At 49.7% G+C, this 261,770-nt stretch overlaps 6 protein-coding genes across 10 annotated transcripts; 4 read left to right on the top strand and 2 right to left on the bottom strand.

Annotated features, from left to right (window-relative positions):
* The first annotated feature begins 9,474 nt into the window (after positions 1-9,474).
* On the top strand, positions 9,475-15,985 carry LOC123780046 (C-C chemokine receptor type 1-like). Of its 2 annotated transcripts, XM_045778818.2 has the most exons (3): positions 9,475-9,811; positions 10,291-10,382; positions 13,436-15,985. In XM_045778818.2, exon 3 carries the CDS (start codon positions 13,501-13,503, stop codon positions 14,566-14,568), a length of 1,068 nt encoding a protein of 355 aa, XP_045634774.1. In that variant the 5' UTR covers positions 9,475-9,811; positions 10,291-10,382; positions 13,436-13,500; the 3' UTR covers positions 14,569-15,985. The 2 variants fall into 2 exon arrangements, with proteins under 2 accessions (XP_045634774.1, XP_045634773.1); XM_045778817.2 differs by lacking the exon at positions 10,291-10,382 and having other exon boundaries at positions 9,476-9,811.
* Positions 15,986-90,554: 74,569 nt separating this feature from the next.
* Positions 90,555-101,543, top strand: XCR1 (X-C motif chemokine receptor 1). Its single transcript, XM_087867108.1, has 2 exons — positions 90,555-90,699; positions 96,500-101,543. Exon 2 carries the CDS (start codon positions 96,517-96,519, stop codon positions 97,510-97,512), a length of 996 nt encoding a protein of 331 aa, XP_087723234.1. The 5' UTR covers positions 90,555-90,699; positions 96,500-96,516; the 3' UTR covers positions 97,513-101,543.
* A 3,145-nt stretch (positions 101,544-104,688) lies between these two features.
* Positions 104,689-179,603, top strand: FYCO1 (FYVE and coiled-coil domain autophagy adaptor 1). 4 transcript variants are annotated; one of them, XM_045778879.2, is made up of 18 exons: positions 104,689-104,817; positions 116,675-116,812; positions 120,168-120,274; positions 121,818-121,943; positions 125,839-125,945; positions 127,370-127,513; positions 130,684-130,774; positions 131,948-134,341; positions 135,447-135,539; positions 136,214-136,332; positions 138,569-138,736; positions 141,403-141,552; positions 142,277-142,488; positions 145,155-145,293; positions 163,081-163,176; positions 166,869-167,079; positions 173,708-173,817; positions 175,732-179,603. In XM_045778879.2, the coding sequence occupies exons 2-18, from the start codon at positions 116,758-116,760 to the stop codon at positions 175,805-175,807; spliced, it is 4,398 nt and encodes a 1,465-aa protein (XP_045634835.2). In that variant the 5' UTR covers positions 104,689-104,817; positions 116,675-116,757; the 3' UTR covers positions 175,808-179,603. The 4 variants fall into 4 exon arrangements, with proteins under 4 accessions (XP_045634835.2, XP_045634838.2, XP_045634839.2 ...); XM_045778882.2 differs by having other exon boundaries at positions 130,684-130,756; XM_045778880.2 differs by lacking the exon at positions 104,689-104,817 and adding an exon at positions 115,972-116,124.
* CXCR6 (C-X-C motif chemokine receptor 6) lies at positions 150,353-155,522 on the bottom strand. Its single transcript, XM_045778884.2, has 2 exons — positions 155,418-155,522; positions 150,353-152,245 (listed from the first exon to the last, which is right to left on the bottom strand). Exon 2 carries the CDS (start codon positions 152,243-152,245, stop codon positions 151,199-151,201), a length of 1,047 nt encoding a protein of 348 aa, XP_045634840.2. The 5' UTR covers positions 155,418-155,522; the 3' UTR covers positions 150,353-151,198.
* An 11,426-nt stretch (positions 179,604-191,029) lies between the features above and the next one.
* On the bottom strand, positions 191,030-201,055 carry CCR9 (C-C motif chemokine receptor 9). The gene is made up of 3 exons (XM_045778756.2): positions 200,985-201,055; positions 194,158-194,204; positions 191,030-193,001 (listed from the first exon to the last, which is right to left on the bottom strand). Exons 2-3 carry the CDS (start codon positions 194,176-194,178, stop codon positions 191,916-191,918), a joined length of 1,107 nt encoding a protein of 368 aa, XP_045634712.2. The 5' UTR covers positions 194,179-194,204; positions 200,985-201,055; the 3' UTR covers positions 191,030-191,915.
* A 32,803-nt stretch (positions 201,056-233,858) lies between these two features.
* Positions 233,859-246,902, top strand: LZTFL1 (leucine zipper transcription factor like 1). Its single transcript, XM_045778698.2, has 10 exons — positions 233,859-234,009; positions 236,105-236,229; positions 238,620-238,814; positions 239,191-239,251; positions 240,356-240,427; positions 241,631-241,696; positions 241,783-241,860; positions 244,345-244,521; positions 245,311-245,414; positions 246,433-246,902. The coding sequence occupies exons 1-10, from the start codon at positions 234,007-234,009 to the stop codon at positions 246,449-246,451; spliced, it is 900 nt and encodes a 299-aa protein (XP_045634654.1). The 5' UTR covers positions 233,859-234,006; the 3' UTR covers positions 246,452-246,902.
* Positions 246,903-261,770: the final 14,868 nt, after the last annotated feature.

The raw sequence follows: 261,770 nt of genomic DNA on the forward strand, positions 1-261,770 counted from the left end.
CGGATCTAAAACTGTGGTTTTAATTTGCATTTCTCAAATGATTAGTGATATCGAGTACCTTTTTATGTATGTGTTGGTTAATTGGGTATCCTCTTCTGTGAAGTCTTTTGCCTATCTAAAAGAAAATTAGGTTATGATTTCCATACTGACTCCTAGGAGTTTTTAATCTATTCTGTTTATGAGTTCCTCATCCAAGAGAGGTATCTCGGGCTGTTTCTGGCCATGGGCACCCCTGGCCTTTTCTACCCAGCTCCTGGCATCCCCGGTCACACTGGATGCTGATTCTAGCTGCAGCAATGCCCAGGCTGAAGCTTCTGGACCCTGCTAGAGACACCAGTCATTCTCCAATACCTCTGCCAGGGTCTCAGCCTCATGCCAGCCCCTGCCCAGCCAGATTCTGGGCCAGCCACGGGACACAATTCTCTCCCATTTGTCCCTTCTCCCCTCACTTCTTTCTCAGGAGTAGGAAGATTTCTCGCTCCCGACACTGAGGCAGGATGAAAAGGGACAATGAATTTATTCAAGCAGATGCCTGACAATGTCACTCTGAACAAAAGACGTCAAACCCCACCCTCACCTGGGGTCTCGCACACACATAAAAGCCTCAATCTTAATCTGAAGGTGGGTCTGGATCTCCAGCACCTCCCGTGCATGCAGCTGGGTGTCAGGCACCGTGGAAAACCCACGCGGAGGGACAGGTCCAGCTGCTGAGCTTACAACCTAGTTGGAAAGAAAAGATGTAACACAGCCTCGTGATATCATAAAATCGTGTGTCTTAGTCCATACATAAATAAGTTCAGAACCTGAGTTTTGAAACAAGCCATGTGCCACCGTAACTGCTAATTTGGGCTGGTGCAGGAGGGAGGTTTTTAGGGCACTTCCTTGAGATACTCTCTCCTTCCCCTTTTCGGCATGGAGGTGGGGGGAAGGGGGTCCTCGGATAGCTTTTGTTGCGCACAGGAGGCATTCCACCCACGATGGCTGTTTTGATTGAGGCTGGGGTTGAAGACAGAGAGAGCTGCGTAGCTCCCGTCGGCTGAACACCCACCAAATGCCAGGCACGTAGTAAATCACATTTAATTCTTGCAACAATCCAGAGAAGGAAATACTATCATTATCCCTGTTTTACAGGTGGGGAAACTGAGGCTCAGACAAGTGGTAAAGAAAATTGCCTACGATCACACAGTTGGCATCTGATAGAGCCATCATTCGAACCCAAGTCTGGCATGCCGAGGTGCTTACTGCTCGCGAGGAGGTGCTCGGACAATGAGGGGAGGCGGGGACAGTGTGCAGAGGGTAGAAGCCAGACCCCGGGGAACCGGTTCTCTGAGGCAGGGGCCCAGCAGAAGGGCACCCTGGAAGCTCTTCTCCTGAGCTCTCCACCAGCCTGGTGGCACCGTTCGAGGGGCAGCCTAAGGCTGCCTGACCCGGGCTCTGGATGGCAAGGCAGCAGCAAGAGAGAGACCGGTGAGATAAGAGAGAGTAACACAGCCAGGCTGTCAGTCCCTCTCCCTGCCACATCCCAGACTGGAAAAACTGGATCCCTCACATGCCCGACTGGGCTGGAAGTCCATCTGTCCCCATAATGCCCCCATCAACTCCCCTCTACCTTGCCCACCCAGGAATGGCTGGGGCCAAGATTTGGGGCTACGGGGTGGGGGCGGGGCTGCTGCACTGATGGGGATCCCTGGTGATGGCATGGCACACGGTCCTGCTTCCTCCAGCCTCACCGATCTGAAACAGGAACTCTACTGCCCAGACCTCAGGAAGATCTTCAGTGTCAGAGCCCTGGACGAAGCCTTTGCCAGGGTCCAAGACTGCCGTCGAAAAGACTGGGTCATGGTGGGCCCAAGAGGTCATGGCCCTTCGAGCCAGAGCTATTATCTCTACTCTTGTACAGCTCTGGGAAGGGCAGGCCTTGACTCTCTCTCTGTCTCCCAGGGGTAATTCGTGTAGACCCCCAGTGGGCCATATGGACAGACTTTCCCCCCATGAGCTCCAGGAAGAAAAATTGGAAGTCTTTGCCCCTTTTCCCGGGGAGAGTCCCTCCCCACTGCTCTGTGTCACTAAGACCACTAAAAACGAAAGCCCAGGGTAGAGAGGCCCAACTGGCCTCCAGTTCACCCAACCTGGGGAGGCCCCCAAACAGCTATCTTTGTAAAGGCCTTTGAAGGGATTCTGGGTCCTCCTTACAGAGCCATCATGAAAAAGACATGACTGGAAGCATCAGAAAGGGGACAGGACACTCCAAGTGGGAATTAAAGATGAGAAAGTAGCGCTCTCTGGACAGCAGTGAAGTGGGGAGGGGGAGGCCCTGGAGCAAGAGGTTGGGGACATGCTGGGGGGAGGGGGGGAGGCCCTGGAGCTGGGGCTGGGGGGGGCACGTTGCAGGCACTCTGGGGGAGGAAATGCTGGTGCAGGGCAAAGGAGGCCGGAAGATGCTTCCCTTCCTGGATCTTCCCCTTGGCCGTCCTCAGGGACTTTGGGGAGTCCCTGTATGCAAGGAGTAAAAGAACACAAGATTCTCAGATGAAAAATTTAAACATGGTCTTCAATGACAGGGAAGCTGCCAGCTGGTGCTGGTGGGGGTAAACAGCAAAAACGAAGGCCAGAAAACAGAACAAACTAGCACCATCCCTTCCTCACTCCCCTGCAAAAACCCACAGAAGGGAAAGGAAGACAGGAGGGGGACTAGAAAGTCCAGAAAAGAGAAGTACAAAGTAATTACAAGATGCCTTGCCCAGAGGCACAAACCTGGGGCTAGAACTTCAGGTCACACACAGTGACCTGAACCAGAGCCCCTCCCCCAGCCCCCCTCCCCCCTGCCCCCACATAAGGCAGTGGGCAAGGCCCTGGCCTCGCTCCCCTCCCCGCAGGGCACTCTGCTGATGAGTGGTGGTCTTGTGATGTGGGCGAGTGCACCTCAAACAGGAGGGAATCCCCCTGTGATGAAGGAACTGGGCCCCAGCTAGTTGTGCAAGGGGCAGACATTCAAATAAAAGCTAGTTTCTGCCCAGACCAAAGGTCTGTATGCACTCAGATGCAGAATTTCTTATTATGTCCCTCTGCCGTCACAGATGTACGATTAAAGTCGTGCAAACCCCCCCTACACCCCCACCCCCCCACCCCCGCCAACCCTACGTGCATGGCCTGTCCTTGCCCTGCGGTGGTGAGCTGGTTCCCTATCAGCTCGGGGGCAGGGAAGTATGAAAAAGGCATTGACGTGTAGTGTTGGCCAATCCCGGGGGCCAAGTTCAAGCTGCCAACTTAATGTCGCTGAGGGTTCATTTGGGTAGCCCGAGTCGCCTGTAGGGTTTAGGGACCACCATAACCCTTACTGAGTGTATACCACGTGCTAAGTACTTTACGTGCATCATCTTCTTCGCGCACACAGAGCAAGGCTCAGAGAAATAGTTAACTTGCCCTGGGTCCCTCACTACTCATGGGTGGAACCGGGAGTTGAGAAGAACGTAAGGGCACGATGGCCCCGCACCCGTGGTTTTGGTCTCAGGACCCGTATGCTCTACGGTGACTGCAGATGCCAAAGAGCTTTTGTTTCCACGGATTATTAATATTTACTGTCCCAGACATCAAAACTGAGATCTTAAAAAAATGTCAGTAATTCCCTTAAAATAACAGTAAGGAAACTGTTACGTAGTAACATAAATAATACTTTCGTGAAAATAATTATATTCTCCCAGACGAAAAAGATGCCAGTGGGAAGATGGGCGGGATCCCCGAAGCTGCTCCCGCCCCCGTCTGTTGGGATTGCTTTGGCCGAAGCCTGTGAAGGAAAACCTTCCACACACAGCTGCATAGTTGGAAGAGGAAAAGGTGTTAGAGGCACCTTGGATGGGTTTGGGAGACGCCTAGGGGTCTTTGGAGCACCTTTGGAGAACTGCCAGACAGATGCAAGCCAAGAGGTAGAAAATAACACACAGTGGGGACACCTGGGTGGCTCAGTCGTTAAGCGGCTGCCTTCGGCTCAGGGCGTGATCCCGGCGTTATGGGATCGAGCCCCACATCAGGCTCCTCCGCTAGGAGCCTGCTTCTTCCTCTCCCACTCCCCCTGCTTGTGTTCCCTCTCTCGCTGGCTGTCTCTATCTCTCTGTCAAATAAATAAAATCTTAAAAAGAAAAGAAAAGAAAAGAAAAGAACACACAGTGAAAACTAAGCTGCTTTTCTCCCCCGTCCCGTTTCCCTCGCCAGAGACCAGGAATACGAACCAGGCGTCCGTTGTGCTTCCTTCCAGACACGGGGAGCCTGCACCAGCAGCGTCTCCCCTGCAGGCAGAGTCCTGCACACGGCCTTCGCTCGGTGCCTCCAGCCTGGGGGCATTTTGTACCAACACAGAAGTCTGCACAATATTTCTTCACCAACCCCACAACCCAGGGAACATCCTTGTCACCTGTGTCTTCTGCCATCGGTGTAAATATTTGTAAGATAAATTCCTACAAGTGGAATTAGATGGAAAGATGCACACATTTGATTTCTGATAGACATGGCCCAACAGCCCTCCCTGGAGGGGGACCCGATTTCTACTCCTGCCAGCAATGGGTAGGCATGACATCCTTCCTCAAGCTCACCAACACGGCATAGGGACCAGATGTGAGGTCAGGACCCAGGGCGTCCCCATGAAGCCTCAGGGTGGGGCTCGTAAGTCTTGTCTATCTGGGCAGCCCAGCTAGTGGGCTCCTTCTGTGCGACGAGCAGTCACCCAATGTTTACCGAGCGTCTACACCTTGAGGGCCATCCTTCACCCATCTCCTGTCCCTGGTTCTCCGACAGACTCATCTCTCTAGCCTGGACTAGGGGGAAACGTCTCTGCGGGATGCTTTTGACGCCACCCACCTTCCTCTGGGCATCTCTTCAACCTGACACACATATCCCACTGGACGGTGACGTTCTAGAACCAGGGTGTCTCACACCGTAAGGTGCAAATGAATCCCCGGGGGGATCTGGTGAAAACACAGTTTCTCCTTCAGTGGGCCTGTGGTCTGCATTTTCACATGCGCGTTCAGGTCCTGCCATCACACATTAATCAGCAAGTGTCTAGCAACGAGTCTCGAACTGCAGCATACATAAGACGCCCTGGAGGGCTTCCAGCTTCCTGGGTCCAAACCCTGCTCTTGGGGATTCTGATTTGGCAGCTTCCGGGGTGGGGTCTGAGAATCCTTGTTCTCAACCAGCTGTCACGTGATGCTGATGCTGCCAGGCCCATGGACCTCCCCTGGAGTGAACACGAGTTCCAGGCCCTGCCTCACTCACCTGGGGCCTGTGACTGCCCCGGGCAAGACAGAGACAGAGGGCATGTCATGGGTGTGGGATGGATGAAGTGGGAGGGGATCGGTGCCCGCAGGAGCCCACCATGGGGTCAGCTTTCAGACGAGATGGAAGAGGCAACAGGTACACACACCTCGATCGGAGGTACGGAGGGTTATGACCGCCTTCTTCACACCCCCTGCATTCCGACAGTGAGTTACTACTCAGTTCTCGGGGGCGGCCTGCCGTGGTCTGGTCAGCAGCTTCTGCAGGCCCAGTGGCCAGGCTCCGGGGGCTCTCGACCACCCCCCGAGACCTGGCTGTCCGGTGAGCGGGAGGGGGAGAGGAAGGAGGCTGGGTGGGGATCTCCGGCTCTTCCTTCCCTGTTGTTGGTTGGCTCTAAGCTTGCAAACCCTGCCCTCCACTGTCTGCTTCCTGCTAAGCATCGCCCTGTGGCAGAACAGCGAGGAGCTGCTCTCCCTCCTGTGGCCTTCACCCAGGCCCTGCCCGGGACAGGCCGAGGGGCGCGTGGTGGGGGGCTGCCCCTGGTGGCGCTGGAGAGACTCAACCTCTCCAGTGGCTGTTTTCTCACAGAGCTCTTCAGAGCTTCCTTTTTCTTACAAATCGACAAAAGGAAGAGGCAGCCCTGTTTTCTGGTAGAGGTCACGATGCGTGGAGGTGACGCCAGCAGCCCTGTCCTGGTCTGAGCACCTCGGAAAGACGCGTGGAGCGGCACTCTAGCGCCCCCACGCTGCCCACGGGTTACCGTGGACCTCTTGTGGGGCCCTCATTCCTTTAATGGTTCTGGGCAAGATGCCTGCCGGGTTCCCTCCAGCCACGATCAACTTTGTGGGTGTGGGTGCGGAGCTGGCTCTGCCCTGGGGGCTAGATTTTGCTGGGCGGACAGCACAAGGTCAGAAAGGAGCCCAGGAAGGGAGGGAGGGCGTAGGTTAGGGGGGGACTATAATGAGGGACAGCAAGGGCAGGAGCAGGAGGACGGTCTGTGGAAAGCTGACAACCCACGGGTCCAGGAACCACCGGTGCCGAGTGGCAGGAGGGAGGAAAGATGGGAGCGGGGTCAGAGGCTGGCGTGCGGGGAACTGAGGTATGAAGGGCCGTGGATGGGGTGATGGTGAGACCCAGGAGTTAGGATCTCGGGGCTGAGCGGCTGGGGAACGTGGAACACGGTGGCCTTGGGGGGAGGAGCTCAAGGGAAACCTGCCTTTCAGTGGAGGGTAAAATAGGGCTTCCAGACCCTTCTGCCCTGGGGCACAGGGCCTTCTATAGCGTGACTCGACGGCGCCAGCTAAAACAGTCCTTGGTTGCAGCAGGGCTCTGTGACTGGCTGTGACTGACGGGCTGCAGCTGAGGGGACGTCAGGTGACTTCTGACGCTATTCCCGAAGACCGTCCTCAGTCTCTGCTTATGCCTGAGACCCCCTCCCCCGCCCCCGCAAGGAAGCGATGTGGCCAGGGGAGGACGGGAGGCCGCATGGAAAACTGGGGCACCCCCATTGAGCACCAGCTCCCACTGCCACACAGGGACACCCGTGCGACCCACAGATTCACACCACAATATCATTGTAATGTTTAGCCCCTGAGTGTGAGGGTGTCGGGCTGCAGATGGAGACCCGTGTGGATTGTGAAATCATCGACAATTATTACGAGACTATTAGAGACTAATAACAAATCAGAGTGAAGATCTAGGTTTGTTAGAAGAGAACAGTTTCTATTCTTTTTTAAAAATTTTTGAGCTGTTTTGAGTGGACTGCCTTGCTTCTTATTGTCAGAAGTATCCAACATATTGGGGCGCCCGGGTGGCACAGCAGTTAAGCGTCTGCCTTTGGCTCAGGGCGTGATCCCGACGTTATGGGATAGAGCCCCACATCAGGCTCCTCTGCTATGAGCTTGCTTCTTCCTCTCCCACTCCCCCTGCATGTGTTCCCTCTCTCGCTGGCTGTCTCTATCTCTGTCAAATAAATAAAATCTTAAAAAAAAAAAGAAGAAGTATCCAACATACACCATTAGGTGTAAATAAAGGGACCTCCACCACCCCCCCAAAATACTTAAAACTCTCAGAGCTCCAGCATCTGCCCCTCCTGGATGACTTTTTGCTGCAGTGTGGGAAGGCTTCAGGGAGGAGGTGGCGTCTTAGATGACCCAAGCAGGACGAGAAGGGTCATGGGTGTGCCCAACACCCTCACTGACGTTGGGACATGACCCAGCACAACAGGGCAGCCAAGCAGAACAGAGGGGAGAGAAGATGACACATTGGGCAGCAGAGAGAGCTCCGTGGTCCTGGCGCTGCCATTCCATCTTGGAAATTCACCTATGGGCATAGCATTTGAACCTGAAAGGTGAGCCTCCATGAGAACCAGTCTCCACGCAGTCCAGGAGCCTGGCCTTGCCCTGTCTTGGCTAAACAGAACATGAGACTTCTGGGATGTTGAGGTTGAGACGGGAAAAGAGCGGCCAGCATCAGATGTCAAAATTCCACACAATGGAAGTGTGCGAGAGGAAGGAAGAAGATCAGCATGCTAGGTCAGGGGTTGACACAAATTAAGGGGGTGCCCAATGAAGGCATCAGAGACCTAGACGAGGTCAAGGTTAGAATCTTGGGGCGTGCACCTTACTGATACTTCCACCTGTCCCCCCTACGTCTAGGGCTACGGCCACTGCCTGAATGGCCAGCCCTGTGTGCTGGAGGAGAGGGAGCTCCTGGGGATGATATTCAGTAACACAAGCCAGAGAGAAGCAACCGCCCGCCAGTGGTGCAGGTAGAGATTTGATAGATATGTGCCCAGTCTCCTCACCTCTGGCCCCACAGTGGGGGTGAGTCTGGGGGGCTCTCTGAGCTCCCCAGTAGCCCCGGGTGTCACTTGGCTTCTACAATGGTCCCCTCATGGTCACATTCCCTTCCCTGGCCCACTTCCCCCTCCCCCACAGTCCTTCCTGGCATCCCCTGCATCTGCATTCTGCCCAGGGTTTGCACCTAACGGGGAACCCAAATTAAGACAGGCATCGATAAGGTCTCAAGCCCTCCACCAATCATTCATTCATAGGCATGTCTGTATCTTCATTTAACCCTCTATAACGTTAGTCGTATTAGCCTGGTTTTACTGAAGAGGAAAGAGACCATCAAAAGCATAAATAATCCACCCAAAGTTACCGAGAGGTGGACCCAGGTTGTGACGCAGGACTGTCGGATCTGCCAGGCTCATCACAGCGCTCCCCTCGTGCCCTGCTCTCCGCGCAAAGGCAGCACGTTCTTAGGCCTGTATCACTCTTTGTCAGTCTGGTGGCCTTTGGCCTCCCTCTTCCCCCATCTCTCTGTGGACAGGCAGCCAAAGAGGGGAGACCCGACCCCAGAAGACTCATGGAATGTGCCTTTGAAGACCTTGTCTAAAGGCTTCATTTTATGGATGAGGAAACAGCCTTGAAGGGACAAGTGACATTTTCAAAGCACATGGACATTCCTTTCTGAAACAGAGCTTTGCACTATCTGTGAAGAGGGCTACAGGGTCCCATGTTAGGGAAAGGAGTGGAACACGAGGGGGACGCAAGCACAGCCGTAGAGCAGGTGCTGGCCGCCGTGGGGAGAATCCAGGAAGCATCCTTCATCAGACACCTTCCCTGGGGCCAGGCGCTCTGTGACACTCTTCACCTACAAGCTGACCTTGGGCGTCCTGCTATGATCCTGCATTCTCATTTGATGCAGGGGGAGCCAAGATTTATCGAGGCGTAGTTCCCTGCCCTTGTCTCCAGGACAGAGCTGGGATTTGGCCATGGCCCCTGGTTGGACCATCTCATGAAACAGGAAGCTGGGATCAGAAAGGAATGGCCGAAACCCAACCTAGACACCTGGGCTCCCTCCGGGCTGGAGGGTCCTTGAGGTGAAACTGGTTAGTGGGGTTTGGTGCAGCAGAGAATGGGGTGCAGAGAGGGACAGCAAACAGTCAGAGGTGAAGGACCTAGGGGGCGCCAAAGAGAAACGGCCACCTCTCTTGGGCTATCGGCCAGCTCATTTTGAGGAACAGGATCCTGGGTTCTGGTTTAAACCCTTCCATTTGCAAGCTTTAAGAAAAAAAGGCTACTCACTGACCACGAGCCCTCCATGCCCCGCCCTCCCTCAACCCTCAACACACACGCATAATCTCAGCCTTCGATTGCTTCACAAATTCTGGAAACGCCTCATACCACCTCTCCCCCGCTCAACTCCACCCAACCCCACCCAACCCAGTCCCCTTAAGGCAGAGCTCCCCAGGGAGAAGCACAGCTGAGTGAGCGGAGAAAATCCTTCGAGCAAACCCAGCCTCGAGGAACAGCCACTGGCGGGTGTCCGTGGCCACTCGCGGACACCCAACCAGATACAAAAAGAAGAACTTTGTCCCTTTCTTGTCATTCTGAAAGACTGTGAACCCTGGAGTCCTCAATCATCACACAGGAAGCTGAGGACTTCCTGCTCGATCAGGACGTTGAACCTTGACTTCATAAAGATTCTAAAAGCTCCAGAAACAAAGACTTCGTGGACCAAATCCCTAGGGACCAGTGTAAGTGGCACTTGTCTTTTCTGTCTTGTCAGTTACAGTGAGGGCAATGTGGCTCGCAGACATGCATGCAACCAGGTGGGACTGTGGTCCTCGTGTTGCGGGACATTCTTTACCTGTCCTGTCTCCTCAAAGGTGAGGAGTTCTTCGAGTGCCAAGCAAATGCTTAAGTAGCCCATTGATACATCTATAAGACAATTAATTATATAGCAATACTGACAAGGGGTGAATTTCTAAGACTGGGTGCTCAGATGTAAAATGGGGTTTTTTGCTAAAAAAGGAAAGCTTTCCTGAATGATTGGTTGTTGGTGACTGATGGAGAAAATCAGCCTTTCTAAAGTCAGTGAGGAAACAAGAGGATCTCTGTGAAAAACCATTCGAGAGGAAATCACTTGCCAAACTGCCCTGTGTAAACAAAAACCAAACACGGTGAATGAAGAAATTGTAGCAAAAGGGAAATATTAATTAGAAACACATTGCAGATGCCAGGATGATTTGATACTGGACCAGGTCTTTGAGAAGACTAGAACCAAGGAGCCTCACAATCAGGACTGCTGATTTGTCTTTGGAGGAGGTAGGATTTTACCCTCCCAGAGGCAGGGACATGTCCTCTTGAGATTCATCCATTCTATTCTACTAACGAAGAGGCAGGTCAGAATTTGTTCTGAAGAGAGAGGGGCCTGGCGGCTACTTGGAGGTAACTATTTCAACTATTCCTCCATAAACTCCGGAGTTGCCCAGAGTTTCAGAGTTAGAAACTCTCCGAAGTTTGCACAGGTTTTCACCAGGCTGTGTACCACTCCCTGACCCTTGAGTCCCCACTCCGACTAGAAGGACAGCTCTAGGCTATGCAGACTGTGGGGAGTGCAGGGCCCCTAAATGTTTAACAATTGGCTCTCCCGGGGGGGGGGGAGCCCTGATTTCTAGTGTTTGTGGATTTCTGTGGTGTGTATATCCTCACCCTGGTTGATTTCAAGCTACCAAGCCCCCGATGCAGAATTGGGGAGAGATGCACATGATTGGTTTTTATGAACCAGGATAAGCCAGCCCCTGCACACCACCAGGCTCGGGTGTGTTACCACTGCAGACTGCCCTTTCTCTGCTCAAAAACTTCACCAACTCCCAGGCTAGAGGATCCAGCTGACTGCTGCGCAATGGCCTTGGGGCAGACTTTGCCGCAGACCCCAGAGGGGCTAGGTGGACACAGGGTCCTTCTGTCTCCCTCCACGGCCCCACGCCAGGCCATCTCTCTCCCAGCGTTGTTGCGCGGTGCCTGGCAGGTTGGGAAAACAGCAAATGCAGTTGGAGGTGGATGGGGGGAGGGGGCTGCTGAAGGTGATTCTCTGTTCAAATGGCATGAGCAACACTGACTCATTTTGCCTTCACCTTTGCCAAAATTCCCCAGAAACTGGACTCCTGGGCGCAGTCTTGCATCAGGTGCTCTTTGTGTTTCCAAGCTGCTCGGAGCTTCTTCCATAAACCTGCCAGCCCGCCCAAAAGTGCTGTCTGCCCAGCCGACCTGTCCGTATCCGGCAACAACAGTAGAAATCAGAAATTGTCCACACAGCTTGGTTAAGTGACTGCCAGCCTGGGTTTCTCCAGAAGGAGGGCTGGTCGGGTAGAGGCAAGTCCAGAGCTGGAGGAGTCAGCCATAGGGATGGATTTGACTGGAAATGACAGTCCCCCAGCCAGAGTGTACGACACTGTCCCCCCCACCCCATGTGCCTTATTTTCCAATGGCCACCGCGGAAATGTGAATTTTGTAGGAAGGAAACATTCATTAAGAAATTTAGAAGGAAGAGGGGCACCTGGGTGGCTCAGTCGTTAAGCGTCTGCCTTCGGCTCAGGGCATGATCCCGGCATTCTGGGATCGAGCCCCACATCAGGCTCCTCCACTGGAAGCCTGCTTCTTCCTCTCCCACTCCCCCTGCCTGTGTTCCCTCTCTCGCTGGCTGTCTCCCTCTGTCAAATAAATAAATAAAATCTTAAAAAAAAAAAAAGAAATTTAGAAGGAAGAGTGCTAGAGACTTGAGATTCAGGGTGGGAATTATGATGTAGGTACCGGCTACTTTTCAGGCTGGTGGCAACCTACTAAAAATTTCAAAGTGCAGTTCTCATGGATGGGACTGTCCCGGTCCACCACTGTCAAGCAGAATTCATTTTCCAGATTAACCACAGAGAGGACCCACTTGTGCCGCATCAGGGCTGTACGGCGTGGGGGGACTTGAGGGAGCAGGGTACATCAGCCAGAATAGGATAGGAGCCGGGGACGGGCCTCAGAGAAGGGTCAGTGTAGGGAAGGAGGAGCCCCAATATTTACTGAGGGCCCAGTGGGTACTAGGGGGTGGCTTTTCTCATACATTACAGTAGCCCTGCAAGGTGTTACTTTCTCACATTACAGATGAGGAACTGAGGCTCAGAGAGGTAGATTAACTCATCCAAAGTCACACCGCTGGTAGGTTACCCGAAAGCCCATGCTCCCTTTGGGGAGGTGTCTGTAGTAAGTGGAAAGGATTGAAAAGGAGTGCTGAAAATTGGGGGCTGGGGAAGTCCTGCGAAGGCAAGCTATCTAGTGGTTGTTTTTTGTTTTTCTTTGTTTCAAGGCAACCCTGGGTAAAAATATCTCAGAGCATATCTCAGCAGAACTCCAGCTACCTCCCGGTTGCTGCATGACACCTCATGGTTCGAGGCTGTTCTGAGCTCTTCCCCAGCCCTCTGATCCCCTCATCTTCCCATCAGGTCACCCCACTCCTCCCAGACTGTACTGGCCTCTGAATCCTCCGCACGGCCCTCACGGGGGGCCTACTGAGTGAGCTGTGGACCCACTTGTGCTGCATCAGGGCTGTACGGCGTGAGCCAAGCTGACCCACGCCGGTGCCGTCAGGGTCCTCATCTACGAAGGGGTGGGGCTGGCCTTCTAGAATTTCCCTGTGACAGCACTATGTGCCTTTGGGGTAGGACAATTTTTGCATTACAGGACATCCTTGGTCCTGCCTACTGAATGACCAGACAGTAGCATCCCCTAAAAAAAAAAAAAAAAAATCACACATTTTCATGTGCCCCCACCATACTACGTCATCCCTGGCCAAGAATCCTTTTGGCTCCTATGGCCACGAAGATCTATGTGTAAGTTTTAGACTCTCAGCTTCCTTCTGGGGACCCCACAATGCATACTCATTGCTCCGTGATTGGAGGCGGGGACGTACGTGAAAAGCAAGTCCAGCTCTCATTCACATAGATTTGTGTCCTTCCCACTTCGAACTCCCGCATCATCACCTCTAAACTGGGGAACAATAGTGGCACCCCCTTTGGGGGCGGGGGGAGTTGTCTAGCACCAAGTCCAATGCCAAGACCGTGGGCAGCACTGGTTCGGAGCACTGTGCTGTGCAACCCGTGGAATTCTCCTTCACGACGCTTCGTGCCAACGTAATTGACTTAACAATGGGCGGGCTCATTTGTTTACTGCCTACGCCCTCTGTTAGAATCCGGGCTCCACGAGGGCACAGAGGACCTGGATCCCCCTTGCTCAAGGTTGCATCCCAGGGCCTGGTACACAGTCAGTACTCGGTAAACAGTTGTCAGGTGGTTGAAGACCTATAATCACTGGTCCTTTTTTGTCGCCCACAGCCCACTGCCTCCCCCGGCAAAGTAAACACAGAACCCATTTTCCTCAACTCGTGCAAGAAGCCAGGATGCAAACCTCAGCCCCTACAAATGACTATGATGTGACGACAGAATATGACTATGAGGGCATAACCCCGTGCCAGAAGGGAGAGGTGAGGGCCTTTGGAGCCCAGCTGCTGCCCCCCTTGTACTCCCTGGTGTTCATCATTGGCGTGGTCGGCAACATCCTGGTCCTCCTGGTCCTCATGCAATACAAGAGGCTCAAGAGCATGACCAGCATTTACCTCCTGAACCTGGCCATCTCGGACCTGCTCTTCCTCTTCACGCTGCCCTTCTGGATCGACTACAAGCTCAAGGATGACTGGGTTTTCAGTGACGGCACCTGTAAGTTGCTCTCGGGGCTTTATTACACGGGCTTGTACAGTGAGATCTTTTTTATCATCCTGCTGACCATCGACAGGTACCTGGCCATCGTCCATGCCGTGTTTGCCCTGCAGGTCCGGACTGTCTTCTTCGGTATCATCTCCAGCGCTGGCGCCTGGGGCCTGGCCATCTTGGCCTCCATCCCAGGCTTCTACTTTTCCAAGATCCAATGGGAGTTCTCCCATACCACCTGCAGCCTCCACTTCCCTCACGGGAACCTCAAAGGCTGGAAACAGTTCCAGGCTCTGAAACTGAACATATTGGGGCTGGTTTTGCCTCTGTTGGTCATGATCATCTCCTACACAGAGATTATACGGATCCTGCTCAAACGACCCAACGAGAAGAAGGCCAAAGCCGTCCGGCTGATCTTCGTCATCATGATCGTCTTCTTTCTCTTCTGGACCCCCTACAACCTGGCCATGTTGGTCTCTGCTTTCCAAGACAGACTTTTCACCGATGAGTGCAGGCAGAGCAAGCAGCTGGACCTGGCCATGCAGGTGACGGAGGTGATCGCCTACACACACTGCTGCGTCAACCCCGTCATCTACGCCTTCGTCGGGGAGCGGTTCCGCAGGTACCTACGCCAGCTGTTCCGCCGGCTGCTGTCTGTGCGCCTGGTGAAAGGGCTCCCCTTCCTCTCCACCGACAGGCTCGAGAGGACCAGCTCCATGTCCCCCTCCACGGCGGAGCACGAACTCTCCGCTGGGTTCTGACTCGGGCCGCTGGAGGCCGATCTGGGACCCAGCAAGGGTGACCCACCGGGCACGCTGACCCAAGCCGAGGCAGGTTGGGTCTCCCCACCAGGTTCGGACACCTGGCACAGTACGGAATTGCAGCTGTGTGGGGGTCAGTAAGTTTAAAGGTGATCTAGACTAAATCAACTCCGGGGCCACTGGGTCCTCTCCAAGAGGGCTTTCTGCCTCCCTGGTAGAAAGGAGGTGAATGAGCGGAATAGGACATTCCAGAAGACTAGGACGGAGGGTGCCAGGGAAGAGCTTGGGCCCAAACAGGATTTCAGATTCGTGAGCATTAACATTTGTAAACAGAGCCACAGAGCCCCCCCACCTCCCGTCCCTGCCCCTGCCCCTCACCCCCCCTGCCCCCACCACCAGTGAACTTGGTAGTGGTTTCCTGCTGACTCCACTATGAGTGGGGAGCCGATCCGGAGCCCACAGCCTCCTCCCACCCCCACCTCCCCCACCCCACCCCCCACTGCAGGGTTTAGGCTCTTGGAAACCCTGAGGAATGGAAAACTCTGTGATGGAACAACTGGAGCCTTAGTGGGAAATAGGATTGGGGAACTGCCTTTGGCAGTGGAAGGGAGAAAGCCCTTGGCGAGAATTTCTATATTTGCAAAAATCAAACAATTCAGGCGGTAGACTAGACACGGATCGCAGGCATAACACGTTTGATTCTTGAAATAGCCGCGGAGGGGAGGGAGTCATTATTCCCATTTATCAGTTTCTTCTTTCTGAATGAATATTTTCCAGAATCTCCCTTCCTTGTAAGTTGGATGAGGTGGGAGTACATTCTGATGGCTTTATTGCAGAAATTAATATCAGGCAAAAGGAGACAGTGTCGATTTTCCTGCTCTGCTTCCCCACCCAAGCCTTCTGGTTTTACCGATCAGAGTTCTGACTGTTGCCTTGGACCCATCTGCAGAAAAAATGACCGTGTGTGTCTGAGGCCGAGAGGGCGGGGGGTAAGGTGGAGACTCACCTACCTTCATGTAGGAGGTTGAGAGGACCCTTAACTCAAAGAAACATATTTCCCCTAAATGTCCTTAACACTTGATCTCTCACCAGGGACTTCCCGGTCATCACGTCTTTCTTCCCTTTTCCCTAGGATATGTATTTCTTTAAAAATAATTTTCCCAATAACAAACAAAAAAAAAAACCAGCTTAAAAACTCAAAGGGAAAAAGAAAACACCCAATGCACCCAATTCTCACTACCCAAAGACAATGACTGAGCACTCTTCTATGTATTCTCTTGTAGTTTGGGGTTTGTTTTCTCCTGTATTTACAATGATGACAAAGACAGACTTCAACTGTACTCTTGTTGCTTTTATTTTTAAGTAGCGATATGTTGGGGTCACTTTCCCAGGTGAATAAACATATTAAAGCACTGTTTCCGAAGGCTGCGCTGAATTCCACAACAGGGCTACACCTTAATTTATTCCACCCATTTCCCCATTATTGCTTGCACAAAGCAATTCAATCCAGCGGTGACCAGTGTCAACTTCTCTGAGTTCTCTGAGCCGTGTGAGGCACACAGACATAGGGACGCCGGGAGACCCCAGGTGGAATGGATGGGGCTGTGCGGGAGCCCATGGCGCTGGGCAGCAAAGGGGAGGAAGGAATCCATCAGCCAGAAGTACCCTTAGAGAGTGGGTGTCCCATCTTACAGCATAGCCACAACATTGGGCTGGCTCCTCTCTTTTTGGACCCTAGAATTGTGCTTTTATCCAGCCACCCTCCCCTTCAGTCAGGGACCTACTATGTGTGCGTGCTTTCTTTGTGTAAAGACGCTGGTACCATGAAGGTTTGGACTGTTTTTCCTGGGAAGGAGGCAGTCACACTGCCCTGGCCTTGTTTCCACACAGAAAATGGAGACAAATCCAGGCTTTGGGTTGTCAAGGGGAGTCAGCTTTCCATTTGTAAACCTCCCATTTCATCTCTACAGTGTGGCAAGAAGAAGGCATAACGGAATTAAGAAACATTTGCCTAGGGGCACCTGGGTGGCTCAGTTGTTAAGCATCTGCCTTCAGCTCAGGGAGTGATCTCAGAGTCCTGGGACTGAGCCCCACATCAGGCTCCCTGCTCCTCTGGGAGCCTGCTTCTTCCTCTCCCACTCCCCCTGCTTGTGTTCCCTCTCTCGCTGGTTGTCTCTCTCTGTCAAATAAAGAAATAAAATCTTAAAAAAAAAAAAAGAAAGAAACATTTGTCTATCACTTTGGTCAAGTAAGACTGCATCAAGAAACAATGTTTGATCCACAAAAATATCCTAATGAGAAAGGTGGTCGTTATAACGTCCTCTGGGTCCATTTTTGAAATAATGCTTATGTTTTAACTTGTCACAAAGGCAATAATGTTCATGGTAAAAAAATGGAAACAGATAAAAAAGCCAAAAAAGAAACCGGAAGCGTTTGTAGTCACTAGCCACTACCCACATGCAGCCTCTCTTAGCACACCAGTGTCGCAGCGCACGTCCTTCCTGTGTTGCTTTACACACACATCTGCAATCACACTTAACAAGTTAAGTCTGTTTTTTGGGAGCTCTTTCTCCAAGTCTATCAGATAAGAGATCTGACGCCCCCTGCCAGTACTTCTCCTCAGTTACTCCAGCCCTTCCTCAGTTACACCTCCAGCCCTTCCGGAGCTGGCTTCCTGCCTCCAGCTCCACTCCTGGCTCCTGTGTGTGGGTCATGCCCCGCTTCCTTGTTATTGCTGTTGCTAGCATTTCATCCTTCAGAAAGGTTGCCAGGAGAGCCCAAAGAACTTCCATACCTCTCATCCAGATTCCCCAGCTGTCAGCATTTTCCACATTTGCTCTAATTCATCATTCTTTCTCTCCCTCCCTCTCTGTCTCCAAAGATAGACAGGCAGATAGATAGATAGAGATGTACTATTTTTCTCCAGGACCATTTGAGAGCAGGGTGCAAATATGATGTCTCATCAGCCTTTGGTACTTCAGAATGATTTTACTAACAACGAGGACACTCTCCCACACAATCAAAGCAGAAATTAACTGACACAATATCACCGGGTAATCTGTAACCTTCTTTCCAATTTTGCCCACTTTGCAAATAATGTCCTTCATAGTCCCGAGACCTAGAATCCTTTACTTAGTTGGGATGCCTTCCTTGTTTCCTTCTATCAGGAACACTTCTTCAGACTTTTCTTGTCCTTCCTGACCTCAGCATCTTGAATGCCACATTTACCTAGCAGATGGTTCGTTGTTGTGAGTTTCCTGATGTTTCCTGATGATGAGGGTTGGGCTATGCAGCTAGAGCAGGAATCTTACAGAAGTGATGCTGTGTTGTGCTCAGTGCCTCATATTGGGAGGCATTTGGTGCCAACCTGTCCCATCACAAAGGATGTTAAACTTTATCACTTGCTTTAGAAAATCTCCACCAGGTTTCTCCACTGTAAAGTACATTGTACTTATTAGTTAATAAGTGCCCATTATTAGTGGGCATTTCACTGTATAGTAAAAGCATCTTTTCTCTTCCACTTATGTATTTATTCATCTATTTGTATCATCACGACCTCATAGATTCCCTTTCTATTTAATGGGATAGAATCTGATATTATCTTTATTGTTTTGATACACAAGTTGTCCCAGATTATTTAAGTGGGAGCCCTTTAAGCTGGATCCTACATCCTTTTGCTATTCTTTCTACCAGCTTTTGAGCCCTTTCTTACTTTTTGGCACATAGGGTACTAGGTTCTGCATAGCACAAGGAAACATCAACAAAATGAAAAGGCCACCTATGGAGTGGGAGAAAATATTTGTAAACCACATATCCGTAAGGGGTTAATATCCAACATATAGAAGGAACTCATACAACTCAAAAGTAAAAAACCAAATTACCCAATTTAAAAATAAGCAAAGAGGGGCGCCTGGGTGGCACAGCGGTTAAGCGTATGCCTTCGGCTCAGGGTGTGATCCCGGCGTTACAGGATCGAGCCCCACATCAGGCTCCTCTGCTGGAAGCCTGCTTCTTCCTCTCCCACTCCCCCTGCTTGTGTTCCCTCTTTCGCTGGCTGTCTCTCTCTCTGTCAAATAAATAAATAAAATCTTTAAAAAAAATAAGCAAAGAATCTGAATAGACATTTTTCCAAAGAAGACATAAAAGTAGCCAACAGATACATGAAAAGGTGCTCAACATCACTCAGGGAACGTCATCATAGGGAAATGCAAGTCAAAACCATAGTTAAATATCACCTCACACCCATTAGAATGTCTATTATCAAAAAGACAAGAGATAGCAAGTGTCGGTGAGTTTGTGGGAAAAAGGGAACCCTATATACTTTTGGTGGGAATGTCAGTTGGTACAGCCCCTCTAAAAAACAGAATGAAGGTTCCTCAAGAAATTAAAAATAGAACTACCATATATGATTGAGGAATTCCACTTCTGCATATATATTCAAAGGAAACAAAATCTTTATCTCAAAGAGATGTCTGTACTCCTCTGTTCCCTGTAGCATTATTATTCACAATAGCCAAGGTATGGAAACAACGGAAGTCTCCATCAACAGATGAGTGAAGAAAATGGAATGACCCAAAGCAGAAGTCCCATTCTAAGGGTTTTCCCCCCCAGTTTTATTGAGCAATAATTGATATATAATCACTGTATATGTTTAAGGCGCACAGCACGATGGTTTGATTTACATATATTGTGAGATGATGACCACGATAGGTTCGGCCAACATCTAGTTTCTCATACAGATACAATTTGAAAAAAGAAGAAGAAAAGAGGAAAAAATTTTCTCCTTGTGATGAGAACTCTTAGGACCTACTCTCTTAACACCTTTCCTATATATCCTACAGTAGTGTTATCTGTGGTCATTATGTCATACATCACATCCCTAGGACTCATTAGTCCTTTAACTGCAAGTTTGGACCTTTTGACCCCCTTCCTCCAATTCCCTCTCCTCCACCCTCTGCCTCTGGTGAACACAGAGGTCATCTCTTTTTCCATGAATTTGTTGTTGCTGTTGTTTTTTGATTCCACATATAGGTGAGATCATACAGTATTTGTCTTTCTCTGCCTGACTTATTTCACTTAGTGTAATGCCTTCAAGGTCTATCCATGTTGTCACACATGGTAGGATTTCCTTGTTTTTAATGGCTGAAATATATATATCACAATTCCTGATCCATTCATCCACCTATGGACACTTAGGTTGCTTCCATGCTTGGCCATTATAAACAATGCTGCTATGAACATGGGGGTGCAGATATCTTTTTGAGCTAGTGTTTTCATTTACTTTGGATATATTCCGAGAAGTGGAATTGGTGGATCATATGATAGTGCTATTTTAATTTTTTGAGGAAACTCCATACTGTTTTCCATAGTGGCTGTTCCATTTACAATCCCAACACTGCACAAGTGTTCTCTTTTCTCCACATCCACACCAGCATTTGTTATCTCTTGTCTTTTTGATGATGGTCTTTAAAACAGGTGTGAGGGATATCTCATTGTTATTTTAATTTGTGTCTCCCTGATGACTAGTGATGTTGATGTTTTCATACACCTGTCGGCCTTGCATACATACGTCTTTTTTGGAGAAATATCTATTCAAGTACTTTGCCCATTTTTTAATTGGGTTATTTGTTTTTGTTTTTGTTTTGTTTTGTTTGTGATTGAGTTCCACGAGTTCTTTATAGATTTTAGATATTAACCCCTTATCAGACATATGGTTAACAAATATTTTTTTTCCATTCTGTAACTTGTCTTTTCACTTTGTTGAGGGTTTCTTTTGCTGGGCAGAATCTTTTTAGTTTGATGCGGACATACTTGTTTGTTTGTTTTTTTATTTTGTTGCTTATGCTTAGGTATCATATTCAAAAAAAATCATCACCAAGACCCATGTCAAGAATCTTTATTCCAGTGTTTTTTTGTAGAAGTTCCATGGTTCAGGTCTTATATTTAAGTCTTTAACCTATTTTGAGTTAATTTTTTAAGTGGTGTAAGATAGAGATTGAGTTTCATCCTTTTATGTGTAAGATCCAGTAAGTTCTGGTATGTTGTTTTCATTTTTGTCTCAGGGAATTTTGAATCTCCCTCTTTAATTTTTTCCTTGATCCATTGGATGTTCAGGACAGTGCTGGTTAATTTCCATATGTTTGTGAATTTTGCAGTTTTCTTCTCGTTGCTGATTTCTAGTTTCATGCCATTGTGGTCAGAGAAAATACTTGGTACAATTTCAATCTTCTCTCATTTGCTGAGACTTGTTTGTGTCCTAACATATGGTCTGTCCTGGAAAATGTTTCATGTACATTTGTACTCTGTTGTTGCTGGATGGAATGTTCTGTATATGTCTCTTAGGTCCATTTGGTCTACAGTGTTGTTCAAGTCCGCTGTTTCTTTATTGATTCTCTGTCTGCCTGATCTACCCATTGTTCAGAGTAGGGCAACAAAATCCCCGACTATTATTGTATTCCTGTTTATTTCTCCTTTTAGCTCTGTTAATGTTTGCTTTACATAATTAGGTGCTCTGATGTTGGGCTTATAAATATGTACAATTGTTTTATCTTATTGATGTATTGACCGCTTTGTCATTTTATAATGACCTTCTTGTCTCTTTTTGCCATTTTTAGTTTAAGGTTTATTTTGTGTAATAAAAGGATAGCTACTCCTGCATTTTGTTTTGATTACCATTTGTTTGAAATGTCTTTTTCTTTCCCTTTACTCTCAGTCTGTGAATGTCTTTAAGGCTAAGATATCTAGCTAATAGGGTAGTAATGAGGATTAAATGAGTCAATGCATTTGAAGTGTTTAGAAGAGTATCTGGCACATAGTACCATATAAAGGATTGCTATTATAGTGAAAATACATTTCTTTATTTAAGTGCCACATTTAGCAAGTTATTAAAAAGGGGATTCTAATAACTAAAGCTTGAGAAACACCAACAAGATGGAATAGATTTAGATTTTTTTTCCATATGTAGAAGACTCAGTATTGGAGGGGGAGCAAATAGAAACTCTGATGTTAGCTGATTTTACATTCTCCTCCCTGTCACACTCACTCTTCCTCTTAATGGGGCACCCCAAACTCAGTGCAAAAACTAACACCTTCTACCATGAAGTTTTCTGGATAAAATTTTGAAAAAGGAAAACTGATTTTTAAGTCCTTAGCTGTCACTCTATTCAGACATAGTTCAGTGCAATCAGATCTCTGTCATTGAAGAATCTGGACGGAGCAGGGTTTTCCTGCTCTGAGGTTGTCCCATCTTTATTCCAGTCCTTCATTTCCCATTCCCACTTTCTGTGGTAGGAGCTGAGAAATGGTGTAAGGACTAATACCTGGATGGTAGTAAAGGAACAAGGGTCATGACTGTCTAAGGAAAGCCAGTAGGGCTTCCATTCTGTCCCCACTCCTGAGCACTGTGCCTCTTGGAAGAAGGAAGGGGTTATTTAGGTTTCCCCCATTCCCTTGCCATGCCCCATGGGAGAGAGTGCCTGCCCATGTGCACTTCCTCAACTAGAGTTTCCCTCCAACTTTAGCTTTGTGCAGCTGCTACCCTGCCCCCTCCCTCTGGAGCATCTCCATCCTCCAGCCGCCATGGGTGGGTGGGCTTGCTTGCCTTGTGCCAAGGCTTTGGGATCATTTAAAGCACAGGGACCCTGGAAGCCTGGAGCTGTGAGATGTTCTAAAGCCATCAGCAGAAGTTTTGGACACAGTTAAAATTACAGAAACCCTGTACGTCTCTTTTGCTACCTGTCTTTGTAGGAAAGCAAGAAGAAACAGTCCCTGGAACAGGGCACTGAAGGGGGAAAAGAAGGGCTACCAGGAAATTTCATTTATCTGTTTATGTGTTTATTCATTCACCCAAATGCCACGACTCATGCATGCATTCATTCATTCCTTCATTCAGTACAAGTTCCTTGAGCCAGACACCTGGGGTACATAGACCACTGGGAGAAGCACCTGCCACCCCCACAGACACTGGAGCCTTCCGTGTGCCGGGATGGGGCAGGAGCTGCATGAGACGGTCAGTTCAACAGGGTGGCAACAGGCCCAATGAATTGATTTTGGCCAGAGACTTAGAAAGCCAGCACCAAATGACTTTGAGGCTTTTGTTCAACCTCCAGAGCATTTTGTCTTGGTTCTTAATATAACAAGTCTAAAATTCACTTGGAGGTACAAAGTATGAGACATTCTAAGCAAATTTCAGAAAAGAGAAGTATTTTACTGAGGGAGAAATGTGCCTGCTTGTAGAATGACACACAATACAAAGCATGCGATACAAAGATGTTTCACAAAAAACAAAACAAACCCACCAAAACTCAATAAGGCAATCTTACAAAATCGATAGGAAGACCATTGGGATTTTCCTATCACACAATTATTCTGTATACCAACTGTTTTCTGAAACAAACAGAGATATAAATACATAGGTCATAGAAGAAATGCTATAGCCATTAATATAAAAATACTAATCACAGCAGAGAAATGTTGATGAAAATGAGATACTTCTTTTGCCTGATAAGTTGGTGGAGAGAGTTTATTTCATTCCGTTAATGAAAATACCCAATGCAGGTAAGGATGTGGCAAATGACGTTTAACAATCATCTACGAAAGGCATCTGCCCCAGAATGTCCCCTCCTTTTCTTTGCACTTCTTACAAGTTCTCCTCAGAAGGAAGGTTTGGGGCATTTTCTTTGAAACGATGTCACACTGCAGTGATTTCCTCCGGTTACTTTGATGCCTGAGACACCTTCAGGAAGCTGCTAACGCACTGTGGCGTTTCACACTTGACCTCACCCTGGTGCCTTGTCAAGACAGCTCTTTCACCCTGCAGCTTTTGCTTTACTTGGTTCCCAAAAGGGAGAAGAAAAAGGAGAAGTCACTCCCATAGTTTAAATTTTGAACATGTGTCTTTATAAAATTGCAGAAGTTCAAGCAGCTTCGTACTTATCCTGTTTTGTCAAAACTCAATTTTCTTTATCTTCACCAGGAAGCAAGGCTCAGAGTTGTCCTGAATGGGCATCACTACATGTGACCACAGAAAAGCTGTAAGGATGTTGTCCACAGCTGCACTCATCACGAGGGAGAACTAGAAACTCCCTGGAGGGCCAGTATTCATTTATAGCAGTGAATAAAATAGACTGCTTCTTCCTGCTTTGGGGGGGGGCACCTTTTGTATACTGACGGTAAACAAGGGGACAAACAAGAAGCAGACAAAAACCAAAAAAAACCAAAAAAACCAAAAAAACAACCCACCCCATAATGTGCTACAGTCAGCTTATAACAGTTCACAAGAACCAATCGCGACCTCTTCCCAATTCCGTGATGACTTATATAACATTGGTACCTTGAAATCAGACGTGGTTGGAGTACTTACACCAGGGAAATTGGCAAATGCTACAGATCAGGGCTTATTCTGAAAGCCAGTTGTTAAACATTTCCCAGGCCCCCAATGTGGGTAACATGTTTGTGAAATGGAAAATTAAGCTGATACCGATATTCACATTATGGGGAAAAAAAAGTCTCATCATAAAATGGTATGTGCATGCAGAAAAAATGAGCTTAGACCCTCACCTCACACCATACACAAAGATTAATTCAAAATGAATCATCGACTTAGATGTAAGAGCTAAAACAATCAACTTGCAGAAGAAAACACAGAAGAAATCTTCAGACTTTGGGCTAGGCCAAGGACATAATCCCATTTACAATTGCATCAAAAGAGAATGAAATACTTAGGAATAAATTTAACCAAGAAGGTGAAAGATCTGTACATTGAAAATTACAAGAGATTGAAGACACAAATAAATGGAAAGACGCCTTGTGCTCATGGATCAGAAGAATTGATATTATTGAAATATTCATTCTGCCCAAAGTCATCAACAGATTGATCAAATCAATCTCTATCAAAATCCCAATGGCATTATTTACAGAAAGAGAAAAAAAGTGGTTTTTTTTTTTAATTTGTATGGAACCATAAAAAACCCTAAATAGTCAAAGCTATCCTGAGAAAGCAGAAGAAAGCTGGGGGCACACAATTATTGATTTCAAACTTTATTACAGAGCTATAGTAATCAAAACAGTATGGTATTGGCACTAAAACAGACAGACCAACAGAACAGAATCGAGAGCTCAGAAATAAACCCACATATACATGATCAACTACTGTCTGACAAGGGAGTTAAGAATAGTCAATACTTTCAATAAGTAGTGCTGGGAAACCTGGATATTCACGTGCAAAAGAATGAAACTGGACCCCTACCTTATACCACTCACAAAAATCAACTTGAAATGGATTAAAAACTTAAACATCAGACCTGACACTGTAAAACCACTAAAAGAAAACATCGGGAAAACGTTCCTTGACCTTGACCTTGGAAAAATGTATTGGATGACATGAAAAGCACAAGCAACCAAGCAAATATTAACAAGGGGAACTACGTCAAACTAAGCAGCTTCTACACAGCAAAAGAAGGAGTCTGCGAATGAAAAGGCAACGTACTGAATGGGAGAAAATATTTGCAAATCATCTAACTGATAAGAGGTTAATATCCAAAATATACAAGGAGCCCATACAACTCAATAGCAACATGAATATTCATATGTTGGAGGGATGTGCTCAGGTTATTGACAGGAGCTTTTAGTTAAAAGTGTGGAGTCCTTTGCTTCTTATTCTATCCTGCTGCCTCCCTTTCTGAGAAGAATACACCTCACCTGTGTGGTATAGGGACAGCTCTGCCAAAGGTTCTGAGCTGGGGATCCAAGTGTCTCCTTCCTCCCTTCACTGGTTTGGATTTACCCACGTCAACTTTCATGCCTCTGCCTCCCCTCCTCCCTGAGTTGATCTCTCTGCAAAGGGTCTCAGAGCTACAGAGGCTCCTCCTCTCCTTCAGTCTACAGGACCTGAAAAGAAACCAGACTCCTTTCCAAAGACTATTACGTATCAGAACACAAGGAAACAGCAGATAACATTAACATTGTGGGTGATGAGCTGGTAAATAAAACGTGGTGTATCTACACAAAGCTATATCATTCAGCAACCAAAAATGACGTTCTGATACGGGAAACCTTGAAATGAGCTAGGTGAAAGAAGCCAGCCACAAAAGACCACTTATCATATGACTCCATTTATGCTAAATGTCTGGAATAGGCCAGTCTATAGGGACAGAAGGTAGATGAGTGGTTGCCCAAGGCTAGGGCAGGGGTGGAGGGTTGTTGGTGAGAACGGAGGAGTGACAGCTAACAGGTACAGGGCTTCTCTTGGGGATGATGAGCATGTTCTAAAATTGTGGAAATGGCGGCACAAGTCAGAATATACTAAAAACCCCTGAGCTTTGTAATTTATATGGGTGAATTATATGGCATGTGATTCATATACCAATAAAGCTGTTATACTGAAGGAAAGAAGGAAGGAAGAAAGGGAGGGAGTGGGGGAGAGGAAGGAAGAAGGAAGGAAGGAATAGGACACCAGCTGGCAGGAGTGAGATATGAGAAGAACATGGCAGGAAGTGGGGTGGAGTGAAGGATGTGTTACATCAGCAGATGAGGAGACCTGGAAGTGAGAGGAAACTTGGCTCGTTTCAGGAACTACAAGTAGCCCACAAAAACAGCAGCACACTATGGAATGGGATGAGCCAGAAGAGAGAGAGGAGACCAGGGTCCCGCAGGGGCCTGACCTCCAGAAGCCTTGTAGACCCACTGAAGGTTAGGACCTTACCCAATCAGCAAATGATGAGTCTTAAGCTTGGGAATGCCATGACCAGATTTGCATTTTAGAAAGATCATTTTGGCCATAGAAAGGATTAAAAGAGGGTAAGACAGGACATGGGGACTCTTTATCAAGAGGAGGTTGTGGTTCCCAAGGGATGAAATGATGGTCTGACATAGGGAAGTGGCACTGAGGACAGAGCAGGTAGATAGGAATTTAGGAGGAAGGATTGGCAACACTGTGCTGATGAGGTGGGCGTGAAGGGCAGGGACCCCCAGGTGTCTGTTTCTAGTGGAGGGTGTTGCCATTTGCTGGTTCGCAGCTGGGTGGGAAGGGGGGGGCGTGTACTAATGAATTGGGTTCTGGGTGGATATGTTTCTAGTGGCTGCAAGATGCTCAGGGGGTACCTGGAGACAAGCACTTCCAGAAGATCTAAATGTCAGCGTTTGGTAACCAAAAGATTTCAAACGAAATCTAGATTGCTGGCTTCTCTGGAAAACCAGAAGTTCTAGCCACCGCAGGCTTGCATTCACTCTTTACCAGGGCTCAACAAACTACAGTTTGCACACCAGATCTGACCCTGGGCTTGTGCTTCTATGACTCGTAGAGCTAAGATAGATAGATAGATAGATAGATAGATAGATAGATAGATAGATAGTTGTTAAAACAAAGAAGAATAGTGACAGAGATGACATGTGGCCCATACAGCCTACAGTACTTGCTTTCTGGCCCTTTAGAAAAACGTGTGCCCATGCTGCTCTTGGCAGTCATCTGCTCATGCTGCGTTGCTGCCATCACCTTTCTGAGGCTCTCATGCTCCCCGATTGCCCCAGTCCCCACTGCTCCCTATCACTTCCACCCAGCCTGACTCACTCACATGCGGTTTCTCCCTGGCCCCCGGCTGGACCCTGACTAAGGTACTGTGACGAGTGAGAAATGGGCCAGAAGCCAAGGCAAACAACCTTCCAGAAATAGGCAGGGAGAAGCCCGAAAGAACAGTCAGGGCGGTAGGAGGAACGCTAGGAGGGTTTCCTAGGTAAGAAGGTTCACTAGGTAAGGAGTTAGAACATTTCAGGAAACGAGTGGTGGACAGGGTGTTGGGTCAGCCGAGCAGCTGGGCTGGGTGGGGGAGGCTTGCTGAGGGAATGTGGGGCCCTGAGCTTCTATGGGATGGGGAACAACTGGGAGCACAGATATCAGATTGGAGTGGATTGGGGAATAGGTGGCTTGAAGTGTAGCTGTGAAGAGGGGAAGAGGTGGGGCAGCAGCTGGAGGGATCAAGGGAAAGACTTCATCAACCGGAAGAGGCTGGAGCTCAGAGACGGAGAGGCAGAAGGTGGGGGCAAAGCTGCTGGAGCAGAGTCTGCTAAGGGGACAGGGACAGGCAGGACTCGCCCTCACCATGTGCCCTGTGAGAACAAGGCTGGGAGGAGTGAAGGTGCAGGTGAAGTGGGAGGATTTGTAGCAAGTTAAGAGTGTTTTATCCTGATGGCTTCCTTTCTTGTTGAAATAAATGATGGGGCCACCTGCTGATGAGGGCAGGGGGAAAGCTGGAGAATTGTAGACGAAAAAGGTTTGAGACACATGTGACCCAGAATGGGGAAACTCAGAAGAGTTGCTGGGTGCCTCTGAGAAGTCCACCAAGCCTGGAGGCTGTGGCTCGTGGGCACTCCGACTCTTCTAGGCTTCACTGTGTTCCCCTGTGCCCAGGGAGCAGCCTGGGCCTGGTGGACAGGAGCCCGAGAGTCACCGAGGCATGACCGTCTTCCCCTCCCTCCTTCCAGGTACACTGTACGTGTGAACTGGCAGGAAGTCAGAGTTCTTGGCAAACACAAACATTCGAATCCGCATACTCCAACCAGAACTTTCGGTGAAAGGAGATACAAGTTCTTTCTTTGAAATGTGCAATGTGTACAATTTAAAAAGCAGAAAAAAAGAAAAGCAGAAGGAGTCCTTTCTTAAAATCTTGCCTTAAAACCAATGCAATTAAACAGGAGTTCCAATTTATCATTTGCCAAGTAGCTCATCATTTTTCTTCAGTTTGCTCTATATCTTCTTAATTGGTCTTCCTAGGTACAAGTGGCTGTTTGCATTTATTTATTTGTAATTCAAGTATAATTGACATACAGAAGTATATTAGTTCCCAATGTACAAACAGTGATTCAACATTACATACATTATGAAATGCTCACCATGGTAAGTATACCTACCATTTGTCACCATGCAAATTATTACAGTAGTGTTTGCTATAATCCCTACTCGGTGCTTTACATCCCCTGGGACTTAATTTATTTTAAAACTGGAAGATTACAGTTCTTCATTCCCTTCCCCTATTTTGCCCATTGCCCCAAAACCCTCCCCTCTGGCAACCACGAGATTGTTCTCTGTATCTGTCAGTCTGTTTCTGTTTTGTTTTGCTTATTCATTTATTTTTAGATTCCATGCATAAGTGAAATCATACAGTATTTGTTTTTGTCTGACTTGTTTCCCTGAGCATAACGCCCTCTAGGCCCGCCCAGATTGACCCAAAGGGCAAGATTTCATTCTTGTATATAGCTGAGTCATAGTCCATGGTGTCTACACCACATCTCCCTTACCCACTCATCCCCGAGTGGGCTGCTTCCATAATTTGGCTACTGCAGATAATGCTGCATGAACGTGGGGGTGCAGATAGCTCTTCGGATTGGTGCTTTCGTTTTCTTGGCATAGACGCCCAGAAGCGGAACTGATGGTATTTCTCTCTGTCTTTTTCGAGGAGCCGCCATTATGTCTTTGCTTTAACAAGAGTGGCCACACTTAGTGACAATCCCACAGATCTCGTAGCACCTGCTTTCCCATTTCACCTCACAATGGCAGAGAAGGTGGGGGTGGGGCAGAGGCATAGGTGAAAGGAGTGTGTAAATGCCCTAAGGGATATGCCACAGCCAGCTATGTCAGGCTTCGGGGAAACACGAGTTATCCCAAGCTACCCTGTGAAGGGAAAGCTAAAATCAGAATTCTGAACCCCACCCCACCCCCGCCTCCTGTGACATAGGAAAAGACGGTAGGGTGCCCTTGGCACTGGGAACCTGAGGTCAAATTCCTGCTCCACTTTCTTAGCTGTGGGACCTTGGTCTGAGCCTCAGTTACCTCATCTGGAAGATGGGTCCTGACTGCGGTACTGACTACAGAGGGTGCAGGAAGCTTCCAAGGCCCTGGAGTGCACGGTGTGTGGCCAACCGTCAGTAGGGCCCATGTTTCGAATTATGATATGGAGACAGGAAAAGGGGACTTCAGGAGCTCTGGCCCTCTGTCCAGCTTTAACACCAGCTTCGTGTCCTGAGGGGGTCATTTTCCCACCCTGGGCCCCCATGTCTTCATTTACAAGAGGAAGCCACTGGACCCAGCACTGGCATCTCTGGGTCTCTGAGCCCCAGGGTTGGGAAGCTGCAGACGAGGGAACAGAGATCCGGGGTGTCCTGAGCCCTCGCAGGTAAGTCAGCTGGTGCAGTCTGTCACCGAGCCTTAAGCGGCTCTTACTGACCTCAGCATTCAGGCTGCGTTATGTTCTCTCACTCATCTGACCCACTCACAGTATGTGTTGTCAGTCACAGCACTAAAACAACAACAACAAAAGTGCCCTAAAACTTCGTGGTTTAAAATAAACCCAACTATGATCTGTCAGGATCCTGCAGGTGGCCGAGGGCTTCTTCTGCTTCCCGAGGTGCTGGTCAGGGTGCGGGCATGGCTGGAAGGTCCAAACTGGCCTCCCTCACATGGCCGCCAAGTTGATGCTGGCTGTCCCCCAGGATGTCAGCCCTCCGCGTGGCCTCTCCGTGCGGCCAGCCTGACCTCCTCACGGCAGGGCACTGGCTTCCCGAGGCGACAACTAAGAGCGAATGTTCTGGGAAGATGAAAGCAGAAGTTGCCAGGCTTGCAACCCGGGGACCAGAAGTCCCACCACATTTGGCCAAAGCAGTCACAGGGCCAGCGGACGTGTGAGGCCGGGGAAATACGCCCCATGCCCTTGATGCGTGCGGGGAAGGACAGAACTGATACTGACCTCCTTTGAGAATTAGCTACCACCTGGGACAAATGCATATATATATATATTTTTTTTTAATTTCCCCAATTAATAGTCAAGAAGACTCAGACACAGTATCTCCTGTCTGAGGCTCCCCCTCGAGTCGTGCAAGAACCCTGAGGATCTGCAAAGCTTTAGTCCTTCTTCCGAATGCAGGCTGGGTGAGAGCCGAAAGGGACACACTGGCCACACTGCATCTCTGTTCTAGAAATACCCCATAGGTCACTGTGGATGCCCAACGGGCTTAGCCGCAGGGACACCTGCCTGCTCATGAAGGAACAGCCCAGCTGCTCCGGCTCCGTCTAGACCGCTGTACAGGTGGCCTCCAAGATTGTGGCTCCTTCAACTCACCCATGCTCAGCCCTCGTTCCCAACGCATGACACTGTCACCATGCCACAGTCACTTGTCCTCAGGGCTGCTAGTCTCAGAGGCACGCTATTCCAGAATCATACACACCCCCCCCACACACACACACACCAGAGCCTTAGACTCTTGCATTAACCTCTGATCTCCTTCCCCGTGGTGAATTTGCCTTTGACCTTGAAGCCCTTGTCCTTTCCTGGCAGGACCTTTCCAGGACCGCTTCTCCTTGTAAGTACTCCCTACAGCTCCAGGCAGCAAGGAGTCCCAGAAGGGGCTGCTTTCATCAAAGCCCCACAAGGCACGTGTATGTTGTACCCTCTTCAAAAGCAATGCTCCTTGCTGCCATGAGTCTGCGTGACTGAACAGGGACCCTCCGAAGAAACGGCTCCCAGGTCATCATTCTGGAAGCCTCTGGTCAAAACCTAATGTACAATGTAACCTCCGTGAAGACGCCCGGTAGTCAGCAGTATCACGATCTGCAGAATACATTTACGTTGATCTTCCGCGGAGGAGGATTTTTAAGAAAACGCAGCAAAAAAACCCAGTATTGGTTCCGTTGTCCCCTCCTAAATTTAGCTTAGTCTCAGCCCTGAGTTGAAGTTCTAGCCATCAACAACCCAACTCCGAGCCCTGCCTCTGTTTCCTCGTAACTTTTCACAGTCAACGCCCAAATTTCAAGAATCGTTCAAAGCACTCATGTTCAAAGAACATGCCGTCCAGATCCACCCGTGGTTCGTGTTTTGCCTGCTTTTGTGTGTTCGTTCTTCTCCTCTTCCGTCTTGAATGGGTCTATGATTTTCCTGAACCGTCAGAGAGGAAGTTGCACACGTCGTGTCCCCAAAGACTGTCTACACACTCCAGGGTGTCGTATCGAAGAACAAGGATGTTGTCTAATGTAGGCACAGACTGACGATTGAAATCAGGAGATGGAACGTTCATCCAATGTGGTTTTCCAACCCACGGTCCGTATTTGCATTTTGCCAGTTGCCCTAAAACACTCTTTGTGACAGGTGTCTCCCCACTACCCAGCTCCGATCTGGGGCCGTGTTTCGCAGCAAGCCATCACGTCTCTGCAGCTAATGTCTGTCCGGAAGAGCCCTGAGCCTCTCTTGGCTCACACCTTATCTTCAGGCAGGTGGGTTTCAGGGCTCAGAGCCCCTCACCTTTCTGCCACACCTGCGGCTGGCCCCAATTAGAGCCTCTGTGCCTTCTTAGGCCCCTAATCTTTGGTGGGGCATGGCAGGAAGTCCCACCCAGCAGCCTCCCCTTGGGGTAAGAGAAGAGCCACAGACCCAAGTGTTCTGCATTTTGCTGTGACTTCTTTCCAGCCAGGAACATGTGATTGGGGTAACCCCATGCTTGTTCCCTTTTTTACCTTAACCGCATTTTGTTGTAAAAACAATGAGCTGGCCATGATGAAGGAAACTTCCTGAAAAGGAAAGAGAACACAATCCTTCTCTATGGACTGGTCTTGCATTTTCTATAGTTGGTCACTGTACTTTTTTTGTTGTTGGTGGTTGCTTTTTCACATTTTCTGTAATGCAGATTGCCCCCTGTTCCTCCTCTCCACCCCCAACACTCAGACTCAGGGGCAGTCATGACCCAGGTGGCTTGTGACGGCCCCGCCTGCCCTCCACCCCTAGCCCGTGGCTCCTGTTCTCCCCACGCTGGGCCACTTGGGAGCCTCCGAACACACCAGGTCTTTCTGGGCTGTGTCCTTCCACTCCCACTGTGGCTGCTGAGCCAGGTAACGTCCCTCGGGGTGGCCTGAGCTTCGCGTCCTCGCTGCAGCGGCTGTGGCTCCCGGCTGCGGTTATTCTGTGTGGTTATTGGGCCATACACCTGCCTCGCACCCCAGGCTGTGAGCTCCATGTCTCGCTCAGGGCACAGCCCACATAGGCGCTGGGAGTGACTGGTACAGAGGTGACGTCTGGTCCCGGTACCACCCTGATTCCACTTCCCAGCTCTGCTTACAAACACGCCTCTCTTTTGAGAATCTCCTTCTGCCTGTGCCTCCCTCCTCTGCTCTCCATCATTCCCACCCGCTCTTCACCCTTTACCAGCTTTTTCTGCATTCCCAGTGGGGTTTAAATCTGACAAAGTCTCTCCCTCTGCTTGAGCAGATATTGTCGGGCTCCTGGACCTTCTCCTAGGCCCACCTGTGCCCTTCCTTGTAAGATCCAGTTTGAGCAAGGACTGCGAAGTCATTTGAGTAAAGACCTCCACCCTCCACACGTGGTTGAGCCCCTCTGCTCATCATTCCCCAAGGGGCATCTGGTCACCTTGACCTGCCTTAGCAAGAGCCGCCTCCCCCCCCCCCCGCCCCCACCGATGTTTCCTCTGTGCAACTTTCCACCCACCCGCCCCTGCCTGGCTCCCCTGCTCTACACTCCCACGTGCCCATGCTGTACTTGGACTTGAGCCTTATCTTTCTCCTTCACTGCAAAATTCCATCACATCTGTCTGGATAGCCTCCCCTGGAGTAAAGTCTGCCTCACTGTGCTTGAACAAGTCATCGAATGTTCTTTATCCTCTCCAACAAATCCCACCTCTCCCGGTGAACAACTGTGTCATCTTGGGCAAGGGACTTTACCTTTCACGTTGAGCTTCTTGACCTCAAATCCTTTGCCTCCCCCCACCCTCAGCCACCCACACTCTTAGACCTTGTCACCTCCAGAATCTGCCTTACCAAGAAATCTTTAACTTAACCTCTTCTTCTCTAACCACAATTTCCTATGGTTCCTGTTCTCTCATACCCGTACCCTTATCCTCCCACCTATTTTCCACCCCCTCTGGACTTCTGGCCACTGAGACCCGCCATTTTCCCTATTATCATCACCTGGCTGTCTCGACTTGATTCTTGATCCAACCGGGACACATGGTCACTACCTCAGTCCATCTCTTGCCAATGTCCTTCTGACACCGTCCTTCTGACACATCTCCCTGGAAGAATCCCAAACTGGACTCTACTTAGCAATTTCACTTCTGTTTGTACCCCCAGCGTCCTAGAGAAATTCACCCAGGTGTGATGATATCACGGATCCACGGTATCTAATTTCAGGGGGGCCCTCAGCACCCAGGAGATGCTGGATCTATAATTAGAAACCGTGTGGTCAAGTCCCAGCTCTGCCATTTCAGGCCATGCAATGCTTGTTACCTCGTCTCCGTAAAGCTTGGTTTCCTCACCACCAAGTGGGAATCCCCCAGACGTGCTCCTCCCTGGAGCCTCCGTGAGAATCAGGGCCTGGCACACAGCCCACCTTCGGTGATGTCCGCACCCGTGACTGTGATCACCGTTGCTGGCCAGCCTGCCGTGCGTGAGCAAGCAGAGGTCTCCCTGAATCTCCTCACAGCTGTTCCAAAGCTTCGTCATTGTTCCTCAGCCCCTCACCCTGCCTCTTCCTTCATCCTCTACCTTCATGGAGAAGACAGAAGCCATTAAAGCACGGTCTGGCAATCTGTCTCGTTCCCATTTCTCTGCACCCTCTGCCCATTCTTATCTCCACTTTCAGGGTTTATGCTTCCCCTGCCCAAGGTTAATCCCTTCCCGTGGTCTGCAGCTCCGACCTGCCCATTTCCCCTGGCATCGGCTCCAGCAGCAGATTCCCAGGGTCTTGTGCTTTCGACCTCTCCCTCTAGCACGTGGAGCGGGCTCACGTCTCTCCTAACAAAAAGCAAACACCCAAAGAGACTTCCACATCTATGAAGATGGAGTCAATATACTGTTTCCTATTCTCTCTTCTAAGTACAATGGAAAGCCCAGGGCGTTGTATAAAAGACAGACATAAGACTTTGGAAGGTGGAAAGAGGGCAGACTGACTAGGGAGGCCAGGACGCCAGGAACGATGTGCTGGTGAGTTCTTGGGTTTCCTCTTTGACTTTGATTTTGATCCCCAGGTTAAAGCTGAAGAAGCTGGCAACCAGGAAACACCAACAGGCAACAGGCAAGGAGGAAGGAAAAAAAAAAAAAAACCTTGGCCAAAGTCTGCTCTCCTTAACTTCCCTACTGGAGTGGGGTCGGAGGAGGCCAAGTAGGGAGCAGGGACTCTCATCCCCACTGGGCTGTCATGAGACCCCGCCACCCTCCCTTAGGTGTCAGTGGAGACCGTGTGGGGATCCTGGACTTCCACCCCAACTGACAGGAACCGGGTGGCCCTTCCACTCCCCACCACCCTGACAAAGGGAGCCTTCTGGAGAGTCAGGACTTTCACCATTGACCAAGAGTAAGGAGGCTACCACCCCATTCTCCTTGTTGTCACTGGAGGCCACATGAAGGAGGCACTTCTATTCCTTTGGGCCACAGCTATCAGTGGAGGCCTCTCAGGGGGCTGGAACTCCCCTCTCTGCCCAGTAATGGGGAGCCTCACCCCCTCTGGTATCCACAGAGGCCTAATGGGGAATCTGGGCTTCCACACCACTTGGTAGAAACCAGGCAGTGCCCTCCGTCCCCCTGCCAAAACCAGCTCACAGAGAAGGTTCAAATAAGTTCCAAAGTCTCCTAACATAACGCCCTAAGTTTTCAGGTTTTAGAAATTGTGATAAAACATATATAAGACTTAGCACTTGACCATTTTTATGTGTACAGCTCAGTGGCATTAAGCACCTTCACATGATTCTACAACCGGCACCACCATCCGTCCCCAGAACATGTTCATCTTCCCAGTGAATTGTATACCCATTAGATACTAATGAGTGAAACATTCAAAGTCCCCATGACCAGCCCGTGGCACCCACCATTCTACTTTCTGTCTCTATGAAAATGACAATTCTGGGGACCTCACGTAAGTGGAATCAATGATATTTGTTTTTTGTGTGTCAGACTTAGTTTCATTCAGCATAATATTCTCAGGGTTCAACTAGGTTGTAGCCTGGGTCAGAATTTCCTTCCTTTTTAAGGTTGAATGATAGCCCATCATATGTATAGACCACATTTTATTTGTCCATTCACCCATCTGCGGACATTTGGCTTTTTTCTACTTTGGCAATTATGAACAACGTTGTTACGAAGATGGCTGTACAAATCTCTGAGCCCCTGCTTTCAATTCTTTTGGACAGAAGTAGAATTGCTGGGTCATAGGGTGTTGCACACCCTTCCCCCTCAACCTTCCCATGAATCTTCCTCTTCTTATAAAGGACACCAGTCATGTCGGATTAAAGGCCCACTCTAAAGGCCTCATGTTAACTTAATCACCTCTTTAAAGACTGTCTCTCCAAATATAAAGTTACCTTCTGAGGTACCAAGTGGCGGGGGGTGGTTAGGACTTCCACATATGAATTTGGAGGGGACAGAACTCAGCACCGTTGTTGAAAAGCCTTTGTGAGAGCTTAATCTTAGGTTCTCTACTCTATTCAACTGATCTCTATGGCTGTTTTTATGCCATTACGGTCCTGTTTTAGACTTATAGTGAGCTTTGAAATCAGGAAGTGTGGGACTTCCAACTTTGTTTTCCTTTTTCTTCACAATTGTTTGGCTATTCAAGGTCCCTTGAGATTCCATAGGAATGTTAGAGTAAAATTTTCTGCTTACACAAAAAAAAGTCTTTGGAACTTTTATAGGGCTTATACTGAATCTGTAGATCATCTTGGATTGTACTGACATGTTAACAATATTAACTATTCCAATCCGTGACCATGGGATGTCTTTCCATTTTTTTGTATCTTCTTTAATTTCTTTCAGGGATGTTTATAGTTTTTAGTGTGTAAGTCTTTCACCTCCTTAGTTAATTCCTAGGTGTTTTATTCTTCTTGATGCTACTGTTAATGCCATTGTGTTCTTAATTTCATTTTCAGGTTGTTCATTATTACTGTATAGAAGTGCAACTAATTTAGAGGCATTGATTTTATAACCTGCAATTTTGCAAATTCATTTATTAGTTCTTACAGTTTTTTTGTGTGTGTGGGATCTTTAGAGTTTTCTACATATAAGATTACATCATCTGTGAACAGAGATCATTTCAATTCTTGTCCAGTTTGGATGGCTTTTATTTCTTTCTTTGTCTTGCTTATTTGCTCTGGTGAGGACTTCCAGGACTATGTTAAAATGAAGTGGCAAAAGCAAGCATCCTTGTCTTGTTCCTGATCTTTGAGAAAAAACTTTCTTTTTTCTCCATTGGGTCTGATGTTAGCTGTGATTTTTTCGTACATGGTCTCTGTTATGTCGAGGTACTTCCTTTTCTAGTTTCTTGGGTATTTTTGTAACGAAAGGGTGTTGGATTTTGTCAAATGCTTGTTCTGCACCAATTGAGATGATCGCATGAGTTGTTTCCCTCATTCTACTAATGTGATGTATTATTATTGTTTGAGTTTTGTATCTTGAGCCATCCTTGCATTCCAGGAATAAATCCCACTTGGCCAGTGGTATATAATCTTTTTAATATCCTGCTGAATTCAGTTTGCTAGAATTTTGTTGAGGATTTTCACAGCATAGATACACAGGGATATTGGTTTGTAGTTTTCTTGTCTCTTTTTCTGAATTTGGTATTGGGATAACGCTGGCCCCATAGATATGAATTAGGAACTATTCCTTCCTCTTTAATTTTTTTTTGAAAAGTTCAAGAAGGATTGGTGTTACTTCTTCTTTAAATGTTTGGTAGAATTAACCAGTTAAGCTATCTAGTCCAGGGCTTTTCTTTGTTGAGAGGCTTTTGATGATTGATTCAATCTCCGAACTACTTGTAGTCTGTTCACATTTCCTATTTCTTCATGATTCATTTTGGTAGTTTGTGTGTCTTTAGGAACTTATCCATTTCATCTAGGTTATCCAATTTGCTGGCATGCAGTTGTTTATATTACTTTCTTATAATCCTTGTATTTCTATAAAATTGGTAATAATGTCCCCACTTTCATTTCTGATTTTAGTTATTTGAGCTTGTTCTCTTTTTTTCTTGTCAATGTAGCTAAAGATTTGTCAATTTTTATTTTTTTAAAAGAACTAAATCTTGGTTTTGTTGATATTCTCTATTGTTTTTCTCTTTTAAAAACATTTATCTCTACCCTAATCTTTATTATTTCCTTCCTTCTACTAGCTTTGGGTTTAGTTTGCTCTTTTTTTCCCCTAGTTCCTTAAGGTGTAAAGTTAGGTTGTTGATGTGAGATCTTTCATCTATTTTAATGTAAGCATTTATAGCTATCAAAACTTCTAGGTTTTAATTAAAAAGCCACTGATCCTACCAAGGACCAGGAAGATCTGAAACTGAATTTTTAAAGAGATTTACAATTATTTGACAACAATTTCAAGCAGCTATCATAAAAATGCTTCAACAAGCAATTATGAGCACCCTGGAAAAAAAGAAAAATAGAGTCTCAGCAAAGAAATAGAAAACATAAGAACCGCATGGAAATTTTAGAACTGAAAAATACAATAACCAAACTTAAAAAAACAAAAACAAAATCTTCAGAGGGTGAGTTCAACAGTAGACTGGAGGATATCAAAGAAAAATTGCCAGATAGAGATAAAGAGGCAAAAAAGATTTTATTCAAGACGATTCTATTAGATCTCTATTAGAGATCAAAACTTTTGCATTAGGGAAGATTGATTGAACTCAACTCTATTGAAATAAAAAGCAAGAGAGTTCTTAAGTGCTGGAGTGAGACAGTGAAAAAGTACTGGAGGATCTAAGTTGGGTGGTCAATGGGATTAAGACCATCTATGTTTGCAATTGGTGCTTATCAAGGTTAGGCTCCTGCCCTCCCAAGGAGACTGGGAGATGGGTGCCTTGTCTTTCTTGATGATGACATTTCAAAAGGATGGCTCCCAAGTCCTCAAGATAAACATTCCTGGTTTATAAAACACATGAGGCTGGGAGAAGATTTACATACGAAAGTTTGCCTATGTAGTTTGTTTCAGCATATTTCTGTTGTTGTGTACTAACTGAATCATGTGTTCAGACATAACAATGCCAGAAAGCAGGCATCAATGAGGGGGGTGGTTTCTATGGAAAGAAAAAGAAGACTAATGATAGGAGCATTATAAACCCAGCTTCTGGGTTCAGAGGACAGCCAGTTGAGGAGATTTGTGGACACTGGACTCGAACAATCTTTGGACAGTTGAATGAGGATGGCAATGTGACAGATTTCCCTATTTGCAGCTTGAACACTTTTGGTGGTGGCATCAACATTAAAGAAGTTTTGATAAGATTGTCCACAGTCATGAATATTTCCTGGAACAGAGCATGGATGAAGTAGGAGGTGACCCTGAGTGGCCCACAGAGCAGTAGCTCTAGGCACAAAGACTGTCCACGGGATCTGCTGTGGTGATGAGTCCTATATTAAGCCATCCGGCTTCAGCTCATGAGGCTTCTTTAGACCCGGAGGGGAAAGCCTAACTACAAGGCAATCGGGACTCCCAATAAAGATCTGGACAGTCAGGTTTTAGCTCTCATCAACACCAATTCAGGAGGATGGGAGAAAAATTGGAAACATTAGTTTGGACAGTTGATCTAGACACTGAAGCATAGTAGAAGAATTGAGACTTTGGTAATGACTGACAAAATGTGTAAGATAATAGGTTCCAGTCCAATTTACAGGTAGGTAACAAAACCACCTAGTTTTTAAAGAGTTAAAAAATAGCTCAAAAACAATGAACACCAGGATCTGATAACGCATAGGATGTGTTATCGTTTTCTATTAAAACATAACATTTTTATGGTCACTTCCCCTTTGGCTCAGATAATCAAAATAAGATTATTCTTTTTTTACAAAATATGTACAATCTCATTAGATAGCCTGATTATTTACACAAATGCAGAAAGAAAGGTTATTGACCACATAGGCTTTTTTTTAGTTTGTTTTGCTAAGAGAAATCTCAGATTGAACTTTTAAAAGCCTCTGAAGGCTAAGACATTAATCCAAGAACTTGCCACTAGACTTCACCTGCAATACTTACAGATTAAGGTGAATTCCTCACTTCTTGGGGCCCCCAAAATATCCTGGGCCTGCCAGAAAGTGACATTTTTGCTCACTCATAAGGCTTGAGAACACTGTAAGCCAAGTTTTCCCAAGAGAGTTTTGTAAACCAGGACTGTTTTCTCAAGAGGGCTTTGTAAACATTGATTCCATAAAGTCATCATTCATTCCTTAAAACTGTCAGGTCATATCTGATTCTATCCATCTTTCTTAAATATGACATTCCAGTCCAAGTCTTGGTTGTGTAATCTTTTTTTTCCTAGTAATTACAAGGAAGACAGATTCTTACTGAACCTACACAAATAATTGTATTGCTATGAAAATAAGCATACTCAATAAGAGTTTCTGAATTCTGGCAAGGAGAAAAATATAAATGCTTCATTTCTGCTTACAAAAGTATAATCTACTAAATTGTCATGAGTTATAGGTAGTTTAAGAAAAAAGAGAAACGAATTCTTTATATCCAGAAAATAGAACACTAAAGCATCACTGATAGTCCAAACAAAAGTGAGAAATCATCCTTTATCAGATAATTTAGTCTTATGTTATTAGTTCTTGTTATGCTTGATTTTCAGTTAGCAGATTCATGAAACGATCAGTTTCTGTTTGAGAGTTCTGGAAATCCTGATTCAGTCCAATGGTACGGGTCAAAGTTATTTAAGTAACCATCAGAAGCCTGTGCCCCAGAGTACCTGACATAGTTCTTTCCATCGGTTTCTGAGATGAAACAGTCCCTTTTGGCTGATGACAAGCATTTTGGCCTACAGTCGATTGTAAATGTTCTTAGGGAAGCATCAGAGTAAATTAAAAACTGTCTGTAGATAACAGAAGACTTAAAATGATGTGGTTAAAGATCTGATTAGTGTTCCTTTGGCAAAGAAATATGGTTGTTTCTGTGGCATTCAACTTTTAAAAATAATAGCTGTAATTATGACTGGTAACTATTGCCTAATATCAGAAAAGGTAGCCCCTGGACGTATCATGGACTGAGAGGGCACTAAAAATTTCTAGGAAAGTCAGATCATCAATACAATATTTATATGTATTTTTAAGATTTAATTTATTCATTTTATTTATTTATTTATTCATTCATTCATGAGAGAGAGAGCACAAATGGAGGGGAGAAGCAGGGGGAGAGGGAGAAGCAGATTCCCCACTAAGCAGGGAGCCTGACCCGGGGCCCAATCCCAGGACCTAGACACCATGACCTGAGCTGAAGGTGAACACCCAACCACCTGAGCCACCCAGGTGCCCCCAATATTTATATTAATAATATTTTACCCATACAAATATAACCTAGTGAAGTTTAGACATTTCTTGTTATTTGACAATGCTTCCCATGCAACTCAACATATCAAATAAATCTAATTATTTTTAACATCTCTCTCTTTTTACAAGGTGAAAGAACAAATTCTTTTTGATTTTTCAAGGACCCTCTAGGAAATCTCAAGGTCAGCCTGAACCAAGATTTCATTTAGGATTTGATTTGGGAAGGCAAAATATCAAAAGTTGTCAGAAATATTAAAAAAAGTTTGAATACTTAGAAACTAGGATCATGGGTCACTAAGAAACTACCTGGCTATCTATTTAGCCAATGTGATGATAAAAAATTTCAACATTTGATAAAATTCAACACCCGTTCATGGTAAAAACTCTCAGGAAAATAGTAATAGAAGGAAATTTCAACTTCATAAAGAACATCCACAAAATACCTACACCTAACATTACACTTAATGGTGAGAGACTGACTGCTTTCCCTGTAAGTTTGAGAAAAAGGCAAAAATATCTGCTCTTACCACTTTAGCTAACATAGTACAGGAAATGCTACCTGTGGACTAAGCCAAGCAAAGGAAATAAAATGCACATATATTGGACTGAAAGAAATAAAATGGTCTCTACTCGCAGATGACATGATTGTCTATGGAGAATATACCCAAGGAATCTACCAAAAAACAGACACCTCTAAAACTAGTAAGTGACTTCAACAGTGTCACAGGAATCAAGACAAATATACATAAATAAGTTCTATTTGTGCATATTATCAATGAGGAATGGACCCCAAAATTAAAAATATAATACCATTTATAATCACTCAAAAAAAAAAAAAACAAACAAACCCAGCAAATACTTAGATGTAAACCTAACACAGCCTGTATAAAATGAGTATACTGAGCACTGCAAAATATTGAGGAAAGAAATCTAAGATCTAAATAAACGGAGAGACTTACCATGTTCGTGGATTGGAAGACTCAACATAATAAAGGTGTCTCTTCTCCCCAAATTGATATATAAGTCTAACATAATTCCTTCCAAAATCCCAGAAAGATTTTTACAGATACAGACAAGATTGTTCTACAATTTATATGGAAAGCAAAGGAAGTAGAATATTTACGACGTTTAAAAAAAAATAACAAAATGAGAGAAATCACTCCACCCTATTTATTATGTAAATACAGTAATCAAGATTGTGTGGGATTGGACTTATTATGTTAAGTACAGTAATCAAGATTGTGTGGGATTGGCAGGAGAGACACATACGATGATGTAAGAGAATAAAGAACCCACCCAAGAAGAGCCAATTGACTTTGACAAAGGTGTCAAGGCAATCATTAGAAGAAGCACTGTCTTTTCAACAGACTGAGGTTGAGTAATGGTATATCTATAGGCAAAACACTAACCTCAACCTAACCTCACATTTTTTAAAAAAGTAACTCGAAAGGGATTCCCGATTTAATGTAAAACATAAAACTATAGAACTTTCAGGAAATAACATAAAAGAAAATCTTTGAAACCTATGCCTTGTGAAGAGTTCTCAGGCATGACGCCAAAGCATAATCCATCAACTGAAAAATTGAAAGGCTGGGTTTCATCCAAATGAAAAAACTCTAACTCTTCAAAAGACCCTGTTATGAGGATGAAAAGTCAAGCTACAAACGGGGAGAAAATTGGTAAACCACGTATCTGATAAAATTCCTATCTCTGATATATAAAGCTCTCTCACAACTCGACATGTTTGAAAAATCCAATTCGAAAATGGGCAGAGACATGAAGACACAGTTCACTGAAGAGGACACGGAGATAGCAAATAAGCACATGAGATGATATTCAACATCACTAGCCGTTAGGGGAATACAAATTCAGACCACGAGGAAATAATCCCATACCTCCTGTTGGCCAGGATGCAGAGAAACCGGGTTACGTGTATAATGCTCTTGAGAATGTAAATGTTGCAACCACCTGGACAAGAGTTTGTTAGTTTCTTTAAAAAGAAAATCAGCAACCACCATATGACATAGCGATGGAAAATACTTGGCATTTATCCCAGAGATATAAAAACTTAGGTGCACACAAAAACGTGTACAGGATTGTTAACAGCAGATTCATTTGCCATAGCCCCGAACTGAAAAACAACTAAAATGTCATTTAATGAGTGACTGGTTAAACTGTGGTCCGTCCACACTATGGGGTGCTACTTAGCAAGTTGTAGGGATGGACTACTGATACACATAACTTCGATATGGATCTCAAGGGCAGTATGCTGAGGGGGCAAAAAAACCTCAAAGCATTCTGCGCTCTATGATTGCATTTGTAAAACATTCTTGAAATGAGAAAATTACGGAGATGGAAAACAAATTGGTGGTTGCCAGGGGTTTGGGGTAGAGGGGGGGGGAGGCTCAGTGTGATTATCAAGGAGTAGCCTTTTTGTGCTTTGTGGTGTTGGAGCAGTTCTGTATCTTGATTGTGATGGTGATTTCAGGAATCCACACATGCGATGAAAGTGACATAGAAATGGTACATAATTTTTTTAAAAATGAAGGTAGGGTTGGACCAGAATAAGATTCCCGTTACTATTATACTACAATTACCTACTATGTAACCATTGGAGAAACTGAGTGAAGGGTCCTTGGACTTCCCAGTACTTACTATTCACTACCTGGGAATCTATCATTATTTTGCAACAAAAAGGTTTAAAAAAACCTTTGAAAAAGAATAATAATTCTGGGATCAGGTAGACCTAATTTTTCTTAAATCATCTTCGTTTTCCCCCTAAGTTGCAGCCCAAACTTTGCCCTTCTTCTTTACATTCAGGGTTCCTAAAAGACTTGCCCCCATTCTGTCTCCACTTCACGACCCACCCACTTTTCCACCCTCATACTCAACACTTCACTGGCAACTTCCTTGTTGCAAAATGGGACTGAAACTGCTTGGTACTTGTTGCACGCAACTGGTGCAGTAAGAGAAAAGAAGCAGCAAGCCCGAGAGAGCTGTCTAAAGTGCAAATCCGACTGTTCCTCTCCAAACTAGAATCTCCTTCAATGGATCCTCACCGTCTTTATGACAAAATCCACCCTTTTGTTCCGCAAATTTTTATCAAGCACCTGCTATGCCTCAGACAGTGTTGTAGGCACAGGGAAGAGACTATTTGGTAGATTTTATTTGGTTGAACAATGAAAAAGCAATGTCCCTATCTTCGTGGAGCTCCCGTTCTAGTAGATAGTAGGCATGGGAGACAGCAAAGAGAAGAAAATTAAAGCAGGGTTAGAGGACAGGGAACAGTAGGGCAGGGGACCAGAGTGGCAAGCTATCTGATATGCTTGTCAGAGGAAGTGTCTCTGCTTAGACGATGACATTTGGGGCAGAGACCTGAGGGAGGTGAGGAACAAAGCCTTACACCTACCTGGGAGAAGAGCGTGCTGGGCAGAGAGAAGAGCAAGTGCAGAGGTCGGGATGGAAGTGTGCCCGCAGAATAGCAGAGACACCAATGTGGCTAGAGCAGGGTTTAGGGGGAGAGGGCGGTGGCTGAGGAGGGATGGGCTCAAAAAGGTGGTGGGACCAGATCAGGGAGGGCCTGGAAAGGATACAGGGCAAGCCGTAGGAAGCTTCTCATGACCCAGCCCCTTCCACCGAGTTCTCCACCTTTCACCCTGGACTCTCATTGTCCTGTAGCTACCTCAAACACCTGTTCCACTCTCTGCCTGGCCGAGCCGTATGTACTCAAAGACCCACCTGGACATGCACTCTTCCAGGAAGCTATCCCTGACACCCAGGCTATGTGGGGCACTCTTCCCTGTGCTTTCATAGTTTCCTATTGTTGGATCCTCTAAGAGCTCTCATCTCTGTGACTGCGAAGTTTCTCTCTAGGCTGGTCACTTTTGTGTTCCCAGCCTCTGGTGCGGTGACGGCTAATAACAGACACTGGTATGTTTGAATGAGTGACCATCTGGCCCCTCTGACCTCTTCTGAGCAGACAGGCAGATGCCCCAGTGTGTTCCTCTTTTGCTCTGAGCAATAGCTCAGTCGGAATCCTTCCTATGTCCCAAACATCCGTGCCCAACTCTTGGTTCAGACTGCATGTAGCAGGGTGCTGCCCCGGGCAGGAATGGCCTCTATGTACTGGTGCAATTTCCTTTCTTTCTTTCTTTCTTTCTTTCTTTCTTTCTTTCTTTCTTTCTTTCTTCCTTTCTTCCTTCCTTCCTTTCTTTCTTTCTTTCTTTCTTTCTTTCTTTCTTTCTTTCTCTCTATCCTTTTTTTTTTTTTGTCAAAAAAATTTAAGAGGAGGAACTGAAGCTACTATGTTAATAAATCACTACAGGCTTTTCCTCTTGCTATGTGCTTCTTCCTGTGTTCTCTGTGTTTTCATTAGCGTGTGATCCTGTTCTGACTCGATGAATCATCTGATATTGGATTATTCCTTTATTTCAGCAAAAGTATGAGGACGAAGTGGGGCTGAACGGATCTGTTCACACACAGCTGGTGAAGGCAGGTGGGAACTGGCATGCTCTCCAGAGAGCGATTTTCTCGAACTGCATTTTAGATCTTAAAATCTTCCTACTTTTTGACCCCAAAACTTCATTTCTAGATATGATCCTAAAGGACTAATCAGAAACATTTGTACAAGAATATTCAGTGGTGTGGGGTGTCTGGGTGGCTCAGTGGGTTAAGCTCCCAACTCTTGATTTTGGCTCAGGTCATGATCTCGGGTCGTGAGATCGAGCCCCATAGTGGGCTCTGTGCTCAGTGAGGAGTCTGCTTGAGATTCTCTCTCCCTCTCCTTCTCCCTCTGCCCCTCACCCCACTCGCATGTGTACTCTCTCTCAAATAAATAAATAAAATATTAAAAAAAAAAAAGGACAGTCAGTGCCATACCAGCATACATACTCCAGTAAGTGCTGGTTAAGTAAATATGGTATACCCATAGGACAAGCTATACATAATCCTTAAAAATTAGCTTGGATAATGTGGCTCTAGGGAAACACAGTGCGGCATTAAGTGAGAAAAATGGAAAACAGTTTGATCTCAATTTTACCCCACCCCCTTCACAACGTTATAAGCGGTTATTGCTAAGTGGTGTTATTAGTGGCGAAATTATGTTTTTATTTTTTTTATTTTATTTTTTATTTTTTTAAAGATTTTATTTTTATTTATTTGACACAGAGAGACAGCCAGCCAGAGAGGGAACACAAGCAGGGGGAGTGGGAGAGGAAGAAGCAGGCCCATAGCGGAGGAGCCCGATGTGGGGCTCGATCCCAGAACGCCAGGATCACTCCCTGAGCCGAAGGCAGACACTTAACGACTGCGCTACCCAGGCGCCCCTTGTTTTTATTTTTGCTGTAAATCTATAGCAGTTACATCTTCTTAAAAAATGACTCATATTTATGATGAAATATTTCAAATATTTAAAAATACAGAAAAAAATCAAATAGCAGAAATGCATTCGGTCTCTACCTCACACAATAAAAAATTAATTCCAGATGGATTATAGTACGTAAATATGACAAGCAAAATGGCGAAACCTTGAGAATATAGAAGACGCTTTAGGATTTCGAGATAAGGAGGACTCTTTTTAACAAACCATGTCTTGTTTAAATATTGCTGCCTCACGAACCAGCCTCAAACTTCAGGACATAATAATCATTTTTAATTGTTGGTGATTCCGCTGGTCAGCAATTTTGGCTGGGCTTAGCTGGGCAGTTCTTACGGTCTTTGCTGGGCTCACGCAGGCAACCTTGGCCAGCGGCCAGGTTGGCTGGGAACCGGGTGATGGCTGGGGCCACTGGGATGACAGGGCCATAGATCTCATATATCTCATCAAGCTAGTAGGCTAGCTTGGTTCATTTACATGGCAGCGGGCAGAGCTCCAAGACAGCTCAGCACCAAAGTCCTCCGTGCTCAGAACAGCCACAGCATCACTTCTCTTTTTTTTTTTAAAGATTATTTATTTATTTATTCGACAGCGATAGAGACAGCCAGTGAGAGAGGGAACACAAGCAGGGGGAGTGGGAGAGAAAGGAGCAGGCTCATAGCGGAGGAGCCTGATGTGGGGCTCGATCCCATAACGCCGGGATCACGCCCTGAGCCGAAGGCAGACGCTTAACCGCTGTGCCACCCAGGCGCCCCCACAGCATCACTTCTGCTTCCTTCCTTGGGCTGAAGGAAGTATGGAGACTCGAGGATAGAGAAAGATGGTACCTCCCAACAGGAGGAGCCGCAAAGACACATTGCAGCGACATGAATACCTAACAGTGAAAATATTACAGCCATTTACACAATCTCCCAGGAGAAGGAAAAATACAGACCATAAAGGGAAAGGTGGATACAGATCCATTAAAATTTAAAACTTCTGTATGAAAAATGATACTATGAATATACATTACTTTATAACCTTAAAAAAAGTTAAAGATTTCAGGACGCTGTACCAGACCACATTATTAATTAAAAAAAAAAAAGCACTGAAGAAAACATCTATGTAAAGATCTGAACTTCAAATTGGGGAAATTATTGAATTAATGACTTCATTATACCTGGATGCTTTCTCTGCAAACAGGTTTATCACAAGACTAAACGAAATAGTAAAGCCCACTTCCTGCATTTGAAAAAGAATTCCTTCCACGGAAATTGTTACTCCGGGGCATATCTATTGTACATTAGAAGGTGTGCCTATTTGAAACTGTGTTTATCTTAATTCTTCTCCTTTCAGGATTCTCGAACCAATCCCCAGAACCTCTGGAGGAAGTTCTCTTTTTGGAGAAGCAGAAAAATTGAGGGAACGGATCTTTTCTGTCTCCAGGAGAGAGGGAAGAGCAAGGAGCTGACGGAGGGAGCCACGATATTTTTTCCTGAACTAGTACTCAAGACTCCAACCTCACCCGTTTGTGTGACTCTGGATGTGCCCCAACACCAGACTCCACCCCCCACCCCCAGCCGTGGCCACTCTGAGGCCAGGTATGAACAATTTGGGATCAGACTGTCTAATGAGTCATCCTAGTGGCTTATGCCCCTTAACAGTGTGAGGAGAGGGGGAGGAGGTTTCTCAAGGACACAAAGGCACCTCTGCGGGTAGCAAAAAGCCGCTGGGTGTGTCCGAATGACTAGAAGGGAAACTTCTGGCAGAGAAAAGCAGCCTTGGTTCCCATCTGGCTTATCACCACAGCAGAGAAAAGAAAAAGGAAAAAAACAGAGAGAGAATGAGAGGCGGCGGGGGGGCGGGGGGGGGGGGCACCGAATCTTCCAGATGCCTCTGTCTAATCTGCCTCCCTTCGTACTGACCCACCGCAGCAGCCAGCATCCTGGAAAGAACCCGCTTTAGGGTCAGAGACCTCGACGTGAAGAACACACTGGGTAGAGAGTCACCTCTGACTCTGAAGGGCCAACAAAGGTGACAGCTGAGAGCCGATGTGGTCTCTTTACCCAGCTGTGCACAGCCCCTTCCCGCCCAAGTGGGATGTGACACCCATCACACCCCCTTGCTACCTGCAGGCCCAGCTTGCCTGGAGGGGGAGAGGAGGGATGGGCAGGTGCTGTCTTATTTGTATACATCAGGGCCGGGTTTACAGGCATCCTTGGCAGCATCGTGGCTCTAAGACAGCTGGCCCAGGCCAGAGAGGCCTTGAAGCACAGTGAGGGAGGCCTGGGAAACAAAGGAGAGCCCGGTCACTGACCCAGACACAGAGAGCTGCTCCCAGACGCAGTCCTGTCCACGCAGGGCCAGGAAGTAGGAGCCCAGGGCTGGCCCGGGGAGCAGGCAGAGAAAGTCGGTGGGGAGAGGGATTCACGGTCTCAGAAGCACCGCATGCTGGAGAACTGGCTCCAAATTGTCACTGTTCGTCCCAGGTCATGGACAGCCTTTGTACCCAGCTAAAAAGCTGGTGCTCATGGGTGTCGGGGCAGTGAAAAACCTGCCCATCCAGAAAGCCTTCTCCACAAGAGTAAGAAGAAAAAGAACACTGTTTTATTATTGAGTAAGCATTGAAGCAGATTGCACATTATGTATGCGTGTACATATAATGCTCTGACAAAGTTACAAAGCCAGAAAGAGAGCTGGCCATTTTTATGCCGCCAAGCAGCCACAATCCATTAGGAACATGTGTCCAAGACTAAGGGTAACTTGTCTTCTCCCAGGAGGGCCTGACATCGCCATGTGAATTCTCCCATGGCTCGCCCGGGTTCACCTGCCAACAGGGGGTGGGGGGGGGGTGGGGGCCGGCTGTGCTAGACTATCACCTTTGCCTCTATGACAAGCAGGTGGTTACAGCTTTCATCATGGTGACAGGCAAAGTCTGACCACAGACATTGAGGTTTGCATTTCAAAGAGAGAAAAGAAACATTAAGCCCTTAAAGAATATGCCGGGGTTTTAAAGCTGGCAAGAAGTTTACCAATATTTACCTACATGTCAAATGGACTGAGGAAGAATTCACAAATACTAGGTCCACCCCCCCCCCCGCCCCCACCACCAGGAACACTCTGTGAAAGGGAAGGGAAGGCTCTCTTTCCCTTTTAGCCACTAGGAAAAGTCAGTTTTAAATTTACCTTTACGTGGCTGATGGCAAGGTACTGAGACATGGGTGAGGCATGGGCCTCCCTCCCCAAGTTCTGGGAGATTCCACAGCCAGCTACCTTACACATTTCCAGAAGCAAATGACTGGGAAGCATATGATGACCAACAGCTGACACAAGGGGAATTTCTTCAAGACCTGGGAGGTGGGAACTGCTTTCCTGCTGGAGAGACGGATGTCTCTGGTTTAGTTGGCAGTGATGTTTTTTCCAAGGAACTTGCCAGATACAGTTCAGTGTCATCTCTGTGAACAATGTCTATAGTCCTCTATGGGGTCCAGAGTTGCTGAGACGCTCTTGCGGGAACCCTGTGCACCAGAAGCGCTTGGCCAGGTGTGAAATCCACTGTCATCACAGAGCCAGCCTCAGAAGGACCACTCCATGGGCCCCTAGAGGGTCTCTTTCTGTGGGCTCAGAGTTCCAGTGGTGGGGTGTGCTTTTTTGACATTTAAGCCATCCCACCTCTGCGTGGAGTGCAGTCATTTCTAGCAATAGGAAATTGCAGACATTTCTAAAGTGGCTTCTGCAAACCACAGACATTGTCCACTGTGCCCCAACCATGGTGTCATGGAGACCACCATGACCTGAGCAGGGGGACACATTCTCAAGGACCAGGAGAGTCCATACCCCTCACCCCAGGTAACTATGGAAATCACTCTCTTGCACCCTGGGAGCCCTTTCCCCAAGAGAAACTATGCGGACTTGGCAGCATAGACACTCAAAGACTCCAGGGGGACAATATGGCCCTAGGACTCCAGAAACAAGAGGATGTGTTTGGAAGCAGCAGAAAACCATCATTCTGTCCTTGGTTTTCTTCTGTGTTAATTTCACAGCACTTCAAGGCCCAATTCAAACACCCCCTCTTCCCTGAAGTCCTCCTGCTTCCCCCCATGTCCCCTCCCCCCGCAGCCCAGAGCCGGCATTTGCCCTCTTCTCTGGCACCCTCATATCAGCTGAATAACTAAAGGACAGTGATACTTCCTAATTTTTCTGACTTCAAGAGCAAGAAATGGTCATTATAGGAGCATCTGAAAAATCACAAAGAAGAAAATTAAAATCGCAAATAATCCCCTCATCTTGACAGACGTTTGATTTGTCCTGTGAATTTTATATATACTTTAAAGAAAAAAAAAGAACCAAAGTGAATGCATTGCTATATAAGCTGCTTTTGTCCTCTTAATCTTACTAGGCACGCTTTCCTGTGTTGTTCTGTAACACGGTTTTGTTGATGATGAACCACAGGTTATTAGGGCAGCAGAGCAAAGCGACTAGAAGTGTGGGCTCTGGGGGCGCCTGGGTGGCACAGCGGTTGAGCGTCTGCCTTCAGCTCAGGGCGTGATCCCGGCGTTATGGGATCGAGCCCCACATCAGGCTCCTCCGCTATGAGCCTGCTTCTTCCTCTCCCACTCCCCCTGCTTGTGTTCCCTCTCTCGCTGGCTGTCTCTATCTCTGTCGAATAAATAAATAAAATCTTTAAAAAAAAAAAAAGAAGAAGAAGTGTGGGCTCTGGAGTTGGCTCACCAGAGTTAAAATCCTGGCTCAGTGACCTCGAGCAAATCACTTAATGTCTTCGAGCCTCGGGTTCCTTATCTGTCAAATAGAGATACTCCTCACAGCAAGTGACAAGAAGAAAATGAGCATTGCTTACAACCTTTTGTACAATAGGCATTATAATATAATATATGCATCTTATCGGCTTATTTACCTCTACTTTCATAGCAGATGAAGTGTCCTCTCTCTTTATCAAAATCTATATGGAAAGACTAAGAGAGAAGTGTATTTCTGGAAAACCACGGGTAGGACCCAAAGTGGTTTAATGATGAGTTATTCATAATATTGAAAAATCAGGGAAAATATCCAGCAATAAGGAAATAAGTATGGTATAGTCAGCAAACAGTACATGGTTCTTAAAATGATGTTTGTGGATAATTTCTCATGATGTGGGATAATTTTTACGATAGAACACTCGGCGAAGAAAAGGCGGCAAAATTGTATGTAACACATGATTTTGGTGATACGAAAGAACACGTGATAACCTACTAGTGTTATCAGTGAGGGAGAGACTATAGGCAATGCTTGTTTCTTCTTCGTACTTGCTGTGAATTGTTTTTATCCTCAGTGTGCTGGTAGGAAGGGTTTCTACCTAGAACCCGCCCTTCCCCATCTGCCGCCTTACAAATGGCGATTTCAGTAATCCTTTTTTCAGAATCTGTGCACTCAGCTTCCTGTCCACAGCCTCGTGCTCCCCCCGCCCAACTCCCATTCATACCATTTCTGGGGGGAAGCCACTTGATGATGTCAAGAATTTTCCAGCTCTGCTTTTGACAGCACTTTGCAGAGTAGCATATACTGTGGCATTTGGTCCTTCGCTAGTTTGAGTACGTCGCTGCAAGAGTACTTCTGCCTGTTTAAAAAAATAAAATAAAAACCTTTGGCGTTTATTAGATTTGTAGGCAAGGGAGAATTTCAGATCCGTTTCAATTCCCACACCTCCCCTGCCACATCATATAATTAATATTGAAAAGCACAGGCAACTCTCACTTCCCTCTTTCAATGAAAAGAAGCCCTTTTTATGTTGGCTTTATTTTATGCGGTTCTCTTTGTGCGTAATAGCTGTTTACACAAGTGGACTAGCAATGGGGTCTTGATTTGACCCATTAATAAACAGGTGCATGGGCAGGACACTAAGCATCTTTCTCTTGATTACAATAGGACCTCGTGGGTAGGTCAGCCTAGAGAGTCAGGCCCTTGCTCTGGGTCTGAAAGATGACCCCGTCCAGGGCAGGAAGTGATGAAATGGAGTGGCATTGATCTGGTTGCCTGGAGACCTGGGTTCTAGTTCCGTATCACCAATTTATCAAGTGTGCAACAGCAGTTTCCTCATCTCTAAAGTAAGTAGGTTGGTTCTGATGTTCCCTTAGATTCCTTTCAGGTTCTAAAACTTCATGAGTCCTTCTCAAGCAGGAGAGTAAGGGAGAAGGTATGGGGTGGGCGAGGGTGTGAAGCAGAAGAATTTGAAGGTCTTCATTTGTTTAGTAGCATTCCACTAATAATGGAAATAGCAATTACCATTGATGAGAACCATTTATGTTTCTGGGCCAGAAACAATTCCTATTCATGGAGTTATTGCTACCAAAGGAGGAATTTTGCCTGGAGTATGGACAGGGAGCTCAAACTAGAAGCATAGAGAAGGGAGTTCCAGGTTATAGGACACTATTGTCATTTTCTTCCATAAATATAAACTATTTTATTAAATGTACTAATAAGGTGTGTTCTGATTAGCTATTGCTAACATGTGCTAATGTGTAACAAACCACCCCAAATGGTGGCTTAAAGCAAAAGTGATCTGGAGTGTACTGGGCTAAGCAAGGTGGTTCTTGCCTTGTCTGTCATGCAGTTGCAGAAAGACAGAGGCTGGGCCAGGGTCATCCTCAAGGGTTCTTCACTCACATGTCTTAGAGCCTAGGAAGACTGAAATAACTAGGGGTTCAATCTATTCATCCAGCCACCTATGGATATATTCAGCTACCTACGGATCTATCCTTCCATTTCTGGATCGATTGATCTATCTACCTACCTGTCTTTCTATGTGGTCTCTCCCCAAAGAGACTTTAGCATGGACAGATCTCTTCTGTGGCATGTGGAGCCTTGGACTCAGTGTCCTAAAGAGAGACTGGCAGAAACTGCATGACCTTTTCTGATCTGACTTCGGAAGTCACACAGCACCACTCCTGTCACATTCTGCTCATTGAAACAGTCATGAGAGCTTGCCCAGTTTCAGGAGGCAAGGACACAGACTCTACATCCTCCTGTGAGGAGTGTCAAAGAATTACAAACATGTTTCAAAACCACCACAAGGTACAAGGATGAATTCATCAGTATCAATAATATAATATCGATATTATAGATTTACAAAATGAAACCTACAAATTCTGACAGTCATGTAGTGATTACACCAAAGATGAGGCTGGAAAAATAATTTTTAAAAAATAAACAAAAGCTGGTCTGAAGGGCTAGGGTTTACAGCACGGGTTGGGGGGTTGCAGTTGAGTAGTGGGGGTGGATTGGGAGTAGGGTGAGGGTGAGACTACGTGCTTCTGCCCACTTTCCAGCTTACACTGAAGTCTGTTGGTCAATGCCTCCTCCACGGCTGGAGAGCTTGCAATCAACTCTTACTCACAGAAGGGGAAACACTCCCCAGTTACTCCGATTACAATATCCAGCCTGGCATACGTAAATAGGTAAGGACTGCCCCGAATCACCATTCACACAGGAAAATAAAAGACAAGGACCAGATAAGCAAACAGAATAAATGAACCTCAAGGAGTTAGGGCTAAGTAATGGAAGAAGAATTAAGTAAAAACCCCAAACTCTAATTATCCTCATGGAGAGTGAAGATGATACTATCCACAACACAAAAACAGTCTATTTAAAAGAAATCCCTCCCTTGGAAACTAAGAGCCTGTTTTAAATCCCTTTTGAAATGTATTTTTAATTATTATAATAAATTCTATATTTTGTTAAATAATTTATTATAAAATAATGTGTTTTAATTATTTCAAATAAATTTAATTCTAATTATATAAATAATGTATTAGCTTCATTATTATAATATACTTCATGCAATTTCAAAAAACCTCAAACAATAGAAAGATGACATCAAAACATCAAGAATATCTTGCAGAATAGATAGTAAAATGACAAAAGGTGGCTAATTGGAGAAAAAGAGACAGAAAGGGTCAGTGGAGGTGGGCCAACATTTATGGGACAGGGGCTTCAGAGAAGGAGAAAAATGAAAATGGAGAGCAGGAAATTATCGAAGAAGTAATTGAAGAAAATCTCCCAGTGTGGAAGAAAGGCAAACGTTTTAGATGGACAGACCCCAAGGACCCAGCACAGGGAACAGAGAACAATTCACAGAAACCACTTCATGGAATTTCAGAGCACAGATAATAAAGATGATCCTAATTACATTGCGAGAGAGACAAGAAACAGATAACCAATGAAAGAATAAGAACAAGACTGGCATTATTCTCAGCAGCAGCACCCAATGCTGGAAGCCAATGGAGCCATTACCTTCAAAGTCCAAAGAAATCATTTTCTACCTAGAATTTGACGTGTTGCCAAACTATTCATCCAGTGTAGAGGAGAAATAAAGGCTTAGAGAGAATTGACTTCTAGTCAATAGAGAATTGACTTCTATGTATTCTTTGTGGAAATAAACAAAATTATTTGATGATGTGCTACCTAAGAAAGAGGAAGACAAGAGGAAACAAAAAATTAAACCAGCCTAGAAATACAATTAAAAGAAACTCAAACTTCAGTACAGATGTGAAGTTGGCTTAGCCAAGAGTCCATATATTTTGGAGCACTCAATATATGATATAATTAACAAGGTGGAAGGTATTTGTGATATTATGAAGAAGGCATATGCTTCTATTGTCAACCAACTAAAAATTTCAGAAAATGGTAAGCTGTGGAAATATATATATGTTTTATTTACAATATAATATATACTTACATATGTTTATATATCAGATTATAAAGTATATACCTATATCATGGCCCAAATATAAAACTAACCCCCCAAAAAATCATGATTTTGTATAGTTGATGGAGTCTAAGAAGACCCACTTGACCCTGACATTGGAACAATCCCCTCTACAGATCTCAACGTAACACCTGCTTCTTAGGGAATAATATTTACACTATCTTTGTATTTTAAATACTGTTTGTTCACTGGCTTCCCATGATCAGAATTAACTTACTGACAAAGCGTGGAGGACAAATTTACTAAAGAGAATGTGCTATAAACTTGACAAGGTAAAAGAAGTGGTATAAGTGAGAAAGGGTGGGCAGCAGAAGAGAGAGAAGTAGTCGAAGGAGGTAAAGAGTATTCATTACCCGTCTTACATGGTGAGGAACCAAGAATTACTACCTGCAATTAATGAGTCAGGAAACAGAGACTGAATGACATGTAAAATCATAAGGTTAACTGTCAGAAGAAATAAAAATAAAAAAACACACCTATCAATGATTTGGAGGTGGGAGAAGGGGGTTGATAAGTGAATAAGTTATTCACCTGTCGCAGCTAAAAATCTGTAGATAATGCTTAAAACTGCCATATGAAGCCGTGGATGGAGTGTGTGATTTAGCATTATCAGTCGAGGTAAATACCCAAAGAAATAGAAACAGAAACAGTCAAAAGAAGGTGCCAATCAGAAGGAAAACTAGCAAAGGATTGGGGAAGACTTACTTTCTATGGCACTCTATTCTTTTGGAATTTTTATTTCCAAGCACCTATATTTTAATAATTAAAAAGCAAAATAAGAAAAACAGCAAAGGATTTCAAAGTAATAGATAGGCATCTCATCAAAAAGAGATTGTGTGGGTGATTTATTTCCCTCTGTTTTCCAACAGACTGTAATACGGTTTGTGTTATTTCCATAATGGAAAAACTCATAAAGAAAAGAGAGAAATGCTTAATACACTCCTCTTATCACATGGTGGTGAGAAGTTGTAGGAAATGGGGGTGACCAAGGTGAAAGAAATTCCCCTGAAGTATGTGTGGGGTGATTCTAAATGACCATGAGAGCTGGGCTAGCTATGTGACCTTGGGCAAGTCACTTGACCTCTCTGGACTTCAGTTTCCACCTCTGAAACATAGAGGAGTTGGCTTTAGAAGTTCTCAGGTTCTGTTCAGCTCCAGTAGCTTATGAATCTCTGAATTTCTAGCAACTGTGAGTACTGCCACTGACATCATGTGACCCAGGCAATCTCCACTACGAAAATGGCTGGCTTCTACTTTCTGTCACCATTGAGGGGCTGAGCAAGATTTCCACTTGAAATCTGAAGCTGTGAGGAGCTGCTAACCTCATGTTCCTCTGACAGAATTGCAATCATTTGCTCCAGTAGAAATTAAAGCCCATGCTAATCCTAACCCCGCTGTTCAAAGAGAAAGAGGCCAAAGGCTTCACACACTGAGGACCGAGGATGTGCCGCCAGGCCCCGCTCAAGCCCCTGAGGAAACCTGTAATTATTTGGGCTTTGGCCACCAACAGAGGACTAAGCAGTCTTTGTTTTGCAAGAAAAGCAGGAAGTGTGTTGAAAGACAAAACCACAGCAAAACTGCCACATCAAACTGAGAGGTAGCCTCTACACATGAGGAAATTGTGCACCACAAGAAACCCAGAGGGAGCCTAATCCCGCTGTCGTCACTCCCTGTCTTGGCCAGGATATAGGCATTTTATCCAAAATGAAGTTCTACCTTTAGTAGGTTATTAACAACAAAGCAGAAACAGAAATCTTATGGCCAGCCCAGGCAACAAGGGGCAGTTCTCTGCTTTCTGTAACTACAGCGTCTGAAATTGCAGAGCCAACGTTTGAACAGCTGAGGAGCCAGGACTAAAGAATACCCACAAGTCGCTAGTAGACAGTCTTGCTGTTTGTGGTGGGGTCGCCAGCAGCACGGGGAAGCTTTCAGATGTCCAAGCCGAATCGGAAACTGCCTTTTACCAAAACCTCCCGGTGATGAATTTGGGCATTACTGTTTGAGAGCTGCGGGTGTACCAGACCCGGGAAGCTAGCATACCTGCCCCTAAGCAGGATTTAACGATGCACAAGATCAAGTACCTGAGCCCACAGCAATCCCCCAAAGAAGATGTTGTTGTTATTTTATTATTATTATTACTCTGTATACAGATGAGGAAACCCAGGCCAACTTCAGCAGGACTGGGATTTATTGAAAGGCCACCCGGCGCTCGGAGACAAGGCTCAGAGAAATTAGAGACTTGTCCAAGTTCAGAAGGGAGTAAAGGCCAGGACCAGGGCTTGAAACCAGATCTCCTTGAATCCTAGACTCGTGTTCTTAACCATTACGTTCAGCTGCCTGACTAGAGTTGGACGCCCTTGAGTGATCCATTTGAAGAGCTGCATCTAGTTGGTAGCATGTCAAGAACCATTTTCCAGAATGTCATCCTCAGGTGCTTCCTTTCCAACACTCCCCCACTCCATCTGGGCAGATATGGAAGAGCTGGGAGTTCTGTACCAGAGAGTCTGACCCTCCCAGGCAATCAAGTCTGAGTCACAGAGGGGCTGAGTGTGACGGCAGCCCCAGAAACAAAGCCTAGAAACGCCTGTGTTTAAAAACAGAAGGCCAAGGCTTCTGGGAAGGATGATCTATTTTGTGATGCCTTAAGGTTTCAGAATGACTGTGGGCCTCCTCACCCACCTTCTCTGAGCTAACACCATCATCTGTCCTCCGACACCTTTTGGTCTGGAGACAGGAGGTTGAGGTGGAGGTAATAGCAGCTGACAGCACCCTTGCTTTTCAAGAACTTGGGCCCCAGGAAAACCCTGGTTAGGGCTCCTCGAGCCCCTCATAGTAAGACTTGGAGAAATGAGGGTTTTCTGGAAAGTCATGCATGCTTTTCCTGGAAGCAGGGAAGGGACAGGTGGGAGAGTCCAGTGGTGAGCTTCCCAGCAGATTCATTCTTTGGCCCCGTTTTCTTGGTGACCCTGCATGGGAATCATCCTTTCTGTCCACAACAGTGAGATTCAGCTACAAACAAGATAAACACTATAATGGTGGCTGAAACCATCATGGTTTAAGTGCTTCTCAAACCATCATGTGTACATACATGAATCACCTGTGGACCTTGTTAAAATGCAGATTCTGATTCACAAGGTCTGGGGCAGGCCCTGAGCTTCAGCATTTTTAACAAGCTCCTGAGGGATGCCCATGCTGCTGGTCCAGAAAGCACACTGCGTATAGCAAGAGCTTCCACAAGATAGAAGTTTGTTCCTTATTTAGGTATGGAAAACCTGGAGGCTGACCCCCAGGCTATGTGGGACTCTGACTCTGACCTCTCTGTTCCTCCCTCTCAGGGTGGGGCTTCCATCTGTCAGATCACCTTGTGATCCCAGACGGCTCCTCCCAGACGGAGATGCAGCCTGCCCATCCGCGCTCCAAGCCAGCAGCAGCAGGAAATGGGAGAGGGAAAAACAGTGGTTCTACCAGCCAACCCAGCTTCTCTAAAAGATTTTTCTAACAGGCCATTCCTTCTACTTTATCGCTTGGCCACCCTGAGCTGCAGAGAGGCTAATTTGGCTTTCTCTTCTTAAGAAAGAAGAAGAGAATGGGTAGGGCTGTTGGGCAATTAGAATGTCTGTTCCATCTCTCCACCCTACTCGTCATCATTTTGAAACCTTAAGGTACAGAAGCAAGTGACCTTAGTAGCCTCTCTGTTCCAGCAGTTACTCTGAGGAGGAGGAAGCTGGACCACTGTGCCTTGTCTGGGTGGCCGGTGAGCCATGGTTAGGTGCCACAGTGAGAATAAATGAAAAAATACTGGCAGCAGGGCAAGAGGGAGGATGAATCCAGCAGAGTGGACTGGACTCTTCAATAGTCTTGCTTCTGAGACTTAGACTTATCTTGTACCCCGGGGTGGGCCTTTTCCCCTGGGCCTGACAGCCTCTTTAGGTCCCCCTAGAATAGGATTCCTCTCTGCCATGTTCTAGCTAGAATCTTCCATCCTCTCTCCCCGCTCAGAGACAGGGCATTACTGTGCAGGCTCCAGCTGAAGCCAGGGGCCTCGCTCGACTCATGCCACAGACTCCTGGTCTCATCCACTCCCAGTTCCCCTCTCTTGCTTTGAATAGAACCCGCTCGGTGCTAAAACCTGCCCAAATGACTGAATGAGGCTGCTGCCAATTCCTCGATGCGTTAGGTATTTTTCTTCATGCCCAATGTCCCCTTTAACTGAAACTCCCTGGCCTAAAACCCCACCCACCCACCTGGAGAAAATAGTTCTGGGGTGACGTTTGGACAGGGGTGCCCACTGAGGGGACCAGGAGTGGACACCCCACCATAAACTGCTAGTGGCTCATGACACGACCCGATATAAAGGGAACAGACCAAACCAAGGTGACAGCATTAGCTAAGCCAATCCAGTCCCTCACCAGGAGGGAGGCCACTGAGTCAGATTAATGATGCCACCAATTCCTGCTGCTGATGTCCCCAGCCCCTGGCGCCATTTGGCCTGCCTTTCTGGATGTCCAACCTGTTGCTGTTTCATCCTGCTTGCCATCTGGGAACTCCAAATATTTGCAAACAAGCCCAGTTGACATCCTTTTCTATTAGCCTAGTGAGAATGACCCATGGCATCTTGCAATGTGTGACTAATGCCATGCAAGGTTTGTTCTTTTGATCCCTGCCCTGCCGTGCTATATATCCCTTCCTGACTCAAACGGCTCTTCCCATCGCCCTGACCCCGGGAGGAATTGCTAAACTATTCTCTGTGCAAAGGTGGCCACTGATGGGGCCAAGAGTGGGTAACAACACAAGAGAGTCCAACCATAGGTTTTCTAGTTGAGGCAGTAATTTTCTAAATGTAACAGGGGCTCGGCTGCCCAAACCAAACCCCAATGACATGGCTGATACAAATGTACATTTCCTTTTTTCTCATGTGAAGTCTAAGCTGATACAGCAGCTCTATTGTGCAAAGGTGTCAATGGCCCAGGCTCTTTCTATGTTGTTGCTCTGCCAACCGTGGTGTTGTCCTCACTGTTTCCACACTGTTTCTACTTTCTGCCAGGTGGGAAAGGAAAAATGACCCAGAGGATATGCCTCTTCCCTTTAACAGCACAGCCTGGAAGTCACACAGATAACTTTCACTTGTATGAATCACTGGCCAAAATGTGGTCACTTGGCCACACATAGGTACAGGGAGGGCTGGGAAGTGTTAGTCCTAGGCTATGAAGCAATGTGTCTGCCTAAAAGCCCAGGACTAGATCATATGAGAGAGAATGAACAGTAGGGGACATCTCCAGTGTCTGCTGGTCAGACCACTTTCCTCTGGAATGCAGGGCTGGAGAAACCAGAGATGATTGTCTTCCTGGGAGTAAGAGGAGAGGGAGGGTGACATGAAGCCGTGAGGCCGCGAGAGAAGTCAAGAGCATGGATGTGCCCCAAACCACCTGTGACACTACACACCGCTGTCCTCTCAGGAAACTCCCTTCTCTCAAGGGCCCTGAGGCACTCTGGAGTTTCTGCTGCATGTCCAAGATATCCAGTACTGTTGGAGGTGAGGTCCGAGCCACGTTTTCATAGTGGTTCCATTCTACAGACGGGAAAACTAAACCTGAGGTTCTTCATCAGCTGTCCTGGGGCCCTTGGCCGTAATCAATCAAAGGAGAAAAGATGCAGTAGACTTTGTTCTTTCAACTTCTTGATCAGCGAGATAGAAACAAACCATTGACACATGATGCTATCTGGCTTCCTCTATGTGGAAAGTACAGATACAGATCGAGAGGGTCCTGCTTGCTGAGCCCACAGCTCAGGGCGAGTCAGCCGTGTACTGCATCAGTAGCAGAAACATGAGGCTGGGGTGTTCACATGGGTACAGAGCACCAGACACACGGGTCTCACTGAGCTTCCACAGTATGAGGTCTCTCTTGGAGGTCGCAGGCAAGTTAGCCACAGTGCACACACTGGGGACTGGGGATGCATAGGAAAGGAGAGTAGGCTAGCACTGAGGGAATAGAATTAGCCTCAGGTCCTGGGGGGGAGGACATCCCTCCCAGGAGGCAGAAATGGTTTCTGAAGAGGATGACAGGGTGATACCTTGTCTGGCAGTACTTTTGAAAATAAGAAACCAACATCACTACTCAGGACTTCATGGATCTACGATGTGCATGAATTAGTTGTGGGCGACCCCAGAGGTGGAACACCCTGCTAACCCCAAGAGTGGGCATCTATCAGACACGCTGGCCACAAGCCAACTGCACTGCAATACTGGGGTCTCTGTTTTGACCTAGATGGTCCTCAGGTTAGGATGTGGACATTTTGGGCAGCATCAGGAGGACAGGGTTGGAGGACTGGTCCGTAGCGTCAAGCACCAGAGGCCCGGCAGCATGGGGCTCCCAAAAGGAGTGAAAGTTTTGTGCCATAAAGCAACTGCTAACTGGTGATGGTGGACAAATTAATCAGAAACTTAGCTCAAACTAGCATGAGCAAAAAGGGAATCTGTGGGCTGCATAACCAAACCACACAGAGGGCAGAGCTGCAGCTGGGCCCAAGGAGGACAGGATTTAGAGATTCAACTGTTGGGAGGACTTCCTGTCTCCATGTACATCTTTGTACATGGGTGCTATAACAGAGTGCCACAGGCTGGGTGGTCTGAACGGCGGGCATCTATCTCTCACAGCTCTGGAGGCCAAGAAGTCCAAGATCAAAGCACTGGCACACTCATTCTGGGGGAGGGCCTGCCTCGGGGCTTGTAGACAGCCACCTCCTGACCTGCCCTCGAAGGAGCTCTGCTTTGCATGAGTGCACACGGGTGCAGAGACAGTGAGCGCTGGCCTCTCTTCCTCTTCCTGTAGGGGCACTAATTCCTTCTTGGGGGCCCCACCCTCTTGACCGCATCCAAACCTACTTACCTCCCAAAGGTCCCACCTCCTAATACTGTCAGTCACCTTGGGGATCAGGACTTCAACATAAGAATTCAGTGGGGAGGGCACAAACAAACAATGCTTCTGATTCTCTTTCTGCTTACTGGATTCATTCTCACAATGTAGCTGACCCCACAAGGTCAATGTCCCCCAGGCAGGTGGCACTGGACCTGAACCCCAGCCAGGTGGCCATCTTTTCCAATACTAGGCTGGGAAAACCAGGAGCTCTCCTGATTGGCTTTGCAGACCATGTGCCCTCCTGGCCAATCACATTGGCCAAAAAGACAAGGCCCCTGTGATTGGCCGAGACAGGTCCCTTGTTCATGTGGTCACTGGCCACAGGAAGGGTTGGAGTGGGGAAGAAGCCGCTGGCCTCTGAAATGGTGCTTGTGGTTGTAGGCGCTTAAAGCAATGCGTGCAGGTTGCAAAGGGGGCTGGAAGTGGAAGGGGACATGGAAGTGGGGCATGCGGAGCCCTAGCTAGTGGCACTGTTGGTGAGTCCATGTGAAACTTCTGGTGGGGGCCGGGAGGTTAGAAATAATTCAGGCAACTTACTTTGCAAGGGGCGGAAGGCCATGGCATGGCATCTCATAAAGCCAAAAATGCTGTTTATTATTATTAATATAGAGGCCGAGTGCCCTGGTACTGTGGTATCTGCAATTTACTTTAAATGCTTCGGCAAAAAAAGCGTGATCTAAATGTGAGTCTGTCCCGTTTAATCTATACCCTAGAGGAGGCCAGTTACCCCCAACCAGGGCAACTCCGGGGGTGGTAATTTGAGTTTAATCAGAAGGCCAGAGGATTCCCACAGTGCTTCAGCTGTCTTTCTGATCAATGCCAGAGGTGGTGTTAGTTTGCATCATGTATGGAGGGATGGGTTCTCATGGGTGAAGCATGAAGAAACTCCACGAACATGTGGACAGGGTACTAGAATCTAGTGAGACTTTCCTGCTTCCCACTTAGGAATGTTGCCCAGGGCCTACGTGTCTAGCTGCTGATTCCAGAGGATGTAGGCCAACCTGAGTCTCACCAGGTGGCTCGCCAATCCCACTAGTAGAGAATTATCACATTTGCCTCAGGTGAGACTTCCTTTCATGCATGATCTTGTTGGAGCACCCTAAAGAACAGGGAGTTTGGATTTCATCAAGCCCACAGGAGGTGGTGTGACTGATTTGTGCCTACTTGCTAATCAATGTCTGTTTGGACAGAAGAGTTCAGTCTGAGAGATGCATTTATGGTAACCTGGACTGTGAGAAGGAGCTGGCCCTTGACTCCTGTAACTAATGGGAGCTGCTAATATTAACCAGAGGAACCTCACGGTTGTACGTGACCAAACTGGGAAGTGAGAGGTGCCCTTGTGAGCCCAGGTGCCCATCAGTTTTCATCAGAAAGATCTAGCATCCATCAAGTCTCAGCATCCCAGCTGGGCTGGAGTCTGGGGCAGGAATCCAACTCCCAAAGACATGGAGAAGGGTGTTGGGGACAAGGCAGAGCCCATTCATGGTAAGACTGAGGGATGAGCAAACTTCTATAGGGAAGAGAGAAGATCTAAGAAATGAGGCCAAGACCCACCAGCTAGAACTGGAGCATGGTTAGAATCAGAGCACACAAAGGACCCCATGGATGTGAGCCTCATGGTCTGGGCTGCAGCCTCCTTAGAAATCTGGCAGAAAGGGACTTGGGGGTGATGTCAGCTGCAGAAAGGAGGAGGCTGCAGAGACGGGGAACCAGGCCAAGCCTGCCATCCTTCTCTCCAACGCTGACACCCCGGAACCACTACAAGGAAGTGCAGAGAGATTAGAACTCATGATGCTTCAGTCTTTATCAAGAACTTTGAATCATCACCCTTAGTTTTCACTGATCAGCATTTTCAAGGTCATTGCAAAGACTATGAAGATGATATGAAAGTTACTTTGAGAAGTTCACTATTCAAAGGGAAGAAAGGGAGCTTCTAGCCTGGACTTGGAGCTGCAAGTTTTCTGCAGAAGGAAGGAGTTTTTCCAGAATCTGAAAGAGGAAGAAGGAGGGTAGGGCTGGGTGCTCTGGGCCTTTGGCCCAAAGCAGACATGCCACCATAGCCCAGAGGAAGATTTCAAGGGACTTGCTGGACGCGTACATGTGAGGTTAAGTTTCCCGGGTCCCCTCCCTCACCTCACTGAAATCTTGAGCAAATTCCCCACTGCCCATTAATGCATGTGTATCTCCTACTTCCCAGTGTTATAACGAACCTAAACCAGTGTAGTCATGTACAAACATGCAGTTCCTTTGGTCAATACCAACAGTTGTCATTATTTAAAGGAATTGAAAGTCACTACCAACCTGTAACCTCATTCTAACTCCAAGATTACCATAAAAGCAAGTCTCAGAATGAATTCTGCCCTAAATACAGTCTTCTTTTTGGCAAGCAGGCCATACTTCCGAGTGCAGGGGGATCATTTGGGGCCACAAAGAGGTGGTAAGGATGCAAGCAGAGACCTCGAGCAAAACATATCCCAGTGAGAACTGATATAAATGGATTTTCTCGTTTTGCTTTCAAAATCCCCACGTGACCTGACTTCCCAACCAGCAGGGATGAAATATGTTAAAACATGTGCCTCGTGCACTGTGAAATATTTGCAAGTATAATTATGGGATGTTACACCTCCCAAACCAAGCATTTTCCCTCAAAGTGTCTACCAGGAAGATGTACAAGGAGACCCCCCTCCCATGAAGATATAAAGGGAATTGTGGGAGGGACAGGCCTCATCTGCCTAGCTGCAGGTGCAGGGAGGAAATCCAGTCCAACAGGCAGGACTGGCGGTCTGCAGGGTACAACAACAGACCTAAACCAGGCGAGCGTCTGGCACTGGGGTCCAGCCAGCCATGTACCAAGAGGGGCAGAACTCAGAACTCAATGCAGACAACCCAAGAGTGGTGATCCTTGCAAATCCAGAAAGATGGGCAACAGGTTGGAGGGCACCTGGGACAACAGTGGGTTATAGGGCCATAGCCACCACTGGTGTGAAATTTTGGAAGAGGAGAGGACTCCAGCCCTGAGCAGAAACTGAATATAACAGAGTAATAAGAATGGGTTCTGGAGGGACTGAGCTACTGTAGGTAGAGACTGGGCACAGGGAGTGAGAGGAAATTCCAGTTACCAGAAACCAAGTTCAGGTCAGGACACGCTGGCCATAAAAAGGCTGGACTGTTGAGCTAAATCTCCTTAAATGCCCTTTCTAAGGTCAGGACTAATCCCAGAAATAGAAGTATTTTAATTAGGATGCATTCGACTGCAGGTAACCAGAACCTGAACAGAGTGGCTTTAACGATAAGGAGACTGTTGACTCACCAGATGGGAAGTTCAGCAGAGCAGGCCTGCGACTGACCTCATCCAACAGCAGCAGGAGCTCCGTTTTCTGGTGACTTTCTAACTCTGCCTCCCTCGGGATGGCGGCTTCATTTGCAGCCTGGTGGCAAAATGGCTCCTGCCATATTGACCTTGGGTATGGACAGAGAAACCCCACAGGGTAAGCTCCATTTGGGCCCATAAGCCTTGTGGGCAGGGTAGATACTTGAGCAAAATCATTCTCCTGTTGGGAAGAAGGAAGAGAAATGATGCCAGCAACACCAGAGTTTGCCAAGGGCAAGATGAAGCACAGGTGGATAAGAGACTGGGATTCCCAGTGCTGCTGTCCCTCTGACCGGGTGCGGGGTCTGGGGCAAGCAACTTCAGCTCTTGAATCCTCAATTCTCCTCATCTTAAAATAAAGTGATTTGGGGCACCTGGGTGGCTCAGTCGTTAAGCGTCTGCCTTTGGCTCAGGTCATGATCCTGGAGTCCTGGGATCAAGCCCCACATCAGGCTCCCTGCTCAGTGGGGAGTCTGCTTCTCTCTCTCCCTCTGCTGCTCTCCCTGCTCATTCTTTTACTCTCTCTCTCTCAAATAAATAAGTAAAATCTTAAAAATAAATTAATTAATTAATTGAATTAAATAAAAAAATAAAATAAAGTGATTAAACCAGAGAATCTTTAAGACTCTCCAGCTCTAAATAGTCTTTGACTCTATGAAACAAGTTGTTCGTGCAGTACTCAGTACAGGCCTTGGAGTATGGGAAACGACTGTCGTCCTTTGTGGAAGATTGTATCTTCTAAAGATGGCCATAGTGACTTGTCCCATCCCACATGCCCATCTGCAATGGGACCTTGCCACTCTGCCATCAGGAAGTGGAGTCTAGTTCGCATCCCCTTAAATCTGTGCTAGCCTGATAGTTCGCTGGTACCCAGGGGGCCATGGTAGTATATCACTAATAAACTGTGGGAGAAGTTACCCTGCTGGCCTTCCCAAAAGGCTTATGTAGATGCCACTTCTTTCAGAACACTAGCTGCAGAAGAATCCAGTATCATATAAGAAATCCAACTCTGAGATGGCCATGCTGGAGAGGGCTATGTGTAGGCACTCATGGGGACAACCCGGCTGAACTTCTGGCCCGCAGCCAGCCTCAGCCGCCAGCCATGTGTGTGCACCATCTTGGACATCCAGCCCAACCTGACCTTCAGATGATCGAAGCCTCAGTTGACGTCATACTGCAACCACATGAGAAATCTCACAGGTGAAGGGTCTAGCTGAGCCTTTTCACAAGTCCTAACCCCAAAAAATCATGAGCAAAGTCAAATGGCTGCTGTTCTACACCCCTATGTTTTGGAGCAATTTATTATTCAGCAGTAGTAACCAGAATATACATATGGAGAAGTGGGCATCAATGAGCCAGGAAAGATACAGGGTCAACTTCGAGAAGTTGTTTCCGATCATTGCAAAACATTGAAGACATCTAATTTCTTTTAGTGGCTGTTTAAGAAATTGGGTGGAGAGATTCTTTGAGGAATGATCTGGCGGAGTCTTGCCAGGAGGTAACGACAATGGACCTTCCCATTTATGCAGCCCACCGTAGTTCATGAAGAACATACCAACCCATCTGAACGTCAGAACTAAGGGCTAAGGCACAATTCAACCTCCGTCTTTGCCTAGCCTCCCTCCTGGAATTCCTGAGACTATGACCCACATGTTTTCCTTAGAACTCTAATGGATGAACAAAACCTCCCTTTGCTGAGCAGCCATATACAATGAGTCCATTGCCAGACACTCTCCCAAGTGTCTCCACATTGTACCCTCGTATGGGACAACAAAAAGTGCTGGAGGCCTCTGAGCTATCGAGTTTCCCACTTGGCCCCCCCTTGTGCTCCTCATTGAGCTTTGACTGATGGTCTCAGGGTCTAGCCCCAATAGCCCCCTTTTACAGCTGTTTTCGCAGCTGCTGCCTTGACTCTTGGCAGGTGCATCCTCTGATGAATGGCTTTCTTTGCAGTGGGTATGCAAACAAAACCTCACGATGACTCTGTGAGATGGGCACGGAAGATAGTATTAATGCCGCTGTAGCATTCGAGATGACCCCCGATGGGTCGTTGTGATATTCACATCCTTGAATAAGGCTGACTTGTGTAACAAGTAAGATCATACAGAAATGATAGGGCTTGGCTTGCCAGGCCAGGTCTTACAAGATAATGTGGCTTCCGGCTTGCTCTCCTAGATTGCTCACTTTGGGAGAAGCCAGCCATCGTGTCAGGAGGACACTCAAGCAGCCCCATGGAGAAATCGTGTGGCCAGGAACTAAGGGCCTCCTGCCGGCGTCGTGTCAATGAGCTGTCTTGAAAACAGATCCTCCAGCCGCAGTCAAGCCTTCAGGTGACCACAGCCCCAGTGACCATCCAGGCCTCATGCCATGAAAGCTCACGAGCCCAAACTTCCCAGCTGAGTGGCTCGCAAATTCCAGAGCCACAGCAACCATGTAAAATAATCAATGTTCATGGCTTAAGGCACTAAGTTTTGAAGGAGTTTTGTTTTTTAAGGGATAAATAATTAATATAAACATCATCTGAGAAACTGAGCCTCAGAGACGTACAGTGACTAGCCCAAGGTTGCACAGCTAGAGTCGCGGCCGAACTCATGAGAACATCGTCTTGTGACTGCTGACCCACGGGCACAAGTCCTCTTAACGGCTTCATGATTCAGCTATTCTCTCTGTGACCCCAGAGCTGGGAGAGAGGAGGTGGCAGGCACGGCACAGTGACCCCGGCCAAGCAACCCTGGCCGTGCCCAGGGACTGGACCCCCACGGCAACTCGACCCAGAATCTAGGGCCTGGGGGGCTGGCTGAGACCCTTTGTTCCCCCTTGCATAGGGCCTCCATGATGAGGAGGAAACAAGCCAGTGACAGGGACGTCTTCTCACCTGGGCAGACACACATATACAAACACACAATTCACACTTGTGTTCTGAAGTTCAGCCCATACCATGAATACCACCACCCCGAGCCACGATGCTGAAGCTCTGCCGGACTATGGCGGAGGTGGCCTGTGCTCCAATTCCCCGACTGCGGCTCGGGGCCGGCCTCGCCTCCCCGTTTCCCTGCTGCTGATTCATGTGTCCGTTTTCGAGAAGTCGCCATGGCAAGGGGTGCTTTCAGTTCCTATGTGAATCACTGGCCATGTGATCACCGGTCACCCCTCTGCAGGCAGGAGGGTGGGCTACGTGAGCTCTCGGCGGTGGCACGGCGTGGTCAGCCCGTGGCCCTCTGGCTGGCCGTTCCCATCCTTCCTGCTGGATTGGACTGGTCCCGGCCGGAGCTACCATGGCCCCTGGGTAGGACTGGGACGGCAAGTCAAGAGGGGAGTTAAGACAAAAGGATGAGGAGGGCTCAGCTGTCACGGCTTGTCTTCGGGGTCTCCAGTCGGGCCATCAGCAGTGTGGAGGGGGCCACCAGATAGTTCCCAGCGTGGACTGGGGTTCCCAGCAGGAAGCAGGGAAATGCTCACACAGCAGAGAGCAGCCCGTTGGCATGCAGGAGACCTGCAGGAGGGAGCCAGGGAGAGAACCTAAGGTGGTGACATTTCACGATAAAGGACCTTCAAGGCCCATTGTGCCTGTGTCCCCAGATGGCATTCAAGGACCTCCAAGATAGAGAGGGAAAACTAACAGAGTGTAGGACACCCTGCTTCTAATCTAGACCCAAGATTCCAGCACTTGGATGAAATTGGAAAAGTTGTGGGTCAGTCTGGGCCTCGGTTTCTTCATGAGTCAAGTCAAGCAAATGGTTTTCAAACTGGGTTCCTTAGAACCCCAAGGTTTTGCAGGCCTCCCTAGAATTTGCCATTGGAGGGAGCCTCTAAGCCAGGACTGTCCAATAAAAATATTAAGTGAGTCACATGTGCAGTTTTAAACTTTTCAGTAGCCACATTTTTGAAAATCTAAAATAGGCAAAATTAATTTTAATCTAATATATCTAAGATATCATTTCAACTTGTAGTCAGTTTATTACATTTATTCGTAGGATATTTTACATTCTCTTTTTTGTACTAAAGCTTCAACATCTGGTGTATAATTTGCACTTAAGCGCGTCTCTGCTCACACGTATCCACATACCCACAGCTCAATAGCTGGGGTTGTGCCCTGGGCCTGTGAAGAGGGAGGAATGGAAGCTATAAGAAGCGAAGACTGCCTCCTAGTGGACACAAGGGGGAAGTGCATGGGAAGGCCCGGAGAAGCCATGTGTGTTTGGGGGTGCAGGTGCCCTGGGCCAGCCAGGGGGTGAAGGCAGGGGAATTCAGCAGAGGTCGTGAATTCATCTGGCCCTTCCTGCACCATGAGATTTTCGTGACATCTAGGCAGGGTCTCGATTTCTGTGAAAATGCCTTTGGATTAGGAAGTACCCCCCACACTACCTTGGTTTAATGCCGGTATTATATGTGATTATGAACCCTGGACTGAGTGAGGACGTTTGGGGAGAGCACATAGAAATCAGAGAAGTGGGGCAAAGCCAGACGCCTGAGGAATTCGGAAGTGAGAACTAATGGCAGACCAGCTGCTGGGGAGCATGGAGGAGGACTATTCTTCCAAAGAATTTTGCTGTGAAGGGAAGGAGCTACCAGGGATGGGGCACAGACTTGAGGGTGTTTTAAGTGGGGAAAAAAATATTTGGACAACCACAGAGACTACAGAACAATTGTCCTGATCAGATCAAAGGAATCAGAGGCATTCGAGAGGCAGAAGAGCAGAGCCGGTTAGGACTAGATTCTGGACCCAGCTTTGCTGCTTCCCAGCTGTGGGACTTTCAGCAAGTTAGCTGCCTCTCTGTGTCTCAGGTCCCTCGTCTGTATAACATCGATAATAATAACACCTGCCTCTTATGTTTGCAGTGAGATGAGTTGTGTTTGAGGTGAGGATCGACATACGTCAAATGCCTAGAACACACGTAAGAAAGGGTCACATATTAGCTACTGTGATTATAGGAATTCCTTTAAGGGGCAATATTCTCTGTGAGTGCTCACGAAGGGGTCAGCCTTTCCCCCCCCCCCCCCATGAGCTGAAGTTCAAGTGGAATTATATGGCAAAGTCTGAGTATTCTCCAATCAGAAGTGACAGCATTATTTCAATAGAGGGCAGTAGCCAACAGTAAATTCTCTAGCATCTTCAGACTGTAACTGCCAAGAAGGCCAGCTTCCCGACCTGGTGGGGACACTGAGAACCGGAGAGGTCCAGCCCCTCGTTTTACCCAGATAGAAGCTTTCCTCCTTCCCAGGGAAATATGTGAGCTTACCAGGATTCACAGTTCTATCTTTGAACTTTGATGCTGATGATTTCAATAATCTCCCTTTTCTTTTTCTTTTCTTTTCTTTTTTTTTTTTTTGCAAAATAGTGCTTACCATTTGTTGAGCCACTAAGTGGCAACCGATGACCCACATCACATCTAACCCGTGGGCTCTGCAAGATGAGTGTCTTCTCTCCATTTTACAGCTGCGGGAGCTGTAGGCTCAAGGGTCTTCCAAACTTGCCTAAATTACAGGATTATCTGGAGTCATTGTTTTACTTACAAAAGCTGAGCCCCGGGCAGTGGCTCTCAATTGTGGCTGCTGTTGGGGAGGCAGAGGGAAGGGGGAAGCGACTTTTTAAAAACCCTGGGGCTCCAGTCCGGAATTCCAGGCCAATTAACCTGCAGTCTCTGGCTGTGAGGCTCAGACGTCAGCATTTGCAAACTCCCCCAGTGATTCCGTGTAGCCCACATCGAATACCACGGACTCTGAAGATGTGTTCCCAGTTCTGGATCTGACCGGTCCTCAAAATCATCTTTGCAAGCTGCTCACGGGCACAGGATTTCACTGGATGTTTTCCTCCCCATGGCAGGCTGCAGCCATTGACCCATGCTGGGTCCTTCTATCTCTTTCTTTTATTTTGTTAGGCTTTCTGCACCACCCATTCCCAGCCCAGTCCCTCCTCACCCTTAGGTGCTTCCCCTTCCATATGGAATATATATTTATATTCCTAAAACCCCGGTCTGCATGCGTTTAGTTTACCTGAACGACACTGTGCCATAAATACAATCTAGAATACTTTTCTCTCCTCAGTATTTTCGAGCTACAGCCATGTAGCTGTCGTGAATCTATTTCCGGTTGCTGCTTTGCCTTACGGCATTACCGGTCCAACATTTTATATATCCATTCCCTAATGACAGACACCTAGGTTGTCTCCACTCTTTGTCATCAAACACAACACTGCAGTAGGTGTCTCTCTCCCCAACTGTCTCCTTATGGCCGGTGCAGATTTTCTCTAAATGAGGACCCCCAGAGTGACGCTGGGGGATCAGAGGGTTTTTGCAGCCCTAACTCCTCCCAGGCTGTCCTCCAAGGGCTACTCGGTTCACACTCTCACCAGCCTTGCCCTGAGGGTCCTCACATTCTCCCTTCTTGTCAGCCTTTGATATTATGAATTTCTAATATTTGCCAAATACATGGGTAAAAAATGATGTCTGTAGCTTACATCTGCATATACCCAATTCCTCTCGAAATCTAGTATTCCTAGAGCCATTCCGGACGTGAAATCAAAGGGCTGCGCAAAGGGAAGCTTCCGTCTGAGAGCTGGTAAGACTTCCTGAAAGATGGCCAGCTCTTTACCAGGGGACGGGATGTACTTTGGGTATTTGTGGTTTCCACCAGTCCTGGGAAGGACTCACAGAAGAGGAGGGAACTGGGACTCAGAGAGTCCAATGTGTCGTCCACAGTTATCACTAGAACCAACACGAAGATCCGGGTGTCCTGACCCCTCACCAAGGCTCTTCCTAGTCGATTGGGTGGGACCTGCAGCCCATCAAGAAGAGAAGGCCTTCCCCGCAAAGCCCAGGGTTCGGATGTGTCTGAGGCAACTGGGGGTTCTGTTTGTTTTTCTGTTTTGTTTCTTAACCAGCTTCGTGGAGATCTGTAATTCACATGTGATAAAATGCACCCGCGTTAAATGGACATTTCCACACGTGTATGCCAGTGGAAGATATGAAACATTCCCGATGCCCCAAAAAGTGCCCTTGTAATCACCCACCTGCCCAGACAAATCACCCATCCCGGGGAACCCACTGATTTGCTCTGGGTGAGTTGTAAATGAGGTTAGTCTTTCCTAGAATTTCTATCACTATAGATTCATTTTGTCTTTCCCAGAGTTCCCCAAGTTTTGTTCAGGATATGTACTCTCTTGCGTTACGCGGCATACTGTTTGTGAGAGTCCCGTGTATCCTCGCATGTATTAGTAGCTTGTGCCTTTCGTTGCTGGCCACTATTCTGTCGTATGACTCGGCCACAATCTGTTGGTCCATGGACATTTGGCTGTTTCCAGTTTGGGGGTGTAATGAAGAAAGCTGCTTCAAACTTTTTTGTCTAAGTCCATGGGTGGGGAGCAGGGCCAGGACCAGGCGGAGGCAGCTGGGTGCTGCATTTCAGCAGACGCTCACTCTCAGAATCAGGAAGCTGCCAGCTCTGCACTTGCAGGGACCTGGGAGTAAGCGCCTCCTTAAATATCACAGCCTCAGCTCCTTACCCTGGTCAGCCTTACCCTGGTCCTGGAACTGGGGAGCAGAGGTTTTTGTTACACGGCAGGGTTTGTACTGTCCACTAAGTGCTCAAGAGCCAAGCCAGAGTCTTGAGTTTCTCAGCGTGTGAGCTGAAGACCCCCCCCCCCGCCCCCTCTCCTGTGCATCCCGATCACCTGCTGAGCTCATCGGACTTGCGGATCCCCACCCCTCCCAGCTACCTACTGCCTTGGGACTTCTGGGCCACGGGCCTGGAGACGGGCATGTTTAGTACAGCAGAAGTGATACACAAACACTCTGAAGTTGTAAAACCACAGCTGTGAGCTATAAATAATTGTTGAAGCTCTTAAAGCTGGACAGTGGCAGGACCATCGCTTGTGTGTTGAACTTCGAAGTAGCTGAAGATTCACAGGAAGTTGTAAAAATAGCGAGAGAGAAATCCTGCCTAACCCTCATTTTCCACCAATGGCCACATCTTCCATCACCATAGTGTGATGTCAAAACCGGGGATTTGACATTGATACGATGTGCGTGTAGTTCTGTTCCATTGTATTACGTGCTCAGATCCCTGTAACCACCCCCCTCCCCCGCATCAAATTGCACAACTGTTCTCTCGCCACGCCATCCCGATATCCCCTGGCAACCACCGATCTGCTTTCTGTCTCTACCATTTTGTCATTTCAAGAATGGTATGCAAATGGAATTGCACAGCATGTGACCTTTGGCGATTGCAGGGTTTTTTTACTCACCATAAAACCCCTGCGATCTGTCCAAGGAATTGCATACAGCAAAAGCCTGTTCCTTTCTATTACCAAGCAGTAGCCCACTGTGTGCCATTAAGTCATTTACCCATTAGGAGACATTCTGATTGTTTCCAATTCAGGGCTCTTCAGAGTTCGTCTTCTGTAAATATTTACCTATACATTTTTGTGAGAGGAAGTTTTCATTTCTCTGGGATACACGCCCAAGAGTGTGCATTCAGTTTGGTGAGACACTGCCATCCTCTTTTCCAGAGTGGCTGTGTCCTTTCACATTTCCAGCAGCAATATGCAGAAGACCTAGTGTCTCCACATCCTTGCCAGAATTTGCTGTTGCCTCTATGTCTGATTTTATCTACTCTTATAGGTACGTGGTGGTATCTCATTATCGTTTCAATGTGCACTGCCCTCAGGGCTGGCGATGTCAGGTGTTTTTCTGTGCACTTGTTCGCTGTCTGTACACCCTCTTCGGTGAGATGTCTCTTCAAGTCCTTTGCCAATTTTAACCGAATTGTTTGGGTTTGGTTTTTTTCTTTTTTTTTTTTTTTTAACTACTGACTGTCAAGGATCCTATATATTCTAAATGTATATATTCAGAATCCTTTGTCTCATATGTGGTTTGCAAATATTTTCTCCCAGTCTAGGGCTTGTCTTAACCGGGTTCTTTGCAGGACAAACATTTTTCATTTTGATGTAGTCTCATTTATCTGTCTTATGCTTATTACACTTTGGTGTTATGTCTGAGAGCTCTTCACCAAGCTGTAGGTCCCCAAAATCATCTCTTGTGTTTTTATAATTTTACATATACATGTATATCCATGATGCATTTTAAGTTAATTTTTTTTAAAGATTTTATTTATTTATTCGACAGAGATAGAGACAGCCAGCGAGAGAGGGAACACAAGCAGGGGGAGTGGGAGAGGAAGAAGCAGGCTCATAGTGGAAGAGCCTGATGTGGGGCTCGATCCCATAACACCGGGATCACGCCCTGAGCCGAAGGCAGATGCTTAACCGCTGTGCCACCCAGGCGCCCCTGTTGTAGATAATTCTTATCAACTCGAAAAAGTCGCCCCATCCCTAGTTTTTCTGAGAGTTTTATCATGAATGGGTGTTGTATTTTCTCAAATGCTTTCACTGTATCAGTCGTTATAATCACATGGTTTTTCTTCTTCAGCTTTTTCATATAGTGAATTACATTGATTGACTTTGAGTATCCATCCAGCCTTGCATCTCTAGAACAAATTCCATGTTCTGTTTGCTAATATTTAAAGATTTTTTTTACTTATATTTGTGAGGGATGTTGGTCTGTAGTTCTATTTCTGTATCTTTTGTACTATTTTTGTCTAGTTTTGGTATCAGGGTACTACTGGTCTCACAAAATGAATTGAGAAATGTTCTCTGCTATTTTCTGGAGGGGATTATGTAAAATTAGTGTTCATCCTTTACACATTTGGAAGAATTCTCCATTCAAATTCTCTGGACCTGGAAATTTCTTTCTCGGAAGTTTTGAAGTTATGACTTCAGTTTCCTTAACAGTTATAGGGCTATTTGAGTTATTTATTTGGTATTGGGTAAGCTGTGGTAGCCTGTGATGTGCAATCAGCACTTCATCTAAGCTGTAGAGTTGTTTGTAGGATTTCGTTCTATCTTGTGATGTCTGCAGGGTCTGTAGTGATGTCTTCTGTTTCATTCCTGATTTTAGCAATTTGTGCCTTTTTTTCTTTTCTTTCTTTCTTTTTTTTTTTTTTGGTCAATCTTTCTAGAGAAATATCACTTTTATTGACCTTCTCAAAGAACAAACTCATTCATTTCTCTCTTGTTTTTATGTTTTCAATGTTATTAATTCTGCTCTTTATTTTTTTCCTTCCTTCTACTTACTTTGAGTTTATTTTTACTTTTCTTTTTCCAGGCTCTTAAGATAGGAGCTTAGATTATTTATGTGAGAGTTTCTCTTTTCTAATGTAAGCAGTTAGGGCTATAAATTTCCCTCTCAGTGCTCCATTACTGACTCATTTTTATTCCATCCAGTGTGTGTGTGTGTGTGTGTGTGTGTGTGTGTGTGTGTGTGTTTATTTCCCTTGAGACTCCTTTGATCTTTGGATTATTTTTAAGTATGCTGTTTCTTTTCCAATAACGCCCTTGGTGAAGATTTTCAGGCACAGGAAGTTGGTTTATTATTTTTATTATATTCTTTTCAGCCTTTGATTTCATAGTAAGGGTGTGCTGGAAGGAGAGCCACATCTTTATTATTGAAGGAGCCCAGAGCTTTGTCAGCTAACTTGTGCTGACATGGAAACATATATGAACTACCCCCCACATACACACACACATATGAACACATGCATGCATACATGCCCATGGTACACTTATACCCACACCTAATCAGCAGAGCCCATTTTCAAAAACAAAACTAGTGTAAGACACCATGGTAAATGAGAAACAGGAAAAGGAAGCAGTTTAGGGAAAAGGTATCAAGTCAGCATCGCATTTCTAAAAGAACTAGGTCAAACCAGAAACCTCCAGCGGAAGTATCAGAAACATTTCAGGGTCTATGTTGATGGTAGACAAGGTGTATTTCTTGTATATTGGCGATACCTGCTTTCAAAATCCATCCCCTCGTCCTCTCCCCACATCACTGCCCCTATCATGACAGGTCAGTCTAACTTCCTCTGCTTTGAAAAATTGAAAGGAAACAAAGACACTACATTTAATATGACACTGGAATGGAAATTCCAGCGAGTAAAGATGTATCAGGGAGGAAGGAAGCTATGTCCTGCAAAGCAATTCAGTGTGTGGCAGATAATAATGCCTTCTGAAATGGCCCATGCTGAGGATGATAGACATATTGTATTTATGATTTTATGCAATAGACGTAAACGTGTAAGTAAGTCTTTCCCCATCCGTCTGATAGCTATTTCTGGTTTTCAGGTTTTATGCTTTCATTCCTTACATTTCAGTCTGTCTGGAACTTCATGCGGTTGTAGCTTGATCACACATTTGTGCATCTAAAATGTCTAGGATGCCTCAGCAGCTGGGCCATGAAACTAGATCTTGGGGTTCCAAGCTCCCAATATACAGTGAGGGGAGCCAACTTCACCTCCCCATATAAGCCAAAAGCACCCTATCAGTTTAGACCAGGGTTTTTATCAACCATGATGCTCTTGCCATTTGAGTAATTTTCTTTCACGGGAGTTTGTTCTGTTTAGCAGGGTCCCTGGCCTTGACCTGCGAGATGTCATTAGCTTCCTCCCAGTTGTGCTGACCAAAAATGCCCCCAGACATTGCAAAATTGTGCCCAATGAGAGCCACTTGTTTAGACATATGCCTCCTTATTACCTGCTCTGGATGTTGTACACAGCCATGATTCCTGGTGCCACAGCAGCCATTTTGCAATCATGAGGAATGATTCTACAGAGGCACTGAGATAGAAAGGGCCTTGGCTCCTGATGACATTGTGAGTTGCTGAACCCACCCTAGCATTACATTCTCGTGGGAAATTAACAGCTTCCCATTACTTAAGCCACTTCAGCTGTGTGCTCTGTCACTTGCAGCCAAGAGCATCCTAGTGAGTCCACTGATCACCTTATTCCTCTGCTTGAAACCCTTCACTGGTTCTCCATTCAGGATGAATTTCAAACTCCTTAGCTTTGCCTCCCTCTCCTGCCTCATCTCCCGTGGCTCCTGCCGGGATGTGCTGTCTCCTCTTGAGCCATAGTTAGAGTCCTTTGAACCAGTCCTGAGGCTTCCTGTCCCCTGATTTCTACATGTGCTGGTCCTTAAATGCCATGTCCTTCCACCTCTTCTCTCTCTGTTCACTCCTACTCACCTTTCCAGACTCAGCCCATGTCATCACCTCCAGGAAGTCTTCCCTGAATCTCCATGTGGTAGCTTTGAAACAAGGATCCCAAATTATTTAACACTCCTCCATTTGAAGGGGATCATATGTTTCCTCGGGCAGGGATTTGGACCTCTGTGACGTTTCATACTCTGAGCACCAAAACAGTGTGCTGATTGAATAACCCAGGAGGAGTGTTATTCCATGACACACAACGTGACTTTTTTAAAAGTTTTTATTTAAATGCCAGTTAGTTAACATAGAGTGTAATATTAGTTTCAGGTGTACAACACGATTCAGCACGTCCACACATCACCCGGTGCTCATCACAAGTGCACTCCTTAATCCCCATCACCCATCTCACCCATCCCCCATCCACCTCCCCTCTGGTAACCAGCAGTTTGTTTGAGCAAAGGGGAAAAGAGAGAGACAGAAGGTGACTTTTGTGGTAAGGACACACAGTGCCTGAGCTGAGAACTGAAGACATGGGGCAACCCAGCTCAACCCAACCAGCTGATGCCGCTCATCTTTCAAGCCGCAAACCCTGACAGCCCTGCCTCCTTTGCACGTACCCCACTCTGAATCACGGAGTGGTCCAGAATGCACACTATTGCATAAGCATCCCCTACACCTGGCGTTCAGCCCCCTTTCCCTGGATAACTTCCACTCATCTCCCAGATCTCCCTTTGACATCATCTCCTCTAGGAGCCTGCCCCTCACATCACACTTAACACACTGCACCCGAATCCATTTCCACGTCTGTGAGCCCATGAGCATCTCAAGAGCAGGGAACAATGTGTTCCTTTTGGGACACCTGGCACCTAGAATAATGCCAGGGCTGGGGCCCCTGCATGGTTGTCAGTTAAGCGTCCCACTCTTGATTTCAGCCCAGGTCATGCTCTCAGGGTCGTGAGATCAAGCCCCAAGTTGGGCTATGTGGTGTGCATGGAGGCTGCTTGAGATTCTCTCTCTCCCTCTCCCTCTGCCCTTCCCCTGCTTGCACATGCTCTCTCTCTCTCAATTAATTACACAAATACATAGAGAATATGCCAGGGCTGGCTGCAAAAATAAATGCTTATGGCATAATTGGGCCAATGGTGTGGCTGAATATGTTTTGCTCTTGTCCTCCATTCACACATGCATTGAGATCTGACCGGGCACTGAAGGTACAGCTTTCTACCTTGCATCTACCACCACCATCCAAGTAGCTGGAGTTAGCAGCTACTGAGCACTCACTGGGCATTGTTCGAAGTACCTAACTCATTTACTTGATTAAATCCTCATTACAAGTCAGTGAAGTTGACACTGTCATTATCTGCAATGCATACAGGGGAACTGAGACACCAAAATTACATGACTCTTATATCCTGGGGTCTGAACCCTACAGTCCAACTCCAGAGCCCATGATACTAATCTCTACACTGCCTAGCTTCCTTCTTCTAGCCAACCCTCCCCCACACTTGTTACAAATGCAGAGGCCAGACCCCACCTGAAGAACCTGTTTCTGTAGGTCTGAGCAGGGCCTTGGAAATTGCATTCATCATGAGCCCCACATAGTGCAGTTTCCACACTGACTTCCCACTAAGGAATGATGGCTGTGCCCTGGGAGCGTCAAGGAGTGTCCAAGACTCTACAGGCTCTGGCCCTGATGTGCCTGTCTTGCAGCATCACAAACACATCCTGTACTTGCTCTTCTCCAAACTCTGTGACCTCTGCCAGGAATGCTGTCACCCGCCCCCACACACCCATGTGTGTTTGAAGAGCCGTGAGGAGGGTGAGAAGAGGGTAGACTTCCTGCTCAGAATGAGCTGGTAAATGCCCCCATGCCCCAGGGGCATCCCCACCAGCCCCTTCCAGAGGCCCTGGAGAGGCCAAGAGCTCTCAAGCTTCTTAAATGTCTGTTGAGTCTTTGGTACTGCAGGAAACCTTCAAAAGGCTCCTTCCAGAGCTCTTCGCACTGTCATAGCACGCCCACCAGACTCCAGTCCTCTCACTGCACCCCGTGGCCGCCCTCTGAAGCTCCTCACCAACAAATCCTGATGACTCCAACGAGGCTTTGCTCTGCCTGGGACAGGTCTGACTGGGGGAGCAAGGCAACAGTGGACCCAGGGGTGGCCCCAGCCAGCTGCCTGTGCTTCCCCAGCTCTCAGCGTGAAACCACCTAACGAGGCTCGAGAGTGGTCGGGTAGGCAAAGCAGGCGTCAACGGAAAAGGGCCTCCACCTGAGAGCTGGTGATTTCGTTGTCACCCAGGGCTGAAGGGGGCCATCTGATGATGGCGCAGGTAACCCAGGACAACGCAACTGTTGGAGCTTTGCCACAGAGCAAGGCAGGTCTACCCTTGGGGGATTTCCCGGCAGTGTTGCGAATGGAAGCTAAGTAGAAAAGGTGCCTCTCTGCAAGCCACATCAAAGGTAAATTGCCGGAGAGTTAGCAAGACCCCTGGTGGTGACAGCTCTCAAAGGAAACCCAAGAGTGTGGGATGGGTGAAGGTGAGATGGAAAATCAGCCTGGGGATCTCCCCCTCACCAATATTATGTATTCTGACTATTTTTTTTTAAGATTTTATTTATTCATGTGACAGAGAGACAGCCAGCAAGAGAGGGAACACAGCAGGGGAGTGGGAGAGGAAGAAGCAGGCTCCCAGCGGAGGAGCCCGATGTGGGACACGATCCCAGAACGCCAGGATCACGCCCTGAGCCGAAGGCAGACGCTTAACGACTGAGCCACCCAGGCGCCCCTGTATTCTAACTGTTGGTGTGTAATGAAGCACCCCAAATAGAGAGGCCGAAATAAGAGCTATTTAATTCTATCTCATCATTTTGTGACTCAAGAACCCGAGTCCCCTTGGAACTGTTGAGCTAGTCAGTGGGCTTCTCCAGGGCGGCTCCCCTCACAGGTCTGGCCCTCAGTAGAGAAGGCGATACTGGATAGCTTAGCTCAGTTGGAACTACCAGCCATCACACATGCAGCGTGGCCAGCATGACAGCCTCGTGCAGTTGGACTCTGTAGGTGACGGTTCAGGGTGCCCAACGAGAATGTTCCAAGGGACCCAGCTGGAGGCAGCAAGGCTTCTTATAACCTAAAAATCCCAGAATGTCACTTCCAGCACATTCTGTGCATCAAGCAAGTCACCAAGACCAGCCCACATTCAAGGAGAGGGGAATTAGACTTCTCCACTCAATGGAAGGAGGAGTACAGCATTTGCAGGCTCATTGTGGGGATTTTTACTCCACGCATGTTTGTTGAGCTTCTAGTATGTTCCAGGCACTGTCCTAGGCCCTGGAGAGATAGAGACACAAACAAGACAGAGGATGGTCCTTGCCCTCATGGAGAGTATAGTCTAGAGTAAAGTCTAGCAAATAGTTACACAATGCCTGGCATGCGGTCAGTGCTCAGTAAATGCTGCCTACTGGCATTATGATGATTAAACAAGTCATTATTGGAGTAAAATGTTGCCATAAGTAGGGAAATGTCTTGGTACAAAAGAACACAATCAACAAAGAGCTTGACATGTTCAAAGGGGTGAAGTTTAAACCAAGGAGGGGTGGTAATGAACGAGGAGAGAGGGAAGCAAGAGAGCCTTACATGCAGAGGAAACAGCATGTGTGGTGGAGTGCAGTGGGCAAGTGCAAGCACGCATCAAAGGAGGCAGGACTGGGATGGATCACCCAAGGCTCTGAAGGGGAGTCTCCCGTTCGTCCCTCCAGGTCTGTCTTTCGCCTTCCCTCTGTATGGGCATCAAGCCAACCCGCCGGAGACAGACTGGAAGTTCCAACAGAGAGGTGAGTGGGCCTTCTGAATGCTGTCAGCCTCCTCGCCCTGCTCCTTGCTCAGGGCCCTATTCCTCCTGAGAGAAGGATGGCCCCATGCCAGACTTGAGACCCTCAGATGGCCCTTGAGCATCTCCTCCCTTAGAATTTCAAATGCAGACACCAAGTGAGGATCAGAAGTACAGGAGATTTATCGGGGGGGAAATGCCTGAAAGGATAAAGGGAAAGGGAGCAGGGGTTGGCTGGGAGAGCCCTTAGACACAATGCACATGCTTCCACCAGGAGACGCAACAATGATGCCACTAAACCAGAAGTTGAGGTGACCACCTGGCCACTTTGGAATCCTCTTGCCTCTGAATCAACAGGCAAAGAAGAGAGTCATTGTGCCGGCTGGGTGATTGATCCTGGCCACCCAGAGGAAACTGATCTACTACTGTACCAGAGAAGTAAGAAAGAACGTATCTGGAGTACAGGAGATCAGATCCCTTAGGATGTCTCTTACCATGTATTACCAAGTCCTATGATTTAAATCAGTGGGAAACCACAACAACCCAATTCAAGCAGAATTGCTAACGGTCCCGATTTTAGTTATGACGTTTTGGGTCACCCACCAGACAAAGAACCATGGCCGGCTGAGACACCTGCTAAGGGCAAAGGGAATATGGAACAGGTAGTGGAAGAAAATAGCTGTAAATACAAGCTATGACCACGTGACCAGATACAGAAATGAGAACCATAATTATTATGAATATTTCTTCCTTGTTTCATTATGAATATGTTTATATACATGTTTATGTACATATATATGTTATATACACATACATTAAGCAAATATTTTTGTTTTCTTCCCTCTCTTACTCTCCTATCATCTAACATAAGGTGTCATCATAATAATAGGTAACTTTAAATCACGTATTCAAGTTACACAGTATCAAGGCAAAGAATGAATATCACGCAAAGACTTTGCCACCTGTCTGGGTAAAGAGTTAGCATATTTGCAGCTGTATGCAAGACAGTTGTATCAGGTCAGGTGGAAATATGACTTTATGATTGTAAACGTACGCACAGGTGTTAGTATAAATGTATTAGTAAATGTACAATCTACCTTACGCATACCTCAATTAGTACCAAAGAAAAAAATCTTGGAGGGGACATTGGTCATAGGTATTCAGGCCTCAGCAAAGTGGAAGTGAAAAATGTCCAAGTGCCCTTTCCTCTTTTTGGTAGAAGTAGGAAATGAACCTGTAAACTGCATGTTCCATAGAAGTGACAGAATTCTTTACCTCTCTGTCCCAGAATGTGGAAATCAGGGAAATAGGATTTTCTTTCTGACGTCAACTAGCCAACTTGCTCTGTACAGGATGAGGTCTGTGGGGACTGAACTCAGAGGCTATCTATAAACAGCAGGACTGGGCGTTTGAGTACCTATTTCTCCTTCCAAGCAAAATGAACAGCCAGGGGGACTGCTCAAAACTCTGCTCACGGAGAGGATTTGCCTTCCTCGCTGCCATCCCAGGATGTCCCAGGGAGGGATGCCACCATTTGTGGGTGGTACCTGTGTGTCATGCAGTACCAGCTGTAAACCAGACATGAGTTTTTTTTTCTTCTTCATTCAGCGGGTCCTAGAGAACTGCTAGTGAGGTCATAACTGTGTGGCTGGAGAGAGAAGGCAATGTACAAGAAAAAGTAGGGGTCGTGCATTTGGGCTACTTCTTCGTATGACTTATTCGTGTCTTCAGGGACTGCTTGGGCCTCATCTCATCTATACCACATCCATTTCATGATGACTTGGTGAGTGAGACAGAGGTAGAAGGACTGCTTCTACTGGCAAAGAAGACTCAGGAGGATTTAGGGATTCTATCCCCTCAGCTTCCTTGAGATCTTCTTATATGTCCCCATTCCAATTTTCAGAATCCCGTGACTTCCCAAACAATGCCCTCACTGTAACAGTAGACACCTTGGATTTGATCTGCATTGTAATTCAAATACCTGCAGGTTGAGAGTTGGTTTGGTGTTCAGAAATCTCAGCCCCGTGGCTATGGGAAATAGGGTTTCTTTAAGGACAGATACAGAAGATTTCAGGTCATTTATGCAGAGCTTGAGCTGGTAAATGGAAGCCCTGAGCTCATCCTTTTCTTTGTCCCCTTTCTCATTATATACCCTAGTATGACTAAATGTCCTAAGATATCAAATACATGACCACCCAGAACTTTACCTGTAGAAGTATTTGATTAAGAGGAGACATTCGTGGAGTACCTGGGTAGCTTAATTGGTTAAGCATCTGACTCTTGATTTCGGCTCAGGTCATCATCTGAGGGTCGTTAAGACTGAATGCCACATCCTGCTCCACACTCATCATGGAGTCTGCTTGAGAGTCTCTCCCTCTCCCTCTCCATCTGCCCTCCCCCCGCTTGTGCACACACACTCTCTCAATATATAAAATAAATAAAAAATCTTTAAAAAGAGTATACAGTAGCAACATTTTGCATATCTCTACCACCACCTCAGGTAACGAATGTCCTGTTTACCACTGAAAGTAGAGTCATTAATGTCTTTAAATTTAATCGTATTAGAGAATTAATTTTAGAAAATCCAGCACCAACTCAGAAAACTCTTCCCTAAGATTCTGTTTTTCTAGAACTGCTTCTGTTACCAGATCTATATATAAGTCAGGGTTCCATCAGAGGGTGGAGGAGATATAGATAAATGATAGATAGATAGATAGATAGATAGATAGATAGATGATAGATAGATAGATAGATAGATAGATAGATAGATAGATAGATAGATTGATTGATTGATTCATCGCAAGAAATTGTCTCACATAATTGCAGGCACTGACCAAGCAAGTCCAACCACTGTGGGGCAGCCCATCACGAAGGGCAGGCGGGAGACTCCAGCAAGAGCTAACTACCCAGCCCACAGGTAAGTCTTCCTCAGAGAAACTTTAGTTCTGCATCCAGTTCTTTCAACTGATTGGATGGGGTGCATCAGACATCAAAGATTATCTCCTTTTGTATGTCAAACTGACGATAGATGTTAATCCTACCTACATCACCTAGATTAGCGTTTGACTAAGTACTGTAGCCTAGCTAAACTGACACATAAAACTGACCGTCACAAGGTATGATTAAAGTACAATGACCCACACATATTTAAAGTGCACCATTTGTTCATTTCGACATGTGTAAATTCATGAAACTATCACCAGAATCAAGATAACAAGGTCTTTATCACCGCCCCTGAGCTTCTTGTTTCCCTTTGTAATCGAACCCTCCCTCCATCCTCATCCCAGGCAACACTGACATGCTGTCCCCATAGATTAGTTTTTTACAACTTTATATGAATAGAATCACACCGTATGGACTGTTCCTCGCCTCTTTCACTCGGCATCGTTATCTAGAGATTCGTCCGTGTGGCAGCATGTGTTAATAGTCTCCTGCTTTTTATTGCTACGGTCTGTACGGATGGATGGATGGACGGATATTCCACAGTCTCTTTACCCATTCTCCTGACGATGGATGCCTGGGCTGCTTCAAGTTTTGCCCTATTACAAATAAAGCAGCTATGATCACTCATGAACAAAATTTTGCATGGACACTGTTTTGTGTTCTCTTGAGTAAATACCTAGGGATAGAATAACCGGATCATGCAGGTGTGTGTTTAACTTTTTCAGAAACTGCCAAACTGTTTTCCAGAGTGGTTGTGCCATCCCTTCAAGTGTTAAAGCTGTCACCGAATAGTCTTTCATTGTTATGTGGGTTATACATTTTGTATGGAAGGAAAAATCCATGTTGAAATGAAATCTTGCAGTGCTGGTCTGGCATATGTAATGAGGGCTGCGCCCGTGGCAGTGTTTCTAAGAGCAGTGGGGGATTGGAGTGGAGGGAGACCATCCGCCCCTGCCTGCAGAGTCAGGACGGCATCACATCCCCATGCTGAACCTTGGACAGCGCCGTGGCTCACCTTAAACCAAGCCTTCCCCCAGAAACCTGAGACCTTGGAGCCAGACATGCTGGGTTGAAGCCCACTTAGCTACTGTTTTCTTGATCTTTGACTGTGGGCAAGTGACTTCACATCCAGGCATCTCTGCTGGCTCATGTGTAAAGTCTGAAGTTTGACGATGCTTTCTACAGAGTGTTGGCTTCTGATCTGTTCAATACTTGGCAGAGTGATGGTGGCTCCCTACACGGATATTTCTCTGTGTGTACCCTCCCATTGGACAGGTGAGGATCCCAACTACCTTAGACACCTTGCAGTTATGGACTCAGAGTCTCCAGAGGGGTGTCTGAGGATCTGTTTTCTTCTTGCTGGCTTGAGCTCCATGCTTCAGAAGGCACCAAGGAATACAACTTAGGAGACACTCTCTTTTTCCCGCTCCAAGTTATAGATGCCTTGGCTGCCTCATTTCTTTAGGTTGGCCATTCCAGCTTTTGGCTGATTATCAGCTCCCAAGATTCACCTGATGAGTCATGGGCACGGACCACTGCTTTAGACAGGCCCAGTGCTTCCCAGGATGAACCAGAAGAGCTGTGGGTCACTCGCCTCCACAGGGAGGAGGAGGCAAGATGTCATCATGACTTGGCAATTTTTATTGCCGACTCAGCAAAAGGGGGATACTCCTGCATGTTATGCTGATAACGAAGATTTGTGGAGAAATTAAAAAGGAAGACACTATTGGTGTGGCTTTTTGAGAGGCTAAAAATCTGTAGATTGTGACTTCATGCAAAAATAACCTGAGCGTAAATGTCCACGCTTGTGTTTGCAAAAGGACACTTTAGAAAGGAACACAAGGAATTAATACAAGTTTTGGGGGCATGGGGCGGATTGGAAGTAAGATTTTGCACTGCACACATTTGGTCTTTTTTTAAGCTTTTTCACTCTTCATTTGAAAATAATTTCAAACAGAAAAATTGACAAGTATAAGAACCACACCAACAGCACTTCCAAACTCTTCTCACAGATTCACCTATTACTAACATTTTACCCCACAGGCAGTATCATGTGCATTGGGTCCGGACCATCCTTTCTGAGTTATTTGAAAGTAAACTGTAGAACCCATTACCCCTATATATTTTAGGGTGCACTTCCAAAGAATGGGAACATTTTCTTACGTAACTACACTGCAGTGATCAGCGTCAGTAGGCTCAGTGTTGACCTAGCCCTTGTATCTAATCTACTTATGGGTGTCCCGTCTTAGTCAGTTGATGCAATCATGTTCTTCATAATGCTTTTTCCTCTAGCACAGAATCAAGTCTAGGGCCCCATGCTGCATTCAGTTGTCATGTCCCTTTACCTCCTTTAATCAGGAACATTCCTCAGCCTTCTTCACCTTCCTTGACATTGACATTTTTGAGGAACAGAGCTCCCTGCTTTTTAACAGGACGTTCCTCACTTGGGTCTGTCTGATGATTCACCATCTTCAGATTCAGGTCATGCATCCCTGTCTGGAATATTATATGAGCCATATTGTGTCCTCTTCCCAACATCGCCTCTGGAGGCACATGACATCCACCTGCCCCTCGTTGGGGATGTTAAATTTGATCATTTGGTCAAGGTGCTGTCTGATTTCTCTGCTATAAAATTACTATAGTTGCCTTTGTAACTAATGAGTGGTCTGTGCGGAAACAATTTAGAACCATGCAGATATCCTGCCCCTCATCAAAAATTCCCACCCCCAGAGTTAGCATCTGTCAGAGGCTCTTGCCTGGATCAGCCTTTCCTGTGAGGTTGTACAGCGATTTTCCAACCCCAGCTCCACCATCATGGTTACCTACTGGCCTCTCCTGTAAACAGAGCCCTCCCTGCTCACCTATTTGCTTACCTACTTATTATTAATATGGAGTTGTGGATTCCTGTTTTTTCCAATATGGATCTTTGATTTTTAATCTTTGATCTACATTGACTCCTATGACTCTATTACTTATTCAATAATAATAGTCTAATAAACTTAATTTTTTGAAAATAACCGAGGCCGTATTGTGCAGTGACATACTGTGACCTTCATGGAGTCATGTCTTCCTATAACTCTTAAAGCTAAGACTATTTAATTTCCTCCCATAGATCTAACTCTGCCTTAGACTGTGACATAACTAGAGGGACCCCAAGCTCTCCAGCCTCAGTTTCAAATAAGATCATGCTAACCTCAAAGTCCAGATTACAATGGCTCTAGCACACACTCCCCCCCCACCCCACCCCAACAGGACGTCAGCACTGTCCTCCCCAGCCCTCAAAGCTGAGTTCAGTTAATGATGAGGTGCCCAGAGTGGTCTTCCGTGTTGTCATCCACAAACTGCAGTGCTCTTCCCTTCTAACCCCTCCATGAGATCCGTGGCCTCTGTGGCTCCTCAAGGTGGCCCTCATCACTTCCATGACTGAAGATGTTCCCCGTGAATGTACCACCCAGTGAAGCCCGGATGTACTTCCAAGGGCTCCCAAAGCTGCAAGACCTTTCATGTACATATGCTTATGCCTGGTCTCATGTGTATGGACTCAAACAGAATCATCTATCTTGTACTTGGCCCAATTAGATTGTGAGACCCAGGGGATCTAGAGTCAACAGTTCCTATTACAGCAGTTAATTCCTGCCACGGGTCCCACTCTGATGCTGAAGACCTCTGATGCTAGTCTCCGCCCTGAATCCCACTTCCCCACAGGTGGGTCCAGACCCGAACTGTGGTTACCAGGCCGCTGTCCATGTTGTGTTGTACCCAAGACTGAACTTCCCCTTCTGCACGTCGAGTCTCCATGAGGCTGGAACTCAGTTCCACCTTCGTCCAGCCCGACCAGTGTTTTAGAACTTTCTGTTTAAGGCAAAACCATGACTTCTTTTTCACACTGAAACCAAACATGAGGAATTGTGAACACCTTAGTTTCAAACTGGTCTTCATATATAGGAAATAAACATTTGTTGCATGCTTCCTATATGAGTCCTCTCAGTAATTACCGACCTTGGCAAAGAGCAATCACGCACGCACATAATTGGCCAATAAAGCTGTGGGGAAAAATTCCCAGCTAAAAATCATATAAAGTTTGAATCAAAACAACGTGATACATCTCTACTTCTTTCAGAATGCCTAAAACTTTAAAGCTAGTAACATCTGATTTTGACCAGGTGCACAGAAATGCGGACACTTGTACACTACTGTGGAAATGTAAATAAATACATCCTTGATAGATGGCAATCTGACAATATGTACCAAAACATAAAATTCACATACATTTTCACATACACAAAATGTAAAATTCACATGTGACCCAGAAATCCACCACATCTGGAAATCCATCCTATAGAAATATCAATACCAGGGCATTAAAGGTATATCTTCATTGATGTTCCCTGTATCATTGGGGTAATTTTAAAACTTGGAAGCAAACTGGGTGTCCATTGACAGGGAAATAAGTAAATATGACACCACAATGCAGTGGAAGCTTTTTCAACTGCTAAAATAAAATAGGCTTGGGAAGATGTTCGTGCCGCTTTATTTAAAGGAAAAATGATAAATCAGTGTGCATAATATGATCCCATTTTTGTAGAGAAAATCAATAAAACCGAAGGTGGTTTCTTTGAAAATTTTGATAAAATCTGTAAGCGTCTAGTCAGACTAAGAAAAAGAGGATTCAAATTACTAACACCAGAAATGAAAGAGGAGAATCACTATAAACTCCATCAACATTAAAAGGTAATAGGGGAATATTATGAACAATACTATGCCCACAAATTTGATCACCTATGGACCAATTCCTTCTAATATATAACCTGTCAAAATGCACACAAGAAGAAACAGACAATGCAAACAGGCTTATATCTATTAAGAAATTGAATCAATAATTAATAACTTTCCAAAACAGAAATCACCAGACCCAGATGGGTCCATGGGTGAATTCTACCAAACATTTAAAGAAGAAATTACATCGATTCCCTCCAATCTCTTTCAGAAGATAGAAGCAGGGGGAATACTTCCTAACTCATCCTGTGAAGCTAGCATTACCCTAATATAGTTTATCACAAGAATTAAAAATGTATATATAAATGGGTCTTCATCAAAATTAAAAACTTTTTTGTATGAAAGGGCACTATCAACAAATTTAAAAAGGTCTCACTCAAGTTATTTGCAAATTATATATCTGAGAAGACTCTAGTATCTAGAATATATAAATAATGCTTACAATTTAATAATAAAACACCAAATAAGCCAAACTTGAAACAGGCAAAGTTTCTGCATGGACACTTCTCAAGGAAATACCCAAATGACCAATAAGCACATGAAAAGATACTTACCATTGTTATTCATGAAGGAGATGATCGAAATCATGGTGAGCTACCATTTCATACCCTATAATTAAAAAAAGAAAGAAAGAGAGAAAATGGACAAGTGTTGGTGAAGATAGGGAGATACTGGAACCCTCATGCGCCGTTGGTGGGAAAGTAAAATGGTACAGCTCTGTGAAAAGCAGTCTGGCAGTTCCCCAGAAAGTTTAAACATAGAGTTACCATATAGCCCCGCAATTCCAATCTTGGGTACATATGCAAGAGAACTGAAAATATATGTCCACACAAAAACTTGTCCATCAATGTTGAGGGTAGCATTGTTCATAAATAGTCCCAGAGTGGAAACAACCCAAATGTCCCTCAAATGATGAATGGGTAAATGAAACATGGGGTATCCACACAGTAGAATAGTATTCCGCTGTGGAATGGATAAATAATAAATGGATAATAAATAAATAATAAATGGATAAATAAATAATAAATGGATAAATAATAAAAAAATAATAATTCCAATAAAATGGAATGAAGTAGTGATACATGCCACAATATGGATGAGCCTTCAAAACATTAGACTAAGTGAAAGAGGCCAATCACCAAAGGTCACATATGGTATGATTCCACTTAGACGAAATGTTCAGAATACACAAAACCATAAAGACAGCAAGTAGATTAGTGGTTGCTGGGGGGGAAGGAGGGAAACGGGAAAGGGATTGATTGCTAACAAGTACGGGATTTCTCTTGGGGGTGCTGAAAATGTTCCAGAATTGAATAGCGGTGATGGTTGTAAATATTGTGAGTGTGCTAAACACTACAGAATTCTACAATTTAAAATGGTAAATTTTTTGTTCCATGAATATTATCTCCATTTAAAATCATCATCATCATCATCATCATATGTAACTGGTACGTTAATAAAATATAATTTTTGCTAAAATCCGAGTACAACGTTTGAAAAATGTATCCTTTCGGATTCCTGTCAACTCCAAAATTACCTGACTGCATTCTCAGTGGGACCTAGGGGCTCAGATGATTTTGGAGACAGGCCAGGTGCCCAGTGATGGGGCCAGGTTCTGATACCAGGATTTGGGCGGGAGTAGGGAGGTTGGGGGCGGGTCAAGCGGGGAAGCCAGAAGAGGGAGAGGGGGAATTAGTCAAGGCTCCCTGCCTCCCTCTGAGACCTAACGCAATAGCTCCCCTTACCTTCCTCCAGCCTTCTGAGCAGGGCAGTGTTTCAGTTTCTTGGAGCACAATATGCAACAGAGAAGCACCATTTCTGCCTCAAGACGCATGTAAAGGGGTGTAGATCTGGTAAGTTCCTTTACAAACATGTCTACCTTATGTTTTCCTCCAATGTTAACAGCTTGTACCAGCGGTTCTTCAACTCCAGGTGGGCATGAGAATCAACTGGAGAGCTAGTAAATATGCAGAGTCCTGAGCTCTATTTCCAGAGGATCTGAGCCCCTAAGTCTGGGGATTCCCCCAAAACTGCCTTGCTGAAAACCTGGTCCGTGCACTTTGAGTAGACCTTTCATGTGCATGTTTTTCTTTTCCTTCTGCTGAAGAAAGTATAGGGGGTTATCTGGTTCCTAGCCTTTAGGTCAGGCGTTGCTATTATCAGTGGTCAGATGGTTTAGATCTGTGTTTCTCGATCCAGAAACATACTGTGGACTGGAAAGCTAAATTTGCCCTTTTGGGGTTGAGGTGGGCAAGTGGAGACAGGGAGGGAGAGAAGTGAGAAGCCAAAAGGGGACCAGGCTCCTAGAATGTAATTCTCAGTAGCTGGGGGTTTGACACCATTCTCCCTTGTGTATCCCGGAGACCCTGCAAGCCCAGACCAGAAGCGCCTGCGACATTTTGTGTAAAGCAATGAATAACCAACAGAAAAATGAAATAGCTTCTGTAGATGTCCAATATCCCTTTAATTTCTGATTTGCTGAGAGTTTACATCATGAATTGGTATTGGGTTCTGTCCAGTACTTTTCTGCAGTGATCAAAAAATGTCATACAGTTTTTGTCTTTATTCTGTCAATACAGTGACTTAAATTGCTTGATTTTTTAAAAGATTTTATTTACTTAATTGAGAGAGAGAAAGAAAGTGAGGGGAGGGCAGAGGGAGAAACAGACTCCCTGCTGAGCAGGCAGCCCGCCACAGGGCTTGATCCCAGAACCCTGAGATCATGACCTGAGCCAAAGGCAGACACTTAACCAACTGAGCCACCCAGGTGCCCCTAAATTGCTTGATTTTTCAAATGTTAAACCATTCTCATATTTCTGGGATAAGTACCACTTGGTCATGATGTATTATCCTTTTAAAATATATTGCTGGATGTGCTAATACACAGTTAAGGAATTTTGTGTCTACACTCATGAGGGATATTGGTTTTGTAGTTTCCTTTATTGTGATGTTTTTGTCTGGTTTTGGTATCAGGGTTATGCTAGCCTCCTGAAATGATTTGAGAAGTATTCTGTCCCGTACCTCAGATCGTTTGTATAAGATTGATGTTTTTTCTTCCTTAAAAGTTTGACAGAATGCATGAGAAAAATCATCTAGCTCTGGAGTTTTCTTTGGGAGAAAGTTTTTTTTTTTTTATAGTTGATTGAAGTTCTCTAATAAAGGTAGGACTTTATAGATTTGCTGTATCACCTCATGTCCACTTTGGTAGGGTGAATTTTTAAAGAAATGTGCCCATTGTATTTAAGTTGCTGAATCTAATGTAAAATTGATCATAATATTTCTTTGTTAGTCACTTAAAATCTGTAAGATCTGTAGCAATGCCCATTCTTTCACACCTGCTACTCAGAATTTGTGTCCTCTCTCTTTTTGTTCTCGATCTAGCTAGAGTTTTATTACATTTTTAAAAACTTTTTCCAACAACCAGTTTTGGTTTTACACATTTCCTCTTTTTATTCCCTATTTCTTTACTTCTTCTTTTATCTTTATTTCCTTCCTTCTACTTTCTTTGGGTTTAATTTGCTCTTTTTTTCCCCTTGCTTCTGAGTCATTGATTTTAGATCATTAATTTTAGAACTTTCCTTTTTCTAATATAAGCATTTAAAGGTATACATTTCCAGGTATGCTTCCGTTGTGTGCCATGAATTTTCATATGTGCGATTTTCAGCATTATTAGGTTCCAAATATTTTACAATTCGCCTGTGATTTTTTTTTTCTTTGATTCAGATTCTTTAGAAGTATGTGGTTTTACTTCCAAATTATTTTGGCTTTTCCAGATATCTTATTGTTACTGGTTTCTACTTCCTTTTGGGTCTTTCATATATTTTGTCTTTCTCTGCCGAGATTTCTCTTTCCATTCATTAGGGATATATTTTTCCTTCCGTCCCTTGAACACAGCGAAGAGAGTTGCATTTCCATGCTTATTCGCAAATTCTAACCTCTGGGTCATCTCAGGGTCAGTTTTTTTGATCGGTTTTTTCCTTTTGAGGATGGACCACGTTCTCCTATTTCTCCACACGCCGAGGGATTTTGTATTGTAGCCTGATCGTTGTGGATGCTATGTTGTGCAGACTGGATTCCGTTTCATGCTTCTGAAAGTAATGATTGTTTTATATTTGTTTTATCACACAACTAAGGTGGCCGGCTCAGACTCTCAACTCTGCCTCCCCTGAAATGGGCAGCTGCTTAATCTGAGTTCAGTGCCTCTGGCGTTCACGGGGGCATTCGTGGTTCAGAGGTCAGCCAAACGTTTTGGCAGAGTAAACACACAGATCCTGGGGTTCTCACTCTCTAGCCCTTTCCTCTCTGTGAGGTCCCCTCTCCAATGGCTATAGTTCCCCTATAAGCTCCCCTCCGGTTTTTCAAGACCAAGCAATTGTGACTTTGCTACTGGAATTGTAGTTGCCCCTTATGACTGGCTCCCGCCGCGAGGCCAAACCCATAAAAATGGGAATCCCATTCATGCTTTTGAGCTGCTCTCCTCTTTCAAATGCCTGGTCCCTTCCAGTATTCACCATCTTTGGTTGCTCAACAGTACCAGGAAGAAGGTTTTGGGGTTTGGTTTTGGTGTCTGTCCCAGGGTTTACAGTTCTTATCTGTAGAATGGTTGGTCATATCTGAGCTTACTCAACCATTACTGAGAAGTGAAACCCACTTAGAGTATCTTCTCCACAGTAAATGATGCAATACTTGATAACCTGGCAAAGCAGGAACTGGAAAGCCTTCTTACCAACCCATTCAAGCTGCATTAATTCAGGACCACAGATCAGGAAAAGACTAGGTAAGGCAGGAGAAATGGAAGTTGAGTAGATTGGCCACTGGCTCCCAGTCATCCCAGACCAGCCCAAGGATTTCTTTTATTCTGTACAGTTGAGGAGAAAATGTGAACTCCACTAAACGTAGAGACATGTGATTATCTTGTGTTGGCAACGCAACACGAATCATCAGCCAAGGAAGCCAAACCCTCCTTGTGTTGTTTTGTTCTGTACTCATGAGAGATGTTACAACACTGAGAGTTTGTAAAGCAACTTGTGTTTAGTAAATTGAAATAAAAGAGGGACAAGATATCTTCTTTGTCAGGAGAAGCCACTTAATTTTGAGACATTGCCAACCACGTAGCTCGGCTGCTGATAGTAAGAAGATGGGTCAGCCTACACTGACCCTAGGTCAGGGGAAGCCAAGAGCTAGGCAGCAGACTTTGGGGATCAGCTGTATGATATGAGGGGTGCTTACAAGGCCCCTGTCCCAAAATATCTGCATTTCCAACCTGTCACACTACAGGAAATCCCAGACATTTGTACAATTTCTCATTTCATTCTACACTATAAGCCTCTTACAGATAGAAATGATTTATTAGTCATGTTTCCACCCTAGGATCCAGCATCTGTCACAGGGCCTGGCATATGTCAGAGGTCATCAAGCACTATTGGATTGAGTCAGATGAGCTCCTCTTTAAAATGTAGACTCCCACTTTCTAAATGTACAAAAAAAAAAAAAGGCATGGTCAGAATTAAAAGCTAAGGAGCACCACGGGGTGACAAGACTTAAAAATGTGCTTAAAAATCCATAAGAAAAGCATTATTATTCCAAGCAGAAAAATGAACAATATCCATAAACATATTCAAAATAAGAAAACACAAGTGGACAGTAAACATACAAAAGCTTATGTATTCCTCTTTGGAGATCAAAAGAATACAAAAGAAACCAACCATATGTGATATTTTCGACCATCTTCACTTCGGTGTTTGGAGACACGAATTGACTTAGTATCTAAAATAGGACACGTCTGAGGCCCCCTTGTTATTCCCCACCCCCCCATCCAAAACTAGGTAAGTGAGAAACTCAGGCGATTTCTCTGATTCTCCTCTTCCAAGGACAAGGCAGGAGAGCCCAGGTTCGGCTCCCAGCTTGGCTCTCCTTCCTGCTTACTGGCTTTATACCGTCGAGAAGGTCACTTCACCAGTCTGAGCCTTAGTTTCCTCTTCTGTAAGGTGGGGGTGGCTGTGCCTTATAGATAGTCGCAGGACGGAAGGAGCAGGTGAGTAGCCTGTGCTGGCACAGTGCCTGGCATGCAGTAGGTCATCAGAAGGCTCTTACTTGGTATAGGCAGCTCCTTCACCCCATCTCCTGTCTTCCTTCACAAAGGCCCAGCAGCTTCACTCACCTCTTTCAACCAGAGTTCCGGCTCTTTAGTCACTCCCTCTCCTCTCTCTGGCCTTCAAGTGTCATGGTTTCCCAAACTTCACTAACTCAGAGGATTGAATCAATGTGACTCAATACAGTTTTCTTAGCTACTCCCCTCCAACTGGACACTTAGGTTATTGCCAGGTTTTTTTTCCCTCTATAGGATGTTCTGTAGACCAAACTCCCGAATGAGGCAGCTTCTGCTCGGAGAGTTAATCCTCTGTGTTATTGAGTGTGTGAACCAGCCTGACGCCATCTTGGACAAATCTGCCATGATGACCACTCTGTGACCTAGAGCCCTCTTGAGCACAGTCCTCCCCCACCCCCCACACCACCACCACCACCACCACCACCACCACCACCACCACCACCACCATTCTTTCCTTTTGTCTAACCACTTGCATAATAAATTACCCTTAAGTATACACTTGGGGCATAACGGCCTTGATCTACTCTGGAGATATGGCTATGACACACAACTATTCTCAAATATTTCCTCCCAGTCATCTCCCATTATGCACTCCCCAGCCTCTAGGGCTATAAAAATTAGGCCTTACGGGAGGTGGGGTGCAGAGATCTACTCATCTTGCAACCACCCAAGACAAACTTCTGTCCATAAAGCCCCTTTAATAAACCATTTCTTGGCAAGCTAGACTTTGTGGGCCTTTTTCTTTGGCCTCATGGCTCCTTTGGCCATTGGAGGTCACTCTGCATGTACTTCCCTTTCAGGGAACGTCTGTGTTGGTGACGATTTGGTCTCCCAGTCTCAATGTTCATCGTAGTCTTGAGATTATTTCATACCTAAATTTACATGAGAGATGTTTGCTCCTTTCTTTTTGGACCTGTTTCAAGAGACAGCAAGTTTCCTGAAATAATCCTGCCATCAGGATTTCTCTACTTCATGGAAGAAAGGAAAGGAGAGAGTGGAGGAAGAAAAGAAGGGATGGACAGAGGGAGAGACAAAGGGAGGGAGGCAGGCAGGCAGAGTAAATGCTCACTAGATATTTGCTAAATAAATGAAGGAACAGTTTGGGGATCATTAGCCCTATTTTATAGGCAAGGACCTGAGGTTCAGAAAAGTTAGATAGCTAGCCCAGAAATATGGTAATGGGGCCCAAATTTAACCTCAGTTCTTTGAATCTAGTTCCATTGCTCTTTCTCATACACCCAGTGGGAGACCAGTCTAGTTTAGCGCTACTCAAATGCCAGTCTCCAAGGAGAAAGGGGGCATATGACAGAATGTAAATGAATGTACCACTTCCTTCATCAGGAGAACCTCGCTAAGAAAAAATGCCTACCAACCTAAACAGTATGCTTAGTGACTTCGTGTTCTGGCAAAGTTCCTAGCCTCATTACAGATAAGTCACCACAGGTAGCTGGACCATGGACCACACATTTTTTTTTTGGTAATACGGGTCCTATGGATCCTAGCCTAACCACGTGGTTTGAAACTCTGCATCTCTGTCATTTCAGATGCTCTCCTTGTCTAGATGGAGCCCTCAGGCACCCCAGAGTCCACCACCTCTTTTGATTATGATTATCAGAGCTTTCTGTGTGAGAGCAAGACCTTCACCTTTGCCACCTTCAGCACCACCATCCTGTACTTGCTGGTGTTCCTCCTCAGCCTGGTGGGCAACAGCCTGGTGTTGTGGGTCCTGGTGAAGTATGAGAGCCTGGAATCCCTCACCAATGTCTTCATCCTCAACCTGTGCCTCTCAGATCTGGTGTTCTCCTGCTTGTTGCCAGTGTGGATCATGGCGTACCACTGGGGCTGGGTGCTGGGGGATTTCCTCTGCAAGCTCCTCAACATGATCTTCTCCATCAGCCTCTATAGCAGCATCTTCTTCTTGACCATCATGACCATCCACCGCTACCTGTCAGTGGTGAGGCCCCTCTCATCCCTGCGTGTCCACACCCTCCAGTGCCGTGTGCTGGTGACCACGGCCGTGTGGGCAACCAGCATCCTGTCCTCCATCCCTGATGCTGTCTTCCACAAGGTGTTTTCTTCAGGCTGCGACTACTCAGAAAGCAAGTGGTTCCTAGCCTCGGTCTACCAGCACAACATCTTCTTCCTGCTCTCCATTGGGATTATCCTGTTCTGCTACGTGGAAATTCTCAAGACCCTGTTCCGCTCACGGTCCAAACGGCGGCCCCGTACAGTCAGGCTCATCTTCACCATCGTGGCAGCCTACTTTCTCAGCTGGGCTCCCTACAACCTGGTCCTGTTTCTGCAGACACTTCTGAAACTTGGGGTCATCCAGAGCTGCAAGCTCAGCCAGCAGCTGGATTATGCCTTGCTCATCTGCCGCAACGTTGCCTTCTCCCACTGCTGCTTCAACCCAGTGCTCTACGTTTTTGTCGGGGTCAAGTTCCGCAGACATCTCAAAAGTCTGCTCCGGCACTTCTGGCTCTGCCGGCAGCAAGCAGCCAGCATTCCCCATCACTCCACAGGCGCCTTCAACTACGAGGGTCCCTCCTTCTATTGAAAGGGAGTTTGGTGTGCCAATGGAGGTGGACAGAGCTGCTGGAGTGGGAGGAGGGAGAAGTGGGCCAGGAAGGAACAGCATGGAGGGCACCCTGGGAATGCCATGGCCATGGGGATGGGGGTGAAAGAAATACCTTCCTCCATCAGGTTCTTCATGTCTCCTCTTCTGCAGACAGTGGCTCCCTCCTGGAAACTTCATATTGTCATCCAGAAAAACATTTCTTGGATTCTGAGTTCATCATTCATTCCTTCCCTAATTCATTCATTTAGACATGGTTTAGTCCAGAAGTTTCCAAAACTTGAAAGGATTCCCAGAAAGGAGGATCCTTTAAGACTTTGTGAGGGTCTGAGACTCAACGTGTATGCTGTTTGTGCAGATGCAGGCTGATGGTAGATGGTCTGTCCCCTGCCCTCCTGGAGGGTTGTACCAGCTGACTTTGGAGGGGTTGGCTCTGCACTCCTCAGTGACTGCTGGGTGAGACTGTTCTGCAGGGTCAAGATAAGTCCATCCTCAAATTAGCAAGTCAGAACACAATCTGGATTCTGAAGACCCATAACTAGATGGGAGACATGTTCCATCTGATAGCTCCAGTGTCTGCCATGTGAACTGGCACCTGCATATTCAGCCCGTCAATAATCTTTTGTGGAAAGAATGAATGCAATAAGAGCCACCTTCCGCGTGAAGCACTTGTTTGCAGGACATAAAGATGACGAGATACTGTCACGACCCTCCAGGTACCAACAGTCCAGCTCTGAAGGTCCAGATAAGTAAACACCCACCTTGGTCAAGGCATCCAGGATGAAGATGCCTGCAACATCTCATCCTCTCTGGATGGATATTGAGCTGATACTTTAGATTCATCACTTTCCACCTAAAATGTTCTACACCTGCTTGGTTGACGGCACCGGCTCCCCCCAGCCACCGACACTCCAAACTCGAGTCATCTCTGAGTCCTGCATTTCCCTTCCCTCCACTCCCACAGCCAAGTCCTGTTGACTCTGCTTTCCCCATGTCCCTCAGAGTTGTTCTTGCCCATGTTCATTGCATGCCCATGGTTCCATCCCCAAATGACCTCACTTCCTCAGCATCCTCCTGCCGCTCATCTCTTTCCCCACCAAGTGTCCTCTGAATTGACACCAGGGTGCTTCAGAACCCTCAGTGGCTCTATATATGCAAATAAAGCCCAAACACATCAGCAAGTCTTTCAGGGCCCCTGCAATCTGGTGCCAATGAACTTTTCCACTGTTATTCCACCTTCTGCCATCACCCCCACGCAGCTCAGGATCCAACCACAAAAGGCCACACCCTTCTCCTATCCTTCCAGACACCCTTCCTCCGGTGTCCTCTGGGCCCCCGTCATGCAGTCACTGGGGCCTGGAACACTTGTCCTTCTACTCCGTTACCTACAAACCCCAGCTGAAAGACCAGCTCTTCAGGAAGCCCTCAGCACTCTGCTTGTCCCCTCTAAAAGAATATTTGTCACTCTCTGCCATGTGTCATAGTTACACTTGTGCATGTCTTATCTTCCTGTCCCATAGGACTGCAGAGTGCCTGAGAGCAGGAACCTGGTCTTGCACCCTCCCAAGCATGGGCCTTGGTAGTCTATCACTATGTATTGACTGCAAGCAAAGAATGACAGCTGTCACTATTCTTCTATTTTATGCATTTTGGGGACCCATGCCTAGGGAACACAGTGTACGTTTCTTGCCCCAGGCTACTAGTTTATAGATACTAACCTTTCTTCCCTAGTCTATGCTCTCAGAGCACCATGCTTATCCCTCTCTGTGGCAATGGCTATACTTGACCTTGCTTTGTAGTTAGTGGTACACATGCCTGCCTCTCACACTGTCCCACAGTGTCATATCCCAGGACATAGATAAAACCCATCTTTGAAATTTTCCCCTACCACACAGACCTGATCCCAATCTGATTCAGCTCTGGAGTGGAGCCTTTGGAAAAGCTCCCCAGGTGATTCTGACCTGCACCCCAGTTATGTATATTTGGCTGTAAGTCCTTGAAAATGGGAATCCCAAAGTCTTCCACAATCTCTTGAGCAGGACTTTGCACACAGTAGGCACTCCATATATGACTATTGAAAAAAGTAGCTACTATTACAGCCGTCAGCTGAAGACTAGAGAGCATGTAAAGTTTTCACCCCTTCAGCTCCAGCTACAGTTTCAATGATGCATTTGCAATTAGGTGGCCAGCTTTAGAGGCATTTTACCTGGCTGGGGAAGACTGAAGGTCTAGTTTTAAAAATTAGGCCAGTAGCACCTGTTGGAGAGGACTGGGTGGTGTATCAGTGAAGGGATAAAGTTCTCATGGACTTGCCAACTAATAGGTGAGGACATCACTCACCACAGATAGAAGAAACAGCAAAAGGAAGGAGACAATGAGGTAGCTGTGGACTCAGAGCTAAGCCTATGGGCTTCTGATCAGGGTAATCATTCAGTGCCCCTTTCAAACTTAGTATTCTTAAAATTTTGTCCAACCTTTATTCAGAGGGCAGGCTGAGCCCACGGAGAAGAGGGACAGGGGACTCCGGCTCCGAAACCAAAGCACTGTGATCTTAACCCCACTCTTCCTAGAAGGCAAGTTTTGGGGTCTCGCACCACTACAGAGCATGCCTTTTGAGAATTTCGCTTCATCATCTCACCCCATCCCATTCCTTCACATCCAAAGATGCTTCGCTAAGTATTTCTTTCAACACATTCAGCCATACCCCTGAGAACATGTCACTAAATACAATCGTGTCCATCTCCTTACATTTCTAGTGATGTTTTGTCATCCCCAAGTGTAGAGAGTGGAGTGTCTCCTTCTAATCTAGTTCCTTGGGAACCCAAGGGCAGAGGCACAGAGAAGCAGAGGTGTGAATGGGAAGACAAAGGGGCTTCCCATCGGGGAGGGAGCTGTGGGCAAGACCTCTCAAAAGCGCAGCCAGAGAGCTGCATACGAATGGCCACTCTCTACATACGTTGACCACACCCTCATTGGCCACAACCTCCTGCATTCCCCTCTCTCCAACCACAGAACCGCGGTTCAACCTCAGCTAAACTCTTGTGGGCCCATCCCTCCCCCTCTAGTCAATCAGAGGTGCCCTGGACACAGGGCTGCAGACCTCCTGCCACTCCTGGCACACAATCCACAATGGTTCCTAGAGAAGATGTCTTCAGGGCATTTCTACCTCCCCACTCTCTCGGGCAAAATCAAGAAGCGAGGAACTTTGCTGGTCTCTGAATAGGAACTCCAAGCCCAGGGCAGCCCCAGACCTCAGATGACCCCGGCCAGAGTAGAAGTTCCTCAAGGGCACAAGCCTCATGTTGCAGTTCTAGAACCTTCCTCGGTGTCCTGCAGTGTTTGTGGTTGGTTGAGTAAGTGGATGGGAGACCATCTTTTTGGCTTTTTTCTACTTCTGTTTTTCTTTCCACACTTGCTTACATTACATCTTCCGGTCAACCCCAGACACCACCCAATGGCTTCCCATGAACTCTTCCCTAGAGCCCATCAGCCCAGACATTGCCTGGTTTGCCGAACTCCTAACAGTTTTCATTTGTGGAACCTTACCCATGGCAGGACAAGGAGGCCCATGAGTCTGGAAAAGCCCAGCAGAAGAGATGCCAAAGTAGACTCTCTGAGAAGGCTCTCAGGATCTGAGCCCTGGACCCAAACCCCAGTTCCAAGCTCCTTTACTGACTCACTGTGACCTTGGGCCTCGCAGACCCTCAGTGTCCTCATCTGGAAAAGGCTCTCAGGATCTGAGCCCTGGACCCAAACCCCAATTCCAAGCTCCTTTACTGACTCACTGTGACCTTGGGCCTCGCAGACCCTCAGTGTCCTCATCTGGAAAACTATAAATGCCAACAACACAAAGACAGACTCTACCCAGGCCATGGAGGCGCACATGAGGTCATATGCATAAAAGTAGTTGCTTTGCCAGTGATTCAGCTCCAAATAGGAATTACTACTGTAATTGTCTCATAAAGACAGAAAGCATCATTGTATCATATGCACAAATAAAAGATTAGCATGTATGGACGCACCTCTCGCTGTGTTCCCCTCATTTCTACCCAAGGTCATTATAAAAGACACCTAAATGTTCTCTGCTTATGGGGGATCTGGATTAGGATTTAGGGTAGAGGGAGAAATACAGGAGGAAGATTGGAGACAAAGTGTGGAACAACCCTTGTGTGGCTCAGGATGGTGGGAAATTGGCTCTTTTTAGGCCTTGGGCAAAATCATCCAGGAGGCCAAGTGTGTCCTGAGTGCTCCATGGCTCATCTCTCCCCTGGCCTGGCACCTAAGTTGGCTGTCTTCAAGTCCAAGGTTTTTTCCTATTTTGTGACTAATTGTGTCAGAACAAGGACTTTTCAGAGATCAGCCTTCCAATCAGAAGGAATGATACACTTCCTGCTAGGAATTTCAGGTATCCTGAAAACTTGGTGGGAGATACTTTGCAGGTTTGGGAGAAGTTTGGGAAGGGGAACAAGGGTTATCTTGAACTCCCCTCTCTACCTTGGGGCCAGCCCAGATTTTAGGTGCAAGGTGGCTGTAATCCCCTCTTCCATACCCCCAGCCCCTCCACAAAAGAAAGTGTGGCCAGAGGGACCAAAGGACAATGGCAGCTTGGTTCCTTGACTTTGACCATATCAGAAAATCAGATTTGAGCATCACTCATGGTTAGAAAGAAGATATGGACAGTGGATGGGCATGGCGAACTGGATAGTTGCAAGGATTAGAGATGGGGCCAGGGGGTGAGAGGGGGTATGTAGACCTCCAGAATGTTCCTGGCCACACGTGGAGGCCCACTCTGTGTGAAGGCAGAAGGAAGCCCATGTTGTGGGGGGAGTGTGTAAGACTGCAAAGACAAATTAGCCCCACTCTCAAGTTGGCCAGTCTCTGGTCATTCCTATTTGGGGAAAGATTTCCATAGGATTACTCCAGTCCCAGGGAAACGCTGACCCTCTTTCTAGATGACTTGGATGAACATTCTTGACTCAGAGTAAATTACATGGGTAGATTGTCCACACAGTTGGGAACGCTCACCTTGAATACGTCACCTTAATCTTGTCATTGAAACCGTTTCAAAGCACTTTGCAATGAGCTATGGGAGTTTGGAGAAGGAAGTACCCACCTGTATCTTTCCCCCCACTTTGGTTACAATTGGCTCAACAATCTGCCTCTGGTTTTTTTCAATAGTAAGGATAATGTGAGTTTAAAAAAAAAACACAAAACACTGAACATTACTAATTTTTCAAAGCATCTTCTGTTTATTTAAAAATCAGAGGAAATCCACATTGGTCTTTATAGGAAGTCACATTCTCCTTTCTGGCTGGATCTTTAGCAAGCCACTTCCTCTCCTTATTTATTCAACGTAACTGGAGAGGTTTAAACTCAGTTATCTCTAAGATCCCTTCCTGTGATTAAAAAAATAAAGCGTATGGGTCTTTAATTTCATGAGTTGCATTTCCATGAGGTTCTTTAGGGGATATAAACCTATAGCTTCCAGCACATATGGGTTGAACTGTGTCCTCCCCCTACTCCCCACCAAATTCTTATGTTTAAGTCCTAATTCTCAGTACCTCTGAATGTGACCTTCTCTGTAAATATGGTTACTGCATATGTAAATTGAGCTCATATGGGTGAGGGCAGGCCTATAAACCAATATGACTGGTGTCCCTACAAAAAGAGGAAATTTGGACACAGACCCAGACACAGGGAGATTGCCATGTGAAGACGGGAGTTATACTATCATAAGTCAAGAACACCAAAGATTGCCCCAACCACTAGAAGTTAGGAGAGGCATGGAACAGGTGCTCCCCCACAGCCTCAGAAGGAGTCAACCCTGCAGACACCCTGATCGTAGACTTCTGGCCTGGAGACCTGTTTAAGCCACCTAGGCTGTGGGACTTTGTTGTGGCAGCACGAGCATTAATACAGGGCACCAACCTCAGTGGACGTGTGGGGAATTCTCGTGCATCTCAGAGCCCCTCGTGAGGCTTCAGTGTCTACCCTGGCCTCACAGAAGATTGCATCTGACTGAAGCCACCCACAGGAGATTGGAAACGGACTTTTACTGAGATCTGCTCTGTGCCGGGCCCAGACATTTTTACCTCTCATAATCATCCTGTGAGGTTTCTGTTTCCCACTTAGAACAAGGAGGGCACCAGGGCTCAGAGAGGTCACACTCCAACATTCATAGCCCCAGTCACGTGGGGTCACTGCCTGAGGCAAGGGGTCACAGCTCCGAGGACGTGGGGTCACAGCCCCTGGCACAAGGGGTCACTACTCAGAGGACATGGGGTCATGGACCTGAGCATGAGGTGTCACAGCCCTGAGGATGTGAGTTCACAACCCTGGTCAAGCGGGGACATGGCCCCAAGCACTTGGGGTGATGACCCCAGGGACATGGGGTCCTCTGGCACATGGCACCCCAAATCAGGGGCGATAGTTTATTAACACTTACTTTTTGAGCATTGAATTCCAATAGATCCCTGTTAAGAAGTGAGGGGATCAAAAGATGCGAAGCACAGGGGCGCCTGGGTGGCTCAGCCATTAGGCGTCTGCCTTCCGCTCGGGTCGTGATCCCAGGGTCCTCGGATCGAGCCCTGCATCGGGCTCCCTGCTCCTCTGGGAGCCTGCTTCTCCCTCTCACACTCTCCTTCCTTGTGTTCCCTCTCTCGCTGGCTGCCTCTCTCTCTGTCAAACAAATAAATAAAATCTTAAAAAAAAAAAAAAAAAAAGATGTGAAGCCCAGCAATACATAGTATTGTACATAATACTTTTCATTTAGCCCACCCAACGTATCAAAAATATTACCGTTTCAACACGGAGTCAGTATAAAAGTAGTAATAAGCTATTTCACATGATGTTTTACATACTAAGTCTTTGGAAGTCAGGTGTATTTTGCACTTACAGCCCATGTACGATTCAACCCGAACTAGCCGCGTTTCAAGTTCTCAAAAGCCGCACGGGGACAGCACTGCTTTCAAGGTGCCACACAGATGACCTGTGGACACACAAGCCCGCGGGCACTGCAAGGTTTAAGCTAGGGCCGGTGGCACCGCGGCGCCAGTGGGAGATGCAAACCTCAGCCCCGCGGAGAGAACAGGGAGTCGGAGCCGGAGCCCCTGTGCAGTGGGGTCCGACGGGACTTGTAGGCATTGGCCCTGCGGAGCATGACGGGAGTTGTAGTTCGCGCCCGCCTGCGGCGGCTCTGCGTATCATGGCGGGCTACGCCGCGCTACCGCACTCTTCCGCTGGGCCCCAGAAAGTTTCGCTTCTGCCCAGCGGTGGACCCACGAGCGCGTAAGTGCCGCGGGGGGCCGGCCGGACCTTGGGGGAGCCTGGGCAGCTGTTGGCCCGGGAGCTGAGAACTTCCGTCCGGGCGCGGCTTCTCACCTGTTGCCCTCACCGTCCCCGCCCATCGCGGGTCTCCCCCGGACCCCGCCCGAGCCCTTGCCCTTGCCCAGCGGGCCTGGGAGGCACCTCGGGCCGGGGCTGAAACTAATCCCGGAGCCAAGGCTGCCTCCGGTGGTCAGTTAGAAAAACAGACCCCCAAACACCAGTTCCAGGACCTCCGATGGCTGAGGGGCCGCCAAGGAGCCCACCATATGGGAGTCTCAGAATAAGCTTTGGATCCTTTAGGCACAGGAGTCCAGGTCCCGGAGTTTCTGCTTGCGTTGCCCGGAAGGCTGCTGACCTTAAAAAGTTAAGGTCCTGGCTTAGCTGGGCCGGGACAGCCCAGACCTCTTTTCGCCCTTCCACCCATAAGGGGACAGTTTGTTCATCCCGGGCCATCTTCAGGCCTTGGCCCATTCTCTTTACCTTGTGTCCAGGTGCAGGATCTCGAGACACCCCCCCAGTGCTTTTTCCTGAAACACCTGTAGGTTTGGGATTGTGGTGTGACTGCATGGGAGTCCATGCTATTCAGAACCTAGGGTGGGGGTTGTTGTAGGGGAAGCGCTGGATTTTATTTTATTTTTGTGTGAGGAAAGCGTGTGTGGTTGACACATTAACCACGTGGCTCCCTGTTAATGCACATGTGTCCTCTGATGCCCCTCATCATTCTTCACGGCTCCCATTGGCTGCCCCCTCCAGAAAAAAATTGAGCACTTATAGAAACTGCTTGTGTTGGCTGCAGCCTCTGCCCCTCAGCTTGTCTTACCACGGCAGTTTCCTTTCCCACAGAGAAATGGGTCAGGGGCTCTTTGAGGGCAGAGGATCAGGCTGTAATCTGCTCACTGCCCTCCTGCCCCTGCAAGCCCTGTGGTCTCTGTAGCAAGCTTTACTCTCCTGCCATCTGTCTAATGCGGCTTCCTCTGCGTGTTGGTGCCAGGAAAGAGCCGTCTGGCTGAGGTTTAATGTTTTCTGTGGCTCCCACCTTCCGAAGAGGGCCCATGTTGAGTGGACTCTACTCGACCCCGCCCCCTTTCTGTGACAGCCACTGTTCATCAATTACTGAATTCCCTGTCCAGTTGTGGGCCATCGTTGTGATCACCCTGGAAATCGGAGTTAACTATCTCAGTGAAGGGACGTGGCCTTCTCTGATTACAAGGATCTGAAATGGCTCTTGCTTTAGGAAACAGGTTTTCTGCTTCTAGTAAAAGTGTTCATCTTTGTGTAGTGCTTCATGTAGCTTTTAAATTGTGTTCACTATTTTATTAGGAAAATAAACATAATCACTGACAGAATTGTATGGTGAACATGTGCCCACCTGTTAGAATCTGCAAGTTGTATTCGACTTTATTTTTGTAGTTGCTTTAGAGTCGATCTTCTAGCTGCTCCTTGGATGGCCTTTGCTCCTTGTGGCTGGTTTGGGGGCAATAGCATGGATTCAGGAGGCATGCTTTTAGCCTGGTCCTTTTAGGGAACAATACCACCCCCCCCCCCGATGTTTGTGATGAGAGGAACCACCCCAAACAGACAAGATCAGAGCAGCTGGTGACATTGACCTGTATCAGTCACCGAGGCTGTGGGCTGTTGCCTCCAGAACACATAACAGGCACCCGAGAAATGGCAGTCCCTCTCTTCCCTTTAGGGTAGAAGTTTGGCTGATGGGTAACCTGTATTTTCTGGTGATTCCAAGGACAACTTCGGTGACTCAAGGCTGAAATGTCTTTAAACATGAGGCTGAGGAAGCATATTGCCCAGCTGTGGTCTCGTGGTGAAAATCACCGATAGGAACTCAAGAGTTTGGGGCCACATTCACTGGAGGAGCCCCGGAACGCACAGCAGGGCAGGTGCATTAACTGGTTACAAGGGTAACCAGCCAGGTGCCGCCCGTGAGCAGAGATGAGTGGAGTTTGGCCTCGTAAGCATCCACTCACCTAGTGCGGAAGGTCACTGTGTTGCTCCAGAGATGAACAATGTTTTCTGTTTGGGATCTCAGTGCCAGTTTTTTGGAGTTTTTGTTTGTTCGTTTTTGTTTTTCAAGCTTTTGATTGGTAGAGAGCCTCTGTTTGAACAGGTCAATGAATCAGCGGGGTGGGTACTGAAATGTTTCCATGGGTCCGTATTTATCCTTCTGCTGCTTTTAGACTCACTGTTTGTCACCAGACTGCCCCACAACAGGAGCTTCAGCCTCAGAGCACATGGGCTCAAGGCTTTTACGAGATGAGGGTGGTGTGCTCCATGGGGCCGGAGGTGTTTTCCCCTCTTGCACATGTTGGAGCCAGTCAACCTCATGGTTTTCGTGACCACCAATGTCTTCCCTGTTCACGAAGGCCTTTGTGGCATTTGAAACACACCAAGCACCTGTTTCTAGTTTGGCCAGATCCTGTTTGCAGGGATGACGACGTGTGTATCAGCGTGGTTCTGAGGGGACTCTGTGGTCTGGTTCTGGGGCCCGCGGGCAGGTCTGGCTGACCACCTCAGGAGCCTGGGGTATGGCATCTTTGACCTGGGGCAAAAAACCGAGTTAGGGGAGCCTGTGGAATCCAAAAGAAAAACCTGAGGTGAAAAAGCATTCCAAACAAGCCATTAGTATGCCGGGGGTTGGGGGGTAGGCCAAGAGGAGCATCCTGTGGGAGGTCCAGGGAGGCTGGACAGCCGAACAAGAAGTGGTGGTTTCACAAGGAGCCAGAAGGCATTTCCTCGAGCTGAACCTGTAGCCCCATGGGCTGCTTCCAGGGCGCCTGGAGCCTTGGTCAAGAGCAGGGAGGGGGCACTTGGAAGCCTCCGCCAAAGTTAGCCCCTTGGAATGTGTGCTCCTTGCCCGCCTCTTCCTTAAGGAAGATAAAGGATAACCTCCCCACATTGCACATGGGGGGAAACCAACAAAAAAATGGGGAAAAAAACCCCACACAAGTTAGGAAAAGGTCAAATAACTTCCCCAGGATAGACAGATTTGCTTAAATTGCCTGAAAAGAGTTTGGTGAGCTAAATTTAGCATGCTCTCACCCAATCATGGCACGATCTTTATCGAATTACCCATTGCACGCTAGGGAATGGAAATTTCACATGACTAGTCTGATTCCAGAATCCGAATAGGGTCCAAATTGGCAAGCCTCAGCTACAGTTGGTAAAAGAAAGTTTTCTTGCCCATTGCCAAACTCCAGCTTCAGAGCCATCCTGGGTCTTGCTCACCCTTCCTGTCTGCCGGCATAGCCCCACCCCCTGCCCTGTCTGTACCCGGATGCTGCTCTTGGCATCCAAGGAGCACAGCGGAGTTCAGACCCATCAGTACCTCCCCCACCCTGGGAGTGTTCCTGGTTTATGCTTCCAGATCCAAGTCCCAGGAATGCAGAAAGGGAAGGGAAGGGCCTTGGGAAGATTGGGTGAGTGGGAGAGGTGCCCGGAGTGGCCAGTGGTTATCTTTGTCCAGATAGGGTGAAGGAGGCTTCTGGGTAAGACTGCGTCCGGCCAGAGCTGTGGGGCACACTTTCTCCCGTAGACACACTTGCATCCCTCTAGTCCCTAAGTTACATTATTCCCTTTCTTCTTGGGATAATAATTCCATAGTATTTCCACAATAATGATGGTATAATGTCTGTAATCACAGTGTGATTTTTTAATGCGTTATTTTAGTCAACGTGAAAGTAATTTATGTCCAGTAAAGGAAAATTGAAATATCAGAGAAATCAGATTTTTTGAAAATTTACCCGTTTCCTGCCATGGAAGGGTGATTAGCATTATTTACATGTTGGTACATTTCTATGCCTAAGATTTAGTTTGGCTTGTGGAGCAAGAGGCTCTGTGTTTGGTTTTGTCTGACTGATTCCTTCCTTCAGTAAGTAATTTATCGCGGGCTGTCCACGGGTCAGAACTGTGCTAGGTGCTGGGGAAATGTGAGTAGTGATGGAGCTTACAGACAGGTGGGAAGAACAGGTTAAACGAGAAATTACCATACTGGCGAATGGCCACAAACGTGGAAGGAAGGCAGTGGGGCTTAGAATTATGAGCAGAGTAGAATCTGGTGCCTTCTGTGCTCACCTCCTTTTCATCCAAGCCCTTCGCAGGCCTCAGGTGATCTCTTATCCGTCTGTAAGCTTAGTAGGGTATATGCTGTCTGTTCTCCTCTCTTGAAGGCCAGGGCCCACCCCTGGCTCAGGTCTGCCTCTCACTAGGGGTGCCCAGCAAATCCCTCTTGCCCGGCTGACAGTCTCTTAACACATACGGGTTATACGCAGTCTTCCTCAAGGCCGTGGTTAGTGGCTAAAGCATATTCTGTCAGAGATTCAGTTTGTAATTTGTCACTGGCTGGACTGACCCCCTTGATCCTCCGGTCAGGAGAGTTGCCCGAGCATATGGTTTTGGAGCTCTGCAGTTTTCTGCATCCGGGTGGGTTTGTGCTGTGTGGGCACGGGAAGACACAGGTGCTCCAGCCGAGTTCTCGAGTGTTCGAACAACTATCCCGGAGACTAACCGGAGTTCCACACATGCACTCGCACCTCCTGGATAGTTTCTCTGGGCTTTCTGGTGGCAAGACCTCAGGTACGGATGTGTGGCTCCTTCCAGAGCAGCTGCCCTGACCCTGTCCTAAAAAAAGACAGTCAGCTTCCCCCAGAGGCAACACCTCCCATCCACAGGTGTCTCGACCCTGCCCTCGTGGGCTAGTGGGCTGGAACCAGAGCCAGTTCTGTGTGTGGTCCAGGGGCAGCGACCGAGAAGCCTGGAATTGTTGGTGGGAGGGCGAGGGCCACGAGAAGGTTCACGAAGGGATGGCAAAGGCTCAAGTCTCCACTCCCTTTTACAAAATATCACAAGCAAGAAGGAGTGTGTGGGAAAGATGACCGAGGCACGCAGTTGGTCAACACTTTAATTAGGTCTGAGGGGTTGGGTCGCCTCCTGAGCCTCTGTTCACGTGTTCATGTCTGCCTCTGAGCTGGCCTCTGACAGACTCCTGAGCACTCTCCTTGGCACCCTCTGGAGGCTCTGCCGAGGGCAGCCTGCCCAGCGCCAACGCTCCGGGACTGAGCCAGCAGGACCACCGGGCCTCAGCTGCAGGTACCAGCCAAGTGCCCCCCACCCCCGCAGAGGTAGCAACTAGATTAGATGCTGCTGGGTGTGTGGGACCAGGCCAAGGCAATGGACTCTTCCAGAGAGGCTTTCTGCCTTCTGCAGATCTGAACTGCCCTTGTTCACATTCTTTCTTGGTCGGGGTGGAATTCACCACTGGTATGTTTCCCCTTGTTTGGGATTGAGGGGAGGAGCCCAATGGCCCGGCGCCCTCTCCGGGTCCCTTCTCAGCTATTGGGGTAGGAGCCAGTAGAAAAAATTCTGAAGACAGGGCAAGGTTGTCTTCCACGCCCCAAACCTCCTCCTCCCCCTTCGGATCCTTCTTTCCTTACTGTGACTCGTCAGATGCTGTGCTGCGCCTGCCAAAGCCGGTTTCTGGGCAACATTATGAATCTGAGTCATTAGCATGGGCGTGTAAATAAGCTTACAGGAGTCAGTTGGTGTCTTTGTATCTTAATTTGGGACGAAACTGCTCTCTCTATTGTTAGGGCATCTGGGCAGGTATAGGAGGAATCTGGAGTTTGGGGAAGGTTCTTTACTTCTAGAATAATACCGAAGCTATGACTAGGAACTCGGGCAATAGTCCCAGGTAATAATAATTTTTAAGAATGCATTTAGCCCCTGTTGCACTCTATCAGAATATCGGATGCTTTTAGACATGCTGGATAAGCTAAAACGTAATTCCGAGTCCGAGTCGTTGGCAAGAGAATCCAGTGTTCCCCAAGTTTTAGGAAATGAATTTCTCTGGTATTTGAAAGAGCTTGCCAGAGATGAGCGATGGAGGTTTTTACAGGTCCTGCAGCAAGGACCCTGGGTTCATGGAGGCGATCTGCGCCTTGGGGGTCTTGGGAGGCATGGGAGTCCTGGAGTCACTCCCCTGGTGCTGAAGCAGCTGTGCGTGGCCAAGGCCGTGTGGATAGAAGCTCTAAGTGTCTCCTGAGTTACGAGAGCCTTCTGCTAATGGGTTGTCAGGATCGGGCTGCTTCACGTAATCTCTGTGATACAATAGGAAATAGATATTTGGTGTTTGTCTCGGGTTCCCGCCACAGAGCTTCTGGAACCCTAGGAATTTCCTGAGTAATGGGACTGTCTTTTGTTATTCATGACAAGCCTCTTTTAACCACACCTGAGGTTATGCTAATATGGTGACTGGGTGGGCCCCTGGATCGCTTTGGGATGGGGCTCATTGCCAGAGGAACCAACCACGTGAATAGAGGTTTGGCCCTTTCAGCCCCACCCCAGACCTCTGGGAGCGGAGAGGGGCTGAAGATGGGAGTTGATCTCCAGTGGCCAGTGTTTAATTAGCCGTGCCTCTGCAATGAAACCTTCCGTTAAAAAGTCCTAAATGGGGACGCCTGGGTGGCGCAGTCGTTAAGCGTCTGCCTTCGGCTCAGGGCGTGATCCCGGCGTTCTGGGATCGAGCCCCACATCAGGCTCCTCCACTGGGAGCCTGCTTCTTCCTCTCCCACTTCCCCTGCTTGTCTCTCTCTCACTGGCTGTCTCTCTCACTGGCTGTCTCTGTGTCAAATAAATAAAATATTAAAAAAAAACAGTCCTAAATGATGGGGTTCTGAGAATTTCTGGGTCAGTGAACAGCTGAAGGGCTGAAGGTAGGGGAACCCTGAGGGCATGGAAGCCCCACACCCCTCAAACCAACCTCCCCCCGCCCCAGCCCGCATCTCTTCCCCTTGTCCGGTCCCAAATTGTATCCTGTAAAATAAACGGGTCGTAGTGATGAGGACATGGAATACACGTGAGGTTCAGTGGGGGGGAGTCCGGAGCCGACGACCAAGAAAGAATTCTTGAGGCGTCTTTGGTGCAAAATTGGTGGTTTATTGAAGCACAGGGACAGGACCCGTGGGCAGAAAGAGCTGCTGCACCGGTGTTGTGAGGGGTGGCTGATTATATACCATGGGGTTGGGGGGGTGAGGGAAAAGGGAGGTTGAGGAAATACTTTCATATGTTAAGGAAGACTCACAAGATACCAGAGGCCTTGCCATTGTCAAGTTAAAGTTGTTTACCCCTCTAGTAAGGCATTAACATGAAGGTAGTTGGGCACTTCCTGGAGGCTGCAGATTATAAGGGCATTTAATTGTATCTACATTCCCTTCCGGAAGGTAGGTTATTGGTAGAAATGCTTCGTTCTTGTAAACTGCTAAAGACATTTGTCTTTTTTTTTTTTTTATATTTATTTATTCAACAGAGATAGAGACAGCCAGCGAGAGAGGGAACACAAGCAGGGGGAGTGGGAGAGGAAGAAGCAGGCTCACAGCGCAGGAGCCTGACGTGGGGCTCGATCCCACAACGCCAGGATCACGCCCTGAGCCGAAGGCAGACGCTTAACCGCTGTGCCACCCAGGCGCCCCTGCTAAAGACATTTGTAAAACTGAGGGAGACTTAAGTCTTGCAGGATTGTGGTATCTATAGGTTAACTATTTCTTTTTTTTTTTTTAAAGGTTTTATTTATTTATTCAACAGAGATAGAGGCAGCCAGTGAGAGAGGGAACACAAGCAGGGGGAGTGGGAGAGGAAGAAGCAGGCTCATAGCGGAGGAGCCTGATGTGGGGCTTGATCCCATAAGGCCGGGATCACGCCCTGAGCCAAAGGCAGACGCTTAACCGCTGTGCCACCCAGGCCCCCCTAGGTTAACTATTTCTTTGTCCTTTAGGGCAGCCAGGAGTGCCTGAGGAATGTCACCTACATCCCATGGCGGGGGGGGGGGGGGTTGCGGGGTGTCAGTTTCTGCTTTGTCCTCAGCTTGCCTTCTGTTCCCTCATCAGTAGTAGTGTTTTTCCAAGTTCTGTGAGCTGTTCTAGCAAATTATCAAACCCGAGGAAGGGCTCATGGGGACCCCGAGTCTATTTATTTTATTTTTAAGATTTATTTATTTATTTGACAGAGAGAGACAGCCAGGGAGAGAGGGAACACAGGCAGGGGGAGTGGGAGGGGAAGAAGCAGGCTCCCAGCAGAGCAGGGAGCCCAACGTGGGACTCGATCCCAGGACCCCGGGATCATGCCCTGAGCCGAAGGCAGATGCTTAACGACTGAGCCACTCAGGTGCCCCGATGGGGAGCCCCAGTATATAGCCGGTTGGTCAGAACTACAGGGAGCAGCAGCCTGGGGCTTGTGACCAGCATCTGAAGCCAGGGACGTCTTGTGGGCAGAGCCTTTGACTGGTGGGGTCTGCACGAAGTCCAGGGAGTCAGTGTCAGGATTGAATTGAATTAAAGAACACCCAGCTGGAGTCAGAACTGGTTGTCGGTGTAGGGAAAAGCCACACTGTTGGTGTCAGGAGTGTTGTGAATAAAAACTCTCTCATCCCTCAACCAAAGGGCAAGTTTATCTGGAGACACAAGGAAGTTGACCACAGAGTGACGAGAGAGACGGTGCCTCGTTCTTTGCCTTCCAGGGATTCATAATGACCTCAGACCAGGGAAGAGGGGGGCAAAGCGCTAAGAGCCACCCTTCCGTGTCCAGGAAAGTAGCATCCTGATGGTGACCATGATCTTCAAAGGAAACTCCAGTCCAACTTCGTGAAACCCTGCGAGGTGGGACCCATGTCCGCGGTGGGGAAGCCCACCCAGGCCCACCAGCCCCAGCAGCTAGTTTCCTGGGGCGCGTTACCTGGGTGGTGACTCAGGCATTTTGGAAAACCAGCTTACGTCATCAGTAGCTGGGCCCAGCTCACCCCGTGACCTGGGAACTTGGCATCAGCGGAGCGCGCTCCGAGGGTCAGGCAGAGGAGGCCTCCCGCGTGTGTGCGGGCACTGGGCAGCTTCCCCAGAGGGCCAGCAAGTCTTGAGCCCGCTTCTGCCTGTTGAGGCCCGTCATGCCAGGACGCCACTTTGGTCTGCAGACCTTGTTCTCTTCCTGGCCAGGCCTCAGAGAAGAGGGCCCGGCCAGAGCCTGGGTGAGGCCACTCAGCGTGTTGCTGGAGTCGCGGCCTGCCCTCTTCGACGGGTGTGGGTTTCACCCTAGTTTGAAGCATGCACACGCACCCGGGGGGCTGCTTTTGAGGACCTGGGGAGTATGGGTCGTCTTCCTCTGAGTTTATTTCTCCCAGAAACGACAAGGCCCTCCGCTGACCACAGTCAGATGAGAGAACGAGGGGAGAGAAGCAGCCTGTGTGCTCCCCTGAACCCCCCCCCCCCATCCTGGTGCCCTTTCCTCTTTGGGTCTCTTCAGAGACTTCATCCTTACTTTGCAGGCCGGGCACAGCTCGGTTACCACCCTCTCCCTCCCCCAGGCAGCATTAATTTTCCCTTCCTTAGGTCCCATGGCATCTTTCCGAATTCATCACAGTGCGGCCTGTCTTGTTGAGGCCCCATTCACGATCTGTGAGTTCTGCCAAATACATGTTTGTCAAACACATACCGTCCCATAACCACCACCATAAGCAAAACACAGAACAGAACCGCCTCTCCCAGTTTCTGGAGACTCTGAGAGTCAAGCCCTCCCTGCACACCCAGGCCCTGGCAACCACCCAGGGGATCTCTCCCCCGCATTTCGCCTTTGCAAGAATAGCCTGCAAAGGGAATCATCAAGTACGTAACCTTTCAGGCTGGCTGTTTTCACTCTGCAGAAAGCATTTGTTGTATGTATCTGTGGCTCAGCCCTTTTCATGGCTGAGTACCCATCACTTTTTGTTCATATCTCTGTATGGACCTCTCCTGCCGTTGTCCAGATATCTGGATATTTTTCTGTCTTTCTCCTTGGAGCACAGCTCAGCACCTCCAGGGCTGGATGGTGCCGTGTGTGCCTCTGTGTCCCCTCCCTGCCCAGAGTAGGCACTTTGGACAGAGCGTGGAGCTGGGGCAACTGTGCATTGACAGTGAGGACCCTCGACTTTCTCTACCTCTCTGGGAGGGACAGAGTGTCCTTCTGGGCAACAGAGCCCCTGCAGAGATGTCTCTGTAGGGCCCTGGCTGGTTCCTGCTTAGGCGCTGTGCTCCTCAGGTGACCTGGAGAGACTCCCAGGGATGGGCAGGCTGGCTTCTTGAAAACCACTCCCACCCTCAGTTTGCTGTCTGTGATGGGCGGGGTGCTATCACTTGTGAGGGGGCTTTGGAGGGCACTCGGTGGATCCCCTGCATCTCTTGGGCTCCGTGTCAGGAATTGCTGAGAGTGTGGTATTCGTGTGTGCCTGTCTTGCTCCCCCTAGGCCCGAGAAGCCCTCTTTGGGCCTTGTTTGCCTGGAGTCACTGCTGTGCTGGTTTTGTTGGTTAAAAATAGGCCTTGGCATATCCGGCCCCAGCGGCCCTTCTTGCTTTCAGGCCTACGCTGGAATGCTTATGTAAATATTTGGAGGAACTTGAAACCTGGGACCATTTCTACCCCAGAGCCTTCTCTCCTGAACTCTTGGAGAGAGAAGGGTAATATGGCGGCGAGAAAGTGAGGACCAGCGCATGTTAGAAACACTCAGGGTGGCGGCACATTATTTGGGAGATGCTGGAGGGGCGGTTCCTAGAAGCCCGTGGAAGTGGTTGGTCATTTGCAGTAGTGACGGTAGCTCAGCTATAAATCCGCAGGGTTTGAATCAGACTGACCAGGGTTCAAACCACAGTTCTACTCCTTACTGGCCTATGGCCTTAGACAAGTCACAGGGACTTCTCGAACACCAGGCTGTCCTTTGCACGTTATCTACTGCACTAGGGGGATTGCGAGATTAAAATGATCACGTGTGTCAAGCACCTAACAGGGCCCAGCACCTGGCACACAGTAGTCCCTCCTTTAGTGGTGGCTGCCCCTATGGCCACCTTAGCCTTGCTACCGGCTTTTGCCAGCAAGCATTGCACAACCTTGCATCGGACAGCTGAGGAAAGAATTGGAGCTTCTAAAGGAGGGACAGGAGAGTGTCCCAGTGCGTATCCAGACTTCTCCCCAGTGCCACTCATGTCTCCTCACCTCCGTTGGTCTTTAGCCAGTACTGTGTCCTTAGATCACTTCAGCAGCTGCCCGAACAGGGCCGGTAACTCAGGACTCACCAGCTGCAAGAGGACTGTAACCAAGCTTAAAATAGAGACGTGTCCTTTGACCGGACCGAGGGCTGCGCAGGCCCCCAGTGCGGGCCAGGCGGTGTCTGCACAGCCAGGCCGAGCTGGATTCTGGGCAGCTGGAGCTGCCGAGCCCCCACGAGGGAGCTGCTTCCCCCACCAGGCAAGGCCGGCTTTCCTTGATCCCGAAGCCCCAAGGGTCCTCAGCCTCCCGCCTCCCCCACCGCCCTGCCAGAGGTTACTGACCGTCCCTCAGAGGAAGCAAGCCTGGGGAGGACATGGGGCCGGGTGGGGGGAGACAGGGGTCCGGTGGTGGGCAGCTCTGTTGGCTCAGCGGGCCCTCTGAGTGTGGGTTGGCCTGGTTCAGGCCTTGGTGTACGGGGGGTGAGGGGAGCCCCCAGGAGGCATTTCTAAAGGTGGAAGAAGAGTGAGGCTGTCCTGCCTAAGAGGGTGGAAGAGGAGAGAAGCTCAGAAGGAACGAGTCATGCTGCCTTTTAAGCCCCAACCCAGGTCCTTGTGTCTGAATATAAGCAGGTCGGAAGCTAGCCAGGGGATGCCCACCGAGCAAGGCACCCACAGAAAGGTCAAGCCCTGCCCGTTGAGGGAGGACACCGAGATGGGGTGACTTTGTGCCCGGAACACGCTCCTGTCCTGCTGTCTTCACATTGTGTCTGTGACTGCTTCCCCCATGGCCTCCTTCTCCCCTCGTACAGGTGCCACCATGGGGTCTGACCTCTGCTGACCGGACCCGGGCAGGAGGCGCACAGCCGAGAGAGGCGGCCTGCAGCCAGTCGAGATGGCTTCCCCCATGGCAGAGAGCCAGCTCCAGAGAATCATCCGCGATTTGCAAGGTGCGGCAGTTTGGGGGGTGGGGAGGCATGTGGGGCTCGGTTGTGGGGGAGCTGGGGCTGTGCTCCTGCTGTCATCCTGTCATCCTCGTCACGCGGAGGGGAGTAATGGGAGCCCTCGGGACACATCCTGCGGGAGTGCCCACCCCGGGTCAGGCTGGGAGAGCTGGGCTGGCCCTCCTCTCAGAGCACTGTGAAGCCAGTTTGTCAACAAAATCCAGTACCCTTTTCTGGGTCTGGTTCTGCTTTCGGTGTGTGTGTATGTGTGTGTTTTCAAGCCGCCTGTTCGGTCTTCGGCTGAATCACGAGCCTTCGGGCCGCGGTGGAGTTGGCTCATTTGGGAAGGCGTGTTCTCCCTCCCTTGGAGCGGGATGACCAGGCACCCGTCTTTCTTGTTTTGCTGTCCTCCCTAGTCCTGGCAGGCGGACAGCCTATCTCCTGTGACGCACTGTAATTCTGGGCTCGCTGCCTCCTGGACTTCCCTGAGCTCAGCAAACCCACCGAGACTCGTAGCTCTCATCGCCCTGGAGAAGGGCAGGCCGGGGAGGGGCACAGGGAGTGCAGTAGCCTCAGGAGGAGAGCCCAGGGCCCGACCTCACCCTTCTGGGTGATGTCCCAGGGGTCAGAATTCTGGCATGTTCCCCCACCCCCCAGATACCCGGGGCGGGTCTGCAGGCCTCTGTGGAGCTCCAGCACGTTGGCTACCGCACGGTCTGAAGCTGACCGCTTCCTGCGTGTCGCAGGGATGACAGCAATACCCTCCCGACGGGCTTAAGGTCCAGGCTCCTACCTGCTCAAGCACAGTGATGGCCAACTGCAGTCTGTCACACCCAGGGCCACCGGGCAAGTGGCGGCCACCGTAGGCTTCTCATTCTGCAGGTCAAAAGGCGCTGAGATAAAAATTGCTCCCAGGCTTATCTCCCCATTTAGATAGCATTTGGGGCCTTGAATAACTAATCATCACCTGGCATTTCACATGTACCAGACACTGTCCTACATGTGCCTTATGGATAATGACTCATGGAGTCCTCGCATTTGGTCTGTGAGGTAGAAACCATTACCCCAATTCTGCAGGTGCAGAAACAGGCACAGAGAAGTTCAGTGGCTTGCCCAAGGCGACACATCCAGTTGGGCGGAGCCTGGGTTTGCACACCCACCAGGTGCCAGAGTCTACATTCTTAACCACACCAGCTTACTTGTGGCTAAAATATTAGCTGGGTTTTTTTCTTAAGCCTACACACACACACACACACACACAGAGAAGCAGAGAAAGTAAAATGACAATCTCTGCAAATCTGAGTTCACCACTGGCCTTGAGAAGTCTCTCCACAAAGTAGGCCTTCTTTTCTGCGTGCCAGTCTCTGGTTCTCCAGGATGACTTTGGGACCCAGAGGTCTTTACTGGGAGGAGAGAGAGAGGAAGAGAGGACCCCCCCCCCCTCCTTAGCCCTCCTGATCCAGGGAGGAAGGCAGGCGTTGGCATTTGTCCAGGTAACCTTTGCCACCCCACATCCTGGCTGGTCTGGTCGTCCCTGACATCCCAAGGCCGTCTCAGTGTCCTGCACGCAGCCCACTGAGTGCTTTGAGACACCACTCTCTCAAGACCCTTCCCTTGCATGTGTTGGGAACTGGCTTCACGGGCACACGAGAACTCTGCAGCGTGGAGCGTGGGAGTGGTGCATCCCTAACTGAGGTGTCCTTGGGCACTGCTTAGCCTTCACGCCACTGCAGGGCAGCCCGCTCTTCCTCCTGGTGACAGCAGTGTCACGGGCCTTGGGGTCAGCTCCTGGCTCTGCCTTTTGACCCTGGAAGGTGTTGGACAAGTCCCGTCATCTTCCCAAGGTCCCAGCTTCCCTCACGTGCTAGGTCAGCTTGACAACAACACCCGCTGCTCGAGATTGTTGGCAGACACAGATGTGTAATTCACAGAAAACTAAGATTATTCATAAGTGATGAATTTGGATTAGCAGAGATTAGAGCTGAAAACTTCATATTTCATACGCAAGGCTCCTTCTTTCAAAATTTCAGGAGTTCCCAGATCATGCTGTGAGCGTTAACTCCACCTGAGGGTGGGGGAGAAAGGCTGTGCGTCTTCCCCGGTCCCTGGCCGGGTCCCTCCCCGCCTCCCCCCAGCTCTGGATGCCAGCCGCAGCAACCACTTCTAGAGGGTGCCGCTGGACAGCAGTCACTTGGTATAAGAATCAGTCCCAAGAGCCTGTCTTCGCCATTTGCTGACCTCTGCCCGAGAGGTCAGCGTCGATTAAATTTGAGCAGCTTAGGCTCAGCTTCAGAGCTGGGCAAGTCTGCTTTCTAGCTATGGTTCTAGAGAGCCAGGGGCTGGGGGCTCCTCCTCCTTACGAGCCGTCACAGAGCAAGATGGTTTTGTGCAGCGTGCCCCAACCATCTCAGCCGGGGGCACTCTTCCCAGTATCTACACACCAATCCCAGCTTCTTGCTGTCCCTCTGTGCCACAGCAGAGGCTGCGAGCGAGAGTACACGTGGTTTTCCCTCTTCTCTGCCCAGGGAAGCCAGTTGTCTTAGAAGTGGAAAGGCGGGCTCCGGAGTCAGAAAGCCCTGGAGAAACCAGGCTTCTGATTCCAGCTCTGCCGTTTGCAGCCCAGGGTCTTTGGCCAAGTGCTTTGACCTCTCCCAGAGTTCCTTATCTGCCAAACGGGGATGATGATACCAACCTTCGTCATTCTCCACTTGTACTCCCCCCCCCCCCCATTTTAACAGCTCTGCAGTTGGGAGCATCTTAAAACCAGTTGTGTGTTGAATTTGCGTAAATAAAGCCATGCCCGCCTCGCAGTGCCGTATTAAATGAGAAGGACATGCACAGGCCTGGCCCCCGGTGGGCACTTAGCTCACAGAAGCAGGTGTCATCGTTGACATTCTTGGGATTGTTCTCATTACTCTTATTTGCACATTCTGGGTCTTCCTGAAGCCGGAACTTAGCCTGCACTGAGCAGTAGGGTTATAGTGAAAGACAACCAGACACAAGGCCAGAAGGAAGGCTAAGGCTGTCTGGAAGTCAGTAAGAGGGGCCTGCCGAGTGACTCATGCACAGAGCAGACCTTTGTTGGCCAAATAACTGCACGCGTATTACCAGGCCCACGTACGTGGTGGGCCTACAGGGAGGACCAAGAAATGAGCCCCGTCAGGGAGCAGCGGTATTGTACCTGTGGGCTCTCGGGACACCTTAGCGCCTTCAGACTCAGCACTCCCTCCTTCTAGGGTCACATTCCACTTTCTGCTTCCCCGGTGCTCTGCTGTCACTGGCCGCTTACTCCTCCTGCTTCCCGTGTCATTCTGCTTCTCTCTCTGAGGCCAGTTACGTGTTCCTGTTTGTTGTCTTAAAGATGCTGTGACCGAGCTAAGCAAAGAATTTAAGGACGCAGGGGAGCCCATTACGGACGACAGCACCAGCCTGCATAAGTTTTCTTACAAACTTGAGTATCTCCTCCAAGTAAGTGACTCCTGTACTGCACTGATCTCTGCTCTGTTCTCTCGGTTCCCTCTCGGGTGACTCATCAGCATTCAGGATGTGGTTCAGACAGCTCGGGGAAGCTACGAAGCCTTCCTGGTTAGACTGAAGGTCGGAGCAGTCCCCGGTCGCTTGGAGCTTGAGCCTCCGAGCGCTTGAGCCTCCGAGTGCGAGCCTCTGGAGAATCGGAATGTTGCCCCTTAGGATGGTTGTGGGCATCAAGAACGTTCTTTAGAGATTTAGGTCATCTTGAGGCAAGTCACAAGGCCATTGGCTAGCAGGGATCTTAACTCTGGGGCAGTCGCATACCCCTTTGAGAGTCTGGTGAAAGCCGTGGGATCTCTCCCCAAACAGACATGCCTGTATGGGTACACACCCAGTCACTCACTCTCTGGAAGTGTGTGGACCCTCTGAAGATGCTCCAGAAGCTCCCATCTTAGAGCCTTGCTGCTCAGAGTGGTGGGGTCCACAGACCAGCAGCCTCAGCATCACCTGGGAGCGGGTGAGAAATGTCTTCTCCGTGCCCACCCTGACCTGCTGAATCAGGGCCTCTGAGGTCAGCCCAGGAAGTTTTGTCTGAACGTGCTCACAGTGTCATGCTGATGTCTGCTTGCTTGGAGAAGCACGGATCTAGAGAGTTCTGCAGATGCAGAAAAATACAGGCAATCACTGGAGGCGGGAAGGAAATGGACCAAAATGTCAACAGAAGTTATCTTAGGGAGGGAGTGTTAGGCATTATATATATATATATATTTTTTTTAGTTTTATCAGGATTTTCTGACAATCTATGTATCTTAACTTCCCTAACCAGAAAAAAAACACTATAAAATGTGACGTTATAGAAAGACGCACCTTTATCCTTTTGACCACGGACGTGTGCCATGTCACATCCCAGCAAGGCCCGTCTAGAGAAGAGCGCCTGCTGGAGGCGACGCCCCGACGTGTTGAGACTGTCACCTTTCCGTCCTTTTTCAGCTGCTTCTGTTTTACGCTGGGACACGATTTATGGACCTTTCTCGCTTTCAGTCAGCCCGTTTTGGTTTTGGATTTGAAACGACTCATAGCCGGCATTAATGTGATTTATTACGTCTGTATTAAAACCGTCTTGAGACTTGAGAGTAGCCAGGGTAAGATGTCCTGAACTCATTTCCCTAAGTTGAGACAAAGCCGAAAGTCTTCATGTTGCCTTCAAGGCTTTTCTCTTGTACGTCCTCATCCTGTGTGAACAGCCCCTTTGGTGGTCTGCCACCCAGCTCTATGCACAGAGTGGGGAGCTTTCTGGGGGAGCTGTTCCTCCTGAATCCCACTAGCTGTGTGACCCTAGCCAGCTGCCTAACCTTTCCCGGCCTCGGTCTCCTCATCTGTAAACTGGGGGTTGAAACACCCTCCCTCCTTTGCCATTCAGTAAAAATGGCACCCGTAAAGGGCCTGGTCTGGGACAGGTGAGTAAGAAGCCGTTGCTGTTATCGATCATTGAAATGGTGGGGTGATCAGCCACGGGCCTGACCCTCCTCTGTCTCCGCAGTTTGATCAGAAGGAGAAGGCTACCCTGCTGGGCAACAGGAAGGACTACTGGGATTACTTCTGCGCCTGCCTGGCCAAGGTGAAAGGAGCCAATGACGGGATCCGATTCGTCAAGTCCATTCCGGAGGTGAGCAGAGCAGCCAAGGTCCTCGCATCTTCGTCTCGCTGCCTTAAGCAGCCCTTGCCCAGATCTGTGGTGCAGATAGCTCCGTGAGGAGGTGGGGGTGGCCGGCTGGTGAAGAAGTAAGAAAATGCGGGCGCACGCAGTGCCCAGGGCTCGCTCAGGGAAGCCGCCAAGCAGGGGATGGCTCGGTCCTGCCTCAGTTCAGCAGACCACAAGCGTGCGCTCTCGGAGCGGGCTGCTCACACTGAGGCTGTCCGCGGGGCCCACGGGCGTACAGCACGGGACGCGGCCGCCTTTTCAAAAGAATTCGTTCCTTAGATGAAATTCTGAGAGTTTACTAGGTGCTTTCCCTATAATTTGTTCAGGAAACTTGCACTTGTAATGAAGAGAGTGATGTGAGACCTCAAGGGACATTTCTTAAAATGCTGGTTATGCTCAGCTCGTTCCCACATGGAGTTCTGAGCCCCTTGAGCAGACAGCCAGCGCTTTGCTGTTTTAGAAAACCCTAGAACAACACATTCTCCCCCCTCTCCTTTCTCTTTTTCTCTTTCTTCTCCCTGCCTCTCTCTGTCCATCCTTCCGTCTCTCTCTCCCTCCTTTCCTCTCTCCTATCTCTCTCCTGCCCCGTCTCCTCTCTCTCCCTCTCTCTCTCTCTCCTTCTTTCTCTCTCTTTCCCTCTCTCCTCTCTCTTTCTCTCTCTCCCCCTCCCTCGCCCCCCCTCTCCCCCGGCCCGTTCAGCCTAGTTGCTCTGGGAGTGAGAAACCATGCACACTCAGGAGTGAGTAAACCCCTAGATCTCGGGCGGGAGGCCTAAAGGGTTTCTACATTTCGTCTCTCTTTTCAGCGTCTTGTCAGTATGTTTGGAGTCACTTTAAAGCCGGCTGCCGTGCTCCTTGGCCGGCCTCCCACGAAGGCCACAGAGTCAGGTGCGCTGAGATCTCCTCCCGCTCCCTGCCAGCTGGAGCCAGATAGGTTTCTTCTTCTAGAGAATGACGGCGTTAGGTACGCTGACAGTGAGGGCCGAGCATTTTCCATGACATCTGAGAAAATGAGGAAAGACCTTGGAAAAGAGTTTGTTCCTTGGATTTCTTTCACATCCATGCAGCGTCACAGTGTTGTGAGAACTTGCCTGGCGCGACCATTGGGTCCCTGACATAGAGTGTCACACACCTGGAGAGGGGTCTCATCTCCTCTCCAGAAGTCTGGAAGAAGTTCTTAGTGTCACTGTCCTGTCCTCCACGCCTCAGAGCAACAAAGGCCTTTGACTTTACGGCTTCAGACAGCTGAAGTCTGGAAATAAGTTTAGCTTCGTCCCCATGGCCCAGGGTTACAAAGTGCGTAAATCTCCTTTCCGCATAAGGCACAGACCTTTAGACAATGCAAGGCCAGGGAAACTGACCCCTTGAAGCAAAGAGCACTCCCTGCTTGCACAGACAGTGCTGGTGTCTGGTGGCTGCGTGGGCTCTGCCTCCCACGGGCTCCCCTTGCCTCATCCCTGTGGAAGGCTCTGCTCTCCGGGGCACTCTTGGGTGGAATGACTTGGAAGGGCACTGGGCCACAGGGCTGCTGGGTACTCCGGTTAACTGTCGTCATCAAGTGTTGTCCAAGCCAGAAGGTAAAAGTTAATGGATAAGAAGCCTTGCTGGGCCCCTCAGGCCCTCATGGGGCGGGAGGCAGCCTTTTGGGCTAAAACAGACTAAGGCTATAATCAGCTACTTACAGAGGTTCACAGTAAGCTCAGCCTGAGCTGTGCATTTTTCCCCGAGATGGACAGGGTCCGAACCAGGGTGCAGCGTGGCGTCGGGGTGGTGGCACAGTGATCTGGCTGAAAGCAGAGTCCACTCTCTGCAACCTGCAGGCCTCCCCTTCACTGCTATCGGGTAGCTTCTTGGTATAGTGCAGATGAGTTTGGGCCAGATGCCAGAAATTTAAGGAATTAGGTCATGACCCTGGACCCGTGATCTCAGAACATCAAAAATAAAAAAGCTGGGCAGTATTTTCACTTGCGGTACGAAGACACTGTGGATCCCCTCCCCCAGAGGGCGTTTCAAGATACCTCTTAAAATAAAGAGCTCCATTTATATGTACATATGTCACATCAGTTTGGTTAATAGGGCTGATTAAAGACACAGCCTCAAATGTTTGCCGTAGAAAAAGTCTTCATGTTCTAAAGGCTGTTACAGTGGCCATTTTGCTAATGAGGACAAGGCCATCCCTTGGGAGCTCACGGACATGGGCTGTCGTGGGAGGGTCTTACTAAGTTCCATAGGGCCTACATGTGGACGTGTCCGTCTGACCAGCACGCTAGGCTTCACAGTGCCTTGCTCAGCTGTTCTGGGCTGCCCTGAGTTTGCTGGGCGTCACCACTGAACACTCCGTTCGCCCTCGATCATCAGTGGAAAAAGTATTTGGACACAGGGGTGTCCCCACGATTCTCCCCGGGGCGTCTGTCCTGACCAGCCCTCTGCAGGCATGCCATGATGGTTTTTCTAAAGCCAGTGTGTCTGGCTGCCACCCACCTTCGCTTCTGGGTGTCCTGACCATGCCCCGGGCCCACAGAGCGCACACGGAAACATGGCTTACAGCCTCTCTACTTCGTGACATTTCACACCTTTTTATTTTTTTAAAGTGACTTCATACCATGGTATCGTTTCCTTGAGTCAGCAGTAAGAAGACCTACAACTCTGAGCTCAGAGGTGCTCTAGACCGGGGTGTTTACACCTTCGTTAATATGTCAGTGCTTAGGGTGTACCACACACTTCCTGTCTCAGTCCAGTGCCATGACTGGTTTCTCGATAGTATGGGGTGTTAGGACCATCTGTCCCCAGTCCCCCGCCACCCAAGTTAAACATTTCTAACCCTCGAAGAGGTGAGGAGGGTGTGTGGGTCTTTACTTACCCGACCCAGACCCTGAGCCTGACAGAACTGGTAGGTTGAGAGGTTTTGAATTCCTGCCCACTTATCTTAACTTCTGGGGCTGACACATTGGGAATGACTTCTATTCGGCAAACTGGCCATGCGTGCCCATCGCTGGCAGAGCCCTGCTGTGGCAGCTTCGTGGCACAGTCTCTGGCCAGCACACCCCACCTTCCAAGAAGCTTCCAGAAACCTCTTTAGAAGGGTTTGGCACTGTGGGGTGAGGTTTCAGTGGCAGGCCTGCACCTGGACTCTCCTGTGTTGTCCACCTCAGACTTCCTGAAGCAGAGCCACATGCATTTGTTCTTTACCCTGGTTTGACCGGACCACCTAGAGACACCCCTGCTCTCCCTCACCTCCTGGGTCCCCTCTGACTAGGTGCAGTGAGCTGGCATATCTGAAGCAAATCCAACCAGGAAAGCACTGACACATACAGATTTTACTGAGGGTTTCTGAGAACACCCAGAAGGCCATCACACATCCATCAGAACTTCTTAAAGTCCCCCTGACGCACCCCTGCCCTCACCCTCCTCTCTCCTCCCCCTCCCGCAGGGGCTCCAGGCCAGCCTCTTGGCCTCTTCCCACGCGCCTCTTCTCCCAGCACCTCAAAAACAAGCCCAGACATTAGCCAAACTGAGACCGTGTCTCGCTCGAGCTCACTTGTGGTGCAAGGAGCCCTTCATTGACCTGCCTAGTTTTATTCTAAATATTCCAAATTAAATCAGACAGTTTCACATGTGACTCGAAGCCCAGAGCTTCTGATGAAGCAGGGGAGGGAGAATGACATTTCCTGGGGCACCCAGAGCCTCTCGTGAACAGGTCTCCCTTGACTCGTTTACTAGAGTCTACAGACTGTTCTCAGATGGAAGCCTGCAAGAAGTCTGCCTGCTGCAGGCCTTGCCCTCTGGGGTGACGGGAGGCCACGGCTACGCGTGGAGTTATGCTAACAGCCCTTCTTTTCAGCAGCATCTGCTTTTTCCAGCTCCGAACATCTCTGGGAAAAGGAAGGGCGTTCATTCGCTACTCCTTGGTGCATCAGAGGCTGGCAGACACGTTACAGCAGTGCTTCATGAACTCCAAGGTGACCAGGTAAATGCATGGCGGCGCTGGGGTTTACCCAGTGAGCCCGAGTCCGCTCATTAGTACCGGGGAGCCCCCAGCGGGGGAGCCGCCAGCCGTCCTCCGTGCACGTCGGGCGGTAGCACGGCATGCTCACTGGTGACGAGATGAAGCTCAGAGGGGTCGAGTGCCTTTCTCTAGGCCCCACCGATGCCGGGTCGCCAAGCAGGAGCTTGGATCCAGATCTCTGCGCTCCTGATGTCAGGTGGTCTTCCCTCGTGGGTGGCATACTCTCGGTGCCGGCCCTAATGAATGGGCAGGCCCCCACAGCCACCTGGGGCAAGTGGGCTGCTGTCCTGGGCTCTCTCAGCAGAATCAGCTGTGGGGTTTTTAACACCTCCGAGCCCGAGGCCTCACCTGAGACCCCGAGTCAATGCCTGCCGGGTGTATCAGGGCTCTCCGGACGTGGTGGTGGGCAGCCAGATGGAGCCCAGGTTGTCGGTGGGCTCAGCCTTTGTGTGGCTGGTGCCAGAGCCTGGTGGGGGGAGGGGTAGGGAGGGAAGGGATTGAGCATGTAAATGGGGTGTCCAACAAGGAGCTGCGGCTTAGGCCCCTCACAGCCGAACCTCTTTGGGTTTCCTGGCAGCCTTTTCCAGCGCTGCCTCCCTTCTCCCCAGGGAGTGTTCTTCCAGTGAATCAAAGAAATCACATGGGGATTTAAAAAAAAAAAAACTGGTTGGGGGAAAATCCTGTGTTTTGTCACCTTAAGATTGATTTGCATAAAGACGTATTTCTGTGCGTGTGACAGACTCTGTGAATTCACGCGAGTTGAGAACTTCCGCACGTTTGATCCGAAGGTTGTTTTGTTCACGGTGTTTGGTGAGAACCGTCCCCGGCAGCTCGACTTCCAGTGCGCCACCTTTCACGGACGCCAGCCCAGTAGCTCTTTACACCCCACAGTGTGGCCTTTCTCAGTTCTTACTGCCTCGCGTGGTGCGACCACCAACCCCTCACAGGGTGGCTCTGTGGTGTCTGGACCTACCCTAGCCACGAGCTCACCAGCCTGTATTGAATCCTCTAAACGGAGTAGAAGATGGGGTTATGTTTCACAGAGGAAGTGTTCTTTCCCCTGTAACTGCCGTCTTCCTGGCAAATAACTGAGATTTAAGTTTTCTCGTATCCTTTCTGGAGAATAGATACGATGTAAATAATAAGTGGATAAGCATCTAGTTCATTTCAGTGATTCCCTTGAAGAACAAGCTTATTTGGAAGTTATGCGCTCCTACAGTGAAAATCAAATTGGGGTGTGTGTGTGTGTGTGTGTGTCCCTGTCTGTCTGTCTGAATTTAACTCATTAGTAACCTGAGAATTTGATAAGGGAGAGCCGTATCAAATTCAGTCTTTCCTTACCTTTATTATTCTTGTCACCGCTCCTTTTTCCTGCTTCCCTGCAGTGACTGGTACTACGCAAGGAGCCCCTTTCTGAAACCGAAGCTGAGCTCCGACATCGTGGGCCAGCTGTACGAGCTGACCGAGGTTCAGTTTGACCTGGCGTCGAGGGGCTATGACTTGGACGCTGCCTGGCCGACATTTGCCAGGTATTTTGAAGGATTTTTTGGTTGAAAAGACAGGGGAAGGAGATGTTTGAAGTTCTAAAGGTCGCCACCAGTCTACTCAAAACAGTTCGGTCACGCAGTAAATGACATAAGGCTTTGCAACTCTTACGCCTGCTAATTTGCTAGACTTTGTTGAGTCGTGACTAATGTTTTGTAACATCTGAAGTCTCCAACCCAAAACTCTCGAAACTCTCCTGACTCTCCTAACCGGCTGGGTGGTATGAGTCAGTGGAGATGCATATGCAAAACCTGAGGTTTTTTCAAGTGTGTTAAGGGATTTGGGGGTGGCCAGCGGGGAGCCAGTGGGCTTTTTCCTGGTCCTGTTCTTGCAGACTTACCACGGAGACCTTGCAGGCAGTGGAGAGGGAGCTACAGCTCACCTACGGAAGGGTTGCTGGAAAAGAGCACTCACCTGCCACCCCAGGAGGGTGGGGACTCTGGGAGGGGACAGGCTCAGACAGTGGGTGACTTACCCACAGTCGCCCAGCACCACCAGGGTGTCAGACTCGAGTTCAATTACAGTTCAGCAGTTTTGGTTTTTTTTTGAGAGAGCGTGCACGTGAGAGTTTGCGCGTGCACATGAGAGTCTGCGCATGCACACATGTGTGCACACATGGGGTGGGAGGAGCAGAGGGAGAGGGGGAGAGAGAACCTCAAGCAGGCTCCATGCCCGGTGCAGAGCCTCGATCTCACGACCCTGAGATCATGACCTGAGCCGAAATCAAGAGTTGGCCGCTTAACCAACTGAGCCGCCCAGGCAACCCCCAGTCCAGCCTTCTTTGTTTTGCTTTCTGTTAATACAGATTGTTTTAAATGTCAATTTTTATATTTTTTATTAGGAAATGTTTTCTGTGGAGAGGAAAGTCCTGAATATGATGACGCCCTTGTGCCGACCACCAAGATGAAAAGCTAACATTCTGTCATATTTACTGCACATGTCCTTTTTAAAACTTTTTAATTTTGAAATCTTTTCACAATTACAGCAAAGTTGCCCCTTAAATGCCACAGAGCATTCATCCAGCCTTCACCTCGACTCCCCAGTTACCAGCATTTTACTACGATATTGTATCACTCTTTCTCTTTATCAGTACATCTTGCTTTATTCCCTAGGCCATTTGAGGAAAAAGTTACAGACTCGATTCCCCTCGACTCCGCAGTACTCACTGTGGACTTCAAGTCAAGGACACCCTCTTACCCTCTTACGTATAACCTCAGTGCAGTTATTAAGATCAGGAAACTAACATGGATACAATGCCACCTTTGTACAGCCCCTATTCAGATTCTAAGAATGATCCCAGTAACGTCTTTTATCATCCCGGCGCCGGCCCAGGAACACATGCTGCGGTTAATGCCAGTCTCTCTGGTCTTCTTGAATCTGGAACAGTTTCTCAGTCTTTGTCTTTCACAGCGTAGGCGTTTTTGAAAAGCACAGGCTGGTTACTTTGTAAAATGTTCCTTCGTTGGAGTTTGCGTAGCGGCCCCTCATGGTTAGGGTCAGGGTGAGCATTTCCGGCGGGAGTACCGGGATGTCATGTCGTCCTCGGCACGTTATGTCCAGAGACACACGATGTTGATTTGTTCCAGCACCGGGGCCGTTGACCATGACCATGAGGTTAAGGTGGCGTTTGCCAGATTTCTCTAAAGTTACTGTCTCTCCCTCTGTAATCAGTATGTTTTTTACGGGAAGATACTTTAATATTAGGTTGTTGGGGCGCCTTGGCGGCTCAGGTTAAACGTCTGCCTTCGGCTCAGGTCGTGATGCCAGGGTCCTGGGATCCCAGGCTCCCTGCTCAGTGGGGAGTCTGCTTCTCCCTCCCCCTGCTCATGCTCTCTCTGTTGCACACACTCTCTCAAATAAATAAGTAAAATTAAAAAACAAAAAGATTCTTTTTCCTTAATATGATTTTTGTGAGCTCTGTGCCCAACGTGGAGCTTGAACTCACAACTCCGAGTTCAGGAGTCGCACGCTCTGCTGACTGAGCCAGCCAGGCACCCCTGTGTCTGTCTGTGTATGTATTTATTCATTTATAGCAGAGTTGACTAATGGATTCTTATTTTATTCAGTGGACTATGTTCTGTCACTGTAATCATTTATTTTGATGCTTATTTGGCCAGCAGGAGCCCCTTTGAGCTGGTTCTTTGGTGGTGTTTTTTTGTTTCTTTGTTTTATATGGAAATAAAAGGTCACGGATCTAAATAAAGCTCCACCCCACTGTCATGCTGTCCCCTAATTCCCATCTAGAAGTAATCACAGCCCTGTGTAGTTGACACACGTCATTCCCGAATATCTTTGTGTGTCACTAAATGTGTATCCATACATATTTTATATGTGTGTGGTTTTATTTTGTATGTATTTATAAATTTTGCCTACATTGAATCGTAGGTAGCTATCCTTTTGCAACTGGCTTTTCTCATTTCACGTTGTTTTAGATTTTTATCTGTGTTTGTGCATGGCTTTCTATAGCTGTAGAGAGTGGGTCGGCCAGCCACTGCCCACAGACGGGGGCGGGGGGGGAAGTCACATGGCTTTCCCGGTTCATTTACCTGTTGTCCATCGCTGCTCTCCTGCTGCCACTGTAGCAGGAGTTGTTGTGACAGAGACCAGAAGGCTGGCAAGCGTAAGGTCTGTCCTGTCTGGCCCTTCATAAGAAAAGATTGCCGACGCCCGGTGTACAGCGTTCTGTTGTACGACTAAAGCCCACTTTGTCTGTTTCCCGGTGGTACAGAGGTATGAGGCTAGATCTGCCACCGTCACCGTTCCAGTGTTGCCCCCAAGCACGCTGTCCCTGTGGCTTATCAGACTGACTGCTGCTTTTCCCTCACTAGCAGACACACTGTGACGGGCACCAAAGATGTAAAGAAGATTTCAAGCCCGAATTGGGCAATGACATGTCCACTTAGTTCTCCTTTGGCAGCAGGTGGAAAGGCCTTATGCTGACACTTCGCAGTGGAGCCCGTCAGCTGCAGACCAGCGTACATGTGCTCTTTGGTAGAAGCTGTTGGGTTTTTGCCTCTGTACACTCTCTCTGGGAGGGCAGTGCCCCCATCCACCACCTGGGTGCCTTGTGAGAATCGAGGCCTCCGTGTGTGTGCGTGTGTGCGTGTGCGTGTTTCCTGCTCTGATGCAGCTTGTCTGTCCCGTGGCCCCGCAGGAGGACGCTGGCCCCCGGCTCTTCTGCTTACCTGTGGAGACCCCCCAGCCGCAGCTCCAGCATGAGCAGTTTGGTGAGCAGCTACCTGCAGGTAACGCCAGAAAGGCTGGGGATTTCCTCACCAAAGCGTGAACCAGGCTGTGTGTGCCCTGGCTACTCGCGACTCGGGGGGATGTTCTCAGACACCTTTGCCCCAACCTGAGTAATATGAACCCTCCGTTATCCCCGTTATTTCCTAGAGGCCTGGTTTTTATGACGCAGGAGAATTTAGGCCTTTTATTATTTTTTTTAATTTTTATTTTTTTAAAAGATTTTATTTATTTATTTGACAGAGAGAGAGACAGCCAGCGAGAGAGGGAACACAAGCAGGGGGAGTGGGAGAGGAAGAAGCAGGCTTCCCAGTGGAGCAGGACCCTAGGATCACGCCCTTAGCCTGAAGGCAGACGCTTAACGACTGAGCCACCCAGGCGCCCCAGAATTTAGGCCTTTGAAAAATTAAATTCTGTTAGAAGCTTTTCAAGTATTTTAAAGGAAGCAGTTTAGCTCTTGGGTGAAAAGCAGCAGAGTCAGACGCTGACTGTCCCCCACCAGTTGTGTGACCCTGGGCGGACCACTTACCTGCTCGAAACTTCGGCGCTGTCATCTGGAAGATGGGGGTCATAGAAGTCGTTCTCGCTCAGAAGGTGATGGTGCGGCTCAAGGGAAGGAGCACTTAAGGGCTTGATGTAGGCGAGTGAGTCTCGGTCAGGTTCGTGGGTGGGGGGAATTTTGTTAGTTGTGTTACAAATGTGAGCGTATCATAGCCGCATATAGTTTTAAAGGTAAGGACAGTGCAGTAAATCAAAACAAAATAAAAATACAACAGCATAAAAATAGTAGAAGCATTGAGAGAGGAGAACAAATTGAGCCTGAACCCTGTTCTGTGTTGAATCACAGCAGGAGCTGTAGGTAGGTTCAGTGCTGAACAGGAGTTTCAGCGTAACTTAATAATCTATGCACCAATGTCCGTTATGCTTCCAAAGCTCCAGGAGGCTGGGTGGGACGTGCAGGTTCTGAGAGCCCAGGGAGCTCCCGTGTGCGACATCATGTCTTTAGGGTGTGCTCTGACCTCCTTTGGCAGATGCTTCCAGCAAAGTGCTTCTAGCCTTTCGAATAGCTCGATAGACTCGCGAGTTTAGTGACTTCTCATTAACCTCTAAAGCTTTCTCCGGTGGCCGTGCAGCTTCTGTCCCAGAGCCACTTGTGTGTTGTTTTTCCTCCACAGACTCAGGAGATGGCCTCCAGCTTCGACGTGAGCAGCCCCTTAAACAACGAGGCGCTGGAGGGCTTCGACGAGATGCGGCTGGAGCTGGACCAGCTGGAGGTGCGGGAGAAGCGGCTGCAGGAGCAGTTGCAGCAGCTGGACAGGGAGAACCAGGAGCTGAGGGCAGCTGTCAGCCTGCAGGGCGAGAAGCTGCAGGTGGAGAGGGAGCGAGGTCGCACCGCTGCCGAGGACAACGCCCGCCTCACTTGCATGATGGCCGAGCTCCAGAAGCAGTGGGAGGTGACCCAGGCCACCCAGGACACCGTGAAGGAGCTCCAGAAGTGCCTGCAGGCCCTGGAGCTGGGGACAGCAGAGAAGGAAGAGGACCACCGCTCCGCCCTGCGGCGGCTGGAGTCCATGCTCCGGCCCCTGGCGCAGAAGCTGGAGGCCACACGGGACTTGCTGGGCCGGAAGAACCAACAGTTAGCTCATGTCCCAGGCCAGCCGGGCACGGTTGAGCAGCAGGCAGATATGGCCCCGGACCCAAAAGGGCAGCAAGAGCTCCTCCCCAGGGACTTGGCCCCGGAGGTCCAGGAGCTGCGGGAGAAGCTTCGAGCCCTGGAAAGAGAGAGCACCAAGACCCAGGAGCTCAATAGGCAGCAGAGTGCGCAGCTGGAGCAGCTGGCCAAGGAGCTGCAGCTGAAGGAGGAGGCCCAGGCCGACCTGGAGCGCCTGCTGAAGGAGACGGCCCCGCTCCGGGAAGAGCTGGCTGCGAAGGGGCAGGAGGCAACCCAGCTCCGGCGACAGCTTCGGGAGGCTCTAGCCCACCTGAGTTCCGTGGAGCAGGAGCTGGCGGAGGTGAGGCAGGAGGAGCGGCAGCGGCGAGAGGAGAAGGAGCTGCTGGAGCAAGAGGCCAGGGCCCTGGCGCGGCAGCTGCGGTTCCTGGAGCCCCAGCTGGCACAGCTGAGCCAGCATGTGGGTGACCTGGAGGAGCAGAAGAAGCAGCTCATTCGGGACAAAGACCACCTGAGCCAGAAGGTGGGGCTGCTGGAGCGGCTTGCCGGGCAGCCGGGCCCAGATCTGCCCATGGCAGGGGAGAAGCCCAAGGCCCAGGGCCCCCCAGATTCCACCCTGCGACCGGTCTTCAAGAAGCTGGAGGAGGAGCAGAGAAGCGCCCAAGAGGGACAGACGGGAGACGCCCAGATGCGAGGGAGCGGTCAGGAGGAGAAGCTCCAGCAGGCCAACAGGGAGCTGGAGAAGGAGCTACAGAATGTGCTGGAGCTCAACCAGCTCCTCGAGGGCAAGCTGCAGGCCCTGCAGTCTGATTACCAGGCCCTGCAGCAGCGGGAGGCAGCCATCCGGGGCTCCCTGGCCTCCCTGGAGTCTGAGCAGGCCAGCATCCGGCACATGGGTGACCAGATGGAGGCAAGCCTCCTGGCTGTGAGGAAGGCCAAGGAGACCATGCGGGCCCACATGGCCGAGAAGGAGGCCGCCCTGCGGAACAAGGAGGCCGAGTGCCAGCAGCTGCAGGAAGAGGTGGGGCAGTGCCGGCAGCTGGCCGAGGCCCGGGAGAGGGAGCTCAGGGCTCTTGAGAGCCAGTGCCGCCAGCAAACCCAGCTGATCGAGACCCTCACGGCTGCAGAGAAAGGCCAACAGGGGCTCGGTGCACCTGAAGACAGTGCACCCCAGGACCCAGCCCCCCAGCTGGCCCTGTGTCAGGACCAGGTGGAGACCCAGCAGGGAGAGGCTGGGCACCTGCCGGCTGAGGTGCTGGACCTTCAGGCCAAGCTCCAGGCAGCCTTGGGTGACCGGGAGAAGGTACAGGGCCAGCTGAGCGTGGCTGAGGCTGCTCTGAGGGAGCACAGGGCCCTGGTGCAGCAGCTGAAGGAGCAGAACGAAGCTCTCAAGGGGGCCCACGGTCAGGAGCCACTGCAGCGCTCGGAGCGGGAAGGGGCACTGCGGGAGGAGAGGACTGAGGAGGAGGAACGGTCAAGGGCAGAATGCAGCTCCCCAGAATCCCGGCTAGAACAGGCCGAGCCACAGGAGCAGCTGCCCATGGCCAGCCCAGCCACTGACGAGCTGGGCGTCCATATCTGCACGCAGCTTGCTGAGAAAAAGCGGGCCGAGGAGGCCCTGGCCCGCGCCGTCCAGGAGCTCCATGACGCCAAACAGGAGGCCTCGAGGCAGCGAGAGGGCCTGGAACAGCAAGTGGCGGGACTGCAGCGAGAGAGGGACGGCTTGCAGGAGAGGCTGAAGGTGGCCGAGGAGGCGGCCCGCTCCCTGCCCAGCCTGCAGGCCCAGCTGGCCCAGGCCGAGCAGCGGGCCCAGAGCCTCCAGGGGACCGCACATGAGGAGCTCAATGCCCTCAAGTTCCAGCTGAGCACCGAGATCATGGACCACCAGAGCCGACTGAAGGTAGTCCTGCCTCGCCTTGATGCCCCCCCCCCCCCCCCCCCGGGCTGAGGTGGTCTCCTGCAGTGGGGCCCGATGGGTCCACGAGAGGATAGGGTGTGCCTTCAGCCACGTGGCACTTGAGGACCCAAGAATGTACTGGGCGGCCGGGCAGACGCAGCTGTCCTGCTCTCGAGGTCCCAGCACTCTTTCCCTCACAGGGACACTAGGGGCACATGTCGGGAGCGATGCCCTAGCCGGGAAGTGTAAACTCAGCTTGGCTGCAGACAGATTTGGCTCGTACAGAGTGGCTGCTGTACAGTAGTAACCAACGGTTAAAGAGCTGGGTGTTCACAGATTCAGGAGATCCTAAAGCCTGTGCCCTCGTTCCCACCCTGCAGAAGTCACGAAGAGCTGTGTGGCGGATGCCCCCTGTAAAGGAGGCATGCACTTTCTGGTGTTTTCCTTATACTCGTTTATGTACATGCCCAGCCCTTCTGGGCCTGTGGGTTTGCCCTAGACCCTCTCCTAGTCTCTAGAACCTACTGTAGGTGCCAGCAGCCCCTGCCTGCAAGTCTCGTCTGTGGGTTTTCTGTCCCTGCGGTGCCATCCCGATGGCAGGTGCTGTTGGGGAAACTGGCTCAGTGTGTTTTCACAAAGCTCTTGGGGTGGACGGGCTTACGGGACCAGTGCTTACCATGGGCTTTCGGTACTGCACAAAGGGAAAGGGTTAAGGGTGGCGGAGACCAAGGACACAAGCAGGATGGCTGTGGGGCTTTGGTTTCCAGAGCTTTTCACTCGCCCATCAGCACTGCGGTCCGTGCTCACTCCCAGATACACAACTGTTGCATTTCTGCAGATGTGCCTCCAATACCATGGCCCCCATCCTGTGCTGCTCTGTGTGGGTCACAGGGCACTTGTTTCCTTGCAGAAATGAAGTCCTAAGTGTGAGGACCAGGCTAAGTCCCTTAGTAAACTTGGAAAGATGTTGTCACCAGTCAAGCCCAAGGTTTATTGAGTTTGGTGAAAAAGAGAGAGGGAGCTTGTTTTTACCCGTTTGGGGAAATGGGGCTGAGGGGGTCTCTGTGCAAGGACCCCACTTTCACGAGCCCTCTCTCATCATCCCCAGACTGCCAGTGAAGAGTGCCAGAGCCTCAGAGACCAGCTTGAGGAGCGAGGCCGGCAGCTGCAGGCCGCCGAGGAGGCGGTGGAGAGGCTGAAGGTAGGCCCCGGGGAGTTTGCTGGTCTGCGGCCTGGCCGCCTGGGCAGGAAACACTGGCGTGCCCACCTCTGCCTGGTCATTCCCACCCCCAGGATATGGGCCTGTCAGGGAGAGGGGTCTGGTTTGGTTTCCACTGGACCATTTAGAAGGGCCGTGTGCAAGACTCCCAATTCCCAAAACAAAGCTCCCACCCGTTCACCTCTGTGGATGTCTTGAGTGCACATCTCGGCCCCTTCCGCCTCCTGGACACTCGGCTGGAGCTGCCAGATGTGTTTCTCAGCCAGCCCGGTGGAAAGGATATGAGGTGTCCTTCTTAGCTGCCTCCGCAGGCGTCCCTGAATCAGTGGTCCTGAACTGAGGGGGCTCAGCGCGGGGGCTGCAATCACCATCTCCAGGGAACCCTGCTCCCTGCCACCCCACCTCCGCCCCCACCCCAGGATTCTGATTCCTGCTGCCCCTCCGACCTCCACTGCCAGTTGAAATTAATATTTGACAGATAGGATTACAAACAGGAGTGGGTCACTCAAAGATTCTCAGGCTCTGGAACCTAAAACAAAACCCCCTCCAGTTAGAAGTGACCCGGCCAGGTGGGGCGGAGAACCCACCAGCCCCTTTCTGGCCTGCGGCGCGGGCTCTCGTCAGTTGAGTGTCTTCTCCCTGCTGTCCCGTGCCAGGCCATGCAGGCAGATCTGGGAGAGCAGCTGAGCGGCACCAGCAAGCGTCTTTCTGAGAGCCAGGCTGCCATGCAGAAGAAGGATGAGGAGGGGGCCGCCCTGCGCGAGAGCTTGGACAGGTTAGTGATGCACTTCCGCCCACACGGCCCCAGCGGCCGAGGCTTCAGGGAAGGGGGTATTTGATGCAGTCATTTAGAAACTCAGCCACTCAGAGCAGGTTGAAGTCTTCTTGCAAGAAAAGCCACAAACGCAGAAGGCGCTTTGCCAGAAGCATGCCACAGAGGGCGGGCAGCCCGTTTCTCACCCCCCTGCAGGCAGCCGCTGAGCCTTTCTTGATACCATTTTCCTACCTCCGGTGGGGCACGTTTCTGCTTTGGAAGAGCTGACATGAAATACAAGTTGGAATATAATAATGGTAGTGATAACAGCGAACACTTAAGTAATGCCCCAAATGGGCCAGGCACCGTTTTAAACACTTCGCGTCTATTTGTCCCTTTTTTTGCTCCTGACTGTCCTTTGAAGAGGGAATTATGACTTGTCCCCGTTTTATAGACGAGGAGAGTGAGGCTCAGAGGAGTTAAGTCGCTTTCCCAGCATCTGACAGCACATGGGTGATGGTGGGAGGTGCAACCCAGGCCGCTTGGCTCCAGAGTCTGTTTCCTCAACAGTGACCCTGCGAAGTGCACAGATACGTCTGTGTCTGGTCTCGTGCTAGGGTCCTGGGGGGTGTGTGTGTGTTTCCCTGCTACAAGTTGTGACTCAAGCTCTTCCTGGTTTCCTTTGTGAAATGAGAGGCCGCAGGGCTGGGGGTGGGGCGGGGGGTCTCCCAGGCACATGCCGAGGGTGAGTGAGGGTACCCAGCCCCAGGCCAGCTGGTCTGCCTGCAGACTGCTGCTGTGTCTGTGGCAAGCACATCGTGCTGTCACACTTCATCAGGACTGTCCTAACCTTGGAGTGTGGTCCTGCTTGTGCAGCCCCAAGACTTCCCTGAGCCCCCTCGTCTTTAGGCCGGGGGGCCACCTGGAGTTACGAGTGTGAGCCCACCATTTGGTGATGAGGCCAAGGCAGTCCTGCTGGAGATGCTGGGACCCAGGCACCTGTTGTGCCCCCAGCAAAGACTGGCATGCCAGACTGTCCTGAGCCTTTACCTTTTCTGCCCATCCCTCGTTGCCTCCTACCACCCGGCTTCTAGGGTGGGCCCGGGCTCAGCGGGAGATCGAGAGCGTGTTGGGTGTTCAGTCACCCAACATGCACAGTTCTTCTCTGATTCTTCCAGAGTCAAACGCCATAGGGCTCTGGCTGCCCGGGTCAGATTCACGTGACAGTATAAGTACCAGAACCTCCTAAGTGGGTGGCATTTAAAAAAAAAAATGCTACAACAGTACTTATTTGTAAGCTCTCAGAGCCGTTGTTTTAGCTGCCCGATATTGCGTACTCTGTCTGCCGTGGATCAGGTTTTACTTTATTCACTGTGTGTGCGTGCATGCGCACGTGTGCACACGCACATGCACTTGTACACCCATGAAATCATTTTGGTGGACAGTGTCTTGTAAAGAACCTTCTGGCAACTTTATACGGGGTGTAGGAAGGCTGGATTAGATACGGATTACTTAGTCTCTGCAGAGCCCTGTGCTTAATGGAGCTTTTACGAACGCCCTGCTGGTCCTTGGGATTTGTAGAGCGTTCCTGGAGCACCACTGCCCTCGGGGACAGGCGAGCTGCAAGTGGAGCGGGCCAGGGCAGGAGGACAGTGCTTTGTGCAGCCAGCCCCTTGGCCACAGACTGAGCCGAGGGAACAGAGCTCCTTAGGCCTCCTGGCTGTCGGGGCAGCGCCTGCCAGTGCCCATCGAATGCCGGCTGGGTTGCCCAGCACCACGCCCTGTGTGTAGAGCCCCAAAGTCACCTGGGAGGCAGGTCCTCGTCCATGTGGTTGCCTCCAGGCAGAGACATCTGTGTTCTGTTCCAATTCCATTTTCCTCTTGCAAACCCCTCCATCACCAGCCCACGCACTGCACCCTTGGGCTCCCCCGTAACCTCAGCCCCTGCCCCAAAACCAGTGCAGAGTTCAACTCACCTGGGGAGCTCTTAGCGGCCTGAGGTCACCTGTTCTCCCAGAATGCCCATTGTATTTGGTGCGGGGGGGGGGTGGTGTGTGAAGAGTTTGGGGGTGCGAGGGGAGTTTTGAAGGCCGGGGCTGAGGCACAACCTGTGGTGCGTAGTGCTGAGGGGTGCCCCACTGTGAGAGGGAAAAGGCTCGGAGGGCAGCGGGACCTTGTTAGAGGCCCGAGTTAGCCCAGAGGCACAGGGGAAGCTGGAAGCAGTGGCTCATCAGTGGGCTTCTCACTTCTCTATCAGGACCCAGAAGGAACTTGAAAAAGCCACGACAAAAATCCAAGAGTATTACAGCAGACTCTGCCAGGAGGTGACAAACCGGGAGAAGAACGACCAGAAGATGCTTGCAGACCTGGATGACCTGAACAGAACCAAGCAGTACCTGGAGGAACGGCTGATCGAGCTGCTCAGGTGAGCGTCGGCACCAGCGGCGGCAGGGGGCCTCCCCCGAGCCAGGCTTTCTCTTTAAAGAAACGCAGTTGCTCTTGAAAGGCCTCTCAAGGGAGATGGGCCCGTGTCTGCGTGTGCTGCGTTGTTGAGGCCCTCCCCCATACGGACGGGGTCCACCCAGGCCCTTGGCAGCCTTGAAGAGTAGATTTCACTGTTCCCACTCATGCTCCACTGGGCTTGTGTCGCCATACTGCTGGGGCATTATCTGCAAAATCTCTGTGCGCTTAGCCACAGGCGTGACAGTAAGTGACATCTCGTATCTTTAGAAATCTCTCCATTCCCTTGTCCCTCTTTTGGGAGCCCCTTTCCCCTTCTCCTTCCCCCCTCCCCCCCGCTTTCCCCCAGTACCAGGCTTCCCAAACTCCAGCGCCCACAGGTAGCAGACGGCCAGCGTAAGGGCCAGGAGGGCACTCAGAAATTGGAGGACGCGTGTGTTCTGCTCCTGACACCTGTCACCACACAGGCAAAGGGCCCAACTTCCCAGATCACCTTACTTCTGATTGAGAATATAATTGGTCTAATGAGGGTCTAGATCAGATCCATACGTTACAGGGTGATATGTTAGATCTCTCTTCCCTAGGCTGTGATTTGGCCACCATCTCTCTAACTTGTTTTTTTCTTTGCAACTGACTTTTGAGGAAGTTAGGTCATACATCTGGCCGGGTCTCCCACAGCCTGGATTTTGCTGATTGCAACCCCATGGTGCCATTTAACATGTTCTTCCGACCTTCGTATTTCCTGTAAATTGTTAGTGAAAACCACAGTCGTGGTTCTCCCCGCTAAATGCACATTAGAATCGCTGGGGGAGTTACTAAAATGATACCGATGTCCAGACCCTACCCAGACCAACCCAGTTGGAATTTCTTGGAGTGGGGTCCAGACATCAGTGAGCCAGAGTTGAGTACCACTGCTCTAGGCTTACTCAGACCCAGTTTCAAAATTTTCTCAAGAACGCTACATAGAATTGGTTTATAGTTTGGGTCTTTCTTTCAAGAGCTGCATAAGATCTGATGAGCCCATTCTCTGCTATGTTAGCAGCAGTGGATAAGCAGTGCCTAAAGCTACTAATTCATTTGGGGTTGCAAAATGGTGGTATTTGGAAGTGTAACCCTTCTGCTCACATGTCATCAATTGGCAGACTTGGAACTCAGGGCATTTATGACCTCTGAACTCAGACACCTTCCCGAGGTGTGGGATGGAAAAGCCCTGGTCCTGACAGCTTCCCACGTTCCAGGGTGTGGGTGCCTGGCCTCCTGGGGACTGAAGGAATGGGCTGAGAACCAGCTGGGAGGATGATGCTGGTCCAGGGCATGAGTCGTCCTGTTTCCTGACAGCTTCAAGCATCCTTGAAGAGGCAGTCAATTCCTGGCTTTTGTCCTGGCTTTTGAAGATTTATTTATTTGAGAGAGAGAGAGCAAGCAAGCGAGAGTGTGGGGAGGAGGGGCAGAGGGAGAAGGAAAGGAAGAGAATCCCAAGCAGACTCCGCACTGAGTGCAGAGCCCAACATGGGGCTCGATCTCACAACCCATGAGCCAAAACTAGGAGTCGGATGCTCAATTGACTGAGCCACCCCAGGCGGCCCTGTCCTGGCTTTTGTATTTAAGGAGAGAGGTCTGTGGATTTGGAGTCTCTGGCTGGTGATGGTGTCAGTTTCTCACAGGACCTCAGTGGCTCTGGTGTTGGTCTTTGGGATTGAGATGCCGCTGGGGCTACAGTAACCTTAGGATGGCAGGCGGCTGGGCTCCATCTTGAAAAGAACAAAACCTTCCCAAGTCAGAAGCCATAAGCCTCGAGGGGTACCTGGGTGGCACAGCGGTTAAGCGTCTGCCTTCGGCTCAGGGCATGATCTCGGCGTTATGGGATCGAGCCCCACATCAGGCTCCTCCGCTATGAGTCTGCTTCTTCCTCTCCCACTCCCCCTGCTTGTGTTCCCTCTCTCGCTGGCTGTCTCTATCTCTGTTGAATAAATAAAATAAAATCTTTAAAAAAAAAAAAGAAGAAGAAGCCATAAGCCTCGAAAATGACCGTGAGCAGCAGTACGGAAGCCTCTGCCCCTCGGCCGTGTTCTGACACTGCCAGACCTTTCTGAAAAGCCCTCTTGCTTCAGTCTTGCTTCTTGGAGCACGTACTGTCTCTCGGAGGAGCAGGGGATGTTAACAGCCCAGCGGACTCTCAGGCAGTGAACTCGTGGGTCTTCTCCGATGATCGCTTGTTCCTGAAACAAAGCATAAGCACATAAAGGTTCCTGAACACATTTCAGATTTGTGCGGGCAGTACGTTCGTGGTCCTCGGGCTCACAGTGCTCAGGCTGTCATGTAACCTTGACAGCCTGCTACAACGCCCACTGCAGGTGGCCATGTGCACTGTCGCTTGGACGCCTGAGCCGTGTGTGTGACCCTTGTGGGCGTACCTGCATCATGGCCTTCCTCTGCCGTCACGCGCATGCCAGCAGCTGAGTCTGGGACTGATGCGGGGGACAGACGAGGCCTAGAGTGGGGGTGTCTCCAAGGAAAGTCCATTTTCCTCCCATGTCTTGGGAAATTCGGAATCAGGCTTTGGAAATGAATTGGGGATCATCCTGTTGTTTTCACGGATTCTTCTCTTTTTCTGATGTGGCTCTGTCTCAGGGACAAGGATGCTCTCTGGCAGAAGTCAGATGCCCTGGAATTCCAGCAGAAGCTCAGTGCTGAGGAGCGGTGGCTCGGGGATGCGGAGGCGAGCCACTGTCACGACTGCAAGCGAGAGTTCAGCTGGATGGTGCGACGGCACCACTGCAGGTCTGCGGGTGGGACCCAGCACCGGAGCAAAGGCGCTGAGCGGGGCATCGATGGCAGGCGCGGGCCCCGCCGCCGTCTGTCTGGGAAGAGCACATTGCTGTCTGCTCCTAAGGGAACCAGGCGAGGGGGTGTGTTAGGCAGGGTCCTAGCAGGACATGCGGGGATCCCTGAAGGGGAAGAGGGTTTGATACAGGGGTGTGGGCAGAATCAAGGGGACCAGCAACCCTTGGCGTCCCTCAGCCCACAGGGACCAGAGGGGAAGTGGCATTACTGGAGCCCGGGGAGAGCTTGGGCGGAGGCTTGGCTGGGGGAACGTGGACAGTGGAGACCCTCCTAGGGCCCAAAGAAGAGTAGGCAAAAATAAACCTCAGCTGGGGCCAAGGCAGGTGGAATATCATCAGCACAGGCCCAGGGGGGTCTGTGGTCCCTTAGAGCCTCAGCCCCCGAGGCATGCAATGGACGCCCGTGTTGTTGTGGCAGAGAAGGGGGGCTCAGCCACATACTTTATCCCCCTGCCTCTCAGGACCTTGGGAAGTAAAACATTTTCTCCCAGTGGCCTTATCAAGATGGCTTTATTGGGATCTTATCAGATTGACCATAAGGCCACACTCCTCAGTGAGGGCCAGAGCCAGGCCTGATGAGAGCCACGCGGCCTCTAGAGCCCAGTGCAGATCAGAAGACCCACGGTGTGTCACCCTCACAGCCCATGCTCGTTTCACCCCAGGATCTGCGGCCGCGTCTTCTGCTACTACTGCTGCAACAACTACGTCCTGACCAAGCCCAGTGGCAAGAAGGAGCGCTGCTGCCGAGCCTGCTTCCGGAAGTTCAGCGACGGCCCCGGCTCCCCTGACAGCGCCAGTTCCGGCACCAGCCAGGGGGAGCCCAGCCCTGCACTGTCGCCAGCCCAAGCTGGGCCCCAGGCCGTTGGAGGCCAAGGTCAGGCTCCTGCTCCTGCCTTCTGTGTTCTTAGGTGCCCCCCCCCCCCGCACTACTCCAGTGTGGCTAGTTAGCTGTAATGAGCTTAATTCAAGGTTTTCCAAACTTATGCATTAAAGAGGTGCTAAAAGTGTATCGCACCAATTTGAGACTTTCTTTTTGATGTAATTAAGCTTGAAAGAGAATTGAAAAGGGAATAACGTTCTCCTGGTATGATTCAGTGTTATTTAATGTGAGGTCTGTGTACCTCTTAACTCACATGCTTCCAGTGGAATGTACCCCACACCTTGAAAAATATTGTCTCCAGAGCCTCAGCCCCGATACCCAGCCCTCCTACCAGAGAAACCAAAGGCCAAAAGTTGTGTGTGGAAATGACCACATCCTTCACCTTCTCTCTGTGGCTCACACTGTCTCTCAGTGACCAAGGAGGATGTATTCGCCTATCCTTTCACTCTGCTCCGTAAGAGGAAGTGGGATCTGGTTCCTCCTGTTCCTGCTCCCAGCACAGTCCTACCGAGCAGACCAGGCTGTCCTCTCATAGACCAGACTGTGGATGTAGAATACCAGGGAGGCAGAGCCGAGATGGCAGGGTCTTGTCTTTGCTCAAGCATCACCACCTCCTGCAGCTGGTCTCTATGGACTCTTCCTTGGCCTCTGCCTAAATGCAGGTCAGCCAGCCTTCAGAGATACTGTTAGTTCCTTTGTTTAACTGGATCATCAAGGAAGTTGGCAGACCCCATTATTTGTATTTGGTACAAAGGACAGGGATGGTGGAATGTACTGGGCATAGCATTCCTGTATCTTCTTCAAACCCATTTTAAATTTTTTTTTTTTTAATCACTAAGTTTTGAGAGTCCTTTATATATTCTGGATAGAAGTTATTTATCACATATGTGTTTACAAATACTTTTTCCCAGCCAAAAACCTCTTTTCACTTTCTTACGAAGAGCAGAAATGTTCTTCAAAATGCAGACGGTTTTAATTCTGATGAATTCCATTCCATTTTTTCCCCTTATGGATCAACTTTTTTTCTTTTGGTATCATATCTATTTTTGCTTAACCCAAAGACACAAAGATCTTCTCCTGTTTTCTGCTAGAAATTTCATAGTTTTAGGTCTATGATCCATTTTGAGTTAAATTTTTGTTTGTGCTACAAGATACACATAGAGATTCATTTTTTTGCATATGGTTGTCCAGTTGTTCCAACATCATTGGTTGAAAAATCTGTTCTTTTCTCATAGAATTGCCTTTGTACCTTTGTCAAAAATCAGTTGGGTCGGGTCTGTATCCAGACTTTTTGTCCTATTCCATTTATCCATGTGCCTTTTCTCTCACCAATACCACACTGTTGAGATCACCATGGTTTCCTAATGAGTCTTTAAATCAGGTAGCGCAGGTCGTCTAATTTTGTTCTTTATGAAAGTGTTGGCTATTCTAGGTTTTTTGCTTATCCATATAATTTTAGAATCATCAATTTCTATAAGAAATCCTAGTGAAATTTTGATTGGGATCACATTGAGTCTCTAGATCAAGTTGGGGAGAATTGACATGTTAACAAAATTGAGTCTTCCAATCCATGAACATGGTATAGCTCTCCATATAAGTCTTCTTTGATTTCTCTCCTGATGCTCATTGTCCCTTCTTTACTTGTCCTCCTTCCTTCCCTCTGCCAGCCTCAGAAGGCAGGTTCAGAAGTGTGGCTGGGCGTATGGAAAGAAATCAGTCCTTGGTCCCATTTCTCAGCCTGTGTCTCAAGCCCTCCATTTTGCAGGCCTCAGACAAGAGGATGTTCCATCTAAAGCACAGCCTGTCCCAGGAGCCCTATGGCGGGGCCAGCTGGGAACTTGTAGCTCGCATGAACTGTTCTTGGTAAACCGTCCAGGAATCTCCCCTGCCCTGACTCACGGCAGGTGTTCCAGCAAAGACAGAGGGTGGCATTGTGCCAGAGTACTGAGGTCACTTGTTTTGATTTCTGACATTTCCTGTCACCTTGTCTGTCTGTATTTCTTTATGTCTTTCCTTCTCTCTGCCTTTTCTTCACCTCAGGCCTACCATTACATTTTCCATGACATAGGCAGGAGAGTACTTGCAGGTGGGTGACCAGCACAGGAGCGGACAAAGGGCGTCCTTCCTCCTGAGTGGCCTGCAAAGTCAGACACCAGGCCCCTGGTCAGAGGCACAGTGGTCGCTGCCACCTTGAATAGAGGGAGGTTCCCCAGTGCATGGAGGTGAAAATGCAGGTCAGACAGAATCTGGTGTTCAAAAAGGCGTAAGTAAGCCATGTCTGTGTCTTAGGGAGCGAGACTCAGCAGCACAAAGTGTGTTTATTCTTTTTTTAGGTTTTTGCCTGATAAGGATTTGATAGGTTTTTTTTTTCTTCTAAATAAGAGGCTTCAGAGAATATGTAAGCGCTTGCAATCTCTTTAAGGCCCGATTGAGGAGCTTAAGACAAATCTTGCAGGTTGTGTGCAGTTTCACCCGTAGTCCCGCTGCTTTCGGGAATGTCCTGGCAGCCATTTCTCTCACACCCAGACAGAATAGCTGTAGGTCGAGTGGGCCTTGGGGGCGTGTCCTGGTAGCCCATCCCCCACAGTGCGCCCTCTCTGTCCTGCGCTTCACTGTGTCTGTCTCTTCTCTCTCCATCTGCCTCCGTGGCCCCGGTGTAGACGCCGACTGCAGGCCGCCGGACGATGCCGTGTTTGACATCATCACAGATGAGGAGCTGTGCCAGATCCAGGAGTCCGGCTCCTCCTTGCCTGAAACACCCACCGAAACCGACTCCCTTGACCCGAGCTTGCCCGAACAGTGAGTAGGCCTCGCCTTTATTTCCTGCGTGCTCCTCGGGTGCTGGGCCCTTGTGCCTTCTGATTAAAGGACCGGGAAAGTGAGACTTTGGAAGCAGGATCGGCTGTCTGTGTTTAAGGGAAAGTGCCTCTGAACAGTGCTCGGGGCCATTCTGGAGACCGGAAGGCCAAGGCCAGAGTGTCGGCAGGGTGGGCTTCTCCTGGTGCCTCTCTCCTTGGCTCGCAGACGGCTGCTCGCTCACCGCTGCCTCACACCATCGCCCGACTGTGCATACGCGCTCCCGGGTGTCTCTGTGTCCTGACAGTCCGTTAGTACCTACTCTCCGCCGGCCTCTCATCCGTTTTCCAACAAGATTTGTGAGGAATGAACCACACAAAGTGCCACCACACCGGAACGTCAAGAGTTTGTGGCCGGGGACCCGTAGGGACAGGCCAAGCCCCCACCCCCCACGGCAGCCTCGCTTAGTGTCTCTCAGCCCCTGGTGTTCGGGCTTAAATGCAGTTTCTACAATAAAGTCCCGGCTGTTTAAAAGCCAAGAAAGAATTTACCCACTCTCTCTGCACTTGGGGAGTTTCATGACGTTCTTGCCAACACCCATGTTGAGATCTCTGTCTGTCTCTTCCTGCCCAGAATTCAGGAGGGCTAGGATTATTCAGTAGGATTTCTGCCGGGTGGGAGGAGATACATTTAATCCTCACAGAGCTCTGCTCTCGGGGCAGGAGCGTTGAGGCTTAAGTGTACCCCTCCCCTCTCCCCTGTTTTCTGACGAGAGGGTGACTGAACTCCCCTGTCGTGGCCTCACGGAGAGTGCCAGCACGGTCACCCAGCCCTGCAGCCCTGTGCACTGTCGCTTCCTCAGCTTTGGACCTCGCCCTTTCCTTCCTGGAACCCCTGCCTCCCCTTCTGAAGCGCCCCCCCGCCCCCGCCCCACCGACTGCACAGCCTACAGTGTTCTCCCCAGGGCCTGCTCTGTTCCAGCAGCACTGAGCCAGTGTGCCACCATCAGCCGGCCACCGTACTCCCCACCAGGTGCCTAGGTGGTGAGGGGAGCAGGGCCGGAGCCTCAGTGACCCCTCACCTTCCCCTTTCCCAGTAAGAACAAAAACAGAAAGCACTTTGACCACTGACAGATACCTGTGTGTTGGTCCTGGGAAATCGGGAAGTGTTCCAGGGAAATGAAACTGCCAGCATACAGTCCCTGCGCTCCATCTGTTCGGGGAAGAGCCCGCCCTCCCAGTCAGCTAAGGGCCTGAACCCTCAAGCACCATCTTTGTGCGTTAGAGAAGACCCCAGCGTCTCTGGTAGCTTTCTCGTACGTTCTTTTTCTTCCTGAGTTTAAGGCCAATCAGAAACACCAGGACTCTGAGGAAACGTGAGTGGTCTAGAGCCCTGGATTTGTGTAAGCCTCCCTGACAGGAAACTTCGAGAAAGAAATGAGCAGGTCCAAAGTGAGAAGTGAGCCAGAAGGGATTAAGCAGCATGTGTGTCCAAATCCCCGAAGGAGGGAAGGCTGCTTGGCAGCAATGGTGTTGAAAGTAACTCTGTCAGGCACCTTCCCTGTGCTGGTCACTTCTGTGTGTGGCCTTGCTCAGTCCCTGCCCATCCCTTCCAGGCGTAGGAGGTAAAGCTGCAGAAGCCTCTGGAGGCCAGATAAGCCGCTCCCGGTCACATGGCTGTAAGTGTGAGCACGAGGCTTTGAGCCCAGAGGCCCTCCCTCTGTCCACGGGCTAGAGGTCCGTTCTAAAGAGTTCGGTTCTCTTCTCTGGGTCCTACTTCCCCATCTGCCAATCAGAAGCCTGCCCCGTGTCCACTCCTCCCCACATGGACGCATTGTTGGGCTAATGAAGTTGTCTGCCTTGCCCCTCCTGGCACAGGGAAGGGACAGGGAGAGGTCCCCACACCCCTGATCTACTGCCCCCCGACCCCCCCACGTGTTCAGAGCTAGGATGGTGGCAAGAAACAGAAGCACAGCCCTTCACCTGGGGAGAAAAGATGGCATTCTTCAGAGCCCTCCAGACATGCCTGTTCACACCTGCTCCCCACACTCCCCCAGGCCCACCCTGAGGCCTCTCCGTGGACCAAGTGTGTGCTCGGGCCTGAGGTGGCAGGCAGAGACAGAAAGAAAGCTCTTGGCAGCCAGTAGCAGAGCTGGGCCTTGGGTCCCTTGGCCTCTGCTTAGGTTCCACCCAAGCCTGGCCTCCCCTTCTGGTTACCAGACAAACAGGCTGTGTCACGTCAAGCACTGAGCCCGGGGCCCGGGAGCCCGGGAAGCTTCCATGGAGGCTCATTGTGTCTGTGATGCTCCACGCGCATCGTGGGGTCAGGGGCTGAGCTGTGCCCTTTGTACCTGGTCCCTAGCACCCCAGTCCTTCTCCAAGGAAGACCACGCAGATGCCCAGTGATACTGAGCCAAACTCGTGGAGCCTGTCCCTGCGCCTCAGAGCCCCTTTGCCGGTAATCGCTTTATGACTGGAACTTCATGGTCACAGTGCTTTGCGGGGGATATGGTGGGTTTGTCACCAACCGGGAGATGTGATCCCTGCGTCTCAGAAACAACACAAGAACAGGATATGGTAAGGATGGTTAAGGTTAGAAAGCCACCTTGTGCTTGGGGTAACCCAGCATCTTCCCCCTCGATGATTACTGCAGAGCTGGTGGGTCCCTGAAGCCCACCAGCTGCAGGAAACGTCTGTCGGCCAACAGAGAGAGAGGCGGCTCGCTGGAGTCCTAGCCCTCACTCTGCTGTGTGAGCTTCAGCCGGTGTTCATCTCTCTAAACTAGTTTCCTCACCTGAAAAGTGGGGACGATAGTGCCAGGCCTCCCACCAAATGGCGTTGGGAGTTACCCCAGGCCATAGAGGACCAGGCCAACGGAACGGGCGCTGCCTGGAGGGGCCCTGGCGGAGAAGGTCAGAGCGAGCACCCCCTCTGCTCCTGGACCCCGTGCTCCCTGCCCTTGCTCCATCCCGCTGCCCACAGGGGCAGCTTCAGCCCTTTTGTGCCTCAGTCCAGAATGCCTACCAAAATCACCTGGGCTCACCACGTCTCAGGCAGCGCGGCCGTCCAGGGCCTCTAACCACCCCCCGCCCGCCCCAAAGTGCTGGGAACATGGTGGGGGAGGAGCTTACCCTCAGACCCTGAGGCCACCCGCAAGGCAGCCCGGCCCCCTTCTGCAGTCCGCCCCCCCCACCTGTACCCCATCATGTGTGAGCAGAGTCAAGGGGAGGAGCCCAGCAGGGTTGAGGCTGGGAACTTGTCCTTCCTGGGGCTGTTATGCGGACAGAACAAAGTCAGGACGTGAAAGCCTTCTGTAACCTGTGTGGGCTGTGCCCGCCTCTGTTGGCGGTGATGCCGTATACCCAGGGGAGGGCTTGGGAACATACCCACTCTCAGGTGTGGCAGATAAGGGCCTGGAGATACAGGGATGATGAGGGACTGAGGATGCAGAGAAGGTAAAGGAAGATTCCATGGCTGTGCTGTCCCGGGTTTTCCTAAGCTGTAGAAGGAGGGGCACAGCCTTCCTGCAGGGAGCCTGGAGAGGGCGTATAACGTAGGCCCGCGGCGGGGCATGATCTGCTGGGTGCCTGGTCTGGTTCGGCTCAGCCTGGCAGGCACCTGGTGAGGGAGAAGCCAGCAGCCCCACAGCTGCCCTTCTGTTGCCTTGGCCGGGCAGCCCCCAGCTTGGCGCTCCTAGTGCAGGCCTCCTGAGCGCTCCTGGAGGGAGCATGTGGTGTGGTGCGGGTGGTGAACCAGGCCTGGGGAGGCTGACTGGCTTGCCCAAGGAGGCACAGAGCTGGGCAGTTACTGAGCTGGTGTCTGAGTGACCCCAGAGCCCTGCTGTGCCCGTCACACCACACCGCTTCCCTTGTGGGAACGTGTAGAGGCACCACAGGGCCCTGGCTCCCCACCTCCTCACGTCCTCCTTTCCAGGTAGGGCCCTGTCTCGTTCTGTGGAAGTCAGGGGCTGGTGGCCCCGCTCTCAGAAGTGCTAAACCTTAAGATGAGCTCACAAAGGAGGGTGACAGGAACTCCCACTTTGAGACCCGTTCAGTACTTTTTTTTCCTGGTTGGTTTTTTGTATGTTTTGGGGGAGGGGGATTGTTTATTTTGTGTCTAAAGATGAGAAAGGTCAGCCTTGTCACCATAGAAAGGGCAGATGGTGTTGAGCGAGGAAGCCCTCGGTCCGTGTGGCCTGTGTGCAGGGGAGGCGGCTGCTGTCATGGGTGCATTTAGGCCCGAGCGGGAGACAGTCGGGAGGGTCATGTGGGCCCGGTAAGGCCCGGCCTCTGCGCAGCTGGACCAGGGTGTGGGGAACATGCCACACGACCCTGGAGGCACGAAGCACACCCTCCCACGCCTTGCCGACTCTCAAAGGATGACCTGCGGCCTCCGCGGGTCGCTGGTTGTCGTGCTGCTCTTCCCGTCCTTGCAGCCCTCCCGCCCCTGAATGCACACCGTGCTGGCTGCATCTGGTGCGCACCATCGCAGGTCCTCCCCACGCCAGCCCCCAGAGGCAGGTGCCCTTACGGCCCGTGTTTCACCAAAACAAAGGAGGTTAAAGAGAGTACCGACTGGTCTAGCCAACGAGTGAGAGCCGGAGCTAGGATTCCACTCCGGTCAGTCCGGACCCCAGAGCCATGCTGCTAAGCCCGGTCTGGCCCACCACCCTGTGCCTTCGCTTGCACGGCTGGCGATCAGCACTCTCCGTTTTGGTGAGTGGTTTTGTGAAGCATGAGCCAAAAAGGCAACTTAACCTACCGAGCAGATCGCTGGGATCTAATAAACGTACCCAGGCGTCTGGCATTTAGCGTTGCCTCATCCTGTGACCATATTACGGAGGTCACACGAAGGTACTTCCATGTTGGTCAGGAGGTTGAAAGCCACCGTGAGGGAGTGATCACTGGTATATTCCATTTCCTTGATCGAGCAGTGCCTCGAAAGGTTACAGTTTTAACTTGCTTCCTATGCTCCGAGCCTTTAAGTAACCACTTCCGGTATATTCCAGGCACATGACATGAAAGCAGAATGTGTCTAAGGACAAACATAGTTTAGAGATTTTAAAGTTTTTATTTTTTTGTCATGAAAATCATATGCTATTTGATACAGGCGTGTTTGTATTCTCTAAACACTAATACATGATTTATATGTGCGTGCGTGTATCAGGCATTGGACAATTTAGTTTTTAAATGAGCAGACCCACCAAAGACTCCATTTCAGAAATGCCGCTTAGATTCACGATCGCCTTAAACTCTGCTTTGCACATTTTCCTAACATTCTGTGGACCCCTGGAATCCTCAGCTGACTGGGCCCATTCATGTTCCGTGGTGTTCCTCCTTCCGGGATTAATCAAAGAGAACGTAAGCATCTCTCTACATAAAGGCCCAACCCCAAGGTGAAGCAGAGCCTGTTCTCTCTGTCGGGTACCTGGTGATCGAGGTCCCAGCCATGTGGGCCCAGCACTTGTTTTCATGGCTGCTCTAATCTCCCGGCTTCCCAGTGAACAGAGGCATCTTCTGAGCTGGGAGCCTGGAGTATCACGTGCCCTCAGCAGCTGTGTGGCCATGTCCCCTCTTCAGTGTTCAGCCCCCGTCCCCACGAAGGAGAGCCTAAGGTCTTCAGGGTCCCATTGTCATTCCCTTGGAGCCAGCGTTCTTGGGGATAGAGGAAGGAAAGCCCTTGCGGTTTTCAGAGCTTCCAGCCCCCACACACAGAGCTTCAGGCCTGGGTGTTCAAGAGGAGGACAGAAGGTGTTCGTGCCCGAGAAGCAGCGTCCCACCCCGGCTACAGGGTTGGGTGACTTCTCCACGAGAATGTGCAAACCATAAACAAAGCCTTCCTCGTCGCATCCAGAGCACGCAGCCGTGCTCCCGGAAGCTCCCGAGCCGCTCTCCAAGTCCGGGAGAGCCCTACAGCTGGAACATGCTGGTGGCCTCCACGTTGTGAGAGGCGGAACAACTCTTGGAAGCATCCTCGGAAGACTTCCATTGACTCAAGACCCCCAGGTAAGGGAGGCAGCCAATGTCCTTCATGAGTTTCCAGACGTTCCTCCGAAACTTCAGGCCAACGAAGGCATAGAGCACAGGATTAAGGCAGGCCCGCAGGTAGGCGACGGCCTCTGTGATGATGGTGGCGTAGTGGAAGCTGGTCATGGTGTGGTACTCCCAGCTCGTGCTACGGAGGAGCTTCACGAGGTTGAAGGGCGTCTGGGTCAGCAGGAACACAGCCACCACCAGGAAGATGATCTTCAGAGACTTGTGCTTCCGGAAGCCTCGGGCACGAAGCAGGGTCTTGATGATGACTGAGTAGCACACAGCCATGGCGAACAGCGGCAGGAAGAACCCCAGCGTCATCTGCGTGGCGAGCACGACAGTGGTAATCTCCTCGTCGTGATAACCACAGATGAGCTTGTCGAGAGAGCGGACATTGCCATAGATGATCTGTGGCAGGGAAACCAGCAAGGAGATGACCCAGATGACCAAGCAGATGGCCTTGCCCCAGGCCATCCGCCTGGCCTGCTGGTTGTAGGCCTTGGTGGCCCGAACCACGGCCGTGAAGCGGTCCACGGTGATGCAGGTGAGAATGAGCATGGACGTGTAGAAGTTCAACGTGTAGATGCCCAGCAGGGTTTTGCACAAGACACTGCCGAAGACCCACTCGTGGAGGCTCGCGTAGGCCCAGAAGGGCAGGGTGCAGACAAACACCAGGTCAGCCAAGGGCAGGTTCATCAGGAACACGTCCGTCAGGCTCTTCAGCTTCTGGTAGAAGATGTAGACGGCCAGGACCAGAGAGTTCCCCAGCAGGCCACAGACGAACACCACCAGGTACACGGAGGGCAGGAAGAACTTGCGGAACTCCAGGAAGCGTTCGTGCTCCTGGCTGCCGTTACTGGAAGTGTTGAAGAACACGGGGTCGACGTAGTCGTCCTCCTCCATGGCGTGCGTTCCCGTGAACATCTGGGAGGCAAACACAGGCATCAGAGTCGGGGCCGAGAGTGACACCTCCTGTTCTCCCACAGTCCTGCTGCCCCACTTGTAGGAGGCAGGTCGTCATCTCCTGAACCCACCTCCATTCTGCTCGGGGACAGCGCAGTCCAGGGCACTGGAGACGGCCCGTGCTGAGCAGTGATGGCTCAGACAGGATGAGGGACCCTTAATTAGCCCTAAAATCCTAAGGCTCTCACCCACCTGGGAGACAACACATAACCGACCCCACTCACAGTCCAGAAAATCCTGTGCCAACTGGTCTTGAAAGCAAAGGTCCCCCATGTGGTAGAGTGGGGGTGGTGTCCTTCTGGAAGTACGGAACCGCTTTGGAGTGGGCAGGCCTGCCTTCGTCTGCCCATCCTGTGCCTCATCTTCTGTTAAATTAGACCCCTGCTCTTTGTGGTCGCTAAGGCGAGTAGCCCCCCCTTTAGGGGGAGTCCATCGAGGAGACTTCTGGGGACCTGAAGGGGTTTGGGGGATGACCAGGACTTCTCCGCCTGGGTAGACAGTCCATCCTGTCTTTTCTTGCCCTCCGCTGCCTAGACTTAGATGCGGGAGAAACAAAGCACAGAAAGCGCCTGGCTACCCAGCACCGTGGCGGAGCCGGCCGCGGCCAGGGCATCAGGCAGCCCTCCTCACAGCACGGCCCAGCCTGCCCCTTATCGCCTGGCGTGCCCTGTTCCACCACCAGAGCCTGGTTTCTGGAAGACTTCCCCATCTTTGGGAATCTTCCCCAGAAGGGAACATTACTTTAGCTTGTGTGACTAGCAACTTAGGCTCAAGGGGTCTCCTTTAACAAGTGGAAGATCTGGTTGAAATGGGTGGGCTGCTGCAGGGGGGCCGGGGGCAGGTTCTCTGGCGTGGGAGCAGGGCTGGCTGTGGCAGGGTGTCAGGCCACTGACCTGCAGATACTTAGCACACAGTGGCTCATTTCTGGTGACTCAGTGCCATATCCTGCTAGGACCTTAAGAAGTCTCCAGAAAAACAGGCATCTGGTTTAGCAAAGTCAGAATGTCAACTGGCCAGACAAGGGCATATCCAAGGAGAGATCATGTCTCCTTTCTAATCAACTCGAAGACTTGTCCTGACTGGAGATGGTATCAGCCTTCGCGCTGCCCCCTCCGTCCTCGTGGGGACAGGACACCCTTTCTCTCCAAGGAAGGACCTCACCTCTGGAATAAGACTACTCCGTGAAAGGTCCCTGCTCTTAGACCGCAAAATGTGCGATGTGTAAGGGTGATAGGCCAGCTGTAGTCCTCAGGCCCCAACCAGCTCTGCGGGCTGCTGGGTTAAATAGGTCAGTTGAGAGTGGATATGTGTTACTGCTTCATGCTTAGACTATGAAATGAGTGGCTTTGCTTTCCTTGAGAGCCATATCAAATCTCCATTATGGGCTGACTTAACTCTTGCCTGTTCATAAGAAAATCCTATTATGGCTGCTGCTGACATGCTTACACTCACATGACACATTTCCTCGAAGGGCCCCTGCAAATTCATTTGTAATGAGTTATGCTAACAGATTGGGACTGCACACTTCTGTGCAGATAGAGGACTAAAAATGTGAGTTTCCCTTTGGGGCGCCTGGGTGGTGCAGTCGGTTAAGCATCTGATTCTTGGTTTGGGCTCAGGTCATGATCTCGGGGTTGTGAGATCGAGCCCCACGTCAGGCTTCCTGCTCAGTGTGGAGTCTGCTTGGGATTCTCTCTCCCTCTCCCTCTGCCCTTCCTCCCCGATCGTGCTGTCTCTCTCTTTCTCTCAAATAAATGGATACATCTTTTTTTAAAAAAAAGTTAGTTTCCCTTCTAGAAATGTTAAAATCACTCATTTCTTTATCTTGAATAGCCAGAGTTCCGTGTTGATTGATGCAGTTTGGTTTTGTTTGTTTGTTTTGAAGTAATATATTCAACTTTGGAAGCAGTGTAAATGTCCGATAATAAATAAATTAGCAAATTGCAATTCAGACATAAAACAGAACATAAGTCAAATGTGTAGGAAGTGCCTTAAATGATTTTGGAGAATGCACTACACTGAAACTACTCACAACAGCGACAGCACAAAGTAAACGTGCCCAGTCAGCCGTGGCTCTTACTGTCACATTGAGTACACGGCCGAAAGGATGTAAAATTGATCGTGATCCTTAACTGTCTATGATCATAAACCCTTTTGAGAGTGTCCTAAAACCTCAGACACTTTCCTCAGAAGTAACGTGCATCCCTGCCTGGAGTTCTGAGGGCTTGCCAGCCCTTTGAGTCCCTCTGCCACATATTCTCTGGACCCTTGTTTAAGAGTCCACGATGATAGGGCACCTGGGGGGCTCAGTCGGTTAAGCATCAGATTCTTGGTTTCGGCTCAGGTCATGATCTCAGGATCCTGAGATCAAGCCCTGCGTTGGGCTCTGTGCTGGGTGTGGGGAACTTAAGATTCTCTCTCTCCCTATCTCTCTCTGCCCCTCCCCTCAAATTAAAAAAAAAAAAAAAAAGAATCCACGATGAGCTATGTAATCTTGATTACATATGTATATATTATATATATATATATATATATTTTTTAAGTGGGTTCCATGCCCAACATGGGACTTTAACTCACAACTCTACCAACTGAGCCAGCCAGGCACCCCAATTTTGACTCTATTTTTTAAAACATAAAAAAAAAAAATGCCCAGAATTTATCAGCAGTTTACCTCTAGCTGTGGAATTCGTGATGACTTACTTCCCTTCTCCCTTTACATTTTTCTATCGTTTCCAAGGTTTTCGCAGTGGTATATTGACTTACATTGGGAAAAGAAACGAGATAACTGTCTGAGAGCCTGTGTTCTAAATTATAATGCAAAGGAAATGAAAACCAAGAATCAGATTATGCAGCGAACAGATGTGGCGAGTGGCTAGACTCTCCCCATCTCCCCGGGAGGGCACTGCCAATACCTTCGGCTCACGAGCACTTTACTCTGTGCCCAGAACCGCGTGAAGTCACTTCACAGTTCTCGAGTTCTGGGGCGGAGGTGGAATTCAAACCGAGAGCAGCCAAGCTCTAAAGCCTGGGCATTTTACCCCACACTGACCCGCAGGCAGGGATCAGAGGATCCCAGCAACCTGAGGTTTGTACCTGCCTTTTAACGCCGCAAACAAGAAAATGGATGACTCACCAGCGGAGAGGCTCTGTCACTTTGTCCCAGAAATGAGCTTGTTCAAAGCAGCAAGGTCGGCTTCTGTCTCTCTGTGATGTGGTCCGTGTTTCCGTTGACTATCTTCTGAGAGCCCTTGGTTGGTGATCATAAGAGACCCAGCCCTACCCACCCCTGCCTCGTTCATCAGAATCCACATGACCAGGCTGCACCCACGTAATTTGGGGGTCAGAGATAGGAAGCGGTGGCCCTGTTGTCCTGCACTCCCTGCTGCCTGGCTATGGACATGACCACCTCTCAGGACCTTAGAGGGTTTTTATTTGTAAAATTGAAGGGGAGCAATAAGTAGGTCTGGCTCAGGCAGCGCACTGAGAATGGTGACATTTGTACCCTAACATTATTTCCTTCGCTAGTCATGTCTCTTTGGAGCCATCGGGGCCTGGACCAATGCGCAGCCCATGCTGCGGTCCGGGTTCCAGGTATGCACGCCATTCCCACACAATAGCCCCTGTCCTCACAGCAGCCCTACAGAGTAGGTACTGCCCCATTTTATAGATGAAAACACTGAGGGCCCCACGTGCACACAGCTAAAAACGGGCGCTTCCAGGAAACAAACCCAGGTCTCTGTCGTCGTTGCTAGGGCACCGGAGGGCTCCTTGGGGACGGGTCAGCCTGATGCAGCCCTGCTACCTACACCCACGTGACTTGGAGTCCTCTGGTTCCCTGAGGCTGTCCCCACTCCTGGAACTCCCCAGATCTTGACCACCAGGTGACAGCACCATTCTAGTTGTCAGACGCCCTGCCCCAGCAATGCTGATGCTTCTGGGGAAGAAGGCCCCGGAAGGCAGGAGCTGGAGGGATGCCTGCCGGGCTCACATTCCCCGGCACCTCCCCTCTGGGGAAAGGCTGCTCGGTAGAGGCATGAACTCCATTTCTGCTTTCCCAGAAGCAGCTGCCCTCGTGCCGACTCACCAGACCCCCGTCCCCTGACTCTGCGCCCCACTCAGCCCGCTCCCCGTCACAGCTGGTGCGTGTCTGCTGGGCACAGCGGCTCCTATGGCTCTTCCTAAGGGCGGGCTGTCAGGCATTGGGAGCGGGGACCAGGCATGACCCCAGGACCTAGGGACTAGCACTCTGTTCCACTGGGAGCCAGGCCCTGTGCTGGGTGCTTCCCACCTAGCCGTCCAGCCGTCAGCCTTTCCAGATGAGTAAGCAGAAGGGTCGAGAGATGAGTTCACTTGCCCGAGAGCATGCACGTCCCTGGAGCGCCCAGCATCTGTCTAGCTGTGCGCCCTGCACTACTCCCAGGGGGCGCTAGTCGAAGCTTTGAAGACCACTAGTGGATTTTCAAGGCTTTTTCAAATGGGCTAGTTCAGACCCTTCCACCACACTCGTGCAAATGAATGAGCTGTTCCCTGAGAGCAGGAGCCGTGAGGCTCTGTAGAGAGTGTGCCCCTGGACAGGTGGTGGGTGGACACGGGGGCCAACGGATGATGAACAATGAGCCAAATAGTGCAGGGGAGGTAGGCCAAAGCACCCATCCTCCGAAAGAGACCTTTTAAAGCAAGACATCCCTTTGGAGCGAGCCATCCTTTCGTTTTGGAATCTCTTGAGTTTCGAGAGATGAGCTTTTCCCAGGGTCAAGCCAACTGTGTCATTTGGGACCAGTTCCCGGAGGGAGTTAGAACAGCCTGAGCCTTGTCAAACGCTCACGCGGCCAGGCCGTTCTGTCTTGGAAGGACAAGCACTCGTACTCCGTGGGAAGCAAGGGCCCTCGCCCCTGCCTCCTCCACAGCTGTGTGCCGGCTTGCAGGGAGGGCGGGCGCGCATCTGGGCAATCACGGCTGCGCTTGTCATCACTGTTCTCCGGCAGAAAGTTCTCCAGTGAAAGGCTTGCAGCTAAATTGGAGGAGGGAGCCGCTCACCCCCTGGGGGCCAGAATCTTATTTCAGTCACTGTACACAGTGCCAGTTTGTAGTGCTTAGTGTGTCAAGGGCATTACTTTTCTTTGAAACAAAACTCTGAACTTCCCAAGGGCAGTGGCCCCATCACATGTCTTAGATTTCCCCTGGAACACTTGCACATGTTCTAAACAGCACTGGGGTAAGGATAGCCAGGAAACAGCAGCCATGCCCACTGCAGGTGCATCTTGGAAGTCAGGGTGCATTGACCTGTTCGCTTTTCCAAAGCCCCTGACGTTCCCGATCCAGAGCCCTAGGTGGAAGGAACGTCAGTCCCAGAACCCGGGATTGAGGCGGTTACTGTTGCTGGCAGAAGTCTCCCTGCAAAGCAGTGGTGGTTGATGGGGGCTGTGGAGGATGAGTTAGGACCGAAAGCCTCAGAAAAAGAGTTGGACCAGAAGGCAGCTCCGACTAGAGCCGGGGAGGCGAGCCCAGTGCTGCCCAGCTGTTGATTCTGAGGTTGGGCATACGAGTTTGGGTGTTGTGGTCGGACCGTGGTTACTAAGCAATCAGAAATCAAAATACCAGAAGTGCTCTTCGTCACTCGGTTTTTAGGCAAAAAGGAAGCCAATGATTGAAAGAAAAACTACCAGGAACTTACTTTGAATAGTAAAATGGGAAAATACCCTCAGATCCCACAGAGTGGGCTCAGCACCACGTTCCGAGCCCGTGCCGCTCATGAGCACCGTCTGCGAGGACAGACGTGTCCTGGGTCTGCGCCGTCCCGCACAGTGGCCATTGAGCCCCTGAGGTGTGGACCGTGCAACCAAGGAGCCAAATTGTTGGCTTTTTAAAAATTGTGATGAATTTGGGTTCAGGCGGCCCCACAAGGCTAGCGGCGGCTGAATTGGGCAGTGTGTCGTAAACATAGAGCCGTCTGCTGACCACGGACAGAAGCTGACCTGGGGACCGGGGACCCTGGGTAATCAGGCGAAGTAGCCCTTCTCACTGTGCTGCTTAGCAGGCCGAGGAGCAGGTGGAGCCCTCCGGGGAAGGCTGTCAGCAAGACACTCAGGCCATGGGGGCTTTTTAAGCATCCTTTCTTCCTCCACCGATCCCAACAGCCAGAGGATCTGCCCCCCACCCCTGGGGCAATCTGCAGGACTGAAGTTGTACAGTAATTAAATGGAAAAGCAGATGAGGCATTTTGATTTGTGAGAGGAAGCTGTGGTGGATTCCAGCCGAGGGACTGCCCCCCCCCAACACCGTGACCCCTCATCCAGGCAGGCACAGACCCCTGGACTGCATTGTCGGGGACTTCCTCACCGTCGCCTTGTCTGTGGCCACCACTTAATTCTCACGTGGTTCTCAAGTGGAGCCTTTGGTCATGTCCTCTGTTGGGGGCATATGGGACAGAAAGCCGGCTCACCCTGGGCACATAATCTGGACGTCGATAGAGCATAGACAGTGTGTAGGGCAGGATCTCCGGGGATGCTGGGATGACCAGCCCCAGAGGGTGGAACGGGTTGACAAATGTGTGTGCCTCAAGACAGGTTCAGCTCTCCTGACCACAGGCTCAGGGACGGAAGCTCAGCAGGAAGGGGTGACATGCCATCAAAAGTCACCATCGCCAGCCAGAGGCTTCCGTGGCCGGAGCAAGGGGAGGAAGGAGGGGCGCTGTGGGCAGTGAATGTGTCTCAACTTCTCAGGAAAACACTCCAGTGGCAGCAGAAGGAAATGGTTCTGGCAGGAGAGAGGGTGCCCCCTAGTGGCCACAAAAGAAGTGGCTTTTGTCCCTGTCCTTCTCAAGCTCGTTTTCAGTCCTCTGCCATCTAAAGGAGTTGCTCTTCTGCTGCATCTCACGGTAAGATAACACATTTTACCTGATTACCCGCGGGTGTGCGTGTGTAGACACGAAGGCAAAGCAAGAGCCCCGTGACAGTCCTGCCCCTGACAACACGCAGTGTACTGCTTCGTAGACATTTTCCATTCCAGTTCTTCTAATGGGGGTCGTAACTTACTAAATTGATTCATGACCCACTGAATGGGTCACGACCCACAGTTTGCAAAGCCATTGAGAAGAAACCTCTGTGTCTCTGATCCTTACCCTTGGGATGGCATCCCCCACCTTTGACCACCTTGCTCCACTCCCCCCATGCAGGGCCTCAGCCAGGACTGGGAGGGGCTGGGTACCTCCCCTGGGAAGCACTACTGGCTGGTAATCAGGGCTTGCAAGAGGGGGAGCTGGAGGAGGAGAGGGAGTGATGGGTTAGGACCTCTTTTATCCTCAATGCAGGAAAAGCCTGAGAACCAATTACAGCTTCAGAGCCTGTTCCGTCAGATGTTAACTTATCTTTCTCTTGTACGGCATTTGCACTTTGCACAAGGATGAAGGCAGAGGAGCTGAGGCAGGCCTGAGTGGCCTTGGGCCTGTCTTGGCTCCTCAGGCCCCCATATCTGTGGTCATCATGTACTGGGGAGGTGGGGGGGGGGGTGTTGTATACTTGATCCCTTGAACAGCCTCTCACACTGACGTTCTGTAATTCTGTTTCTCCCGGAAGAAGGATGGGGATCTGGAAGCCAGTGGTCATAAGAGCCACGGAAAGGGGTGGGCAGGGTGGAGGTTGGGGGTGGAGGGGCTGGGCCCGAGAGGAAGAAGAACAGCGAGGCACCAGGCTTGCCCTCGGTGGCAGCAGGTGGGTCAAGCATATTCTTGCTGTACCTTCCTTGGGAAGCATGGAGAAGGCCGAGGGAGGAGTCCTTTGGAACCTCCAGCCTTTTCCAGTTGAGCCTGGAGCTCGGAGAGGAGCCTGGAGTCCATCCGGTTCCCTCTCCTCCTCCCATGTAGAGAAGGGAGAACAACCTCCGAGGAGGGAAGGGCACCCAGAGTCACAGTCATAAAACCAAGACTGGAACCACCTTGGAGTGACGTCCCCACCAGGAGCCACATGCCCTCTCCTGCCCTCTGGAGCCCCAAGGACCTCCTGCTAGAGAGATGGAGCCCCCACTGCTCAGGGCTCCCGGCGCTCAGCCCCTGAAGGGCAGGGTGTTCGTGAAGACGGGCTCCCCCGCTTACCATGGGCTGACGGGGACTGTGCCCAGACAGCCCCAGCCGGGCAACAGGGTGCCAGTGGGTGTCTGGTGATCTAGGCAGCCCTGGCGGCTCCCTGTGCCGGCCCCCACCACCGCTCCCTCGCAGAGGCGCCCCGAGAGCAGAGTGTCACCCCCAGCAGCCTCGGCTCCATCGCAGACGGGGAGGAGGCAGGGGCAGGGGGGCTAAATGGCAGAGCAGCTGCTGGGTCTGGTGGGGGCAGGCGTGATGTTGGGGCCCGTCCGGTGACGCCCCGTCTTACGCTCAGAGGTTTCCCAAGAGGACAGAGGCCTCTCCCCAGGCAGTATCTGTCCTCCTGCAGGCAGAGAGGCCTTGTAAGTGAGCAGTCGGCATGCTCCTCGACCCTGCATCTGCCACTCCACGCGTGACTCGGGGGCCTCATCCTTTAGGCACCCGGCCTCAGTTCTCTCCTGGACTTGGTCAGCATTCCTCTGCCCTTTTCCGAATCTCCACTTAGCAAGGGGCACGTACATTGTTCGGTTCCTGCAAATGGTGGTGGCCGACCTGCCGCGTGCCGGTCCTGTAGGGTGGGGACAGCTCAGCTGCAGCCCCTTCTTCCAAAGGCCTCTGGGTCTAGGGGAGAGAGGACCCAGAAGAGATAATGACAGATGGGGCCCGGGGGGAGTGGGAGGGAGGGGCACGCGGGGTGGGAGCGGGCTGCAGATGCCTGTGTGTCCGCCCCTGGTGAAGCTGCCTGTCTCATCCCCCAGACTCCCGCAGATTCACGGCTCTGTGCTGTTCATGCAGGTGTGCTGGGACGTGTCGCAGTGTTCCCACCCCCACGGCTGAGTGACAGCCAGGACAGGCTGAGGGGAGACTCACTGAATTTTGCCAACCCTGAACTCCCCCTTCGTGCTGCCACCCAGAGAGCCCCTGGGTGCTCAGGTGGACCCTCAGGTTCTCCTGACTGAGTGGGGAGCCTCGGGCTCAGACACAGGGCGTAGACTGTGGTAGACCACGTGCAGCCTCTCGCTGTGGAAGGACTGGCCTCCATGGCAGTGGTCTTGGCCCTGGGACTCTCCTGGCAGTGAACTGTGAGCAAGATGTGCCGGGGGATCCCTTGCAAGCAGAGGTGACAGCTGAGAAGCTCTGTGAGCAGTCGGGTGTGGCTGCTGGGCTGTTGTGACTTTCTGATGTCCCAGAGATGATGTTAGGTTAGGTCCTGAGCTCACCTGAGCGCAGGAATTCCCTGGGAATCCTGCAGAGCCCATCCCCGGCGTGGCCGTGGCTGGCACGCCACGCAGCCCAGACAGCACTGTCATTTCCCAGCACACATCATAGCTGCACTCCGGGGGGAGCCGTGAACTTGGTGCCCAAGTGGGTGTGAAAGTGGTAGAGGCAGAAACGTCTGAGCACGAGGTCTGGATGCTTGCGGCCAGCCGCTGACCTTGCCTGGGCCGCAGACCCCCTCCTTCTAGCTGTGTGTGTGTGTGTGTGTGTGGTGCTGACTCAGATGGAGAGCGCCCCAGTGCGGACCTGGGCGGACATCTCCGGGCACAACAGTGGGTGGGGTGGGGCTAGACTGCGTTCGCTTGTGTTCCCTTGGGGCTTCAGAGGTTGAGCAAGTGTCCCCGGGGCCAAGCTGGTGAGAGCCCAAGGGGTACGTGTCAGGGGTGGGAGGGGGCAGTTCAGGGCACATCTGGGGAGAGCCCTTTAGGGCGGTTGAGAAGGGGGTTATCGCGACAGTTTGGGAAGAAGCTGTGTTAGGTGGGAGACGTTCCTTATTAACACTTGTCCGTGGGGCAAATGGTTCTTTTCTGGACTAAGTTTCCCTTGAGCAGACCTGGGCACCTGAGCTGGTGGGGCTTGAGGGCCCTGAGATCACACAAGCCATTGGCCGAGCCGGGTGTGCGGCTGTGGCAGGACGAGCAGTGAGCTCGAGTCAGGCGTGGGGCTCTGGCCTCCGTGTCCCTGTCAGTGAAGGAGGGGGACTGCCGTCTGCCTTCCCAGAGTAAGCAGCTCAGTAGGAGTTTAAAACACACGAACGCTGGAGTTCAAGTCCAGCAGCTGTCTTTGCTGCAGCGCCTCCTAGAGCCTCGAACTTAAGTTGCAGTGTACCGGGGCGCTCCGAGAGGGAGCGTGTGGTGCCCTCCGCCCCTGGCCCTGGTGTTCCATGGAGCACCATGGGAAGCGTGGCGTGTCTGCACTGCCGACGGGCCCCCGCTGCTGGCTCTCGGTGCAGCCGATGGTGGGTCATGAGCAGAGAGAGGCCGTGTGGCTTAGGTCCACTCTCTGTCCCACCGCTCCCTCTTGGGCTACGCCGTTTCCTGGGCATGTGTCCTTGCTCCCTGGAGATGGGCCAGAGCAGGCTTGGCTAGTCACAGCCAGGCGCTGGCCAGGCCGGGCCCCGAGGTGCTGCTGACGGTGCTCAGCTGGTGTGAGATAGGAGGATGGACCGTCCGAGTTGTGGGCAGCCCCTCCCCCTGGTCACTGGAAAGACACCAGGGAAGACACGGCGGCCCTGTTGTCTTCTCCCCGCCCTGAGTGCTCAGCTCCGGCCCCTGTGCCCCTACCTAGAGAGCCTGCCGGACCCTCTGTCATGGCCTCTGGGACTGCAGGATCCCGCACATTCTGAGGCTGGCCACGTGACTCCAAGGCTGGGGGCCCCAGGACGTGGGACCCCATGTGCCGATGGCTAAATGGCTGTGTGTTCTTGTGTGTGGCATTTCAGGGACACCATGTCAACCTTGCTAACCCCCGAGGACACTGAAGACATGCCGCCAGGGCAGGATGCCGAAATCTGCTTGCTGAAGTCCGGAGAACTGATGTAAGTGACGGGTCCCCGAGCGGGACTCCCCAGGCTGTTGCTCTTGGGGAGAAGGAGCCGGAAGCACCCCAGAGGCTCTGACTTGGCACTGATGGTGCCTTTCAGTCTCTGCTTTTTTTTTTTTTTTTTTAAGGTACGATTTATATACAGTAAATTCCCCCTTTATGTGTATGGTGCTTAGATTCTGACAAATAATACAGTGTAATCACTAGTCGTCCTGCCAAGCTCCACGCCCAGCTCGGCCAGTGGCTTAAGTGATCTCGGGGGCCTCCGAGCCCAGCCGGCTCCGCGCCCCAGTTCTGCCGGGGGCGGGGAACGACACAGGTCTGGAACAGAACAGTGTCGCCCCCGTGTGACCACAGTGAAGACAGAGAACAGTTCCCTCACCCTCAGAAGCTCCCCATGCCCCCCATAGCCATCCCTTCCTCATGCCTGTGCCCTGTGTTCTTTTTTTGAAAATAACTTTGTTCGCTTTTCTTACTGTAAGAGCAGTACCTTTTTCCCTGTAGAAAATAGGAAAAGAGAGACAAGCAAACCACTTCGGGGTATAGCCTTCCAGTTTTTAAAAATACATATGTACATCATTTTCAGCACAAAATAGTCTACATCTTATTTCATGGTCTTTTATTTTTTTTATTTTTATTTTTATTTTTTTTTAAAGATTTTATTTATTTATTTGACAGAGATAGAAACAGCCAGCGAGAGAGGGAACACAAGCAGGGGGAGTGGGAGAAGAAGAAGCAGGCTCATAGCAGAGGAGCCTGATGTGGGGCTCGATTCCACAATGCCGGGATCACGCCCTGAGCCGAAGGCAGACGCTTAACCGCTGTGCCACCCAGGCGCCCCTATTTCATGGTCTTTTAAAACGTCACCACTGCATGAGTATTTTCACATATCCTATCCTTCTTCTCCCATGTTGTGGCTCATGGCTGCATAAGGGCTTCATTGTCACTGAATAGATTCACTCCCTCACCCACAGATACTTACTCAGCACCTAGTAGGAGCCAGGTATGTTCTAGGTCCCTGGAGCACATCAGTGAGCAAAACAGAGATGCCCGCCCTCGTGTTTAGTTTATATCCCAGCAGGGGTGGACAGTACACGTAAGTAAACAAGTGAATGACATAGTACATTCCAAGGTGATGCTTGCTGTGGAAAAGAAACAAAGCAGGATGGGGAGGGTGGAATTCGTGATCTTGAATAAAGTGGCCCTAAGAAGGTAAGACTGGAGGGAGTTGCCTTGCAGCTCTATGAGGGAACAGCATTCAGGCAGAGGGAACGGTTCGTGCAAAGGCCCTGGGGTAGAATGGCATCTGGCATGTTCAAGGAACAGGGCAAAGGCCAGTGTGGCTGAAGCGGAGAGAGCGAGAGAAACTGAGTCAGAGAGGGAAGGGGGCCCATCTCCCATCAGGCCTTGTTGGCCACTCTGCCTTTTAATCTGAGGGAGATGGGAGCCCAAAAATGAGGTTTGGAATAGAACAATGACTTAATCTAATTTACATTTGAAAAAAGATCATTCTGGTTGCCATGTGGAGAGTGATTGTGGAGGGACAGGGCAGAAGCCTGGAAACCAGTAGAATTTACATTTATGACGTGAGTCCTGTAGACAGTGGGCTCCTTTTATTTTAAGATTATATTTGAGGCGTGCTTGGGTGACTCAGTTGGTTAAGCGCCTGACTCTTGATTTAGGCTCAGGTCATGATCTCAGGGTCCTGAGATCGAGCCCTGTGTTGGGCTCCATGCTCAACGAGGAGCCTGCTTAATATCTTAATATTCTCTCTCCCTCTGCCCCTCCTCCCGTGCTTACGTTCTCTCTCAAAAAAAAAAAAAAAAAAGATTATATTTGAGCAGAGATGGCAAACCCTTAATTTGTGTTTATTAGCCTCTCCTTTGGGGAGACTGAGTATCGTCTTCTCACTGAACAGATGAGGTGTAGAAAAGCAAAATAAAATAAAATAAAGTACTAGAAGCACAATCTGAAGGACTGGGTGCAAGGGGAGAATTCTGGAACGTAAAATTATAAAACGGCCCAGCATCGGTGGGGCCTTCTGTCAGGGTGACTGCACACATGGCCGTGCAGTAAGATTTCCGCCTGACAAGGAAGACCTCTTTTCCAAAATGGTCCCTTCTGCCTACTCTCAGGTTTTTGAAAATTGTAAACATTGGACAGGCCTTTTTTTTTTTTTTAAGATTTTATTTATTTATTCGACAGAGATAGAGACAGCCAGCGAGAGAGGGAACACAAGCAGGGGGAGTGGGAGAGGAAGAAGCAGGCTCCCAGCGGAGGAGCCTGATGCGGGGCCCGATCCCAGAACGCCGGGATCACGCCCTGAGCCGAAGGCAGACGCTTAACCACTGTGCCACCCAGGCGCCCCCGGACAGGCCTTTCTGTACTATAATTAGGAATGAAGCTTAGATGAACACATGGGAAAACGTTACATGGAGTTAAATCTTCACAAAAGTGGAATGATTTTTGTCAGAGCTCCTCTCTAGAGCATTTTGGGTTTTTTCATCCTTGGTTACTCTTCTCAGCATAGCTCTGAGAATACTTCCATCCGTCTCCACAGCTTTGAAGGCAGACAGAACTCTTCGGCCCCATGACCTACGTGCTGTGCAGTCTTGGGCGAGTTACCTAACCTCTCTGAGCTTTAGTTTCCACTGCTGCATTAAGGGGGACAGTAATAGATCTTGGCCATGAAAGGCAGTTCAGTGTAGGGGACAGGTAATGGTTTCATATCAGACCTGGGTGGGCCTGGATCCAATTTCTTAATCTGTTTGGACCTTGGCTTCCTCATGTGGGATGGGAGCATCGTGCCTGCTCATGCAGCTGTGGATCTGGCACATGAAGCCTGCGAGCAGGGAGCCCGGCCATCGCCTTCCCAGTTCACAGTTGAGCAGACAAGGCTGGCCCCAGGCCACACCACTGCTGAGGTGGCAGGAGGCCCTGTCCCAGTGACCTGCACAAGCACGCACCGTCCAGGAGGGGGCGCCGCTCAGTCAGGAGCCTGTTCACTCACACCCAGCTCACCCTCAGAGGCACTCTTCACACCCAACAGCAGAGGGACAGAGGAGGAACCTCAGGCTTACGAGGGGGTGAGCTCCATAGCAGACAGGATAAAGGCAGGTACTGGAACCCATTTAAGAAAAGTCAGGGTGCCCCCTTGGAATCTTCCAGCAGCCCCCAGATTTCCACTGAGAAGAGGGACGGCTGAGAGGGTGGGAAGTTTCTAATGATGGGTGTGCTTCCTGCCCGTGCCAGTTACCCTAGAGCTGGAGAGAGCCAGTTACCCTACCCAGCTGGGCAGCAGGGCCGCTTCGGGAATGCTCCTGAAAGCCAAGGCCTCTGGAGCCGCCTCCTGTCCGTGGGCACACGGAGCATCTCAGGCCGGCCTTCACCTCCGACTGCCTGCAGGGACGTGCCAGCCCCACGCGGGCAGGGATGGTCATCCCGATGTTTGACTTCTGTGTCCCCGGCGCCGACCACCATGCCCGGCACACAGTCGGTGCTCACTGTGGGCGGGAGCTGCGCACCCAGGCTGCTCCCGTAATTAAGCAGGTCGGGCAAGGCTCCCCAGGGTTCGGCCTCCCAAGAGCCTCCACGGCTTCCGGCCACCTCTGCGCCACAGGTGACCTGGCCAGCAGACTCAGGCATGTTGCCCGTTTGACCAGGGCCCTGTCTGTGTTTGGATTTTAGGATAAAATTACCCCTCACGGTGGAAGAGATCGCCAACTTCGGGGAGAGCAACCGGGAGCTGTTCGTGCGGTCCAGCACCTACAGCCTCATCCCCATCACCGTGGCCGAGGCAGGCCTCACCATCAGCTGGGTCTTCTCCTCCGACCCCAAGAGTATCTCCTTCAGCGTGGTCTTCCAGGAGGCGGAGGACACACCACTGGATCAGTGTAAGGTAAGGCCGGCCCCCACCAGCGGCCCACTTGCTCATACCGCTGTGTGCTCGGGTGGTCCTTTACTGGCGCAGGGCCGCGGCCATCCTGCCTTGTGTTGGGCAGGCCTCTCCTGGAATGTTCGGGCCGCAGCCATGAGAGGGGCACGGGGACAAAGCAGGTGGGCAAGCCCTCTGGGCTGTGTCCCATGGAGCCCACAAAGCACCTGGCCTTGGCCAGCTTGGGGAGGGAAAGCCTGGAGGCTGGAGAGCACTCTGTTCAGGTGTCTGGAGTTTGCTCCCGTGTCAGAGAACTGCCATCTGACCTTGGGACAGATCACTAGGTAAGACCTAGAGGATACAGACGTGCGAGCCAGTTTAAGGATCGTTTTTTAACAGAGCTGTGCCGAGCAAGAATAGATCACTGTGGAGGGGGTTATGAGCTTGGGGTGTTCAGCATCTCGCCTCAGAGACATCGGTAGAGACACCTAGCCATTGTGGCACTTGGGTGGTGACACTTGAAGTCTCGGCGGCCGGTCCCATGTTCATAAAGTCCTAAGACAGGCTAAGCATGAGATGCTGACGATGGCCAGCAGCATGGGTCCCAGTCTTGGCCACACATTAGAAACACTCACTCCCAAGGCCACAGCCACACCACTCGATCAGAATCCCTGGGGCTGGGACACAGGCGTCCCTAGGTGAGTCCAGTGAGCAGCTAAGGTTGAGAGTCACGGGCCTGGCCCAAGGGATTGGCAGCCAGAGTAGAAAGGATAGGGTGGTGGGATCCAGAGCCCGGGACAGAAGGTTGAGCAGGACTCGGTGGGTGGCTGACCTGACTCAGTACAAGAGGAGGTGGAGCTGGTTTGGGTGGAAACTCGGGTCCCATTTGAATCATTGTGGGTGGAAGGACCGGTGAGGACAGACAGGCCAGCCGGGAGCTTAGAGTGGACGTCGGGCTGCTAGACGTGCAGAAACTTCCATGTTCCAGCAACGGCAAGAAGTAAGGTGGGGGAGCGCGATTGGAAGTCACACGGAAGCAGACTCCCATGCAGTCTGTGTGAGAATATCCCTGTGTCGCTCCTGCATGTGGGCCGCTGGCTGCAGGGGGCTCACACCGAGGGCCAGGGTGGGGGGCCTGGAGCTGAGGGCCAGCAGGCTCGGCGCAGGGCGCGTCCACGTGCCAGAGTGCATGTCTGGCTTGCTCTCCTGGCGTCTCTGCCCTCTTGGGACCTGCTCATCGTAGAGCCTGCTTTGTCATTTTTGTCCTCTGCAAATGCACGCTGAAAATTGAATTCTAGCCTCCTTGAGTTGGCCTTGTTTTGTGGAGTTTCGTGTTTATTCTTATTTAGAAACTGCTCTGCTCCTCCTTTCCTTTCGGGGGGCTCATGGCCACACCGCGTTCCCCGCTTGGAGCCCTTCCTTCCTGAGGTTCCGACCCTGCCCCAGGAGGTCGTGGGGCTCGCGGTGGTGGGAACAGGTGCGGTTGCAGCCCCGCCAGCTGCACGCAGGGAGGGTGGTGTGGGGCAGGCCCCCGTCCTCGTTTGCAGACGAGGTAACTGAGATGCCGAGTGACTTGCCAGCGCAGTTAGTCAAGCGGTGGCATAACCGGCGTGCTTGTCAGCTCTGCACTGACCAGGAGCTCGCCTCGCTGCCTTGGCTGTTCGTCCTCATAGTCCCAAAGCCTACCGAGCACCAGCACCACGTCCTCCCACACTAGACACTGGTGTGGGGCAGGGAGGGGGGAAGGGACTCCCATCCCGTGTCCAGGCCTTTGCCGTGCCGCCTGCTCACATGTGGCCGAGCCGTGGGCCTCTCCCCTTGCTCAGTCACTCACCCACCAAATCCTCATGGCCCTGGGAGATCCGTGTGGTTCTGAGCAGGATTCAGGGCTCGGGCTCAGAGGCCTGGAGGAGAAGCCTTCCTCCTCTCCAACTTCCAGGTGGCCTCTGGGGGTCAGGACTACCAGTGTGTTTCTCAGAGTGGACGCCAGGGGGCAGAAGGCGCCCATACTCAGGGTCAGTGAGAAGTGCGATCAGGTGCCCTCCTAAGCCCAGCATCAGCAGCCAGCCGTGGAGTGGCTGTTTTTTCTGCCCAAGGCCCCCTGCACGGACATCAGCCTGGGAACCTGTCCCCAGATGCACATCCTCAGCATCTGTCTGGGGGACTCCCCCCGGGATCCCCTGACCAGCCTGGGCCTTACAGGAAACTGCGTGCAGAGCAGATGCCAGCACTCAAGGGCGTGATGACGGAGGCGCAGACACAGGGGCCTGCGGTCGCTCGGGGCCATCTGCCAAGCTTCGGCTCAACCCCGGGCTCAGTTGTGCCCGTCAGAGCTAGAAAGAGAAGGGACAACGTGGCATCCGCCCTGGAGGCGAGAGCCCCTGGTGAACAGCCATGGCTCCAGATAGAGGGTATCATGCTGGGGGTAGGCGGGCACCCGGGGGGCAGCCGTCAGGGGAGGAGGCCTCGGGCCAGACCAGGAGATGCGCCCTGGCAGAGGGAGCCACACGGACAAGGCCAGCCCCATCTGTGGCGGCACCCAGCAGACACTGCCCGGCCTCCCGGGGCCACCACCTCTCCAGAGTGCTTCCTCGGTCAAGGTCGTGCCTCAGCACTGAGATCAGAGGTGGTGAATTTGGGAAGACACTTGACTGAAGAAACAGTCCATCCAGGACTTGAGGCTGTCCGTGTGCCGACCACTGTCCTGAAGCCTGGGGACGGAGTGCGAAACAGGACCCAGGCCCTGCCCTCTCTCCGGGCAGAGGACCCATGTTTGGCCAGAGAAGCTCGACGGCCTGCCTGGGGACGCAGGGAGTCAGAGGAGGAGCCAGGACTGGGAGCAAGGACCCTTGACTTTGTGTTTTCTAGACAGTTTTATTGAGATGTAATTCATGTGCCAAGTAATCGACCCGTTGAAGATATGTAGCGTTGTGTAGCTGTCGCCACTCTAATGTTAGATCATTTTCATCATCCCCAAAAGAAACTACCCACGAGCAGTCACTCTGCAACCCCCACCCCGAGCAGCCACCAGCCTGTTTGTCTGTGTAGCCTTTTGTGACTCACTTCTTCCATCGAGCATAGGACCCTTGCTTTGCACCAGAGCGTCAGGCCGCGGGAGCCCATCCAAACATCGATAAAACCAACTTAGACTGTCTTGCAGACACATGGCATAGACAAGGACACGGCCGCCTGGGCACCAGAGACTGGTGGGAGGTGCTCCCAGAGCTCACCCAGCAGAGACCTGCCTCGGGTTTACTCCCGAGACCCCCATCCTCTCCCCACCCCCCTCAGCTGCGGAGCTTTGGCACCAGAGAAGATCTCATAGATTTCGACCATGGTGGGAAAACCGGAGCTGAGATGAACGAAAAGTCTATCATCTAGAATGTTCTAAGGAAATGAAGCATATTGTTATAGACATACCCTCTTCAGAGGGCCCGCCTAACAAGCTCTCAGTTGTTGTTTTGCAGTCAAGGTAGTAAATGCTGAGGCTGAGGTGTGGCGTGGGGTGCCCAGACGCCCCTGTGTAAACAGCAGGCCTTCTTGTCCAGCGGCTCCTTCCCACCTGTGCTCGCTGGAGCATCCAGGGTCACAATTGTTAGGTCTCACACCCCGGAAGCAGACCCAACGTCACAACCTCCCAGAATTCTCAGTCCCGGGTGGAATTAGAGTATGATAGAACCTTAATGGAACGTAATGAGACCAAGCACAGAAGTGGCTAGCCCCAGATCCTACCCAGAGTGAGTCCTCATGAATCTTTTCCCCCTCCAGGCTTGTCTCAGGCCCTTCCTACTCCCTGACCGGCGCCAGCTCCCAGCCAATGCAAATGTCCTGCGGTATCAGGAGCACGCTGCACACGCTGTCTCCCATGCCTGTGGGATCTTCCTTTTGATGCTTGATTTCTCCTTGAGCCACATGTTATTGAAGAGTGTGTTCTTTAGTTTACAAATATTTTTGGTATTTTCCAGAGATCTGTTTATTTCTAATTTAATTCCATTGTCGTCAGAAAACAGACCGTACAACTTGAATCCTTTTAAGTATGAGGTAGGGTTTTTTTTTTTTTTTTTTAATGGCCTAGAAGATGGCCTACCTGGGTGTCCCCGGCGCACTGGGGAAGGTGTGTCCTGAGTGTTCCATAGTGTCGGTTGGGTTGAATTTACCTATTTGTGAATTTACCTATTTCTCCTTGGAGTTTGACCACTTGTGCTTCGTGTGTTTGAAGCTCATTAGGGGCATAAACGTGGAGGATTCGTCCATCATCCTGATGCATTAACACCTTTATCATTATGAAGTCATCCCTGGCCACATCCTTTGATATAAAATCTATTTTGTCTGATATTAACGTAGTCGATCCAGCTTTCTTTGGCTTAGTGCTACCACAATATATCGTTTTATGTGCTTTTACTTCGAACCTATTTGTGTCTTTATATTTAAACTGTCTCTTGTTATGGGCGTGATGGGGGTTGGGTCAGCTTGATCATCTCTGCTTTTTATTTGGGATGTTTAGACTATTTATATTTAATGTGCTTATTGATCAGGCTGGGCTTGAGTCTGTCCTCTTACTGTTTCTTTTCCGTTTGTCCCGTCTGGTTGTTGTTGTCGTCTCCTCCCAAAGTGCTGAGCTGGGGCAGTTGCGGGGCTCACCTTGTTCCCTCAGAGACCACTCTCCTCCATTGCCTGATGTCCGGTGTCCTGTATATTTTGTCTGTTTCTGGTTATCTCAGGGCAGAGTAAATCTTAGCTCTTCTCCCATGTCTTTGCACGTGTTTTCCCCTCTGCCTGGGACAGGCGGGCCTCTCTCGAATCACCTAACTCGTCCAAGCTCAGCGTCACCCCCTCCAGGATACCCTCCCTGACACCGTGCCTCTCTCCCCTCTTCCCCCTGGGGCTGGGATGGGCACCCCTCCCAGTTCTCCCCTCGTGACCCGCTCACTGTTACAACTGAATGGTTTTTTGTCTGCTGTCTCTGTTAAACCACAAGATCTTTGAGGGCAGAACCTTTGGTGGAAACTTACTTCACTTTGGGAACTCTGTGGCCAATGTGTAGGGTTTCCAGAAATGTGCCTCTGTTCAAGTGTGAGTTGAAAAAGCCATCACATCCTTACAGGCATTTTGGATTCAGTCATTTTGTGCAGGGTGAAAAATGCTTACAAGGAATAGATAACGGAATTTCACAAAGTTGTGTTTCTGAGAAAGGAGCAGCACTTAATTTTGTAAAGAATAAAAATGCTCCCTTGTGGGGCAGCTCGCCGCCCTAGGAGCTCCAGGTTGCTAAGGTGTTAGCCGTGGTCTGCAAAGCCGCTGGTCGGTGTGACCATTCATGTGTAGTCAGCCCCACGTGGACGGCTTAAGGATGCTTTCTGAGACCAGACCCACTGGGGTATTGATCACTTCTAAAATCTTTCGGAATTTTGGTTGGCTTTGTCTAATTTCCCATTTCCTCATTTCCTATGGGATGCTCAGCTGACTGAGCCAGTCAGGCACCCTCCATATCTTCAGTTTTAAACTGTGTCTTAGTTGGTCAGCAGGTTGCAGACGCTGCCTTCGTGGGAGAGACTGGCCATCGAGAGACCCCCCCACACACACACCCTGGCCCCGTCCGGCACTCGCCCTGTGCTCAGCTTTGCCCCCCGACCGTGAGGCCCTTAGATATTTCCTGGGACTAATCTCTCATTCTTGGGGAAGGCAGAGGGTAAATAGGAGGCTGAGGCTTAGGCCCAGAAAGATGAGAGGGCCCTGGGGCCCGCGGACGTGTGGGGTGCAGGAGGGGAGGCAGCCTGCTGGGGCCGCGTGAGAAGCCACGGGTGGAGCCGGGCGTGTTCAGGCCAGAGCGGGCAGGGCTCAGCGGCTTCACGAAGTGCTGGAGAGATGGCGGGTGGACAGGGGCTCTGCCTGTCCCACGAGACACCCTCACCCCGGGCAGCACAAGGCCCAACAGGAGCCAGACAGGTAGATTTCACCTTGAATAAGCCCAGGCTTCCTGGAGCCAAAAAAAGCCTGTTCCTCCAGATGGTGGAACATTCTGGCTGTGATGAGAGGAGGCTGGGAACTAGTTCATGATTCTGGGTGAAGTTCGTGCTCGTAGTCTCCTCCCCTACCACAGGTGATCCACAAATGCAGGGCATGTGGAAGACACCCCCCGACTCCTGGGGCTGATCCCAGACACTCCCCCTAACCGTCCTGGGGCTGATCCCAGACACCCCCCCCCAGTCCTGGGGCTGATCCCAGACACCCACCCCCAGTCCTGGGGCTGATCCCAGACACCCACCCCCAGTCCTGGGGCTGATCCCAGACATCCACCCCCAGTCCTGGGGCTGATCCCAGACACCCCCCCCCACTCCTGGGGCTGATCCCAGACACCCACCCCCACAGTCCTGGGGCTGATCCCAGACACCCACCCCCACTCCTGGGGCTGATCCCAGACACCCACCCCCACAGTCCTGGGGCTGATCCCAGACACCCACCCCCCCAGTGCTGTGGCTGATCCCAGACACCACCCCCCCGGGTCCTGGGACTGATCCCAGCCCCAGCCTTGCTCAGCTGTGACCTCAGACAGGGCCCCTAGCCTCGTTCCCTCCCCAAAATAACGGTCTGCCCAGAGGACCCATAGGCCCTCGGCTCCCGTGACGCTCTTTCTGACCCGTTCTCGCCCCAGGTCCTCATCCCCACGACCCGCTGCAGCTCCCACAAGGAGAACATCCAGGGCCAGCTCAAGGTCCGCACACCGGGCATCTACATGCTCATCTTCGACAACACCTTTTCCAGGTAGGGCCACCTCACCGTCAGCAGCTGGAAGAGCTCACCTGCCGCCTGCCACAAGAACAGAGGTGGACATTTAAAAGAGACTATCTAATTATCAGTAATTTATTATTAATAGTTTTTTTTTTAAGTTTTAGAGCCCTAGACTGTGGTGGTCTAGTGTCTGTTACAGATTTTATAAAACACAGGCTAGTACTTAGAGTCTTAGCACATGTCGGGTGAATCCTCGGCCCTCCACTCTTATTAACTCACTTAAGCCCCACAGTACCCATGTCATAGGAACTACCGTTTTCGTGGCACTGCTGAGGGACTGAGGACCAGGGGGTTAACGCACCCCCAGGTCGCACAGCTGGTAGAGCCAGGTTGGAACCCAGAGGGCCTGCCTCCAGGCTCTGGACTTCACCAGTCTGCCCTCCTGACTCTCTTGGATGTCCAGGCTCCCACTGCCCGGCCCAAAGGAGGGGCTCAGTAGAAACAGTGGATGGATGGATGGATGGATGGATGGATGGATGGATGGATGGATGGACGGATGGTTGGGTTGGTGGATAGATGGATGGTTGGGTGGATGGATGGATAGGTGGATGGATGAATGGATGGACGGACAGACAATCAAGAGAGAAACAAAGGCCAGGACAAGAGCTGTGATGGGGGCCCTGGGCCTTCTTGGCATGGCAGCGGGAGCAGTGTATACTGTCTGGGGGAGGAACTGCATCAAAACACCAGATACGGGTCCAGGAGTGAAGGGCTGGGTGACAGGAAGTTGGGGACGTAGGGAGACAGGCTGGAGGGGCAGCCAAGGAAGGAAACTGGGGAGAGGAACACATGGGTTGACCATCTGCCATGAGCCTGGGTCCCACTTCATAGAGACACGAGATGGGGCAGTTAAGGTTGCTGGGACCCATTCCTTTGGTGTCTTCTGGCTTCAGCATAAGCTCTTTGTTGGGGCCGCCTTTTTTAGGAGTCCTGCCTGACCAGCACCCAGCCATGTCCTCCCTGAGTGGGGCCCTGAGCTAGCAGCCACATCCCCCCACACGGAGACCTTTCCCAGCTCACTTGGCTTTTGGCGGAATAACTGGCTACGGTACTCTAGGGGAAAACTGTGCCACCCCCTCAGCACTTCCCGGCCTTGAACGCCCAGGGATTGTGGCCAAGGCCGTCCACCAGAGGAGGGGCTAAGAGGAGGAGCTTCCCACTTGGCCCCTGTCCTGCCCCTTCCCCATGTAGCCCCCATGAGCACACGCATACCTTGAACTAGCCGGACTCCTGGGGCACAGGCGCAGCGTATCCTGAGAGCTGCCTTCAGAGCTCCAAGTGCCCCTGAGCCCTGTCTCTGCAGAGACAGTGAGCATTGTCACCCCCCAGCTCACTGAAATTCCCGGCGGGTTGTCGGAGAGGCCGAGGGGAGGCACACTGAGGGCAGAGCACAGTCCTATGCCCTAAGCAGGCCCCTGGTTCCCGCTGGAGGCGGCCACGGTGCTCTGACCCACCCCGACCTGACTCCGTGCTGGAGATTTCTAAACCATGGATGGCAGTTAGTGCCCTGCAGGGCCGAAATCCATACTGGCCTCCTCCAGAAACCTCTTCTCAGAGTCCACTCCCTGCACCGCCCCCTGCAGCCCCCACATCCCCCACAGCTTCAGAACAGGTGTCTGTGTTCGTGTACCAAGCCCCAGGGAAGTCACGCTGACGTCCCGGGACCCCCGACCCTTGCCTGGGCAGAGCTCTGCTGGACAGACAGGAAATGGGGTGAGGGGCCCGGGCCTCTGCTCCCCTGTGAGGCCCCCCCACCAGCCCCCATGCACACCCAGCCACGTCCCTGCAGCCCCCCCCCCGCCCCTGAGGAGGCCCCAGCAGCCGCCGTGGCCCCCCGGCTTTTGGCGCTCCGACTGACACCCTCCTTTTCCACTTCTGTTTCCTCAGGTTTGTCTCCAAGAAAGTGTTTTATCACTTGACAGTTGACAGGCCTGTGATCTACGATGGAAGTGACTTCCCGTAGCCTCAAGCACCTGGATTCTAGATTCTAATAGTTTCACTTTATCCACAGGAAACACTACTCTTGCTCACCTTTCACATAAAGCACTGAAAAACAAACAAAAAAAAAAAAACCCCAAAAGCAGCCGCTCTGAATGTGACCAGTGTGTGACTCTGGGAGACAGGCCCCCGGCCGCCCCTCAAAGCACTGTGTCCTCAGGGCTCTGCACCGTCACTCTTAGCTTCTGTGGCTTTTAAGGGCTCAAGCAACATTTCCAGGGATTAGGGACCCAACTGTCCTCACACCCAAAGGGACACTGTGCCAAAGGTTTAAACACTCAGGAGACCCTCGGCCCCTCCTGGAGCCACAGCTGGTCCCCGGCCTCCATGGAGAGTTGCACAGGCCAGAGTCAGTGATCCCAGCTTCTGCGCGTGGAGAGAAAGGGCCCCCTCTGCCCAGGGGGGGTCAGGCGTCTGGGTGACCATGAGCCGGGATGTCCTGGCCAGACCCTCTGAGTCCTCAGGCTGCGAGGCCCTCTTCCCAAGAAAAGGAGGCCACAGGGCCATCGTGAGAGTCAGGGTGCCCCGGCATGGGGGTGGGGGGGCTCCTGAAGCCCCAGCCAGCCTCTTCCCATCAGGCCTCTGTCCCTTCCTGCCCCAGTAAATTTGGGGCTGCTCCAACACGCAGCAATTTCGGAGGGGCCTCTAGCTACACTTTCTTCCTGGCCCTTCCATCTGGGAAGTTCTGTCCTCGTGCAAAGCCCTTCACTCAGGCCCCTCAGTAGTTGAAAACATCGGCCAAGAAATCAGAAATGAAGATGCTCGGGGAAACCAAAGCCACCACACAGAGGACGCGTCCTGAAGGCGCTGTCTGCGCGGACGACGACACTGTGACCACAAAGCGGCACTGTGCGTGGCCCTTAGGACTCGCTACTCAGCGGCTGGGCTGTCTGTGTGTAAGCAAGAGCTTCCGCCTCATTCTCAGACACGTTTACTAATGATCGTCAACAGGGTAAGAACCACGTCCAAAAATCGGGCCTTCTTGACAAAAGTCTTTGGTGACTCAAGTGTAACAGGCATAATTCATGAATCTGCCTTGAGGTCACTTCGTGGTCCCCACTCCCCACCCGTCTGGTCCCCGGCAGCCCGTGTGCCCACTTCCTTTGGCTCAGTCTACACCTGACAGCCAGGAGCCATCTCCCCGGGGGGCCGATGAATCCAGTTTCCCTTCCCTGGCCAAGAGGGAGATGGTCTTCCTGTTGTCTCTGGGCCTTTTCTCCTCCCACTGTAGGGAGCTCACCTTTGCTGGCCTCTCGGGGAGGCTGGAGCCTGGAGTCAGGGCTCAGACCTGCACAGGTGAGCCGACCATCTGGTGACGGGGCCCACTTTGCCCAGGGATGAGGGGGAGCGCCGGGCAGCGTGTCTGGGGATCTGAGCGCTGGGCCCAGCCCGTCCCCCGGCTGGCCTGGTGACCAGTCAAGTCACACCACGTGGAAGCTTCATTCTGTCACCCACGGTCCTGGTCGGGCTGATGTTGAGAGGTCAAGCACAGGTCGGGGCCACCAGGCCGGGTGCAGCGCAGACTCCACAGCCCCCACCCAGCAGGGGGGACTCGGAGCTTTCACTCAAATAGGGGACTTGGCCACTTGCAGTCAGTTTAGGCAGGGCGGGGGAGTGGGCGGTGAACAGAACCTTCCCGAGAGATTAGCCCGGAGAGAAGCCGAACCTCTTGCCCTCTTTCCTTGGAGCAGCCAGCCGCCTCTGGCAGGAAACCACTAGGGTCCCGAGCATCTCCCGGTGGCCAAGGCCTTGCCTGTGCTCAGCACCAAGGCAGAAAGCAGCCAGGCTCCCAGAGACTCCCTAGCCTCACGCTGGTTCTCACGCATGTCCCACAGAGCCTGAGGATTGTCCAGAGCAAGTTACCCTGCCTTTGAGCCGACCCTCTCCTCTGGAAAGGGTCATCAGGATCAGTGGTTTACCACAAGAAAACTAGCAAAAGAGAACCCAAAGCAGTCTGGAGTCTTGTTTTGAGTGCTTTCCCAGGATGCCGTGGAGACTGGCCAGCGGATGGTGTTGCCACCATCCTGTGCAGCTAACAGCCCCTGTGTTTCCTGCGAACGGCCTGGAACATTCTGGAACATTCCATCCAAGCCCCCTGGTGAACCTCTGTCACTCAACCCGACAGGGGACCAACTACAGCTTAAAAACTACTCGGTTCTTGCAAAGCCAGCCCAGAGCCACTCCCCCCCCAGAGAGCAGGGGCCCCTTGTGGTGTGTACCCCCTGGAATGTTGACTACAGGCTTTCAGAGGACTGCCCGCTCCCCCAGCGGGCACGTCTTGACTCCGCAACCTATTTATTTTTGTGCTGGACAGACTTTTTTTCCCTTGCTACTTTGCCGTGTGAGCCCGAGTTTGCTGTGCATTATGCAACTAGAGAACGTGGTGGCCTGTTTCAGCGTGGCTTGTATGAATAGCTTTATTCTTATTTTAAACAGGTTCCCGACTTTACTGAGGATTTTTCGGGTTGGGGTACTTTAAAAAAAAATGCAGAGGACAATGAAAAGCAACTATTAAAGGCGGTGGCCCCAGCCTGTAGACTGAGTAACACTAGAAATCATCAATGGGACCCCAGATCACTATTCAACACAAAACAAAACAACAAAGCAAAAATCCAGCAGCCCCCGGATGGCCCGGCTCTCTGAATAACAGCCGTTCCCTCTGTAGCACTGATCCCGCTGCGTTGTTCGCCTCTGCCTGGGCCCCAGCCACTAATCTTAACCTTACTCGAGAACACGGCCCCTCAGGCACACTCACCCACAGCGAGGAAGGGCGTCGGGATAAAGCATGGCCACTGCAGCACGCTTGTGGCTGGAGCCTGTGGGACTCCAGGTCAACCGGACCAAGAAGGAATCTAGAACTGAAAAACCCTACCGAGTTTGAAAAGTAGGAAAGGAAAAGCCACATGACATAACTGAAAAATCAAGAGGATGGCTTTTCTGAAATTTTTCAGTTATCCGCTCCCTGGGTGGGCTAGCCGTTCTAGACTCAAATGAAAGGAAATCCCATTTGGGGGTGACGGCTCCAAGTCTGTGCCTTATGGGATACTGGTTAGATGGCCGCTGATTTTTCAGTGTTTTTAGGAGTTTCATTTTTTAAAGTCCACCTTCGTAACGACACGAGAGCCCCATCCGTGGCTCCGAGGGGTTGAGAGAGCAGAGAGAGGCGTCCGTGATTCAGAGAAACAGGGGTCGCCCCGCACAGACTGGTGAGCCAGCCAGTCACGTTTACAAAACACTTAGCTTCTTCGTGGAAACCTGGAGAAGTTTTTTCATCGCATTGTGATTCTTCCAAGGAGATGGGAAAGACGGAATTAATAACGCCTTTTTCCCTCGTAATCGCTTTTTAAAAATAATATAGTCTATGTTTAGATTTCAGGAGACAGGGCCGATGAACAGGCTTCCTTAGAACCTCCTGACGAGTGTTATTCCTGACGAGGGTTATTCAGAGACGCTCCTGCCTCTGGGGGCCGCAGAGCAACGCCCGCGCGTCCCTTGGGCGGCTTCCAAATCCAAATTGCACTTTCATTGACGAATCCTCAATGCTCGAGGCCTTATGGGATAGTGGGTCTGGGAACCCATTGCATTCTTACCTGCCAAAGAACTACCCAGAAGCCCATCAAATGCCAGCACCCCACCTGCGCGATGGGGGTGAGAAAACTTTGTACCCCAAACGTACTCCTTTATAGCGTCTGCTGCACCATTTGAAACAGTTTTATTTTTAACCTCAGGATTTAAATAAAGCAAACACTATGACAAGGGAAGTAGCGTTGTCTTGCATTCCACGGGGACGTAAGGCCTGTTGGTAAAGTTACCCAGACCAGGGGCGCCTGGGTGGCTCAGTCGTTAAGCGTCTGCCTCTGGCTCAGGTCATGATCCAGATCGAGCCCCACATTGGGCTCCCTGCTCAGCAGGGAGCCTGCTTCTCCCTCTGCCTCTGCCTGCCTCTCTCCCTGCTCATTCTCTCCCTCCCTGCTCCCCCACACTCTCTGTCAAATAAATAAATAAAATCTCTTTATAAAAAAAAAAAAGTTCCCCAGACCAAGAGTTGAGTTGCCCTGCCGGGAAACAGAGCATCGGCTTGTAGGCTGGCCCCTCAGAAGGACTCAAGCCAGCAGATACTCTCAGAGGTTGCCATGTGGCCTGGAATCTGGATACTTCCCTGTCTGCCCCGAGGTCAGTGTTCAGACCTGCTGGAGCCAAGGTGTCATTCCAGCCCACAGCCCTCCGTCCCATGAGCTGTCCGGCTCTCCTGAGCTGCTCACAGAGCACTGAGCAAAGAGCCCACCACTGACCTACCAGAACAGTGAGGTCAGAGGGAAGGTCATGGATGCCTGAAAACCACCATCAGTCCACCTGTGGTACAAAGCAGGGCAAGACCCCCGGGCCAAGGCAGCTGGCAGAGGAAGGAGTCTCATTCCCACTGCGACTTAGCTACTCGTGTTAGATCAGCAGAGACCAGACACAGACCAGGAGGGACATGACCCAGTCACTCCTGGGCCGGTCAGACTGAGCTCGGGCTGGGCGGTCCGTCCACACGCACCCCATACCTCGCACCCAGGGATGATAAGGGCTCCTTCCCTTGAGTGCTTTGAGCCCCACAGAACACCCCCAGTCCCCCTTCCCTCCATTTCCCTTCCTTCCACCCTCAGCCGTCCCCCTGTCCCCAGATTCTCATGTGGCCTCTTCCTGAATCAGTTATGCAGGAATAAGTCACACTTTCTGTACCCATAGCCATGCTGTCCCTCAAGGGCAAGGACCATGTTTCCTTCTTCATCTCCCTCCCTTCCCTCACCCCCACAGCGTTGAGTGCCCCAAAGTGACAACAGTTATGGAATCAATGACGATACTGGTCAGTCCCCTTATACCTGGGTCAGCTATAAGGCCATCAACAATCCCGCCCTGAAACTCCCATGGCAGAGAAGAGCAAAGGGCGAGGCTGCAGGGGGAGGTGTGGGGAGGATGGAGGTGAGCTGGTCTCTCCATCCTGCCCCCCCATACCCTCTCCTCTACTAATGATGCCCTCAAGTCAAGCCTCTTACTGTCCAGTGAGCAGGTTGAAGTACTGGAAAATTGGTTTAGCCAGCGCCCAGAACAACGCAGTGGGATTTCCTTAGTAACAGGACGGTCCCTCCAGAGACTTGGCGGCCACGTGGGCTGGGCGCTGGAACGAGAACCATCAGAGACCCACATGGCTGAGTGTGCTGCACCGGAGGCTGGGATCCAGTCAAAATCCCCATTGCACCCCACCCAGCTCGCTAAACCACGGAGTAACCGAGATGACCGGAGTCTGGTCCAGGCTCTCCAGGCCCCGCATTCAATGCCAAGAATCCGGGCCCAGCTTCGTGTCTGCAGGCTCCATGGCACCGGGAGGTCCCCTGCCTCTCCCCCCACTGCCCAGCGGTGCCGGAGGATGTCGAGGTTCCCCGGAGGACTCAGAAGGAAACTCTTGGCAGGTCAGCCCTTTCGGTTTGAAGATGCGTGGGAAAAATCTGGTGAGAGGAGCTTGCCACCCACACACCTCCGAAAAGCAAATAGATGGGTGAAACCTGTCACCCAAGATGAGCAAATGGACTTTTTTTTTGAGAGAGCAGTTGAAGCTGAAGCCATCAGAAACCGGGAGGGAGCATAGCTATTATGAAAGCCATCCGAAGTGGGTTAGGGTTGACAGAAAGGTCAGCCTTCTACGTTTCCCACACCTGTGGTTTCTGGAGGGTGGTGAAGCCGAGCACAAGTGTGATCGCCAGACTCTGGCCTTTGATGTCTGTCCCCCGTCCCTCCCCCATCCTCGCGCGCTGCGGGAGGACGGGGCCTGGTGTGGCTTCCTCACACCTTCTGGCACGGATGGACTGCGGTTGTCTCTGACACGGCTGCCCCACCTGAAGCCTGGAATCAACTGTCTTCTTAGCTCAAAAATGAACCAGGGGAGCCAGGCATCACCAAACCTGTCGCACGTGAGCGTCCTCCCCGAAAGGAAGGCCTCAGTGCCAGGCTGGTAGTTCGGCTTTGGGCCTGGGGCTTCTAGAGTCACCAAAGAGAAGGCCATGTCAGGTCGGGGAGGCGTCCCCGGCTTTCTGTTCCCAAGGAGGCCTCTGAGCGAGACTTCAGGAGAGAAGGAATCTTCTTGGGGAGGCTGGAACAGTCGTGGGCCAGGTCAGTGGGGCAGGCACTGTCTTCTCCCAGGGGAGGAAGGAAGGAGGTGAGGGAGGGGTGCGGGGACAGAGGATAGGAGAGCAAAGAGGTGGGGAGGCAAGAGAGATGCGTGGGAGGGGCCTTCCCGGAGGCCTCAGGGAGGGCCAGGCTGGAGTCTAGGTTAGCGGAAGTCCCCTTTCTCATCAGAGGAAAGGCGCCATGGGGAAAATGGCAGCGTCGGTGTGGCCAAAGCCAAGCACCACATCCCACCATTTTAGTGGAAGGACCAAACACACAGAAGGTGGCTACAGACATGGAAAAGGTCGTCGGGTCTGTACCTCTGGCTTGAGGTTGGCTTCAGGGCTTCCCATGTTCTTACAGAAAGGCCCTGACGTGGGGGCAGCAGCCACCGTCACCCCCACCATGAGGCCTCTGCACGAGAGATGGGTCCATGCGTGGGGCCAAAGGTCTTTGCAGAGACAGCCCTTCACCAGCTAGGACCCCCCCAGAACTGCGGGGTGTTCTCAGAGAGAGGATCACACATTCACACCCACGTCAAGTCCAGTTCATCGGGCTGCTTCCCGTCCAAGTCACCGAGCGGCTCCTTGAGGATGTCACCGCTTTGGTTAGAACTTGAGGAAAGGGGTAAACTGAGCTCCTGGATCCGTCCCCAGATTTGATTCCAACAGTGACCCTTAAACCTTGGAACCGGGACTTCTCCCTCTGCCCACTGGCCCAGGCACTGGGCAAGGAAGTGGTGGAGATTTCGTTCTTGGAGAAGAAGCTACTTCTCCACAGATCACCTGGAAGGAAACTGTTCTGCGGGGCAGACCTTGGCATGACCACGATTTCGTTTACAGCTCGTGTTTGTCTTCGAGGACATGCCGCTAACTGGCAGATCATTTCTAAGTGGGAAAACATTCCCTTCCCCAAATCCAAGGTGGTCCCACTCCTGTCCAAAATGTAAGGATTACAGGTAGAAATAGGAGTTTGGTACTGCTGGATGCGTGTTGGAGAAGATCAGGTCAAACTTGGGCTCCGCACCTGGTCCATCCCTAGAATTCAGAAGGTTCTCGAACGTGGATGGGGGCGCAGGGAAATGGCATCTTTCCCCCAACTTCAAACTAAAATACAGCTCTTCCCTCCATCATGAATATGAAGACCATGTCACACTAGTATATGTCAGCCGGACCTGTGACTTTGTCACCAAGGAAAAGGACAGATAGTTTCGCACAACACGACAGCTATGACTCGCAAAATGTCATCGCCGCTCTGAAACGAAGGTCGCCGTTAGACCTGCTGGTAGAGCCTACGTAATGCATTAAAAATAAAAAGGCAGGCACCTTACTAGTTCGTCCATTTGTTCTAATTTTTAGAGAATTGTATTTCAACTGGGGTTTTCTTCGTAATCCTATATATTTTATTTCATCCATTTCACAACATTCTGAGAAGGGGCAGGAGGCTTTATCAGATGCCAAAGGAGTCCATGAGGCCAAAAAAAGGTTAAGGAACTTAAGGAACCCTGGGGTCTGGCAAGTCTTGATGAAAAAAAGAAAAAGAGGCAGACCAGCTCATCGCAGCACCGGATTGTTAATAACAGTCGGTAGCAATCGCACTCGCTCCCCCGGCTCTGGCCGCGAGGCAGCCCGAGACCCGGGGCCGCGGGGCAGCGTGAACCAGTGCTGGAGCTCCCGACTGCCCCTGCGCCGAGCTGAGATGGCGGTGGGAGCGGTTTCCTCTAAACCGGTTTCCTTTTACCGCAGTGTAGATTATCCAGTGATTTTTTTTTAAATACCTCCTCCGTAAAGCCGGATTTGCTGTGGCAGCCCTTGACCTTCACCCCCTTCGTGCGTATCCTCCTCCACACAGGGCTCTAGGGGTTATTTATTGTCACGGTAAGACTGCGTAACAAGCAACCTCAAAACCAGTGGCCTAAACCCGAAGCTTTTATTTAGCCCCCAGAGCTGCAGGTTGACGCAGGCGTTCTTGGGGACTGACGCGGGCCGGTCACTGAGGTCGCCTGGGCTCTCGCTGTCTGATGGTCGGCTGGCCTCGCTCTCGCGTCTGTGGTCAGTTGGTTGGGCCGGGAGGGCTGGGGGGCCCGGCTAGGCCTACGCTGGCCTTGGCCAGGTCACCGTGCCCGGCTCCTCCTGGCCTCCCGCCCCCAGCAGGATGGCCGGGTGGTTCAGGGGAGCGCTGGGCCAGGTTCTCGAACAGCAAATGCACACACACCGCCTCGTGCGCTCTCAGAACTGGCACAGCATCCCTTCGGCCGTATTCTGTGGGCGAGAGCAAGCATCGAGGCCAGCCCAGACGTGAGGCGTGGGAAGAGAGACCGCTTTCAATGGGAGGACGGCAAGGTGGCTCTGTGAACCGTACGGGGACCGCAGGGGGCAGAGGCCACCTCAGAGTCTGACGATCTGTCCTTCTTGTGCCTTCCCTTTCGCCCCGGTGCCACCTTCCTCGGGAAACACTGGCCTTCACCTCCAGACACACCCAGCCACGCACACCGCGGCACGCACGAGACTCTCCAAGGACGCATCGTCTGTGACAGCAACAGCAAGGCAGACGGTGTCACAGGGGGTGGCAGGAAGGAGCGCACACCCACACACCAGAAGACGGGGCAGCGGAACCCGGTTGTACGTGTTTCTGGATGAGGACACAGGAAGCCTCACAATGGCTGCCCCTGGAAATGGGGTTGGGGGACCTGTCCGGGCTTTGGAGGTGGTGCCAGGGTATACCCTTCTATACGATAGAATTCTTTTTATTACACGCCAGTTTAACTTTTAAAATTTGAAAACAGGGGCACCTGTTGGCTCAGGTCATGCTCCCAGGGTGCTGGGTTCGAGCCCCACATGGGGCTCTCTGCTCAGCAGGGAGTCTACTTCTCCCTCTGCCTGCTGCTCCCCCTGCTTGTGCTCTCTCTCTTGCTCACTCTCCCTCTGACAAATAAATAAAATCTTTAAAATTTGAAAACAAATTCACATCAGCTCATGGCCATCTCAGTTTCCCAATAACCAAATGCCCAGTTCCTGTGAGCTCGAGTCGTAACAACGTTGTTAATATCTCTCTCCATTCACCCAAAGGGTCAACTACCCAACAGTAAGCCTGACTGCACGAAGCCAGCGGGGGGGAGGGCCTGGGAGGAAGCCAAAGCCTGGGTCGGGCTCCTGCTCCCCTGCCTAGGGGCCGACCCGGCCACCGCCACCCCACCCTCCTGACTCAGGGCCTCTGCGGGAAGAGAGCCACGCCTGGATTCCAAGGTGTGAACTGACCCCAAAAGTGCCTGCCCTCCAATGGGGAGAAAGTATAACAGAGCGTCTAAGAGGTCAGATTCCTGTACCCGAAAACCACAAATGCATTCTGGTGGCCACTACCTCCCAGCCATGGCTTGAGGCAAGGGAAACTGAGTCACTATGTGCCTCAGTTTCTCCACCTGTTAAGTGGGAGACAGAACAGTAGCTACTTGGTAAGGATGCTGTGGAGACCGCATAAGATCACAAAAGGCCTTGCTGGGGCACCTGTCTGGCTCCGTCGGTGGAGAAGGCGACGCTTGATCTCAGGGTTGTGAGTTCGAGCCCCATGTCGGGTCTAGACATTAGTTACAAACCAAAGGCCTCGCATAGTGGTTCCCATAAAGACTCACTCAAAAATGTGAGCGCAGCGATTATTAAGAAAGTCGCCTACATACACCTTTTCCCCTGTTTGGCTCTTTTCTCCCTGGGTACTAGTCTGCAAGGCAGTTGGGGGACGGAGTGCCTGGGGCCTTTGAAGGCAAGTTCACTTACGGAGCAGCAGCTTATGATGGTTTTAACACACGACCCCAAAGTTAGATGACACCCTTCCCGTAAGAGGTGGGGCCTGTGTCTGCTCCCCAGGATTCTGAGCCAGCCTGGCACCCTTCGGACCAGGGGAGAACAGCCAGAGGGATACTAGGTGACTCCAAGGGCCAGGCCAGAAAAAGACCTGCAACTTCCCCCAGGTTCTCTGGGACCCTTGCTTGGGGGAAACCAAGTGCCACAAGCCCCCCCACCCACCCCGAGGTTGAAGAGGTCACATGTGGGTGCCCTGCGTGGCCACCAGCATCCAGTGCCAGCTACACAGCCTGACCTCCACCCCCGTCAAGCTTTCGGGGGACCTCAATCCCAGCCGATGTCTCACAGCAGCCATGTGACCAACCCCAAGCCACAGAAGTCCCGCCATCTCCAAACCCGTGCCCCACAAAACGGTAAGCACAATAAAGTGGCTACTGCTTCATTACCACCGAGTTTTGTGGCAGAAGTAACAAGGACACAGCTGGTTGGAGCACCAGCGAGTTTGTAAAATCACTTCTTTGATGTAATTGTGAATAAGCCAGAAAGAACGCTATGTCAAATATATATATATATATATTACAAAATCAATTCCTCCAAAACTCAGTGGCTTAAGACAGTAATAGCAGTTTTATTACATGTCATGATTTTCTGGGTCAAGAGTGTGAGCAGGGCTTGGTGGGTGATTCTTCTGTCCCCTGGGGTCTCGATGGCGCCACTCAGAGGAATGCAGGGGGCGGAGGGGCAGGTCTGTGAGGGAGTAGCCAGGAAAGGCGGAGGCAGGGGCGGGCGGGCCAACACAGGTGCTCTGAGGCCCAGGAGTAGGCCTGGGGGGGGCATGCACAGCTCTTGCACCCGCACACACATGCACACACACGCACGCACACCTGCAGCAGAGTCCGAGGCCCCACAGCTGTAGTGTTCAGGGAGGAGCCCCAGCAGAGGGAGCAGGTAGGAACCTTCTCGATTCTGTGAGGATGGTGACATCGTCCTTTGCCGGTTCACCTCCCAGCCCACTTCTGAAGGAGGCATCAGCAGGGCCCCCGGCTGTCCCACGGCATCGTTCGGAGCTTGCATGCGGTGCTGTCTGTCCATCTCTTCTTGCATCCCCTGGTACTCGGCCTGGTATTTGTCCAATTGTTGGCCAGCCCTCCAAAGCAGTGGCCAGTTTGCCTGAGCATGGTCGGATGACATCACGCGCAGAAGGCCACAGCTTGAGGAGGGCCTGGCATACCCTGTCCATGACCTAGCCTTACTAACCACGTGACCTTGGTTGGGTTACTTAACACATCTGAGGCTCAGCCCCTTCCTCTGTAAAATGGGTTAATCCCAGTACCTACGCGGCATGGAGTGAACAAGCCGGGGACGGTGGCTGAAAGGTCCTGGCGGGGAGACTGTCCTGCACAGTGAGGCCCTGGCCTGCATTGGTGCCCAAGGTCTCTGATAGATGAATTAAGATCAGACGCAGCCTGTGCTCCCAGCCTCCTGAGATGTGTTCTGGGACGGATGTTCACCACGCTACGTGGCCCTGGGACACCCCGTGCTCTGTACCCATCATACATGGGCTCTCGGAATTGGCAGCTGCTGGTGGAAAGATCACTGAGCTGGAGTTTGGGGGGCTGGGTGTTTATCAGGGATCAACCCCCATGAAGGGAAGTGGGAGGAAGCAGGATGGCGGAGAGGGAGACTCGACAGTGACGCAAGGCTGACGAAGCTGGGCCAGCCCTGCAGGGAGCGCGGGAGCAAGTGCCGCCTACCAGACGGCCTCCGTCCCCCGCCTCTCAGGCCCTGCATGCAGTGGCCTCGGGTGACAAGTCTCCGGCCAGAGCTGCGGTCTGCAGCGCAGGTGGACCCCGCAGGAACCGGCAGCTGGAGATTACGCGCTGACCACATTCCCTGCAAGCTCGTTCTCGAGGGGAAGTCCAGCCGGTGCGCCTCCGTCCACCCAGAGATTTCTCACTTAGCCTGCGGTACCAGGATTGAGGGTGACAAATAAGTATGTCAAGAGTGCAGGGAGCTCATGAAGAGTCAAAAGGAGAGACACATTTGTGTGTCTTTTGTAGGTTTTCATTATAGAAAAAGCCAAAGAAAGACATTGAATGGGACATTAGCTACGGGGGCTTCTGTCCCCATAAAATAGAAATGATTAGAGAAACACTCCTGCTCCCAGGAGGAGGCGGGCACAGCCGTGAACTGCAACGGGAGGATTGGGTGGGGAGGGGGAGAAAGAAAATGCCCGGCACCAGCACCGTGGGCGTCTTGGCTGTGACGATGACTGCCCTCTGCAGCCCCGTATTCATGGATCATGCGCAGTAAACGACTTGTCGACTTGTCGAATGAAGAGGGAAATTCCTTCTGAGCACCTAAATGTGTAAGGGAGGCTGCTGGAGGCCCTGTTACCTCCCTTTCTTCAAAGTCCTGTCGAGCCCCTTGCCCAGAGTGTACGAGGAGGAAGAGGGAGAGTCCAGTGCGGGACAAAGGTCCTCGTGCCCCAGTGCCGGGGCGTGGGGGGAGGCTGAGAGATGCTTTGCTCATCCTTCGACCTGAACCCCATGGGAAGCTTCAGCTTATGGAGCCAAGTCAGAATCGGGACACCAAGCTACCGTCCAAGATTACAGACACCAAAGAGCCATCTCGACACGGGGATGGCTTTTCACTTATTGGAACAGGAAGTCGGTGTCCAAAGGTTTCGTGCTTCAGGACAGCCTTCGCGGGGCCTTGAAGCCCATGGTGGACCCACTGCCCATCACCCCCACACTACAGCGGCGACGGCCTCCAGCGAAGGGCCACCAGCGCGATGGAAGGCGCTCGCCGGGGCTGGTCGCTTCCCTGCACAGGCCCATCTGTAACAAGGGCTGTGGCCAAAGGGAAGACATTCTCTCGCACGCAGGGGCCAGCAGGCAGCCACCCAAACGGCTCGCAAGGCCATGGGAAGGCACTGTGTCCAGTCCCGCTCTAGCCAGCCCTCCCCTGACCGCCAGTTCTTCTCAGGCTGCCCATAGGTGACAGGACGCCATGGCTACCCTAAGGACATAACATCCCATCGCTCAAGGTTGCCAGGCTCTCTTCTCCAAAGTTCTCTGGCAGCCGAGTTCTGATATATGAACTACACATTTGAGACATGACCAGTTTTAAATTTTAACAAGGGGTTAGTTCAACATAGCGTGTCTACCTCACGCAAGGCATGATGGGTGGGGTGAGGACGTTTGGCCCAGACACCAGCTCCAGGACACACCCAAAGATGCTGGTGTAGAGACTCGCCCAGAGAGGCTCCCATGTGCAGCTCGTCCTGGGAACTATCTATAGACCGGTCTGCACCTTGAGAGAAAGAGTTTTTGGAAACCTATTACACCGCAGTGAGCAGAGAGGGGCCGGCTCATAATACACACACAGGTGTTTGCCAAACGAATGAGTGTTCCGCAGGCCTGAAAGACAGCCCCACAAGAACGAATCTCTGGTCATCCTGCTGTAATGTGTAGACTTAAAATTAGTTAAAAAAAAAATTTTTGGAAAAACCAAGATGATTTCTTTTTTGGTCATGAACACACACCATCTTTCATTCAGTTTCTTGATTTTTCTCAATTATGGAGTTCTCATCAACCGTAATTTGCTATGATAACCCTCTTTTATCTTTCATATTTTCTAGAAATGCCGAGTGAGTCACAGTTCCTCATGGGTTTCCCCGTGTTGGCTCTTCCAACGTTTTTATCTTAGGATAAATCTGCTACCAAAACCTAGATTCGATTGAACGTAAAATGGTCGTATTTATGCAATCATTTAAAAACTAAGACAATTTGTCATAAAACATACGTAAAATCTTTACCATGTGGTTCAACGGCAGCCTGTCTAATCCCATGTTGGAGCTGTGTTAGGTCTCGGACAGCAGTGACAGGCATGTCCCAAAGGAAGCCCTTGGAACTAGGCATGGCCATTGTGAGCGGGTGTAACTCAGGGTTTGTCATTCTCAGGGCATCCCACACCCCCTTTCTTAAAAATCAGAGGGGGAGAGAAGTGGAGTCCCGAGCGTTTTGTTTGTTTTTTTTTCCCCCAACTAACACGCATTGGTCAAAAGTGCATGACCTCTCAACTCCTACTGAATCTCCATTTCTGGTGTGTCTTAAGTAACTCCAGGCCGAGTGTAGACCCAGCAAGCACAGTCATGGCTCACCCCTTCTCCCTCCACCCCTCCCCACTTCCTCAGCTCCACCGGGCCCCCTGACACATGGTCCCAGAAGTGCGGTATCAGAAGGGCACTGAACGGAGAAGCCAGACTCAGGGGTGCTCTTTCCACCTCACTGCACCATGTTATTTAGGTGTGGCCCATGCTTCTAGCTTATTCTCCCAAGTTCCTGAAAAGCCACCCGGCTTTCCTGGGACCGGTAGCCGAGCGATGGCTCTGTCCATCCGCTGGCCTTGGGGATATCACCCTCCCCTCAACTGCAAGCGATGTTTGTTGCACTGGGACCCGTGTCACCCTGCCGGTCCCAGACTGATGCTTACTTACCCCCAGCCACCCGCACACGGGATGGGTTAGCAAAGCCTTCGTGTTGGTGCCCATTTTGTGCTTCCTGTATTCTGGACATTCCTGACATGTCCTTTAGAGGTGGGCCAGGAGGAGGAGGGGGATGTGGCTGAGTCCAGGGTTCTGTGTCCCCTTTGGAGCCCATGGTCTTAGGCCTGAAACCCCGGTGATTCACGGCACACGGAGAAAAGCAGATGCCTCCTTGAGAGCAAGTAGCAAAGCCAGGTGGTCTGTGTGCCGCTTGAATAGCCCCCCTTGGAAATTCCACCAGACTAATTGGGACAAACCTGGGAAATAAGCTTGAGTGGAGGAGAGATAAAAACCGGGCACCCAAAGGGAGGTGGGGGTGGGGGTGGGGTAAGTGGGGGATGGGCATTAAGGAGGGCACTTGTTGTGATGAGCGCTGGGTGTTGTAGGCAAGTGATGAATCACTGGCTTCTAGCCCTGAAACTAATAATACACTATATGTTAATTAACTGGAATTATTTTTTTTTAAGAATTTATGTATTTGAGAGGGGGGAGCAGAGAGAGAGGGCAAGAGAGAATCTCAAGCAGACTTCCTGCAGAGCAGGGAGCCCCATGCGGGGCTCGATCTCACGACCCTGAGCCAAAATCAAGAGTCAGATGCTTAACTGACTGAGCCACTGAGGCGCCCCTAACTAACTTGATTTAAATAAAATCTTAAAAAAAAAACAAGAACAACAGGCAGTCAAGATGGCTTTAAGGTATTTTGGAGATTTTATTTCCTTTTCCCAGTCTTATTCTTCCCACTGTGATGTGGCTATGGACCTTTAATGGAACACTTATAAAATATAGAAATGACAAAGAAAGTGACAAGTAATGGGTATTTTACACAGTCATCAAAAAGCACTTTTTCTAATATATAAAATGTTTTCACATGTGAGAGCCAGATAGTTAAAAGACACAAAGCAAAAGTGAATTGCATTACTTTTTTTCTCAGCCTCATCTCTAAATCGGAAGCCTTTGAATGCATCAACACGATACAGTAAGAAAAGGAGAAGCAGCGTGGAGGCAGATATCCTTCCCGCAAGCTCAGAAACAATAGGGTCCATAAAACCAACCCGTTTTCTAGGGAGTCGACACAGTGGACCATCGCAAAAGCCACTCAGCAGAGTGAGCCCATGACAGAGCCAAGGCCGGTTCTGCCAGCTCGGGCTTTCGGGGTCCCTGCCCAGGATGAGCAACCCTTGTGATACGAGTGGACAAGTGGAGTCCTTGGGCAGGTCAACCCTGCAGCCAGCTGTGGAGTCACAGAAACCCTCCAGAGGTCGGCTGCTTTAATGCTCGGGCAAGTGGCAAAAAGCCAGGGTGGTCTGCAAGACCGTCTGTGAGCCCTCCTTTGAAAATTGCAGCCATTGCAGCCAAGAACCAGGCAACAGTCTCATGGGACGGCCAGTCAATTTGGAAAACTCTGGCCTGGAAATTCTAACTAAAGTCATCATCCAAATTCATGCCGTTCTGGGTTTTTCTTTTCCTCCTACTTCCTTTTTCTTCTTCATTGGTTTCCCTCCAGTCGCATCTGTGGGACAGCTGTACCCGTATTTCTCGTGACTTCCAAAAAGGGCCATCCATGTCAGAACGAAGACCCCTCAGTAGGAGAGGGCCCCCGAGGTCGTCTCCAGCAGCATGGATGACAGCTTCACGCTTCCCTCTCTCCTCGTGAACAAGACCCACTGTGCCTGGCTGATGCAACCCAAGCTCTTCAGGGTCTTTACAAGATCCCGGCGGAATCTCTCGCCCACAAAGACATAGAGCACGGGGTTCAGGCAACTGTGGAAGAAGGCGATGGTTTGAGTGACCTGGAAGCAGATGTCAATGTTGGTGGAAACGGCACAGTTGGAAATGAACATGGTGTAGGCATCAATGGTCTGCACCAACAGAATGCAGTTGTAGGGGAACTGAGATAGGACGAAGACCGTAAGGACAGTGACAGTCACCTTCAGGGCCTTGTGCTTGGATGACTTCCTGGCTTGTAACAGAGTGTGAATGATGATGGTGTAGCAGCATGCCATGACCACAAAGGGGAGGAAGAAGCCCAGGATGACCTTCAGGGTCAAGACGGTTGACTTCACTCTGGAGCTCTGGTCACTAGGGTAAACCATGGTGCAGATGATAATGTCAGATTGCTTCTGGAGTTGACTGTACATTATTTCTGGGATGCAGAGTGTGGCCGCCAATACCCAGACGGTGAAGCAAATCATTTTGCTGTACAGGAGTCTTTTCCGCCTCCAGGTCTGTGCTTTCATGGCCTGAGCGATGGCGATGTAGCGGTCCACGCTGATGCACATGATCAGCAGGACGCAGCTGTAGAAGTTCATCTTGTACATGCTGTTGACCACGTTGCACAGGAAGGGCTGGAATCTCCACTGGTCAGCGGCGGCGATGGCCCAGAAGGGAAGGGTGAGGAGGAAGAGGAGGTCGGCAATCGCCAGATTCAAGAGGAACATGTCGGTCATGGTCTTGACCCGTGTGCAGTACCAGTAGACGAGGATGACCAGACTGTTGCCCACGACGCCCACGAGGAACACGAGCCAGTACAAGGGTGGCAGGAAGTGGCTCGCAAATTGCCTGACGTCATTTTTCTTACAGTATATGTCCCCGTAGTCAAAAGGGTCATCATCCATGGAAGACGTGGAGTGGTAGCTGTAGTCATCAGATATGTTGGAGGTGGGGTTCTGCAAGGAGATACCAGACACAGTTAGGTCAAGGAGGACCCTTTGGAGGATTGCAGGATGGCAGGGGAGGGGGCCACGTGACCCTCCCAATCCCAAAACTCTATGATGAGGTAGTGATGTGTATGCATGGAAAGGAGGCATTTCTGAGAACGTCTGCTTGGATCACCCAACAGATTTATATATTCAACGAACGTTCCTCACGCACCGAGGCTGTCATGTACCATGTGCGTGCTAAAAATGCAGCAGTGGCTCAATCAAACATGGTTCCCGCTCTTGTGGGACCCACCTCCTAGTGGAGGGCACACACAGGCAAACCAACAGAGACAGGACATGTGACAAGGGCTCAGATGGGATAGGACCCCTTTGGGACCAAGGATGGTCACAAAACTTTTATCAAACTCTGAATGATTCTGATTTCTCCTCTCTAGTCCATACTTCCAAAAAGGTCCTAGAGGCTCCTACACTTTTCTGGGTCCAGATTTCTCTGAGTCTCCTGTAAGCTATGTATCCTCTGCTCATGAAACACCAACACACACACACACACACACACACACACACACACACACACATACACATACACCCTTTCACGTGCGTGCACATACACAAGCCCTGGGACAGGCGACATAATGTTCAGGATGCCTTGTGCCAAATTTGTTAAGAATTTCAAGACAGCAGAGCATGAAGTCAAGCAGGTGGCACTTTTAAATACGGGCCCTGTGCAACTGTACAAGTTGAACACCCATGTACCGTTCTGTGGTTTCCCTGAAGGCTCTGTCCTGTTACGCAAGAAGCCCAACCCAAGGGCTCACCAAGGGTTTTGTCAAACTAGATTCTGCATGGTTCCTCACCCTTGTTTGTCTCAGCTTGAGAACAGACACAGGGAACCGAGCACATCTAGTTAAAAATCATCAACCCCTTTACCTGTTAATAAAATCTAAGATAACATTTTCCTCTCACTTCACCGCATACGCCAAAGCTCTTCTGGCTTTGCGTGTTTGCAAAGCCCTCTGTGCTGGCATCGACTGCTCAGCAGAGATCTTGCCCCCGGAAACCAGGCAGAGAAATCCCTCCCCACAGCGGGTTCCTTCCCACACCCCCCAACACAGGCAAGACGACAGTGTGTTTGGAGGAGACTGAGGAGCATGGCTGTACTCACTGTGAATTCTGTGGGCACCATGATGGACCAGAGATGCGAGCTCGCTTCTAGAAAGAGAGCACAAAAATCAAAAAGAGGTCTGTCTTACAAAAGAACAGTAATAAACACCTAAAGATGGAAATGGAGTGTTAAATTCATTTGTTCATATGAAAAGAAAGACTCCCAAGCAAGAGTCAGCATCCCTGCGACACTGATGTCAAGCCGAATATTCTAGATTTCAAAATGATCTTAGTTGTTAACAAAGGAATGAGAGAAACCTCTCCCCTGAGAGCCCTTCGGGGCCTTAATGTTTTCCCAGCACGTCCTATTTACATTAGCTCGTTTTCTCTTGACTCAACTTCTCAGTCGCGATCTGTTTTGCTAAATACCCCCACCCTTATGTTATCAACCAGGGGTCTCCTGAAGATCACAGGACTGAGGATGACCTGAGAACCCTCTGGGCCCAGACTGCGTGGGATAACCAGGTGGCAAGGACATGGCAAGGACAAGGACAAGGGCTGGCTTCTACCAGCATCGGGGTCCCTCTCCCAGAGGGGTTCAGAGCCCTCTCTCCTACCTACATGCTCCATTTACAACCCCAGGACAGGAAAACGGGCCCTATTTTCTCTGTCCCCTTCCTCCAGCAGGAAAAGGAGGTCCCAGGATTTGTTTAACAAAGAAGATGTACTTAGTTCCCTAACACAAAGGGCCTCCAAGTGACTTAAATAAATCTTGGCTGTCGTCCGTATGTGTTTTGAATCTCTATAAACCCACTGCGATATGACTCAGGGAACAACGGCTGGCCTCTCTTCAAGGAAGGGTCTCTGCCTGGGCCGGGCATTTCTTTTTATACTTTTAGCAAGTATATTCCTTAAGAACCATGTAAGGCGCCACACCCCAAGTTTCTAGAAGAAAACAATTCCCCTTCATAGATCCAACCCTAACCTGTTGGTTTCCTTTCCGTAACACAGCATCGTGACTTCACCTCCTTTCCTGAAAGAACGGTGGTTTTCAGTACCTGACATGTGGTACAACCACTTTGGAAAACCGTTTGTCAGGTTCTTAAAAAGTTCAACATACACTCAGCCTGTGATCTGACCATCCCGCTCCTAGGGACTTACCTAAGAAAATCGCAAGCGTGCGTCCACACAAAGACTGATACACGCACGTTCATAGCAGCTGTATTGTAACAGCAGTTACTGGAAACAACCCAAATGTCTGTCAAGTCTCAGGAAAGGGATAAGCGCACCGTGGCCTGGCCACACAGTGGAATCAGAACGGACAACAGATGCAGACAGCAACGCGGATGAGTCTCGAAATAATTATGCTAAGTAAGGAAGCCAGACCAAAGCAGCACATACCGTGTGATTCTACTTACATAAAATTCTAGAAAATGCAAACTAATCTATCGTGAGAGAAGGCAGACCTGTGATTTCCTGGTAAGAGAGAGAAGAGGCAGGGGAGGGCGAGGGGCGGGGGGAGGTGCAAAGGCACACAAGGAAGCCTTGGGGGGTGACAAATAGGCTCGCTCTACTGATCGTGCGACGGTTTCATGGGCATATACGCATGTCAGAACTTACATTCTGCACTTCAAACGTGTGCAGTTTCTTTGCAGTTGGACCCCAATAAAATGGCTCAACGGAAGGAAGGACAAACAGTGAAATCTCATGAAAGCTTGCTGGTTTTCTTCCCTCCTCAGAGTCCTCTCTGGCCTTTAGCAGGGGAGGAAGAAGGCGGCCAGAACTCGTTCCCGGCAACCTTCTTGCCAGCAGCTTCTCAAGAATGCCTTGGGGTGCCTTGTGCTGTTTATCGGAGTTGAGGCCTCAAGATGAACTCGTGTTTTTATTTTTATTTTCTTAAAGATTTTATTTATTTATTTTGAGAGAGAGTGCACACAAGCAGGGGGAGGGGCAGAGGGAAGGGGGAGAAGCAGGCTCTCCGCTGAGCAGGGGGCCCAATGTGGGACTCGATCCCAGGACCCTGAGATCATGACCTGAGCCGAAGGCAGATGCTTCACCGACTGAGCCATCCAGGTGCCCCTGAACTCATGTTTTTAAAGCATAGATAGATAGATAGATAGATAGATAGATAGATAGATAGATAGACGATTGATAGATGATTGATTTGTGTGTATATCCACATGTATTTCTCCCGAGAGGACCCAAAAGCAATGAGAATAAGCACCCAGTGCCCAGATCTTAGTTTCTAAACACCTTCTTCCACCAAAGGAAGCGGGACTCTAGACAAATGTCTGACTCCAGAGCTGGGGCAGGGAAACTAAGAGGAACCTGAAACTGACTTTTTTTTTTCTTTCGCATAGGAAGCAAGTGTTTGAAGGACCATGAGGACTCGTCAAAGGACGTAGGTGCCAACCTGCCGGGGCTCCCACTAGCCAAATCGGAGGTGATTTGGGCAGCAAATTAAGTAACGGTGGCGATCGTTCTAGCACATGCAACTACGTGAGGCTCCAGGAGCCCGTACTGATGCAAATAAGTGAAAAGTAGGGGCGCCTGGGTGGCACGTGATCCCGGCGTTCTGGGATCGAGCCCCACATCAGGCTCCTCTGCTGGGAGCCTGCTTCTTCCTCTCCCACTCCCCCTGCTTGTGTTCCCTCTCTCGCTGGCTGTCTCTCTCTCTGTCAAATAAATAAATAAAATCTTTTTTAAAAAAGTGAAAAGTATATATATATACGGTGCCAGCTACTAAATATAGAAGGAGTCCTGGGATTGGAAACTCGCCAATGGATGCTGAAATTAGGGGGCGGCTGTTCGAATGGGAGCAGGGACGTTGGCCTCATCACAGAGGATCGCCCCTCCCCCCCCAATTCCATATTGTCCCACTGACTTTCCCGTCCTCTACTTTGTTTCCAAATCACGCTCTTAAAAAATAAAATCTTTTTTTTTTAAACGCCCAGTTAAATGTGGGAATTCCCAGCTCAGCTTATGTAATTCTATCACAGCTTGGGGGACAGGGAGATTGTTTTTTGAGACATTAGCCAGAAAACACTTCATATATTTCTAGTACCTGGGGCTTTCTTTCTACCTGCATAAAAAGACTAACTATTAAGAGATAATATCAAAGAAAGCAAACTCCCGAGGAAGAAAGTCACATGAAGAAGAAAGAATGGCTTTGGTTATGGTTAGTTATAGCCAGTTAGTGGGGAGTGTAAACTGCGTGTCCGCCCCGCCCCGCTCTCCAGCCTTTAAGGGCCAGCAAAAAAAAAAAAAAAAGAAAAAAAAGTCATCTCCTCAGTGAAGCCCTCCATGGTTTCCCCAGTGCTGGAGACAGGAGGGTTGCTATTTGCACCCCTCCTGCCCTCTTGACCTTGCCCTGTGCAACCTTGCAGAAGCTCTCTCTGTCAAAATTTACAAAGCGCAACAGCTCTGACTCAGCACTGGAAATACGCCCTATTACCACTCTAACAAAAGAACATAGAGATACACCTTGGGAAATGCATGTGGCAGCATTTTGTTTTTGGAGCAAAAAAACTAGAAATAATCTAAATACCCAGCAATTGGTAATATTTTGATACACCCTTCAATAAAACACAAGTAGTCCATAAATAGAATGAAACAGACCTCACACTGATATAAGGAGGTCACCAAGAGTATTAGGTAGAAATGCAAGGTGAAAGACCATGTTGCTTGATTTTTTTTTTTTTTTTAATATGTAAAAGTTACACATGTCACTGCTGGTCAGTACTGAAACATTTTCTGGAAGGAGATCGAACAGTTATGACCAGCGGAAAGCGAGACTTTCATTTTTTTTCCTTTAGGTTTTGTAAACTATTTAAATATTTTACTTTGCGCATGAAATTTTATTTTAAGAACTCTCGTAAAAATAACTTGCCGCCTTTTTTTTTTTTTTTTAAAGAAGCCCCAGTGTGCTTCCGTTCCCTACACCATACACCTGTTTGCAAAGCTCGTCCCCGGAAGGCTCTCACAGCCGGCTCCAGCTGGCCTGGAAAATAGCCAGGACCAGTCATTAAATTCGCTATGGTTGGGGCGCCTGGGTGGCTCAGTCTTTAAGCGTCTGCCTTCAGCCCAGGGCATGATCCCAGGGTCCTGGGATCGAGCCACACATTGGGCTCCTCCACTGGGAGCCTGCTTCTTCCTCTCCCACGCCCCCTGCCTGTGTTCCCTCTCGGCTGGCTGTCTCTCTCTGTCAGATAAATAAATAAAATCTTTAAAAAAAAAAAAGAAGAAGTTAAAAAAAATTCTCTGTGGCTACTTTTTGCAACTTCGAGATCCTACATTAGTTTTCTTGTGAAGGCTTATCTTGCTGCTGTTGTCAATGTGTTTCTGGCTCATGGAAAATTTAGAGAGAGCCAAAAAGAGTAAAATCAAAACATATTCCTTCCTAGGCCCACCAGCAAAAGACACCGCGGACGGCCCTCCATCTAGTTCCCCTCCTCCATCAGAATATTTGGGAGATTTTATTGCACCAATTGCAAAGTCTCCAAGCTCGCTTTCATTTTCTTCTCGCCCCTGAGAAGGAGGCAAACACCCACATAGAACGAAACATACTGAAAGCAGGCCCCTCTCAGGTCTATGGGAGTGCCCCGGCATCTGGCTCAGCGCTGCCCCAATCTGTCCCCGCCATGCTCAGGGTGCCTCATTATAGGGCTGCAATTGCTCAAATCTGAAAAGCCTGCCTGTGTCCTGCAGCATAACGGATGCGGTGAGGGGAAGCACAACGGACCCCCAGCTGTCCCTGCGTCCATCCCTTTCTGCCTGTGGGAACTTAGCAAGAAGTGACATGTCTTCACCGAGGCTAGATGTCCTTGGCTTGCAAGGGCTTGTGGCAAGGGCCAAGTGCAATGCTCTTTGCAGAATGCAGAGGGCTATATGAGAAGGGGGGAACATTCTTCATACCCCAGCTACTCCTTCAGTGTGTCTTGACACTGAATACACCTGCTCGGCTTAAACATGGTATGAGACATGATCCATGTCCACAAGAAGCTCACATTCAAGTACAATGGATAGGTCATCACTGCAAATACCAATAATGCTAAATGCTACCAATTGCTTTGGGAATCAGGAGAAGGACGTCAGGACTCCAGCATGGGGAAACCCAGGAGGGCTTCATTGAGGAGGTGACATTTTTTGTTGATTCTTGAAGACTGGAGAGGATGGGGATGTGCAGTGAGGGGAGAGAACATTGCTCAAGGGCAGGGAAACGTATCCACAAAGGCATGAAAGCCAGAAAACAGGAGATGTATACAGGAGCTTTGGTGGTGGTAGAAAGAAGGGAAAGCTGCTACTTTACCAAAAACAAAACAAAACAAAACAAAAAACAAAAACAAAAACCCAACTCTGGGAAAAGTTGGGCTGGCTTCCATTACTATCCAATCATTATTTTTCTGTTCTCCACTGTCCTTAAGTAATCAACACGAAAATCATCATGGAGGGGCGCCTGGCTGGCTAACTCAGAGCATTGGGACGCTTGATCTATAAGTCCTGAGGTCAAGCCCCGTGTTGGGTGTGGAGTTTCCTTTAAAAAAAAAAAAATCATCATGGAGCCCCAGCCTCCCTGCTCACTGTAGCGGGTGAATTGGATACAGATACTAATGTGAGTCAGGAATGTGGGTGTTGCTTTGATTTTTGTTCACTTTGCCACACCGAGATTGAATCATCTCTTGCATTTTTTTGGTAGCTGTGCTTTTTTTCACACGGTCTGAAATCGGGGTCTCTGAGCTGTCTACCAGGCCGTCCGCTGGCCAAGCCTGGGTCGGGCTCCCACCCCTTACCCCGCCGTGGGCGCTGCACTGAGCACCCTGTGAGTGCGGAGTCCTGGTGGGGGGCTTCAGAGCAGTCAGAAAGACATGGAGAAAAAAGGCGTCAAGCTCCAGGGGCTTGTTCAGCAGAGGGAGGAGGAGACGGGCTCTGGCAGGCTGGTGGCCACCCCTCATGTCCAGCGCCGGGCTCGGGGACAGCTCGCCTGCCGCATTGGGCGGCTACAGAGCCCCGGCTGATGGGAAACTGGAGAGGGTGCCTGTGTTGGAAAGGACAAAGCTGTAGTCCCTGAGGAGCTCTTGAAAATAAAGGAGCTTTGCTTTCTTCTGATTATAAAGGACATTCTGTGCATTTCATATTGCACAACAACAACAACAACAACCCCACCCCAGAGCAAATCAATACGAGGAAGACCATGAAAACTGCTCAAACAGCCCTTTCTTGGGCTAGTTGCTGGTCACTTTCTGAGATGCATCCTTTTAGACGTTTTCTCTGCAACATAACCTCACCCACACACTTATTGGGAAGGGAATCGGACTGCACAAACAATTATCGATCCAGCTTTCTAGTTACGCTCTTTCCCAGCCCACTTTTGCTAATTAACATGGCGCCGTCATCAGACTGGATGGCAGTAGTCCGTTGTCTGGCTATGTCACAGTTCACTTAACTGGTCACCTCTTAGTGCAAAGTTTGCTTGTTTCCAATTTCTCACTGCTATGCAGAGTGCTGCCCGAGACATCCCATCCGTGGGGCACTCTCTCAGACCCAAGGCCCTCCTGGGGGCTTCACTCTCCTGGTCATGACCACCTTCTTGTCACCTGTCCCGAGCGCCTGCTTCTCCCTCCTGTAAGGGACAAATCACAGAACAGACTGTCTTGGACCGTTACTTCACGTTTGTGGGAGGGAGGGAGAGTCTTATTACTCATCCTAAGAAGCCTGGGCAAGCCACTACCTGATTCACCTTTGCCTCCCTGGAAGCTTCTAGCAAAGTGCCTGGTGCTCATGACCACTGGACAAATGAGCAAAAGCCTGGCTTTTAGAAGCCATCAAAGCAATGCACAAGGGAGGGCATAGGAGACCTTGGGATGTGCAGAGGGGAAGGGTGATACTCACTGCGGAGGGCAGCGGGACAGACTCCAGAAGGTGGCCCCACCAGCTCCGTGTAGGGGGCAAGGCTGCTCTGCTCTCTGGGGGCAGAAGGCTGGTCTGCTCTCTGCCTGGGTTGAGGGGCAAAGCTTTTATGCTTTCTGGGCAGGAAACATCGGCCAAAACACTATAAAGGAAGTCAGGCCACCCCTGCCTGTGTTGTCACTGGTGGGGTGGCCCAGGAAGGTGGGGAGCGAGGAGTCACCAGCTGCAGTTCCAGCAAACAGCAGAGTTGAAGATTTGCAATCAGAAGTGAAAAACCAAGAACCGCTGGGCTAAGGGAAACCATCTTTTCTGAAGACTCGTCTACAGACGGGGGAGGCTAAGAACAATGTCTTTTTCCTAGACAGCACAGCTACTTACAGGGAAAGGGGGGAAAGAGAGGCTGTTGAGCAGGGTCAGCTTTGCCAGCTTGCTATGAGTGTGCACCTCTAAGGTCTCCATGGGGGAGGGGGAGGTCTGGCCGGGCCTGCATGGGACCAGCACCCCCAGCACGGTCCGCCACCCTTTTTGGCCTTGACAGCTGTACCCAAACCCTTGGAGCCCTCCCACCCGATAGAGACACGGTCGCTACTGGCCACCCGGGCCTTTTCAAATTCAAACTTGAAATGTAACGAGTTCCTTAGTCTCAGCAACCACATTGCAAGTACTTGGGGGCCACACGGGGCTGCCGCGGAAGACAGCACGGTCTCAGAAAACCCTCCAGAACAGCGCTGCTTTAGAAAATCGTGTGTGGGATGCGTGTCTAGGAAGCCAGGGAGTGTTGGAGGGTCACAGACCCCTTAAAGTCGGGGTCAGATACAGTACTCCTTCGTTCCGACATGACCACTCTCCATCAGATACACGGACACCGACAGCACGTTTCATCTGATGCATGATAGCTTTTCGATGACATTTTTGGAAAAGCCAAAACGTATGAAATATTATATCCTTAATGGTGCTCACAGATGAAATTTTTCAGCCCACAGCTATGGTAGGGTCTTCGATCACGATGCAATTGCACACCCCCCACTTCCCCCCCCCCCGCCCCCGCCCCGGGTCCCAGGGTCAGGTGCTGCGCCGGTCAGTGGAGGGGCGTGTAAGCGGATAATCGCGGGGTACAAGCAGCAGCCCGTAGCCTCTGCTGACTACAACAGAGGAAAGACCCAAGTCGGTTCCTTCTTGTCATTACAGCAAAGACCTCTCTTTTATCTTCCTTCTGGGGGAAAATCACAGCTACACTCTCGTGGAGACTGGCGCCCTCTCTTCGGTTCATTCATCGTCCCGTGGACTCACCGGAGCAGCAGGGTGGCCCTCCCCAGACCCTCGGCCCGTCCGTCCCTGGAGAGCCCGGGGCTGCATCCGATGAAGTTCGATTGACTCTCTCCATGGGAAAGGCCAACGAACAGCACGTACGAGAGCTCCAGACCATAAGCAGTAAGAATGAAAGCATCAGTTGATTCAGCAGCCTTGACGGAGCTGTGAATTCCCTGCTACTCGGCCCAGAGTCGGTGAGTATTGTGTCAAGGGCTCTGGCCTTTCACTTCTCTGCATTGGCAATCCTGGACAGAAACAAGAAGGAGCGACAGAGAGGAGACATGCTCCCTGAACTGGTTTTTGGCCATCCTCAGGCCTGGGGAGCAGGGCACTTCCTTCTCCCCGGGGCTGGCCCGGGACCTGGGAGTGATTTCAGGAGGCTGACATGTGCTCGGGGTGCAGGAGCTCCCGTGTTTCCACCTCCTCGGGCCTCAAGCCATTTCTTCACCAGGTAAGGGCATCCCAGGGAGACGTTGAGGGTTGGGGTGAGGCTGGTGGGAGGAAGGGAAGTCAGGGAGGGGGTCAGGGAAGAAGAGAAGGATAAATGTGCTGTCGTGGGGTGATTTCCTTCTCTGTGTGGTCCCTCAGGGTCCAGGCGAGGTAGGGACACTCGGGCAACACCAAGTTCTAGAAGGGCTGCTTGAGAACAGCCTCCCCAGGGATGTAGAGAGGAGGCTCAAGGCTGGGGAGGCAGGGAGATGTGAAGAGGAGGAAGAGAGAACTGATTTCTTCAAGGAGCCAAGACCAACGTGATTCCTTTTGCTGTCGTCCAGTGGAGGTTCATTCCTCGTGGGGAGAACCCCCAACTTCTGTCCCCTCGCCGTGTTTCTCCATGTGCAGGTGGAATTCAGAGCTGGGCATTTCTGAGTTGCAGGTGTCCTTTGACAGAGGGCATTTCTCACTTTGTGTTCTCACCCTGACATAGGAGAGTTCTAGCAGGCAGGGGAGTATGTGCGTGACCCCTGGTCCCAGGGCCAGCTGAGGGAGTACCCGGAGCATTGATGCGGCAGCCCAAAACTCAGCTGCCGGCAACAGAGGAAAGACCCACAAACCTAGCTGCAGGGGCCAACGGGAGCGCCACGTCTAGGTTCCCTCCTGCTTGTCCCCACCTTCCACGTGTCTAACAGTCTCCAGCAGAGAGGAAATGCGTTTTGCTTGCAGCCTCTGCTTCCCGGATTCTCCGTATTTAAACTAGAGTCGTAATCCTGACTCTGTCCCAAGCCTTCCATACAGAGTGGGACAGTCGCATTCCAAAAGCATGGTGGGGGTCTTTGGAAGAAGCCATGCTAGATCTCTACTCTTCCTCCATTAAGGCCTCACTAACTTGGGAAGTCCAAAGAGTCTGGAAGGGGTTCACAGCAGTTTGGTGGTGAGGGCATGATCATTGCAGGTACAAGGAGTCCCCGGGCAAACTTCCGAGCGGCAAAATTGGTGAGGACCCCTCTTTGTCCACTAGCTCCACGAGGACAGGGATCAGGAGTATCTTGACCATGGTTGCAGCCCAGCAGCACGTTCTAGAAACTTACAAACCATCTTTTGACTACATTAATGGAAAAGATAGACCTCCTGTAAGCGCTGGGGGTCCAGGATAGTGTCATCCAATAACAGAGCTTTCTACCAGGGGGGCAATGTTCTCTATCTGTATGGTTCAATGGGCAGCCGCCAGCCACAGGTGGCTGACGAGGACCTAAACTGTAGCAAGTGCGACTGAGAAACTGATGTATTGTATTTATTGTCTTGCAACTGGTTTTAATTTACATGTAAATAACTACAGGTGGCTAGTGGCCACCACAATGGCTAGCCCAGGTCTACGCTGAGCAGGGAGACCGACGTGGGGCTCGATCCTAGGACCTGGGATCATGATCTGAGCCGAAGGCAGACGCTTAACCGACTGAGCCCCCCCTCCCCCAGGCGCCCAAGAGGTGACATTTAAGACCCGAATCCCAGGATCTTCCCGCGAAGGTGAAGATTGCCATGACCATTCCCCGCAGTGGGAACAGGTGTCAGGAAGAGCCTGATGTGTCCGAGGATGAGAGGACCAACCCGTTGGGGCACAGAGAGGTGTGAAGGGCAGCCAGAGAAACAGGAAGGGCCCGATCATGTGGGGACTTGAGGCCAGAGGCTGTCGTTTTGACCTGATGCCAGGTGTGATGGAAAGTCCCCGAAGGGATTCATGTAGGCAAGACATGACCCAGGTTCCACTTCTAACAACTCATGGGCTGCCGCATGGGAAACTTCAGGAGAAACAATAAAACCAGGTCTCTGGGCAGGCTTTCAGCCTGAGCTCCCACCGGCCAGAAGCCTTCGAGCTTCCGCTTCTCTGGGCCACCGCAAGAGCCAGAGCTCGGCTCTGCCACCGACCCTTCTCCCACTTCTGCCTCTGGGAGGTATCGGGGTGAATTGAGAGCGCTCACCTCCTCCCTCCCTTCCTCCCCGCACCCCAGATGGAGGGCGGGCCCCTGTTAACTGCTGGGGAGCCTTTGTAGTGAACGATGACAATGACAGGGCCAGATGTGTTGACAGGCTTTTTTATATATATAATTATGTAATTATATATATATATAATTTATATATATATTTATATATATAATTTTTTATATATATAAAAAAAGACAATTTTTTACAGCAGTTTTAGGTACAGAGAGTTCCCACATACCCCGGGTTGCCACACAGGAGCGACCCCCCCCCATACGTTTGCTACGATCAATGAACCTACAGGGACACATCCTTATCCCCCAATGTGCACAGTGTATCTTAGGGTTCGCTCCTGGTGTTGTACTCACTATGGGTTTGGACAAATGCAGACTGTAATGTGTGTGCCCCATTACAGCCTCTTACAGGATCATTTCACGGCCCTAAAAATCCTCTCTGCTCCTCGCCCTGTTCATCCTTCCCTCCCTCCCCCCAACCCCTGGCAACCGCTGATCTTTTATTGTTTCCATGGTTTACCTTTCCCACAACATCATATGGTTGGAACCCTACAGGGTGTAGACTTTTCAGATTGGCTTCTCTCACTTAGTAAAATACATCGCAGTTTCCTTCCTGCCTTTGCATGGCTCGTTGGCTCCTTTGTTTTTTTAGCACTGAAAACTGTTCCACCGTCTGGATGGCCCATGGCTTATTTATCCATTCACCTACTAAAGGACGTCTTGGTTGCTTCTGAGTTTGGGCAATTACGAATAAGGCTGTTATAAACATCCATGTGCAGGATTGTACGTGGACATAAGTTTTCAGCTCCTTTGGGCAAACACCAAGGAGCTCAACCGCTCCATCGGGTGATAAGAATATGTTTAGTTTTTTCTTTTTTTTTTTTTTTTTTTAAGAAGGCACCAAACTGTCTTCCAGAGCGGCTGTACCATTCTGCATTCCCACCGGCCCTGAATGGATGGTCCCGTCGCCCCATATACTCACCAGCACCTGGCATCGTCCGTGTCCCAGATTTTGGGCATTCTCCTGGGTGTGTAGTGATACCTTGTCGTGTGAATTTGCATTTCCCTGATAACCTACGACGTGGAACATCTTCTCATATGATTATTTGCCATCCGGATAACTTCTTTAGTGAGATGTCTCTTAAGGCCAGTGGCCCCTTTTTTAAAGCAGGTTGTTTTCTTATTGGTGAGTTGTAGGAGTTCTGTGTCTGTTTTGGGGTCATCGTCCTTTATGAGATGTGACTTTGGAAAATATTTTCTCCCAGTTTGTGGCTTATTTTCTTTCTCTCGGCATCATCTTTTGCAGAGCAGGTGTTTGTAACTTTGTAACTTTGAAGAGTCCAAAGTTATTTCTTTCACAGTCTGTGTCTTTGGTGCTGTATCTAGAAAGTCATCACCAAGCCCAAGGTCGCCTGGGCTCACTCTCGTGGTGTCTTCTAGGAGCCTTATAGTTTTGCATTTTATATTAAGATCTGTGATTCATTTTGAGTTAATTTCTATAAAAGGTACAAGGCCTGGGGCATCTGGGTGGCTCAGTCGTCAAGCATCTGCCTTCGGCTCAGGGCATGATCCCAGGGTCCTGGGATCGAGCCCCGCATCGGCTCCCTGCTCCTCTGGGAGCCTGCTTCTTCCTCTCCCACTCCCCCTGCTTGTGTTCCCTCTCTCGCTGGCTTGTCTCTCTCTCTCTCTGTCAAATAAATAAATAAAATCTTTTTAAAAAATTAATAATAATTTAAAATTAAAAAAAATTTTTAAAATAAATAAATAAACAATAAAAGGTACAAGGTCTGTGTCTCCACTCGTTCCCTTGTGTTGGTTTACTTGTGGGTTGCCCGTTGTTCCAGCACTATTTGTGGGAAAGACTGTCTCTCCTTTGTATCTCCTTTGCCAAAGAGCAGTTGACTGTATTCAGGGGTGTCAATCACCAGGCTCTCTGTTCTGTTCCATTAATCTGTTTGCTTATTCTTTTCACCAATACCACCCTGTCTTGATAACTGACAGGCTTTATAACTGGGGGGCTTTTTGGTGACCCTCAAAATCAGACCATTAAACTTTTCACTCTTTGTTTTCCCCTGTAAGAAATGTAAATAAAAATATGGACTCCCCCCCCCCATCCCACAGCCTCATCCTGTCTCTTGTCCTCCCCACCATGTTGACCCTCGCCTGGTCCCTGACCCCATGCCACACAGATACTTGATATTTTTTTCAAAAGCTGAAAGTTCAAAATGGCTGGTGTTTTTAAAAAGTCAGAAAATTTCCACAGCATTAAAATAGCTGTGTCAAAATGTCCTCAGTTTCAAAATGGCCACATCAAAACAACCACATCAAAGGATCAGGTCCCTACAATGGAGCCCAAAGTAGAGCGTCTTGGGGTAGGGGAGGGGCAGTTGACCCGAGGCCTCCGGGCTTCTGTTTTCTTCTCAGCCACGCACCTGCCAAGCACACGGGCACTGACAGAGCTTCTACTGGCTGGATGCAGGGAATCACGAATTAAGACGCCATCCTGGGCCTCAGTGTGCTCACAGGGTTCCATCTAAGAAATAGTCATCCAGTGTCCATATTAACCACATTTAGAAAAATATGTCCCAAAACATTGTAGTTGAGTCCCCCAGCCCAAGATGTGGGTAGGTATTCAGCAAAAGGTGAAACTGTTTGCAAAACAGACGAAGCAACATATTGAAGGCTCTGAGGGGTCCTGCAGGAGAGAAGGTTCTGAGGGGTCCTGTAGGAAACAAGGCTCTGAGGGGTCCTGCAGGGAACAAGGCTCTGACTGGTCCTGTGGGAGAGAAGGTTCTGAGGGGTCCTGTAGGAAACAAGGCTCTGAGGGGTCCTGCAGGGAACAAGGCTCTGACTGGTCCTGCAGGAGAGAAATTTGCTTGATATTTTTTAAACTTGGAATTCGTTTTTCCATGGTGTTGAGCACGTTACTCAAGATATCTCAAGCTGTAGGAGTTTGGGACCCCTCTTCTTGTCCCCTTCTCTGACATGTATTAATGAAGACTTTTCTCCCTGTATTCCAAATGACATAAAAGGGAGACGTCCGCTGTCCTACATCCAAGAAACTCTGAGGAGAGGCTGGGGGGATAGGTCCCCTTCCACTCCTCAGTCCCTCCACTACCTCTAAGATGACCCGTTCTTCCTTCCTGCTGCCCTCAAAGATTTCACTCATTTCTCTTTCCTTTGCAAGGCGCCTACTATCTACCCAACTTCTCAAACTTTCCCCGCCACCTCTGGGGATGGCCAAGAAAGAGAGTGAAAGGTTCACACTCAGCAGAACAGTGCTGGGGTGATAGCTGCTTACTCTGTGTCTCAGGCAAGTACTTTCCTTATCTGTAAAATGTGGCGATAGCAGCCCCTCGGAGGGTTGCTGTCAGGGCAAAAAGAGCTGACACGGGCAAGAAGCACACCAAGGCCTCGCAGCTGGCCGAGTGCATGAGCAGTGCTGGCTGTCGGAGGGGTCATCACAGAGTTACGGTTCCATCTGGGGCTGCCCGATGCCTACATGTACTGCATGGCCTGCGTCCCATAGCCTCAGTTTACTCTTTTGTAAAAGAGGACATTAATATCTATGCCCTATGGTTGCTGGGCATTCTATGGGTGCCAAAGCTACAGTGCTGGTCCTTTCTTTGTTAAAAGACTTCATTTCTTGGGGCACCTGGGTGGCTCAGTCATTAAGTGTCTGCCTTTGGCTCAGGGCGTGATCCCGGGGTCCTGGGATCGAGCCCCACATCAGGCTCCTCTGCTAGGAGCCTGCTTCTCCCTCTCCCACTCCCCCTACTTGTGTTCCCTCTCTCGCTGGCTGTCTCTCTCTGTGTCAAATAAATAAATAAAATCTTAAAAAAAAAGACTTCATTTCTCAACATTAGAGAAATCCGATCAATGACGATGCAAGAACATCACTCTAATTCAGTGGAATTAGCAGGCTTGCTTGCTTTGCTCTCTCACCCTGGGTTCTCCTTTCTGCCCCCACCCCCCACCCCAGTCCCCTTCACCCATCGTGCCCAACCCCACCCTCCCCTCTGGCAACCATCAATTTGTTCTCTGTATTTATGGGTCTAGTTCTGCTTTTTGTTTGTTTGTCTGGCTCCCCCTTTCCCACAACTTTTCTTCTTACGGTTCCAAAGTCTCTCAGGGCTTTCTCGTGGCTTTGCGTCCTGTTCGTGAAGAAGAACAGCTCAGGCTTCCTTCTGACTGTGATCCCCACTCTTCTCCAGGAAAAGAGAAAATAAATGAATGTCCAGAGCACCTAGGTTGTGCAGGAGCTTTACAAACATCAACCCTTGAAGTACCATAATAATTCTACAAGAGAGAGTGTGTCCTTTTTAAGGAAGCGGCGTCTTGGAGCAGCTAGCTGAATTTCCTGAGAAGTGCTAGGAAGGAAAGAAACAAGGTGTATTAGTCGGCTATTGCTGCCTAACAAATCTCTCCACAGTGATTATTATTTAGCTCCTGATTCTGTAAGTTGCAATTTAAACTGGGCTCAGCCGGGCAGTTCTGGCTTTGACCAACCTCAGCTGACCTCAGCTGGGGCTGCTCGTCTATCTGTGTCTGCTAACAAGTTGACCGGGGCTGGCTGTGCATGACGGCCTTCGTGCTCACCCATGGGGTCCCCCATCCTCCGGCTGGCTGGCCTGGGTCTGGACACCTGGTGATGATGAGGTCCTAAAAGAGAGAGTAGATATGTACAAGGCCTCTCGAGGTCTGGGTTCAGAACTGGCTATGGCCACTTCTGTCCACATCCAAATGGACAAAGCAAATCATAAGTTTAGCCCAAATTCAAGCAATGGGGAAATAGACTCCACCTCTCCATGGGGAGAGCAGCCAAGTCCATTTCAAAGGGTATGGATAAAGGGAGAAGATTAACTGGGGACATGAGGTGGTGACGTTTATGCTGAAGTATGAAAAGAAGAGCCATTCCAAGACACAAGGAGAAGCTTCCTCTAAGAAGTTATTATATAAGATACAGTCCCTATTACCAAATGTCCATATCCTGCACACAGATGCATTGGAGAGATACGTATTAAATGAAGGACTTAGCAGTGGGCACACAGGTGAGCAACATAGCATAAACACAGCAGCAACGTGCTCACCCCTTCACCTGCCTCCACCACCACATGGCTCCTGAAAACCCAAAGGTTCTTCCTGTAGCTGTTATTTTCATGAATTCGTTTTGGTTCCACAGAGAAAGATGTCTCTTAAAAGAGGGACGTGGAAGAGAGGAAGAAGCAAAAGGCATCTTCATGAAGAATGAAGACAGGGGAGAATGGTAACAAGAAAGGGGAAGGAGCCAGAAGGAGAAGGGTAAGAAACAACCCTGATGTGCGGCAAACCATTGGGAAATTCTAATAGCGGTCACTGTCTAGTGCGTGAGATGAAGCAAATACCGAGTAATTAACACAAGACAGAATAAGAAATCAGCTTGAGGTATACACATATATGTATATACTCATGCATGTATACAAATATACGTGTGTGTGTGTGTGTGTGTGTGTGTGTCTGAGCACATAACACGTAGATGCACGATGGAGGACTAAGAGAGATAAAGAAAAGCAGAGAGAGATATCCCTACTGATGGGGTGAAGAAGCTAAATGGCTTTGGAAGGTTGTGTTACAATTGAGCAATGAGTTGCAATAGGATATTGTAGGAGAGAGGATGATTCTCTAGGACGAGTGCATGGCTTGAGGGCTGCTCAGAGGCAGAAAGAGTTTGTTTTGGATTTGAGGAAGAATTAAAGAGAGGGGAGGTAGGGAAGTCTTCCAGAGAAAAGGGGACTTAATAGAATATCTGCTATGGTGAGCTTTTGGAGGAGAAACAGAGGATTACTATGAGCAAGACATTGTAAGAAGAAAAGAAAGACAATTCAAAACTCTGGGTAAAACAAAAGGCTTTATGAGAAATGAAATGCAATAATATTTCATTACTTGGCTCTTCACTGAACAACTTTACATTGTCACTATAATATCAACATGGTTTATTAATATCGATAAAAATTCTGAATAAAACTATATCGTAAAGATGGAAAGATAAATAAGATTTCAGGTATAGGAAGAAAACCCTCATCTATTATAGCAAGAAGCATATGAATAATGTCTCAAACTGATTACCAAAGCACAGAATTAAAAGAATGATTTAAAACCTTCCAATACAAAGTCTGGCCCACAGCCCAACATCAACATAACCTGGGAGTTTGTTAGAAATGTAGGATCTCAGGCCCTGCCCCAGAGCCACTGTGTCAAATTGGCATTTAAAAGATCCCCATGGGATCTGTGCACTCAATACAGTTTAAGAAGCACAGAAATGTTGGTTTGGGGGAATAGGACGGGAAGCCAGGAAAAAAGGAACGAGGAATAGGAGTCTCTTGTCTTTACGCTTCAAAGAATGACTTGACCTTTATTTGGCCACATGCGTAGTACTTATTACTTCAATTTTACAGGATTTTAATGGGTAAAATAATAAATACCTGGGTGGAATGTGGTCTCTTTCTCACTCATATTTTATTCTCCATCCCAGCTTAATCTAATCCTGACCCTGGCCCTCGGTTTTGGCCAGGGTGACCCTTCTAAGACACCAGAGTTCCACAGCCGGTACCACTGAGGACTCGAGGCTCCCTTGCCTTCGGAAGCTCGCCAGGCAGATGTGGTCCTTCATCTGCCATCTGCAGACTTTGCCATAGAGCATTTGTGTCCTCGGACACTTCTCTGACTTCCCTCCCCCAGCAGCCAGCGGAGAGATCACAGACCCAACTGTCTAAAACACCTCCCGGCATCTGTTTTCTCCCTGATTAAAGGTTTCTCTGGCAACTTCTCTCTGGCCCAGGGCTTGTCAAAGTGTGTTCCCCAGACCAGCAGCAGCACCCAGACATTTGTTAAAGCTGTGGGATCCATCACACCCGCTGAACCAGAAGCTGTAGGGAAGGGTCCAGCGACCTGTGCTCCCGCGAGCTGTCCAGCGGGGCCCTGCTGCTTGCCAAGCTGTCCCCCGCTCCTTCTCGGGTCTGTTTGCTGCACACCTCACCAGGGCTTCCATTCGTCTCACTAGCCCCTTTCCCAAAGGCTGGAAGCACTACCTCTTCCAAGCCTGTTTTGAAAAATGGCCGGAGCCTCCCCCCTGGAGAGTCTTTTTGCACGATACATATAACTGGTGCTCTACTCCACATGACACCCATCTTCGGAGATGATCTTTACATTTGCTCCTGGGCCTCATCCACGCACACCCATCAGAACCGACTACAGAGAGGACGGATCTCCTGCCCCCCTCCTCCTCAGCTCCTCTGCACCCCCTAAGTGCCCTGCTTTCGCAAGCCCCCAGACTTTAGCTTTCACCCAGGAAGATGCCTTGTGGAGATAAGTTCCCTTGCGGTTGAGGGTAAGTCAAGAAGCCTGGGCTGCCACTCCCCGTTATCATCTGGCGCTCTTCTGTCTCTGTCGTAGCACGGGCGATGAGCCTCTCAGATAACCCCAGCCGGGGGCCACAGACGTACATCACTTCCTTAGATGGGCACCTGGTGGGCACGAGCCCAGAGCCCAAGCTACTGGTAGAGAAAAGATTTCTACGGGAAGGAGCCGAAGGAGCCGGCCCTGGGATTGCAAAGCGAGCCTTCTGCGGAACACAAAAGGCACGTTTCAGCTGTTGGCTGACCATTGCCCTTCTGGTTATTAAGCGTCTAGTAGAACGACCTTGCTTTTCTTTGTCTTTCATCTCTGCTGTTGCAATCTTTGGGGTCTTCACTCCGTTTTCACTGAACGTGTGTGGGTGTTGAAGTCACGCTATGGAAAAAAACACAGACACAGACACACACCACAGGCTTTTTCCCCCCTCCGTTTCTATGCAAGCAGATGCTTTTATGACTTTCTGAAAGAGAGAAAACTGTCTGTCACCACTTGTGTTTTGCAATATCTCTTCGAAAAGGAGCGTTGCTCCTACAAACCCCAAGAAAAAGACAAATGACCCCCATTTTAAAACATGAGAAAGTGCAGAGGCCTTTCCCAAATGAGGGAAGCAAAACATCTTGAGGGGCGCCTGGGGGGCGCAGTCGTTAAGCGTCTGCCTTCGGCTCAGGGCGTGATCCCGGGGTCATGGGATCGAGCCCCGCATCGGGCTCCCTGCTCCGCTGGGAGCCTGCTTCTCCCTCTCCCACTCCCCCTGCTTGTGTTCCCTCTCTCGCCGCCTCTCTCTCTGTCAAATAAATAAATACAATCTTAAAAAAAAAATCTTGAAAGGAGGCTCTCCCTAACTCATCGACAGGGAGGCTCGTTAAACAGCAATATTTTCACTCTTCAAAAGGCAAATCTCCACAAGTTTAATATTGAGCACTGGGGAGGGGAACCAGGCTTTCACGCTCCTGGGGGTGTGGGAATTGGTTCAGCCGTTGCAGGGGGATCATGGGAGGGTGTGTTAACACATGCAGCTCGCATCCCTGTGTCTCAGCCATCCCACAGCCCTGTCTCCTTTAGAGAAAATCCGTGCGTGCTCTCAAGGAAGTATCATGACAAAGGTACTTGTGTTGGTGAAAACAGGAAACAGTCTCCATGTCCATCAATAGGACAACGATTTTGTAAAGGCTGGTGTATTTATTCCATGGAATACGATGCAGCAGTTGAAAAGAATGAGGTGGGGGCGCCTGGGTGGCTCAGTCGGTGAAGCATCTGCCTTCAGCTCAGGTCATGATCCCAGGGTCCTGCGATCGAGCCCCACATTGGGCTCCCTGCTCAGCGGGGAGTTTGCTTCTCCCTCTCCCTCCGCTGTTCCCCCTGCTTGTGCTCTCTTTCTGTCAAATAAATAAATAAACTCTTTAAAAAAAGAACAAGGTGAATCCATATGTATTAGCAGGGAGAGAATTCCAGGCTCTGTTTCTGAATGAACGGAGCAAATTCCAGACGATGTGGTCAATGTAATGGTATTTCTGTTGGGAACAAAAAACAGCAACATGACTATCTGTCTAGGAACATGTACGTGTTTATCATTGCAGAGAAAAGATTTTCATACCCACATGACCACACTGCTTACCTCCAGAAAGAAGTTAGGGGGTGGTGGGAGGTGAGCAAGGAAGAGCTTTGTTTTGTCCGTAATCACTAAATATTTTAGAGTGTATTTAGGAATAAACTGCATAGTTAAATAATTAATATTAAACATTTTAGATTCTAAGAAGTGTTTCTATCCGTTGAAGAGCACACAAAAATCTGTAACTCATCTTAAATGTACCCTTCGAATTCGTGCAAATATATGATTAGTTCTCTGTAGAAAGTTATTCCAAAATGACCCCATTTGTCAACATCTCTCATGGTGCATCTGATCGTTAAGAACAAAGGTAGGTCCTCTGTGTTCAACCACAAATGCATGCACACACACACACACACACACACCATCACTCATCCTGGGCATGGCAATTTCCACCCTATGCCACATTGGGTTAACTTTCAGGATGTCTAAAACCACATCCAAGCACATTTTTCTGATTAGCTGATAACTTTGTTGACAGATTTCCGTGCCACCTGACTGTCGGCTCATAATTTCTGAGCTGCCAAAATGAAGAGGCATCTGACTTGACGGTAGTGCCTAAGTTTGTGGGTGGAGCCTGACAGCAGGCACCTGGTTTCCTGACCCCAAACCACATGGCTCCCCATGTGGCCTCATGAGCATCCTTGTAACAGTCTAGCCCATGCCTCCCACCAGCCTGAGCTGCAGAACGGGCACCGGGGCGATCATGGGAGTCCTAGGCAGCGGCTGGTCTGGCGGAAGTAGTCTCCAGAACATCTTCGTTACAACTTTCTAATGTACGTCCCATGTAATGAGGCTCGTGGAAAGACGTGGGGACTCGGAGGAAGACGTAAAATCAAATGTCTTGAGTATGTTGGTTGGTGTAAGTGCTCTCCCCGGGCGGACCCACTGGGGGAAGCCAAATGAGAAGCCTGGAGGAAATGGTTTTAGACAAGAGGGAAGAAGATGATGCAAATGTCATCTTGGGTTCTACCGGACTTTGGGATGACCTCCCGTCTCTGGCTCTGACGTATCTGAATTCCTTTTACTTCAACAAGATGGGGATTTTAGGGCACCAGAGAGAGACCCATCAGAGGCTTCTTGGGACCTTCATTTCCTACCAGGGCAGTGGTCAAGCCACCTCCAGACATGACCCACCCTGCTTCCCGCCACCTTCCACAAAGGTGGGGCTCATGAATGATATGAGCAATCGTAAGCTCAGAGTTGGCCACATTCCCTTAAAAATGAGAGGTGAGACACAGGAGGCAGGCTCCCTCTTGCGGCTGTGTTCCATCCCAGGCAGGGGAGGACGGAACACGTGGGCGCAGGGTGACATCCAACCATTCATGTGTCACTTGAGACATAGACAATGTCCTCCAAGAGAGACACAAAAGAGTAAGCAAATGTGATTTGTAAACAAAGAGGAGCTTTAGACAGATATCTGGCAGACATGGCATCTTCTGTCTTCTAGAAAGGTCTTCATGAAGCTTGAACAATAAAACTGGATTAGAGTCCACCTACCCTATGGTCCCAAGACCTGGCATGACAAAGGTGGGCTGTCAGCAGGCTTGGATCCCTGATGCCCCCCATCTCATGGGCAGGACTGACCTTGCCCCTGACCATCAGCTAGAAGCCTCCATCCGTGAACACTGCTGGTTTGGCCTGCCAGTGGTCACCTCTGTGACATCCCTTTCTAGTCCTCCCTGTCTGACCAGCCTAATTCAATGCACACGTGCTTTCTTGAGCATTTCCACCAGTGTCCCACCAGACCTGCCGACCTATGGGACCCTCAGTCTCAGTGACTGTGTATCCCTGCTCTGGCCAGGATGCAGACCTTTCATGGCTTACCGGAGAGGGCTTTTCAAACGGTCATGTGCCTACAAGTCCCCTGGGGATCGTGTTAAAACACAGATTCTAACTTGGCAGGTCTGGATCCGAGAGTCTGCATTTCTAACAAGCTTCCGGGTGATTTCTATGATGCTGGGCCAGGATCACACTTTGAGGAGCACAAAGTCAGAGAATAGTCTTATTTCTAATTTCGGCAGATGTAGAGAGAAGCCCTATATCATAGCAGCCACCTGGCAGGGCATAGCGGTCAGGGCCCAAACAGGCCATGTCCCGAAAGGGTTCTGCAAACCGTGGTGTGCAAGGAAGATGTTGACTGTTGTTACTTCATGTGATGTAAATTCCATCATGTGATGTAAATTCCATCATGTGATGTAAATTCCATCTTGTAGATTCCGAGAGAGCTGGATTTCCTCCCTCTCGACACTTACTAAGGGCCGTTTGAGCAAGTCACTCGATTTCATTAAGCTTCAGTTTCCTTAGCTATAAGACGGGAGGTGATTGTTTACATAAAAATACACTTGCAGAAATTCTGAGTCGATGTATATTTATATATTCCTCTTCTCTGCGTTAATCTAGAGGAGCAAGAACCGTATCTGTGTGTTCATGTTTAGCTCACTAAAGATTTCTGCTCAACGCAGGGGACCGGGAACCAGGGGCTGACTAAAAATCCACTCCAAAACTGTTAAATCAAACAGCTCTGTCAAGAGTCACCCGGTTTTCTGAGGTTTACAGAGCTTGAGAAACCCAGAATGATTTACGGTTTGCTACCACGAGTCTAGGAAGGTACTGCTTTCAACCAAGAATCACCTAGCCATGAAATTCAGCAGAAAGCTGGGGAAATCCACTTGAAAGAAAGCCGCTTCGCTAAATCCTTCCGACTACCAGAGCTTTCTAGAACTTGGAATCCCACTGTGGCTAATGTTTATCTTTGGCTAAAATGGGTATTGTGAGGTGGTGCTAAAGGGAAACAATGTGAACCGCAGGGCTGGATGATCTAACCCCAACCTACCCAAAAGATTCTTCCAGCCAGGCTGACAGATGCTTTTAGACTGGCAGATCCCAAGAGAAAGAATTTGAATTGAGGGCACCAAGCGGGTACCACGGACAATTCTGGCCCTGCGCCGGCCCCACGATGTGCTCTGCCAGCCCTATCCAGCACACTGGCTTGGCTCCCTCGCCTTCAATGCTCACGAGGTGGGGACTATTATACTCCCATTTTACAGAAGAGGAAACTGAGGGAAGGAGAAGTTCATCAACAAATGAATTTAAAAGATGGGAACTGTAACTGTCCTACTTTTATTTGCGCTGTGCAAAATTAAGCCTTTACCCGCTTCATCAGAGCCATTCGTGGTTTGGGAATTGGCGGCGCTAGAGACGAGCCTTCCATGGTAGAGCCGAGCAGGTGCACACAGAGTTGCCTATCACAGGGCGTGAAACATGGTAAGCAATCCAAGTCCAAAATCAAACTTATTATATATCCAGACAGTGGAAGGGTGTGGAGCCACGATTATATTTTCAAAGACTTTTCAGGACTTGAGAAAGTTCTAAGGAGATTGTATGCAATTGAGAAGGTTATTTACCTGTTTGCTTATTTATTCAAAATAGTTGTCGAACTCTCGTTCTTCCAGCATAGTGCAGGGAATACAGCTGGTGAATGGTGCGGACTTGTCCTCGTGGGGCTTATACACTGGTGGGTATGGAAAAGCCCCACCTGTCAGCTGTTGTCTTCTCAAGGGAGTAAGGGTGCTATTTCTTTTTCTTCTTCATTCTTAGGTTATTTCCAAATTTCCTATATTAAACATGCATGACCTTTTTTTTTTTTTTTTTTTTACAGATTCATTGGTATAATTGGCACATCATCTGTACCTATTTAAAGTGCACAGTTGGATAAATGTTGGTATAGCCACACCGGTGAGACCAGCAGCCCAGCGCAGGGTGCAAGCATGTCTAGCGTGTTCCTTGTGCTCCTTTGGAATGAATACCTTCCTCTCACCCAGCACCACCTCCCCCTCCCCATTCAACCACCCATCTGCTCTCTGTCACCAGGGTCTGGTTTGCATTTCTAGAATTTTCTATCAATTGAAATCCATGGCATGAGCTCTTTTTCATCTGGCTTCTTTGACTGAGTGTCATGATTTTGAGATCCATCCAAGTTGCTGTGTTTATCAATTGTTCACAGCATTCAGTTACTTGTCAGACCCGTCTGCTAATCCATTCAGCACTTGGTGGCCATTTTGGTGGCTTCCATTTTCTATTACGAATAGGCTTCTATACACCGGTGTGTTTTTCTGCCGACATAGATTTCTTTTTCTCTCGGGTAAACACCTCAGAGTAGCGTAGCTGGGTCACAGGGTAACGCTACGTTTCATTTTTGAGGAACTGCCAAACCGTTTTCAAGTGACTGTACCATTTTTACATTTCTACCAGGGGCATGCGAGTTCATCTTTGCTTCTTTTTAAAAAGTACACAAGAAATAAGTAAATGTCGGCTGCTGTAGAAAGAAAAAAATATTTTAATTCAGAAATATAGAGAGTAAGAAAAGGTAAAGTTCCCTTTTATTCCATTCCTTTCCTAGTTCCTCCTACATATTTATTATTAAAATTTTGACATGCGTTCTTCCAGAGGCTTTTCTTGGTACGTGCATGTGGGTGTGTAAGTGAGATTCTGTGAGATCTGTCCCTCTGGCTCTGGCTTCACCTGATCGATGCCCAGGGAAGCCTGGAGATCTCTCCTCGCCGAGGCACGTAGCATCATTGCTGAGAATCCTACTTCAATAATCGGGATTGGTTGGGGTTGTTTCACATCGTTAGACTTTTATTTCCCCATCCCATGAACGAGGCAGGTCTCTCCCACATTGTAAATGAACATGACACTGTTTCTTCTCCCAACAGAGGGAAGGTCACCCATGAGAATAGGGTCCATTTCTCCTGGTTGATCCCAATCTCCTAGCAGCACCACAGGCTTGGCCGCCCTCCTGGAGAGTGAGAAAATGTTCGGGGACAACGCAATGGTTGACCATATGTTTAAACAGCTCTGCCACATGTTATGGGCCTGTTCCTCCCAGGTTTGTTGGGGCAGAATCGTCTTTTCCAGTCGGCTGTCTGGTCCTGGGCCTGAAGGTGAGGAGGCAACTCTCTTGAGTTGAGTTGTTCTGTAGGGCAAAAGGGCTTCAACTCTTCAACTTTCAGTTTGGAGATGAGTAAAATTAGGGGGTTCTTTTGCTCATGACAGCAAATTTACCACATCTGCCCCATGTGGTGAGACACCTCGCTCTTGCCTGAAACGGACGACAGCGTAATCCATGCCTGGTGAACGCTGTAGGTTTTTACTCTCTCCTCTGCGGGGTTTTTTCCTCTTATTTTCCTGCGACAGTCACGATGGTACCAGGACGACACGAGAGGCTCGGTGTCTTTATCGTTTTCAGCAATAATGTGGGGCTAAATCATGTACCCTCACATAAAACTGTGACTGTTGCGTAGGAGAGTGGTACCTCCTCCACTTCGCATTGTATCGTAAGCACGTGTTCATGTTATTAAATAGAATTCCAAGCTTTAAATTGAACCCAAATCTTAATTGTTAAGGACTTCACAAAATTTCCAACATGGGCATGCTGTAATTCATCCATCCATTCCCTTGCCACTGACCAATTTTTACTAGCAGATGATGATTTTGAGTAGCATGAAGTGAATACAAGTTATAACAATCACTCATTGCACCCCGTGGAAATTAGATCCTGGTAACAATACTCAGAATTAAATTAGTTATCGGGTCTTGAATTTTTTTTAACTTATATTCTCATAATTATGCCTTCCTTGTTATGTTCAATAAATATTCATGTGTGTCTTTTTCACGTTACTCACTTTAAAGACTCCAATCTTTAGAAAATGTTGGAACACTTTTTACTCATTATTTGAGAACAACTTATAATTGCACATTACTTGCCAGTCTCCGACGAGTGTGGTTGGTTCCAAGTCTGTCAATGTGTAGGACAAATGGTGTGTGTGTAAAGAACAAATGAGAGACATCATGACATGACCTCCGAAATATTTCAAAATGTGTTTCTAATCAATTCGTAATGCTTGCCTATGTAACAAAAAATAACACTATCACACCTAAAATTAATAATCATACTCTAATAGCATATATATATTCAAATTCCTCAAATGTCCCCTGCAATGTCTTTCATTGCCTTTTTGTTCATGCCAGGAACCAGTCCCGACACGCATTCCACCTGGTTGCTATATGCCCTCAGCATCCTTTAATCTAGACACTAGTTTCTTTCTTCATGGAATCTTCTTACTGCAGCCAGTGGGCCAGCCTAGAGAGCCCCCCAGTCCCGCTTGCTTAACCTGTGGTATCATTTAGCTTCTTCCTCTCTCCTCTGTATTTCTCAGAAGTTACATTTACAGGATAATTAGACCTCAGGTAAGTATCGTTGGCTAGACTACATCCCAGGGGATTCTGTGACCTCAGAATGCATGATACCAGGAGAATGGGTGCTATCTGGTTGTTCCACCATCTCTGATGTTAGATCAACCATTAGTTAGGGTGATGGCAGTCTGAGCCATCCCTCGTACAATCATCTTTTTCTTCTGATGACCAGAACCTCATCGTGGTGGTGTTTCTTTGGATCCATGTAAATGCCCAGGTCCTATCAACTATCACCTCATATCCTTCACACAAGCTGATAGTCCTTTCTTGGGTCTACAGTTCTCACGGGAGTGGCAAGATTATGATTTTCTAAGCCTATCCTTCTACATCCAGTGGGCATTCTTCTGTAAAATAGTTGTATCTTGTCAACGGGAGCTATTTGGTTACCCTGACATACAGTTCCTACTGGAAAGACATTAAGTGTATTTCCCCTTTAATCACACAGTTTCTAAATAAGGAGTCGGTACTAGCTGCCTCGAATGAGTTTCTTCTGGCTTTCTCCTGAGTATCATTACGGACTCACGGATTTTCATATATTCACTGGGTGTGTATTCATTGAACTATTCTTGGCTCCTGTGATAAGACTATTCTCACCAGAACCCAACCCAGCCCAGATTAAGTTTAATTTAAAACAAAGGTTCAAAACAAGCGTGGTTCCAAATATAACCTTCACATATTCCAAATATAACCTTCACATATTCTGGAAAGAGGAAGCGCTACTTTCTAAGAGAACAGTGGCAAGATAATCTAATAAATTATTGTTATCATTTTTATTCACGTGTATGCTCACTCCTCCTCTTCAAGATATGGGAGAGTTCCAAATGTGAACCCAAAGGAGGGCTGCAAGCTTGTATCTTTATGTTCACTTAGACGTGTGTCGTTACTAATACAAGCTCAGAGACACTCATATTCAAGAGCTAGTTGACTGACCCATACTTTCAGATGCTTCCAAGCCACAATAGCCACTAAATTTTTTTCTTACCTACACTCAGTCTAGGCTCTTGCTTTCTCACCTAACAGATGGTAGAAACAAGAGGATCAGAGCCCACCCTCACCAAGTCATGTTTTCCCCACCATGGTTTGCAGAAGAAACAATGAGGGGACCAAGCGTTGTTGTTGTTGTTGTTAAAATAACTGTTGAGGAAGGTGTATAGTAAACCCTCTCTCCTCAATGGCTGCCATGGTCTCACAGGTCTGCCTTTTCATTTTCTCCTGGGTCACTCCTGGTCCCTTCCCCGGGGAGCAGAGTCGCCTGAAAAGAAGTCAAGCATCCCGGAGCCTCATGGCCGTGCTTGGGTCCCCTTCAGCAGAGGCTAAGACAATCTCCCCAGCTGTTGCTCAGGTCCCTAGGGGTTGGGAATGGAGGCGGCAGAACCTGCATTAATCTGGAAGTTTCTCCAACAGAAGAGCGAAAGCTTAGATCCAATTCACACAGCGTTAGGACCCATTTGACCTCGTATCAGTTTTCCTTACTGTTGTGATCCCAGAGCCTTTAGGTGTGCCTGACATATATATTGGGTCTCAATATACCTATAATGAATAGATAAATGAACTTGGCGCCCAAAAGTCCATTGATGGCCATATATAATTTTTATATTCTTACAAAAAATGAGTTTCATAAAACAGCGATGATCATAGGAACCACCAAGTGGGGAATAAAATGCTTTGACAGTGGCTTGGTACCTTGGGCATGTCACGTGGCTATTCTGGACTGCGACTGTCCCCAAAGCAGGTTCATAATAAGTGACATGAACGTCTTCCGCCTCTGTAAGGAGATGTCTTTCCTAGGTAAGGGGTGAGTAAATCGTTCCAATTAGTTACACTGAGAGGGATAATTGGGGAAGCCTTAGAAACTGGTGGACCTCCCATGAGTTATATGCTTTAGCTTGTCATAAAATGCCAATCGTGTTAGGTTATGGTCTCACCCAGGGTCTTACTCATCTGTGATTCTGTTCCTTGTATCCACAAAGAAACAGGCGTCACACACACACACACACACACACACACACACACACACTTCTGAAGTTGTACTACATGGTTTTTATCTGAGACCAGCAGCCAGTTAGAAAAACCGGGGGCGCCTGGGTGGCGCAGTCGTTAAAGCGTCTGCCTTCGGCTCAGGGCGTGATCCCGGCGTTCCGGGATCGAGTCCCACATCGGGCTCCTCCGCTGGGAGCCTGCTTCTTCCTCTCTCACTCGCCTGCTGTGTTCCCTCTCTCGCTGGCTGTCTCTCTGTCACATAAATAATAAAATAAAATCTTTAAAAAAAAAAAAGAAAAAAAAAAAGAAAAACCGTTTAGGGGGGCGCCTGGGTGGCTCAGTCATTAAGCGTCTGCCTTTGGCTCAGGGCATGACCCCAGAGTCCTGGGATCGAGCCCCACATCAGGCTCCTCCGCTGGGAGCCTGCTTCTTGCTCTCCCACTCCCCCTGCCTGTGTTCCTTCTCTCACTGGCTGTCTCTCTCTCTATCTCTCCCTGTCAAGTAAATAAATAAAATCTTTTAAAAAAAAGAGAGAGAAAAACCTTTTAGGAATCAGGCAGATATCTCCAACTAGCTTCTGGCTCGGAAGAAAAAAACACTTAGCAAACCAAACGGGCACTTCTGGGCTTTCTGAGCTTTCACATTTTTATCAGTACTCTCGGATTTACTCACGATCCGTCTTCCCTTTTAACATTAAAAATAAATCTTCCCTTGAACTTTTGCCCTCTGAAGGTTTGATCTCTGAAGGGTTTTTTTTTCTTTCCTTTTTGCTTCTTTGCATTCTTTCAAAATAACTGTAATACCCACAAGTGGTATCTGTACTGAGATTAAGTGGTTTGGAATAAATGCTCCCCTCGGGCCCCCTCTGGTTTCCCAGAAGGGGTGTCGGCCTCTCCAGCCTCAGCACCCTCCTGCAAGGCCAGCGTGCTTGGACCTGGTGCTAAAGAGAGTTCCTTTTCTCTCTAAAAATAATCCCCAGTAGAACACCCGGAAGAAATCCACCCAAAGAAGAGACGAGGAGAGAAATGGTTGACGATGGACCGGATCAGAAATCGGTGGAGAGACTGAAGCTGAAAATCTGTCCCCACAGCAGAATAAAAGGCGATTTTTAACATTAAAGGTGGGAAAAGATGAAACTGGTCTGCATGTGGTTAACTAGCTCCCCTCCTTCAGATCTAATATGTGAACCCCTTGAGCCGAACCTCCTCATTGTGCCGGCATTTATGAGAAAACTCAGGCTTCCCTGCACCCTGTGGGCCCCCCTGCCCCGGGAGCTGCGTCTGGCCTTTGTGGTCCATTTCCAACATGGCTCGTGTGTTCCGCTTGCTCTGAACGTCACAGAGTGGGCTTTTACAGACTAGGAGTCTGGCCTGAGGATGTTGCCAAAATCTAAAACAATAAAAGATTAATTTGAGGCACAGAAACCCTTTGCCTGCCAAAGAGAGCTCCACAACTCTACTGCCAGAAAAGGAGATGATTCACGTTCGCCGATCCTACTGTGTTCACCACCTACAAAAAGCATGTATTAAGATAAGCTTGTGATAAGTGCTCAGCTACCATCTGATTTATTTTAGGGTTCCAAAGTTCCTTCCTTTTCCCTTCCGCTCTTCCCCACTAATACACACACACACACACACACACACACACACACACACACACACCAATACCCTCATACACACGCATACATATTCACATATGCATGTCGACACACACACCTATACGCAACACACACACACTCATACACATATAGACACACCCCCTACACCTCCATATACAACACTTACACACGCACACTTGTGCACATGCATACTCATACCCATACACTCACATGCACACACACACATCCATATACCACACATACACACATATATAGGGACACACATATACACACACAAAACACACACACACATATACCACACCTACACAATCATATGCACACACATAAATGCATACGTGCACTTACGGACACACACTTTTCTTGCATTCTCTTGGTATAATTGCTCAAATAAATTACTTGTAGGTGCAAATTTTTAAATCTACATTAAATTTTTATTTTCTCCCTCTAAAATAACAGTGTCTGTTCATCGTGCTGTGACCCTTAGAGACTCTTAGCACCATATTCTGTGATTAATATAGAATTAATATGTCATTCCATTTCAAGTTTCCCAAATTCTTTTTTTTTTCTTCTTTCAAGTTTTTATTTAAATTCCAGCTAGGTAACATACAGCGTAATATTAGTTTCGGGTGCAGAATTGAGTGATTCATCACTTTAGTACATCACCCAGTGCTCATCCCCACAAGTGCCCCCCTTCACCCCCATCCCCCATTTTGCCCATCCCCCACCCACCTCCCCTCCAGCAACCCTCCGTTTGTTCTCTATGGTGTTATGGTTTGCCTCTCTTCACCACCACCCCAGCCATGTTCATCTGTTTTCTTTCTTAAATTCCACATATGCGTGAAATCACATGGTATCTGCCCTTCTTCACTCCGCGTGATACTCTCTAGCTCCACCCACGTCGTTGCAAATGGCAACATTTCATTCTTTCCCAAATCCTTATTTATGACAAAGGAAGTGAATTTTATTTCAGTCCTGCGCACTGTTTAATAAGTATTCCACGTAATGTTCTGTGAAAGAGCCACATCCGTTCATTCACTACCTTTTGCCATTTGAAAATGAGAACTTAGTCCAGTGGTGTCTTTTGTCAGGGCAAGATAAAAGCATCCGCGTAAACTGGGAGCCTGGGTCACACGTCCTTCTGATGGGTGTGAGCAGAGTAAAAAAAATTTAGACCCGACTTGCAGGTTAATTACAAAATGAAAGATTCTTTCTGGACAGCACGTTCTTCTAAAATACAGGAAGACACCTGCAACTAATACCACACTGCATGTTAACTAACTGGCATTTAAATAAAAATTTAGAAAACTAGCATACAGGAAGAGATCAGTTCTCATTTCTGCCCTGCATGTTGAATCGTCAGCTTGCACTGTCCAAAGAAGCAAGATTCCGCATTTTGTCTTTCATTTTGTCTTTCAGTTAGAGCCCTGTTTATTTGTCCCTTTACGAGGAACAATATCTCCCCCGTGTCCCTAATTTTCAGAGAGCTTCCTGGAGGCTCGTCGTTCATAGTCAGTGGGTTCACCTCAGTGATGATGAGGTCAAGCAACCTCCTCTGAAAACCACAATTTACAACTCGAGGTGAACAAACATCGATTTCTATAGTAAACATCCCATTAAAAAAACATATTCAACCTCAAGGCTCAAATCAACAGTTCTTAGAATTATTTTTTTAATGATACTGTTACAAAACACCCTTTACCCTTGCAGTAAAGACCGACTCACCCTTTTGATGATGAGATGAAATAGGAGTCCAGATTTAACAAAGTTCCCTAGCCTTTTCCTTTGGATCTAAACCAAGGCTCTTTCAAAGAAGTAGAGTCTAAACCTCCCCCTTCTCCCAAGATGTTGATTTCTTTTTAATTGAGGTGGCTTTAAAAAAAAAAAAGGTTGTGTTTCTATGGGTTCTCTAGAGCGTACAGGTAGAATTTACAAAATATGGTGTGTGATGGTGACTTTAACAAAGGATAGAAAAGATATTAACAAAGAATAGAAAAGATATCAGGGATATGAGAACGTTATCTCCATGACAGGAGGTAAAAATGTAAGCAGTGTATCATGTCATTCACCTGTCACTTCGAAGGCTGTCAGCTGCTGGAACTACGAGCTTTGGAAGCAAGGGACAAGCAGGGTCTGACAGTGCAGGTTGGATGGTCATCCTCGGATATGACCGATGAGACCCGGGGAGCGAGTGGAATGACACAGACAAGGAGGGCATGGTGGGCAGACAGAGCCGCTGGGCACAGACGTCCAAGGGACACCACTAGTCAGAGGTGAGCAGAGGAGGAGCCAACCATGCGAGCTAGTGAGGAGGAACAGAAAAGAGAGAGCAGAGTAAGCCGAGGGACAAGGGACGTGTAAAGGGGGAGGAGATTGTTTCATGGTGAAGCACTCAAAGCTGCCTGACTAGGCATCAGTTTCAGGAAGGAGGGATCATTTGAGGGTCTGGGGGAAGTCTGTATCAGGAGGGAAGCCCCTCTCCAGGGGGCTTAGCAATAAACAGAAGGAAGAAGTTAGGGCAGCCAATGGTAGGAAAAGTTTGAACAAAGGAAGGGGTGGGTTTGTGGTTGTTTGTCATTGTTTTGGTTTGTTTTTAATAGGGAGGAGACCCCAGACTGATTTTCAACAGAGGAAGGGTCAGAGAGAGAGGAAGAGAATGGAGTATAGGAGCTTACCAAAAAAATCTAAAGGGATCGATCACTGATGGATCTGGGTCTCCCGGGGAAGTCGAAGGGGTTGGCTGGGGCCAGAAGAACTGGATCCTAGTTAGCCTTGGACAGGAGTTCCTCCGAGAATCAGTGAGGCCAGGAGAAGAAGTACAGAGGTGTTCTAGGAGATAGGATGAGAGCTTAGATTCTCTGTGTGGTCCCCTGTGATACTTGCCACACACCTAATAGGTTTGTCTTCTATTTCTGGAAAAAGGCTAACAATAATAAACCATGATTGATAATCATTGTTCTCAAAGTAAGTCACACCAAAATTGAAATACACCTTTCCCATAAAAGAAATTCCCTGGAAGTCAGTAAAAAAAAAATTGAAATTAAAATTAAAAAAATTTTTAAAAGACCCTAATGCTTACACTATTCCCATAGGGTATTATATCTTTGTATCCAAAGACATATGCCAGCTTCCTGTTTAATTTTGCTATAAAATATCTGGATGGGACCTGCCCAGTGAACCCAATTCAAATCAGACAGAAATCTGACATTCCTGCTCAGAGAGGTCATGAACGAGGTCATGCAACAATCAATCCAGGTCAAGTAGAGTTGCCCCGTTGGCTCCACCACCCCACCTCCAGTGTGGGAGACCCTGGGGCTGCTCAGTGGCCATAGGAGAGAAGGGAAAAAAGCTCACCACAGAGGGCTCCAACCAACGTGAAAACATCTAAACATTAGCAACAGTGTTCGGAATGAAGAGTAAAAAAGAAAGGGCATGTTCCTTTGGGTGGTCTCTTTCCGGGGCTCTTGGTGACCTAAAATTCCTGACCTGAAATTGCTGATTGAAAGGGAACAGGAGTGAGGCCTGGGCCTTTGAAGGAGGGTGCCTTGATTGTGGTGAGGGCTAAGACAATGGCAAATGTGGCAAAGGCTGTGTTTGTGTGGGCTGTGAGGTTATTCTCTGTTTAGATCATTGAATTATAAAAGTAAGGCCCATGTAATCACAAAATTCAAATTACAGGTGTGTGTCAAGCAGATGTCAACCACCCCCCAAATGCCTGTCACTGTTCTATCAGCCTGCCCAGATTTGAGCACTTCACCTTTCTGAATGTGTCTGTACATTGACAAGCAAGTGGGCTCCCCCTGTGACGACCGTTCTCCAACTCGATTTTTTCATCTCGTTGTGTATTGTGGGTAACTTTCCACGCCAGCGCACGTGGCTTCCTCCTCCTACTTTGTCACAGCTGCAGAGAATCCCACTTTCCTACGGCGGCATTTATTTGGTCATTGGGCCAAAAGAGAAACATTCACACCTACCTCGAGATCGTCACCACATCAAAACCACAGTAAACATCGCTGTACACACATCTTTGCGCTCTTGTTTTTTCTTAACTACTTAGAAGGGAAGGCAAATCACTAGGTCAAAGGGCGTGTGCATTTTCAGTTTTGATACTAATTTCCAGTTTGCCCTCCAAAAAAAAAAAGCCATACTACTTTATCCTCCTACCAAAGTTTTTTTTTTCATGTTTTTTTTCCCCCGTGCCCTAGGCAATCCTGAGTGTTAATAATCCTGAGGTAGTTCCTCACTTACTGATGAAGGAACCCACTTTGAACAGAAATGCAGAGACATCGAGGAGCTTACCCTTCTAGAAAAGCAGAAGGGGAAACCATCTATTGGGACTGAGGCAGGAGAGATGGAAGAATATTCGAGGACACGAAAACTTTAAGGGACAGCCCCTTGGGTGAAGAGGGATGGGAGGTGACCCAAAATGTCTAAGCAGCTGTCTTGCCCAGAGGACACGGCGGGGGGGGGGGGTGTCGCGGGGAGTCACTATGTGACTAGATGAATTTCACGTTGGAATCACTCAGGTTGGTGTTACCAGTGAGTCAACTGGTGAGAAATAGACACTTCTCTTGCTCAAGTGATGACACGGAGCTTCAGAGCTGGGACTGAGAGAAACGAGTCAAGGACAAGGAATGAGAGCAGAAGAAAGCCGAAGGGTGAAAAGATCACAGGTGGGGCACCCTCAGGTCCGAGGCGAGGCTGGGGGACAGTGGCAGGACTGGAGCGGTGCCCAGATGGCTGGTGATGATCACAGAGGGACAGCTCTCAGGGCAGCTGCTGGCTCCGAGGAGGTGTGAGAAGTAGAGCACGTGTGAAGGCCACATGGAGCCAAAGGCCACCAGCCAGCAGCTCGCAGAGCCAGGGCAAAGCAGGGCCACGGACGCCAAGACAGGCTGGAGCCAGAGGTCACGGGCCTCAAGGAGTGTGCATGAATGAAGGAATGATCCAGAGGTTGGTGGGAGGTGGTTGATGGGAGACAGGGGGCAGTGGGGTCCCTGGAGACAAAAGCAGACAAAAGCTTAGTCAAGGGTCAGTAGGTGACTGTGAAGGAGGCACAGACTGCCTGTCCTACCATGGGTGTGTGAGTTAAGGGGAGTGGGGGGGAAGGAGGAAGCTCTGTCTTGGATGAGGAGTGTTCAAGGAAAAATCTGAGGCTCTTAGGGCATCACATAAAGGCATGTGTACTCTGCAGGGCAGAGAGGAAGCGGGGGAGGGTAAGAGTTGATTAAGATAGCTGACGAGCACTTTAGGGACCCTGAAATGACTGAATGGGGATCAAGGGGTTTAGGAATCAGAAAATAGATGAAAGGAAGGGACAGTCCTCGTGGGGTTTCCAGGTGAAGGTGCCCTGGTACCTGGCTTTGGTCCTGCTGCCGGGCCGTGTGGCAGCGAGACGATTGAGACGGTCCGTTCTGGAGGGGCTGGAGGACCATGCTCCTGGCTGCTGGCCTCCACACATTCATCCATGTGCCAGCCCCTCCATCAACCAGCCCCACGACTTTGCAAAAGTTACCTACACTCCCTAAGCCTCTATTTTGTCCCTTCAAGAATGAGAGTAATCATGGTATTATTCTCATGGGGGTATTTTGAGGAGTCAATGAAAGATTGCATTTTAAACAGGAAGCGTTTGTAACGGACGCACAGCCAGTATGCAACAAATGACAGCTGCAATGACTCACGTCACAGATGGCTTAAATATATAGACCCATTTTAGAGAAGCAAAGCTTCACGATATTATAAATGCTAAGTCTTTACAAGGCACGTTGAGCATCTGGACAACCTCTCAACACACAGACAGAACTTTCTTACGTGGATACAAGCAGAGATCCTAGTTTAAAAAAAAAAATGCAACTAACTCCCTGATTTTCACAGTTTCTCTCACACAGAATCAAATACAGAAATTCACACTTTGACTTTCTTAAAATGCAAACTTGTTTCTGTCCTCTACAGGGAGATACTGAAGTTGGTGTCTTTGCGTTTAGGCTCACATCTCACTTTTTTTTTTAAAACAAGACCAGATTTTGTCAAGATAAGAACAATTGGGGAACCTCTTTTTTTTTTTTTAAAGATTTTATTTATTTATTCGACAGAGATAGAGACAGCCAGCGAGAGAGGGAACACAAGCAGGGGGAGTGGGAGAGGAAGAAGCAGGCTCCTAGCGGAGGAGCCTGATGTGGGGCTCGATCCTATAACGCCAGGATCACGCCCTGAGCCGAAGGCAGACGCCCAACCACTGCACCACCGAGGCGCCCCAATTGGGGAACCTCTTATCGCCAATCTAATCATAAAGGTATCGCGTCTATATGTGTTAGATGTTCAAAGTCACCCCCTCCCCAGAGGTCTGTTTGTGGATGATTTTATAAAGCTGCCCCTACCCCACGTTTCCTCCCCACCTGTACTTGAAAGGGACAAACCCCGTCTTGCTCACCGCTCCCTTCCCCATTGTGTATTCCCCGGGGTTTCCAGGAACGATCGCTGGAGACAAGCCTGAGCTCGTAGACCTAACACAAACAGCTCTGTACATGGGAGAGTGTGGAATAAGGATTTGGGGCACATCCCTATACTTACACGATTTTTCTCGGACTTCACAAGAAGGCATTGCCCACCGCCGATTCCTAACGTTTTTAGACTTCACTTTTCGGTGGGTCGGTGTTTGTTTCCTTTGGGGTGTTTTAATATAGGGAGATAATCACTGAAACAGATCTATCATTTGGCCCAAGAAATTGCTGTCATCTACATAATCTTAAAGGGAGTTGTAGTATTTTATGGTGAACCACTTCCTTGCCTGACCTCTTTTAATGCATGTGATAGTGATTTCACTGAGCGAGGTTGTCAGCACCCGCCAGGACTCTGCGGGTCACTGCAGCATTCAGAAACCAAGCGACTGAAGGAGTAAACAATGGAAGAACCAAAAGTAATCTCTTGCCCACCAGAGACCCACTCAGCTCCATAAATCCTATAAAGACTCTTTCAATCCGGGCTTCTGCCCTTCTTTAAAGTCTTGGCTACTTTTGCGGTTGTAACCGGGTAGGGCTGGGGACATGGGAGAGGACCCTTGGGGGCATTACATACCAGACGCCGTACTCCAAAGACTCAAGAGAATCCCCCACAATGATTTTCCCCGCACCATTCCCCACTAGCTCAGTGTTTCTTCGACTTTCCTCTTCCCCACATCGCCTTCAAGAGTTTGCCTTTCTGTACCACCTGTCCCATTTTTTTTAAACTAAATCCCTTTCTTTGTTATATGCCGCCCCTCCATCCCAACCTTAACCAAAGATCTATAAAGGAGGGAAAGCTGGGGCCTCCTGAATCCCCCATATCTCTTCTTAGATTCTATCACAGCCACAGAAACTTGCACACAAGGGGGGGGGGTGCTCTGTAAATAGTGGCAGATTGAGTGAATCTGTCAACACCACTAAAAAGAGCATAATGCCTTTCCCATTCCTTTTGCCTAGTGTGGGTTGCAAACAGCCTGGATTGTGGTGCCCGTGTTAGGCCCTATGAATTCGCAAGAGTCTCATTTCCTAATCATCTGAAAAACCAGCATTGGCCTCGTTTTATTTATGTTGAACTATGCTAAAAAGTATACAATGGCCTTCTTTTGCATGCCTCCCATTTACTCCTTCCAAGTTTACACACACACACACACACACACACACACACACACACTTACTTTTAAAATGGTCACAGCCATTTTTTTTTTAAAGTGTGAGACGAAGCAGCTTGCTATGAAGGTCAGGTGGAGTTGTTCCCCCCCGCAGCTCGTACTGTTTGCCTTGGTAATTAGACAACCCAAAGCAGAAGTTCAGCCTCTCCGTGAGCCAGATTCATCAGCTGAAGGCCGAAAATACGTGTTCATATTTGCTGACACTATTTAGACAGCTGATGTAACAACAATCAACCCAGCTGGGTAGATGATTATTATAACCCCCTTCGTTCAGAAGATTTCAGATTAAAATGGAATTTTAAATTAAAGCAACTACCTGATGTAGCTTTGCAGAGCGACTTGAAAAATCCCCAAGTCACAACCATACTCACGAATGACATATTTGCATTATCTACCCACTCGTTTTTGTCCTCCGGCCTTAATAACACTTGGTAAGCACAGACAGGTTTGCCTGCGGGAAAACACACTTAGGTTTCCTCCGATACTCAAACTGATTAAACAACTTCACTTAAATGTCACAAGAGTGGTTATGAAACTCATCCTTTATCTTGGGTCCACGGCGCCCAGTAAAGTGACCTTCCCTCCATGTGAACTCAGGAATGTCCACTGTGGTAAGAAAGAGCCAGAGATCGTGAGGATTAACTATTGCACTGGAGTATGCCTAGCATATCCCAAAAGCGTGACCTGAGGTTGGCTTATCTATTCCTGAGTGAGGACTAACTCATGCCAAATAGCCTCTCCTGAGTTTTAAGTCTCCCAGATTCTCAGGAAGCTCCCCACTCTGTGCTCCTTCTTATTTCAGTGTCTATCATGTCAAGCTCACTTTTTAGCTAATTCAGTCCCTCCTCAGTGTGCCTGGCTCATGCTTCTGTCTTCTGAACCGACTGATGTGCCCACTCAGTGGCTTCCGCTCACTCAGCCCCAAGCCCCTGGTACTTGCAATAATCTGTTTCATCCTGCACTTTTGTCTCTTCTAGAACAGCCTCTTTTTCTTCTCTTCTTTTCTTTCTTTCTGCCTTTTTTGACATAAAATTGACAAAATTCTAACATGTGCAACGTGATAAATGGATATACATATACATTGTAAAAGGATTCCCCTCTTTGAGTTGACACAGCCATCCCCTCATCACCTGACATATTTCTTTTTTCATTTCTTTTTTCTTTCTTTTCTTTTTTTGATGAGAACACTTAAACTCTACTCCCAACGAATTTTAATTATCCAATGCAGGGTTATCAGCTACAATCATGTTATACAGGAGATCCTCAGAACTTACTCATTTTATAAATGAAAGTTTGTACCTTCTTGCCAGCATCTTATTTCCCCCACCTCCAAGCCCCTGGCAATCGTTTTTCTATTCTGTTTCTATGAGTAGGACTTTTAAAAAAAAAATTCCACGTATGAGTAATACCATGCAATATTTGTCTTTCTCTTGTGGCTTATTTCACTCAGCATACATAATGCCCTCTAAGTCCATCCATGTTGTCCCAAGTAGCAAAAATCTTATCATTTTTATGGTTGTAGAATATTCCATATTGTGTGTGTGTGTGTGTACATACACCACATTTCTTTATCCATTCATGTATTGGTGGACACTTGGGTTGCTTCCATATCCTGACTGTTGTAAATAATGCTGCAGTATACAAAGAAGTACATCCGTCTTTCTCAATTACTCTGGGTAAGTACCCAGTGGTGGAATTAATGGCTCACATAGTCCTGTTTTTAACTTTTGAGTAACCTCCATACTGTTTTTCACTGTGGTTGTACCAATTTACGTTCTCACCAATGGTGCACAAGGGTTTTCTTTCTCCACATCCTACCCAACACTTCTTATTTCTGAGTCTAGCCATTCTGACAGGTGTAAGGTGTTACCTCATTGTGGTTTGATTTGCATTTCCCTGAGGATTTAGGACAGTGTTTCTTGAGGAGTGGTCCCCGATCCCTCCTGGTGTGTGATTAAAAACTGCAGGTTCCAAGCACCCAAGATAGACTTCCTGATTCAGAATTTCTGGAGGGGTGAGGCCCGGGAATCAAGCTTCCCTGGTGATCCTAGGCATAATAGCTTGAAATTCACTGCTCTTTCACCAACTCGTTTTGAGTTTAATTTTTAAGGATAAAGCAGGACTCTAAGAGAAAAAAAAAAAAAAGCGGGATGAGGAGAGAGCCATTCAAAGCTCTATCCTGTCACCTGGCAGCGCCGGAGCTGCAGGCCTATCCTAGCGAAGTAGGCACCCCTGCAGAGAAGAGAAATCAGTCCCTGGCCGCCCACACCCAGGCCCCGAGACCACTGAAAAGTCAGGGATTCAGCCCTCCAAGCCAGAGCCGGCGTCGTCACCAAGCCCGGGAAGGGAGGGACAGCCCTTCCGGGCAACCCAGACTTCAAAGCTCCACAGCGTCCCTGAACTTGGGGGGTCCTTGCGACCTCTTCCCTCCCGTTACCATTGGCAACGGAGGCCGGCTCACAAAGTTAGCGTGGCGCGGGTAGGAGGGACTTCCGGCTCTGGAAGCCAGTGCGCATGCGGCGGTCGGCCGGTCACACTGCACTTCCTGTCGTGTGATCTTGAAGACCAATAAAAGTGCATCACTTCGTGTCACGTGCCTCCGTTCCCATTAGCAACCGGAGGCTTCTAAACAAGTTGCCCTCCCTCCGCATCTTCTGCGGCCCAACCACCCTCGGCCACCGCGGGTTTGGCGGGCCTCCGCCTGGCCTCTCCCGCTCCTCGGGGCTGCGACTCCCGCCGCCGCCATGGTGAGTAGCCGGCCGGGCGCCGCAGCGCGCGGAGGAGACACCGAGCCGGGGCTGAGGGAGGGCGGGGCTGCAGCCGGGCTGAACCCGCTCCTGGGCCTCCCGGCCGGCCCCCAAAATTCAGTTAACGTTGGCCAAAGCCCCTCCGGCGTACTAGCAGCCTTTCTCCGCCCCGTCGCGACATTCTTCGCTCCCGCCTGGGTCGGCCGGCCCAAGTCACACCTCAAAGGTGGCGGGTGGAGGGAGCTAGAGGAACGGCCGCCTGCAGAAGGCTCAGGGCAGGATTCTCACTCTGTTCCTAAAACTCCCCAAGTTTTACGCACACACACACACACACACACGCACACACACAGCCTTTGGCAGCATGAAGAGTTATGTATTACAACGACTTGAGGAGGGAGAACGTGATGGAATCCGGCTTTCGGATGTGAGAGCGACTTTGAGTCCACACCGTCCACTTTACAGCCCAAGAAACTTGGGTGATCCTTCTTTTGTTCTGACCTGTTCAGAAGAGGCCAGTTGTCCCGTATGCTAAAACATATACATTCATCTTAACGGCGGATACAGAATGTTAGGTTAAATAGCAGCCCTACTTAGAACAGTGCACAGTGTTCAGAAAAAGGACTGAAACCAGAGTTGGGTGACCATTGAAATGGGCCACTGAAATACGTCAGCAACGAAATGAATGTAACATTGTGGGGTCAGCTGTACTCAAATTTTTTTAAAAAATTTAAAAATAAATAAAAGCTCCCAGGTGATCATGAAAAGAAAATAAGTTGCTGGTGAGCTTTACAAAAGCAATTTGAGCAACGTATGTATTTAAGGACTAGGGGATAGCATGCGGATAGCAAGGGTAGAAGGGGCGTGGAGAAATGCAAGGGTAGCTAGAGGAATTCTCAGGTTTGAGGTTTTAGGGTTTTTTTTTTTTTTAAGGCACGAATGGAGTTTATATATATAGTCTTCCCTATAGTCTGAAAGAAGAAGCAACCTGTAGAATGCTGAGAGGGGAGAATAATTGGTTATTCAAGTCCTCCAGGAGTTTGAAAGAGAACCAGTTAAGGCCTGATGAAGAAGTGACCTTCAAAAGGAGGAACACGTTTAAGTTCATTTGTCGGCACGTGTCTGTTGCTTGCGAGGCACTGTGCTTAGTACCGGGGACGGGAGTACCTCAGGGAATTGGGTGGGCAAGGTCCTGGCCTTTAGAGACATACGTCCTAAAGAAATGGAGACTGCAGAGAGGAGGTGTGTGGATGCAGAAAAGCCACTGCAAGCGACTTGGGAGCTGAAGGAGATTGTGCCTGCTTGTTGGCCCTTGGTGTTGGAGGCATCCCAACCCTGTGTGTCGATAGTGACAAGCCTGAAAATGAGGCTTGGAAGTTAGACCTTAGTCTCCCATAGGAAGGCTATGATATATGATAGATCATTATTCTTAAAGATCGTTCCTGACTCATTTAGTCCCTGCATTGTTCAATTGTATGGCATCCTTTTCTTTTCAGCATAGCTGCAAAATGAAAAAGAACTTCATTGATCTCTAGCTCATAGTCGTCAAGCTCTCATTTGGTTTAAAATAAAGACCCAATTAATGACTATTTCAAAACCAAATACATTTTTTAAAGCTGTATTAGCTAGGGTCAGGTTAAGTTGGTGCAGCAGATACCCAAACAAAAACAGCCAGCGGCTTAAAGAATACAGAAGTGTATTGTGCTCACTTAACAGCCATCTCGCTGCTCCTCCGAGGTCTGTAGGTCAGCTCTGCTCCATAAAATCAGGTAGGGATACAGGCTCCTTTCATCCTGCTGTCTGCTCGACCCCTCTGGAGAAATAGGGTTGAAAAAGATAGGCCTACGTCATAGGGCTCAGGCTTTGGAGATGGCCCACGTCTCTTCTGCTCACATCCATTCCTGAGCAGTAGTCATGTGGGCACACCTGGCTGCAGGAAGGGCTGGGAAGTCTCATGTAGTCGGGCAGCCACTTACCGGGCAAGAAGGGAGAATTTGGTGGACATCCAGCAGTCGCTACCCCTGGATATCTTGTATACTTTCGTTGTTGGTTCCTTCGTCACATCTTCACAACTGACGATTACTTCTCTCTCTTTCAGGCAGAGTTGGGCCTAAACGAGCACCATCAAAATGAAGTGATCAATTACATGCGTTTTGCTCGTTCAAAAAGAGGCCTGAGACTCAAAACTGTCGATTCCTGCTTCCAAGACCTCAAGGAGAGCAGGTATCAAAGGACTTTGAGGAAACCCAGAGGGAAACATGGATCCTTTCTGGGAGCCGTGGTGGGGATGCTGTAACAGAGGCCATACGAACGGTTGCTGGGATTATCGTGGTCGGTTACTCCCTGAGAGTGGCGACACCACGCCTTGCGGATATGGGAGATTCAAGAGATCGGACTGTGGTGGGAGTGATCTATTACCAAACATACATATATGATAACTGTGAGATTGCAAAGTTTCAGAAGAGCCGGCAGGAAGTAGTGACGTGCCTGTAGGTTAATGTTTGGCTTGCTGCATTAGAGATCCCAGAACTTTAATTACCTGAGTTATTAGTTAAAGGATTAGAGCCATAAGGCATGACAGTTAACGAGGAAACCCCTACGCCGTTCATATTGAAAGAATTAGGAGGGGAAAAAAACAGCAGAAAACCATGAAAAACCGTAACTAACAAATTTTTAGTAAATGATAACTCGTTTGCTTGAACCAGTCATGGCATATCATGAAGTCCACAGAAAATGCATGTTTGATCTGGAGAAAAACAGGGGAACCACCTTCGTCCTTAGGGAAAAGGACTAAGTAATAAAGAGACATCAGATTACTTGGGGGTCAGAATTGGCACAGTTAAATGTCAGAGGAGGTGGAAATGCACACGGCCGCCACGTGAGCGCCGAGTGTCGTAAAGCCATGCACGGCACTGGGTAGTCGACACCGTCAGCTGTAGACCGTTATCTGTCCAACTCACTAATGTAATCTGGTCAGCTGGTTTCCTAACCCCCAGCTGATGAAAGCAACAGGTTCACTGGCCCAACTATGAGCCAGAGAAGGTACTTCAGAAGTCACTCTCTACATCGAGTACTTTAATTGTTCATAGTCATGAACTTGGGTTGCCAAAAAAAAAAAAAAAAATTTAAGCAGATTTGGTATGTTCTCTTAAGGAATACAGGAAGATTGTTAATATATTGAATAAGGACTTTCATAAAAAATAGTTAAAGTTTTAGGTTTTTTTCGACTGGTTAAAATCTGGCTAAATGAAACACTGAAGAATGGTAAATCAAATACTATTCGCTTGGGTACACCCCTGATAAGACTTTGTTGCCCCTCTCCGTCATGTCCTTTGGGAAGTGAGGAAGAAGAGAAACTGGGGCTGGGGGCCTTGCTCCTCATCCCCTGAACGGCTGAGGCTGGGGTCAGGCAGGGCAGGGCAGGATGGGGTGGGGAAGGGAGGGGAGGGGAGAGGCCATCTTCCTGTCAAACTGCCTTTGAAAGTAGGAGCCGTGTGTGTTGCTTTCTTGGGGTTCAGCCATTGGGCATGTTGCTGAGATTGCTGGAAATGATTGTGGGGCTGAGTCACCCCTTGCGGGACCAGGGGCGCCCCACTGCCACCCTCTGAGCCCGCATTCCCATCTGTAAAGTGAGGAGATTGAAGAAGATGGCCCTGAAGTTCCCTCCCGACCCAAACATCCTCTGTGGGAGAGCGGGTTTAATGCTATTGATGATGACGATGAGTGCTCAGTGCTCCAAGGAGCTCTCTTTTTTTTAATTCAATTAATTAACATACTGTAGTGTTAGTTTCAGAGGCAGAGGTCAGTGATTCATCAGTTGCATATGACGCCCAGTGCTCATTACATCACGTGCCCTCCTTAATGCCCGTCACCCAGTGACCCCATCCCCCACCCCCTCCCCTCCAGCAACCCTCAGTTTGTTTCCTACGGCTAAGAGTCTCTTATGGTTTGTCTCCCTCTCTGGTTTCATCTTATTTTATTTTTTCCTCTCTTCCCCTGTGGTCCTCTGTTTTGTTTCTTAAATTACATATATGAGTGAAATCATACAGTACTTGTCTTTCTCAGAGGAGCTTTAACTAAGATAAGTCAGTTTCTTTTTCCTTTGGGGCTCCACGCTAAGAGAAGCAACATAGAATGACCATTGATGTTCTTATAGTCATTGACTCTCGTGTGAATAGTTCCTGCAATTATTGAAATGCTAAACAAATCATAGAAAGGAGAAATAGCACCTTCCAGGTGACTTTGGAAACTACTAAATGTGATAAGACTCCTTTTAGTGGAGATTAAAGGAAAAAAAATTTTAAACTGCAAAACTGAGGACGGAAGTAAACGTCTGGGGGACTGTGAGCACGCAGCTGTGTTAGAGGACATGCGCGTGCACCGCGTGATCATTTAAGGAGACCTCAGAAATTACCCGAGCTTCGACAAAAACAAAGTGAGCTTAAATTATTTTTAGTATGCTTTATTAAGAAAGAAGACGGTTCTCAGAGAGATTTGTCGCTATAACCCTTGAGCCCTTCAGATGACGTGAGTGTGGGTTTCTTAGTTTCGTTGTATTTCGTCCATGGTTTGGGTTGCTCGTCCCGATGGCTGGGCCTGTGGTTGTCTCTCAGGCTGGTGGAGGAGAGCTTCACCGTGGACGAGGTCTCCGAGGTCCTGAGCGGGTTGCAGGCTGTGGTCTACAGCGAGGTGGAGTCTGAGCTCATCAACACGGCCCACACCAACGTGCTACTTCTGCGGCAGCTTTTCTCCCAGGCTGAGAAGTGGTACCTTAAGCTGCAGACCGATATCTCCGAACTTGAAAACAGGTACTCGACGTGCGTCCCTGCAGCCAGGACAGGAGAGGCCCAGGCATGCTCTCAAACGTCAGCAGATGCCTTTGCCGCTTCTTTTCTTAAGACGGGGGTGTGAGAAAGTCTGGGGAGAGCAGCAGCAAAGCATCTGGTTACCAAGTGATCTCTTAGGTGCAGGACCCTGGAATATTCCCAGTTGGCCCATGTGCTTTGGATTCCGGGCCAGTAGAGACCGAGTATCATTCTGGCTATGGCGACGTCCCCTTCCTGGCGCTCTGTCATCCCTGCCGTGTTGTAGTAGATGGGTACTGGTGATTTTATCCTTCGGTCTGTGTGGTCCAGAGTGAGTCTAAACGAACATTTTTTTTTTATATTTGTTTTTATCTTCAAGAGAATTATTAGAACAAGTTGCAGAATTTGAAAAAGCAGAATTTACATCTTCGAATAAAAAGGTAATTTTTGGTATTCTAAATCCCTACCTTACTGGCCGGTGTTTAAAATCCCCCAGTCGCCCAGAGCATTCAGAGGTTAAAGTGGAAACCGTCAAGGAAGAGCATTCAGTTCAAGAGCAGACTTCAAAAATTGGGTCATTTATTTTCAGGCAAAAAAAGAGAAATACTTTGGAAGGAACTATGAAAAACTGCTTCTGTCTCCTCTCGCTCACTCTTGTGTGCTTTCTCTCTCTCTCTCTCTCACACACACACACACACACACAATCCCTGCAGTTCATCCCACTCCCTGCTGTGTAAACTCTTCACTCAGACAGTGTGTGGCACAGCCGTCCATCCTGGCCTGTGTCTCCAGCTGCATGACCTTGAGCGGGTTGCTTGTGACAGCCAAGCCTTGTTTTCCTCATCCGTCAAGTGGGGACAGTCCTCACAGTGACTGGTGACCTGCCTCTCTTGTTAATCATTCTTATTACAGTGACCAGCTAACACGGAGTCGTGCAGGTGCCCCGCCAACAATCCCCGACGTGAGAGCGAGAAAAATGGTGCTGAGTCCACGAACGTACACATACAAAACAATTTCCCAGTTACTCATTTGGAACATATCTCTGGCTAAGAAATTTCTGGGTCGGAGGGCATGGGTTCACCTGATTTTAACACGTATTGCTGAACTGCCGAAGTATTTGTGCCAAGTTACCCCGGCCCACAGTGTAGCCACACCATGACCGCGTTCCCCGACTCGTCTGTTTCAACCCCCACATGTTAAAATTCTTGTCCCTAGAGGCTGGCATCCGTATCTGCTCTGGCTTCGAGCACCTTCCCTCCTGCCTGCCTTCCATCCTTTCCCTTCTGTCTGAATTTATTTAAAAGGATATGGGGAGGATGGGTTCATTTGCATCTCTAATCTGTTTGGGGCACTGTGGGCCAGGCACTGTCCTAGTCACTGGGGCGTAGCAGAGAACCAAACCAACAAACATCCCCACCCCGTGGAGCTGGCATCCCCGTGGATATGTTTTTACAGTGATTTCCACTTAGAATGTGCAAGTGTTGAGTGACTACATGTGATTTCTTCTGTGGTGATTTTGGTTTGGTTTCTTTATCTCGTGTCAGCCTATCATAGATACCATGAAGCCAAAACTTGCTCCGCTTAACGAGGGCGGAACCACGGAACTCTTGAACAAGGTAATGTCGTCACTGCGAGAAAGGCAGACCCTCCAGCTCGGCCCTCTCGTGGCCTGCACAGTGGGGGGTGGAGAAACCGAGGTAGGAGGCTTTGGATTCGGGCTTTGGTCCACTGAGGGTAATTAGTCCACCGTAGTCGTTCTACTTCATGGTTCCTGTGGGCCAGAAGAGGGCACTCACCTTCCAGAAAGTCTGAAGCGGCTCTTCATTGCATCTTTTCATGGTGACATGAAGGGCGTGGCATTTTGGACAGTGTTTCTTGGTGGACATTAGAAGTGTATGATCTATGATAGCAATGATGGGATTTTTTATTAGGAAGTTTATAAAAATTAGCTACCAATATACAAATATTTTTCAAGACCCCTGTATTCTCAACACTGTGCTAGATGACATTAGATAAAAAACAGTGTAATACGTAGACTTCTGTCCTCAAAAACCTTGTAGTCTCATTGAGAAGGGAGAATTAATATTCTGGAAGCAGGGGAAGGCTAACCCGTGTGCCCAGGGTGGCCGAGAAGACGTAGTCCCACATGGCTGTGAGCGGTTTGAGGACAGGCTTTGGGGGAAGGCAGTCCCTGAGCTGGGCTGAAGGATGAAGACAGATGAACTCGTCAGAGGAAGAAAGGGGGCATGGCAGACAGGGCAATGGGGTGGGCAGCAGTGAGAGGTACAAGGAAGGCTGGCGTGATTTGGGACGGAGTGCTGTGCTCTCCAATTGGGCTGATGTGTGTGTCGGAGCACAGGGAGGAAGAGGACTGGGCTCACAGCTGACTCTCGTGATGGCGCTGCTTAGAGCAAAGGCCTGTGGCCTCAACTCAAGACAGAAGCATCTCGGGCTTGGGCACAGAGCATGGCACTGATAGAGGCCGTGTTTTAGATAAGTGCAGGCGGCGTGCTGTGTCAGCCGGGGAAAGACCCAAGAGTGGCGGGATCAGCTAGATGAGAGGTGGCACGGGAGGGCTGGGGACAGAGGCTGAAGGGAGCCTGAGAGACCGGGAAAGAGGCCTAGAGCCACGGGTGACTCACAGGTGTGGAGGCCAGTAGGCTGGGCGGGACGAGGATCGCACCAGCAACCAAGGCACGCAGGTGTTCGAGCTGTTCTATAATTTAAATTTAATTTTGCAATTAAATTCTGAAGTGAAACGCTTTCAAGTATTAAAAATACTATAGCTAAAATAATAAACCTTGAATTTACTCACAAAGGAAATTTCCAGACTTCAAGAAGAGAACGAGAAATTGAAGTCAAGGCTGAAGACCATTGAAATGCAGGTAACTGAGAAATACTTTGACAAAATCATTGAAAGGGTTACTTACAGACTGAGTACTGAGTGTGTTTTGTTTAAATCTGATTATAGGCAACCCACGCATTAGATGAGAAGTCAAAGCTAGAAAGAGCCCTGCGGGATTTACAGCTCGACCAAGGAAACCAGAAGGTGAGAGAAGTTTTGAATGTAGGCAGTAATACTGTAGTAATTTTGCGACAGTGGGTAACTGCACTTATCACGGGGATCCCTTTGTATGGCGCAGAAATCCTGAGTCCCTGTGATGGTCACCTGAAAACGATAGGGCATTGCATGTCAATTATACTTCAATTTTTTAAAAAGATGAATAAGTTTTAGCTATCTTTTCACATGTTTCAAAAAGAATAAAGGTATAAATTTAATATGAAGTGTTGGGGCGCCTGGGTGGCTCAGGTGGCTGGGCGTCTGACTCTTGGTCTCGCTCAGGTCTTGAGCTCAGGGTCATGAATTCGAGCCCTGCATTGGGCCCCGTGGAGGGCTCCACGAGGGCATGGAGCTACTTAAAAAAAAGAAGAAGAAAAACTCTTAGTTCCTGTTCATTATGGCCCACCCCTGCCACTCCCTGAGAGGGATGCCACCGTTGTCCCGCGTCAGGACCACCCTGTCCAGGAAGAGCGGGGGGCGGAGGGGCACCGCCGGGGCAGGTGCACAGCTCACGTGCTTCCCACGTCCCCAGAACCCAGTAGCACACAAGATATTCTGAAGTTTATGTTTTTTTAAGTTCTTCCCCTCTTTTACCTTGACATTCCAATTACAATGGGGGGAAAGGAAGTGAAGAAAGGAAGACTTTTTAGATCGTTGGAAGTGTATTCGGTTTTATGACCCAGCACTTACTGTTAGTGAAGTCGGCCTTCGGTGAGTGTGACAACATGGATTGAGTTTACGGGTCTGCGTCTTCACATCCTCCTACGTCCGGTGGTGCCCACGTGATGCGCCGAAATGCAGGGCGGGGTCTCCAGGCGTGTCCGAGCTGGTGCTGGGTACCGCTCCTGCTGTGGGAGGTTCTCACGTGCACAGTTCCATCTCCTGCGGCCTTCCCGGCAGTGCCAGATGCTGGAACAGACTTCCTGCCAGCCAGGCCATGTGAGTGGATTTGCAGGGCAGCACTGGCTTTTCCAGTGGTTGCGCTGTCACTGCCGATGTCCGTTAAACGGTCCCCAAACTTACTTCGCTAGACTTCTATTGTTACTCTTTTTTTAAAAGATTTTATTTATTTATTTGACAGAGAGAGAGAGAGAGCCAGGGAGCACAAGTGGGAGGAGCAGCAGAGGGAGAAGAAGCAGACTCCCCGCTGAGCAGGGAGCCCGATGCGGGGCTCGATCCCAGGACTCTGGGGTCATGACCTGAGCCAAAGGCAGACGCTTAACCACCTGAGCCACCCAGGCACCCCTATTGTTACACTTTTTTATGGAGAAATTCAGACACATACAGAGGTAGAGGGACTAGGATAACGCACCCCTGGTGCTCCTCACCCGGCTTTAGCCCCCACCACGGCTCGGCCAGTCTGGTTCCCTATTTACTCCTCCCTCCCGTCATGTTTTTTTGAACCACGTCTCAGACGTTACATCATTTCGTCTGGAGATATTTTTAAAATAGGAGGATAATTCTTAGATGGCTTAAAAAAAAAAAAAAAGGAAAATAAATACGATTTTCAGTCCTATATAAAGGATCATAGATTTATAAAACACAGAGCTACATACTCCAGAACGGGCTTTCTAATTTCTCAAAAGTGAAACAGTTGCAAACATGTTGGGATGATGAATTTGTTTTAAAAGCCATTTTGGACTTTGTTCCAATTTTACTTTTCAGATTTTGGCAAAAGCAAAATGTGCACGTGCTTTCACCAGCTGCAGTGAAGTAAAATCTTTGTAAAAGACTAGGTTTCAAAAATGAGTGAGGAATTTGGTTGGTCGTACTGCTCTATCTCCATACTTAGCAATTATATAGACCATTTTCCTGTTTAGTAATACAGCTTTTTTATTACAAATGTATCCAGTCAAAAACAAGACCCAGCTGCTTTTATTATGCTGACAGAGTGTGCAAACACACGTATTGCATTAATACAAAACAAAAACCCTTAAAATCTTAGAAATTTAGCAAGCCATATAATCAGCATTGATAGGCTCTCATATTTCAATGTAAATAATGACTAAGACATTTATTATTAAATTTTTGATACAAACTCTGTTAAGTTTATTATTTTTCTACCTGTATTGTTCAAAATTCTTCACCAGAATTTTTTTTTTAACCTGACTTTTCAAAAACAAAACCTGTTTGCCATCCCTACCCTGGGACACACAACCTTGTCAGACTTAGGATCTCACCTCTCTCCTGTCCCTCTGTGGAATTTCAGCAACTCACAGATGGCATTTTACACATCTGGAGATCAGTGACCCCTGAGTGTCTGCTGTGTGCAGGACACCGTGCGCAGGGGCTGAGGGCAAGCTGGGCACACCGGCGACCCTCTAGGAGCGGGAGCGTCCCCAGGCTGGCCGGGGAGGCCGACGCACACACGCACCACGTTTGCTTTCGTGTCACGATGCCGGATCACTGTTGTGAAACAGTTCCCAGTAGGACGTCAGCATGAAATTACGTCAGTGCATGTATCTTTCACAGGATTTTATAAAAGCCCAAGACTTGAGTGACTTGGAAAACACGGTTGCTGCTTTGAAGAGTGAGTTTCAGAAGACACTTAACGACAAGACAGAAAACCAGAAGTCCCTGGAGGAGAATCTGGCCACAGCCAAGCACGACCTACTCAGGGTTCAGGAGCAGCTGAACATGGCTGAAAAGGTCAGATTTGTCTGTGTGTGTCCACCCAGGTGAGGAACAAGGGTCACTGAGGGACACATTGGAGGCCAGCTGCAGGTTTACCTTATTTTTTTCTCAGGCTATTGGCCAATATGTGTTAGAGATACATCATTTCTGGGCATTGAGACTCTTCTGTCTTTGGCACTAAGATATCTATGATAATAAAAAATCGCCACTCCTTCCTAGGGACTGGGCAAAGACCCCTCCACGGAGAGCTTGCGTGAGCTGCCCTGCACTCCCACGTTGCCCGTTCCTCCCACAGCCCGGCACCGGGATGGGGACTTCTCTTGAAAGGATTCTGTCCCTTGTTCTTCATGTCTGTGAACTATGTAGAGAACCATGTTCTTCAGTGTAGGGATTAGACTCTTAAGCAAACGGGAGCTAAAACGTAAATGAACGAAGAATCCTCCTCCTAGAATACCGATACCACTTTGGGACTCGGGGGAGAGGTCCTGCCTATTTCACCTGAGAATTAGTTTACCGTTTCTTTTTTTTTTTTTCTTTCTTTACTTTACCATTTCAAACAGATTTCTCATTGTACTTAGCTCCATGCTGACCACGTTGCTGTGTTATGGACTTCTCCTGTGAAGGAATGTATTTTTAAAATTTGCATAGCCTTAATTTTATAGAAGTAAATTTTAAAAAGAAATTAGAAAATAATATAAATGGAGTATTAGTAAAATTAGAGCAAAAATATACATGTTTATGAGACGTGTGACTTCTCTCCTTCACTGTTTTCGTCGTAACGCACTGACATTTTTCGCTGCGCAGGAATTAGAGAAGAAATTCCAACAAACAGCAGCTTATCGAAACATGAAAGAGATTCTCACCAGGAAGAATGACCAAATCAAAGACCTGAGGAGAAGACTGGCCAAGTAAGCCTTGCTGACCCCGGGCGGCTCTTGGATTGGTCTCCCCGCCCGACTGATGTGTGTTCTTCATTAAATCTCAGTTCACGTCCGAGACGTCAGGCCAGGGGGTGCTTGCATCGTTTAGTCCAGAAGCCCGCGTTTGAGGAGAGCAGAGGCGCTTGGGCCCGGCCTGGTCCGTACCGCCCACGAGGGCTTCAGTGTAGGTTCGGCTACGATAGCCGCCCTTGGCAATGGAGTCCTTCAAGCAGGACAGTGGAAAGGAAACCCAGCAAGCTTATAGGGCACCGTGGGCATTTCTCCTCAGGAGTGTCCTCCGGAGCCTATGGCCCGGTCATCCGGTGCCCTCCCTCAGTGACAGGGGCTAGAGGAGCGGTCCCTGCAGATGGGCGCCGTAGCCAGCCTGGCTTAGAGGCGCATGCTCCGCGGAGGACCGGGTCTCTAGCCGCATGCTGCCCCGGGAGGGCCATGTCCCGTTACCAGAACGCAGCGGACGGGGGGAGCCTCTGGCAGCGGGCCCACCACGTAGTCACAGCTCAGCCCCAGTCCTCCCGGCCCCGTGGGCTCTGCTACTCGCGCTCATTTCTGTCCTCCGCGGTTTGGTCTGGAAGCTCAGCTGCCGTTTTACCTTTGTCAGGGCTCCAGGGGAGCAGAGCGAGGAAGTCAATCCCAGATCCAGTTCGTCTGTAGAGAAGGGGGTTTGTTCACCTTGTCCTCACGTAATCCTATCAGCACTTCGTGTCCACCTGACCTTTCGCATGATTACAGAGTTTCTTGTGTCCTAAGCTGTCATGGGTCTAAATGCCAGATCCGGAGACTTGGAGGCCAAAGGTGTCCTCATGCTTCGCTGGCCCTTTGTCCCCCTGCTGCGGGAGCCCCCGCATAGCGCCGTGCCTGACTCTGACTCCCACCCCGGTAGTGCTTCTAAGTGAAAAATGGGGGAGTCGCTGGAGAGCTTGCAGGTAAACGTTGCAGGTGAATAATGACATTATTTATGGTCTTAACGGAAATTTTCTCTTTCCAGGTACGAATCTGAAGATTAAAACCCAAAGAAGATTTCTTCTGGAAGCTGCCACCACGCGAAAGTACGAGCTATTTCACACCTGAGGCATGTATTTTGAAACAGTTTGTTACATTTCCTCTCTTTATTTTTCTAGTATATAGACTTGGCTTCTAATATTTAGAACGAGCCTTCCTATTTCAGTCACCTAATTGAGAAGAGGGGAACCTACTGACTGACTCTGGCCGCTCATCCCAGACTCCTCTGAGCGCTCCTGAGTCTTAGTTCTGAGACAGCGAGAACTCTGTATCGTAAAGAAGAGATGTTTAGAGCGGGAAGAATAGTCTGAGCCTTTTGCGTTAGTACAAAGACTACACCGTTTCAGTAAATGTTAAAGCTAGCACCGTCCATGCTTGTGCGTTCCCTGGGGTAAAAATAAAAACAGAGTTATTAAAGATAGTTATTACAAATAAACCTTATTTTTCAAAACCAAATTCGTTTTCTCTACTTCATTATAAAATATGAATGCATTGAAAAGGTGCCTACCAACTTTTATAGGCCGCATTTTTATTAATTATAAGGACAATTAATAGCAAACACGAGGGTCTGATTAACTTCAGTCACTCTAGCTAAATTCTGTGATGATCAGAGGACGTGCAGACCTTTTTTGCAACCCGACTTACCATGAATCTGGATCACTGATGGAGTAGTCAGATCCGCCCTGTATTTCTCTCCAGACTCAGAATAAATATAATCTTTATACTTCAGTTTTCCAGAACATTCTCTTAAATCATACTTTTTTCAATGACTTACATTCAACATAAAATCAGTTACCAGACCTAAGATTCAACTTCTGATCGTAGTTTATCTGTGTGCAGCTACAGTAACTGCATTTCAAGGGGTTTTGATGATACTTCCACTGGTTCTGCTTTTTTCTTGAGTGATTTTGGATAAATCATTAGACACGAGGCCCCAGTCTCCACAGTCGTGTAATGCAGTGATGTGCCATAAAGATAAAGAAAATAAGGTCCACAAAGCAGTCACACGTCAGAAAGAAAGGACTGACTTCTGTCACATTGTTCAGAAAGTAATAGTTCGCATTTCCAGAAGCAGAGTGTCGCAGCCTGGGTGAGTGCTGTCTGCTGAGACAGGCCATCCCACTGCACGAACGAAGATCGTATTCACCAGTAAGAGTTTACTGATCAGATGATAAGGCTCGTTACTATTTCTAGTCAAGCTTTTAATACTAGTCTTGAATTTGCTGTTTCTCTTGGAGGCTTTATGTTAAAATATCGAAGGAACAGATGACGAAGGGTAAGACAGACAGCCTCCCCGGAAAAGGACACAGAAGGCGGACTTAAAAAGATGAACGAATCAGAGAAAGCAGGAAAAATCCAGCAAACCAGCATTTACTGTATATTCTCTCCCCACCTACCTCCCACCGTTCCGGTCACTCATCAATCTCCCTTCTTTCTAGAGCTTTTACCCACATAGTGCTTTAGCCCCGAATCGATACCCTCTCCAAAAATCTATCCCATGACTTAAGGACCAGGATGGTCCCTATAATTCAGAAACAGAACATGCTAGTACTATCCGTCAGAGACCATTCAGTCACTCCCTCCCTGCATCTTTCTGAATGTGGTGCCCACGGGGGAGGAAGAGGTGTTGAGAAACCTGTATTGCCAAGTGGAATTTCAGCTTGTTTTTTGGTAGCAACTTTGAAATATTCTGTCTGGTGTGTTCCAGTTCGATAATAAATTCAAAAGTATTTCTGAAACCTTAAAACCTAACTGTGCCCCACGTGAAGATGCACACGACATTCTTCGACATAAGTCGGCGTGATGATTCCGTCACATCTAAATACTTTGTGCTCTGCTTTTGCCCAACATCGGGCTCCCTGCTCAGCAGGGAGTGTGTGTGTGTGTGTGTGTAACTCATGCCTTTAGCCAAATGAAGTTTTAGATGTTTATTTTTTGCACATATATCTAGTTTTAAGATCTAGCTCACTTGACCAGGAAAGCAAGCCTCTCTGGTCTACATAGTTTGGGTCCCTCAGAGCACTGGCTCACGCTTTGATTAACGTTGCAGCGTGCGAAGCCGTCTAGACGGGACATTCCTGGCCGTCATGATGCAGCTGTGGTTGAACTTCAGAATGCAGGGCTCCTGCTAAGTTAGGACTCCGACCTTTGGTTGACAAAAATAAGTATAAAGGGTTTTTTAATTAATTTCTTCTGTTCCACATTTAAGCATCCATTTCTTCCTCGTGGTGTGGTATGTTCTGAGTCTCTGTTAACGAAGTGTCCCCTGACCATCTGCTGGTGTCTCACAGGGACTCTCTATGAGGAAAATACTGCTCCGCCTTGAGTTGAATGCGTAATTCTGTTTCATAAAACCTTTGCTATTTGTTATTTCCATTCTGATGAATGAAACAGTCCATTTCTAATTGCTAGGTGCTGTTCGAGTGGGTCGCACGCAGTTGGCATAATGATTTCCTTGGCTTCCGTGTAAATGCTTATTATACACTAAAGCTTTGCCATTAGAAGTTCAGGACCTGATTGCTCTTGTGTAAGCAAGTCTTTTAAAGATAAAAGACAAAATAGTATTTAGACAATACTGTTTTTTAAAAGATTTTATTTATTTGAGAGAGAGCACAAACAGGGGGAGCAGCAGGCAGAGGGAGAAGCAGACTCCCCACTGAGCAAGGAGCCCGATGAGGGGCTCGATCCCAGGACCCTGAGATCATGACCCGAGAGGAAGGCGGAAGCCTCACCGACTAAGCCCCCCGGGCGCCCCTAGACGATACTATTTAAACAACAATTTTCAATACCACACAGGAAAAAAAAGTTGGAGTATTTTACAGATTAAAAAAACCACTGATATTAAATAAAGCAAAACTGGAATTTGAAAATCCTTCGTAATTTTTTCAAAGTAACAATAGGACGTGAGATGGGTACGGTGTACCGGAAATAAGGTGTAGGTCCCCTCCCTGCCTTGCAGAGACCTGAGGAGGGGCCACGTGCTGCCCACAGACTCTTGTTCTGGAATCCCATCCATTGGAGGAACAGAAGTCGTGGGGAGCTCGGTTGTGTGGCAGAGGATGGCCCCCAGCGAGGCAGCATTGCCCCCCTCCTTGTTCCAGCGAGGGGACTCCTGTCTGCCCGTGGCCGCGCGCTCCTGCCCTGTATCCACTCCAGCAGGCTCTCCCTCTGAGCCTTCTGGCCCCGTCCTCAGGACACCGTGGTCTCCAGCCTCCCAGAAGGCATCGCAGCGTGTGTTAGGACTGGCTTTGTGTGTCCTGGCCAAGGTGCCGCGTCCCGAGTCACAGAGGAGAACCCACATATCCATGCACTCTCCTCGGCCAGCTTCTGTCCCACCGCCCGCGGGGCCAGATCTCCAGACCCATGCCCGTGCGCGCTCGTCCGGCTCCGGCCAGCCCACGTGAGCCGGGTTCTTCAGCTCCTTGTGGGGAATAATTCACTTCCTTTCCAAGCAGGACCGTGGCTCTTTACACGGGCTACACTGGTACTCGTCCCTGTTGTCTGATTTAGAGGAAATGAGTGCAAGTGGCGGCAGATCTTGGGGAGGACAGAGGTTACCTTGCTGGTCTTCTCCGTCAAGAGAGGCCTTCACGTGATTTCCAGGTGAGGGGAGGCTGCTCTCAAGCCTGGGCCTGAGCCACTTGCTAGACCCACACATTCAGGGGAGTCTGGGGTATCAAGGCTCTTGAGGGCATGTGCCCCGATGGGCCCATCTCCCATCTCAGAGTCCCCACCCTTCCTAATCAGAGCCTGGCTTGAGCCCAGGGGACTTGCCAGGCCTGTGAACTTGTCCCCTTTGTGATCACGCCACTCGGGATCCCATCTGGGCCTGATTCTCAGCACACTCTGTCCTCTGCGTAGAGGAGACGTGGGTCTCTTTCAGTGTGCCGTGGGGCGTTCTGATCGTCGCGGCGTCTCCTGTGGTGGTAGTTGGTTGACCAGAGCCGGCTGCTCTCTTCCTTACCCCAGTCGTCCCGGGCTGGAGTTCAGTAGCTGGCCCAGCAGCACGCCAGCCTCTCTCACCTTCTCACTCCACACCAGTCGTGGGATCCCGCTGTCCTCTGGCTGCCATCCAAGTGCAGTAGTTGGGCTCCCCTAAAAGCAGGCCCTGAGACAAGGGTTTTGGTTTAAGTAGTTTACTTGGGAGGGGACCCCAGGGAGTGCGGTGAGGGCGTGGGGGCGAGGCAGGAAAGGGAAGCAAGCCGAGAAAGGGCGCGTTCATGTGCGGGCGCCCAGTGTGGGCCACCAAGCGCCATCCCACTCAGGAGTGAGGAGGCCAGGGCGTCACCCACCAGCTCCTTGTTCAGCAGGTTGAGCGTTGCTCCGGGGACGTTAACCCCCAGCCCTTCTCGGGCCCGGGTTGAGCATGCTCCGATGTTCGAGAAAGGCCCCCCGGGGGAAGAGACGCAAAGAACCCTCTGCAGGCTGCCTAAGATTCTCTCTCTCTCCCTCTGCTCCTCCCCCACCAAAACAAATAATAATAATGTTTACAATATTCTGTGTTAGATTAAGGATGTTCTTTTCTATTCCCAGTTAGCTAAGAAGCATTTATAAAGATTATAAAATGGGTATTGAATTTTGCCAGATGTCGAGATGATACTTTTTTTTTGTCTTTTTCTGTTAATGTTGCAAAAAAGTACACCACTTAATTTTCTGATGTTCAACAATCGTCAGTGTCCTGAAACCACTCCACTTGGTCACTGTGACAGTCTTGCAATGCTCCCAAGGTGGGAGGCTTGTGAGAAACTACCCCAAAGCCACGTCCCACGGGCCTGCCCACCTCCCCGGGGAGGGTTCCGATGAGCTCAGGATGGACAGAATATAAACTGCTTCCACGCAGTCTAGACCCGGCTCCTCGGCAACACGGTGTCCCCCAGCTCTCGTGGCAGCCGTCCTGCACCTTCTGGCATGTGGGAGAAGGACCCAGGGAGTCGGCACCCTTGCCTTACTCTCTTCCTCTCGTTGTCTGTGGAGGTAATAAATGGCCAGAACCTAAAAGTGGCTCCTTGTCTCTTCCCCACCGGACTCAGTCCCTCCTTGGCTGCTGCTGTGCGCTCGGTCAGGATAGAGCGATGTGGCCCCAGCTCCTGGGAATGTCACAGGCAGTTGGTCCTCAGTGGCCTGTCCTTTGCAAACCGCCCTGCTAAAGAGAACCACCTTAGCCAAGTTTACGTGCCCCTCAGGGTGGTAGCATCCAATAAGGGTCAGTGCAAAGGTATAAAATCCAGGCCTTCTCACCCCCTTCAAACCCCCCCAGGGTCAAGAGCCCTTCCATGGGGCCTGCCCAGGCCTGCTTCCTTCCCCTTCTCAAGGACCCTCTCCCCCAGCTGGGGTCCTGCACACCAATCCCTGAGTCACGGTCTGCTTCCCGAGGGACCCCACCTGCCGCAGTCATGATGTGCTATCCTTTTATAGCTTGCTGGTTCCTATTAATTGACATATTACTTGGTGGTTTGCATCAATATTCATGTTCAAGTTCCTTCCTTGTAAAACAGCTGTTAGGTGAAAGCCACCAACAGTACTTCTGAGTCAGTCACTGGTTCACCTTGAATGAAACCTTTGAATTCTTGACCCAGTGCCCGTCCCACTCGGTAACTAAAATCCATGATCTGTTATCAGAATCAAGCACACCCGGAAGGAGAGAATAACTAGCTGGGGAGAAGCCTGAGGGAGGTAGGTGGGGGTAACAGGCAACCCCCGGTGCCCCCCCAGGACCGCTGCCCTGTTCGCTCAGTCAAGGGCTCCTCAGCCGGCTGAGGCTGCCGGCGTGTTCCAGACACCCGAGCAGCAGGTGTGAGGCTGGAGCTGCGGGGTCAGAGACGGGGACCCTGCCAACTGCACCGTCTCGCAGGCGCGTCCTCGGTCAGGCTCCAAATAGCACTGTCTGTTCTCCGTCCCTTTGGCTGTACATTTTCTGCTTCCTTGCACGTTCTTGCCACATAGCTTTAGACTCTCAAATCGCATCTTCACACCTGCTCCAGGGCCCACGGCGCGGATTTGCTTTAGACAATTATCACACTCTTCTAGACAAACAAACCACCTGATGATACCACCTTTTCAAGATATAATTTACATATGATCAGCTGCACCCACGTGAGGGGTCGGGTTTGATGAGTTCGGACAAACGCGGATGCCTGACCGAGTGTCCACAGCCAGGCCATGTTCACCTCCTCCAAAAGCAGCCCGTTCTCCTCTACAGTGACCCTCCTGTGCCCTGGGCTCAGGGCCACGCGGATCTGCTTTTTCTTGGGGGAGATCAGCTGGTATCCTACAGTGCGCTGTCTTTTATGTCTGGCTCCTTCCACTCAGCAAATGCACGTGAGCTTCACGCTTCCGCTGTGGGCCGCGTGCGCTCCCGGCGGCGTTCATTCAGCCAAGTCTTAGAATACTTCGGCCCGGACGCACGGCGCGGAAATCAATAAATCCGTTCCTTTTCAGGCTGGAGTGCCTACTAGGTGCCAGGCATTTGAAATGCGTCATGAACAAAATAATCCTTTGTGCCCTCACGGAGCTAACAGTGAGCGAACATAGAAAATAATAATAATAAATAATAATAATAAATAAATGATATGGCATATACATGAGTTTCCTAGAGCTGCTGGAGCACATTAGCTCAGACTCAGTGGCTTAGAACAACAAAGATGAATTCTTGCCCACATCTGGAGGCCAGGCATCCAAAATGCAGGCATTGCTGGGGCTGGTTCCTTCTGAAAGCCCCAAGGGAGAGTCCACTCCCTGCTGCTCCCATCACTTCCGGTGGCGGCTGGCGATCTTTGCTGGCGGACTCATCACCTCCATCGTCCCCCCTCCCCCACGCTGCCACCGTCTTCACATCCCCTTGTCCTCGGTGTGTCTTCGCCCCTTCTCTTCTCTTCTGTGAACACTTGCCGTTGGAGTTAGTGCCCTCCCTAACCTGGATGCTCTCATCTCCAGACCCTTTGTTACATCTGCAAAGGCCCTTTTCCAAATGAGGTCACACCCATAGATTCTGGGTGGACATTTTTTGGGGGGCTACCATTCAAACCATGCAGTATGTTGGAGGAAGAAGGTGCTGGAGCGAAGCAACCACAGGACGGAATGAGGAGGAACAGGAGTGCGGGGCTGCTGAGTGCAAGGTCAGAACAGGTGTCCTTGGGGAGTGGGGCCTGGGGGACGACACCCCAGGCCGAGGGAACGGCAGGCAAAGGCCTTGCATGGGAGTGGCCGGGCGTGTGGGAAGGCAGCAAGGAGCCCAGCCATGGGGCTGACTGGGAAGAAACCAGATTTGACTCAGAAGGAAACAATAAGACCCGACCACCCTGTGGCTGTGTTGACAGCAGACCTCCTTGGGCAGAACTGGGAGTAAGGGCAGCTCAGGAGTCACCCAGGTGAGCGCCCGGGGCTTGGATCAAGGGAGGACCACGCAGGTGGGAAGAGTGGTTGAGTCCAGGTGTTTTGAATCGAAGGAAAACCTAGAGCAAAGCACACAGATCCTACACATACGGCTCATAGCCCTTCCACAAGGGAAGTACCTGGTTTAGCACCCAGATGAAGACTCGCCGGCGATCTGCCCCTAGAGGCCCCCGGTGCTGCTCGGTGGCCCGTCTCTGCCCAGAGGGAACCACTCTGCTGCCTTCCAGCGCCTGAGGCTCCCCGTGGCTGTTCTTGAACTTGACGCACATGCAGTCACACCGCGCAGCCTGTGTGCAGCTTCTTCCAACACCGTGCATGCGATTCATGTCCCGCTGCTCCATCCGTCCTCATCCCGCCTCACGTCTGCTCCCGTGAACATTCCATGGCTTCCTTAGCGTCCCTCCGCGGCTGGACACGTGGCTGTTCCGGGCCGGGCTCCCCCACGCTGCTGCGGGGCTTCCGGGGGCGATCCCCACACCCAGTGTTGAGCGTGAGTGCACACTGCCCCAGACTTTTCCACGCCCACCAGCTGCGTCGAGAGTCTGACTCCGGATCTGTGTGGAGGGTGACACAAACAGGACATCGGCGCAGATTGGAAGTGGGGTCTGAGAGAGAGGCGTCCAGAATGACTCCACAGGGTACGGCCTGAGCAACTAACTGCTCGGTGACACGTGGGTCAGCAGGGATGAGGAGCAGGTCCCTGGAGGTGGACGCTGGACATCCCAGCGAGGACGCTGGACAGACGGCCGACATCCAAGTCTAGACATCTGGGCTGGAGAGACAGCGGTGTAGATGGCTTTAAACCATGAGAGGGGGAGACGCACCAAAGAGCTGAGCGTGGGGGAGAAGCAGGGGCGCTGTAACATCAGGAGAGCAGGGAGAAGAGGAAGATGCAGCAGAGGAGACGGGGAGGGGCTGCAGGGAGCCCACGCCAGGAGGAAGGAGCAAACAGCAGGGGGGCACGGGGTGGGGGGGTATGGAGGGGACACTGAGGACTGACCTTCGACTGAGCCATGTGCGGTCACTGGTGACCTTGACCAGACAGTTTCCTTAGACTGGGGGCCGGGGGTGCTAGGTCTGGGGCAGGTGACAGTAAGTAACGGGAGGAGAGAGACTTGGAGTAAGTATGGACGCCTCTTGATGAGTCTGGCTATAAAAGAGCGAATACAAAACCAAAAGCAAAAGGCAGCAGGGCGGAAGGCAGAGGGGAAAATGGTATCAAGGAAAGAGACCGTTCCCCTGAGCTGGGAGAAGCCCGGCACGTTCTGTCTTCCTCCCCACTAGAGCACGCGCAAGCCCGAGATGGTGCTGTGGACTCTGAAGGCATTTTCGTGAACGCGGGAAAGGCGGGAGGAAGCGGACAGACGGGGGCCGTTCCCCAGGAGCCCTGGGAAGAGGGGGACATGGAAAATGTGGTTAAAGCTGCTCGGAGGGTCCTGGCACGCAGCCAGGTCCACGAACCCCGAACCCCGTGTGCTCTGCGGGCGCAAATGTGCCTATCACCCCCCACGGGGATCCTGCTACAGAGCGGCCTGTGACGAGGGGGCCTCGGGGGGGCGCATTCTGTGTGCCCACGCTCAGCCACAGACCCCATGGCCAGGCTCGACAGGCGAAAGACGTCCCAGATAATCGCAACTGGGGAGCTTGCGAAATGAAGCGCGTGCGTTTCAAGCAGGGAACCGCACAGCAGGACACAGTGCAAGGCGTCAGGGGGCCCCTGATAGGGACAGCGCGGCCCCACGGACACTGTGACCCTGGAAAATATTTTCACAGCGCCCCGTCTGTTCTTCCTCAGCAGATCCCGCCTCCTAGCTGCTCTTGATTGTTTGTTTCCCGCTCAAATATGTGGGGCGAAGGAGCACACCGAGCCAACTCCAGCAGAGAGTACAGAGGGCATCTCCGTGGCCCGCTGGGCCCGGTGTTTGCAGAGCACGCGGCTGCGGCCCCTCACAGGGGATCAGCTGAGTGGTCCTGGGGAGCGACGGCGCTCTTTTCCCAGTAAACCCATTTCTGCGTCCGTTCGCTGGGCCTGAAAAACGTTTGCCTGCTTGTTCCACTGAGGCCTTTCTAAAGGGTGCCCCCTGGGGGTGTTTATGCCCATGAGCTACCCCAGACTAGGCCAGCAGCGACTTGCAGAAAATGGTCTCCAGTTACTTTGCTGAAGGAGGTCGTCCTTGGCAAGGGTCACGTGGACAGGAGAACCCCCCCCCTCCGATGTCACATTCGTGGTTTCCTTTCACCTCACTCCGAGGCTCTCAAGGCCCCGAGTTTTCCCCAGTATAGACTCTAACATCGATATATTCGAACATTCGCTTCAGCGTTTCCCCAGGTTATTTTACGTTTGGGCCTTCTGTGCTCGCAAGCCTTAGACCTCTTTTCATTTTCTTTTCTCTTGTTTTTTAGGCTGCCATTAACATCACCCGTGTCTGTGACTTTGTCATGTCCCATAGCGGTGGGAGGGACAGAAACAGCCGCAGCCTGCAGCTCCCCGCCCCCCCCCCCCCCGCCGCCGCGGCCCCAGTCTGTGTGGCCCACTGGCCTTGGGTCCTCGCCGGCCGTTCTCCAGAGTCCTGGGGTCGCCGCACAGTCTGAGGGGCTTGGGAGCGTTCGGTGAGGAAGGCCAGCGTCTCTCCCATGCTGCAAATGTAAAACACAAACTCAGAAAGATCATATGCTCATTTTTCGCCCAAAGTCCATCAATCACGATATGGTCAGGTGCCTAAAGGACGTATACGGTGCTCCCATCACAGTGTCATGGGAAGACTAAATGGACCATATTGTCTGCAAGATCCAGAGGAAAAAAACCACAGTGTTCGATGAGCCCCAGTGAAACCATCAGACAAATCCTAAATGTAGGCCATTCTGCAATCAATACAATTAGCCTGTTCTCTCCAGAAAGTTCATGCCAAGAAAATAAGAAGGTGGGAAAACCATCCTAAAAGCAGCTCTGGGGACACCCGGGTGGCTCAGTCGGTTAAGCATCTGCCTTCGGCTCAGGTCACGATCTTGGGGCCCTGGGATCAAGGCCTGCGTCAGGCTCCTCATTCAGCAGGGAGCCTCTGTCTCCCTCTGCCTGCCCTCCCCCTGCTTGTGCTCTCTCCCTCTGTCTCTCTGACAGATAAATAAATATCATCTTTAAAAATAAAAAATTTTTTAAAATTTAAAAATAAAAGCAGCTCTGTTTGCAACAGCCAAATGCAAGGTATGAGTTCTGATTCTCTCCCGGATAGCCATAAAGGGCACTGGGGACAACTCCCTGAAATGTTCACTTTGTGTATTGTGAAGAAGCCTAAATTTACCTCCTTAGAACGTTTTAACCCCTTTCACGCTTCCAAGTTACGTGCTCAAGATTTACGTTCTACCTTTTTATTTTTTCAAAATCCCACAAAATAAACACTCCTCTGCAGTGAGACCTTGGTCGTGGATGAAGGGCTCACTGTGACGCTCTGGCACGTCCTCGTGATGTATCTTGATAATATTTTTCTTTTTTTTTAGTCCTACCTGGGCCACATGAATCTATAGTGGAAATGCTGAGCTCTTAGTACTTTAAATATTCTCTTAGTTTCTCCCTCTCCTCCTTCTGGAATTCTAAGGAAGCGTATGTTACTTTATTGCTCTACAGGTCTTAACCATTTTCATATGTTTTAACCTCTTTGTCTCTCTGTGCAGTGTTCCAGAAAATTCCTTCTGCCACATCCTTGAGTTCGTTGACTCTCTCCCTAACTGTGTCTAATCCACTGAGTTTCTGATTTCAGTTACTGCGTTCTTCAGTTCTAGAAGTTCCACTCAGTTCTTATTCTAATGATCTGTATCATTTTCCGTTCTCTGCTCTGTTTTCTGCTTTGTCTGCCAGTCACGGACAGACGAACGCGGAAGTCCCTCTCTGACGGCGGCCAGGTCAGCTTCTCCTAGCGGTCCTACCAACTTTGGCTTCCAGTGTCTTGAAGCTGTTGTATTTGTTGTATTCAACTTTGGAAATGTCACATCTTTCTGGTGACGGGCGTCCTTTCTGTCACTAATAACACTTTCTGGTATCAAGTCTGTTTCATCCGATGTCATGCAGCTCTCCGTGGCTTTCTTTCGGATACTATTTTCCCGGTATTTCCTTTTCATGAATTTACCATAAGTTTTTCTGTGATGTTATGTTTAGAACGTGTCTTCTTCTTCTTTTTTTTTTTTTAAAGATTTTATTTATTTGACAGAGATAGAGACAGCCAGCGAGAGAGGGAACACAAGCAGGGGGAGTGGGAGAGGAAGAAGCAGGCTCACAGTGGAGGAGCCTGATGTGGGGCTCGATCCCATAACGCCAGGATCACGCCTGAGCCGAAGGCAGACGCTCAACCGCTGTGCCACCCAGGCGCCCCTAGCATGTGTCTTCTAAATGAATTTTTTACTGCCGTCTTTGTCCTTGTCCATTTAAGTCATGTATATTTACCGTAATGACTGGCGCACTGGGACTTAGTGCCCATCTTACTTTTTGCTTTCTATTTGTCCTCAGTTGTTACTAATGCTTCCCCCTCCTTTGTTTGCTTTCATCAGACCATGCAAGGGTACAAACAGCTAGGACTGCAGGCTGCTGTAGAGGGATGACGTAACGACGCACATACACGAATCGATACAACCACTGTGAGGGATCGTCTACCAAAGTTGAAAATACTCACACATCTGTCCCAGCAAAGGCGCCCATAGAAACTTGTACCCAAAGGCCTGGCAGCATTCTTCACGACAGCCAAGCCCGAAGACAATCCAAATGTCCACCGAGAGTAGAGTGGATAACCGGTCCGCGGTTATAATCATGTAGAAAACAGAACAGAGCAGCCAAAAGAAAGGATCAACTACAGGTACACGTGCCAACTTGGAGGAAACTTAAAAAGTAATAATAATGTGACACGAGCAAAATCAAACACCAAAGAATAGCCACCGTATGTTTGCATCATATAAAGTTCAAACACAGATAAGACAAACGTGTGGTGATAGGGGAGTCACGCCCGGGCGGTAAAACCACACAGAAAAGCAAGCAAGGCGCCGTCAGCACAGGGGTCCCCTCTGCAGGGAGAGTGGGGGTCTGACACACCAGATGGGTGAAGAGGCGAAGGCACTGGCGATCCCTTTGCACACCTGACGTGCATTTGTCGGCACGGGTGTTCTAGTCCACCGTGAACGGGGAGAACAGGAATACAGCCCGTACGCATCTCTTTTCCCGCTCATTACCATCTTCTGCCAACTTCCGCACTCACCGACAATGCGGACATTCTTACCTGGAGTCGTCTCGTCTTCAAAGCTGCTAGAGCCTCGGTGTCGGCCTGGGTATGCGAGGTCACGGGAGGCTCATTCTAACCTGGGTCGAGGCCACATTACTCCCTGATCAGAGGTAAAGGAGTGAATGGTGGGACGAGGGACGGAGATGGAGAACGTGGGACAGACACGTGCACACACACACGCACACACACACACACAGAAGAGCTCTCTGCCATGTCGGGGAGAGCAGGTTGGCCAGTGGGACAGGCACGAGCCCCAGGAGGCACAAGAGGCAGTGGGAGCCCACGCTCAGGGAGGCTGGCCAGGAGAGAGAGCTGCAGGTGGGGTCCCAGCCTGGAGGGAGTGCCCTCAGCTGGCTAAGGGGTGCTCAGGACCAGTGTTGTCATCAGTGCGCCGAGGGGGATGGAAAGAGAGGCTTGAGAGGCACACAGAGAGGATCTGGGACCCCGGCCCAGGGCCCTGAGACAGGACAGGGATCTCAGAGCAAAAGCAGCAGCAAGGCCCTGCTGAGGCCTCACGGCCTGCGGCTGCAGCAGACCAAATCTCAGCTCTGCGAGATCCTTCCAGAAGCCCCTGCCAGCAGACCGGGAGCCCAGAGAGGCTCGAGTTTGGGTGGCACAGGCTGAGAGACAGCAAAAGGACTGGGCTGCCCGTAAGGTCCAGGCCAGAGACGGGGCCCCGGTCCCTGGAGACAGAAAGGCAGTGGGAGGGGTGGGGGTTGCTGGGGCTTCCCCTCTTGCAGCTGGAGGGGCTTCAGGGGACAGAGCCACCTAGGGCACATCCAGCCTCCCAACGGGAGCATGAGGGGTTGCACTCAGCATCCCGAGAGGTGGAGGCGCAGAGCAGAAGAAGGTCCCATCTTTTCTGGGGACAGCGTAGCATTCAGACATGGCCGCGTCCCAGTCGGTTGCTCACGGTCCGCAGGAGTGCCGGGCGGAGCTCCCCCAGTGACGGAGACACTCCTTATGCTGCTGCCCCGCTCGGCAGCCAGCAGCCGCAGGCTCGGCGGTGCTCTTCGAGTGGGGCTAATATTTATTTCCCATGAGTTCATTTAACATTAAGTAGGGGGCACCTCGGTGGCTCAGCCGGCGAAGCATCTGCCTTCAGCTCAGGTCATGATCCCAGGGTCCTGGGATCGAGTCCCACATCCGGCTCCCTGTCTGCGTCTCCCTCCCCCTGCCACTCCCCTGCTTGTGTGCGCGCTCTCTCTGACAAACAAATAAATAAAATCTTTACAAAAAACAAAGTTAAGTAATGGCATGGGGCCAGTGGCTGCCATGTCGGACAGTGTAGCTTCAGCTCCCCTCCTTGAAAACAAAGGCCTGGGCTTGGCAGTGGGGCCCAGTACCTTTGGGGACCTTACGCTTTTGTCAAAGTTCACCACAGAAACCCTGCATCTGAAAACATGGTGGTGGGGCCGCTCCATTTGGGCTCCCACTACTGCCTGCCAAGCCCCAGGAATGTCGTGGGAATCCTGGGATGCTGTGGGCACCATCTGTGGGGGTGGGGTGCCCACATAGCACGCACGCGGCACTGGGGCGGGGGGGGGGGGGGACGCAAGGTGGCTCGTGGCAGCACCACGGCCAGACATGCTGCAGCTTGGATATCAGCTTATCTTAAAAGGCACTAGACAAACCCTAGCTTTACAGATACGGTCATGATAGAAAGCATCCTTTTAAAAGTGAAACAGTGAATTCATTTAAAGGAAAAGGGTAGACAAATAATAGTCCACGTGGTGCACAACCGGGGCCAAATAGTGGTTCAAAGCCCTGGCAGATGTGGGCTGCAGCGTGGGGAGCACTGGAGGGTCCGATGTGGGGATCCGGGGATTTGGAGCAGGGCCAGGGGCATGCCCTGGCAGCTTGTTGGAAGTGCACACTTGGGAGGCCCCATCCTGGACCTACTGAAGCAGGACCTGCATTTTAACAAGCCCCCAGGGCATCCGACCCTTGAGAAGCAGCTCAAAGGGGCTGGCAACGCGGAGTCCGGGGGGCAGAGCCTGGGAGCGCCACCGCAGCTGGGAGAGACTCAGTTCTCCGGGGAGCTCCTGCCCCCTCCACACCACACACATACACACACACACACACACACACACAAGCCTGTGCAGATATGCACACACACACATGCATGCACACACTCAGCCCTGATGCGGGTGGGGCCCCCACCCAGGCTCTCAGGAGGACCCTTGACAGCACCCCCCTCCCGCCTTCACCCCCAGCAGCTCCTCGTGGCTTCTGTGCTCCCATCTGCGCCATGTGTGTCTCTGTGCTCCCCCAGAGAGCACAAGCAGGTACCTTGGGCAGCAGAGAGGGGGCGCTGTTCTGTACCGAGGTGCCTCCAGTCCCGGAGCCTAGCAGGTTCCTGACACCTGGTAGGTGGACCATACAAACTCGAATGTCCGAAGAAAACTTCTGAAATGTAGTCACCTTGGTTGTCGATGCCATGGAGCGATCATGATGGATTGACCCTGAAGTGCTCATTTATCCGCCGGCCTTTACTGAGACTTAATCTCAGTAACAGGAGTGGGGAGAAGAAGATGAGGAAGACGTGACACCAGGACGCCTTGGGGGTCCGTCAGTGAAGCGTCTGCCTTCGGCTCAGGTCATGATCCCAGGGTCCTGGGATCGAGCCCCCATGGGGCTCCCTGCTCGGCGGGGAGTCTGCTTCTCCCTC

This window comes from Ursus americanus, chromosome 14, assembly GCF_024610735.1.
Source record: "Ursus americanus isolate L20-20 chromosome 14, mUrsAme1.1.p, whole genome shotgun sequence".
Classification (NCBI taxonomy): domain Eukaryota; kingdom Metazoa; phylum Chordata; class Mammalia; order Carnivora; family Ursidae; genus Ursus; species Ursus americanus.

Excerpts from the sequence above, each read along its gene's own strand:
- LOC123780046 (XM_045778818.2), top strand. The coding sequence starts at position 13,501 with ATGCAAACCTCAGCCCCTACAAATGACTATGATGTGACGACAGAATAT.
- XCR1 (XM_087867108.1), top strand. The coding sequence starts at position 96,517 with ATGGAGCCCTCAGGCACCCCAGAGTCCACCACCTCTTTTGATTATGAT.
- FYCO1 (XM_045778879.2), top strand. The coding sequence starts at position 116,758 with ATGGCTTCCCCCATGGCAGAGAGCCAGCTCCAGAGAATCATCCGCGAT. Across the intron at positions 125,946-127,369 it reads ATGAACTCCAAGGTGACCAG|TGACTGGTACTACGCAAGGA; the intron begins GTAAATGCATGG and ends GCTTCCCTGCAG. Across the intron at positions 130,775-131,947 it reads TGGTGAGCAGCTACCTGCAG|ACTCAGGAGATGGCCTCCAG; the intron begins GTAACGCCAGAA and ends TTTCCTCCACAG.
- CXCR6 (XM_045778884.2), bottom strand. The coding sequence starts at position 152,245 with ATGTTCACGGGAACGCACGCCATGGAGGAGGACGACTACGTCGACCCC.
- CCR9 (XM_045778756.2), bottom strand. The coding sequence starts at position 194,178 with ATGGTGCCCACAGAATTCACA. Across the intron at positions 193,002-194,157 it reads TGGTGCCCACAGAATTCACA|AACCCCACCTCCAACATATC; the intron begins GTGAGTACAGCC and ends ATCTCCTTGCAG.
- LZTFL1 (XM_045778698.2), top strand. Across the intron at positions 236,230-238,619 it reads CAAGACCTCAAGGAGAGCAG|GCTGGTGGAGGAGAGCTTCA; the intron begins GTATCAAAGGAC and ends GTTGTCTCTCAG. Across the intron at positions 244,522-245,310 it reads AGCTGAACATGGCTGAAAAG|GAATTAGAGAAGAAATTCCA; the intron begins GTCAGATTTGTC and ends TTCGCTGCGCAG.